The sequence below is a fragment of the Capra hircus genome, chromosome 25 (genome assembly GCF_001704415.2).
Source record: "Capra hircus breed San Clemente chromosome 25, ASM170441v1, whole genome shotgun sequence".
NCBI classification, from domain to species: domain Eukaryota; kingdom Metazoa; phylum Chordata; class Mammalia; order Artiodactyla; family Bovidae; genus Capra; species Capra hircus.
The window spans coordinates 41,359,807-41,637,143 of record NC_030832.1 but is presented as its reverse complement, the minus strand read 5'-3'; the positions used below and the strand labels follow the sequence as shown (position 1 = coordinate 41,637,143).

Genomic DNA, 277,337 nt, shown 5'->3' with positions numbered 1-277,337 from the left:
TCCAGCCCCGCCCCCCGCCCCCCGCCCCCCTGCACGGGCCCACAGGCGCCTCCCAGGCGGATGGGATACAGATGCTCTGTGGGCAGAATGTTACCCCCAGCACAGGCCTTTCCTGGCCAGCTCCACCTGGGCCAGGCGGTGGTCGCTCAGCACCTGCACCCTCGTGATGGCGGCCAGCGGCCTGTGGCGGTGGGCGAACTGCAGGACCTTGTGCTCCTGGGCGTGGACGTGGAAGTGTTCTGCGTCCGAGCTGACCTCCATCTGGGGGGGGGGCAGGCCCGGGGTCCCCTCAGCACACAGGCCTGCCCCCCAGGGATTCATAGCCCCAGCTGGGGGCCCCTTCCCCTCACCTCAGAGCCATGGCTGGCAGCCAGGGGGCGCAGCCCCCAGACCCAGCAGGGAGACTGCTGAACTGGTTCTCCCCTGTAAGCATCTGCAGTGAGCCCCCCACTCAGCCGGAGCCCCAGCAAGGACAGCAGGGGCGGGACAGACCTCCCTGCCCCAACCCACGGGCCTCCCCCTCCTGCCGCGCGGGTCCCCCCACCTCCCAGGGGCTAGCCCCAGCACCTCACCTCAAAGGGCTCCCCGAGCACCAGCGGGAAGACACTGGACGCCTCCTCCTGGCCCCAGCGGCCGCCCTGGAAAGCGTTGGCCACCATGGTGGCGCTGGAGAACCGGGGCTTGATGTGGAAGACGATGTCGCCCGTCTCGGACAGGAAGTTGATCTCAAACCTGGGGGGCACCATGAGGTTGGTGAGGGCGGCTGGGCGGTCACCCCACAGAGGCCAAGGAGGGGACCCAGGGAGGGGAGGGCGTGGTCCCTTACTGGTCCTCTCCAGAGTCAGAGTGTCCCTGCACCAGTAGGCTCCAGCCCGGGGCCAGGCCCCCCGCGTGGAAGGCTTCAAACTGCAGACAAAAGGGGTGGAGAGGCCCTGGGTCCCGGGCCCCCTCTCCTTGGGGTGTCCCCTACCCAGGAGGCCCCACAGCCTGTGGCCCATGCCCAGGCCCCGGCCCCCTGAGCAACGTGCCCACTCGGCCAGGGGGTCTCGGCCTGGGGAGGGAGAGCAAGGCTGGCGGGGCCCCCACCGGGCCCTGTTCCCTCCTCCCCAAATCCAGGTCTCACCCACCTGCAGGGCCATCTCTCCGGCTTCTGTGGGGAGCAGCGCAGCCTGGGGATATAGTGGCTGGGCTGGGCGGGGGCACGGGGCCCCACCCCAGGGATGAGGTCACCGGCCTTCCCTGCCCCCTCAGCCTCTCGCCCTCCCCCGCCAGCAGGTCCTCTAGTCCAGCTCCAGGACAGGGTGGCCCCCTACCCCCCTCCTTTTCCTCGGGGGCCTGCGTGGCTCTCAGGCTTCACTCCACTTCCAAGGACCCCCAGGAAAGCACTTCTCCATTCTTGGAGGCAAGGCGTGGCCCAGGCAGCCCCCCAGTCAGCCTCAGCCTCCAGGGTCTCCGGGACCCAGACTTCCCCCATCTGGTCAAGAGAGGAGGCCTACCCACCCTGACCTGGACTTTGGGGCCGTCTGGCCGCCTGGTAACTCAAGCCCCCCAGTCCAGCCCGGCCTCCCCTGGCTGCCCCGCTCCAGGGGCTCAGCCACCCTGCGGGCGGAGCGGGGATTAGGCTGGCCGCTGCGCTCAGCGAATTCCAGGGCGATGGCGGTGGACGGGGTGGGGGGCCTTTCCCACACCCCCGTGCCCCTCCTGGCCTGCTCCTGAGCCCCCTCAGCTGACCGTGGAGCAGGCCAGGCTGGGGTCCTTGGGGAGCATGTGGGGGAGACAAGCAGAGTCTCCCCAGGCTTTCCGGGTGGCCAAGGGGGCGTCTTGGCTGGACTGTCCAGGGAGCCAAGCCAGAGAGAAGACAGGCTGGACACAGAGCCCCAGGGCTGCTGTGGGGGGTGGGGGCATGCAGTGTGTGGGCAGTGCGTGTGCGGGCAAGTGTGCAGATGTGTGGTGAGTGTGGGACCAGGTGGCTGACGTGCACGCTGGATGTGGGGGTGTGGTGTGCCCACGGGCGTGGGGGTGTGGTGTGTGAGGCTGTGTGTGGCTCCTGGTGCCGCTGCTCGTCCCTGCCCAGCCTCGCAGAGGCCGGGGTTTATCTGGTCCCCGAGGGCCCCAGGGGGGCAGGATTGCCAGCCCCCACCCCGCTCCCTTCCGGTCGTTCTTCCCTCCGCCCCCTGCTGGGTCCTGCCTGGCCTCCCCCTGTGCCTGTCACTTTGATACGGGGCGTGGTGGGTATGTGCCAGCTTCACCCTCCCCTGCAGGCGGGGGGCTGGTCAGGGCCAGCGGGGCCTGCAGGGGGCAGCCCTGGGCAGCGGAGGTGAGGCCACCCACTGTGGCCTCCCGGCTCAGACACGGGCCTGCCCACTCCCACATCCAGGGCCCCACCCAGCTGGGCCATCCTGGGGCCTGCCTCCCCGAGGATCTGAGAGAGGGTGAACCTCCTTCCTGCCGCTGCACCTCCCGGTCCTGCCTCCGGTCCCGCCACGAGGCGGGCGCTCAGGGCCTGGGCTCTGGGGACAGCATGGGCCGGGGTGGGCAGAGCATGCACTCAGGGGTCCTGAGTGGGCTTCCAGCATGCTGGGGGGCCCGGAGCTGGTGGCCTCTGGGCGCAGTCCTCCAAGCTGCACACCGCCGTCTGTGCCCCCCGCCTCTCCGCCAGGCAGGGAGGGTAGCCCGGGGTGGACACTGTGCCCTGGGCTGTTGCCTCCTGGCCTTGAGGTCAGCAGATGGCCTGGCAGCGGGCCCTCGGGACTCACTGGCCTAGAGCCCTGGCTGGGTGAGGAGCCTGAGGACCCCTGATTCAGCAGGCCTGTCCCACTCTGAGCCTCAGCCGCCCCATGTATGGAGGGCTATGCAGCCTGTGCTGCCTGCTGCCCACTGAACCTGGAGTGGGCAGGGTGGAGAGCCTGCTTGTTCACTCCAGCCTGGAGACCTCATAAAGCCCAACTGGGCCCAGGCAGGCTCTGGGCCTCCGCCCACCCCGTGACACCTGTGCCTGGCATGGGCCCACACCTGGCCGGGCCTGTGGTCTCACCCCCGCCCCCTGCTGTGGCTTTGGAACCTCTCCACGTGGGGTGGGAGCCAGGAGCGCCAAGCAGCCAGGGGCCCTGAAGGCCCCTCGGGGCTGGTGCAGCCCTGCAGGCCACCCCAACATCGTGGAGTCCAGCTCGGACCCCAGCTGTCCTCGGGTACCCGAGGCGGGGGCGCCCGGGCCAGGGGCGGTGCCCCCACCTGGAGTCGCTGGCCAGCCAGGGCTGGGTGCCGTGGCCCTGGGGCCCGGGAGCAAATAGACCTGCCCAGCCCAGTGCTGCCAGACGCTGCCCCTCCCCCTCCCGGATGTGCGGTTTTGCCCCAGGCTGTTGGTTTCCAGAACAGGCAGCAGGGTCTCCACCCAGCTCCACGGAGGATATCCCAGACAGCAGCCTGGGCTCAGAGGCCCGTCTCAGCCCTGGGCCCGCCATCGCCAGGTGGCGCCAGGCACGGGCCTGGTGCAGAGGTGCCCAGACGAGAGACCCTGCCCCATGGCACAGCGGCAACCGCCATCTACTTGCAGCCCTGATGGCCCAGCGGGTAAGGAATCTGCCTGCAGAGCAAGAGGCGTAAGAGGTTCAGTCCCCGGGTCTGGAAGATCCCCTGGAGGAGGGAACGGCAGCCCACTCCAGTATTCTTCCCTGGAGAATCCCGTGGACAGAGGAGCCTTGGCAGGCTACAGCCCACAGGGTCACAAACAGTCGGACACGACTGAAGACTAAGCACACACACCTTGGAGCTCAGTCTCTCTACAAGCAGCTCCACTGCCCTGGATAGACGGGCGGGCTCCAGCCATGCCACTGGGGGCAGCTGGAGGCCGGGCTCGGAAGGGAGGCACGAGAGCTATCCAGGGCGCTCCGCTCGTCTTGGCACGATCGCGGTCCCGCCTCAGCCGAGCCCCGCTGTGTGTTCAGTGCTTGTCATGCATTCGTCCCTCGGCCAGGTGGGGTACGTCCCGCATCACAGCCAGACGCCCGCCCGCTCAGTCGCTCAGCAAACGTCAGCTGAACCCTACTCTGTGCTGGGCCCTGAGCCATGGTTCACCAGACAGACAGACAGACAGACAGCCACACAGCCTTTGCCCTCGGGGAACTTCCGGTGTCTGAGGCAGGGGGCAAACACTAAAGGACAGGTCCAGCTTCACATCACTGAATTATGATATGAGCTCTGAAAAATATGGTGAGTGATCAGGGTGTCTCGGGGTAGCCTGGACTGATATGAGTTGGTCTGGGCAGACTTCTCGGAGGAGGTGACATTGGAGCTCAGCTTAGAACAGAAGGCACTCGGGGAAAGGTGTTGCTGGAAAAGGGAACAGTGTGTGCAGAGGCCCTGGGGAGGGAAAGGCCAACATGGGAAGAGCCCGCCCCGCCCCACCTCTGCTGCCTGAGATCCAGCCCTCCCTGGCCTTCCCTGCTAGGCACCACCATCGCCTCCCTCATTTGGGCTGGCATTGTTCCTGGCCAAGCTGCCCACCCAGTGCCAGGCCATTGTCTGTGCCTCCTGCTTTCCGCCCCCGAGTCTCTCATCACCCAGAGAATCAACTCATGTGGGGGCACGTGGCAGGTGAGAAGGTTTTACCCCAGCCAGTGCCAAGCAGGGGCTGCCAGATCTGATGCTGCATCCTCCCTGGCAGGGGCGGGCCGGTGGCCCAAAAGACACTTGGCGCCAGCCTGGCCTCCCTCTTGTGGGGACCCCGCAGGTCTCACCTCTTGGGGCCACCCTCCTGCCCCACCCACACCTCTCACTCCATGCATGCAAACGTGCCAAGTCGCTTCAGTTGTGTCCTACTCTTTGAGACCCCGTGGACTGTAGCGTGCCAGGCTCCTTGTCCATGGGATTCTCCAGGGAAGAATGCCGGAGCGGGCTGCCTTGCCCTCCTCCAGGGGGTCTTCCTGACCCAGCTATTGAGCCCACACCTCCTACGGCTTCTGCACTGCACGCTGATCCTTTTACGGCTGAGCCACCAGGGAAGCCCCACCTTTCCCTCCAGTCCGTCCCTGCAAGCGGAAGCCGGCCCACCTGCCCTTGACCACAGACAGTCCTTGCCCCTCCCTGGGAGTCGGTTCCTCCACCTGAGGTTGCCGAGGGGGACCATGAGCATTGCCTGTGAGCTCAGCTGGGCACGGACGCTAAGCTGGCCTTGATCCAAGGAAGGGACACGGAGGTAGGGCTCTGCATTTGAGCTACGGAGACCCAACGCTGGTGAGGTTAAGGCTGGGGTTTCCCCCCTCCTGTCAGCAAATGGGGGCTCCTGCCCAGACAGGCTTCCGGGAGGGAGTGCAGGCCCACCCCAGTCAGACCTCAGCCCCCAGGAGGGGGCGCCTGGCCCCCATGCAATTTCACCACCTATTTTTAGAGGCAGCAGCCAGGGCTCAGGGAGCCCTCACTGGCCCAGGTTTCTGGGGGAGTTGCTGTTCTCAGTCACAACGCTGCAGAGTGGGGCAGGATTTGGGAGGCAGGACAGCCACCCCAGGCCCAGCTTCCCTCTGTCATTTCCCAGCTCCCACAGCTGCGCTCCTCAGCTGTGTGGGTTACAAGGGCCCCCCTCCTTTGCAGTCCTCCAAGTGAGTTCACGTCTGTTCACAGCCCTGCTAGGCGAGGGCTTCCCTTCCCATTTCACAGATGGAGAGACTGAGGCTGCTGTGGCCTACGTGCATGTGTCCCTGGTGAGGCACACTAGGAACAACTCTGCCCTGTCGAAGGATGTGCTCGGGAGACCCCAAAGCCCTTGGCGGAGCTGCTTTGGGGGCCTGGGGCTGAGGGAGGAGGCTCCCTTGGGCAGGGTGGGACGTGGCTGGGACTCCGGGGCCTCTTGGACCTTGACCAGTACCAGCCAGGAGTTATCCCACGATGGCACCATCTTGCAGGAAGCTCAACCAGCCCAGATGGGCCTGCCAGAAAGGCTGGCTGGCTGTGGCGGCCACTGGCCAGGCACAAAGGCCAAGGTGAGGTTTCTGCAACAGGACAGAGGCTGGGAGCCAGCTGGGCTGGGCAGGGCAGGACAGACCGGCGGACATCTGGCCTGGAGAGGGGACTGTAACGACTCCTCCAGATGGGATCTGGGCTCCGGGAGCCGCCAGGGAAGCAGGCTGCACCAGGTTTATAAACAGACCCAGCAGCAGCCCCGTTTGAAGGCAGAAGAGCTGGGAATCCAATTAGGTGAGGAAGTGGCTTGGGGATCCTAGAGCTGCCTAAGATGGGGCTGGGGGCGCCTCGAGGACCCAGAGTCCCCGCGCCCGGCACCAGGGCAGAGGTGGCGGCAGCTCAAGGGGACGCAGGACACGGGGCGTGTGTTCAAGCCCCCGCTCTCTGGATAGTGACCCTCCATGAGCTGCTCTGTGGCCCGGGGGCCAGGCCCCTCCCGGGTGAGATGAGTCAGGCCCGTGCAACTCACTCCCAAGCACTCACAGAGCGCCCATTGCATGGCATTGAGGAGAGCACGGCAAATGATGGATAGCTCAACACACACCTGGAGCCTTCTGGATAGTGATTTGTGCTAGGAGAAAAGTAAGACAGGACAGTAGCATTAAAAAAAAAAGATGTGCAGTCCAGTTCCGTAGCCTCTGACTGCACTTAGCCTTTGAACACCGGAAATGTGTGAATTCAGATGTGAGTATTAAAAACAACACTGTATTTACAAGACTTAGTGCGGAGAAGTGGTGTAAAATATCTCATTAATGATTTTAGATCGCTATTCCAAATCCTAAAAGATGATGCTGTTAAAGTGTTGCACTCAATATGCCAGCAAATCTGGAAAACTCAGCAGTGGCCACAGAACTGGAAAAGGTCAGTTTTCATTCCAATACCAAAGAATTCTCAAACTACTGCACAATTGCACTCATTTCACATGCTAACCAAGTAATGCTCAAAATTCTCCAAGCCAGGCTTCAACAGTACGTGAATCGTGAACTTCCACATGTTCAAGCTGAATTTAGAAAAGGCAGAGGAACTAGAGATCAAATTGCCAACATCTGTTGGATCATAGAAAAAGCAGGAGAGTTCCAGAAAAACATCTGCTTTATTGACTACGCCAAAGCCTTTGACTGTGGATCACAACAAACTGTGGAAAATTTTTCAAGAGATGGGAATACCAGACCTCCTGACCTGCCTCCTGAGAAATCTGTATGCAGGTCAAGAAGCAACAGTTAGAACTGGACATGGAACAACAGACTGGTTCCAAATAGGAAAAGGAGTACGTCAAGGCTGTGTATTGTCACCCTGCTTATTTAACTTATATGCAGAGTACATCATGAGAAATGCCAGGCTGGATGAAGCACAAGCTGGAATCAAGGTTGCCAGAAGAAATAGCAATAACCTCAGATTTGCAGATGACACACCCTTACGGCAGACATCGAAGAAGAACTAAAGAGCCTCTTGATGGAAGTGAAAAAAGAGAGTGAAAAAGTTGGCTTAGAACTCAACATTCAGAAAACTAAGATCATTGCATCCAGTCCCATCACTTCATGGCAAATAGATGGGGAAACAATGGAAACAGTGTCAGACTTTATTTTGAGGGGTTCCAAGATCACTGCAGATGGTGATTGCAGCCATGAAATTAAAAGACGCTTACTCCTTGGAAGAAAAGTTATGACCAACCTAGATGGCATATTAAAAAGCAGAGACATTACTTTGCCAACAAAGGTCCGTCTAGTCAAGGCTATGGTTTTTCCAGGGGTCATGTATGGATGTGAGAGTTGGACTGTGAAGAAAGCTGAGTGCCGAAGAATTGATGCTTTTGAACTGTGGTGTTGGAGAAGACTCTTGAGAGTCCCTTGGACTGCAAGGAGATCCAGCCAGTCAATCCTAAAGGAAATCAGTCCTAAATATTCATTGGAAGGACTGATGCTGAAGCTGAAGCTCCAGTCCTTTGGCCACCTGATTTGAAGAATTGACTTATTTGAAAAGACCCTGATGCAGGGAAGGATTGAAGGCGGGAGGAGAAGGGGATGACAGAGGATGAGATGGTTGGATGGCATCACTGACTCGATGGACATGAGTTTGAGTAAACCCTGGGAGTTGGTGATGGACAGGGAGGCCTGGCATGCTGCAGTCTGTGGGGTCACAAAGAGTCAGACATGACTGAGTGACTGAACTGAACTGAACAAAATGATACTGTTTTGTATGTATTGGGTTAAATAGGAATGCTTGCCCAATTGTGTCTGACCCTCTGTGACTCCATGGATTGCCATCTGCCAGGCTCCTCTGTCCGTGAGATTCTCCAGGCAAGAATGCTGGAGTGGGTTAGCCATTTCCTCCTCCAGGGGATCCTCCCGACCCAGGAATCGAACACGAGTGTCCTCCGTCTCCTGCACTGCAGATGGATTCTTTACCGATTGAGCCGCTGGGGAGGCCCTGGGTTAGATATAAGACAAAATGAAGATGAATTCTGCCTGAATTTAAAAACCTTTTTTTTTTTAATGTGGTCACTGGAACATTTTAAATTGCCTCTGTGGCTGCATTCTACGTCTATGGATGGCACAGGCTGAGGTGGTAGGGTGGAATTCTTGTTCAGTTGCTCAGCTGTGTGTGACTCTTTGTGACCCCATGGACGCCAGGCTCCCCTGTCCTCCACTGTCTCCTGGAGTTTGCTCAGATTCATGTCCATTGAGTCAGTGATGCTATCTAACCATCTCAACCTCTGCCGCCCCCTTCTCCTTTTGCCTTCCATCTTTCCCAGCATCAGGGTCTTTTCCAATGAGTCGGCTTTTCAGAGGTCAGGGCTGTTTCAGCTGGAGCAGGAAGGGAACTCTCAGGGGAAGTGACTGCTGCCTTGAGACCTCATGCTGAGAAAGGCCCCACTCAGGAGAGGCAGAGAGAATGACCCAGGCAGAGGGAACTGAGATGCAAAGCCCCTGGGCTCAGAGCAGCACGGGGGCTGGCATGACCAGAGCCTGGGAGCACCGGGGGCTGGGGAAAGAGTGGGGCGACATTTAGAGGTGAGCTGAGGGAGCACCAGGCTGAGGTGCACCACGTGAGGAGCCTCCAGCGGCCCCTAAATGCCGGGGACCGAGCTGGTCTGGGGCTGCCCCCTCCCTAGTGCCCTCTCGGGGCAGCTCTGAGCCTGCACAGCCGGGAAGACCCAGCCAGTGCCCCTGCCTGGGACAGCGGAGGTCGGCGTCTCCACAGCACGCTCCCCGCAGCCCTGCCTGGGCCAGACGCCACGTCCTCGACCTGCTCGGGCTGACCCCCGCAAATGTGCTTGCCAAAACTGTTGGGAAAGGCCCAGGGGAGCCGCCAGCTCCCAAAATAACCTTACACCAGTTCCAGGACATCTGTGGGGGGGCGGAGTCCCAGGACCCCAAGTGGTGACATCACAAGCCCAGTGCAGGGTGGGGGCTGGCGGGGAGAGAGAGGGGCTGGCAGGGAAGGTGAGGGCAAGGGAAACCCAGGGGCTGACAGAGACACGCAGAGGGCAGAGGTGGGGGGTGGAGATGGGCATCCTAGACTGGGCAGCCCCGGCCCCTCTAGAGGGCCAGGCCGGATGGGCCTCCGGAGCAGGAGGGGGCTGTGCCCCTGGGCTGAGGTCCGGCTGGGTGGGCAGCTGAATGGGAGGTGGAGTTGGATGGATGGTCAGTGCCGGTGGGTGGGGCGCCCTGTCTGACCTGGTTAGGCCCCCTAGGGCCTCAGAGGTTGTGAAGGACTCATCTCCTGGACGCTCTGTGTTCCCAGGATGGAGACTGAGGCTCAGAGAGGCCGAGTTCCTGCTCTCGGGGGCACAGCAGGTGAGCATACCCTCCCCTTCACGTCCTTCTCACACTTGGTCCCCACGGCCCCTGCTGGCAGGCTTCCCCTGCCCTGGGTCCCCTGGGGCTTGTCCCCTGAGCAGTGTGGCCAGCACTTGTGACCGCAGCCCCAGTAACAACAGGGAAGGGGAGACCCACAGTGGGCTGGCCCCCGTGAGTTGGGGGGAAACGGAGGCAGGGCCTGCTGCCTGGGGAGCCGGGCCCTCCCCACCCCAGGACCCAGCTGGGAACTCTGAGTGGTGGGAACTGTGGGGTGGTTTTTTTTTAATTAAAGGGTCTTTATTGCAAGACCCCTACTGCGGTCCGCACAATCCATCCATCATTCATTCAACAAACAGTTATTAAACGCTCATCGCGTGCAGGGAGCTGGTGACCGCGACAACGAGGTGAACGATGCAAGCAGTGGCCTAAGACCACCTGGCCGCGGTGGGCCCTGTGTGGGCACACGGGGAGGCGGGCACATGGACAGGGCTGGGGTCTGCTCGGTCAGGGTCAGGACCCTGCAGGCTCCGGCGTGTCCCCAGCCCACACATCCAGAGAAGAGTCGAGGCGTTTTCTACTGGAAACCAAAATTGTCCATTAAACGACCACTTCCCCACCCGGAGCAGCGCTCCATCAAAGTACTGCTCGATTTTTGGATGCTCGCTTTTTTTTACAACGTGTTTCTTGACCCCAGCAAGAAGTGAAGAAAGTGAGTGTCCACCAGGTACGCACGGGAGCAGCAGCAGGACGCGGGAGGGGCAGACGCTGAGGCAGGTGCCCAGCTGGCTGGAGGATGTCTGTGCCCCCTGGCCGCAGCGCGTGTTCTGGACGAGGGCCAGGGTGGGCAGGACTCCGGGCGCAGGACAGAGGACAGGAGAGGGCCCCGGGCAGAGGTGGGGACAGGAGCGCGTGGTCAGCAGGCAGCCGGGCAGAGGTTTCCACGGGCGGCCGACTCCCCGGCGGGGGAGTGGGCGGGGCCCTGAGTGGGACTGCAGCTTGGGTGGCAGGAGGCCTGGCGGGCAGAGGGCAGGCAACGCCAGCGGGTGGGGAGGAAGAGGAGCCTTCCCTGCTCACCTCCTTGCACTCCCTTGGCCTCTGCTCGCCCCAGGCCCTCCCTGCCCCGGGACAGAAGAGGGCTGGGGGCCAGCCCGCCAGGACCACCCCGCCCCATCCCCGCTCCTACTGCGGCCCCCACATCCCCAGGCTGGGTCGGGACACGAGATTCTTTCAAAAACATTTCCTTTGCAAAATAATCCTTCGAAATATGTTTTTGGAAACAGGCTCCTGATCAGAACAGGAAGAAGTTAATTACAGTCCCTCCCAAAGGGGCGCGGGGGAGGAAGCCTGGTGGTCAGGAACAGCAGCAAGGGCCCGGACCGCTGCTCTGACGCCACACCCACGCAGCCGGCCCCCTCCCCGCCCCCCGCCCCCTCAGCCCGCAGCCGGGAGATGCAGGCAGCGGGAGGCCCAGGAAGTGGCTGGGGACACAGGTTCAGGGCTGAGCAGGGCGCCCTTCCTCTGCTGCCATGCGGTGCCCGTGTAGGAGCGTGGGTAGGCGTGTGCATATGTGTGTCCACGTGCCTGTCTGTGTGGGTGTGAAGGCGAGCGTCTGGACTCCCTGAGGACCTGGACAGGCCCCACTCTGGGCTGCCCTCTGGGTGTTTCTATGCCGGTCTCAGGAAGGCCTGAGGCTCACCGCCCGGCTCACGCCTTCCTTACAGGTGCGAGGGCTCTGGTTATGTTTAGGGCGTCCAAACCCTGAACCTTGCTTAGGGCCAGCGTCTAACCACCGAGCTCTCAGCGCCGGGGCTGATTTAAGTGTAGGCTCAGCAGTGAGCCTGGGGCCGCCCTTCCACACGCGTGTCCCTCTGCTCATCTGTCCACTCACCCACCCGTCCAGCTCATGTCCTTCAGTCTGCATCAACTTCCTGTTGCTGTCATAATAAATTACCTCAAACGCAGTGGCCTAAAACAACACGAGTTTATTATCTCACAGCCCGTGGGACAGAGATGGGTCTGGCTGGTGAAAATCAAGGTGTGGCCGGGGCTGCATCGCTTCTGGAGGCCCCAGGAGAGGGTCTGTTTTCTGGGCCTTTCCGGTTTCCAGAAGTGCCTGCATCCCTTGGCTGGAGGCCCTGGCCTCCGTCTCCAGAGCTCGCTGTGATACCACTCAGCCTCTGCTTCCACTTCACAGCTGCTCTGACCCCCTTTTCACCTACAAAAGCCTGGTGGTCACACTGGGCCCCCTGGCAAGGTCCACAGAAACCTCTTCGTCCCGGTCTCAAGATTCTTCACTTATTGCATCGTCAAAGACTTTTCGCCGCATAAGGCAGGAAACCCTCGGGTGTCAGGGGGAAGGACACGGACGCCTTTGGGGGTGGTGGGGGCCACCATTCTGCCGCCTAATCCTTCCGTCTGTATGAGCATCTGGTTGTCCATCCACTCACCCTCCTGCTGTCTCTCCATCTCTACGCCATTTATCCGCCCGTCTAGCCAGCCGTCCTTTGATCCCTCTTGCCATCCGCCCCTCTGTCTGTTTTGTCCGCCCCGTCCGTTAATGTGACCGCTCACCCTCCAAGCGTCCCTTCATCAGTCCTAACTCCCATCTTTCCTCTCTGTCCCCTGTCCGTCCACCCACACATCCGTCCACTCACAGGCTCCTCTGTCCATCTTTCTGTCCAGAGGGGGCAGAGTGCCAGGGGAGCAGGGTCAGAGGCTCAGCAAGGGCACAGTGGGGCCGCGGGCAGAGCCCCAGACTCTGCCTGGCTCAGTGTCCTCTCGCTCGGAGCGTCGGTCCTTCCTGGAACCCTCAGTTGTCACCCCACCCCCCAGACGGATGGCTTCCTCTGCCACGCCTACCCGCTCGGGTGGGGGCTCCAGGAAGACAGAGGCCACAGCTGGCCCTCCTGGTCTCTGACCCAGGCCCGAGGAGCTGGTGGGGGTGGGGGGTTGGACCCGTTGTCATGAGCAGGGCGGGCAACCCCCATTCAGGCACAGCCCCAGAGGCCACAGAGGGGCCCCGCTGCCCAGATGGACCAATAGATGCCCGGAGGAGCAGGTCCTCCCCGGCTCCATGTCCCTCCTCTACCCCACCTCAGGAGCTCAGTGCAGGGGCAGCCCTGGGTTCCAGGAGGGGCTGTGGGAAAGGCCCCTCGCAGACCCTTCTCTGGCCTCAGGGTGTCTCACAGGGAAGCGCTGGTCACCCCAGGCTTGGGGAGAGGGCCCTGGACCAGGCCCAGGATGACTTGATGGGGAAAAAATGCCCCCAAGAGGAGAGTCAGGCTCTGACTGCCAAGACACTCCGGCTTATCACAGCCTCATCCCCTTTATCTCCCTGCTGGGACGAAGGAGGGAGGGGCCCTGGGCGCCCTGGCCGCCCGTCCAGGACTCCGGACCAGAGAGGAGGACCCGGCCGACCTCACTCTCCCCTCTGGGTCGCGCTGTCTCTGTGTCTTCATCTCTGACTCTTTCCCAGCCACATCCTTCCTCTGGGGGCCTCTACAGCAGAGCGCCTGCCCTGGAGGCTGGTCGCCGGGGAATCTGCCCTCTTGGCCCTGCCCACCGGGGACCTGGGTCACCTCCCCAGGATGGCCTCTTGGTGGCTGCTAGGAGTGACCTAGAGTGCTGAGCTCCAGGCAGTGACCCTCATGCATGCCCTCCAGGGCCTGCATCCCTGTCTGCCCGCCTGGACGCTGAGGTGTGGCCAGCCTGGGGTCCCGGAACAGGACACTGTGCGGTCAGCGCCTGTGACCCAGCCGGGCCCTGGGTTTGAGGCAGGCAGGCGCTTAAGGCCCTTTGGTAGGAGTGCTGGGTGGGTGAGTGGGTGGAGGGTATGTGGCTGGGTGGGCTTGGACAGACAGCTCATCCCCCAGCCCGGCAAAGGCGGCCATCGTCGCCCAGGGCCCGCCTGCCCCGCCAGCCAGCTCAGTGCCCCGAGCTCCCATGTGACCCCCACGTGACCCCCAGAGGCGCAGGCCTGAGAGGCTGCCGCGGGTTCCTGGCGCGTGCCCTCCGGAGAAGCAGGCAGGAACGGGTGTGCCTGCCTCGTGGGCTTGGGCCCCGGGGGGGGGGCGGCGCAGGAAGGGAGGCGGGCTGTGCCTGCGGGCATCCCGGAGGTCAGCTGGGGGCCAGGGCTGGCCAGAGCTGCTCGCAGCTCCAGACTCCTCGGTCATCCCAGGCTGCCTCCAGCCTCGCCTGGGTCCCTGGTCCTCCCGGCGTCCTCCCCAGACCCCCGACCCCACGTCTGGGACCCATCCTGCTCCAGGGGAACCCTTGCAGCCTGGCAGACACAGTGGGGGAAGCATCCGGGCTGGGGGGGGTATACACATGGAGTCAGGATCTGAACCCCGAACCAGAGCCTCACTCCCATCTGCATGACCCAGGGCTTCAGTGTCCCCGTCCCCGGGCACAGCCACGTCCCCCAGCCCTCCCCACCCACAGACAGGTTTCCCACCCCCCACAGAGCCTTGTGCAGCTCTGGGCCCAGCCAGGAGCCAGGCTGGCACTGAGGGGCCCCCATGGTACAAGACCTGCAGTCCCGTCACTTGTCACCTCCGTCACCAGGGGAAGCACTGTCTCCCAGACCCCACAGCAGGCTCCCCAGGCAGGAGCCCCAGCAAGGCCCGAGAGGCAGCTGTTTAACGAGGGAGGGGCGGACGCGGCTGTCCCGTGTCAGAGGCCAGCATCCGGCCGCCCCCGGGGGTCGGGGGCCCCTCATCCGGCTCCCGAAGCCCCCAGAGCTGCCCCACGCCCTCTCAGCCCCCATGAAGCTAGAGAGCGGGGGAGGGGGGGGGCTTGCCAACAGGGCGGAACTGCACATTTGGGGCAGGGTCCAAGTGGGAGGGGACTGGGATTCAGCAAAGGAGGGAGGCTGGTAGGGGGCAGGAGTTGGCAGCGAGGGTTACAGCCCCCTTCCGTGCCGCCCCCCCCCCGCACCCCCCCCCCCGGTCTCCAGGCTGCTGCTCCTCAGCCCACCCCACACACACCTGTCGCGTGCACACACACCTGCTGCACGCCTCGCGTTGACGGCACTGGAGCTGGGCCGGGGGCGCACCCTGGGGCCCCTCAGCCACCCCTTTTCCCTGAAGCCCTGGCCCGCTCAGCCACCCACAGCCTGCTCTCCCTTCCCCAGGCCAACAGAGGGCCTGCCTGGACCTCAGGCTCCCCATCTGGGCAGCGTGCTGGGCTCCTGAGTCTCCAGGGACAGCCTTGCATCTACAGTCCCATGGCCGCACCCCATTCTCTCTGCGGTGGGGGGTAGGAAGTGGGGGTGTATAGGGCCCTGCAGCAGCCTGCTCTCAGGCCAGGCCTCCTCTCGTCCCCTCAGGCCCTGCCCGGGGTGGGGGCTGCGTCCTGTCCGTCTGCATTGTTCCCAGGCGGCCAGGGCCTGACCACCCCGCCCCCACCGCAGAGGAGGGGAGCCAGGGTGGGGAGGGAGGCCAGACCTGTTAACAAGCTCCTTCCCAGCCCCCACCCGCCTTAACTCCCCAGGCCCTTCCCAGGCGGAAAATTCAATTAGTTTCGAGCAACTGCTCTGCTGAAGAGCCAGAGAAAGGGGCAGGGGAGAAAGGGGATCCGCCTGGCGGCTGGTGTGTGCGCTGGGAGGGGGGCTGAGGGGCAGAGAGCCTGCTCAAGCCCCTGCGTCTCTGCCGCACCCCCGTCTCGAGTGTCTCTACACGGGACTTTGTGTGCCAGTGTGTGCCCCCAGGTCCCCGTGTGCCCACGTCATTCCCTGCACAAGCACAGCCCCCGTCGCCCTCAGCCCCACCGTGTGCGCCCCCCGAGAGTCCACTGCAGGCTCTGGGTTCCCGAGGAAGGAAGCCTGGTGGAGGGGCAGCGCACATGGAGGGTGAGACCCCCTGCGAACGGCCTCCCGCTCAGTGCGCGCTGTGCCCCTCCGTCCAGCTCCGCGCTGGCTTCTCTCCTGTCCTCAAACTGCAGGCTCCTGGCCACAGGGCCTTTGCACACACCGTCCCCCCAGGCCTGGTGAGCCACCCCTGCAAGAAGCTTGTTCCAGTGTGGCTCGGTCCTTTGCCCTCCCATCATCCCTGGGCTTCAGCGAGCAGCCAGAGTCTCCTCCTGCAGGGCGTGTGGAGCAGTCCTGCCTGGATGTCTCTGTCCCAGTGCTCAGTATGGGGCCTGGCACACAGGAGGCGCTCTAGAAATGCTGACTGAGTGAAGTACCAGGCCCACACAGAACCTTAGAAAATGAGTGTCCTGTCTCTGCCTGGAGAACTCCTACACACCCTGCTATGGCCCAGTCTCTAGGACCTCTTCTTCAGGATGTCCACAGGACCAATAATGAGCATTGCATTCAGCCCTCAGCCTGGAGGTCTGCACTTTCCTCTGGCACCCATTATCCCTCCACCACCTCCCTCTGCCCAGCTAGGTATCCCTTCATGGAAGGCCTCTGTGTCACCAGAACGCAGGACAGGGCCGGGTCCACACCTGGCCCACCCCCTCATCCTGGCACCCCCGTCCCCACTGCCCAGCCGGCCTCCTTCCTTCTGCCTCTCTGCTTCTCCCCGCTCAGCTCAAGGGCCTTCCTGAGCCCTGAGTGGGGGGTGGAGAGGTGCCCACCCGAGCCGGGCGTACAGGGGGCGTGCGGGACACAAAGCTGCCAGGGACGCGGGTGACATTGTAGATGGACCCCAGGGCACCGGGGAGGAGGGGCACCCCCCCCAGCACTCCTGAGTGAGGCCCCCCAGACACTGCCAGGGGGTTGGGTGAGGGTCCCGGGGCCTGCTGGGGAAGAAGGAGATTTGGGAAGGCAGCTGTGGGGAGGGGCGAGTGCAGGAATGCGGGCCGGCCCCGCCTCTTCCCGAGGAGGGACAGAGGCAGATGGCAGCTGGGGGCTGAGACCACGGGGGAGGCTGTGATGGGCGACCCCCTCCTCGGGATCTGGGGGGACACAGCCTTCTCAGGTTCCCAGCCCCCCGGCCTTTGCCAGCTGTGTGCAGCTGGGGCCCTGCCCTGAGAAACCCAACACCAGCGGGGGCGGGGGACCGGGGCTGCACAAGGGCTTCCCGGCCCGGGGCCGCGGGCCATTTGTGACGGACTGTGTCTCTCGGCAGGAACACGGGTGCCCTGTTAGCCAAACCCAGGGCCAGGCAGGGCTGAGGCTGGGATCCCTGGGGGGCGTCAAGGCCCTGAGCCTCAGTTTCCCCAAGATCGTACGTCCAGCTCCTTTCTCCGGAGGGAGACACATCACCTCCCTGCAAAGCCAGGGCTCAGCCCACGACCCCCTCCCCACGCCAGGATGAGGGTCTGAGGCTCGGGGACATGTCCAGTGCCCGGCAAGTGGGCTCTGCTTCCGGAGGCCAGTGCAGAGCAGCCTTCTCTTGAGCCCTCAGGCCCCACCACCCCCGGGCGCCCTTGCCCACCACCACCCCACCTTGCCAACAGGGAAACTGAAACTCCACCCGGGAGCCAGCTGCCAGAGCCACCCTGCAGTGACCCCCGTTCTGCCCGGAGGGGAGGGGGCCAGCCGGGTGGGGAGGGGGCCTCCAGATGGCTGTAATCCCACGTCAGCCGGGGCTTAGACACCTGCCCGGTCTCCCCCGCCCCTCGCGGGCCTGCCCAGCATTTCTGCACATCCCCCCTTGCAGGGGCTTTCCCCGCTGGGGGGGGCTGGGGGCTCTATCCCCACCCACACCCCCACCCCCAGATTTCCTCCTTCCCGAGCCAATATCTCAGTGCTGGGAAGGGCTGGGGGCTCTGACAGGTCACCTGAGCGCGCTCGGGGACAGCTCACCTCTGAGCTGGGGGCAGGGTGGGATAGGGGCGGGACCGGGGGTGGGGGTCAGATGGCCCCGGCCCATGCCTGTGTCCACAGCCGTGTCCCGGGTCCCCTCTGGGCCTGAAGTCCAAGACTGAGGGGGCTCAGGCCCACCGTGCCCCACACTGACCCCCAAGCCCCGTGCAGGCTGGCGTCATGGACCACGCGGCCTCCTGCCGCTGCACCGCCCCTGTGGGCCTCCCCCCAGGGCCCACTCTGACCCCCATCACCCAGGGTGCCTGGCCAGGGGACGCGTAGCCCTCCCCAGCCGGGGCGCCCCTGCCAGCACGGTACACGGGCACTCAGCTTCTGGAGGCACGTGGGGCAGGAAGGTGGGACTCAGGCTCGTCTGGCTGGGCACCTGCCCCCCCAACCCCGCCCGCTGAGGGCCCCCTGCTCCCTGGCTGCCTCCTTTCAGGGTCCGGCAGGCCTTTTCAGGGCTGACTGATGGCAGGCCTGCATTTCCATGTCAATGGGCCAGGCCGGGCTGCCTGGTAAGCTGGTTAACAAGCCCCCGGCCCCATGGGGGAGACTGTGGGGGGTGTTAACACAAGCCCCATTCTCTGGGGCTCTCTGGCCTTGCGGTTGCTATGGCGCCCTGCGTGGCCTCTTGGGCCACGGCTAATCCTTTCCCTGGGCCTTTCATCCTGGCCGTCCCACCCCTAGGCTGGTCGCTGGTGACTCGGGGGTGCCCAACAAGGCCGGTTTCTCTGCCGGGGTCAGAGGAGGCCGTAAATCCAGCCTCCTGGCCCCCAGCCCTTTGTCCCTGATTGTCCCTGAGTCCCCAGCCCTCCTCTGGGAACCTCAGCGGCAGGAAGGGCGCCTTGGCCCGGTGGTCAGCTCCTGCCCTGGGAGCGGAGGGTCTCCAGGCCCACTGCGGGCCCTGTCCTCTGCTCGCCGCCCCCTCACCCACGCGCTCACGACTGTTCCTTCTCCTGCATTCCCGCACCGTGGGCCTAGGCTCCCCGCTGCTCCTGGGATGTGCCAGGCCTGCCCCTGCCCTCTGGTTTCTAGCTGCAGGTTTTCTCCCCAGATGTCTGAGATGCACCCCACCGCCCGCACGATCGGAGCCTTCACTCGAATGTCACCGTCCCCGTGAGGCCACAGGCCCTGCCCTCCCAACTCCAGCACCGGTTCTGTCCTTCCTGAAAGCTCATCCCTTCCCACATGCCCTGCAGAGCTCCATGTGGTCCTTCTGCCCAGGATGCCAGACCCATGAGCACAGGGCCCCAGCCCCAGGCGTACGCCTGGCTCCTGGTGGGCGGTGGAGGCACTGTGTGAAGGGATGGGGCGCTCTCACCGAGAGGTGGGTGAAGTCCCAGGTCTGGGCTGCTCTGCCTTCACACCAGAGGTCTTCACTGTCTGGTCCGTCTCCTGGGTGGTCTTTCCACACACTGCTTCCTGCCGCGTCCTGTCCCCAGGGAAAGAATCCTGCAGTCCAGCATCCCCGGGATTCGATTAGCCTGGACGCAGGCCCACGCTTGGCTCCCCACGGCGCCTCTCCTGCCTGGCTTCTGCTCACAAGCCTCCAGCACTGGGGAGCTTGCCACCAGGACGGTGCCGGCAGGAGGACGTGCTTCCAGTTCTGGGTTCGAGCTCAGATGTGAAGGGGGCTCAGCTTGATTGGAACCTTGTCAGGGGCTCCTGTCTTGGGAGCCTCCTGCTGGGGGCCACAGATGAGTGACTGTTGGAAGGATTCAGGCCTGGTAAGTCATGAGCATCCTCCCTTGAAACTGGCCTGTCTCTCCTCACACTTCCGGGCACCTGCTGACGCTCACCCTTAGCCTCCGTTGCTCTCTGAACCTCTCGGGACTCAAGCTAGGCAAGAAGAACAGGACACGGCTCCGTTTCGCAGCTGAGAACACTGAGTCTTGAGTGGAAAGGGCTGGAGCCTCCTGCAGGGAGGCATAGCCTGACTTCCAACCTGGGCCTCTCCCTAGGTGGCAAGGGGGTGACGGCCCAGTCTTCTCACTGAGGGGCCTTGTGAGACAAGACAGCTTTCTGCCCAGTCCTGAGTGAGAAGCATGTTACCGAGGCTTGGACCCTCCGCCCACTCCAGCCACCCCAGGGCTCTCAGCTCCCAGGCGCCACGGGATTGACTAGGAGGCTGGCTACCCAGATAGATTCCTGCTGCCTGGCCTGGCCAGGGGCAGCCACCAAGGAGGCCTGGGACGTGCTAAGGGAGAGGGGACAGGCGTGCAAAGATGTAGGTGAGGTGCCGGCTAGCCAGGCCCCCAGGAAGGCGTCAGCAGCAAGAGAGGCTGAAGCTCAGAGGGGCGGCCGCCAAGGGGTCCAGTGAGGAGGGCCCTGAGCGGCTGCGGGGGCCCGCAGAGCCTCTGGCCCCGGGGTGAGGAGCCCGGCCAGCCTCAGCTTCCTCACCCCACGGGGATGGCAGAGGGGAAACCACACTGTCTCCAAAGGTGGGAGGGAGTGTCAGGGGCCCTGAGAGGAGGAGGGGAGGGGAGGAGGCCTCTCTCTGCCGCGTGTAGGTGGAGCCGAATTCCGGGGCTCCCGGGGGAACCAAGGAAGACCTAGCTTTGCAGCTGCCATCGGCTGAGGCTGCCTCCCACCCCACTTCCTGCTCTCGCTCCTCCCCGAGGCCGTAGGCAGACAGGTTGTGAGGGTCAGCACCTCTTGCTGTGTGGGAGGCATCACTGCGCACCCGGAGAGGACACGAGGCTGAGGCCAGGACCAGGACTGTCCGTAGCACTCCTGGGCGGATGGCGTTCGGCAGGCACTGGGGGGGCTGCCTGTGGGCAGGCTCAGCTGTGGGGGCAAGCGCTAGCCTTGGTGGCCCTCCACCCCCCGCCAAGTCCAGCCCTGGGCGGACGTAGCAGAGCAGCAGCCCTCAGCTGCGGCCACGCTGGACGCCAGTGCTCGAGGGGGGGGGTCACAGGCCCCTCAGGTTGGGGGGCACCCGGATCTGCTGCTGTGTGGGTGCCTGAGGTCTGCAGCGGTGCTGGTCGGCGAGTCTCGGCAGGCCCAGCCACCTGGGAACCCGCCCAGCTTCGTGCCTGCAGGGGCCTGGGGCCCCCACCCCCAACTCGGCTTCTCTCCATCCCCCTAACCCCGGGCCCAGCCCCCCTAGCCCGGACCACCCAGCAGCTCCTTAGCACCAGCCCAAACTGGGGTGCCCTGGATGGGGCGAGCTGCCTTCTAGGCCCCAGTCTCCGCTGCAGCATGCGGATAACAGCACCGCTGAGCAGGGCCCCGAGAAAGCCCAGGGGGCTTTCAGGCTCGGGGGACAGGGTCTCCCCAGAGAAACAGAAAGAGCAGGGGTGGGGGCCCTGGAGTGAGGCCGACTTGGGTTCATGCTCCAGCCCTGTGTTTAAAGACATTCCCTGACCAGGCTTCTCTGGTGGCTCAGGGGTAAAGAATCCGCCTGCCGATGCAAAGAACACGGGTTCCATCCCCGATCCATGAGGACTCCACGAGCCTCGGAGCAACTAAGCCCATGAGCCACAACTACAGAGCCTGCACTCTAGAACCTGGGAGCTGCAGCCTCCGCGCCCTCGGGCCACCAGCCACCAGCCACCAGCCACCGCACCCCCGGGCCACAGCTGCCATGCCCTCGGGCCACAGCCGTGGAGCCCTCGGGCCACAGCCACCACGCCCTCGGGTCGCAGCTACTGAAGCTTGCATGCCCTAGAGCCCGTGCTCAGAGGCGAGAGAAGCCACCACCGAGACGCCCGCACTCCGCAGCAAAGGAGAGCCTCCGCTCGCCTCAAGTGGACAGAGCGCGTGCAGCAACGAAGACCCAGCACAGCCAAAAATAAATACAGTCACCTATAAAGAGGCATTCCCCGGGCACAAACTCTGGCCTGAGCCCAGTGATTCTGCAGCGACCAAGACAAGATCGGGCTCTGAAGCTCGTGCTGCAGCAGGGCGGGCCCGACGATGACCACGGTGACAGGCCAGGGCGTCGCCGCTGCCGTCGCCGCGCAGCAGACCTGCGTGGTCAGCTCACGTGATCCTCACGGCACCCTTTGAAGTAGGTTTCCTAATGGCTCCCATTGCACAGCTGAAGAGACCGAAGCACAGAAAGCTTCTGACTCATCTGAGGTCACCCGGCTAGGGCACGGTCAGCAGAACCAAGATTTCAAGGCGAGAGTGTGGCTCTGAGAGACAGAGAAGCGGGGTGACCATCTGGCCCACCCCTCAGCCTCAGCTTTCCCAACTCCCTGGCTGAAGATGAGGTCTCTCTGGTCAGAACCAGGGCTGGGCTGGACAGTCAGGAGCAGGAAGTGGCAGGTGGGGTGTCCTGGCCACATGCTCGGATGGCCCTCGGGCTGTGGGGCCCCCGCCACACTGAGCCTCCTTTCGGTGCCTATAAAATAAGGTCACAACCATGACCCCTCGCCTCATCCCAAGAAGGACCAGACGGCCGGGGAGTACAGGCCCCTCAACCCGGGAAGCCTTCTAGGCTCCATCTGGCCGTCTGCAGCAGGCAGCCCACCCCACTCGCCTGAGCTGGTGGGCCCCAGATGGGCCCCGTGCCCCCTACCGGGGCAGGCTGGGGCTGCAGAGCCGGCGGCTGGTGAGGACCACACCCTGGGCAGAGGGCCCGGCACAGGGGTCGTGGGAAGGGGCAGAGAGGGAGGTCCCCATGGACACACCTGGACGGCCCAGCCTCCAGAGGGACTTGGAAGATGGCATCAGAGCCGGCCCAGGCCCCTCCCCCGCCGAGGCCAGACGGCCACCCCGCCCGCCTGCCTTCCGCACTGCTGTCCCTGGGGACTGACCCGCCCTCTGGCTCCACAGAGGCGAGGATGAGACGAGACAGAGGAACCGGCCGTGCGAGACACCTGAGCCCGCTGACCAGCCCTCCCAGGGGGCGGCCGCCCGGGGCTGGGAGGCTGAGACATGGCCCGTTCCCACCGGTTGCCCCCAGAGGGCCTGGGAGGAGGTAGGTCAGCAGGTGGTGGGCCAGCTGGTGCCTCGACCCACTTCTGACAAGCAGAGAGACCAGGCCAGGCCCCTCCTGGCCTCAGTTTCTGTATCTGTGGCCGGGGACACCGTCCCTCGCCTCCTAGGTCCCTGGAAGCCACGCAGACGTGTAGGAGCCTCACCCCACGCTACACTCGGGAGGCCGAGCCCGGAGCAGGGCTCACAGAAGACACAGTGGAGCTCCCAGCTCTGTGAGCCGGGGCCGAGGAGGCCACCCTTGGCGTGGGAGCCCTCAGACCCAGCCTCAGTCCCAGCTGCTGAGCTCAGAGCCAAGCGTCCGCTTGTTGTAAAAGGCACCTCGGAGGAGCAACGGGGCCTGTGTCTGGCACCGTGACTACAGGCGGGAGGCGCCTTCTGCCCGTGGGGCAATCGCGGGGGGGAGTCTGGGCCTCACTGGCCCCAGGCCCGGTGGCCACTCGCCCGGCACTCATGCCCAGACCTGAGGCTCATGCCCACAGCCTGCTAGTGGGCGGCCCCTGCAGAGCGCCGGCCGTTGAGGGAGTGTCGGCCCATCGGCACATGCCCTCTGTCCTTACACGGGGCGGGGGCCTGGGGCCCCCAGGACCAGCCAGGGGCACAGGGGCGCAGCTCCTGTCTGTCCACCCATCCCGTCCACGTTCCTGGGGGCAGGCCTGGAGCTGCCCGCTCTCCAAGCCGCCACCCCCGCTCCCATCAGCCGGGCTCCCTGCCCCTCCTGACTCACACATGCCAAGGGTGCCTTCCATGGCCCCCAGGCTGCTGTGATGAAGTGCAGGGGCTCTGGCGGGCAGCGAGGGCAGATGCAGCCTCCCAGACCCTTGGCATTTATGGGTTGAATGGTGTGTGTGTGGGTGTGTGTGTGCCCAGCCATGTCTGACTCTTTGAGACCCCATGGACCAGAGCCTGCCAGGCTCCTCTGTCCATGGGATTCTCCAGGCAAGAATACTGGAGTGAGTTGCCATTTCCTCCTCCAGGGGATCTTTCCCACCCAGGGATGGAGCCCGTGTCTCTTGTGTCTCCTGCACTGTCAGGCAGATGGATTCTCGACGACTGTGCCCCCTGGGAGACCCTGGTTTAATGATGGCCTCCCCAAAAAAGATAGGTCCAATTCTTAACCCCCAGAACTTGTGGAGGGGATCTTATTTACAGAAAGGGTCTTTGCAGACGTAATTGAGTGAAAGGCCTTGGGACGGGGGTCAGCCTGGATTTGCTGTTTTCCAGTTGCTAAGTTGTACCTGACTCTTAGAAGCCCCATGGACTGCAGCAAGCCAGGCTCCTCTGTCCTCTCCTATCTCCCTGAGTCTGCTCACACTCACGTCCATTGAGTCAATAATGCCATCCAACCTTCTCATCCTCTGCCTCCCTCTTCTCCTTTCACCTTCAATCTTCCCCAGCACAGGGTCTTTTCCAGGGAGTCAGGTCATCAGGCGACTAAAGCATTGGAGCCTCAGCTTTGGCATCAGCCCTTCGAATGAAGATTCAGGGTTCGCTTCCTTTAGCATTGACTGGTTTGATCTTGCAGCCCAGGGGACTCTCAAGAGTCTTCTCAGCACCACAGTTCGAAAGTATGCATTCTTCAGCGCTCAGCCTTCTTTATGGCCCAAATTCACATCTGCACGTAACCACTGGAAAAATCGTAGCATTCACTATACAGACCTTTGTCAGCAAAGTGATGTCTCTGCTTTTTAATATGCTGTGTGGGTTTGTCATACCTTTCCTTCAAAGAAGCAAGCCTCTTTTAATTTCATGGCTGCAGCCGCTGTCCACAGTAACTTTGGAGCCCCAAAAGTAAAATCTGTCATTACTTCCAATTTTTTTCCTTCTCTTTGCCATGAAGTGATGGGACTGGATGCCATGATCTTCGTTTTTTGAATGTTGAGTTTCAAGCCAGCTTTTTCATTCTCATCTCACACCCTCATCAAGAGGCTCTTTAGTTCCTCTTCACTTTCTGGCATTAGAGTGATATCATCCGCATATCTGAGATAGCTTATATTTCTCCTGACAATTTTGATTTCAGCTAGTGATTCATCCAGCCCAGTATTTCACCCAGTGTACTCTGTATAGAAGTTAAATAAGCAGGGCAACATTATACAGCCTTGCCATACTCCTTTCCCAATTTGCAGCCAGTCAGTTGTTCCATGTTGGCTTCTAACTGTTGCTTCCTGACCTGCATACAGGTTTCTCAGGAGACAGGTCAGGTAGTCTGGTATTCCCACCTCTTGAAGAATTTTCCACAGTATGTTGCAATCCACGCAGTCAAAAGTTTTAGCATAATCAATGAAGCAGAAGTAGATATTTTTCTGTAACTCCCTTGCTTTCTCTATGACCCAAAGAATGTTGGCAATTTGGTCTCTGGTTCCTCTGCCTCTTCGAAACCCAGCGCGCGCACCTGCAGGTTCTCAGTGCACGTGCTGCGGAAGCCTAGCTGCAAGGATTCTGAGCATCACCTTGCCAGCGTGGGCAATGAGCCCGGATTTGGTGGATCCGAAGTCCGGTGAGAAGTGCCATGCAAAGAGGGACAGAGAGCACGGAGACACGGAGGGGAGACGCGACGCCGGAGGCGGAGGTTGGAGCGATGCGCCCACACGCCCCGGAACGCCGAGGGCCACGGGCATTCCCTGGCAGCTGGGCGAGAGGCCTGGGAGAAGACGCCCCTCTGAGCCTCCAGAGGAAACCGACCACCCCTGCCCACAACTTGATGTCAGACTCCTGGCCCCCAGACTGGAAGACAATAAACACCTGTTGCTTTAAGCCAAGTTCACGGTCACTGCTTACAGCAGCCTGGGGACACTAATATAGGAGCAAGGGGGGGTGGTTTGAAAAGGCTGGTCTCCCAGAAGCTGGGAGGGCAGGGGGTGAGGGACAAGGGCCTGGAGGGTTGCTTGGGCAAGCCCCTGCCCCACACCTTCCCTGCACACGAGGGGCTGCTCACTGGCCCCTGCTCCCCAACGGGGGTTTTCAGCCGTTGGTTCAGATGCTCTGTAGAATGACCTGGGGTCAGCCGTCGATGCCACAGTCATAAGCGTCCCGAGCTGGGAGAGCCCAGCTGCATCCTTCCAGAGCTGGCTGTGGGTCCTTAAGCAAGTCCTGCCCACCTCAGGGTCTCCAGCCACTTCTTAGGGCAGTGAGAACTTGGGGAGCATGTCTGCTGGGGTCCCCAGGCAGCGGTTCAGGCGGGAGGTGCTGGGGGACGTTGAGAGGGCCTGGCACCACCAGCTGGCCCTGAGGTGCTGCACTCGGGCCCACAGGCAGAGGCGGGACGCTCCTGCTCGACTCACCCTGCCCTTGGGGCCAGCCCAGGGACAGCAGTGGTCGGGGAGGCTCCTGGAGAAGGAAGAGGCAGAGGGTTCGCATGAACTCTGGGGGAAGCTGACTCAGCCTCCGGGAGCCCCACTTCTCCCGGCAGCGCCTTCCTGATAGGGCCAACCTTCCGTCCAAAGTCTCTGCCACCGGCCGGACAGGAAGCACGTGGCGCAGGCCTCATCCCACCCCGGGCCCTGCTGGCTCGCTGGCCTGGCCCCAGCCTCCCACCTTGGCCTGGCCACCTCTCTGGGGAGCAAGGTTGAGGCCGGCCCGCCCCACCCCTGCTTCCCGAGTCTGCAGCTGCGCCAGGGGAGGGGGTGGGTGAGTGGGGGAAGGAGGTGGCTCAAGCTGCAGGGGCCGGCCCTGGGTGTGTGTACACGTGGACACACGTGTCCTCTGAGCTCGGCCACACGCCGGCTGGCTGGCACGTGCAGAGCGGGAGCCACCGTGGCCCCTCCGCCCAGCCAGGGCACACAGGCTCCCCTGCACGTGTGTGAAGGCAGGCACACCTCTGCACACATGCACAGACACACGCGTGTGCTCAGAGGAGGTGAGCTGGGCTCTGTCTGCCAAACTGCACACAGCCCTGAGAGTCAGGGCCCGAGGACCCTGCTGGGGAAGGGCGACGGGGACGTGGCTGGCGGCGTTCGGGCAGCTGAGGCATCTCACTCACCCCCACAACAGCTGCCTGTCCCTGGATGAGACATGAGTCTTCAGGCCCCGTGGTTGGTACCTGAAGCCCTCGGCCTGTGGCACCCTGCTCCCTCCTCGCCTCCAGCGGGGACTGACCTGTGACCAGTCAGCCCGGGACGCGCCCTGCAGCGGGCAGGGGCCCGGGGGAGGACTTTGGGTTAGCAGAGGCTGCAGAAAGCCTCGGGAGGGCTGGGAGGGGCCACCGTACCCCTGGGGGCGGGTCGCGCACTGACCAAGGACAAGCGACTGAGATCCCACCATCACGCTCTGCGCACCACGCTCGCTGCAAAGGAGCACCCTTTCCCCAGCATGGCCTGGGGCAGCCGGCGAGACACCTGGCAGGGTTCTCAGGACCCAGTGTGTACACGGCTCACCCACGGGGTGAGCTTTCCTGAGACCTCACGTCGACACAGGGCTGCGTGTGCTTGCGGACGTGTGCCAGCCTGTGCCCCATCCCTGGTGGATGCCCTGTCAGCCCCAGGCCAGGTTCCCACGGGCTGGGAGGCGCATCCCTGTCTGGCTGGGATGCTGCGGTTCCCACGCTGTCACAATGGCCACACAGCCGGGCGGCCCCCCGGGGACGGAACCTAATCTCAGGCTATTGAAGACGGCAAAGCCGTGGGCCGTCTGCCCAGCAGACGGCCCCATCCTGGACAGCTGATCCACCACCGCCCTCGCCTCAAAGGGGGACACTGTCCTCCTGGGGTCCCGCGCCCCGCCAGGTTGCTGGGATAGAGTGACAGCAGCGGCAAGCAGGGGCGGGATAGGGGGGTGCACACCCCCTCCCCCAGGCACAAGCAGCCCCTGAAGCTGCTCCTGGCCTGGAGAAGACCTGCCCCAGGTGAGGGGGCTGGCCTCAGAGCACCATGAGTGGAGGCCAGCCTTCAAGTCTGGAGGATCGCTCGCTGAGAAGGGAGAGACCACCTGCCTGGACCCCTACACTGGGTTGAGGACAGACAGTCCCCAAGGCTGGGGACCCTCCTTCCCCCCACCTAGAGGGGTGCCCCTAGGCCATGGACGGGGTGGGGTGGGGAGCCTGGGTATAGGCTCAGGCAGAGGCACCGGCCGGGTGGGCAGGAGGATCGTCTGGCTGAACTCGGCCGTGCAGGGAGCAGGCGGCGGATGCGGGGGTTGGGGGAGTGGCGGGGAAGCCAGCCCCCCAAGAGGGTGGTGAGGCGGGAGCCAAGGAAGGTGCTGCACCGGGCGCCACTTGCAGGATCAGGGCCCTCCAAGACCACGCGGCCGGCGCCTCACTCTGCTGCAGCTCCTGGCAGGGACTCACGCATCTTGGGCTTGGAACCGGCCTGGAACTGTGCCCACTCCCACCACAGGCGGCCAGAGAAACTGCAGCCAGAGAGGTGCCGGAGCACCTCAGCGTGGTCCTGGGCTTCAGCCCTGTGCCCCGAACCTGGGTCCCGTCGAGTCGGGGCCCTGCGAGGAGCCGGGGGCCCCAGGCCGCAGGGCTGACATCGCTGTCAAGGGAAGTGACCCTCCAGAATGATCCCAGAGCCGGCCCGTGGGCGCCCAGCGGGCTTGCCCCTTCCCAGCTTCCTCTGGCTGCAGGGAGGTTTCTGAGTCAGCTGTGCTTGCTTGGCCAATGTTCTCGGTCACTGCAGCCTTCCTCCCCAGGCGCCCCAGGGAGGGGCCATCAGACAGAAGGTCACCCTGGGCCCTGCAGGGGCCCTGAAGCCCTGCTCATCAGACAGTAGTGGTGGACGGCACCGCACCCAAGTGTGTTCTGGAACCGGGCTGAGGGGCACTGGGACAGACCCCCTCCACCACCACTGTGTGACACAGGTCAGCTCACTTCCCTCTCTGAGCCTCAGCTTCCTCATTTGCAAAATGAGACTGGAGACACGCCCTACTAAGCCTGTGAGCCTGCAGCCACTCTGTCCCCCGCTTTCCTGCGCACCCTCCCACCCCGCCGGCTCCAATCCTCCCGGCAGTTGGCAGAGTGGACTGAGGGGCCCTTGGTTCAAGGCCTGGTAGGCATCAGGTGGTGCAGCGTAAGGGCTGGTGGGGGTGGTGGGCGCCCTTGCATTTGAGGGCAGGGTATGTGAGCAGCCCACGGGGGCAGGACCGGGGCCCCAGGAGCTTAACCTGGCAGGCACATCGGCAGTTCCGTCTGCTGCTTCTGTCAATACGAGCCTTCCTGTTTTGGAGATTAAACCTTGGCTGAGCAAACAGCTTGCAAGGAGGCCCCTCCCTGCCACCTCCCTACTCTGGCCTGTCCTGAGGCTGGAATCACCTGGAGGCAGGGGGGTGGGTGCAGGGTAGCAGGCCGGGAGGGAGCCCCTGACCCCTAGCCAAGCCCCCACACCACACCCCAGCCCCTGCCCCAGCCCCCACTGACCCCCGCTGCGGCCTCCAGCGGAAGTCCCCTGTGTAATCCTTCCGCCTTCCCCGGCGCCCTGCCTGCAGCATCCTCTGCCCTCAGGTGACCTCCTGCAGGAAACGGGGAGCAAGCCACTGCTGGAGGCGCCGCTCGCTGCCAGGCACACGCCCACCTGCTGCGGAGCCCAGGCCTGGCCGGAGGGCCAGCCTTGGGGGCCCCAGGAGCCCCGAGCCTGGAGACAGACCTGTCAGCTCACTGGCGATTCCCCTCAGCCTCCTGGCGTTGTGGGTGGGGAGTTTTCTGTTGTCTGGGGCTCGTCTCGTAAGCAGCAGGGCACTGGGCAGTGTCCCCGGCTTCCACCGACCAGACCCACCTGTGCTGCCAGACGCCGGAGGCGTGACAACCAGGAGCGCCTGCAGGGGGCTGCGATGGCCCTTGGTCACGGACTGCGGTGGGAGGAGGCCCTGCAGGCAGTGTGCAGACAACGGAGCCGGGGCTGCAGAGGGCAGGCGGAGACCAGAGGCCTAGGCCTCCCTCTGACGCTGGCCTGGCTCAGGCTCTGTCCCATCCCCCCACCCCCTCCCACCAGGGTCCACCCACCTCCAAGCAACATGGCCCTGTCCTCTTCTGAAAACCCTCTGCAGCCACCAAGGAAAGGAGAAGGGCGCACGGGGCCCAGGTGGCCCCCGTGCCTTCCCAGCTTCCTCCTCCGGCCACAAGGACACGAGGCCTGAGGAATGGACGGACAAGCGGGGGGGCACAGCCTTGCCTCCTGTGTCTTGGCTGAACCGCGGTTGCTTCTGCTCCTTTGGCAAAGCCACTCAGGACCACGTCCTCCTTGCTCACAAACCCTGTGGCACCCCAGGGCCGCCCGGCCTGGACCTGAGGCTCCGGCTCACCGCTGCAAGCCTGTCTTCCACCGCTCCTCTCCCCACGCCCCACCTAGCTGCACACTCTCTCCGTCTCCCCAGGCGGCCCCCTCCCTGCTCCCTTCCCACTCGCCTCCGCCTGCCCAGACGTCATCTGCAGAGTGGTGTGTGTGTGCCCGGTGGCTCAGTCATGTCCAGCTCCCTGTGACCCCATGGACTGTAGCCCGCCAGGCTCCTCTGTCCATGGGATTCTCCAGGCAAGAGTACTGGAGTGGGCAGCTGTTTCCTTCTCCAGGGGCTCCTCCCGACCCAGGGATCGAACCTGCACCTCTTATGTCCCCTGCATAGTAGGCAGGTGCTTTACCCCGAGCGCCACCTGGGAAACTTCGCGTGGTGACGGCCACTGTCTTCTACTGGAAGCCTCCTCTGAGGCCTCCTACCCCAGCCCAGGCACAAGGTGGATTCTCCCTTGCCCAGGCCCCTGGCACCCTTGGACCTGACAGACCTTCTAGCCCCTACCACCCTCCGTCTGTCTGGGGAACACCTGGATGCCGGCAGACTCCTCCCTGTGAGACTGTGAGCTCCCCGGGCCCAGGGGCGGGGTCTGGGTCACCTCCTCCCTGCCCTGGAACCAGAGATCTGAACGGAGCAAGGACCCGGGGGTGTCGCTGGTGGTGAGTGGACAGCCGGCCGGCCAGACGGACAGGTGGACAGATGGGTCCCATGGTGGCGGCTCATCCCCCTCATGGTGTGGCCGCCCACTCCTGGGCACGGAACCGCTCCTCTTCCAGGCAGCCCAGAATGTCGAAGGATGCCACCTTCCCCCTGCCCCCGTCCCAACTCCAGAGAGCGGGATGGAAGATAACACCCTCTGGTTATGGAGGAGGGGCCTGAGGTCAGGGAGACAAGACAAGCTCAGGACCACACAGGGCAGGAAGCAGCTTCGCTTGGAGCCAAGACAGACCCCAGCTACCTCCATGCGGCCCCCGCCCCTGCTCCCCCGTCCTGGGGTCTGGTCCTACCGCATAGCACAGGGTCAGGACTGGGGCAGGGGATCGTGCCTGGAGCCCGGCAGGCAGCAGCACACCCACAGCCCACCCCTGCCCAGCACAAGCCAGCCATTCTTGGCAAGACAAAGGCCGGCCGGGGCAGAGCGGCTCTGGTGTCTCCCTGGTGGGTGTCTGGCCCCTGCAGGACGTCAGCAGTGGGGACTGGCAGTGGGGCTCGGCCACCACCGGGGGCTGCAAATCAGATTAGCCCCGGCCAGCCCCAGCGCGGCCGTCAGGAAGAAGCGCAGCTGCAGGCTCTGGGCCTGCTGCCCTCATCACGGGCACGCACCCTGCTCCCAAGCGTGGGACGGCCCGAGCTCCCTGTGGGGGTGAGGACAGCCCTTTCCCCTCCCTGGACCCTGTGTCCCACCTGTAAGACCAACGTTCTGAGTGGGACCTTCCAGGCCTCCCCTGGGCAGCTCCCTGGGGAGTGCAGGGCAGCCGCACAGCCCGGGGCCATCGCGGGCGCCCACCTGCCCGGAGGCCCCGCCCCAGGGCCGGCCCAGTGCCCAGTGCGCAGCCCTGCCCGACCTCCTTACCCTGAGAGCCGCGTCCTCCTGAGTGGGGGGCGGGCACGGGAGCAAGGCGGGCTCTCCTTCCTCTGGACGTCTCTGTGTCCACATGTGTCCATCCGTTTGTCTGTCCATCTGTCCATCTGTCCATCCATTCTCCTTGGGGCCTTGTTCAGCCAAGCTGCTCTGACCACGCCAGGCCCCAGGGTTCAAGTCGAGGAGCCAGGCGGCCGGCATGCCCTGGCACCTTACACCTCACCAGCCCAGGGTTGGCAGGAGGGGTGGGGGGAGCGGGGGAGGGCGGGCACCAGCTACCTTCCCGACGCAGGCTCGAGCAAAACCCTGAGGCCCACAGAGAGAAGGGAATGAGACCGCACAGCAAGGGGCTGAGGGTGAGGGGTCCCCGCGGGCAGGGCCGGGCTAGGGGCTCGTCTGCGTCTGCTCTCCTCACCGGAGTGGGAAGCAGCTGTCGGCTGCGCCCCCGCCCTCCTGCCATCACGGACTCTGTCCAGAAGCTTCAGGGTGGGGGCCTCCTGGGGCCACCGTGACCACAGCACTCGCCGCTCTCAGGAAGCCCGCAGGCACCCTGGCTCCTGGGTGCCCACGCTGCCGCTCCGCAAGGGGCACGCGAGCCCCCGAGAGCACGGCGGTGGTCAGCACCTCCCTCCCTCCGTGCTGGCCTTGGGACGCCGAGCAGGACTGCCACGGACGGCTTCCTCCCAGTTAATGGCTCACCCATTATGTCTCTGGGATCTTCCCAGGAAAGAGCCCCTCAGGGAGGCCAGCCCAAGGCTCCGGGGCCCATGGGGAAGGGGCTTCTAGAGCCCTCTGGGACTGACTCCTTTTGCAGGGGGCCCCAGACTGAGCCCCGGCCGGGAAAGGGGGCCTGAGCTTGGATGGGTAGACAGCACGTCCTCCGAGCCTGATGGGGAGGCAGAGTAAGACTGCTCATGCGGGTCCCCTGTCCTCGGCCACCTCTCCACCCAGCCTCACGGACAGGGTCGAGCCATCAGGCCTCCCAGCTGCCCGGGAGCCCCGCGCTGGCTGGAGCAGGGGTCAGCCATGCAGGAGGCACCAGGCCCAGGTCCCTGGGCGAGAGGGCCAGGCCGCCGGCGTTCTGACCCATTGCCCATCTGCCATCCTCGTGTTGTGGGTGGGCAAACTGAGGCTCTGGAGGAATGTCCCAGGTCCAAGGTCAAAAAGCTGAGAAATGGCCCCTCTAGGGTTGGAAAGTGGTCAGTCTGGCTCCAGAAGCCCCTGGCCCCAGGGCTGGATCCACATGCCTGAGCCTGGGGAAGGTCTTGGGACAGCCGTTTCCCCTTCCCCTTCCCATGGGCCCTAAGGCACCCAAGGGCTCCTGGCAAGCAGGTCAGCCCTCCCCAACCCCCTCCCTGGCTCCCCATTTCCTGTCCTGGGCCCAGCACCTCCTCCTATCCGCCCCCCCCACACCCCCTCAGAGCTGTTTGGCCCAATGGGTCCCTGGAGGGAGCCTTTGGGTCTAGGTTGAGGGCAGGGAAGGGGAGAGCCGCTGGCTGGAGCCAGCCTGGGGAAGGGGGCAGGGGCGGCTAGGGCGGCCACCCCCTCCAGTTTTCAGACCTCAAGGAGTCACCACGAAATTCCATTCTCCTGACAGCAAAGAGATTGAATCACTCTTGCCAAAGCCCATGGCCCCCACAAGAATGCTGCAGAGCTTTGTCCTGCTGTTCCCAGACAGGCAGTCACACCCAGGTCCCCCCACTCTCACCAAGCCGGGCTGCAGAGAGGCGCGGAAAAGCCCCTGCTGACCTCTACACCACGGCCCTGCTAGGCTGGCCACTGTCCCCCTGTCCAGTTGCTCCTCCTCCTGGCTCCCCGACCACGATGCAGCAGGGCTTCTTGAGCCTCCACTTGCTTTCTGTACAATGGGCACATCACTCCTGCTGCCTGGTGGGCCAAAACCACAGCAGCCAGGACTACGGCGCGTGAGGCCGGGAGCCCGGGTGGGAGAAAGCAGAGACACTCCGGGTGCAGAGCAAGGGGTCCCACCCCTGAGGCGGGGCCACGGAGGAGCTGGCTCACAGGACCTCGTCAGGGTCAGGGGGGAGTATGGGTGGCATGGCTGTCCCTCCCCCCCTTGCAGAACCCTCAGCACCTAGTGGTACCACTTAATATGGATGCCGATGAAGGACCCCAAGGGCCCCGCACAGCTCATGCAGAGACTTCGGGGCTTGACGGTTTGGGGGTGTTAGAGGACTGTGAGGCATTGCAGGCAGAGGCACGAAATGGACCTGGGAGCTAGTTGGGAGGGAGGTGGACACTGGGCCGGGACTTGAACTGAAAAGAGGCCACGCGTGCTAAGTCGCTTCGGCTGTGTCCCGACTCTTTGTGACCCTATGGACCGCAGCCTGCCAGGCTCCTCTGTCCATGGGATTTCCCGGGAAAGAATGCTGGAGCGGGTGGTCATTTCCTCCTCCAGGGGATCTTCCCGACCCTGGGATCGCGCCTGCAGCTCTTACGTCTCCTGAATTGGCAGGTGATTCTTTACCACGAGCGCCACCTAGGAAGCCCCCAGAGGCCATGTGGAACCATCAACGGTTTGGACCTGCGTGCAGGATTCAGAGTGGAGAATCAAAAGCACCAGGAAGACTGGCAGGAAGACTGGCACGGAGGCGGCTCAGGAAGTCCAGGGCAGAGAGAGGCCGTGAGGGACGCTCCCTCTCAAGCTAGCCCAGACCTGGGAGAGCAGTGGTGGTGGGGCGAGGGAAAGCGGGCACAGAGACCCTTCAGGCAGGACTGCAGCTGTGCTGGGTCTCCGCTGACCCCTGCCCACTCCCACTTCTGCAGCGAGGAAAGGCTCCCAGGCTGACTCCCGTTGTAGGTGGGGAGGAGTTTATGACAGGAGGTGACTCCATGGGAGTCTTGTCACTTGGGCACAGCCAGCACCATCTGCTCAGGCATCTGCCTGCCTGAGGTGGCGCCTGCTAATTACCTTGGGGGTGGATACAGGAAGAGACCTGGGAACTCCAATCCCCCACCGCACCCCATCACAGAGGGGCAGGGGATAGGGCCCCAGGGCCCTAAGAACAAATGGGCCAGGTGAGAATCACGGATCGGAGCCAGACATCTACACAGTAAATCTTTTTTTTCCAGCTGCACTGGGTCTTAGTTGCAGCAAGTGAGATCTAGTTCCCTGACCAGGGAGGGAACCTGTGGCCCTCTGCACTGGGCGCTAGGTGTCCTAGCCACTGGACCACCAGGGAATTCCCTACAGGATACATCTTTATAGGGCACTTACTGTGTTCCAGGCCCTCATCTCTGCAGTTGACATTCAGGGAGAGGGAGAGGGACCACGAAGAGTGCCTTGGAGCAGACGTAAACGTTGAGAAGAAAATGGGCCAGTGGGCAGAGCCAGCGCTAAGACGGGGACCAGTGTAGCCTAGGCGCTCCCCTAGGGCCTCCTTAGGAGGGGATGAGAGAGACTGGGGAGGGAGGGAGAGGAGACGCAGCCAAGCGGAGAGCCGCCCCTGGCCGCGCTTCCGGAAGATGCTATGGGCTGGGGGCTCAGACTCTGATTTCGCCACGGGGAGCCCTTGGCCACTTCCTCGCCCCTCACCCTCAACGCGGGCTGCCAGCGCGCATTCCTGCCGCCCCTGCTCGTGCGGTGGCCCGGCCCGGCCCGTGGGAAGGGCCGGGGGTGGGGGCCCGCCGTGTGCCGGGGAGGCGGGGCGGGGGCACAGCTGGGCCACCCGTATGTGGCCCGAGCGCAGAGGGACCAAATGGGACAGAAGGCGGCCTTTCGTCCCGCGCAGGGAGGGGCGGCCTCGGCCTCGGATTTCGGGGCACCCACCCTCTCCCCCGCCTCGACGCTGGGCCGAGAGGAGGGAATTCGCTCGGGTCTAGGGATGGAATCTGGTAAGTGTTTTCCCGTTGGAACCTCGTGTCCCTACCTGTGGCTCAGCTGGCTAAGCCCTTCCTCGGTTTTATTATTAAGGGCTGCTTTGGACGGAGCGCTGAGGTCCACCAATCCTTTGACCCAGCCTGCGCCAGCCCTAGCGAAGCCGGCTCGGGGAGGGGAAGTGCCCAGCGGGGAAGGACCGACGTTCCCCGCGGGACGACTGAGCCCAGAGTGCCTGTCCCGGAATCGCTGTCAGAGCGCTGAGGGCGCGCCCCTCCGCAGGCCAGACTTGGAGCTCCGGCCCCGCGCTGGCTGGCCTGGGTTTTTCCCCTTCAGGGCCACCCGGGCGGGGCGGGACGGGGCGGGGCGGGCCCAAGTCCCAGCGCCCCCCGGCTGCCCGCGGGGGGCGATCCGGGAGGGACGGGGCGGGGCCTGCACGTGCGGACCGGGGGCGGGCGCGCGGGGAACCGGCTCCTCGGTTCCCAGACCCCCGCCGCGGCCCCACGTGGGCGCTGCCGGGCGTCGGGGGCAGTGCGGGGAGGCCCCGCCCCCTGGGCCCGGGAGCCAATGAGCTTGCGCCGAAGGCGGGGCATCGCGCGAGGCCTCGCCCTAGGGGCGGAGCCAGGCCGGGGCGGTTTAAGAGCTCGGGCCGCGGGCGGGGCGCCGCTGGACGTGCGGCGGGACCCCGGAGCCTCGGCGCGGCTGAGAGGGGCCGGGCGCTCCGCGCTGCCGCCACCCCACCATGCTCAAGCGCTGCGGCCGCCGCCTGCTGCTGGCGCTGGCGGGCGCGCTGCTTGCCTGCCTGCTGGTGCTCACGGCCGACCCGCCGCCGCCCCCGGTGCCCGCTGAACGCGGTCGGCGCGCGCTGCGCAGCCTGGCGGGCCCCTCGGGGGCGGCCACGGCGCCTGGACTGGAGGCGGCGGCGGCGGTGGCGCCCGGGGCGCCCGTCCGCGAGGTGCACAGTCTGTCCGAGTACTTCAGCCTGCTCACCCGCTCTCGCAGAGACGCGGGCCCACCGCCCGGGGGCGCCTCCCGCCCCGCTGACGGCCGTACGCGGCCCCCGGCCGAGCCGCTGGCCCCACGCGACGTCTTCATCGCGGTGAAGACCACCAAAAAGTTTCATCGCGCGCGTCTCGACTTGCTTCTGGAGACGTGGATCTCGCGCCACGAGGAGATGGTGAGCCCCGTCAGGCTGGGCAAGTGGGCAGGGGAGGAGGTGCCCTCTTGTCCAGCTGGTGGCAGCATCCAGTGGGCGCCAGGCTGCCTGTCTGTACCGCCGCCGGGAATATCGGGCGTAGCGATGCCGGTTCATCCCCTTCCAGCCCAGTTTGCCTGATGTGGAAGCACAGGGTGGGGACTCATTCCCCAAACACCACCGGTCAGTGGCCTGCAGTGAACCTTCACCAGCCAGGTGTTGGCTCCTGGTGATGCTTCTTGCCCTCAAACACTGGAACTCAGCAGCTAGGAATTATTGTCCCCAAGCCTTCCCAAGGCAGATTCAGCGTGGGGCGTCCTCCGTGGCCTCATACCCTTCCCCGGGAGGAAGACTCTTTCCTGAGAAGTGGAGTGAAGGGTTAGGACCCCTGGGCACAGGGCCAGACCTGTCCCTCATCCCAGCCTTTGCAATGGGCCGGGGGACAAGTCGCTGTTGAAGCTGGGAGTGGGCGTTGGTGGGGGCCCTGGGGGGGTCCATCTCCGAAGAAGAACGAGAGCGCACGCGCTGGGTTTCAGGGTGTATTCTGGGGCCCTCTCTCCACAGTGCAGAAGTCTCTGGAGCCTGGAAACTAGTGCTTAGCACATCCCAGTTGAGCACTGACTTCCTCCACACACATAATAAAGACACACCCCACTTTGAAAAATCTCCCTCCAGGCTGCAGCTGGATGGCTGGGTTGGGGCGAGATGGGGGCAGAGTGTGAGTGCTGCTGGGGAGGGGGTGGGGGAATTCCCTGAACTGGGAGATACAAGGGACTGCCTGGGTATTTGGGATGAGGGTGAAGGACGCTTGACGGGTCTAGGGGCTCAGAGAAGACCCCAGCTCTCTTCCTCCCTGTTGAAACCCTCGAGGCCTGGGGGCCTTCTGGCCTGGCTGAGCCCTGTTTTGGGGCAGGGCCCTGACGAGGTCACGATGAGGGTCAGGGGAGCAGGGTCCTCCTGGTCCCAGCGTGGGGAGGGGGCCCTGGGAGCCCACGGCAGCCTCCTGGGAACACGGCGTCCCTTTCCCAGGGGCTCAGCAGGCCGGCAGGAGGGGGCGGCGGGGGCTGCGGGTTTTGTTTGGCTGCTGGGCCGTTAGGATTCCCAGCGCCGGGCGGCTCTCACGCCGGCCGCTCGGGCAAGGTAACAAAGCCCCTTTCTCCAGTGGAGAAAGGCGTCCGGCCTCTTGTGTGCGGCTATGTGCTCCATGGGAACCGCCGCCGGCGCGCTGGCCACTCAGGTTGCCTGGTGATGACGGCCTGCGGGCCCCCCTCCCCAAGTGACAGCACTTGCGGGGCGCTGTCCCCGAGCCAGGCACCACCCCCAGGACTCTGCCTGCCTGCTCTGTGGCCGCTGGCAGTGCTCAGGCCCCTCTGGGCTGCCACCAGCTCTGAGCACCTCTCCTCTCAGACTCTGAGGACTTCCTCCCGCAAAGGGGATATGGTCAGGGGGTCTCGGGGAGCAGTCCCGGCCGAGCTAGGTGACCCTGGGCATGACCAAGGGCCTCTCTGGTCCTCAGTCTGCTCATCTCTGGAATAAGGAAAGCGCTGGCCTCTGGTCGAGGGTTGTGAAAGTGGACGGCCAAAACCTGGAGAGGCAGGGAGAAGCCGCCTTCCCCACCGAAGGTTCCCTCAGGCTCCCCTCTGGCTAGCTGAGCACACCCGGGAGGAGCTGAATCTGGCTCCCAGCAGTCAGGGCGTGTGTCCCGCCTAGCAAGAGCCCCTCTCATGGTGTCCTAGGGGTGAGGGGTCCTTGAAACTGTTTCAACGGAGAGACCTCGGCTCCCAACCCTGTGCAGGGTGGTTCAGACCCGGTTTGATGGGGGAGACTCCAGGAAGTCAGGGCTGCAGTGGGGGAAACCCAAAGAGGCTGTGTGAGCCGAAAGGGGGGCATCTGACCTGGGTTGGGGAGGGAGGGACTTCCTGGAGGAGGTGCCATTTGAGCTAGACGGAGAGTAGGAAATGGCCTGAAAGGGCAGCTGGGCACCTTGAACACAACCTGAGGGGCGTGCAAGAGACTTCCAGCCATTGGAGCAGCTCGGGCGGGGGTGGTCAGCAGCGGCCACGTTACGACGGCACTGGAGGTCCAGGGTGAGGGGCTGGGTCCTTGGCCCGCACTTTGCTCCCCTGTCCCTCCCAGGAGTGGCCTAGGCTGCGCGGCTGCCACCGCAGCGGCCACAATTGTCGGGGGGAGAGCTTGGCATCCTGTGTTTCTTTGAATCGCAGCTCCAGGAACAATGCCGCTTCCTGTGGGTGTCCCTCCGCCCGCCCTCCGCCCGCCCTGCCGCCCCGCCCGCCCCGCCCGCCCTCCGCCCGCCCTGCCGCCCCGCCGCCCCGCCCGCCCTCCGCCAGCCCTGCCGCCCCGCCCGCCCTCCGCCAGCCCTGCCGCCCCGCCCGCCCTCCGCCAGCCCTGCCGCCCCGCCCGCCCTCCGCCCGCCCTCCGCCCACCCTCCGCCAGCCCTGCCGCCCCGCCGCCTGGCTCTTCCTCCCCCATCCCTGCCGTCGTCAGGGAAGTGGGGAGGGGTCTGTGGGGCACGGCTGGTGGGGACCAGCACCACCTTTGTCCCGGGGCTCCCCGTTTCCCCACCTGTACACTCGGGGAGGGATGGTGCCCTCCTCCCTGGGCCGTGAGGGAGCTGGAAGAAGAGAAGGAGCCGGGCGCTCTGCTTTGGGCGCGTGAGCTCTGGTTACGCCCATTACACAGAGGGCGGAAACTGAGGCTCGGAGCCACGGGTGAGGCCCATCCCCTCCGCTCCTGACTGCTCTGATGTGGCGAGACTGGAGGCCAGGCACCCTCACACCCCCACAGCCCCACGCCTCCAAGCGCTCCTCTCTGAACAAAGGTGACTTTAATCTCCGTAGCCTTGGGCTGGGTTTTTAGGGCATCACCAAAGCGCGGGAGAACAGGCCTCGCTTGATCTCATTAAGAAAGCATTTTCCTTTTAATCCAGTGGCGGCAACGGCGCGTCTGCACGGGCGGCCTTGGCCTCCCACGGCATTCCTGGGCCGAGATGCCGGCGAGCAGGCAGGGGGCGGGATGCGAGTCCGTGCGTGCGGGGCCCTGGGGTGTCTGCTTGGGAGGAGGGGTGCGTGTCTGCAGCGGGCAGGAGGGGCCCACCCTACCCCCCTCCCCCAGTCCTTTCTAGGCCCACCCAGCTGGCGGCCTCACCTGAGCCTGTGGCCCGGGTTCAGGCTCAGGCTGGACCCGGAGCCTGGGCTACTAAGAGAGGGTGGGCACCCCAGGTGGGACCCCCAGCCCCCGAGTACACATCGCATCAGGCCTGCACACTCTGGCCCCTCCCTTGTGCTCATTTGTACCCAGGATGAAACCAGGGCCTGGTGGCCACGGAGGTGGAGGGGCTGTCTCCTGCTGCCTGGGCTCACAGCACCCTCCGCCAGGCTGGGCTCTGCACTCGGCACGCCTGGGTGCGCTGGGCGGCACGCGCTGGGCGGGCGGCAGAGGAAGGAACATTCCTCCCCGTGTGCCGACGGGCCCAGGCGGGCGCCGGCAGCGCCTGGCCCCTCCCCGTCGGGCCCCCCCTTCTTCCGTAGAGTGATCCTGGCAGGGGTGGAGGAGCCAGGTTGGCATAGCCAGAGCTTCGACGCGGCCTCGGGCAAGGCCCATCTGTGAGCCGAAGCCATGGCCGGAGGTGCTGGGCCGCGTGGGCGCAGGGAGCGCTGATCCCTGTGCGGGGCCCATGCGGTTTCCCGGCCCAGCCCCGCAGACTTGTCAGTGTCTCCAGAGAACCCTGGAGGCTGCTTTGGCTCAGGGAAGGCGACTGGCTTGGCGGGCTGACCACACGGCCAGCGGTGCGAAGGGCCCTGTCCTGAGGGCCCAGCCTGGGGGACCGCGGGGCTGTGGCCACACCCCTGCCCGCCGGACCTTGTGCCCAGCCCGGCCCAGTTAACCAGGCCAGCTGTATGGTAATGGGCCGTGTGGCCACTCCCGCTTAACGCGGCCGAGTTCCCCTCGCAGCGCGGCCCTGGACAAAGCTGGCGGACAATGCCTGGTGACTCACCCTCCCTGCGGGCCCTTTGTCCGCCAGCGCCTGGCAGCCGCCCAGCAGAGGCCTTTGTCCCCGACTGATTGAGATTTGGCTTCCCGAAGCCGACCTCCTCCGCCTGTGCCCTGCCCCTCCCGCAGGCCAGGCACTGTGTCAATAAGGGTGTGTGCCCGCCAGGTGTGCAGGGCGGGCCGCGAGCGGTTACCTGGCGGGTGGGCGGGGCACCGCACCTGGCTCGTGCCGGCAGCCGCCTCCGGTGACCTTGGGCGCAGCTGTCGCGGTGGTCGGGGGTGGGGTGGGGGTCCTTCCCGAGCCACCCCCACCCCCCGTCCCCTTGCTCTCACGGCAGGCTCTGGAGCCCCGCTCTGCACGGGGGGAGATGCAGGCCTTGCTCTCACGGCAGGCTCCGGAGCCCCGCTCTGCACGGGGGGAGATGCAGGCCTTGCTCTCATGGCAGGCTCCGGAGCCCCGCTCTGCACGGGGGGAGATGCAGGCTCAAAGATGCAGCGTGGGCACGAGGGGCCCCAGCCCTGGGCCCTGCGGTGGCCGGGGGCCCCCGAGCTGCCCGTTCAAGGCCGCGTTTCTCCCTGCAGACGTTCATTTTCACGGATGGGGAGGACGAGGCGCTGGCCACGCGCACGGGTGAGCCCTGGACGTGGGAAGGCGAGGGGGTTTCCTGCCTGGAGGAAACTGTGCCCTTGGGAGAGGTTGCCGGCCGAGGACCTGGGAGGGCAGTTTACTCAACGGGTTTGCTTAGCGCCCCGCCCCACCACTCACCCACCCCCCCAATTCTCATGCAAATGAGGCCCTTTCAGCTCCTGGGCCCTTTGAGCTGATGTGGCGGCAACAGGTGGCTGGTGCTGGGAAAAAGCCGCCTGAATGGGCAGGGGCGGGGCGGGGCGGGGCGCCCAACGAGGTGGTGCTGGGGGGTGGGGTCTGCAGGCCGGTGTCCGGCTCGGGGGAGGGCTTGAGTGGGGTGGCTGAGCAGGCACTGCTTGGACCCAGGGCGCCCCGGGACAGACTACCACCCCCCACACCCCTTCCCGCTCTGCTTGCCCCGGGCCTGCTGTGTGACCCCAGGTCAGGCTGCCCTCTCTGACCGGCCTTGGACCCACTCACAGCCCCTCCCCTTGTCCGCAGGCCATGTGGTCAACACGAACTGCTCGGCCGCCCACAGCCGCCAGGCGCTGTCCTGCAAGATGGCCGTGGAGTATGACCGCTTCATCGAGTCAGGGAGGAAGTGAGTGCCGGCCTCTGGCGGGGCCCCGGGAGCGTGCCCTGGTGGGGCTCTGGCCCTGGCGGGGCTCTGGCCCTGGCGGTCCTACCCGCGTGATGCCCCCCTGACGGCCCTGCCCCCGCCAGGTGGTTCTGCCACGTGGATGACGATAACTACGTGAACGTGCGTGCCCTGCTGAGGCTGCTGGGCAGTTACCCGCACACGCAGGACATCTACCTGGGCAAGCCCAGCCTGGACAGGCCCATCCAGGCCACAGAGCGGGTCAGCGAAAACACAGTGGTGAGTGCCCCCCCCCCACGCCAGCCTGTACCGCCGCACGGGGAGGGGGCTGGGGTGCCCGGCAGCTTGGCTCTGGGAGTCTCACCACAGCCCTCCGTGCCCGCAGCGTCCTGTTCACTTCTGGTTCGCCACCGGTGGGGCTGGCTTCTGCATCAGCCGAGGGCTGGCCCTGAAGATGAGCCCCTGGGCCAGGTGAGTGCCCTGGGGCTCAGGTGAGGCTGCCTCTGATCTCCCAGGGTCCCCCCATGGCCGGCCTGGCACGGCTCGTCTTCCCAGCCCCAGTGTCCCCAAACCTCACGTCCACCGGCAGGGTGAGTCGTCCCCACCTCCGCCTGCCAGCCATCAGGGGGGTGAGGACCCCTTCCTGCATCTGGTAACCCCCCACTCCACACACACACGGAGTCCTCAGGCTTGTATGGAGGAGGGGGCTTTCCCGGAGGAAAGGGAGGCTGGGAGCCGCCTGTGTGGGAGCCCCGTCAGGGATGCCCGCCGGGCGCGTCCACCTCCTGCTTGAGCCCGGCCGGCCGAGTGGCACACTGCCCCCTCGGCTCACTGCGACCCTCGGCCCTTCCCTCCCGCAGCGGAGGCCACTTCATGAGCACGGCCGAGCGGATCCGGCTGCCTGACGACTGCACCATCGGCTACATCGTGGAGGCGCTGCTGGGCGTGCCCCTGGTGCGCTGTGGGCTCTTCCACTCCCACCTGGAGAATCTGCAGCAAGTGCCTGCCTCCGAGCTCCACGAGCAGGTGCGCGCGCAAGGGCCGCGGGGCTCCCCGAGCAGGTGCGCGCGCAAGGGCCACGGGGCTCCATGAGCAGGTTCGCGCGCCAGGGCCGCGGGGCTCCACGAGCAGGTGTGCGGCAGGTGCGCGCGCCAGGGCCGCACGCCGGAGGAGAGCGTCCGGGAGAGCAGGGAAGGGGCAGACAGGAGGGAGGGAGGAAGTGGGGAGGGGGCCGCAGAGGGGCCACGGCTTTGAATAGGTCACCAGAGGCCCGGCTGTGAGTTGCCACCCAGGCACACAGATCTGCCCAGCAGCACTCCTGTGGTTCGTCCATCTTGCCTCTTGTCTTCAGCGGGACACCTACTCTGAGCCTTTCGGGTCTTCCCTGTACCCGTAAACATTCCTCGCCGTGGCTGGCGAGGCCGCCGTCCCAGCTAAAGCCCCCTTAGGCTTTTCTCCTGGGGGTGCAGCGTGGACCTGGCTTCTCAGCCCCGAGGTGGGCAGAAGGCCAGGCTGTCCCTTCGTGCAGAGTCGCACCCATGCCCGCCTTGGGCAGAGCCAGGGTAGGCTGGCCTTGGCACCACGGCCCCCCCAGGATCACCCTTTCCGTCTCCCTGCAGGTGACCCTGAGCTACGGCATGTTTGAAAACAAGCGGAACGCCGTCCACATTAAGGGGCCCTTCTCGGTGGAGGCTGACCCGTCGAGGTGAGGAAAGGGAGGACTAGAGGGGGTGGGCTCACTGAGGTCCCTTAGGGTCTGCTGCAGCTCAACGGCCCCCAGGAGTCTGCTCGGGTGGAGGCGGGCCCCCAGCCCGCACGGACAAGCGCCCACTCTGTCCCCACAGGTTCCGCTCCGTCCACTGCCATCTGTACCCGGACACACCCTGGTGCCCCCGCACTGCCATCTTCTAGTGGCCGTGGCTGAAACCCCGTCCCCGGGCGCCCCTGGTATCCAAAGGGCCCGAGGACCTCTGTCGTGCCGCCCCGGTCTGGGCCTTCGAGGCCACCCCGGGGCTGCGCCTGTGTGTGTGCAGCGTATCCATCCCTGTAGCAGACTGCTGGGCAGCTCTGCTCTGCCAAGGGGCAGGCAAAGTCCCGCCTGTCTGTCTGTCTGTCCGTGTTCCGCCCCGGAAGGATTTGTGTGGGAGGTCACTCTGAGGACAGTTCTGTTACCCTTTCGGGGTCTCTGGGCAGCGTGGGGCCCAGGGGCTGCTCTGCAGGGACGTGTGGGCACCGCTCCGTCCTGCTGAGCACAGGCCCGTCGCTGTGGGCACCTGCCCCCCCGGGACTCTGGCTCCCCGCTCAGAGCCCCCAGGACAGCTCCCTGTGTTCTGCGCGAGGAAGCTGGGTTTGGGGGAGTGCCCCTCGCCCCCTCGCGCTGAGCTCCGGCCTGGGTACGACGGCTCCGAGTGACAGCAGCCCCAGCGACCTTGCCGCCGGGTAAAGCGTCCCGGGCAGGGGTCTCCCCTGCTCTCTCAGCCAGCTTCCCTTTGTGACGGGGAGCCAGCTGAGCTTTAAACTCCTCTCCAAAGTAGAGAGAAAGTCGCCCATAGTGGGTGTGTCTGTAAATACTGTGACAGTGTTTTTTACTGTGACTGTTTTGTTGAAAGAGGGTGGGTAAAAAGTAGGGTGTTTTTGTCTGTGTTTTCAGGGGCTTGGGGAAGGTGTTATCTTTTCTGTGGATCAGAAAAAGCAGAAGCCAAACTTGGGATAATCTCTGTTGTTAAAGCTGATGGAAATGTCTAACACTCTGTATTTATGTGTCATGGTGTCTGGCCTCTCCCTGCCCGCCTCCTTCACAGAGCCTGTCTCCCAGCCCAGCTCAGCGCACCTGGCCAGTGAGGTGCGCTCTGCTTTCTGTTTTTCTTTCTGCAAGACATAGCTAGGAAAGTGAACGATAAGGGAAAAGTTCTCAGGGAATTGAGGTGTGTTGCTATGGTGACGTCCTTTGCTGTGAATAAAGATGCTCTTTGGGGCAACCTGGGGGTCCTGGTCTTGGCTGGACGTTGCGCCCAAGATGCAGGTTCATGGAAGCTGGTGCTGGGGGCTCATTGGCGCTCAAGTGGGGAAGGTATGAGAGATCCCCCCAAGCCAACTATCGAAGCATGGGAACTTGGGCTCAGAATAGCAACTTGCACGTTCCTGAGAAGTCCAGGAACTTGAGTGGCCAGCCCAGGGCACCCTCAGGTGTAGGGGGAGATCTCATGTGATCAGACACGCTGCTCTCAGACTCCGCAGCCCTGGGCTGTGCAGACCCGGGCCCGGGCCAGCTGCCATGGAGTCCAGTCCTCCCTTGAGAGCGACAGGCGCTTGCTGTGGTTTGGCCTGGGACCGCCTTACCCAGCTTCGTCCCTGTCACAAACCATCCAGGCCACCTTCTTGCCCCCATTGTGCAGATGGGAAGACTGAGGCTCAGAGCAGGTGACATCCAAGGCCAGGCAGCTGGGCTGGTGGAGAAGAGCTCCAGGTCCAAGGTCGGGCTGGCCTGGATCCTGGCCTCACCCCCTCGGCCCGCCCATCCCTGCTGTGGCGATGTTTTCTACCAAAGGCAGATCCTCAGGCCCTTCCTCAAATCAGCCTATGTAATGTGGGGTGGGGAGGGCCTGCTCTGGCCTCTGGGGGAGTCCCCTCCCCTGACCCTCCCCGGGGCCCAGGGCCCGGGGCCCTCACTTCCTCTTCCTCAAATAGCCCAGACAGGCTGCTCCAGGCCTGACCACAGCCCCCAACCCCCAGCTGCTCCCCCACCCCCAGCCCTGCCCCGCGGGCCCTCGCTGGGATCTGGGGCCCCCACCGCCGCCTCTGCTCCCTGCTGCCTGCCGTGCACCCTGTCAGCTCATCAGAAACCAGGCTGAGGGTGGAAGAGCGACTCTCCTCCCACCCCTGATGTGGAGGCAGAAGCTCCCCCAACCCGGCACACGCCTCTGCTCAGCACCCCCACCGGGCTGGGGAGGGCACCGCTTCTGCATGCCCTGCCGGTGCCCACTCTGGCCCAGGGAGCAGCCGGCTGGCGCCTGACCCCACCTGGGCCTTCCGCAGCCCTGAGTCAGCGTGCGGTTGGCCCAGCAGCCGCCCTGGGGGTGCGGCAGGGACAGCGCAGGAAGAGACAGCCCCTCGCCGCCACACGGCCTGACCCTGTCTGGGGGACGCCCCCAGAGCCCGCTGTGCCAGGCTGGGCGGGGGTGGGGCAGTCACAGCGGAACTTGCTGCTGTGGGCAGAGGCTGCGGGTCTCCTTCCGGCCAGCGTGAGTCAGAGGAGCCTCTGCCCGGAGCGGAACCGTGGCCCGGCGCCCCGGCCCTGGCGGGTGGCATCGCCTCCCCACAGAGTGGTGGGGCCCTGGGGCCCAGGGGTGGGCATCAAGGATCACAGCTGGTCCGGGCTGTCCCGGCGGCAGAGCAGGGAGCCCAGGGTGGGGGTGGGGGGAGCCTCCACCTCCATGAGGGAAATGGGGGTCAGTGTGAGGCAGCTGAGTGCCTGGCCTCCAGGTGGGGTCGCGGAGGGGCATACCTGGAGCACCCCGGCCCATTCCTCCTCAACACGAAGCTGGGCTCCATCCTCAGAAGGGGAAGCGGTCCAGGAGGCCTTACAGGAACGGGCATCCGCCGCCTGGGGGTGCAGGAGGCGGCCCTCCCCCAGTGAGTCACAGAGTAGAGAGGTGCCCGCCCTCCTCCTGCGGGCACGACAGGGGGCACCACGCCCCACCCCTGGTGGCATCGGTGCGCCTCCCCGCGCACTGGGCTGAGGGATGGTTGGAGAGGGTCCTGGCAAGCTGAAGGGGCTCCGTGTCCCCCAGCCTGGCCCTCCTAAACGGCGGGTCACTGTGGGCTTTCAGAAACGAAAAGCACAGCCCCGGGGGCCGCTGGGCGCCCCAACCCCGCCCTGCCTCTGGCTCCCCAGCTGCCCACACGCAGAGGCTGAGCCACATCTTGGAGGGGCTGAGACGGGTGCCAGGGTGCCAGGGCGGGGCCCTGCTCTGTTCCGTTGAAACGAGCTCCTTCCGCTGGGCGATCACGGTTAGCTGCCCTGAAGAGGCCCAGCTGGGCTGGAGCAGGAAGGCTCTGCCGAGGGCAGTGTTAGAGGAAGATGCTCCAGGCCTCGACACAGCCTGGACAAGGGGCAGAGGTGGGGCTCGTGAGGATGTCTGGAGACAGGGTGGTCTCCACCGCCCTCGTCCACCTGGCGCACGGCTGCCCATGAGTCTCCATCCACGCTTCTGGAGGCCAGACCCTGCTGCAGCTTCAGCCAGCCCTGCCCTCTCTGGGCCTGGGGTCCCGGCGGGGACCAGAGCCGACCCCGTGTTTTCTGTCAGACCAAAGTCCAGTCCTGGCACCGCCCCAGCCCTGACCCCACCAAATGCTCCTGAAGGTGACCTCTGCCCCAAGTCCAGCCCGAGGCTGGACGCACAGAAGGCACGTGGTCCATCATCACTAGGAGGGGACCAAGGGGCCCGGAGGGCTTCTCATCTTGGCCCCTGGCGGTTGCCCAGATCATGTCGCCATGCTGAGTTTGGGGGCTCAGAGCTGTGGCTGCTTCTCCCGCCACACGCCCCTACTCCCCCTGCCCGGGCAGTGGGCAGCCCCTTGCATAACCCGCTGCGGTCCTTCGGCGCCCCCTGCTGGCCAGAGTTGGTGGTTTCTCTCCCAACCCGAATCCACCTTCCCCAGGACCCTCTTTTGGGGCTCCAAAATCACTGCAGATGGTGACTGCAGCCATGAAATTATAAGACGCTTGCTCCTTGGAAGAAAAGCCATGACCAACCTAGACGGCATATTAAAAATCAGAGACATCACTTTACTAATAAAAGTCTGTCTAGTCAAAGCTATGGTTTTTCCAGTAGTCATGTATGGATGTGAGAGTTGGCTATAAAGAAAACTGAGCGGAGACAACCTGACATTTTTGAACTGTGTGTGGTATGGGAGAAGACTCTTGAGAGTCCCTTGGACTGCAAGGAGATCCAATCAGCCCATCCTAAAGGAAATCAGTTCTGAATATTCATTGGAAGGACTGATGCTGAAGCTGAAACTCCAATACTTTGGCCACCTGGTGCGAAAAACTGACTCATTGGAAAACACCCTGATGCTGGGAAAGATTGAAGGCAGGAGGAGAAGGGGACGACAGAGGATGAGATGGTTGGATGGCATCACCGACTCAATGGACATGAGTTTGAGCAAGCTCCGGGAGTTGGTGAAGGACAGGGAGGCCTGGCGTGCTGCTGTCCATGGGGTCGCAAAGAGTCGGGCATGACTGAGAGACTGAACTGAACGGAACCTGATCGAGAGGTGCAGCCTGAGTGGGAGGGAAGACCATCTCTGCATCCCCTTGTGTGCTCTTAAAAGTTCACATCATGAATCTTTGGTTATTATCAGTATTTGGTATATTACCAGTATTTGGAATCTACTAGTTATCACCAGTATTTGCTTTCTGAAGTACATGTGCTGTCAAGAGGCAAGCTGGAGCCTTCTGCTGCAGGCCACCCACGCCACTGCCCTGCCCCCTGGCTCTGGTGCGTGGCTGGTTGCCGCATCTCCTTATGACCCATCCTGGTGGAATCCCCAGATCCTTGCCAAGTGACCCCTCACTTCCTTTTTGAATGTGGTGGTCACAGCTGAGCCCCAGTCACTGGGAACTTGGTGGGAATGCAGATTCCCCGGGCGGGCTCCTCCAACAGTCTGTCCCGCCCTTGTCCTTCATCCTCCGAGTACTCGGCGCCCCCTGCTGGACATCTGCTGTCCTCACACCTCACTCCTGACGATGCTCTTGTAGCCACTAGCCCATGCCCCTGCTCCAAACAGGGTCACAGCCTCTGCTGCCCCCTCCCCGATGTGGGTATCCACAGACCCCCTCATCCTGGGGCGATCTGGACTCCTGTTTCATGGCCACACTCTCCCGCACTGCTCCTGGGGACTTGGTGTCAGTGACCCTTCCCGTATCCTTGGCATCTCCTCCCCCAGCGACCAGCAGGCAGCCACACCCCCACCCCGTCTTGGCTGCCACTCCACCCAGACCTTACCTACCCCGTGGCCGCAGCATCCTACGTTGCCTCCGCCTGTTGTCTGTCCAGCTCCCATTGCCTGACCCCAGGGGACCCCGGATTCCTCACCCCTGGAGGGTTTGTCTTCTCCTGGCTGAAATCTCCAGGTTCAGCCACGCCCTTGAAGTCACCTTCACCTCCCTTGGCCTCTCTTGCTTCCACATCTTCTCTTGGCCACATCTGCAGCCTCTGCCCTGTTGCATCCGCCTGCTGCCCGCTCACTACCCACACCTGGGTATCTGGAGGGGCTGCCTTCCAGCCTGGTGAGTCTCACCTGAGTTCCAGACCCAGTGCCTCAGGGGCCTTTGGGAGGCTCGCTGCCCCTCACACCGCACTCCCACTTCCTCTCCAGCCTCCTCTACCTCTTAAGACTTTCTGCACCCCAGCCCGAAGCCACCCATATGCTCTTGGCCCCGCAGGAGGGACCACACTCCCATCTGCAGCCAAGCCCTCACTGGGACCGAGGTCCCAGCCCCTCTTGGTAACTCAGGAACATCACTCCTCCAAAGAACTTTTTCCTTTTCCCAGGTGCAGCCATCTCCTCTGCCTACGAGACCATCACCATCATAGCATTTCCCCATCTTCAAACACGCACGCATGTGCACACACACACACACACACACACACACACACTTCTCTGGGCCATGCCCCCTCTAGCTATAGCAGGATTTTTCTGCCTTGCAGCTAAACTCAAGAGGAGAATCAATTCCTGTTGTCCCCACGTGGCACTGCAGAAGCACAGAGCCTCAGATGTGTCCCCTCACCTTTAAGAGCTTATGTAACCTGGGCCTCTTTCCCCAGGAATCAGGCAAATCGGAAACCACTGGACTGGGCTGCTGATGTGTGCTGGAGACAGAGGCTCCGCCCAGTGGCCCTGCCAGTCCAGGCACCCACGGGGGTGAGAGCCAGAACCTGGGTGTCTTCCATGGAGCCTCGGGGCTCCCTTTGCCCACCGGTGCACCCGGCATGGGAGACAAGACTCTCTCCTGGGCAAATGTGCCTCCCCCAATTCCACAGGCCCTGAGGGTCTTCCTGTGAGGTGGGGGTGTGTCTTGCCACCCTGGGTCATGTGCCCTTGGACAGCACCGCACCTTCCCCGGCCAGCTTCGCAGATGAGAACAAGAATGATCCTTCCTACCTCGGAGGGCGGGGGTTGGGTCCCTGCTCAGGCCACTGATAAAGACTCTGGGGAGGCGCCTCAGGAACCAGAACCCCGCCTCGGGTTACACCAGGGGACTCAGGAGATGCTCCTTGGGGCACACCATTTGGCCTCTGCCCTCCTCCAACCCTGCCCAGAGCCAGCTCTGTCACCTCTCCTGGTGACCAGAGACGGGGGCCCTCCGCACAGCAATCCTAGTCTCCTCAAGTCCTCTCCAGCGCAAGATGTACAAATAGGTCTTTCATCTAGAAACCACCGCTCCCTGCGCCAGCAGCTCCGCCCACCCGCCCCGCCCCGCCCCGCCCCGCCCGCCGCCCCACAGGCCCTCCTCCCAAGGGGCCCCGCCCCATCAGACCCTTCCCCCCGCCCACCAGACACGCCTCTCCGCGCGGCCCCGCCCGCCAACACCGGCTCCACCCTTCTCACGAGGCCCCGCCCACCAGGCTCCACCCTGTCCGGCCCTCCTCACCGCCCGCCAGGCACGCCTCTCCGCGCGGCCCCGCCCGCCAGGGTCCCCCGGGCCCTAGCGGCTCCCGCACGTGGCCACCCGGCCCACAGACCTGGGAAGGCCTGTTTTTTAAAATTGTTTATTTTAAAACATGAAACCCAAGCTGAATAGAAACCACAGAAATTACATTGACGAGAGTTTTAGTATTTGCCAAGAAAAATAAAACCCCCAGCGAAATAAAAATCAAATCCCAAACCCAGTTTTACAAAAGAAAAAAAAGCTAAAAAAAAAAAAAAAACACCCACACACACACCCAGAAACACAGCGACATCACATACAGCCATGGCCCTATGTAAGTTTGGAGAATGCCAAGCGGTCCAGGCCTCGATCCCCGCTCAGGATGCTAAATCAATCTTGGGTGGTGGGGGCGGGGACCTTGGAGGGGGAGTCTTTAACAAAATAACTTGGAGAGATATATGTAACAAATATAACGTGGTGTGGCACACAACCATTATGGTTAAAAAAAAAAAATCCCGCACAAGAGGCCCCAGTCCCTGCTCGTCTTTGGGACCACCACCCACGCACCCGCACCCCGCTGGGCAGGGGTCCTGGGACGGGGAGGGATTGGCGCTTGGAGTGGGATTGCATAGTGAGATGGGGTGGACGTGGAGGGGACATCCGATCAGGCCAGGGGACCTCGGGACTGGGAACGTGCGCCTGCCCGCGGAGCCCCACCAGGGAGGGACCGGCCTGGAAGCCCTTCTACCCGCGGAGCCCTCGCCTTCTCATCCACGCGGTCGGGGACCACCGCCCGAGAAGCTGCAGGGCCTGCGGCCGGGCGAGGACCGCAGGTGCGGGATGTGGAGGCCCTGGGCCTGGACTGGTTAGAAGGGCCTGAAAACAGAGCAGGAGGAAAACCAAGGGCGGGAGGGCCCCCACCCGCTCAGGACCGAGGCTTGGTCTTGCTGCCCTTTCGACGTCCGCGTCTTCCTTTCTGCACCCTCGGTGACTGGGAGGAGCTGGGCGGGGACTGGCGGACAGGCACGCCCGCCCCCGGCCCTCAAGCGTCTACATTCACATTTCGGCGGCCTCGCGGCCTTTGTGCTTCTGAGCCGAGGCCCGGGGCAGCACAGCTGGCGCTCTCTCGGGCTGAGGCAGAGGCAGGGAGGCTCCGCCTGGGCAGGGGCGCCCAGAGGAAACCCGGGCAGTTGGGCTGTGCCTCTGGCCTGTGGGGGGCCCAGGACAGGGCACTGGGAGGCCCTCAGTGAGGTCTGGCCATACGCCAGGGCTCAGATGCGCGGCTGGGGGCCCGCAGGCACACCTGGGGCACCTCTGTTTGCCCACTCACAAACCCCCTCTCCCGGGCAGCCTCTGCCCTGTGGTCAGAGGGCCAGGGGCCACAGGCCACTGTGGTCTAGCTCTGGGCCCACCCATCCTTTTGGTCCCAGACACCAGCACACTGAAGAGATCCTGGAGGAAGCGGAGGCAGCTTCTCTGTGGGCCACCTTGGGGAAGGGGCGCTGCCCTGATGCTCCAGGAGGAGCCCCCTACAACGTCTGTAAACTGCCCGGCCTCATGGGCCCTGGCCTGTGCCCCCAGAGGGGCGGCCCCGTGGCTCTCTGCTGCCTCTGGGGGGACACAGGCCAGAGCCGCACCTGGCCTCTCGGTGGCCAGCTGCCTGGGCCGGGCAGGCATCTCCCCACCTTGACTTGGGGACGGCCCCGCCCTCTGCGGCAGGAAAGCACAGCAAACACTGTACACGAAGCCAAAAGCACCTTAGGGAAGCCTTGTTCCCGCTTCACAGGTAGGAGACGGAGGCCACAGGGGCCTCAGTTCTCCAGCCGAAGGGACATTCATTCCTGAGGACACGGTCCCCTGGGGGCAACACCTGCCCAGGGAGGGGTCTCCAGGCCCTCGGGCTGCCTCTTGGTCTTGACCCCCCCCCCAGCAGTGCCCCGAGAAGAAATGTCTTCTCCACCCCAAAACCCAGCCAGCTCTCTGGGACTTCATCTCCGGCCTGGACGTGGCCTCACGGTTGTGGACCGTGGGGTGCCCAGGGCGATCTCTCTCTCGGAGGCTGGAGTGAGGTTAGTGGTTAGTCCAAAGAGGGTCAGCGGGGGCCAAGGGCACCGTCTCAGCCGGCTCGGGTGCAGCTCCCAGGCTGGCCTGTCCTGGATGCAAAGGGAACCGGAAAGGGGGTGCCAGCCGGCCTGCAGCCCGCCCGCCCTAGAGATGACAGGTGTGGTTAGTGCAAAGAGCGAACCGGGTGGAGCCGCCGAGTCTCCGGGGGTGGGCGGGGGGGGGGGTTGGCACCAGGAGGGCGGCCAGTACTGGATGAGCAGCCTGGGCCCGGCAGGCACCTGTCTCCTGCCACCATGGACGGCCGGATGCCACAGATGGGGGCTGCTGCGGGGAGAGAAGCAGAGAAGGGGGGACCCCCCAGGAGGCTTCTGGCAACTGAGGCGGAGGAGCCTGGGGTGGGGGCGAGAGAAGAAAGGACGACAGATGCTGCAGGTGTGCGAGGGCGCCGCGGGGGTCTCTGCACGCAGGAGACAAGCAGGCGGGCACAAGCGCCATCGCTCGAGACGCCCGGCACCGAGGGGGCACCGAGGGGGGCACCGTGCCCAGCAGCCTGTGGAAGGAGAGGGGGCAGACGCAGCCCAGCTGTGGGGAGGGGGGGCGTCAGCACATCTGGCCCCAGCGGGGCAGAGGCATGTGGGGGCTGGGGGGCTCGGGCAGCGTGAGCAGCACCCCAGGGGTCCAGGCTTGTGACCGAGGAGAGGGTGTTGGCCCAGAGCCCCTGCGTTGCCCCGGGAGGCAGGCCAGGTGTCTGTCTCCGCACCCCTGCAGGAAGGGAGGGCAGGGCCAAGTGGCCGCAGAGGCACCCACGACAGGCCCGGCGTACGTGGGGAGGGTCCGGCAGGTGGCCACGGGTGCAAGCAGGGAGGCTGGCACGGGAAGGAGTGGGGCGATTGGCACGTGGGGCGGGTGGCGGCCGGGCGTCTAGTGCCCGCTGCTGCTGGACTCAGGGCGAGGCTGGCTCGTGGCGAGGTACTTGGCTCTCATGCTGGAAGTGTACTGGAGGGAGAGAAGGGGAGGCCGCTGGTCAGCGGGCGCTGGGTGCGGCTGGGCAGGGCCTTGTGGGCTGGGCCGGCCAGCTGGCAAAGAAGCAGAGCAGACAGCCCCAGGGGACGCGGCTCTGGGGAGCCCGCTGGTCCAGGCACGGCAGGCATCTGGAGCCCTGTTCCCCAGGCCCAGGAGGAGGACCAGCCCTTCTCCCAGCGAGGGGAGCCCATCAGCCCCTGACCTCCATCTCAGGCATGGAGCCAGAGCGCGGAGGTGCCCCCTGCATCCTGCACGCCCAGGACCTGAAGGCCCCACAGCACAGCTGGGCGGCTGGGAGGACTGTGTCAGCAAAGGCAGGGCCAGGCTGTGTCCAAGGGAGGGTGGGATAGTCCCCAAGGACCCAGACTGCCAAGGTCAGTGTCGCAGCAATGAGGCGGCCCCGCAGCCGCTCTGCCCTGGCCCCCAGGGAAGGACCCGGAAAGCCACAAAGGCCCCCTGGGGCCCAGGTGACACTGCCACCCGCTCAGGTGGGAACCAGGCTGTGGGCCCCTGGCGGGTCACAGGCACGGACAGAGGCCGCTGGGGGCGGGGACAGCCCGCCCGTCTCGGCCACTCTGGTCCAGCCCGAAGTGCGAAGGGCTCGCTCGCTACACACTCGTGTATGAATACATGTGGAAGAGATGTGTGCTCAGGGCAGGTGATGCGCAAAGGGCCACACGCCCATCGCAGGGACAAAAGCCAGGGTGTGTGCCGAGGCCGCCAGCAGGAGGGAGCCGGCCCCGCGGCCATGCACCCTGGATGCCCACTGCGCGGGCGTCAGGACGGACCCTGCCCCGTGGGCCCGGGGAGCCCTCCCACACGGAGGCGAGCTGGAGGAGGGAGGGGCAGCAGGCACTGGGGGCCATGTCGTCATTCCAGGGACAGGCAGCGTGGGTCGGGGGGCGGCTCAGAGCGTGGGAGGAACCGTGGTGGGCGCCAGCGCTGGGCGAGGGTGGCTGCAGCCGTCGGCACGCACGCTTCTGCACAGGCGCAGTGACCCCTCGAGGGCCGGGTCTGCTGCCCCGCGTGGGGCTCCAGCGCTCGGCCTCCCAAGCCCAGGCACCCAGCGCCGGCGAGCACATGCTCCCGGTCCCAGGGAGATGGTCTCCTCCCCATGGGGGATGGGATGGGCGGCGGCCACCTGCAGCCGGACCAGATGTGAAGAGGAGCTCTGTGGGGGGCTCGCTGCCTCTGGAGTGAGGGTGACGGCCCAGGGCCAGGGTCCCTGAGGCCCACGCACCTGCGCTGGCCCTGCGCTGGCCCTGGGGCCTGCCGGAGCAGGTGGCAGTGAGCAGTGGGCACGAGGTGCAGAGGTGTGGGTGAGCAGACAGCACGGGGCGGGGGGCCCAGCTGGGTCAGTACCTGTCACTCTGAGGACACGGCCACCACAGCCTTCAGGCACTGTTCAGGGGCTTAAACTGCCAGCCCGTGTGGCCGCCAGAGTCCAGGGCGGCCAGATAGCGCTAGGAGGGTGCGGGGCGGGAGGAGTGCAGGAAAGAGAGAGAGAGAGGGCAGCCTCAACGCCAGGCGAGGACCGGCCCGAGTCGGGCGGCGGGTTTAGCCTAGAGCGCCGCTGGGGGATCCGCCGGGAGCACACGCAGCCTGGGGCCAGGGCGGGCCCGAGGTCAGCGCTGTGCCGCGGGGCCCAGCGGGACCGCTGCATCGGCGGGCGTGTGTGTCTGAAGCCAGATGGCCCTTAGCTTCTCCGGCCTGCTCCTGGAGGCCCGCCACCTCCAGGAAGCCCTGCAGGACCCGTGGCCTCTGTAAGCTGCTTTCTTTGGCACCAAACCATCCTATCCCCCTTTTCATGTCTCATTCCCAAGACCAGAAGTGAAGCTAGAAGAGCCCAAGGCCAGGCCCATCTGGAAGAGCCTGGGGGAGACCTGGGTCGAGTTCAGGAAGCTGAGGGAGAAGCTGCAGGGCTCAGGTGGGTGGAGGTGCCCCGGCCTCCTGGAAGAGCTCGCGCGCACAGGCCAGTGGCCCGCCCGAGGGCCCCGGCTGGGCCTCCCCCTGCAGCCCCGCACCGAAGGCTCAGGGCAGCCTGTGGGGCCTGTGCCGCCCGGGAAGCCACCGTGGGCACGAAGCGGCGGGGTGGAGCCCCCACCCTGGCCTCAGACCCCCCGCTCCAGCCTCTGCCCCGAAACTTACTGAAGGCGGCGGGGACTCGCGCCCAATGAGAGGGGTGTTCTCACAGCGAGGGTTCTGGAAATTGGCATTCTGGCTCCTGAGGTGAGAGGAGAGGGCCCTGGGTCAGTGGGCCCACCTGGGAACCAGGCAGACCCCATCCCACAGACAGCCCGCTAGTGAGTACCTGGGGTCTCAGGAGCCCAGCAGAGAGGGGCTGCGAGCAGGCCCATGGCTAACGCTGCCGCCCCAGCCCACCACGTGGCCAGGCCTGGGGCCTTGGCCACAGGATCCCATGTGCTGACCAGACTCTCCGTCTGACAGTGGTCCCCTGTGGCCTCCACCCAGGGGTGTGGCAGCAGCAAGCACTCAGAGCCTGGGAGCTGCCCCGCGTGCAGGGCCCCCTCCACCCCCGCTCCGCGCCTCGCTCAGGCACCCCAGGGCAGTGGCTGCACCCCGAGCAGCCTACCCAGCGCCCGGCGCCCCGCGCGTGCCCAACTCACATGTACTCAGTGACTGGGGCGTTGCTGACGGTGTGGGCCGCGGCTGGAATGCTGGCCTCGCTGCCGTAGCTGCTGCCACAGCTGTACAGACTGGGCATGTGCACACGGTAGAGGCTGTCGTGCGCCTGCCGAGGCCCCGGGGCGGCCTCCTCCTCCCCGTCCTCGTCGGGGCCTCTGCAGGAGGGACGCCGGCGCGGGGTCAGGCCTGATGCTGGCACGGGGCCGCAGGCCAGAGGCCAGCTCTGGGGCAGACATGCCTGCTTGCAGTCCTGGGTCCGCAGGGCTGTGGTAAGGCTCCCGGGGACACAGGGACGCTGCCTGCGGGCAGCCCCAGCCTGCAGGACAGGGCTCAGGCGGGGACCCCGCCCCTGCTGGCTGCTCGCTTGCCCGTCTCCCAGGCTGGGGGCCCCTCTAGGCCAGTCGTGAAGCAGGAGCGCCCACCTCAGACCCACCGGCCTCGTGGTGGCTGCAGAGCCCCGGGAGCTCCAAGGGGTGGGGGCTACACCGCGCGGGCCCCCAGGCGGGCCCCAGGACCCCTCACCTCTTTTGCTGCCAGGTGTGCGGGACGCTGCAGACGATGGAGCTGAACATGAGGGCCGTGACGAAGGAGAAGAGGGCCAGGTAGATGAGGCCCTCGACGCCGTCGTAGCAGAAGCCCGTGAGGGCCTGCACGTAGTCCTGGGGCCGGGCATGGAAGAGAGCGCGGGAGACACACAGGGTGAGATGGAGCGCGCGGGCCTGAACCATGCCAGACCCAAGGCAGTAGAGGCCCCGTGACCCGCCCCGCCCCCGCTGCCCCCCTCCCGCCCCTCCCCCAGCCGCTCTCCCTCCTCCCGTAGTTGCTCCCCTCCTCCCCCAGCTGCTCCCCTCCTCCACTGTCTGCTACCCCTCCTCCCCTAGCTGCTCCCCTCCTTCCCTAGCTGCTCCCCCTCCTCCCCCAGCTGCTCCTCCTCCTCCCACCCCTCCCAAGCCACTCCCCCTCCTCCCCACCCTTCCCCTAGCTGCTCCCCTCCTCCCCTAGCTGCTCTCCTCCTCCTGCCCCCCTCCTCCCCAGCTGCTTCCCCTCCTCCCCACCCCTCCCCCAGCTGCTCCCCTCCTCCCCCAGCTGCCCCCTCCTCCTTCCCCTTCCCAAGCCACTCCCCAGCTGCTCCCCCTCCTCCCGCCCCTCCCCCAACAGCTCCTCCTCCTCCCCAGCCACTCCCCTCCTCCTGCCTTTCCCCCAGCCACTCCCCCTCCCCCCACCCTTCCCCTAGCTGCTCCCCTCCTCGTGCCCCCCCACACGGGCCCAACAACGGCTCCGGGAGGCTCTCACCAGGTGCAGGCTGCGGCAGTCCACCAGGGCAGTGAGGTGCTGCAGGTTCACCTCCGTGCCGTTCAGCACCTCCTGGACACGGAGCAGGGGGTCCTGGGGGGTGGGCACCATGCGAGGTCAGCACAGTGCTCGGGAAAGGGTGGCAAGCCCGGCAAGGCCTCCCTCCACCCTCACCTGCCAGCAGGAACCCCTCCTTGACTGCCCCCCCAGTCTTGGCACAGGCCCTGAGGACCCTGGGCTTTGAGCAAAGGTGATCCCCAAATCTGTGCCCTGACCTTGGGGGGCGGCTGAAGGTGTGAGGACAGCGGGGCGCATGGGGCCACACTGCCGCCGCAGGCCTGCACTGTAACGGGAGCAAACACGTGTGCAGCTCCCGACACGGCCCTTGCAACTGTTTCAAGGGAGATTTTCACAGTATCTTAAAGGACAAAACGTTATCCAGAAGACTCTGAGCAGCGTGACCCTGGCGCTATAGTGTGTGTGTGTGAGCGTCACTAACCCTACCCAAGTCCTTGGGGGCATGAAGGCAAGGATGGAAGGAGGGGAGGGCCAGACCCCCCGCAGAGTCCCCCAGGAAGCAGCCTGAGCAGCGGCTGCACCCGCCTCCCTCTCAAGGTGACGAGGGAGCTCGTGGGCTCCACAGCTGGCCCCCAGCCCCTCACCTTGGTGGCAGGGTACTCCCACGAGACAGTCTTCAGGAGCTCAGCCACCACATCCTGCGTCTCCACCAGCGCCTTGTGGCTGCCTGACAGCTTCTGCTCCACAGAGAGGCTGCTGAGTCCCGCGCGGGTGGGGCGGCCCCTCTCCCTCCCCGAGGGCCCCAACCCCCCACGGGGCGGGCTGGCTCCAGTGCCAGCAGCTCCCGCCAGCCCCAGGGCTGTCCAGCCCGTGGGGCCCCGAGCTCCTGGGGTGGGACGGCTGTGCCCAGCAGGCTGCTCTGTGCGACACCTTTTCTTGGCCCCCAGGATGAGCACACAGAGGCAAAACAGACCATGGAAAATACAGCATCTTTAAAGCAGATACGCAGTCTGGAGGACCCAGAGGGCCGTGCAGGGACGTGGGGTGATGGGCAGTGGGCCATGTGGTTTCCCTTCAAATTCCACATCGGCCCAGACAGTTACTCCACACAGTGGACACAGGATCCCTCTGCCATGGGACACCCCCGGGCTCCTGCTTTGTCAGGGAGGCATCCGGGTCTGTTGTAAAGGGCAGCCCAGGAGATGCCAGGTGCCCAGGGACTTGGGGGCATTGAGCAGGCCACCCTGAAAGGCTTGTGCTGAGGGCACCAGGGTGGGGACCCCAGGGGCCTGACGAGGTGGGGGGGCCTCGCAGTCAGCGGGCATCTGGGGGTGGGGGGCAGGGCTTAACTCTCACCTGCTGGAAGGGGTTGGCGGCGTGAGGTGAGCAGGCCAGGTAGTACTCCAGGATGTCTGCGGAGAGAGGTGCAGCTCAGTGACCCCGGCTGTCCGCATGCGCCGTGCCACACATCTGTGTGTATGCTGAATATACGTGTGCTTGCTTGTATGTATCTTTACATGCACGCGTGTGTCTGCACACGCATGCCTGCGGGTGCACATCTGAGTAGAGGTGTACCTACACTCAGATGCTTGTGTCTGTACACACGGATGTCTACATGTGCACGACTGTATACGTGTACTGCAGGTACTTGTGCACGTGTCTGTGTCTGCGTGTAAGCGTGCAGGTGTGAGGGGGAAGTGGTCTCCAGGGATCCTGGGGCCAGGGCCCAAACCCTTCTGCCCTGAGCCGTATTCCTGCAACGGGCACAGTTCTCTTGGAGGGCTGCCTCATCCGTCCCGTCCTGGTGAGCAGCAGACAGGTCACGGTGGGAGGTGGGGGGCACGGAGTCAGAGGCCAGCTGGGCAGAACAGTTCTTAGGCCAGAATGTCGCCCCAAAGTGGGTGCAGGTGGCCTGCCTGCTCGTCCCCATTAAAATAGGCATCCATTGTGTCCAACACTCAAAGATGGGGGTTCACGCACAATTCTGATTTTGCAAACCTAGGGGTGCCGAGCCCAGCCAGAGCTGAAGGAGAAAATCTGTACCCCAACTTCCTAACCCTGGCACTGCCCCGCCCTGTGCCCTCTAGCCCGTTTGGAGGGCTTTCTGGGGTCTAGCGCAGGGTGGGGGCTGGGAGCAAGGCCTAGCAGAGCCCAGGGCAGCCTCTTTACAGCGCATCTGTACTCGGCACTGAGGTCTGGGCTCCTACGGAGCTTATGTTGGAAAACAGAATAAAGCGCCCACTTGGCGTGAGGCACCTGTCCAGGGAGCCAGCACGCGGCCTAACCAGATGGCCTGTGGCTCACGGACAGGAGCGGGCACTCGCGAGCGGCTGGGACTCGACCACAGACTCACCCCCACTCAGCACAGAGTGCTCCTCCACCATCCGGGTCACGTAGGTGTCGGGGTCCACGCAGAAGTCACTGGAGCCCTGGGGTGGGGGCAGGCAAGGAGGATGGGCTACCAAGCGGGGGCCCCGAGCCCTCAGTTCTCAGGGGTGGAGCCTGGCCCCCCAGCATCTGTGTATGGCTCAGGAAGGTGGTGTGGCTCTCTGGGGCCGGGGGTGGGGACTGAGTCGCTGTGTGCGTGTGACAGGTCCCCCGCCTCTCAGGTCCTCGGTGTCCCGCGGAGGAGGGCAGGGAGGTGAATGTGGCATCCCCACCCCGTCCCTATGCCCCACCAGCAGACGGGCACCCCCGGCCCTCCGTCACCTACCACAGACACGGCCAGTTCCAGGCCCAGGGCGCCCCAGCTGATGATCAGGGCCAGCACCCCCAGCAGGCAGACCCTTGGGGCAGAGAGAGTCAGTTGGCACTCTCCAGGCTGGGGTGAGGGCTGCGCCCCACGCCAGGCTGGACCCGAAGATGGGGGAGGGCGGGTCAGGGGTGACTCGGGAGATGGGTGCTGCAGGTGCCTCAGCCCTCCCCCACCCCAAGGGCCCTCAGACTCACCCTACCAGGATCCCCTTGGAGCTGCGGATGAGGCCGACCAGCACCAGGAGGCAGATGGCCACGTCGAGCAGCAGCAGGCCCAGGTAGCCCAGCCACCTGCAGGGACACGGCACGCCTGGGCTGGGCACAGCGCCAGTCCCAGGGTAGGAGCAGGGGGTGCTGGGCAGAGCTGGGCAAACAGCCCGGGGCCCAGAGGAGCGTCCACAGGCATTCTGGGTACAGAGATTGGCCTCTGACCTTTAACAGACGTCCCCATGGGGGACTCCTGCCGGTGACCACCAGTGACCCCAGCCCCTCCCCCAACAAGACCTCAGGCACTGGGAGCTGGAAGCGGACTGACCCAGAGAGAGGCGCGGGCGCCAGCGGGGGCAGGCAGGAGAGGGGGCCACACCTGTACCAGTCGTAGAGGTCCACCTGCTCGGCCAGCGCCTCCAGCGACACGGCTGGGTTCCTCCAGAAAGGGATGGCCGCCGTGTAGCCCAACAGTGTCTGCAGCAGGCCCTGGAGCCGCTGGACCGCCCGCAGGGGCTCCGGCCTCGCGGCCAGCTGCCGCTCCAGGCTCTGCAGGCTGGGCTCCGCCGTGCGGTTCAGGGCGGCTGCCGTGTCCCACACCTGCTCCAGGTTGGAGGAGGCAATGAGCCAGGGCACAGACGGCGCCCGCACACGCCCACGTCTCACTCTCACACACATGCACACACACGGGTGTAGGAGCAGGAAGAGACCCCCCCCCCCATCCATGCAGCCACTCACGCGGTCCTGGACCCCTGCCACAGTACGGTTGGCGTGGCGGAGAGAGTAGGTGGCCCGATGGATGCCGTCACTGGTCTCCCCATTGCCATAGAACCCCACGGCGATACCGGCGCTGGGACAGGACAGGGCCGCGTGAGGTCGCAGGCCTGGAGGCCCCCCCACGGGACTCAGCCTGCCCGGCCCCTCCCAGCCTGGCCCCGCCCACTCCCCGCCCCGCCCAGTCAGACCACGCCCCGGGCCCCGCCCCGCCCCGCCCCGCGCGCTCACCTGCAGACCAGCGTGGCGATGATGACGCACCAGGCGGTGCAGCAGCAGTCCGCGTCCAGGCGCTCCTCGCTCTTGCGCCGCCGGCAGCACAGCCAGAAGGAGTAGAAGAGCAGGAAGAGGAGGTCCAGGGCGAGGCAGGCCAGCGCGGCGGCCCCCAGCAGCAGCAGCGCCTGAGGGCGGCGGGGAAGCAGTGCTGGAGCAGCGGGTCCCAGGCTGACTCTGCACCCAACCCCAGGAGCGGCCAATCCCACCGGTGCCCCCGGCCCAGGGGCCACGGGTCCCCAGCACCTGAGTGACGTGCCTGTGCACACCCAGACCTGGGACCCCAGACCCAACGTCTTCGTTCCTAGACATCTGGGCACTGTCCAAGCCCCACCTGCAGGGGCCAGGTGGGCAAGACCATGGGATCACCTCTCCTAACCCCTCCCAGGCCTTCTCTGGACACCCCTTGGCCGCCCTTGCTGCAGAGACAACCAGCCCTCAGGGGGACCTGGAAACACCTTCCTCACATCTTAACTCTCAGCGGTGTGGCCGTAAGCCTGGGCAGCCATTGTGGGGTGGAATGCCCCAGGCCTACCCACCCCTGCAAGGCCCCCTTGGGACCAGAAGCTCAGCCAGAGGCCCTGGGACTGCTGGATCACAGCCCTGGCACCCAGCGACTGTCTCCTGGGAGACGGTTGCCAGGCAGCAGATGGAGGATGGCACTCCCTACCCTCCCAGGAGCCAGCTGGCCCCAAAGGCCTCCTGCCCGGCCCAGCACCCCGGCTGACCCTCACACCCCAGGGCAGGGCTCTCCCCTGCACCCCCGGCCGTAGTCCCTGGGGGCTGCTGTGCTGTTTGGGGGCCTCTGTCCTCCCTAAGAAGTACAGGATGGGCAGCTTCTTGGGAGAGGCCAGGGCATCAGTGAGGCTGCAGCGTGGGTGGGCCTGACAGGACCTGACCACCCTGCTCACGGGGTGGGCGGTGCAGGGAGCAGCCCGTGTGCTGGCTCCAGAGGGGCTGTCACTCATCACGGTCCCAGGGGCTCACGTTAGAGGGACTTTGAGGCCAGGCGGGCAGGGGTGTTCAAGGTCACATGGGGACACCAGCCAGGCCACAGCAGGGAGCCTCTGGTGGCCATCAAGGGCCTGCCAGAGAGACAGGTGCCAATCACGGGGGTGAGTGCTCATCTTAAGGTGCCTAGCATCAGCTGCAACCCGCACCCCGCCCAACGCTGCCCACAGCAAACAAAAGGGTGCTTGGAAAAGCAGTTTCGTGGGAGGGCTCTGCCCGCGCACGCACAAGCTGGGCACCAGGCACAGGGGCCACGGATCCTGCAGGCCCCTTCCTCACGGGTCAGAGGGGTCACTGCCCCCACACTGCCTGCAGGCTCCTCCCCTAAGCCCTCAACCAGAACCCACTGGCAGTGAGCTCCCAACCCCACGCCCTGCCTGCCCCCACTCCCGGGATTCTGCAGGCCCCGATGTTCAGCCCTGCGTTGGCAGCAGCCACCACCCCCTCCTCCCCCAGCAGGAGGCTACCCTCTGGTCCCCAGCAGTCCCCTGGCCAGCTTTCCGCTCCACCGACCTCCCAGCCCCTCCTCTCCTGCCTGACCCCACCATCACCCCCAATAAGCGCACCTACACACGTCCTCTGGAGGAAATCCTTCCGGGGGTGAGGAAGCCAGGGATCAGGGGTGCAGGGCAAGGGGCGCCCAAGCTGGGGCCCTGAGACCACCCAGCCTGGCAGTGAGCGAGGCCCGGGCCTACAGGCTCGTCAGGACTCATCAAGGCCTTGACCACAGCTCAGACGGAGCCAGGGCCACCCGCTCCCGTCCGCCCTGGGATAAGCGTGACTGGCCACGCAAGACCTCGGCACCTGGGGTGAGGCTGGGGCGGGGCTAGGGTTGGGGGGGGGCCCACTCCTGTGGGAAACGTGGTAGGTGCCAGGGCCTAGCGGGCCCCCAGCAGACACAGCCCCTGTCTGGAGGAAGCAGGTGCTGAGGCCTGCAGGGCGTGAGCCAGGGGCTGTGGAAACCCCAGGAAGCAGGCCCAGCAGGAGCAGGAGTGCAGGTCTAGGTGGGCGCAGCCCAGTCCAGCAGGTCAGGGAAGTGCGCTCCGGGCAGAGGCCGCCGCAGCTGACCGCCCAGAGGGCACCATGCCAGGCTTGGCGCTCGGCAGGCGCTCTGGGATCTCCTGTGCCTTTGATTTTTTTTGGTTACTGGTTTTCTTTCTTTCCTTTTTTGATTTTCCTTTTTAAACCACGAACCGTACTACCTTTATAATTACAACACAAACCCAGAAACGTGTTAGTAGCTCTTTTCAGCCAGGCGTGGGAGGCGCCTGGCCCGCACCCAGCTCCGCCGCGTGAGCCCCAGAGCGCCTCCCTCCTGCAGGCCCGCTTACCCCTCCTGGGGACCGAGGTGCCCGCGCCCTCCCTGGCCGCCACGTGACCACGGGAGGGGGGCGGTGTGCGGCAGAGCTGCAGTGCCCCAGAGCAGAGGCTGAGGGGAGGGACGCCCTGGGTGTCGGCACCAGGGGGCCGAGGACTGCCTGCTGCTGGACGGGGTGGAGGGCTCCTGCCCAGCCCAGCGGGCGGGCAAGCTGGAGGGGCCCCGAGTGTTGGGGTCAAATGCTGCTCTGCCTGGTGCCAGGAGCTGACCTAGTCAATGCCCATGCCTCAGTTTCCCCGTGAGTAAAACAGAGGCAGGGCTGCACCGAGGAGGGCGTGAGCTCACAGGTGTAAAGGCTGAGAGCAGCGCCTCCATCGGGGAGCCCCCCAGGGTGCCACGCCCATGCCAACTCCGCCCAGGGGGCCGGGTCCCCGCTGCCAGAGAGGAGTCCAGGCCACTCATGGACAAGGTGAGTGCGTGCCTCCTCATGCCTACACACGCACGTTTACGCCCGTACATGGCCACACAGGTGCACACGCTCCCTCATGCCGACACACGCACACTCACCCAGGCGCATGCATGTGAAGGCGGCGTCCTGAGCCCCAGCAGTGGCGGGCGCAGCAGCCCACGCTGGAAGCTCTGTGAGCGTGGATGGGCCCGGACACCTATCACAGACAGGCACAGTCCTGCCATGGGCCCCGCAAGCCACAGCCCTGGGGGAGCAGCCGCTTCCCGCCCCCACCAGCCCCACCTCACAGGGCGGAGCCCACCTCCAGCGCCTGGAAGGCTCGGTCTGGGACGTGAGGGTGAGCGCGTGTCCTGGGGCTCAGAGAGGGACACCTGGGGAGGAGGGTGACTTCCAGAGACTTTCCTGGGGACAGCAGAGACCCCAGGGGCCACAGTCTCCCCCTTAGCCCAACACAAGGAAGCCGACCCCTGCCCTCCTATCCGTCTGCCCAGCTCCAGAAGGCCCTTCCTGGGTGAGGGCGCTCTGCCACTTCTGCGCTGGGCCTGTCTGCCCACAGCTCCCTGCCCCCCCATGGGTGCTGGAAAAGCCTCGCTAAGCTCATCAACCTGGCTGGGCTGTTGCCCCCTCGGGGCCTGAGGCCTGGCCTACAGTGAACACTTAGAAACATGAGGCCCCTGCCCCCCACCTCAAGTTTGGACAGGACAGTTTCCCCTTGGATGCGGCTCGCCTTAAACCATGACCCTCCCCGCCCCGGGCTGCTGGTGGGCCCCCCGCACGGCCCCAGGAGGTAGGCTGCAGGGGCCGAGGTCAGGACAGCCCCCCTCAGTCCCCACAAGGAGGTGATGGCATCCTCCAGTTGACACGGGGTGGGGCTGGCCCTCAGGGCTCAGGGTCCCAGCCCCCTGGCGCAAACAAGCCAAGCCCACGTGAGTGCGAGGGCCAGGGCAAGGCGGGGGCGCTTGGCCCCGGGCAGCAGCCTCCCCCGGCCCAGGGACCCGACTTGCCCTCTGCCCTCGTCCTGAGGCCGGATTCCCAGATAGCAGCCTTCCACTGGACTCCCGCGGGTGCCCCTCCCCTCCAAACCGCTCGGGGTCCCTGCTGAATGGGAAATGCCTGGTCAGCATTTGGGCTCTGACCAAATGGAATTTTCCGTCTGCGATGGAAGTGACGTCAGCACACGGCCAGGCACTGCGGCTCCTGTCCTGACCGCGGGCCACAGGGCTGGCGTCAGCGCCTGGGGCGTCGCAGGCTGGCTGCGAGGCCTCGCCTGGACACACGTGCACCCACCCCTCCAGGCCCTGAAGCTGCCGTTTCTCAACCCTGGACCACCTGGCCCCTCCCAAGGCCCTGCAGCCCCTGCCATGGGGCGTGTCCACCAAGGAGGCCCAGGCCAGGCCCTGTGCCCACACGTTCCGCAGGCTGGGGGCCCCCAAGCCCCCACCCGCTCTGGAGACGCTCAACGAATCGGCCCTTGGGGTCTGAACTCACTCCACCCAGGGCGGGCCCAGGCCCGTGTCTGAGGCCTATTGGGCGGACCAATGAAGCCTCCTCCCCCAACAAGTCCTCCCAGGCAGCAAGGGGAGCAGGGCCAGGGGCCCCGGGGAGCGGTGGGCTCCGTGTGCAGGTGGGTGGTCCCAGCAGGGTGCAGGGAGCCCCAGCTCAGCCTCAGGCCGGCTGGCTGCAAGCGGGGGACCCCAGCCAGGCCTCTGAGGGGAGGGCCACGCTGTACCACCAGATGTCAGTAACAGAAGCCCCCGGCATGGTGCTCAGCTCCACTGCAGATGGGAGAGCACGAGGCTGCGAGCCTGTCCCGGCCACCACCCGCTGCTGGCCTGCTCCTTTGGCACAGCCTGGGCACAGGCGGCCAGCCTCTGCAACTCTCAGCGCCAGCCCAGCTGCACTGAGGTGCCCCAGGCCAGCAGGCTGGGAGGGCCAGCGTGCGACCCTGGGGCAGCCCTTCCGTGTGCCGCCACACAAGGCGGGTCCAGCTGGGCGTCCTGGCAGCACGTGGCCTGGAGGCCTGCGAGGGGGCGTGCCCCACGTGGTGAGCTTGGCGGAACCGTGGACAAACTGCCTGCGAAACACCCGGTCCTCCCACCACACAGCCGCTGTGCCACCCGGCAGCTGACCCTGAGGGCTGGCCGGCCTGCTCAGCCCCTCTGCAGCCCGCCATGGCTGGGAGACCCTCCCAGGCACGGCAAGGGAGAGTTGCGGCCAGCAGTCCAGGGGAGACTGGGCAGGCTCTAGAGGTCCTCCAGGTCACCGGGCTAGTGGGCGGGGCAGGGGGTATGACTGCAGCCTGAGGCCTCACCGCTGCTGGGTCAGGGGCTCTCCCAGGGCGAGTCCCCGAGAAGGCCACAGCCAACCGGCCTGCCTCCTGCCGCATGAACCCTGCCCCACCTCATGCCAACACTCTCTGGAAGGCAACCAGGCAACCTTGCCTGGTAATGGGCAAGGCTCCCAAGAGGCGGTGAGTCCAAATTCCACACTGCGAGCTCACGGGTCCATGCGCTGGCCACACCTGCCTCCCTGGGGCAGGGAGGCCGGACTCAGCACACACGGGGCCCTCGGCCCAGAGCCGGCCCCCAGACACTAGCACACAGTATCCACACTCAGCACCGGGCCTGGCCCTGGGCACTGGGGGCGTGGGACCCCCAGACACAGCTTCTGCTGGGCTGGGCAGGCGTCTGCCTGGACCCCCGCGGTGCAGGAAGGGCAGAGGCTGTGGGAGCCAGACAGAGCAGGGGAGGGGCACAGAGGCTTCAGGGGGTGTCCCCTCAGCCGCCATCGTGGGGGCGGCGGGTGCCAGCAGGGCACACTGAGGCATGAGCACTCCTAGGGAGGGACAGTGAGTGAGGGCTGACCAAGGTCCAAGCTGCAAACCTGTATCCAGGAGGCCCCTGGCAACTGGGACCAGGTGGGGGGTCAGGCTGAGCCCGATCCCTGACAGCGGAGCGAGGGCTCTGCAGGACGAGCGGGGCATGCGGGTGGAGTGGGGGACCACGGGCCTCTCCAGCACCTCCAGGGTTGTCCTCCCCGGCCCCGGGGCTGCCAAAGGCCCTTCTCCAGAGGAAGAGGCCAGGCAGGGGCGTCCAGGAGGCCGGCCGGACCCCACACCCGGGCGCCATCTGGGAACCCATCCAAGTCCTGGCTAGAGCCCTGGCCTGGGGAGGAAGGAGGGGGTCTCCCGCTGGGAAGGCCGCATGCCACCTGGCACTGCCCGCTCCCCCAGGGTCTGGGCCTGAGCGCCCTGGCAGCCCAGCTGTATCCATGGCCTTGTGGGTCCCCAGACCACCCGGGGAAGAGGTGGCCCATCCTCCAGGCCAGGGACCCGGGGCCAGTAGGACCCCCAGGGCCCCCCGCACTGACATAACGGAGGCAGGGCCAGAGCCAGCCCAGGCCTCCTGGGGAAAGTTCTGGAAAAGGGCCCCCTCACCTCCCGGGCCGGGCTGGGTGGGAGCTGAGCTGCCTGTGCGGCAACCCCACCCCCAGCACGCTCGCTGAGGCTCCCACACGCTGGCCAGAAATTAAAAACAGATTTTCCACCAGACCAGGCTTGGGTTTCACAAATTCCAGGATGGTGAGCTCGTGGCCGTGCCGGGAGCGCGGGAGGGGCCCAGCTTTCAGCCTGAGCCCCGAGACCTGGTCTGAGGTCCAGGCTGCCAGCGGCACCTCCCCCCGCGCCCGGTTACCGGCAGAAGGAGGTCTGGCTTGGGCTGAAGCTGCGGAAAGACGCCCAGCCCAGGACCCCGCCTGCGCCCCCCAGGCCTGGGGCCACGTGCAGGGAGGCCAAGGCCCCGCCCTCGCCCCGCCCGCTCGCGGAGGAGACACCGAAGAACCTGGCGGCGCTGCTGCCCTGGGGCCTTGGAGCCGTGAGCCCGTCTATTTTGGTCCGGGTGCCCTAACGCATCTCCCAGCGTGACACCCAGAGACTCCGCGCTCTGCGCCAGCCAGCCTGCGGGCGCCGGCCTCAGACACGGCCAGGAGCTGCCGGGCAGGCGGACGGCCCTGCCAGGGAGACGCGGCCCTGGGCGCCCCGCCCCACCCCGGCCCGTCAGCCCCCAGGGGCGCCCGCGGTGGTCAGGACCCAGGTCAGGGCCAGCGCAGCCAGAGCAGGGGAGCCTGAGGGTGGCCCCGCGGCTGGCACTCAGAGGCAGACAGAAGGGGTCACGTGGGCTTTGGGCAGCCTGGCCTTGCCCCGCGCCCTCAGCAGACAGGGGACATGCCTAGCCACGAGGGGGCCTGCGGACAAAACCAAGCACCGTGAGGCATCTGCCCTCCGGAGCCCACCGGCCCCAGCAAGGGGACCCGGGAAGGGCTGGGGCACATGGGCGGGCATGCACAGCCCAGGCCTCGAGTGGGGGGGTGCGACGGGGCCAGGGGAGGGGGGTCACGAGGGCCCCACCCAGCCCATCCGCTCCCCCAGGCCTGGCCCGGGGGTCACTCCACCCTCCCCTTGCCCTGTTCCCTGAGGGCACACCTCACCCCGGGCGCTTGCCCGGCTCTGGGCAAGGACTAGAGTGGCCTCATGGGCAGCTGGCACCAGACACAGGCCTGGTCCTGCCTCGGACTCTGGGCTGGAGGCCGGGGGGCCCGCTGCAGCCTTCGCAGCTGTGTCCACAGCACAAGGGACAACCACTGCCTTGGCAGAGGTCCACTGTGCCTGGGCCCTCGGGAGTCCTGCTGGGCAGGCCGCAGACGCAGTTCTGGGGGGTGTTTGCCGTCCTCATCTGCAGCAGGGACCCCGGGGCAGGCCAGGGCCATCGGTTCAGGGGTGTCCTCCAGCAGTGAGGGGCTCTCCACGCTGGGCACCAGTGCCTGGGGTGCGTCATCCAAGCCTCGCCGCGCTGGGCAGGAGTCCTACTGTGTGTCTGTCCTCACCCCCCAGCACCTGGGGAAGCCCCCGAGGGCCATGGGTGCGTCCCCGCGCAGCACAGGGCTGGGGCGGGCTCCCCGCAAACCCGGGAGACGGCATGGGCGCAGCTGGGCTCTCCCAGGGTCCTGCTGTTCCCACCCCTGCCCTCAGTCATGTGCCCCCAATTCCTCGGGGGCCACACGGGGTGCTTTCCACATCTGTCACCCAGACCCTGGGCTGCAGATTCGGTTCCTCTTCCCCAGCCATGGGCTCAGCAGAGCTCCTGTGGCCTGTGGGGGTCTGGTCCCATCCGCCCCTGAGTCCTCCTGAACTGGCATCAGTGGAGGGACCCAGGGAGCCGCCCGACCAGCCTCAGACCCACACACGGGGCTGTGTCCACAGGCAGGGGGGACTGCAGGGCTGGAGTGCTGGGCTGGAGCCGGAGGCTGCCTGTGGTTCCCTGCTTCTGATGCCGGCTGGCCAGCGGCCTCAGTTTCGCTTCAGCAGGGGGAATGGGGTCCACCCCCAGGGAGGCTGTGCGGCTTCCCAGAAACATGCTTACGACAGACAGCCTGAGCCTCTCAGAGCCACAGACACCTGGCCAGAGCCTGACCCAGTGCCCCCGGTCAGAGCCAAGACGGCTGCCCGCCCGCCCTCCCTCCACGTCCCTGATGCCGAGCAGCACAGTGCTGGGGACAGAACCAGGAGCCCCGAAAGGCCCCAAGATGGGGCCCAGCGGTGCAGACCCTAACCCTGACCCACACAACACCAGGCCCCTCAGCAGGCGCAGATCTGGGCAGAGGCAGCCGCCCTCCCAGCACCGTGACCCTGGCCAAGAGGCACCCAGCCAGAGTCGGTTTCACCCAGCAGGGCTTTCTCGGCTCCCCCACAATGCATGGGCCCTGCACGCCCAAAGCCCAGCACACAGACGCTGTCCACACAGGGGGCACTCAGCTTCCACACCGCCCCTTGGCGCTGTTCCTTTGGGGGTGTTTCTGGCACTTGCAGCCTCAGAATCCTGACCTGAGAGGTGCGTGGCATGCTGGGCAAGCTAAGAACCCAGGACCAAGGATGTGGTCCCCAGGCTCGATGTTTAAAAGCAGGTGACGACTTCTAGTCTTAGGCGGCACCCTCCCCGGGTTTACGGCAGGGACAGACTCCAGCTGCAGGGACTTCTTCCCTGTCTCCACACACTTTCCTAGTCTCCAAATATTCCACGAAGGTGTCTCGCTTTCCTACACTAGAAGAAAGGCGAGAGACGCATAACCAAAGCAAATCCCCTTCTGAGCGTGGGGACGACGCAGAGGGCCAGTGCAACTGCGGGCACACGCAGACCCGCCTGAGTCAGGAACGAGGCCAAGGGGCTGCGGTCTGCGAGAGGAGATCACCAGCCCCAGTGCGGCCCCCAAGTGGCCCTCAGGCTGGGCTCACCGTCCCACCACCACCCCGGGCACAGAGAACTCCCAGCTCAGGGGCAGCACCTTCAGACCGGTGGGACTCCCTTGTTCTGGGCTGAGGCCCAGGCTTCTCTCTGCTTCGGGGCCTTTGCATGTGCCTAGGACACTCCTCCCCAAGGTCTCAGCCACCTCAGGCTTATCTTCAGGGTCTCAATAGGAACATCCAGGCACTCAGGGCTTTAATAGGTAAACGGGCCCCACACACCAGGCTGCCCTGGTAGGTGAGCTGGTGTGCCCACTGCATACTACACTCCAGGTGAGTCCTCACCCTCTGGGCATTCCAGGAGAGGGAGCGCCTCCTACAGGAAGCCTTCCCTGACTGCCGGGCTTCTGCGGGCCTAGCCCACCTGATAAGAGCGCCACCACACCAGGCTGCACGGTTCTCCAGCTCACAGGTTCGAGCCTCTCCTGAACTAGCAGAGGCAGTGAGCAAGAATGAGAGGGACAGAGGGCAGAGAGTGGGTTTGAACTCTACCTCAGGACACAGCGGGTATGGGAGGCTTGGGAGGGAGGGGTTGGGAAGGGCTGGTAGGAGTTAAGGGGGCAGTTCCCCCCAAGTGGAACCCAGAAAGAAAGAAAGAAGAAAGTGAAGTCACTCAGTTGTGTCCGACTCTGCAACCCCATGGACTGTAGCCTACCAGGCTCCTCCATCCATGGGATTCTCTAGGCAAGAGTACTGGAGTGGGTTGCCATTTCCTTCTCCAGGGGATCTTCCCAACCCAGAGACTGAACAGGTCTCCTGGATTGTAGGCAGACGCTTTACCGTCTGAGCCACCAAGGGGAGCCCAGAGAAGTGGTTAAACCCATCCAACTGTGTCCACCTTCACACAGGTGGGAAGCTACAGAGCTGGGGCCCAGGCCTGGCGCCCTCAGCCAGGCACCCCCACTCTAGTCTGCAGAGAAGGCAGGCTCTGAGATCACCACCCCCGCCCCCGCCTACAGCCCTGGCCTTCACTGTGGACTCCAGCTTGGCCTCAGGCCACTCCAGGTCACAGGCTGTGCAACTCCCAGGAGGCTTCCTCCCTCCTCAGGGTGGAGTCCTTCCCCTGCACCCCACCACCAGCTGCCCCGGGGTTTGGGGAGTCCTGGCACCCTGGCAATAGCCCAGCCCCCAGGGAGTCAGACCAGCAGCCAGGCAGGCAGGGGGTGTGGGGTGGAGCAGCACAGAGCAGACCCCGGAGTCCCTTCCGCCCACTCCCAGCGCCTGCCAGCCCACCTGTCCCAACAGTCCCCAGAGAACCCACCCTCCTGCAGTCTGTCCCCTCGGCAAACATCATGAGCCCCCGAGAGGCAGATGGACGGGCCAGGGAGTCCCTCCTCTCTGGGATGGAGGCCTTGGGAACACGGGAGCCCAAGACCCTCAGTCCCCAAAGTAACTGCAAGATTTTAGGGTGCAAAATCCAATCCATGGTGTTACAGAGGGTCCAAGCCCCCAGCACAGGGCCAGTCGGGGCTCTGAGAGCGCCCATAACAGCTCTCATCAGCTTTTCATCCCTCAGTCACATCCACTGCAGGGCCAGCCGTGGGGGACTCAGGAAGCCCTCGCCCCACAAGGCTGATTCTGGCTCCCCGAGGGGCAGGAACAAGAGGCCCGAGGAAGGATTCTGGTCTACCACCCACTCACCACTCACAAGCTGACTCATCAGAAAAGACCCTGATGCTGGGAAAGGCTGAGGGCAGGGGGAGAAGGGGGCGACAGAGGACGAGATAGTTGGATGGCATCACTGACTCACTGGACGTGAGTGTGAGCAAACTCCAGGAGATGGGGAAGGACGGGGAAGCCTGGCGTGCTGCAGTCCATGGGGTCACAAAGAGTCAGACACGACTGAGCAACTGGACAACAACCTGCTCACTGTGTGATTCCGGGCCAATCTCCTCTTTAAGCCTCAGTTTGTTAATCCTCACAGTGGAACAGTTATGCTCACCTTCCAGGCTTGTATGAGAAAAGGTCAGTGATAGCCCAGTGAGCACCCCCACACAGGGTTTGGCCCCTGGGGTTTCCAGCGGATTTCACCGGGCTCCGAGCAGTGGACGGCTGGCAGAGGAAACAGCAGAGCACAAAAGCTGGTCTCCCCAGGCCACGCCACCCCCTGCTCCTGCCTCAGGCCCCACCTTCCCCTGGATGGCCTCAGCAGCAGAGGCCCCTTCTCTGCACAGCGAGAAGAGGACGCCAGGCCCCTGCAGCCCAGGTGGGCACCAGGCACAGATGGGCCCCCAGGCTGAGTGGGGCGCCCCAAGTCAGGAGGATGAGGGGTTCCCCGTCCACCAGTGGGACGAGGGCAGCTGTCTCCACACAGCTAGGGGTGCTCCACCAGGGGAGGCCGGGGAGGCCCCAGGCGGTGGCCCTCGCCAGACCATCACCCACCTGCCCAGGAGGGAAGCTCCATGGGTGGCACAGCTGGCACAGAGCGGGAGTGTGGGGCCCTCACATCCCTCCCAACCCTGCAAAGGAGGCGCCCCCGCCCGGATCTCAGGATGGCATGGGAGGGCAGGGGCAGGCCGCACGCCCAGGCCCAGCTCACTCCACAGCCCCGAGCCGGCGGTGGAGGTGGCGGGGGATGGAGACAGGCTGGTTTCCACACCGTGAATTATTCAGTGGTTAATTCTGCTCCTCGCAGAGGAGGCGGGAGAGAGAGTGAGTCAGAGCCCTCCCACAGCGGGGCAGGAACAGCGCTCTCTGAGGAGGCCGGGGCCCCAGCCCTGATCCTCTCAGGGGCAAAGGGCCCTGCAGGAGGTCAGGCTCAGTGGGGGTCGGGGGGGGCCCGGCCACCAAGTGGACGCCTCCACTGGCCAGAGGCATTGGCCTCTCGCTCACTTCCCATTGCAGGTCCAGGCAACTCAGGGGGCACTCCCAGGAGGGACGGCGGCCAGGTCAGCCAGGGTTGGCAGCATGTACAGGCGGCAGCCCACGGGCCAGCGGGAAAGCTGTGTGGGTCACAGACACCCCAGGCGCCCCTGGAGCTTCAGGACTGGCAAACGGCCGAGAACTTCCTAAAGGAAGGTACGCTGTCCTGCTCGGCGGCAGCAGAACCTTGGGGACAGGTGCGGCAGTCACTCCAGGGGAAGCTCCGGGGGTGCGCAGGAGTGGCGTCACCCCCACCCTGGTTAGCTCCCCCGGGCTGGCCTTCTACAACATGGGCGTCCAGTTTTGTAAGAATCCTGCTGCCTTGGACATGCCTAGGCCAATCCCTCGCCCCCTTTCTAATCTGCTTAGAAACAGATGAGCAGGGCTGGGGAGCCAAGCACCAGGTAAGCGCTGCGTGTGGGGCGGCAGGCCTCCTGCAGAGCTGGGGTGCTTCTGGTTCTCCTCCTCAGGGCAAGGGAGGCTGTGAGGACAGAGCTGGAGGCCCGGGCTGTCTTATGAGCAAAGCTGCTCCCCCCGCCCCGCCCCCCCGCCACTCACCCTAGGGCTCTGCATTCATCACCAAAGAGGAACTCAGACATGCTCTGGGCGACCAGGCACCCAGTCACTGGGCCTGTGGAATCCGGATCCCCAGGCAGGAAGGAAGTGTCCACAGCCTGGTGCCCTGGCCCGCACTCAATGGCAGTGGCATAGTGGTGGGGGTGGCAGTGGGGCTTGGCACGACCCCAGACCTAGGGCTCCACTGGTAGAGCCTGGTTCCTCAGGGAGAGGGCTGAAAAGCGTCTGTGCCCACCCCCACCCCACAAGGTCTGCCCAGACTCAGCCCCTTTCCAGCCTCCCAGATTGAGGCCCATCTTTTGTCCCTGTGGCCAGGCCTCCCCCCATCCCTCCCTCAGGGCTACAGGCAGTCGGATCTCCGGGAAGGCACTCTGTGTACATTCCATAGCTTGGTCCAGGCAGGGGGTCGTTACCAGCCAGGGAGGGCTGGCATCCACACAGACCACTCACCCACCGAAATCTTGGCAGTGAGTGGCCTTTGCCGGCTGGGGCTGAGGGGGCCAGACTCCCCTCCCGGCTGCACCACTGCTCTCGGGCATGGACGTGGCTTCAGAGCCCTGGGTCCTCTGGGCCGGGGGCTCTGCGGGCAACACCCACCAACAGCCCCTGCTCAGGGGCCTGGGCACACACTGACAGCAGGCAGAGGGGTCTCCAAGGAGGGGAGGGAGTCAGCTCCTCCTACCCCAGCAAGGAGGGAGGGTCTTAGCGACTCCAAATGAGAAGGCTAGAATCGGCAGGAGGGCTGTGGACCCTCCATGTGGGCTGGTGGGTGGTCCCCTTAGATTCTCCAGCAGGGGAACCCCGTGACCAGGAGGAGACTCTCTAGAACAGGGTGCTGTGCCCCACAAGGAGGTGTGGGCCATAATCCTAGATGCAGGGTCGGGGGGAGCCTTTAGACCCTAAAGGAGGTGGGGACCATGACCCTCGAGGGGGAAGGGGGCCCAGGGTCCGCGGAGGAGGAAGGAGCCGTGACCGCGGGTAGGTGACAGGAAGCCTTTAGACCTTGCAGAAGGCGAGGGCCGTGACCCTGGGAAGGGGGATCGTGACCCGCGGGGAGGGGGGCCGGGACCCTCGGAATTGAGGGGCCGTGACCCGGGACCGGACCCCGCGACCCAGGGAGCCCGCGTCACCTGCTGGTAGTCGGTGTCCTCGGGCCGGAACTGGCTGCTGGTGGCCTCCCAGTGCAGGTCAAAGTGGGGCAGCCGGTGCAGGAGGCTCACCCACCAGGGCGCCGCGTAGCTGACCCCGGCCATGGCGGGCCGGCCGCGGGGGCGCGCGGCCGTCGCGGGGCTTCCTGGCTGGCCTGGGGAACGGCGATCAGGGGCCCGCCGACCCCGGCCTGGCCGCCCGCATCGCCCGCGCGCTCCTGGGCCCGGCCCGGCCCGGCTCGGCCCGGCTCGGCCCGGCTCGGCTGCGCTCGGCTCCGCTCGGCCGCCCGCGCCCGCCGCCTCTTTGTTCGCCGCCGCGGCCGCCGCCGCCGCCGCCTCCGCGCGCCCCCGCCCACCGCCCGCCCGGGCCCGCCCCCGCACCGCCATTGGCCCGTCGCCCGCCGGCCACGCCTCCCGCTAGCCCCGCTGCGCGCCCCGCCCCCGGGCTGCCATTGGCCGTTTGGGCGAGGCCCCGCCCACTCAGTGCTCCCTCCCCACCCGCCGCGGGGCCCCGGACAGGGAAGGCGGGCAGGACAAGCAATCCGGCCCGCGGTCCCTCCGTCTGTCGCACGTGGAGCGGCACCTCGCCCTGGCGCGCGCCCGTTGGTGGGACCAGTGCGCGTTCATACGCCGGCTGCGACGCCGGGCAGGGGGCCCAGGGGCCTGTCTGCGTGGTTTGGTGACCTGCAGCCGTGTGATCTTGGACAAGTCGCTTAACCTCTTTGTCCAACAGTGTCTGTAAATAGGGAATCCGATAACTGTAGAAGGCTCAGAGCATCAGAATGTGATCCAGTCAGAGTAAGTGGCCGCGTGAGGTGAGCGGGTAAATTCAGTCCCTACTGGGCCTGCCTTTGGGGACAGTTGGGGCTTTTGTCAAGACCTAGAAGAAAGACGGCACCCTATCCTGGTATCCTTGAGCCTGGATATTCAGGCAGCTGCCAGGGAGGGCTGAGCATGGACTTTGAAGCCACACACACGGCCACACTTCCCAGAGGACGCCGTCATGCCTGTTACTGAGACAGGGACCTCCTAACAGACAGGGGGGCTGGAAGCCACAGTCCCAGGCCCTGCACACCCCTCTCTGTGTACCCCGGGGGCAACAGGTCCTTCCTCTTGGCTCTGGCTTGTCACCACCTTGGGGCACCACTTCTGGACCTGCTGCGTTCTGAGAAACAGGTTTCCACACCCGGGACTCTGCTATCTGCCATGCTTGGGCTCAGCCGACTCTGCAGCTGGGCTGGGTTGTTGCAGGCAAAGACAGTTCTGGGCGGTGGCTTCCCAAGGGGCCTGTCTGTCTGCTCACCTGACCGCCCTGACTTGCCCACTTTCCTGTGATAAGTCTGGGGAGCCCCTGTGGGCCTCCCGCAATGGTATGGCTTGACCTCGCCCGGGTAATTCACGGACGCCACCCAATTGGGGAATAACAGCTGGTCAGAAAGAAGGTCACATTCTCCATCCTTAAAGGGTCTGATTCTAGTTCCTGTTATTAGCAGCTAGTCACATGGTCACAGAACCCTGACGCCACTGTGATTCCCAAGCCCCCAGACCAACCTAGCAGGCCTACCAGGGTCCCCATGTGAAGGCATGGGTCCCTGAGTTCCTTTCTTTTTAAAAATATATATTTATTTGGTTGCACCAGGTTTTAGTTGCATGCGTGGGATCTAGTTCTCTGACCATGAGTGGAACCCAGGCCCCTTCATTGGGAGCATGGAGTCTTAGCCACTGGACCACGAGGAAGTACCCCGTCACACACACACTGAGGTTCTTTTCTGCCTTCTAAGAAACATCACAAAATTATGCATTTTTCTCTGGTAGTGTCAGAAAACCAGACCCAAACATTGTATAAATGATAACTTGGGTGTGTGGGATTGAATTCTGTCCCCACAAAAGATACCTCTAAGTCCCAACTCTTGGTGTCTGTGACTGCGATCTTAGCTGGAAGTGGGGTCATAGCAGGTGTGGTCGAGGTAAGATGAAGCTGGATGAGATTATGGAGGGCCCTCCTCCAGTGACAGTGTCCTTATTAGAGGGAAACTGAACGCACTTCAGAGACACAGAAATGTGGAGAGAGCACCATGTGAAGATGGAGGCAGAGACGGGGTGATGTGTTCACAAGCCAAGGGACCCCAAGGACTGCTGGTGCCACCGGAAGCTGGGAGAGAGGGTGGGGCAGATCGCTCTCACAGCCTCAGAAGGAACCAAGCCTTCAGTGTCACAAAGAACGGTGACACTGTGAGCTCAGACTTCAGCCTCCAGAACTGAGAGACAAGACCTTTCTGTGGATTAAGCTGCCCGGCGTGTGGTCCCGTTACAGCAGCCACAGCAAACGCATACACCAGGCACTCCAGGTCTCTGGTTGCACAGAATGGCAGAGGGGCTTGTCAGTGATTAACACTGGCAATGGACTTGGTGCATGAACCCTTTCCCCAAGGGGATCCATGGAGGAGGAGTGAGGAAGGAGGTCCAGGGTAGAGAGGAGGTGGGGCCCACAATACGCAGTTCTGGGAAAGCGCTGCCAAGGCCTCTCCTAGTAGAGGGTGAACCTGGGGCTCAGGTTCAGACCTCCTCACAACAGGAGGCCCAATGTTGCCGAGAAAGTCCCCGTGGAGCTGAACCTGTGCTTTCCTGGGGGCTAAGCAGGCTCCAGGGGCTCTGGGGTCTGGTGCTTGCAGCTATTAGATCCCAGCATCTTTACTCCCATCCTTGATCTGCAAAACAGGCACCCAGCAGGGCGAGGGCTAGAGAATGCCAGGGGGCAGGGGGAGGCCACAGGGGAGACTCCCCACCCTCCCTTTGCCTGGTGCTCACTGGCTGGAGCTGCTGTGGTTTTTCTGCCTGTCCTGGGACCCCTGCAACTGGAGACTGAGTTTAACCCCACTCTACAGATGGGGCAACTGAGACCCTGGCCCCACTGTTGCTCGGGAAAGAGTACAAGAATCACCACCCAGTCAAGGAACCAGGGTTCAGCCTCATGCTGTCGGCCACAGACTAGATGACCTGAAATAGGGCTCCAGTGGCCTGAGAAGTCAGAGAGGACCTGGTGTGCAGTGCTGGCCGCTGACCAGGGCACCAAGGGACACGCCTTCAGTGACCTTGCAGTGTGACTCAGGAGGAGGGAGCTGATGGGGAAACCACTGGTCTTTCCCTGGCTATGGAAGCAGTCCAGGCTGCAATAAGGAGCCACGGCCTCCAAGCCACTCCACCATGGGGACCCGGAGCTGGGGAGCCCGGGAGAACTCAGCAGGGCCAGGCCTGCTCCAGCAGGAAGGACCAGCTGAGCCACGCTGAGCGCCTGCACCCACGACCTCCTCTGGCCCCCAGCCAGGTTCTCACATCACGGAGCGGGTGGTGAGGGGGTTTTCAAGGCTCAGAAATGAAGACACTTGCCCCGAGTGGACACATTCAAGTGGCAGACAGATGGGCCTCAGTTTCCTTTATTTGAAATAAGACTAAAAGTAGTCCTGCTTCCTGGGGAGGCCAGCCGTCCAGGCTGCGCGCCCAGCTCCCCGGAGGCTCCATCTTCGGATGCTGTTCTGTTCATGCTCTCAGTCAGGTCTTCTCGGCTCCAAAGTCCAAGTCGTCTCCTTTCTTTTCTTTTAAAATTAACTACCTCCTATTCTAAGTCACAGGTCCTCTGAAAGTGAAAGCCACTCAGTCTGAATACTGGAGTGGATAGCTCTTCCCTTCTCCAGTGGATCTTCCGGATCCAGGGTCTCCTGCGTTGCAGGCAGATTCTTCACCAACTGAGCTACTAGGGAAGCCCTGAGGTCCTCTGAGCCCCAGCCTTTTCATGGCTAAAGTGGGTAGAGAGTCCTGCTTAGCTCACAGCAACGTGAGGCACATATGAAGTGTTGACGTGACACCGCAGCCCAGCCCTACTCGCCACAGCTGAAAGACGAGAGCAACCCAGATGCCGGCAGCTGGTGAAGGGATCAGCAGAAAGCACCGCCACGGGGTGGAATGTGACTCACCAGAGGCAGGCTCGAAGCTCTGGTAGCTGGTACCACATTGCAAACAGCATGGTCAGTGAGAGAAGCCAGACCAAAACTTGGGAATCCTGGAGCTGCAGGATTCCACTCAATCGAGAGATCCAGGATAGGCAGGTCATAGAGACGGGAGGAGGAGGAGCTGTTGCCCGGGGCTAGGGGGGAAGGACTGGGGAAGGCCAGGGGTTTCTTTTCGGGGTGACAGAAAGTTTTGGAAATACATAGTGATGGTTGCATAACATGGCACAAACTCAGTGATACTGAATTGACACTAAAATATGGTTGAAATGGCTCTGTGTACTCTGCCACAGCACAGACGGTTACATGAGAAGGGGCCTCACTCAGTGGCCCCTGACCACGTCTCTCCTTTCCTCGGCGCCCCCCCTCCCCTCCCCTCCCCTCCCCTCCCCCCTCCCCCTCCCTCCCTCCCCTCCCCCTCCCTGGGAAGTAGAGCTTGTGAGGGAAGCCGGTGGGGAGAAAGTCTGCAGAGAGCACCCTGAGGGCTGAGCTGCTCGGAAGGAGCATCTGGAGCTGAGGAGGAGGCCATCCCGGCCAGAAGCTCCCCAGGGTCTGTATCCCAGGCCAGGAAGGTGGCAGGGTTGAGGCTCTTGAACCGTTTGTCCCAAGACCTGGAGGCGCCGGGAGAAAGGCCAGGCAGGGGCTGGGTCCCCAGACGCCGGGGCGGAAGCCAGAACAATGGAATCCCCTGCGTTTGGAGCCCGTCCAGCACAGTTCATATTTTCCATGAGAGCAGGCGGGGAGAGGAGAGAGTGCGAGGCCGGGTTTCCCCAGCCCCCGCCCGGACACTCGGCCAGCCCAGCGCCTGGTCCCCGCAGTCCGCTGGCCACAGCAGAGCCGCAGGAGTGCTGCTGTCAAGCTGGCCGTGGCGGAGGTGCCCTGTGGCTCTGGAGGCTGGGAAGGATGCCACGGAGCCAGCCCGCCAGCCAGGCCCAGCCAGAGCGACAGGTGCACACCTCAGATTTGCCCAGCACCCCCAGCCGGCCGCCTTGCTTATCCAGAGGGCCTCTGGGAGCCAGGAAATCAGCAGGGGTGGCCTCAGAGGGGCCAGGGATGCTTTGCAAGGCCTGGCACGGCCCCACCACGGTCTCTTGCTCAGCGCCTGTTTGCTCTCACTTCACACACAGTACTCACAAGGCTGGTCTCTGCGGCCCAAGCCCAAGGCAGACCGAAGCCGCGTCTGGCGGGGAGGTAGCCCCGGAGCGACATGAAGAGACTGGCGCTGGGTGAAAAGGACGTGCAGAGGCCCCTCCCCAGGGTGGGCCTATCATCCCCACCCTCCCGCCCCGCAGAGTCACGGGTCTGGGCTCGTTCCAGGCTCTGCCCACCCACTCCAAGGCCTTGGGGAAGCCCTGTCGCCTTCAGGGGCTCAGAGCTCAGCAAGCCCAGCTTCCCCTTCTTGCCACTGCGAGGCTCAGGCTCCAAGCCACAACCTTGACCCAGGAAGAATGCAGGAGCTGTGTTCAGGAGGCCTCCTTACTTGAAGGAGAGGCTGACTGTGCGCACGCACACGCATTTGTACAAACACCTTCAGAGTCTCACTGAATCCTTGCAGGAAGCAGATGGCCACCCTCTCTGTTTAAAGAGAGGGAAATAGAGACGTGCAGAGACAAGATGGAACCCTCCGTCCTTTCTTATTTCTGGCTTAATTCTCTCCAGTGCAACCCACTGAGAGATGTATCTCTAAAAGGCAGAGGTACTGGTTACCTTAGGGGGGCTTCCCAGGTGGCTCAGTGGTAAAGCATCTGCCTGCCAATGCAAGAGAGGTGGGTTCGATCCCTGGGTCGGGAAGCTCCCCTGGAGGAGGAAATGGCAGCCCACTCCAGTACTCTTGCCTGGAGAATCCCGTGGACAGAGGAGCCTGGCGGGCTACAGCCCACGGGGTCGCCGAGTCGGACACGCCTGAGCAGCTGAGCACGCACACACGTGGGTCACCTGCTGCTCAGACAGCCAGCCCTGCAGCTTGGGCCCGGCTGGGAGGCTGTGTCCCCCAGCGCCCCAGGTGCTCCTGGGCTGCGTGCTCAGCCGGCCTCCCTCCGGCGGGAGGTGGTGCTGACTCAGCGGTTCCCGCGGCTCCGGCTGGCGACCTCGGGCACCCTCACCTGGAGTCTCGGAGGCCAGAGGGTGCAAGCCAGAGGCCCGAGGCCTGGTCTGCTTGTGTCCGCCTTCATGATGCTCCGTTGCCCAAAGACAGTCCCAGTGCCGAGGGGCGGGCAGGACAGGACGATCAGGACAGATCGGGGTGTGGGTGCAGGGCCACAGATAGGACGGTCTGGATTCGGTGGACTTTCCAAAATGGGGAAGGACTTCGCCAAGTCCCGCTGCTCAGCGGGATGGTCCTCGGTCAGCTGGTATGTTCCTCTCCCCGCTGGGGGCCTCAGGGAGTAGCTGGGAGAGGGGGATCTGGAGGCTGAGGTGCACGAGGGCTGCTCCTGGCAGCCTCCCACACTTCCCTCCCTCTCCAGGAGCAGGGGGGCTCTCTGCCACCCCTCCCCCACCTCATGGGCTGGGATCCAACGGGGAAACGGACTGAGTCTGCCTCACGAGGCTCTGGACTTTGAAAGTAGCCCAGCAGGGCGGGCGGGCAGAACCAGAGTTCACCGCCGCCACCCCAGGCCCCCACCCCTGCCTGGGGCTGTGGGCGGGCTGACCGCACTTCCCCGTCCGAACCGCCAGCTGCTCCCAGCCTGGTGACACTCTCCCCTCTCCAAGAGCAGAGACCCTACCCCCGCCCGCCCGCCCGGCAGCTCTCCAAGCCTCGGAGGCTGCAGAAGGCTGTCGCTCTCCGGGGGTCCCAGGGGCCTGCTGGAAGGGGCTATTCAGAGCTTGGCCCCTCCCCTCCCTGTAACCTGGGTCCCCCCCCACACGCCTCCAGGGACCAACTCAAGTCACTGGTGGAGGGAGGGCTGCCCCACGGCTGGGAGGTCTCTGCCTTGCCTGGTAGACGGAGGCCACTGGCTTCCATGTGGCGCGGGGCGGGGGGGGGGACCTGGGTCCCCAGATTCAAAGCTGGGCTGGACAGAGCTTTTTCCCACACACATGGGGAGGCCTGTTTCTCTGCCAGGGTGGGGCCTGGGGACTCACGGTGAGCCAGTCTCCTCCCACGTCCCCAGGACGAGTGCCTCTCCTGGGGAGCCCTGGAGGCCGCCCGCTCCCCAGGGACATGTAACTCCAGCCTGGGCTCACGGGAGGAGGGCCCCCCACCTTTCCAGCTACCAAGAGCTCGGACAGGAGGGGCGCTCATCAATGTGCCGGGAGCGTCCCCCACTGCCGGGTCCCTGCAGAGGGTGGGGCCGTGCCTGTCTCTCGTGGGCCCTCCCTGGCTCCTGGAGCCTCAGAACCAAAGTCACCCACACCTGCCCCTCCTGCCCCGCCTGCCCCATCCCTCCTGGAGGGCCTGGTGGGCGGCATCAGGCAAGGAGCAAGGCCACAGCTTCCACGATGATGCCCTATCACAGGATAGCCACACACAGTGGGATGGCGATGTGTCTGGGATAGGTGCTCCATGCGTGTGTCCAGAATCGACACCATCACGGCCTCAGAGAGCAACCCTGGCTGGCACAGGCCCGTGCAGGCCAGGCTGACGGCCACCCAGACACAGCGACTCCAGCAGCGCCTGTGCCCCGACCTCTGGGGCGGCTGGTGAAGTTTTCCTGACTCAATGAGGACCAGCACCGGGACACCCAGGGCGCCGGGCATGCCACGTGGAGCGGCCGGAGGACACGTCCTTGCCAGTCGGGGCCTGACAAAACGCGGTCCACTGGAGCAGGGAATGGCAAAGCACTCTGGTATTCTTGCCTTGAGAACCCCAGGAGAACCCCTTCTTACGGATGGGGCAGCTGGGCCCCGCTAGGTCACTGGGCAGGATGGCCAGGACCCTCGGCTGGGGGCCTTCTGCCTGTGGGCTCAGCGGCCTCTTCCTCCCCAGACACCCCAGCTGGTTCTGCAGCATGGGCGGGGGACGGGCAGAGCCGGGGGTCCCAGCAGGCCGGCCGCCTGCTGCCCAGGGCCTCCCCCTGCCCTCTGGGCTCACTCCGCTCGCAGACGCCCCCACCCTCCTGCTCCCCAAGGGCCCCATCCGAGGCCGCCCCCTGTCCCGGGGCCCGGGGGTGCCCTGAGCACTCTCCTCCCTGCGGGAGCAGCCGAGGGGGCAGCTTCGCTGGGCGCGGTGGCCACGGCTGGGGGCGGGCAGCATCCACAGGTTCCTCACCAGCCCTCGGGGCCATCGTGTCCCCTCCCAGCAGCCAGCCTTCCTTCCACCTCCTGAAATGCAAAGCCAGCCCCGTTGTTCTTCTGCCAACAGCCCTTCCCCGTTCCCACGGCTCCCAGCTCCCAGGGAGAAGGCTGAGCAAGTGTGCCAGCCGCCCCCCTCCACCCCGCCACCTCGGCCTCTGCGTGGCCCCTGCTGCTCCGGCTGCCCCCTGCCAGTTCTGTCTCCGGGGTGGGGGGTGGGCGCGGGCTGATTGTTCCCTCAGCAGGAAGACACCCTCCCCACCTGCTCGGCCTCAGCCCCTGGCTTCCTCTTCCGGGTGTGTGCTGCGTGTTGGGGGAGGCGCAGCATGCTACTGACCCCCTGGCCACTGCCCCTTGCACGCTGCGCCCCCAGCTCTCTGCTGCCAGGGCCCCCGCCGCCTGCTGAGTAGTGCACAGCCAGAGTCCTGCCGACCTGGAACCTGGCACCTGGGCAGGTGGGCACTGGGCGGGGAAGGGGGGTATCCCAACCCCCCGGAGCTCAGCCTAGGTGAGAGGCAGACTCGCCTGCAGATGAAATCCACCTTGATGCCGAGCACAAAGCACCTTCCTCCCCCAGCGCCCGGCTCGCCGCAGACGTGCAGGAAATCTTAACTCACGGGAATGAACTCGTTTTGTGAGAGCACAAAGGAGGGAGGGGCTGATCCCTGAGAGCTTCTCAGCAGTGCGGGCTGGCTTGGTGGAGAGGACATTCCTGGCTGGGAAACAGCCCATGTGAGGGGCCAGCTGGAGGCGGGGATGGGCCTCATGTTTCTGGAAAGGGCGGGGAGTGGTGGGCTGAGCTGGGGCGTGGAGGGGATCCGGGGCGCCACGTGGAACATGCAACTTGAGTCTGTTGAGGTGGGGGAGAAGGCGTGTGTTTACACTGGGTTTTATACCGAGGACCACAGAGGCAGTGTGGGGAGGAGGGCCAAAGGGCCTGGTGCTGGAGGAACAGGGAGGGGAGGGCTGGCCACCCCACTGCGTCCGGCCTTCTCTTCCTCCTCAGTAACACTCTCGCTTGTGTTCAGTGTATTGGCACCTAGAACCAAGGACAGTATTTCCAGGCTCCCTTGTAGCTGGATGTGCAGCTGTTCTGGCCAACAGGATGTAAGTGGAGGTGTGCTCAAGCGAGAGGATATCCCCTTTTACCTTCCTGCTGGCTGAAACGTATCTGTTGTGGCTGGAGCTCAAGCAGCCACTGTGCGCCGTGAAGCTTTGAATTCAGAAGGGGGAGGCAACATAAGAGAAGTGGAATCATACAGTATTTGTCCTTTTCTGTCCGGCTTATTCCGCTGAGCATCGTGTCCTTCAGGTCCATCCAATATTGTACCAAGTATCAGGATTTCTTTCCTTTTTAAAAAAATCCTTATTTAGGGACTTGCCTGGTGGTCCAGCGGCTGAGACTGCGCTCTCAGTGCAGGGAGCCCAGGCTTGATCCCTGGACAGGGAAGTAGATCCCGCTTGCTACAATTAAGAGTTTTCATGCCTCAACTAAAGATCCCATGTGCCAAAAGTAAGACACGGTGCAGTCAAATAAACAAATGCTGAGAAAATAAAAATATCTCTTTATTGGAGAAAGGTTTATTGCAAGCCCACGCTGGCAGACAAGGTAGCTCATTCTCTGGGAAGCCTCCAGCTCCTCAGAGGATTTTGGCAAAGGATTTTTACTTTATTTTTCCCCCAAACTTTAAACTTTTTGATTTGGGGTATAACCGATTTATATTTATTTATTTATTTGGCTGTGCTGGGTCTTCATTTCGGCCTGTGACCCCTTAGTTGAGGCACGTGGGATCTAGTTCCCTGACAGGGATCGAACCTGGGCCCCCAGCATTGGGAGCGTGGAGTCTTAGCCGCTGGACCACCAGGGAAGGACCTTCCTTCATTTTAAAGGCGGAAACATATTCCACTGAATGGATGAACCCTGTTAAGGTTGTTCACTCATCGACAGACCTGGCTTGCTTCCACCTTTGGGCTTTTGTGAATAATGTTGTAAACACGGGTGTGCAAGTATCTGTTTGAGTCCATGCTGTCAACTCTTTGGGGTGTAGGTGGAGAAGTGGGACTGCTGGGCCGCATGGTGAGTCTAGAGAATTCCCCCGTGAGAACCCGCCCGCCAGTGCAGGAGACAGGAATCAGGTTCTGTCCCTGGGCCGGGAAGATCCCCTGGAGGAGGGCATGGCAGCCCACTCCAGTATTCCTGCCCGGAGAATCCCATGGACAGAGGAGCCTGGCGGGCTACAGTCTGTGGGGTCGCAAAGGGTCAGACACAACTGAGAAACTAACTTTTAGCTTTATGGTGAGTCTATGGACTTTGGGTGAATTTAACTCAGATGACCATTACAGCTACTACTGCGGGCAGGAATCCCTCAGAAGAAATGGAGTAGCCATCATGGTCAACAAAAGAGTCCAAAATGCAGTACTTGGATGCAATCTCAAAAACAACAAAATGATCTCTGTTCGTCTCCAAGGCAAACCAATCAATATCACAGTAATCCAAGTCTATGCCCTGACCAGTAATGCTGAAGAAGCTGAAGTTGAATGGTTTTATGAAGACCTACAAGATCTTTTAGAGCTAACACCCAAAAAAGATGTCCTTTTCATTATAGGGGAATGGAATGCAAAAGTAGGAAGTCAAGAAACACCTGGAGTAACAGGCAAATTGGGCCTTGGAATGTGGAATGAAGCAGGGCAAAGACTAATAGAGTTTTGCCAAGAAAATGCACTGGTCATAGCAAACACCCTCTTCCAACAACACAAGAGAAGACTCTACACATGGACATCACCAGATGGTCAACACCGAAATCAGATTGATTATATTCTCAGCAGCCAAAGATGGAGAAGCTCTATAAGTCAACAAAAACAAGACCAGGAGCTGACTGTGGCTCAGATCATGAACTCCTTATTACCAAATTCAGACTTAAATTGAAGAAAGTAGGGAAAACCGCTAGACCATTCAGGTATGACCTCAATCAAATCCCTTATGATTATACAGTGGAAGTGAGAAATAGATTTAAGGGCCTAGGTCTGATAGATAGAGTGCCTGATGAAATATGGACGGAGGTTTGTGACATTGTACAGGAGACAGGGATCAAGAACATCCCCATGGAAAAGAAATGCAAAAAAGCAAAATGGCTGTCTGAGGAAGCCATACTAATAGCTGTGAAAAGAAGAGAGGCAAAAAGCAAAGGAGGTAAGGAAAGATATAAGCATCTGAATGCAGAGTTCCAAAGAATAGCAAGAAGAGATAAGAAAGCCTTCTTCAGCGACCAATGCAAAGAAATAGAGGAAAAGAACAGAATGGGAAAGACTAGAGATCTCTTCAAGAAAATCAGAGATATCAAGGGCACATTTCATGCAAAAATGGGCTCGATAAAGGACAGAAATGGTCTGGACCTAACAGAAGCAGAAGATATTAAGAAGAGGTAGCAAGAATACACGGAAGAACTGTACAAAAAAGATCTTCACGACCCAGATAATCATGATGATGTGATCACTAATCTAGAGCCAGACATCTTGGAAAGTGAAGTCAAGTGGGCCTTAGAAAGCATCACTACAAACAAAGCTAGTGGAGGTGATGGAATTCCAGTTGAGCTGTTTCAAATCCTGAAAGATGATGCTGTGAAAGTGCTGCACTCAATATGCCAGCAAGTTTGGAAAACTCAGCAGTGGCCACAGGACTGGAAAAGGTCAGTTTTCATTCCAATCCCAAAGAAAGGCAATGCCAAAGAATGCTCAAACTACTGCACAATTGCACTCATCTCACACGCTAGTAAAGTAATGCTCAAAATTCTCCAAGCCAGACTTCAGCAATACGTGAACCGTGGACTCCCTGATGTTCAAGCTGGTTTTAGAAAAGGCAGAGGAACCAGAGATCAAATTGCCAACATCCACTGGATCATGGAAAAAGCAAGAGAGTTCCAGAAAAACATCTATTTCTGCTTTATTGACTATGCCAAAGCCTTTGACTGTGTGGATCACAATAAACTGTGGAAAATTCTTCAACAGATGGGAATACCAGACCACCTGACCTGCCTCTTGAGAAACCTATATGCAGGCCAGGAAGCAACAGTTAGAACTGGACATGGAACAACAGACTGGTTCCAAATAGGAAAAGGAGTACGTCAAGGCTGTCTATTGTCACCCTACTTATTTAACTTATATGCAGAGGACATCATGAGAAACACTGGACTGGAAGAAACACAAGCTGGAATCAAGATTGCCGGGAGAAATATCAATCACCTCAGATATGCAGATGACACCATCCTTATGGCAGAAAGTGAAGAAGAACTAAAGAGCCTCTTGATGAAAGTGAAAGAGGAGAGTGAAAAAGTTGGCCTAAAGCTCAACTTTCAGAAAACGAAGATCATGGCATCTGGTCCCATCACTTCATGGGAAATAGATGGGGAAACAGTGGAAACAGTGTCAGACTTTATTTTCAGGGGCTCCAAAATCACTGTAGATGGTGACTGCAGCCATGAAATTAAAAGACGCTTACTCCTTGGAAGAAAAGTTAAGACCAACCTAGATAGCATATTCAAAAGCAGAGATGTTACTTTGCCGACTAAGGTCCGTCTAGTCAAGGCTATGGTTTTTCCTGTGGTCATGTATGGATGTGAGAGTTGGACTCTGAAGAAGGCTGAGCGCCGAAGAATTGATGCTTTTGAACTGTGGTGTTGGAGAAGACTCTTGAGAGTCCCTTGGACTGCAAGGAGATCCAACCAGTCCATTCTGAAGGAGATCAACCCTGGGATTTCTTTGGAAGGAATGATGCTAAAGCTGAAGCTCCAGTACTTTGGCCACCTCATGCGAAGGGTTGACTCATTGGAAAAGACTCTGATGCTGGGAGGGATTGGGGGCAGGAGGAGAAGGGGACGACCCAGGATGAGATGGCTGGATGGCATCATGGACTCGATGGACGTGAGTCTGAGTGAACTCCGGGAGATGGTGATGGACAGGGAGGCCCGCGATTCATGGGGTCGCAAAGAGTCAGACACGACTGAGCGACTGAACTGAACTGATGGACCTTCCCTGTGAAGAATCCGCCTGCCAATGCAGGAAACTCAGCCAGTGCAGGGGCGATCCCTGGGTCAGGTAGATCCCCTGGAGGAGGGTGTGGCAGCCCACTCCAGTATCCCTGCCTCGAGAATCCCATGGACAGAGGAGCCTGGCGGGCTACAGTCCCTGGGGTCGCAAAGACTCGGACACGACTGAAGCCACTGAGCGTGCAGGCATGGAGGCTGTATTCGATTTTTCGAGGAATCACCTTACGACTGTCCTCAATGGTTGCTGTCATATACTCTCACCGTCGGGGCACAGGATTCCCATCTCCCCATCTCCTCACCAACACCTGTGAGTTTTATTTTTGATTTGATAGTAGCCACGCTAATGGGTGTGAGGCCTGTCAGTGTCCTTTTGGAGAAGACGTCCAGACGTCTGAAGAGAGACGCTAAGGAGGCGGCTGGAAAGCGAGGCGTGGGTGAGGAAGGCTCGGCCGAGGGAGACACCTGTGGCCGTCCGCGTGGAAGGAATGACCGAGGCTGGGGTGGCGTCACCCTGCGTTCACGAAACCAAAGTTTGTGTTGTTTTATATGATTTCAAATATGTGTTGCCAGATTAACGAATCAGGGGCAGGCTGGCTTTTTCCAGTGTAATTCACCTCCATAGAAAGTATCCCAACTTTCGGGTTGTTTTTTTTGTGGGCGCCTCAGGAGAAATGGCGGTGCTTCACACGTATGGCTCCCAGAGGCTTCGGTTTAGTGTGTGTGTTCACACTGCCTGTGTGGTTGCGGTGGTGTGTGGGGGCACGGCATCGTCAGGAGCTGGGCGCTGCCCTGGCGTCCGAGGGGCCCCTGGGGGCTCCCCGGGCTGCACAGCAGGTGCTGGGGCCTCAGAGGAGCTGCCGCTGGGGTCTGGCGACTGCGGAGGGTGGGGAGGCTGGGGGACGCGGCGGGGACGCCTGGTTCTGGCGCCAAGAACCGAGCAGCTGTGATTCCCTGAGGTGGGGCCGCTGGCGGGGGGCAGGTTAGGGGCAAAGGTAAGTCAGCGCTGGGCTAAGCCAAGCTTGAGGCTCTGGAGAAGCCTGTGTGCAATCATGCACGTCCACACCGAGGGTCCTGGGTGTTGGGGTCAGAGTCCCGGGGACATCCATGTCTGACCGACAAGTGGAGGAAGGGTTGGTAGAGGCCAGGGTGCCTGGGGAGGGGCCCCTGGGTCCCCAGCTGCAGAGAGAGGGGCCATCCCCATGCTGGGCAGCGGACGACAGCGGACGAGGCTGCTGTGAGCAGGGACAGCAGCCTCCTGCCGTTTCCAGGCGCTGCGCCCACGGCCCCCCTATCCCCAGGCTGCCAGCTCTCACCCCTGCAAGCCCAGCTGGAAGGGAGGGGCCGGGAGGCGGCCTGCGTGGCAGCCTGGCACACGCTGGCCCCGCTGCTTTGAATCCGGGCTGTTCTGGGCTTCATTAACGAATAGCTCAGGGGCACCCTGTTTCCCTATTCAGACAGGACATGGCACCATGGAAACGTCCCCCAGGGCCCCAGGCAGGACCGTCTAATGGGGCTCCAGGCAGGATGGGCGGCACTGGCCAGAGGCCACGAGCTGGTGACCGAGCAGAGAACAAGGGCCCGTTCCTCACCCCAGTGTTCACATTCTGGACCCAACGGCAGCTGAAGGGAACCAGGGCTTTGTGTTCCAGCATTTCCTCTCTCTGTTCGGAGGAACCTCGTATTTAAAATCATCCTGGCAGGGCCGGCAGGTCACAGTCAGCCCACAGCCTCTAGCGAGGCTCAGGTGCTCCTTGGCAGACCAGGCTGGGACCACCTTGAAAGGGAAGAGCTGGCAGGCGTCAGGAGAGGGTCCTGTGTGTGTGTGCACACGTGCGTGTCCACGGGTTCACGCCCGCGTGCCACCTTTCTTCCTACTGGGGGGGTGCATACTCCATTCTCCTCCCACCAGCTCCCCTCGAGGCTGCCTCTCTGCTGCTGGACCCTAGCCTCACACAAGAGTGGGTGCAGCAGGCTCGTGGCCGGGCTGAGGTCTGGCGAGCCCTGCTCTCCTCTGCTGAAGCCTCCTGAGGCCCAGCCCGCTCCTCTGACGGCACCAAGTCTCCCAAATGAACCGCTTGCCCACAGGGCACAGGGCGACTGGCTTGGGCTGGCGCTGGAGCCAAGCAGCCAGCCCTGGAAGGGCTTCAGACAAGTTCAAGGGCCCGGCCAGCCCCCGCGAGCAAGCCGAGACACACAGGTGCGCGTCGTGCTGTGATTTCCCCACAAAATGTTGGAAACCAGTTATTTTTCTAGAAGTCAACTTTTTGAGGGGTCCTTGGCATCTGTGTGATTCCTAAGTTATTCCTCCTCTGCTCCTAAAACAAAAATTAAATAGACTGAGGGGGAGAAAACCCCCTCATTTTCACGTTGTCATGCTCATGCCCTCGCTCACGAACGAGGACGAGAAATCTGAGGACGGGTGCCCAAGAGAAGGGCCTGCACGGCAGGAAACTGACTGCGGGGCCCCCAGCCCCAAGCCTGCACTGTGCCCAGAAGCCCAGGAGCCTCGGCGACTGCACCCCCGAGGGTCGTGCATGAAAAGCCACAGGTCTGCGGGGCAGTCCAGACAGAGACCCGCCAAGCAGCGTTTATTTACAAAAGCAGAGGGAAACCCGATCCCTTCCAAAGGCCTCACGGATAAGTAAGGTCGGGAAACTCCCACACGCGGCCGTCATCAGGGACAAGAGAGGCACCCCTCCCATGGAGGCTGCCTGCTGGCGTCTCCCTGCGACTCCCTGACGAGTGAGACCTCTGGCCCTGAAGGAGGCTTGCCTGGCTCTATTAGCTGCTGACAGACCCCAGGGAGCTCGGGGAGGCCCACCCCCGCTCCCCGAGTCCTGGGGCAGCAGCCAGCCGACCCAGGTGGGTGTGTACGCCCACCCTCCAGTCCTCAGAACTTCTGAGAGCGAACACTGTTTCCCAAACCACAGCAGGGATTGAACTGGCTTAGGTGGGTTCTCGCGCAATTTAAATATTCAGACCTTGAGGTGAATGTGGCTTTCCCAGAGGGTATTTACTTCTCAAGAATGAAGCGGAGCTCTGCAGCGCTGGCCCTGGTCCGCCTGGCTGACGGCGGTCCCTTTCCCAATGCACTTGGTCTTTCTGCTGGGGGTCTGCAGCACTCTGGTCTGTCTGCGGGTCGCCCTGGTGGGGCAGCGCCAGGCAGGGGGGCAGCGCCAGGTAGGCGGGCACCACAGGAGGCGGCCCTCTAGCCCAGGCCCTGCTCCCGTGCTGCTCTCCTCAGGCCCTAGAACCCCAGCCCGAGCCCCGGGCCCTGCAAGCCCGCCGGGCGCCTGGCATTCCCCAGGGGACGGAGCCGTGCAGTGTCAGAGGGTCACAGCCTGTGGTCAGCCATTTACTGAGGTGGCTACTTTTCCTACATCAACGTTGCTGGACTCAAGGAGCACAGGCAGACAGATCTACGTTTGTAGATCTGTAAACGTAGGGGCATTTTCTCGGAAAACTCAGGTTCGGGGGCTGACTTCGCCCAGCTCTGCTGATGGCTAGCCCACTGCACACGGCCTGGTCTCCAGGCCCTGGCGGGGGGTCGGGGGGGGGCAGTGTCCTGAAGGTGGTCTCTCTGCTGCAGGGCCCAGAGCCTTGGGCTCCTGAGAGTAAGGATTGAAGCTGAAACGCCCGGTTTTGAGTGGGCACTGGGGAGCAGGACCCCTGGAAACGTGCAGGCCCACAGGCACTGCCCCCACCACCTCTGGGTGCCTCCGACGGGCCTCAGCTGAGCTGGCACCCAGAGGACGAGCAGATACAGTGGATGAAACCGGGCAGAGGTCAGCCGGAACCCAGCCGCGTGAGCCATCAGTCCAGTGAGAGAAACAGACGGAAACAGCGGATTTGGCAGCTCCAGGCCAAATAAAGAAAAAAATAACTCAAGCCTGGTCCCCAGCTGGCATTTTTTCAAGCTACTGTATGAATAGCACCTAAGTGGTAAAGGGGGCCGGGGGTCCCCTGAGTGACTTGGGGTGGAAGGGGCTGGGTTGGGAGGTTGCCCCGCACATGAGCCAGAACCACACAGAGTTCCTTGGGCCACACACCTCGTCAGTGCTGGAGCCAGAAGCTTCTGACCACTGTGAGGAGGGCCCAGGAGATTCCTGAGAGGAGGACACAGCTGAGCTGGAGCCCCTGAGGTTCAACACCAGGAGCTGTTGGTCGGGGCGCTGGGGGCCAGGCTGGGGGTTGGCGGGGACAAGACCCCCAGGGCGTGGGCAGGCCCCTGGGCTCAGCTGAGAGCCGGCTTTTTGCTGTCAGCCCTCCCTGAGCTGCGCGGCCCGCCCCGGGAGAGGTGGCGTGGACGTGCGGGGATGGCTGGGCAACAGCCCTGTGTGGGGGGCCCGGATGCCTCAGGCTCTCCCCGTCAGCCAGGGCTGATCTCCCAGACAGGAAGCAGACCCGAGCTCCTGAAAGGCCCTTAGGTCCGCTCCCGGCCCAGGCTGTGGCCCCTCGGAGCCGGGGTCTGCATGCGGTGGGGGTGCGGGGCGGTCCCATGGAGTCTGCAGCATCTGCCGCCGCGAGTGGGAACAGTAGCCCCCCCGCGCCAGCCATGTGCTGCAGAAGCGGCCTCGACGCTGCTTCTGTGACTGTAATCTGGACTTTTTTTAAGGCTTAATACACCCAGTGACCAATCTACCCCCCAACCCCTGACTGGGGTCAGTGCCCCAAGGGGCAAGGTGGCAGAAGAAAGGCCTGTGTGTGGGGGGTGGCGAGGCACACGAGCCGTCTGGGGGCCCTGACGTTGCCGGCGTCTCCAGAACTGTGTTCTGTCTCAGGAATGGAGAGACTTCCCCGACCAGAGGCCTGTCTCCCGCTCCCTTGCTCCTCCAAAGGCACAGCAGGCGCGTCCAGCGTGACTGGCTGGTAAAGCCGTCCGGAGGGTGGCGGAGTGCCGTCGCTGGTGCCGTCTGGGTCTCGGCCACAGGGGCCGGAAGGGGCCATGCGGACCGTCTCTGTGGGCTCCCCACAGCCCTCCAGTCCGGGTGGGCTCTGAAGACCATCACGGGAGGGGCAGCCAGGGGTCGGAACGGAGTGACCCCTTCCCAAAGGTAAAGGAAAGGCCTTGGATTCCTTCAACAAACAAGCAAAGGGGCAAACAGAGAGAAGAGGCAGGGGAGGCCGAGGTGTCCAGCAGGCAGCGTTCTTTTCCTAACAGGATACATTACTCTCCAATCTCAGTGCCTGTCCTCTGAGCCTAGGGTCCCTGACAGGCGTCACGGCGTGCAGGCAAGCCTGGGGCCTAGGGCGGGGAGGTGCTCTTTCTCGTGGGCAGAGACGGCGCTAGGATGATCTCGTCGGAGTCGTCGGAGTTGATGTCCTCCGCGGGTGTGGGCACCGTGGGCTGCAGCCCCAAGTTGCGGGACTCCGCTGAAACAGAGACGAGGGGGGTCACGGCCACGCTCGGGGCCCGCGGGCAGATGACTGGCCCGTTCCCGGCTGCACAGCCCTGCCTCCATGCTCAGCACCAGCAGGTTGCCAAGGCACCTGCGAAAGGGAGGGGACCTGGGGCTGTGGCGGGAATTCTCCGCGAGTCGCCCTGCTGGCACAGTCCTGGGGTCTGGCGGCCGGTGGCCCCAGCGTCCGCGGGAGGACACGTGCCCCGAGGCAGAGGGGGCGGGACTGGACGGGAGACCTGGGGACCACTGTGACCGTCCACTCCTTTTCCCACACACGTCTACGCTCTCCATCCCCCAGCTGAGGCGAGGCTGGGGCGCCGCCTGTGGGCCGCCCTGCAGACTGCCTCCAGCCTCCGTGGCCCCTGGACAGGGAGCGAGGGAGGGCCGGGCGCCTTGCTCTCACTGCTCCGCAGAGTGGAATGAAAGAGGCGCCACCTCCGATCTGAGATAAAAGACGGGAGGAAATTACGACCCAGCCGCTCCGCACATGCTGTGACTGGGCCAGCTTTTTCTCTGTAACTTCCAAGAAAATGATTAAAGTAGAAGCTTCTGAAATTAAAAACATCAGTTTTTGAGGTAATCTTCAATTATTTTCCGTTACAAATATTCTCACAATCAGATCAGAGGACTCAGTGTCCAGTTTTCACGGAGACTGCTCCCTCGTGTGAACAGGAGGCCTGACAGAGACCTCCGAAGGCGCCCTCCAGGCAGGAGGGAGCGGCCGCTTCAAAATGACACACGTTTCACGAGAGGAGGAAACAGCGGCACGAACAGACGCTTCAGCCCCAATGCAAGACTCTAAAGGCCATGCAGCGTGGGGTCTGCTGATATCAGAGTGAAAGCGGTTTTTGTAGAAAATGTGCCGGCATTGGGAGCTTGCTGAGTGGAGGTCTGTGAGGGAACGTCCAAGTTGGCAGTGTGCCGGCTCGGACAGAGCCAGGGGGTGACTGAGCTGGACAGAGGGCGGTTTCAAACGTGGGGGCTCCCAGGTCAGTGAGGACGGCTTTCTTATCTCTCCTTGCTCTCCTTTGGAACTCTGCCTTCAAACGCGTATATCATTCCTTTTCTCCTTTACTTGTAGCTTCTGTTCTTTTCTCAGCTATTTGTAAGGCCTCCTCAGACAACCATTTTGCCTTTTTGCATTTCTTTTTCACAGGGATGGTCTTGATCACTGCCTCCTGAACAATGTCACGAACTTCGAACCTCTGTCCATAGTTCTTCAGGCACTCTGTCTATCAGATCTAGTCCCTTGAATCTATTTGTCACTTAGGGATTTGATTTAGGTCATACCCGAATGGTCTAGTGGTTTTCCCTACTTTCTTAAATTTAAGTCTGAATTTGGTAATAAGGAGTTCATGATCTGAGTCACAGTCAGCTCCTGGTCTTGTTTTTGCTGACTGTATAGAGCTTCTCCATCTTTGGCTGCAAAGAATATAATCACTCTGATTTTGGTGTTGACCATCTGGTGATGTCCATGTGTAGAGTCTTCTCTTGTGTTGTTGGAAGAGGGTGTTTGCTACGACCAGTACATTTTCTTGGCAAAACTCTATTAGTCTTTGCCCTGCTTCATTCTGTACTCCAAGGCCAAATTTGCCTGTTACTCCAGGTGTTTCTTGACTTCCTACTTTTGCATTCCAGTCCCCTGTAATGAAAAGGACATCTTTTCTGGGTGTTAGCTCTAGAAGGCTGTAGATTCTCCAAGCCAGGCTTCCACAGTACGTGAAAGGTGAACTTCCAGATGTTCAAGCTGGATTTAGAAAAGGCAGAGGAACCAGAGATCAAATTTCCAACATCCACTGGATCATCAAAAAAGCAAGAGAGTTCCAGGAAACATCTACTTCTGCTTCATTGACTACACCAAAGCCTTTGACTATGTGGATCACAACAAACTGTGGAAAATTCTTCAAGAGATGGGAATACCAGACCACCTGACCTGCCTCCTGAGGAATCTGTATGCAGGTCAAGAAGCAACAGTTAGAACTAGACGTGGAACACCAGACTGGTTCTAAATCGGGAAAGGAGTGGGTCAAGGCTGTATTGTCACCCTGCTTATTTAACTTCTATGCAGAGTACATCATGCAAAATGCCGGGCTGGATGAAGCACAAGCTGGAATCAAGGTTGCCAAGAGAAATATCAATCACCTCAGATATGCAGATGACACCACCCTTATGGCAGAAAGTGAAGAAGAACTAAAGAGCCTCTTGAGGAAAGTGAAAGAGGAGAGTGAAAAAGTTGGCTTAAAGCTCAACATTTGATCATGGCACCTGGTCTCATCACTTCATGGGAAATAGATGGGGAAACAGTGGAAACAGTGAGAGACTTAATTGTTTTGGGCTCCAAAATCACTGCATATGGTGACTGCAGCCATGAAATTAAAAGATGCTTCCTCCTTGGAAGAAAAGTTATGACCAACCTAGACAGCACATTAAAAAGCAGAGACATTACTTGGCCAACAAAGGTCCATCTAGTCAAAGCTATGGTTTTTCCAGTAGTCATGTATGGATGTGAGAGTTGGACCATAAAGAAAGCTGAGCGCAGAAGAAATGATGCTTTTGAGCAGTGGTGTTGGAGAAGAGTCTTGAGAGTCCCTTGGACTGCAAGGAGATCCAACCAGCCCATTCTGAAGGAGATCAGTCCTGGGTGTTCACTGGAAGGAATGATGCTGAAGCTGAAACTCCAATCCTTTGGCCACCTGATTCGAAGAACTTACTCACTGGAAAAGACCCTGATGCTGGGAAAGATTGAGGGCCCGAGGAGGAGAGGACAGAGGATGAGTTGGTTGGATGGCATCACCAACTTGATGGACATGAGTTTGAGTAAACTCCGGAGTTGGTGATAGACAGCGAGGCCTAGTGTGCTGCAGTCCATGGGGTCGCAAAGAGTTGGACACGACTGAGCGACTGAACTGAACTGAACTGAACTGACTTCCAGGTCAGATGAGCCTGGAAGGGCAGGGGACGCGGCCACGGGGTCCCGCACTCACCGGAGCAGGGTGGCGGCCTCGGCGCTGCGTCCTCTGGAGCTGGCCCCTTGGCGGTCTCCCCGCTGCCCCCCTCGCTGTGTCCGGGCCCTGCAACAGCACGCAGACCGAGGTCTCATCTGCACAGACTCGTGGTCACACCACGTCTTCCCGCCCGTCTTGGTCAGAAACGCTGCTCCTTCTGTAGGTTTTCCTTGACGGGAAGCGCCCTCCCCTTCCCGCAACCCCCCTTCCCCGACCCCATCTTCGCGACCTCAGGGCTCGGCCCTGAAAGGCCATCTCGGGAGGTTCCCGCCTGCAGGCCTTGCTCCTGAGCCAGGCTGAGGACCGTGCTTTGGGTCCAGTGACCGCTCTGACCCCGAACACCGCCTCTGCCCATCTCTGGCCTCACGGCCCAAGCAAGTACAGATGGAGCCTTCCCAGTTAGAGGAGGGAGGGCTTGGAGGACAGTCGGAATCAGCTTTCGGGCCAAAGGCGACGGGCAAGTGGTCTCGCCCCACGCTCTGTCTCACACAGGACGCCCGGCCTCGAGCGGACGCAGGCCTCTCCTGGGGCGGCCGCCCCGCCACGCCAGGGGTTTCTGCACTGACGGCTGGCAGGTCTTAAGAAGGCAGAAAAGGAAATACAGTTTTGCTTAAAAGCAACAAACAGGGAAAACGCTGGCCCAAAGGAGGGAAACCACCTCACTCTGGTTAGAGCTGAGAATAAAAATCAAAGCCACAGGGCTCGGACTGCGCAGTCGGTGGTCACCGACCCTGGACCTGGCTCCGGGCCCAGCCCCTTGACTGGCGACGACACAGCCCGGCTCCCAGGAGGCTAGCAGCCCTTTCGGCATCCACCTCAGAAGGCCAGCCACCCTTGTGTGAAACCAAACAAGATGCACTTACCGGGAGCGGCCGCAGGGCGGGGTGGAGAGGAGGGGGCCCTGGGGGGCAGCCAGGCCGGCCTGTCGGGAACCGCGGCAGTGCTGGCTCCGGGACCGGGGGCACTGGGGAGAGAGACACCTGCCAGCTCAGACCTCACGCAGGCCAGCCCCAGGCCGGCAGCTGGACCTCATGCAGGCCAGCCCCAGGCCGGCATCTGGGGCCCCAGAGCCATGGCCAACACAGCCAGCTGGCACCCGACGGGCCCAGGTCCTGAGATGTGGGCTGTGGGGAGCCTCAGACGTGGCCCCCCACCTCCCGGCCTGGGCCCTGACCCGAGCTCAGCCCCTGGCCCGCAGTCAACGCCACTCGGCCGAGTCGACGGCTGTGGGGCTCTGAGCCCTTGCAGAGGCGGGTCCAGTGGGAAGGGAGCCGTGGACAAGAGCAAGAGTGGATGAGGGGAGCTCTGACGATGCCCACGTCTTCCTGAACATGGCTCAGGCCACTCTCTCCTCCAGGAAGGAACAGGGTCTCAGGACAGGCCGCAGCCAGTCTGCAAACCGGTGGCTCCCAGAGCCTCACAGAATCTAACGCTTCCAGTGGGAGGAAACGGTTCCAGGAAGGCCTCCTCTGAGGATGGGAGCCTGGGGCCCCCAGCAGTGAGAGGCGGGTGTAGCACACTCTGGTCCCTCACCCTATGCCTCCCTGGATGGCAGCCTGCCCCCTCCACCCCCAGTGGTGTCTGGGTACAGGGGCCTGCAGGTGGACCGACCTGTGCCTGGCCCGTGCCAGGTGGGCCCGGAAGGCAGACTGGATGATGGTGACAGCCTCCTCTTGCCACGGGTCTCCCTCGGCCTGGGCAGCGGGGCTCGGGGTGTGGGGCTCGGGTGAGTCCTGGGGCGCAGGGACGGGGGGGGAAAACCGTCTGAGAGCCCTGACCCTTCCCGCTTGGTGAGGGCCGCCTCCCTCGACCCTCAGCGCAATCTGATTCAGGTGGCTCCCCTCGTTACTTAGGTTAATTCTTAAGACTCTAGAGATCCTCAGAATTCATGTCTTGTGGTTCACAGGGTGGGGGTGCTCCTATCCCACGTTAGGCCTGTCTTGACGCTGCAGTGGAGACGGTACTCCACGTCCCGGCGCCTCCACGCCACTCAGCCCGAGCTCAGCCCTGCCAGGTGCCCAGGGCCGGGGGCCGGGGGGCAGGGGCCAGGGGCACACCCAGGGCCGGGGGACACCTGCACTTGCCCTGGTTTGTTTTTTGTGGACCAATTTTAAAGTCTTTATTGAATTCCTTACAATATTGCTTCTGTTTTCCGTGTTTTGGCCACAAGGCATGGGGGATCTCAGCACCCTGACCAGGGACTAAATCTGCACCCGCGGCTTTGGAAGGTGGTGTCTTCACCACAGGACCGCCAGGGAGGTCCCAGCGCTTGGTGGATGGAGCGTGAGAAGAGATGGGGAGAGAGAGAGAGGACTTGGGTCCGAGTGAAGACCCGATGTACCTGGGTGGGAGGGCTCGGCACCCTGGGGCGTCCCAAGACACACGCTGCGCTGGACAGCAGCCTCGCCCGAGCTAGATGCCCCCGGAAAGCTGCCTGCAGCACGGCAGCCGCCTGGCAAGAGAGACAGACAGAGGTCAGCTTCCCTGGAGGACGGGAGGCTCCCGCAGGAGGGGTCCTGACAGCAGAGAAGACGCCCCGCTTCCTCCTGCCCTCGAGGCTCCTGCTCCTCACTCGCCCGGGACCTCTCCCACCCAGAAACACGCCCGGCCTCCACGGAGAACCAGCCCGGATGCCGGACCCCACGGGAAAGCAAATCCTGGAACACAAATGGATCGGCGGCTAAAGGCAAATGTGACTCCGTTGCCCAGTTAGGCTTGCACGCCCAGGCAGTGACCCCATTTCCCATACTTTATTCTCTGCGCATCTTCACGGTCAAGCCAGGTCGGGCGCGGCCTCACACTGTCGCAAAGGAGTTACTTATACTCTAACCTTGCTCTTGAGCGCTTTTCTCTAGAAACATGCGTGGATGCTTTGTAAGCTCTGGGATCAATGGGCCGGGTTTCAGGAGTGGCGCTGTCATTTTGAGGATCCTGCTTCTAGCCCCAGTCAGCAACAGCAGAGCCCAAGGACGGGCCTGCAGCTAGGGAGAGCAGCAGCCGCAGTGCCCGCGTCCCAGGCACACCCTGGCTCTCCCCTTCTCGGCGGGCTCCGCTCATGACAACTCTGCCTGGTTGCCCTTCCTCTCCTCCCGGTCTAGCGAGGCCTCTCCTCCTCAAGGCTCCCTGCAGGGATGCCCCGGCCGGGCAGGCAGAAGCAGTGGCCCCTCAGCGCCGGGGGTGCGCCCTGAACCCACCTTCCAGCCTGGACTGGCCTGCCTTATGGTCCGTGTTCCGAGGGCCCTCAGCTTGCGGACGCAGAACTGAGGTCCGCACGAGTGTGCTGAGAGAATGCTGTGAGTGAGATGGAGTGTGAACTCATCCATGCACCTACTGGATGCTAAGAGCACTCAGGTGTCTCATCTCGGTGTTGGGGTCAGCCTGATTTCATGAAGACAGGGACCCCCTCCCCCACAGGCAGTGGAACCAAAGTAAAAACATGTGTTTTGGAAATTGGTGAAATAAAACTTGCTTACTTCATCCAGAAGAGCCCTTTCTTTCTGAAATAGAGAGAAAGGTGATGAGTCAACACGAGGGTGAGTTATTTTGCAGTGCGGTTTCTGTTTCTTGACCCCACCCTCCCCCTACCCATACCACGGTGCCGGCCTCCCTGACCCGCCGGGAGCAGCAGGTGGAGTGGAGGGAGCCGGACACGCCTGCAGCAGGGAGGGAGAAGTGGGCGGCCATGGTCAGGACGGCAAATCACTGCAGAAAACGCAGCCTGGTGGGGGCGTCTGCAGTGAAGTGACTCACGGGGACCCGCTATGACGGGGCTGTCTGAGGCTCCAGACGACGGAGCCCCCCAGCTACAGCCGTCCGAGCACAGGGTGCCCTCTGTGGAGGACACGCTCACCCTAATTCTAACCCGTGCAGGCTCTGGGTCCCTGGCTCCCGAGCCTGAACAGCCATCAGAATCGCGGGGGCAAGTGCCTCAGGTTTGGCCACAGTCCTGCGGTTTGCAGCATGTCCTTATTCAGAGAAGATACCCACAGAGGCCTCGTAACATCTAAAACTTATTTGCAAACGATTCTTAAAAAAAAAAACCAGCATGTGTGGAAAATAATCATGACTAAATGTTAATTCTTGTTGAACTGAGGTGGTAGGCAAGAATCAGCACATCACTGCACTGACTTCTTTCAACTTGCTGTCTTTTACACTTCCTTCATAACAGTTGGGAAGAGATTACAATAACGAACCTCCACTGGCCACTTTCTAGAGCTAGGATTTTACAGTGTTCAGGTAAGCAGAGAACTCTGGCTTTGCTTGTCCGGCGGGGGGAATGAGGGCCGAGCTGTGTTTCATAAACCGGAGGACTCCCGTAGGGCCCTCCACCATCAGAGACCCCATGCCCTCTCCGTGGGCCACGCGGAGGCCGAGGAGGAGTGCCCCCAGGGCTCGGGTTCGCAGTCCTCGCTGTCCCGGCTCACGGACACCAGCGCGGGCCCACTGGCCTGGCCCGCCTGCCCTCCCCCCTCAGCAGCCTCTCCCTGCCCCTAACAAAACGCAGTCCCGGGAGCCCCGGGGAAGGGCAGGAACACGCTTGTGGGAGAGGATGTGCCCGGAGCCAGCATCCCCGGAATCCGGGGACCCGAGGGGGACCCGAGCCGCCACTGTGTGAGCCCACGGGGGGGGGGTGACAGCGCCTCTAGACCTGCCACTGGGCCCCCCAGCCCCCACGTGCCTGCAGGCACGCCTCCCTCCCACCCCTCCACGCCTCTACCCTGCCTCCCGGCAGCGGGTGGAGCAGGGGCCACGGGGCGCTCACCTGGCGCTGGTACCCTTTCCACCTGCGCTGCAGGACCCTGGCGGCCTCGTCTCTCCTCCCCTCTAAGCAGGTGGAGGGGGGCCGGGAGGAGCCCCCCTGGCTCCAGTCTGGCGCAGTGTCCGGCTGGGAGGGGCTGGCGGTGGGGCTGGGAGGCTGGCTGGGTTCTTCATGGGTCTGCAGGAAATTCAAGGCGAGAAGGATGAGCTCTGGGGGCTCGGGGTGTAGGGGGCAGAGAAGATGGCCTTCAGGCAGGTGGTGGCAGGATATGAGAGCACCGGAGACGCTTATCAGATCAGACTCTCTAATTTAGAGGAGGATACTGTCCACACTGCTCAGAGGTCCACGAGTGTACAAGGTGAAAGCCGGCTCCCGTGAGCCCTGACACTGGTGGGAACGCTCTCCCGTGAGGACGGGAGGCGGCAGGCCCCGTGGTGCCACCCAGGTGACCGTAACGCCCTGTCTGGGCTCAGCGCATCTGGGCATCCGCGCGCGAGACATCTGCCTCTTGGGGGTCCTTTCACGGTCTTCCTTCCAGGGCAGTACCCGATTACGTAGGTGGGACTTTTGAGATAAAAGGCAAGAGATCCCTATCTTGGTTTTTAAGGTGGAAAGAATCAAGAATTGCTTTCACGACAATAAAAATCGCACTTATTTCTACTATTTTAGGGTCCACATTGTTATCTGCAGGGAAACTTCTCCGTAAACAGAAAAACATTAGGACTTTCTCACGGGAAGACTGTAGGCTCTGTGCAGACACGTGCTTCTCGGTGGAGAAGTCCGTGGGGAGAGCCGATACACCAAGTGGTATGATGAACTGACCATCAGTTAGTCCAGAAGCCCAGGACTCAATGCGCACCATTCGCAGAAACCAACAGTGTTGATGGAGCTGGACTCTCACCGTGGGCTTCCGGAGAAACCGCGGGTGTGGGGACAAGTGGGGACACGGCGCGTCAGCTCAGGGTTCCCCCGCCTCCTGGCCCTGGCGGGGGAAAACAGACAGCCCTACCTCGGGAGCCGCCGCAGCGGGCTCATCTTCCTCTTCCCTCTTCCTTCCTTCCAGTTCCCGAAACTTCCTGGTCAGCTCCTGAATCTCCTCTCTAAGGTGAGAAGGGGGAGGATACCTCACCTGCCATGCCGCTGCGTCAGTGTCTGCATGTGACAGCGGGGGGCTGCCCACCGAGCCACGGGGGCGCCCGGCCACCACCCGACGGCCCGGGGGACCCCACGGCTGCTCACGGGAGGAACTGAGGTGACCGACGACTAGGTAATAAACAGCGGGGGCGGAAGGAGATACAACCCACGTCCTGGCCACGGATCTCAAAGGTAAAGTAAAAACTGTTCTCCACCACACACCCGCCCACTCTGATTTACTTTAATTCTAGGCTTCCGACAAAGTCTAGTCACGTTTATTCTGAAAATAATATTTTTTTGTTCCTTTCAGTAATCTGCATCTTACTAATTATTCTGAGTACCAAATATTTCTGCTTGGATTTCTAATCTACTTTTGGGGCCTTTGTTATTGAGATAAATTCACAGAACCCCAAACCCACTTTTTAAAGTATGCAGTTATGTGGTTTTTCAGTCACAATGTTGTGCAAACATCATCACTGCCTAATTCCAGGGCGTTTCCGTCCCCCTAGAAAGGAGCCCTTTAACCTGACAGTCACTCCCTGCCCCCACCCCCAGCAACCACCATCCGCTGTCTTCTCGAGGAATCTGCCTGCTCCGGGTATTTCCGAATCAGACCGTCTAAGAGCGCCTCCGCCTGCCTCTTTCTCGGGCATCACGTTTCTGAGGCTGGCCCATGTGCAGCAAGGCTCGGGCCTCACTCCTCTCTAAGGACGTACTTCAGTTTTTTCAATCTGATGGACGTTTGCCTTGTTTCTACGTTTTGTCTCCTGGGTCTTATCCCGACCAGGGTGTGGAATCCGGGCGTGTTCTGAGGCTGCCCAGGAAGATGTGCTGGAGGAGGGGGGCCGTGATGCCTAAGAGCCAACGCCGGCCTGACCATGAGGGGCCTCTCCCGGAGGCAGCAGCAAAGCCATGAAAGGAGAGCAGCCGCGTGATCAGGCTGGAGCTTTCCGAGAGCCGCTCTGGGCCCAGGGCGGGGGTGGGCCTCGGGGGCAGGCAGGGAGGCGGGGACAGCCTGGCACCGCGCGGCTCCCTGATCCTCGCCTGCTCACCTCAACACCTTCTCTCTCTCTCTTCTCTCCCTCTCCGCCTCCTTCACGTTTTCCAGCTCCTTCTCCAGCTCAGCCTTCGTCTGCAGCAGCTGCTTCACCTCCAAACTGAACGAGGAATCAGAGACATTTCAGCGTCGCTGAAACGGAGGCTCACAGTGATGGGGTCATCGGAGCAGGGGGAGCTCTCAGAAAAACCCGCGGGTCCGGCCTCCTCACTTCTGCACAGACGAGGATGCAGACAGGCCCTTCTGGGTGATGCTGGGAGCCCGGGGCCGCCTCCGTCCGCTCAGCTGTTTACTGAGCACCCGCCTGTGCCAGCAGCGGTCGGGAGCAGGGCGGCCGGACGTGGCGCAGGCCCTGCTTTCGCGGGTGTCACCGACTCGGGGACAGGCATTAGCCAGTGGTCACACTGTTTGGTGATCGACCTGCACTGAGATAGAGCTCCTGGGACTGGCAGTGGGGGTGCAGCCTGAGCCGGGGACAGGGGGTCCCCCCGGCATTTCCCCCCAAGCTCTCCCGTGCCCCACAGGTGACACGTTGCCAAGAATGTGGCTTTAAAATGTCCCACTGCTCACTGAGGCGGCGACCTCACATGAATGAGATACACTTGTGGGTCACATCGATAGGGCTCAGGGAGTAGAGACTGCTATCGTGCCATGGGACGGCTTAGGAGATCCCAGAGATGCTCGTCACTGTGCCAAAGAAAGTGAACGCGAAAGGCGCTCAGGCGTGTCGGACTCTCTGTGACCCCGTGGACGATAAGGTCCACAGGATTCTCCAGGCCAGAGTACTGGAGTGGGTAGCTGTTCCCTTCTCCAGGGGATCTTCCCAACCCAGGGATCGAACCCAGATCTCCCGCATTGGAGGCAGATTCTTTACCAGCTGAGCCACAAGCAAAATGACTCCTAATGTTTATAAACCTAGAGCCTGGAGGCACTGCTGACTTCCACTGGAAGTGAAATGAGTTGCCTTCTGCTGTGAACCCAAGACCTAAACATGCACGTGAATCGGGGAGGGGGCTCAGCAGACAAAGCCGGGTTCAGCAGCCGTGGGCAGGGCCTGGGAGGGCGGGGCCCGAGCGGCTCCACCTCTAGGCGGCCCTGTGAGACGCTGAGGCTGCTGGCTCCCAGGCCACGCTCTGAGCAGCAAGGCCTGAGAAACAGCATCTGCGAACTGCACCTGGAGAAGCCACAGGTGAGCAGGTGACAGGCGTCTTCCGCGGGCGACAGAGCCAGGCGCGAGAGAGCAGAGAGGACACGAGCCAGACCAGAGGCTCTGCCGTCCACACGCTCACGGTCGCCCTGACGACTCCGCGCTCTTCAGCACCAGCGTATTTTCTGATGCACAGATTAGGCGTCATGAGCAGAGCACGGGATCTTTAAACCCCTGTGTGTGAGCTCTAACGGAGGGCCGACATTTTACACAGACCAGCGAAAGTGAGTCCCTCTCTAAGAAAGAATTCGGAAAGCCCTCTGGAATTTCGTGTAGGACTCCCATGGCACTCCCCACGCATCTGACAACGAAATAGGCCAGTGAGGGCCACCTCGCATCACCGAAGCTGCCCTCGCCTCACGGGTACACCGCCAGCAGGTTAATAACCACGTACAGAGGCCTGTATGACGGCCGCCGTGCGCTGCGCCTCCCCAGACCCACAGGCAGCTGCGCCGCAGCGACGGCACGCGTCAGCCCCCCGCCCGGCGCGGGACCCCCGCCGGCGCGGGCCACCTACTCTCTCTCCTGCAGCTGGGCGTGCAGGGCGCTGCGCTGGCCCTTCAGGCTCCTCACCGCTCCGCGCAGACGCTCGCTCTCTTGCAGGTGCGACGTGGGGCTGGGCGCCGAGGGCGTCGGGGAGGCCGGCCTTGCTGCCTCTGAAGCCTGGGGCTTGGGGCTTTCCATCGAACTGAGTTTCTGGAGGCGACACAGGCATCTGTTAGACATTATTTCTGATTTTACTTTCCTAGAAAAGTGACAACGGCCAGAGGGAACCTCCTCCCAGCGAGGGGGTTGGGAAAAGCTCTGCGCGTGACCCGAGAAGGCTGGGACGCTGCCTGGGGAGAGGGCAGCTCTGCAGAGTCCTGGGGGCGACGGCAGGGGCGGCCCCCCCACCCCGTCACTCTCCTGCTCCGGGGCGGGGAGTCCCAGCCGGCTAGGGGCGGGGAGACCCAGCTGGCTCGGGGCGGGCCCTGCGGCAGCTGGAGAAGGTGAGCCCAGCCTGCCCCTCCCTGGGCTCGCCGGCCCGCTGTCCCCGGGATGTCTGCAATGTTCTGTCCCAGGCTGTCGCCTGGCACTGACGGACCCGCTCTGCGCCTGAAGGTTCCGAGCACCTTCTCCCACCGATGTCAGCATCTCCCCAGGTGGACAAACTCTGCCCACTGGCTCCTGGACTGCCTTCAGGCGCCTTGCGTTCCTGACGGGCTTCGTTCTTAAATTACCCACAGTTTACAGAAACTTTCTGTCTTCTGCCTTTGTAAACAGGTTCGATTTTTATTTTTAATGTTCCTCTCTAGGTTGACTCTGCTCCAACAACTGACGGCTCTAACTCGGCGTTTTACCAGTACTGGGACAGTGTAGACACGTCTGACCAACCTCAACAGAATTAGACTGGTTACACTCACAAATTCACACGGGGAACATGAGGATTTGTTAACGTCCTGGTTGGTAAAGTGCGGATGCGCAATTTTCTGTGAACTCAGATGCTACACAAGCGGTGAGAAAACCCGCCTGGGAAGTGACTGGCAGGAAAGAGCCCCCGTGTGCACGTCAGGCTGGCTCTCTGAAAGGCTCGGGGTCCTACGCTTCCCCGACGGTTATACTGTACAGTTGGAAGTGCTGTGGCGTGCTGTGTGGCCATGCCTTGCCGTCTCTGACACGGGGACAGGCTTGACACGGCCAGGCGTCCTGTCCAGACCCTAAGAGTCTCCTCTGCCCAGCTCGCCCCGGGCGTAGCTGTCCCCGGGCAGCTGTCCCCCATAATGGGGCCCCCATTATGTCCCGGGAGCGAGGCTCCTTCTCGCATAGGCAGGGCCGGGCAGGGAAGGGCTCATAGAGGCCCACCACTCACCTTTTCCAGCTCTGCGATCCGCCGAACCAGCCGGGGCTTGCTCCAGTCCGCGTAGCCTGCCGGGACAACGGGCTTTGAAGGACACACCTCCACAGCTGTCAGACGGGCCCCTTCGCCCGGGACCTCCTGTCTGGGGCACGGCCAGACGGCTCCCCTCCAGGGGCGGCCCCCAGTCCAGGACCCTGTGGTGCCCACGCGGCTCCGCGGTGACCACTGCTCCCTTCAGCTCCTCTGTGCGGCCTCTCCTGATTGCCGCCCCTGCCGGGACGGCCCTGCTCTGGCTCACCAGCGAGCCCCGCGGCAGGTCCCAAGCCCACCCCAGCCCTCGTCCTCCCGGACCCAGCAGTACTCCTCCAGCGCCCCCTTCACCCGGCTCTGCGGGTGCTCGGTGCCCACTACCCGCCCAGAGGCTCCGTGGCCACCCCCTGCCCCTGCTCACGGGCTGGGCATCTGTCCCCTGACCTGGTAACTCCCAGGTTCAAGTCTCCCTCCGGGGCCCTGCCCTAACTCACCCCTGTGCTTGACCCCCGCTGGGCCCTCGAACACAGCTGCAGCCTCCCCCTGTGGCCCCCTCTGTCCTGCTCAGACCAAGGCTATGACCCTGACCCCCCTCTGCCCGCACCGGCTGCAGCCAGGCCAGGGCTCACGTGCACGAGGAACGTGGCCGCCTTCCGCCACCGCAGGGCCCCAGGTCAGGCCACCAGCAGCCCCAGAGGACCCTAAGGGGTGCTGTCCTCGCAGAGTACCCTTTCCTGCCTCCACGCAGCAAAGCAGCAGGGGTCCTCTCTCCTCCACACAAACCCGCTGCCCTCTAAGTGGCCTTCAAGGCCCCATCCGCCGCCGGCCCCCGCTTCCAGGGACTGGGCTCGCTGGCTGCCTCACACTGCCAGGCCCACTCGGGGCTCTGTGCCCGCTGCCCAGAGTGCCCCTCCTGTCCATGGGCACGGCTGCCCCCCATCTGCCCCTTCCCCAGTGCTATTCCCACAGGCCAGCCTCCCCTCACACCGCACGTGCCCCCATGGCTCTGCCCAGGGCCCAGGACTGTGCTCGGCCCACGGCAGGCTGGTGACTCGGGGCAGCCTCCCCCTCCTGCACAGCCTTCCACGGCTCTACCCGGGGTCCAGGACGGTGCTCGGCCCACGGCAGGCTGGGTGGACTCTGGCCGGGGTCCAGGCCTCCCCCTGCCCCTGCACAGCCCCTCCCACGGCTCTGCCCGGCGTCCAGGACTGTGCTCGGCCCACGGCAGGCTGTGACTCTGGGGGCAGCCTCCCCCGCCCTGCACAGGCCCCCACAGCTCTGCCCGGGGCCCAGGACTGTGCTCGGCCCACGGCAGGCTGTGACTCTGGGGGCAGCCTCCCCCGCCCTGCACAGGCCCCCACAGCTCTGCCCAGGGCCCAGGACCGCGCTCGGTCCACGGCAGGCTGGTGGCGCGGGGCAGCGCTGCCCAGCGGGGTGGCCGTGGGAAGACGGGCCCCCTCCCATGTCCCCCCCCCCGGGGGCCCGGGCAGGTACCCTTGATCTTGGAGGCGGTGGGGGAGTTGCTGAGCATGCGGTCCAGATCCTCCTTCAGGCTCTGGTTCTCCTCCGTGAGCTCCTGGACGCTCCGGGACAAGCTCAGCAGGGCACTGCTCATCTTCTTCTGCCTTTTAAGGCCGAGTTTCTTCTCCACTGGAGGCCTAGGAGCAACAAGACCCAGCGGGTAAGGTTCAGGTCCTGAGCCGGCCTCACACACACCCCGAGTGAGGGGCAGGCACACGGCGGCCTGGGCGCTCAGGGCGGCCTGAGCATGAAGGTGTGTGGTTCACGGGGAAGGCCGACTACGAACCCAGACCAGCGGACTGGCACCCGGACAGAGGCCCTCTCCTTTCACGGGCATGCCTGTCTAACACGGGACCGCGTCCAGTCGCCAGCGACAGACGGAGCATCAGGCCCAGAAGAGCTGCGGAGGGTCCTGGCCCTCCTGCTCCGTCAGTCCTGTCCTCGGACGGCTGCTCTGATCTCGCCGCCTCCTCCGCAGAGTCTGAAGTACAGTCGGCGCCGGCTGGTCACAGACTCCTCGTTTGCCAAGTCGTCTGCTTGCTAAATCGTCTCTGTGAGCCCCGGGCCGACGCCTGCGGTGCCTCATGGGGCCCCCGTGGCCACCCAGGGCGGAGGGGAGGAGGCTCTGAGTCTCGGGGAGCCCGCTCCCGGCGGCGGGATAGGCGCTGCCCGCCTCTGCTCTCATATCCGCTCTCAGCAGGGTGGACCACGAGGCCTCTCCCGTTTCTGGGCTGACTTCACTTTCCCTGGCCCCCACAGCGGAGTCCGTCATCTTGAGGAGCTGAGACGCGGCTCCGGGGAACCATGTGGGTTGGGGCTTTGCTCAGGCTTGAGCCAAGGCGCGGCGAGTCGAGGGCTCAGGGCTTGTGAGCTAACAGTGGGCACGAGGTGAGGCGCCTTTAGACAGCAACCCGGGGAAGCGGGCTGTGCACTGGCCGGGTGATGGGAAAGCTGGCCAGAGGGTGCTGGGGTGGAGCCCCTGCTTCCCCGGGGGTAGCGGGCCATCACTTGCCAGTTCACACCCGAGAGCACATTACGGAGCACAATGCCGCCCACCACGGGCGTTGACTGCAAGTCCTCTGGCCCCCTCTCCCGCCCCCACTTTAAGCTGCTGCTGCTGCTGCTGCTGCTGCTGAGTCGCTTCAGTCGTGCCCGACTCTGTGCGAACCCATAGACCGCAGCCCGCCAGGCTCCCGTCCCTGGGATTTCCCAGGCAAGAGCACTGGAGTGGGCCGCCATTTCCTACTCTAATGCGTGAAAGTGAAGTCGCTCAGTCGTGTCTGACTCGAGACCCCATGGACTGCAGCCCACCAGGCTCCTCTGTCCATGAGATTCTCCAGGCAAGAACACTGGAGTGGCAAGGGACCCCTCCTTCCCTGACCTGCTGAGAGCCTGACGTCATCTGGGGACGGGACAGGGGAAGATGTACGTGGTGAGGAAACGGCCCATCTCTCCCAGTAAAGGTACTTGGCAAGACGAACATGTACTCGGCCCTAAATGTCTTCCTAAAAGGAAGATCTGCTTTGAGAAAGTGTTTCTGCTTCTAAGCTGGAAGCTGCGAGGCAGGACCACCAGTGGAAGCTGCCAGGGGTCAGAGATGGCAGCGGGGAGGGGGCATCGCGACGCCCCGGGAAGGGGCACGAGAGCTCGAAGCTCGAGCGGCAGCTAGAAGCCCCAGACCCAGGGTGGGGTCCACGCTCCATGGAAGGAGCGCCCCACTCTGCCAGCCGCTGAGCATGCAGACAGCACGCAGAGCAGGGCTCCCAGACAGACAGACAGAGGGTCGTACCGCCGTCCTGTCGTCTCGGAGCTTGCGAGGAGACCGTGGAGACGGTGAATCTGCAAACACAAAGTTAAAACATGGTTAGCACAAAACGAGCGCCAAGGAAACTGTCCTCTGAGAAAGTGAGTCTCCGTGTCGGCCCGGCGACAGGAAGTTAGCACTAAGTTGCTGATTTGTGTTCCGGTCAAGATGAACTAGAAGGGGAGGGTCCCACACTGCAGCCAGGCCACCACCCAGCTCGGCGACTGGCCGTGCCCCCCAACCCCAAGTCCGCCGCCTGCCCCGGGTGGGGCACACGCACCTCCTCGTAGCACGTCTCCATGGCGACCCGCATCTCCTCCAGGTTCGTGGTCTTCACATCAGTCTGCAGCTTGCTAAGAACCCAAGGTCCGAGTCAACGGGGCAGTGCCGGACGAGTGAAAGGCAAAGCCACTCAGTTGAGTCCGACTCTGCGACCCCATGGACTATACAGTCCACGGAATTCTCCAGGCCGGAATACTGGAGTGGGCCTTTCCCTTCTCCAGGGGATCTTCCCAACCCAGGTCTCCCGCCTTGTAGACAGACTCTTTACCAGCTGAGCCACTAGGGAAGCCCAAGAATTCTGGAGTGGGTAGCCGGTCCCTTCTCCAGTGGATCTTCCTGACCCAGGCATCGAACCGGGGTCTCCTGCACTGCAGGCGGATTCTTTATCAACTAAGCTTCCAGGGAAGCCTGTGGGGCCTCCAGCTGGTGGGTGGCTTGCACAAAACCCACCAGAGAATTCTCACACCTACAGGGCCCTTCCCGGTTGGACCAGCCACCCTCCAGCGTGAGGTAAAAGGCCTCCTTCCGGGGGATATCGTTTGCTAATAAGACGGTGTCTTTAAAAACTTGAGTAATTGTGAAGAAAGACCTCAGGGTTAGAAAGGACAAGTCGTCTTTGGGGAAGGTGGGGGGATGATTATTTTTTAAAGGAAAGAGAACCATTTTTTTTTTCTCCTTGTACTGTCCATATAATTCAGAGAAAAGGCTCTGCAGAGAAATGAAGGTAAAGTTACTAATACAGTTTAGGATTCTGAAACAGCAGAAATCAGCAAATAATAAGGTCTTTTTAAGGCTGGTAATTCTGGCAAGAAACAAAGAAAGACTGGATCTATTGTATAAAGAGGATACATAGGGCATCAGAAAGTGAAAACTCAGATTTCCTTAAATAAACTAGAACACACCAGGAAAGGCTCCCCTCTGGGATGAAAGAGCAGGAAAGAAATCTGTAGCTGCTCTAAAAACAGCACAGGACCGTGCGGAATGGTGAGAGGCAGCCTGGGGAGGTGTCCAGGCAGCAAGAGCCTGGGTCTAGTCCAAGAAGTCAACCCTGGAGACGAGACGTGATCACAGGAGGTCAGGAGAGAAGGCGCTTCTTCCAAGAAGCGGGAGCGAGGAGAGAGAGGGGAGGAGAGCACTGCTCCTCGGTGCTGTCTGGAGGAGGCCACTGCTCAAGCCTCGGTGGCAAGCGAGGCCAGGACGTGGGCGGGGAGGGGTGGGGCGGCGGGCGCGGACGCGGGGCTGGGGGCGGGACGGGTGCGTGCGCCCAGCTGGCCCCGTGCAGGGCCCCCCGGCCCCCCGGCCCCGCACCTGATGGCACTGTCCTTCTCCTTGCACTGCTGCTCCAGCCTGAGGACCCTCTGCTTCAGCCCGCTGATCACCTGCCGGGGGACCACGCCCGTCAAGCTGACCGGGGACCACCCCCAGCCTCCACGGCCAGGGCCACCTGCGTCGCACGGAGACGCAGCTGGCCCTGTGCCCGGCCTGGGGCGGGGTCCGCTACCCACTCCCTGGGATGTCCCCCCCATTCGATCGCCGGCGTCTCTTCTAGACTTGGAGCAGGGGGCGGGGGGGGGGGCGGGAACAGGGTGCTCCCCCTCCTCAAAGGGCGCCAGCCCCACCCCACGCAGTCCACAGCCACCCTCGGGACGAGGGATGGGACACGCACCGCCTCAGTCACCAGGCACGGACGCCCCAAGCCCAGCAGCCCAGGGCAGCCCCATCCCTAGCACGCTCCCCCGGGCGGCTGGACTGGGGTCCTGGGGAGGCCCCTCTGCCTCAGAGCTTCCTGCTCTCTGCTCACGCAGCGCTTTGGGAGATGACACCCTGCATTCCCGACAGGACTTCCCTTGTCTTTTTAAATAGTCAAACACTTTTCAACTGGATTTTAAGGTGATTTTTAGTTATACTAGCAACACCTGGGCACACTTACCCTTTGCGCTTACCCCTGTCAACTAACTGTCGTTACCAGCATAGCATGTACTCACTCTCCAGACCTCATCACGCACATGCGCGCGTGCGCACGCCTACTGCAGCCGCGGCGTTCCGCTGCTCACACAGACGGTAACCCCACGCACACCGCCTGCACCTTGCTCTCACTTCACAAACCGCCGTGGAGCCCTAACTCGTCGCTCCTACAGACCCGCGTCATTCCTCCAGGGCAGGAGCGTGCAGTGTAGCTGCCTGTTCTGCTGCCGATGGACACAGAGTTCGTAACCCACTACTGCTCTCACAGAAACCCCAGCCAGTCCTCCCTGTGCACATGGGCAGGTGTTTCTGGAAGGCACGTGATTCAAGCAGAAATGTTCAGTCACAGCCACTTTGAAGGGTGATCTGGCAAAGGGCAGCAGGGCGAAACTGGCACATACCTATGACCTAGAATTTCTACTTTTAATCAACTTTAATGAAAGAAAGAAAGAAAGAAAGAAGAAAACCCCAGAATTACCCAGCGGTCCAGTGGTTAGGACTCTGTGCTTCCACTGTGGGGAACATAGGTTCCATCCCTGGTCAGGGAACTAACATCTCACAGCCTCAAGATGCCGTAAAAAAAAAAAAAAATTCTGAGGATCAGAACAGCGGTATGCTAATCTGAATGGCTCCTCCTCAGTCTCCCCTCCCAGACTGGGCAGCTAGAAATATCCTTGTGCAAACAGCCTTTCGTGCTGGATTTTTTTTTCTCAAGACACAATCCTAAAGAGAGCATCATCAGGACTCTCCTGGCGGTCCAGCGGCTAACACTCTGCTCCCAACGCAGGGGGCACGGGTTGGAGCCCTGGTCGGGGAACTAAGATCCCACATGCTGCCTGGTGCAGCCAAAAGATAAAAAAAAACAACAAAAAAACCCCACAAACCAGCACCACAGGACAAGCGGTGAGCCAAGGGGCAGGAATGGTGGCTCGCGCGGCCACAACGCCCTGGCCTGCAGAGCCGACGGCCACTCACCGTGAACCCGATCTGGGACACATCTCTTAACCTGCGTTTCCTGATTTTAAACATGGGGACTGAAATTCCGACTGCAAAACGGTCACCGAGATTCTGTACCCGTGAAAACCGCATGGAGTTTGCTGAGCCGCTGTCAGGCAACATGGGGTTTTCTCGAGCCTGTGCGCGGTTCCTCTGAGCTGTCCCAGGCAGAGCCGGGCGCACGCGGCTTCCCTTCTTTATACACGGGTGCAGACTCTTCGCATCCCCTGGATAAGCTGTTTTGCTGACCAGTCACCTCCCCCCGCTCTTTAGACGGATCCATTTTCAATCGCAGTCGTGTGGGTTTTCACTACAAATTTTATGTTATCAAACCCATTTATCGCGTCATTAACATGACTTTGTGTCAAGAGTCTCAGAAGTGAATCGCATCTCAGATATTTCTGAAACGTCCTTCCTTGGCTCAGGTGACGTTTACTGACTCACTTTTCTCCGACTGCGGCAGCCTGTTCCCACAGTGTTAACAGCGCAGCTGCTCCATTTTCCACAATTCTGTTCAACGTGTTATGTGTTGTTATATGACGCACAAGAAGGGTCTGCGTGTCCTTAAGGCCCTGACCCTACTCCCGCTTTGGTTCCTTCTTGAATCAGCAGCGTGTGTTGGGCCCGACGTGTCCTCTGAGGCGTGGCGGGGGCAAGTCCCCGCCGTGACTGCCTTCTCCTGCGTCTTTGCGCCCTTGCGCTCAGCCTGCTCAGCCCGCCTCCTGCTCCCTCTAAGGCCCCCGCGGTGTAAGCCCCACCGCTCCCTGGAGGAGGGTTTCAGGAAGGCCTTCCGCCCGCCTGCTCCTCCTCTGCTCTGAGTGCTTCAGAGAGAAGGCCTGCCTCTAAAGGCCGTTTTGGAGGTAAGATTTCAGCGGACAGATTAGCTGTGCTGCTGGGGATTATACTCACCCAGCCAGTATCAGGCCTTTTCTCTGCCAGAGTCCGAACAAAATCTGGGCCCTGTTGTAAGCAGATTGAGAGATGAAGACAAGGTGCGCTGGGCCTCCCCGGCCGGGGGAACGCCTGCGTCCGGCACCGCGTCCCGGCCCCGCACTTACTCGGGACGCGTCCAGAAGCTGCTCTATCTGCCGGTCCTTTCTGCTGTTTTCCTCTTCAAGGCGCCGAAGCTTCGTTCTCATCAGGTCCACATCACTCTTTTGCACGTTTAGTGACTGAAGGAAAGAAGGACCACACACACACACACACACACACACACACACACACACACACCCACCATGCACACACACATCCGGGTGAAACACGGAGATGGAGAGGAGCATTAAAGCTCCTGGTTCCTGAGCAGGGCTCTGCGTGCATGGACGGTGAGGCAGGTCTGGACGCTACCATGGCGGCTGGGGCTGGGGGGCAGACACCCCGTTAGGTGCAGGGCAACGCAGGCAACCAGGAACCCTGCCCCCTAAAATGCCAACAGCGCCCCCGCCACAGACGAGCGCTGCTACACAAATGGCACGGCCAGCGGCAGTCCTGGGGGCACTGTGGGAGTGTTCTTCACGCCACAAACTGTCACAGGCTGACGTCTACTCAAGACTCATGCTCAACTAAGGCTCAGCTGGTCAGAGCGCCGGTTCCCACACGTTTATCTGTGGGTGAATCTCCCACCCATCTGCGGTGAATTTAGAAGGAAGACTGTCAATTTTTCATAAAACTAAGTTTATTCACTGTTTACAACTATCCTGTATTTTGAAATGATGTCCTTCCTATTACTCCAGACATGTGTGGTCCTTTGAGGAAACGCTCACGGGAGGGGACTTCTAACAGCCTCACTTGAGTAAACTTTCTCCTGGTCCGTGGAACCCCATGGCTGGGAAAGTGTCAGGTTAAGTCACATGTGAGCCTCATCCAGAAATGCCCATGGGGTCAGCCAGCACTGGAGCTGACCAGCTTCCAGCACAGCCTGCACCCGAGTCAGCCAGCCGTCTTGGAGACGTCCTGTCAAGGGACTCGCAGTACTCAGCAGAGAGTCTGAGCATCAGAACAGACCCAGCCCAGCCACCGGAGAGACAGTTGGGCGTCCACCCACTGCGGGCCGCCGGCAAAGCTGGCCAGTGGCTGCAGCCGGTGGGAAAGAGACCTGGCCCTCAGGGCCCGTTTTGTGAACTAATCAGTTAACGCCCATTCACTGGGAAAGACGAGAAATCCAATAACGGGAATTCTGCTTCCAGGAATACCTGCCCTGCTCAGCACAGCTAAGAACCCTGCGCTAAAGCCCTCTTGTGGATTACTGCGTTGAACCCTCACAAAACCCCATGAAGCTGCACTTACGCCCCTCCCCATTTTCAACAGCAAACTGAGATGTCACTTGCCAGAGAAAAACCACCCTGTGCCCCTGCCCTCCGGGGCAGCAGAGTGCTGAAGATAAACCCTCCCCTTGGAAGGGAAGAGGAGGCCTGCGTACTTGGAATAAGGCAGTGATCCCACCCAGAGACCTGCTTCTGGCCCCGAGAAGGCTCCCCCCCGAGTGTCGCGACCACGAGGACGCAGGGCTCTCAGTCGCCTCCCGGGTGAGGACTCTGCAGCTCCCACAGCGGGGCTGTCGTGTACAGGGACCCTCGCCCAAGGTGGCTTCCAGGCTCTCGAGTGCTCTGGGCATGCCGGCCGCCAGCACCCTGCTTGACCTCGTGCCAGGTGGGTCCCGGCTCTATTGGCGGGGGTGGGGGGGGGCGGCAGACTGTGAACAGACCCACATCATGGACGGGAAAGGCCCCCGAGTCTCCAGGCGGCACCACGAGCTATGCGGTGCACAGAGCCAGGCGTGGCGTAGGGGGGACCAGGTGGGGACGAGGGGTACACTGCTCATCTCGGGGCGGCTTGCGCTCTGGGGAGCGGCAGCGTGGGTTATGCAAACGGAGCCATGGTCCTGGGAGGCAGACGACCTTGAACAGCCTGGGTCTGCTAGTGGTAACCCCTGGACAGACTATAAAGCTCTCTGAGCCTCAAGGCCGTCACCTCTCATGGGCGTGTAGAGACAGAGCCAGTGAGAGCTTTGAAGCGCCATGAGAACAACGTGGACGGGAAGTTGCCGGTCACAGCGACAGCCCAGAAAGGCTCATCCTAATGCCAGGGCTTGGGCGCAAAGGGACGGGAAATAACCTCGTCCCCCCAGGGAGACCCAGAGCTCGCTGGCTGACCGCTGTCCAGGTCCCCTTGCCGCTGGCGGGTGGCCCTCTGGGAGCCAGCATCTCCCAGCTGCTCAGGCGCCCGGCCAGGGCTTAAACTCGGTGTCACTCCGCAACCCCTGCTCTTCCCACGGGACATACCCCGGCACAGGTGCCGCCCTCCCATCCGCGTTCCAGAGGGCCCTCCCCGCGTTAACAGCCGCAGAAGATGGGCGGGAACCCTACCTTCTTCAGCTCAATGATCTCGTCATACATGTCCTCCTTCTCTCTATAGACGGGGTTCCCCGGAACGTAACCTGCAGGGAGACACACAGCCCTCTGAAAAGAAGGGACACTGGACTATACCTTAGGGACACCTGGAGGTTAACACAATTATCTTTTAAAAAAAAAGCAAAAACAGTAAAAAAGAGCAAATATGGTTCAATATTTCTAACCTGATCATGGTCTTTCCCCAGAAGTAGGAAAACCCAAACAGGTATTGATTTGGGAAGAAGCAGCGAAAGCAAACTAAGGCATGTGAACACAGGGCTTGACTACACTCAGAGGATGAAGGAGGGCTGCTGCTGCCCAGCCGCTAAGTCGCGCCCAACTCTTTTGCGATCCCAAGGACGGTAGCCCGCCAGGATCTCCAGGGGGTTCTCCAGGTAAAAATGCTGGAGTGGGTAGTCACTCCCTTCTCCAAGGGATCTTCCTGATTGAACCTGGGTCTCCCGCAGTGACAGGCAGATTCTCTGAGCCACCAGGGATCCCATGTACCCATCTACAAAAGGGTTAGGGGAGGGAGTCGAAAAGAAAAGCCACGCCTTCAGACTTGAGGCAGCAGACAGACAGTCAGAAACAGACGCAGTGACATCATCGCGCACATGCCAGCACCCGGCCCTGCGCCCAAGGTCGGCACAGTGCCCTGGGCACTCTGCTTCAGCGCGGTCCCTAACGGGGACGGGACTCTAAAACACGTGAGGCTGAAACAGCAACGCCGGCCAGCAGAGCCGCAAGGGGACCAGCCCGGGCGCCGGGACAAGGCTTCTCGGGGCTTCCCACAGGGCCGACGGAAAGGCAGTGGATGCTGGGGAGGAGGCGCGTGGACTCAGGCCGGACAGGAAGACAGGAGCACGACACCAACCGGCCCTGCTTTGTGAGATTTGGGCTATTATCCTTGCCATCTGGAGAAGGCAATGGCACCCCACACCAGTACTCTTGCCTGGAAAATCCCATGGATGGAGTAGCCTGGTAGGCTGCTGTCTATGCGGTTGCACAGAGTCGGACACGACTGAAGCGACTTAGCGGCAGCAGCATTATCCTTGCAGCTTTCACTTCTAAGAGCGTTTATATAACCCGTTTCCTGTGACTCCGGGAGGCAGGCACCACTGAAGCCAGGGATGACGTCTCCCTCCACAGCAGGAAAGCCACCCTCCAGGAGGCAGCAGGGACCTTCAGGGTCACCGTCCTCAGGACGCTCGGCGGCCGCCTACGGGGGGCCCGCCCCTCACTCCGCAGAGCACCCCCGGCCCCCACGCCCGGGCTCGCGGCTGTGTCACCGCGGCGAGCTCACCGTGGCTGGCAGAACGCCTGAGGTTTGACCTCTTCATTCTCAAGGCTTCGGTCACAAAGTCGGGGGCGCTGCTGGGGGGGTGGGTCCAGGCACACTCCAAGGTGAGGTCTGAAGTCTGGGCTGGGGTCAGACTGCCTGGTTTGAATGTGCACGGTTTTAACGCGATAGGCACGAGCAGACACGATGGATGGCGCTGCCTCTAGTAACTGGGCTCGGGGGGTTGAAGGAAGCTCACGGGATGTGTGAGCAACGTTCAGCCACCCGCCCCAAGATCAGCAAAGCCCTCCCTGGGGTGCCTGCCCACTTCCAGGCTGTGCATGCTCCCAGCACATTCCCTTCCAAGCTGCCGGCGTGACCTTGACCGGCTTACACGACTCCCAAAGCCGTTGGGAGGAGGGTCTGTGACCCACCACTGCCAGCCCCGCTCAGACAGGCCGAGACCCGCAGAGCAGATGTCAGAGGTCGCACACACTCGGAGTAAACACTTCAAGGAGCCACATCTTTGACAAGGTCAGAAACGGAGCCATTCAGACAAGGCATATTCAAAGCTCTGTGTTGTCAGCACCTGGGACCAGGCGCTGCTCGTGAGCAGGACGGGTCTATTTCTTTTTCTTTTTTTAAGGAGGGGTCTATTTCCGAGGTGTGACCGCGTACCTTGCTTGGAGCTTCCCAGACACAGCTTTTGGGGCGTCAAGGACATCCGGCCCCCGAGAGGCATGCTCACTGCGGTCCTCAGAGATCTCCAGGAGGCCACCTTCCTCGGTTTAGAGTGATAAGGTGACTCTAGAAAGACAACACACGGGTTTAGCGGTGCAGAACACTGTGGCCCCCACAACATCTGTGCTTCAGAAAGACAAAGATGGTAGATACAGCGAGACACTCACAGCAGCCCCAGATGAGCACATTCCGGCAAAAAAAAACCACACGGCTATGTTTATATACTCACATTTGCTTTTTAAATTTTATTGTAAAGAAGTAACTGGAATTGATTTTAAAATATGAACCTAAAGTTGTACCAATATTGCAGTATTTAATTTCCCATTTTTCCCCCCTAGGGCATTTTTTTATTTTTTCACCAAAACAAAGGAAGGATTTTAAAATTATATTTTAATCCAGAATTTTGCTTCTTCACGTAAAATACAGAGATTGTGCAAATTTATGCAAAACCAAGTTGCTCATAAAACATGCTTATATTTCTTAAATACCAAAGCAATTTATACCTGTAGAAGGTCCTGAGATTCTAAATCTAATGTATTCAGTTTTTTAAATTTCTAAGATTTTTCCACGGCTTATGGAATTTACGGAAAATTCCCCTTTATCATTTAGGATGTGGGAGTAAAGACACATTGGGCCCTGAGGCGTTTCCACTCACCCAGGACCACTGTGGTCACTCCCAGGGTATTTGGAAGGTCTTCCAAACTTTAAACATGCATTTAAGTGCGTATTTATGAAGGTAAAAAAAACCCACAAACGACATTTCCCTCCTTAATGCACAGGGTTCATCAATAAATAGTGAGAATTCCACAAGTACGCCCACGGATAAAGTTGTGAAGAAGCAGCTGGTGGTTCCTGCTGCTGGCTGACGCCGCAGGAACAGTGAACGCGGAGGGGCCGGAAGCCTCGCCGCCTCAGAGCACAGCGAGGCCCGGAAACCTCAGCACACGGGGACCACAAACCCCGTAGACCTGGAGCGGGCAGTCGTTGTTCAGTCGCTAAGTCGCGTCCGACTCTTTGAGACCCCATGGACGTAGCCCGCCAGGCTTCCCTGTCTTCCACTCTCTCCTGGCGTTTGCTCAAATTCATGTCCACTGAGTCAGTGATGCCATCTAACCATGTCATCTTCCGCCACCCCCTTCTCCTCCTGCCCTCAACCTTTCCCAGCATCTGGTCTTTGCCCATGAGTTGGCTCTTTGTATCAGATGGCCAGTACTGGGCAGTAGAGACACATTTATGAAATGAACGGGACAGCCTGGATTCCTGCTGTCGTGGCTTGGAAACCAGACAGGCGTACAACTATTAAGGGAACGTTAGGAGTTAGAACTGGACATGGACCAGCAGACTGGTTCCAAACGGGAAAAGGAGTACGTCCAGGCTGCACATTGTCACCCTGCTTATTTAACTTAAATGAACCGAACTGAGTCCATCATGAGAAACGCTGGGCTGGAGGAAGCACAAACTGGAATCAGGATTGCCGGGAGAAATATCAATAACCGCAGACCTTCTTTAGGCATTGCTAATTAACCATGCTGTGTTCGTTTCTGCTGCACAGCAAAATGAATCGGCTGTACTAGTGCTGAGTCACTCGGTCGTGTCCGACTCTCTGCGACCCCGGTGACTGCAGCCCGCCAGGCTCCTCTGTCCTTGGGATTCTCCAGGCAAGAACACTGGAGTGGGTTTCCACGCTCTCCTCCAGGGGCTCTTCCCCACCCAGGAGTAGAATCCGCCATCTCTTATGTGTCCTGCGTTGGCAGGCGGGTTCTTCACCACTAGCGCCGCCTGGGAAGCCCATGTGTCTGTATAGCCCCTCTCTTTTGGATTTCCTTCCCAAACAGGTCACCACAGAGCGCTGGGTGGAGTTCCCTGTGCTGCGTGGTCGGGCCTCTCCAGCCACCTGCTCCACGCACAGCAGCGTGTATGTCAGCCCACCCCCGATTCACCCCACCCCCCAGCCCTCCTTGGTTACGGAAACCAAGGCTTGTTCTCTGCGTCTGTGCCTCTGTTTCTGCTCTGCAGTCAGGTTCGCTAGCTGGTGCCTTTCTAATGCTGAAATTTATTTCTACTACAAAACACGCTCTCTTCTTTGCAGGAGTTTATCTTCCTGCGTATGCTCTTCTTGCGCTCATTTGTACTCTCTGACTGTGTCACACGCGTAAGGCAGTAGGTCTGACGGTGAGTATATAATAAAGTCAGGCAAAGCCACAGGCTTTTCGGCAGCAAAAGAAAGCTGACCTAGGATGTGATTGGTCACAAAGACCTTGGGAAGCATAAAATTCAGTATACCACCCAGATGAACTCTTTGTGTCTCAAGAACAAATCCTGTGTTTCCCTCACTCCAGCAGCTCGGAACGAGATCACAAGAGACCATTGCTGTGCCCTGGGGCTGGGGGCTCAGCGGTGCAGGGAGGGCTCAGGACCTCTGCCCCACGGGGCCTCCGCCCACAGGCACGCCTGCGGAGGGCAAAGACTCGGGAGTGAGCCCCAGCATGAGACAGAGCCGAGGGGCAGAAGGGCGTGCATCAGTGAGTCTGCAAAGAAGACAGACGCAGCTGAGTCTCCTCCCAGGACACCCGGGAAGGAGGCCTTCTGAGAGCCCCTTCCGAGGCAAGCTGGTCATACTTACTCAGGGATGTGGGTGGAGGTTTGTGGAAACTTTTCTTTTTTGCTTTCTGAAAGAAAGAAGAGATGATTGAGCCTTCTCAGGCAGCTGGAATGGCCCCAACCAAGCAGCATAGGAGTGCTCAGGATGGGGGAGGCGGGTGGGCGGTGGTTTAAGCGGCCGACACCAAGAGATCAAGCAGAGTCAGAGCGGAGGGCAGGGAGGCGCAGAGGCGCCCCCGACACGGGAGTGGGCAGCCCGGGGGAGGCGCCCCCGACACAGCGTGTGGCCAGCAGGCCCCAGAGATGGAGGTGGGGGGATGCCCACAGGTGAGATGTGAGATGGGGGCGTGGGGCAGCGCTGGCCCGGCTGGAGGACACCCCCGACAGCCTGGGCCACACGCGGAGCTGGGCACCACCCAGGCCTCACCCACTGCTTCACTCCAAACAGGAAATCTCGCTCAGAACACTGAGATCCCGGGAGACTGGTTCGGATCCCTGGATCCCTCTTCCTCCGGGGAGCATCTCGGCCGTGTCCTGAGTGTTGAGGAGGAAACTCTCTGTGGAGGCCCTGCTCCTCAGACCTCGGACTGGACCGGGGTGCTCCCCCTGGAGTCCTCAGAGCTGCGGGAGGTGGGAGCGCCCTGGGCCCTTTCTCACACCTCCAACACCCTGCTCTGCTCTCTCCCCTCCACGCAGGGCTTGGGAGCTGGGGCAGGGGTGGGGGCGTGCAGGCCAAAACCAGACCGCAGGCTAGGAGCTTGTCATCAGCCTCAAACGCACTCTGCTCACAACTGACTTCTGTAGAAGTCTTAAAGCTATCGTCTCAGTGGTTCAGATCCAGCCGAGGGCGTCTGGAATCTGTGATCTGGCCCTGAACGCAGCGCCTGCGGGGAGACCCGCGGGAGTCAGCGGGTAAACAGAGCGCCAGCCCCCCAGCTGCACTCACCGTGTCAGAGTCAGAGTCAAAGGTGGCCGCAGACAGACTGCCATCCCCCTGGAGGAAGAGACGCAAAGTGAAACCGTCGGCACCGCTCGGCCCACGGCCGCACTCACAAGGTGGAAACCCCTGGGCCGAGCTGCGGGGGAGAGCCCCGCGTCCAGCAGGAGGGGACAGATCACTCGGAGTGGGTGGCGGCCGGTTCGGTCCACTGCATCCAAAGGGACGGTGGGGACACGAAGCCAAACTCTGCTGGCGGGGTGGCTCCAGGCCTGTCAGTCCAGCAACAGCATCTCCACAGAATCGACAGACAGTTCTTTTTTTTAAATTGAAGTACAGTTGCTTTAAAAGATCCTTTTCCATTATAGGTTATTGCAGGACACTGAATGGAGATCCCCGCACTATACGGGAAACCTCCGTTTCTTTCTCTGTCTCATAGACAGTAGTGTCTGTTAATCTCACGCTCCCAGGTTATCCCGCCCCCAGTGAATGGTTCTTGATAAAAGCATTCGTCTTTGCATCAGAGCACAAGGAACCTACGACTGCCCCCTGGTGAGAGTGATCGGCGCATCACCAGCGCAGGCGCTGTCTTCGTGTACAGAGGCTCCTGCCTCTGGCTCCAGCGATCAGACCTGGCGCACGGAGCACAACAAAATCGGTACTATCCCCAGGGCTAGCACGTCCCGGAGCAAAGGGAACTTGCCCAGTGGATGATGTGTCTGTGTTAACGCACTTAGGCTTCCATCCTAAAACGGGGGAAAGCAGAACAATTTTTCAATCCTTTCCCCACTATCATCGTTCAGTCTCTCAGCTGTGCCCGACTCCTTGCGACCCCAAGGACTGCAGCCGCCAGGCTCCCCTGTCCACGAGATTCTCCAGGCAAGGATACTAGAGTGGGACCCCAAGGACTGCAGCCGCCAGGCTCCCCTGTCCACAGGATTCTCCAGGCAAGGATGCTGGAGTGGGACCCCAAGGACTGCAGCAGCCAGGCTCCCCTGTCCACGAGATTCTCCAGGCAAGGATGCTGGAGTGGGACCCCAAGGACTGCAGCCGCCAGGCTCCCCGTCCACGAGATTCTCCAGGCAAGGATGCTGGAGTGGGACCCCAAGGACTGCAGCCGCCAGGCTCCCCGTCCACGAGATTCTCCAGGCAAGGATGCTGGAGTGGGACCCCAAGGACTGTAGCCGCCAGGCTCCCCTGTCCATGGGATTCTCCAGGCAAGGATGCTGGAGTGGGACCCCAAGGACTGTAGCCGCCAGGCTCCCCTGTCCACGGGATTCTCCAGGCAAGGATGCTCGAGTGGGACCCCAAGGACTGTCGCAGCCTGTCCATGGATTCTCCAGGCAAGGATGCTGGAGTGGGACCCAAGGACTGCAGCCCAGGCTCCCCGTCCACGGGATTCTCCAGGCAAGGATGCTGGAGTGGGACCCCAAGGACTGCAGCCGCCAGGCTCCCCGTCCACGGGATTCTCCAGGCAAGGATGCTGGAGTGGGACCCCAAGGACTGCAGCCGCCAGGCTCCCCGTCCACGGGATTCTCCAGGCAAGGATGCTGGAGTGGGACCCCAAGGACTGCAGCAGCCAGGCTCCCCGTCCACGGGATTCTCCAGGCAAGGATGCTGGAGTGGGACCCCAAGGACTGCAGCCGCCAGGCTCCCCGTCCACGGGATTCTCCAGGCAAGGATGCTGGAGTGGGACCCCAAGGACTGCAGCCAGCCAGGCTCCCCGTCCACGGATTCTCCAGGCAAGGATGCTGGAGTGGGACCCCAAGGACTGCAGCAGCCAGGCTCCCCGTCCACGGGATTCTCCAGGCAAGGATGCTGGAGTGGGCTGCCATTTCCTTCTCCGGGGGAGCTTCCCGACCCCGGGATCGAACCCAGGTCTGCTGCACTGGCAGGAGGATTCTGAGGCGCGAGCGGCAAATGACAGGCATACTGCGGAACACAGGGGACTCTACTCGGGGCTCCGTGGTGACCTAGATGGGAAGGAACTCCAAAGAAGAGGGGACGCGTGAACAGGTGTGGCCGATTCACTTCACTGCACAGAAGAAAGTAACACAACGAGGTACGGGAACCATACTCCAATACAAAATTTTTTTAAGTAGTAAATGACAGTTACAGAGTAAAGTCTTCATTTAACAAATTGCACAAGAATGATGTGGAAAACTCAGGCAGGGGGATCAGGGCAGCAGGTGGAGGCTGTCTCAGCCCCAGCGTCACAGCACTGGCCCGCCAGCCACCAAGGGAGCTGTCGACAGTCCCACAGGAAAGTGGCAACACTTTCTCATGTGAGCACTCGTCACAGCTCTTTGTTCTGAATAAAACCCTGATGACTTTTCAAGGACCTGAAATTTCAACAAGGGAAGGAGATGGCCCGCGTGGTGAACAACACCAGGTGGGCTCACCCCCGCCATCGCATCCCCCGTCAGCTCCCCGAGTCTGTCCCTCCTCGTTCTGCCGAAGGACCTAGACAGCGCAATACTCTCAGCACCTGGGCTCACCGAGCAGCCCAAGACCCACCCCTCCAGCAGAGGCCACGCACAGTATCGGAAAGCAAAAGAGCGCGCTGGCGGTCGAGGGCAATGTACTCTTCCTCGGCAAGCAGGACCGGAGCCTGCGCGGATTCCTACAGGAGACCGCATGCAAACTGCACGCGAGGGACCCTGCGGGGCGGTGGCTGGCGGGCAGTGCGCTGGGGGGTCCCAAAAGGCCTGGGGCAGCAACGTGGCCTCGCGTCAGCTGTGCGAGGCTGGTCGCGCCACGGACCCCTCCGCATCTCAGCTTCCTCAGTGACAAGGAGGACACGTTCTCCCGTTGGGATTTTAAAGCATTAAATCTACATTAACTAAGACACTGGGGGAAGAGACATAGTGTCCAGAATGAGATGCTGGAACATACAGGGTTTTGATTCCCAGTGAATGGAGGGGAGGCAGGGATGCCTTCACAGAGGGGGCATCTCCCAGGACGGTGGGGTGAGGAGCCTGGAAGGCCCGCTCCTCAACCAACAACCATCTAACAGAAGAACCCACAAAGCAATCAATCTTCATCAATTAGTGAAGATAATCAATGAATCTTTCATTCCAGAAAATCTACTAAGTCAGGGAAGCGCCTCCAGAGTCAGGGGCCCCTCGGCTCCCCAAGGACTGAAGTGACCCCAGAGTGCGGTCCTGCAGGCAGGCGGGTGCAGTGGAGACCCCAGGGCTGGGTGCTTAGGGTGTGAGCTCCTCCCCAGACACTGCAGGCCAAGAGCCCCTGTGTCTGTGGGGCGGGGGCTCCGTGCAGGGAGGGGCTCGTCCAGAAGGAGCGCTGCTCGGGGGAGACGCCGCTGCCCTGCCGTGCCGGGGCCCAGGGGCCCTTCTCCAGAAGAGGCAGGACGGCAGCTGTGCCCAGAGGACTGATGGCACAGTGCCACCCCGGCCCCCAGCTCGGGTCACGGCTCAGAAAGCTCACTGCAGAGCAGCCGCTAGTCGAAGAGCCCAGAAGCGCCCTTCTGGGGCGGCAGTCAGGCCTGAGGGTCAGGGAGGCTGGGGGCAAGGGCCGCAGTGCAGCCTTGGGGCAGACGTGGAAACCGCCCCGCCCGGCACCCAGGCCAACCAGAGGGTGTGAGCCCCAGTGGTAACCGAACCCTGGCGGAACGGGGGACCTCCCTGGCCCGAGAGCAGATCCCAGGAAGCCAGGCTTAAAAACCGCTGACGGGGACTCCCCTGGCGGTCCAGGGCTGAAGACGGCGCGCTTCCACTGCAAGGGCACGGGTCCGACCCCTGGTCTGGGAGCTAAGATCCCGTGCGCTGTGTGCCCGAAGCACGGCCAATGAAGTAAAAAAGGAACACGAAGGCAGATACCCAGGAGGGCTGGGGGACCACGGCACGTCCGAGGCTGCCCTCAGGAGAGACGGAGGGGGAGAGCCACGCACGGGTTCCTGGCTGTGTGTGGGCAAAGCTGTAAAGCCCTGAACGGCAACAGCCGCCTGCACACACGCACAAACACACACGCAGGGGCACACGCATGCAAGGAGTAACAGCAGAAATCTGGCCCAGCGGGTGAGACAACCTCTGACCAACACGTGGCCTCTGCTGCCCTAAGGGTAACCCCACGGTAGCTGGGCTAAAGGATTTCAAAAGAAAGAAAAAAGTCTGAGCAGGGAAACCGGCTGCACAGAGCGTGCACGACCACTTCAGAGTCAGATGAGCCAAGTCCCTCCCCAAACCAACCGGGGGGGGGGCGGCGTGGGAGAAGCTGTCATGTATTATCTAAATGTTGGGGGGGCGAGCTGCAGTAATATATTAACTAAATGTCGAGTTTTCAACAAAAAATCTAAGAGATAACAGAGGGCAGGAAAAGTACAACTGAGGCACAGGGGGGAGCAGGCGACAAGCAGCTGTGTGAAGGGCCCGCTGCAGGCTCGGCGTGCGCAGGCTTCAGGGCAGCCGCCTCTGTAAGCTCAGAGGAGGGCTGTGGTGGGGCTGGGGAGGACGGTGAGGCGGGACAGCCCAGTGGATGTGAGCAAGAGGTCCGGCGGCGGGGCAGGGCTGGGGGGCGCAGGTGACGGAGAACCTCAGGAGCACAGACGCTCTACAGATGCTCTCACCTTGTTCTGGAACCTGGAAGCCCTTCACCAGGGACCCCAGCACCGTGCGTACCCCGTGAAGTGCACGAGCAAGCCCGGAAGCAGCTCTGCCCCCAGTGCCTGCCTTCGAGAGGGTCTCGTCTGGTTGAGAACAGATGTCAGCTCAGCAGGGGAACCGCCAGTCAGCCTGGGCCAACGGCTGCCAGCCTCCTAGCAGAGCGCTGGCGCTGGTCCTTCCCTCGGGACTGCGCCCCTGGGGACCAAGACAGGCGGGCACCGGGTGGTCTCAGAGCCAGCGCGCGTCAGGGGCTTGACAAACGCTTCTGTGCGTAAGAACCTTAAGAGCAGCGTGGTTACCAATAGCATAAGGTGAAGACAATGGAGGAAAAGCAAGGAAGTGTTACTCAGTCATGTCTGACTCTCTGCGACCCGCCAGGCTCCTCTGTCCAGGAGAGTCTCCAGGAAAGAAACCTGGAGTGGGTTGCTATTCCCTTCTCCTGGGGATCTTCCCAACCCAGGGATGGAACCCAGGTCTCCTGTATTGTAGGCAGATTTTTTACTGTCTGAGTCAACAGGGAAGTCCAAAAGGAAGGAAGTGGTGAGTTAAAATAGGAGTATCCTATTAGGTTAGAACTTCTTGATGAAAATGAAAGAGGACAGTTGAAAAAGTTGGCTTAAAACTCAACATTCAGAAAACTAAGATCATGGCATCTGGTCCCATCAATTCATGGGAAATAGATGGGGAAACAATGGAAACAGTGTCAGACTTTATTTTGGGGGACTCCAAAATCACTGCAGATGGTGACTGCAGCCATGAAATTAAAAGACGCTTGCTCTTTGGAAGAAAAGTTATGACCAACCCAGACAGCATATTAAAAAGCAGAGACATTACTTTGCCGACAAAGGTCCGTCTACTCAAAGCTATGGTTTTTCCAGGAGTCATGTATGGATGTGAGAGTTGGACTGTGAAGAAGGCTGACTGCCAAAGAATTGACACTTTTGAACTGTGGTGTTGGAGACTCTTGAGAGTCCCTTGGCCTGCAAGGAGATCCAACCAGTCCATCCTAAAGGAAATCAGTCCTAAATATTCACTGGAAGGACTGATGCTAAAGCTGAAACCACAATCCTTTGGCCACCTGATTCGAAGAGCTGACTCACTGGAAAAGACCCTGATGCTAGGAAAGACTGAAGGCGGGAGGAGAAGGGGACGACGGAGGAGTTGGTTGGATGGCATCACCGACTCCATGGAAAAGAGTTTGAGTAAGCTCTGGGAGTTGGTGATGGACAGGGGGGCCTGGCATGCTGCACTCCATGGGGTCGCAAAGAGTCGGATTGAGCAACTGAACTGAACTGATTAGGTTAGAGGTTTTATTTTTTTATTAAAAAATATTATCTTTCCATTTTTGCATGAATAACACTTGTGAAGATGTTTATACATATATTTATTTATTTTGGCTGTGCTGCAGGGCACGTGGGACCTTAGTTTCCTGACCAGGGATCAAACCTGTGTCCCCTGCAGTGGAAGCTCAAGGGTCCTAATCACTGGACCACAGGGGAATTCCCAAGTTAGAGTTTTTATTTTTTCATTTTTTTAATTAAAAAAATATATTTCTTTCTTTCTTTGGCTGTGTGGGGTCTTAGCTGCAGCACACAGGATGTCTGATCTTCCTTGGGGCCTGCGGAATCTTTTTAGTGGCGATACGTGGGATCTTTAGTTGTGGCACGTGAACTCAGTCCTGGCACTTGGAATCTAGTTCCCTGACCGGGGATCGAACCCAGACCTTCTGGGAGTGAACAGCCTGGGCCATTGGACCCACCATGGAAGTCCCCCAAATTAAGAGTAAGAAAGTTTTTAAGTGAAGTATAGTTGATTTACTATATTATATTAGCCTCAGGTGTACAGTAGAGTGATTTAGTTGTATTACATACATGCTTTTTTCAGATTCATTTCCATCATTGGTTATAAGATACTGAGCGTAGCCTGTGCTATACAATCAGTCCTTGCTGTTTAGAATTCAGCTTTTTGAGATTCCATATTAAGTGAGATCATACAGCATTTGTCTTTATCTGTTTGATGTATTTCTCTTTCTCTTTTAAATTGAAGTATAGTTGATTAACAATGTAGCATTAGTTTTACGTGTACAACAAAGTGATTTAGTTATACATGTACAAACTTAGTTTTTAAAACATGTTTTTGAAAACGTAGATATGGGAAGATGCTAACAGTAAATTAAACAGCAAGAATTACAAACCAATATAAATAGGAACCCAAGTTTTAAAAGGCCATATGGGAAGAAAAAATGTGTTGGAAAAAAATCAGAAAGAAATATACCAAACATTAACTGTGGTTTTCTGTAGGCAGTCAGATTATGGGTAATTGACTTTCTTTTCTGGGCATGAATAACCTTTACAGGCACAGGATGAGGAGCTACTTGTAAAGGTGAAGGAGCAGTAACTGAGGCCCGAGCAGGCGGCAGGCCTTCCTGGTGAGGCAGGACTCGGTGCCCTGGGGAACAAGTGGCAGGAGCCCTGGGCCCCCACTTGGGGAGAGCGCCCAGCAGCCCTGCCGGGTTCTGCCATCCGCTCCCTGTGAAGGAAGCAACCCGTGAGTCAAGCTCCAAAGCCTCTGGAGCCCTCCAAAGCCTTCCCACTGTGGCAGGAGTGAATTCAGACCCGGACCACTGCCTGCAAGGCCCTCCGTGGTCAGGTCCACGGCTCCCTTCCATCCACACAGGTCGCCCAGTGAGATCCCAGCAAGCTCTCTTTCGCACCCTGGAACCCTGCACTTTCCCACCTCAGGACCTTCGCACCTGCTGGCCCCGGTGTCTCAGATCTTCACCCCGCTGCTCCTGGCACCCAATCTAACGCAGCCCACCACCCCGCCTCCCTTACGTGGGCTGTTTTATTTTCTGCAGGGCATTTTCTGACTTGATGGACACGATCCGTTTGGGTTTTTTTTGCCGTGTTTCCCCTCACCTCCATCCCGAGTCCCATCACCTCGCCACCGGAATGCCGCTTATTCGCCCGCAGTGGCATCTACAGCTGATGCCTGACGCCCCAGAAACACTGGGTGAAGGAAGAGTTGAGAACACGCTCGCTCTGACCCGGGGGAGCCCCCCTGGGCGTGCGGCCCCTCCTCCGGAAAACCTGCCCTATTCGGCGCCTGGGGCCCCTCCCTCACACCCGGCACGGCTCGGGTCCGTCGCCGCGTCCGAGGCCCCCAGCCCTGGAATCGCCGTGCGGGCGGGCACTTACGCAGTGAGCTCCGTCACCCCGGCGGGCCGCGATCGCAGGCTCCGCTCGGGCGCGGCTTCGCAGGCGCCAAGCGGCGAGGGCGCAGCGTCCGGGAGGGCTTCCTGGAAGCGGCGGCCAGGGCAAGGACGAGTGGGGAACTAGAGGCGGCTGGAGGCTGGGCGAGGGGCGGCGGCCGGAGGTCCGCTCTTATGCGGTAACAATAATGGCTGCGGTCACCGGCGGCCGCCGGCCTGCGCCCCTTCCCTCCGGCCCGCGCCCCGGCGTGGGAGGCATTGAGGGCGCCCCCCGCCCCCGCCCTCCGCGCTCACCGTCTCCGAGGCTGGCTCCGCGGTGCCCAGCGACATGGCGGCGGCGCTGCCCGATCGCCCCGGGGCGCGGCGGGCTCGGCCGTCGGGTTCTGGGGCGCCTCAGGCCACCCGGTTGCCCGCAGCCTCTCCGACGGCCCCAGCGCCCGCCGCGACCCCGCTTCCATGGCAACCGCACTAGCCCGCCGAGCCCCGGATGTGGCGAGCCCGGCCGACTATAGGTGTGCCCGGAGACACCCTCGGGCCGACCGGCTGCGCGCCCAGAGTGTGGGGCGGAGAGCGGGGCGGAGCTGAAACAGCGCTCTAGTTCCCAGAGCTGTCATTAATAAATATTAAGTAGGTTAACGCTGAAAAGGACAGGGAGTCCACAGCCTGCTAGCTCTGAATGCCTGGCATTGAGAAAACCATCTTCCTGATCTCGGATCTTAGGCTCAAGGGTTATGATGTAAAAAAAAAAAAAAAAAAGTCGCTGTCGTGTCTGACTCTTTGTAACCCCGTGGACTGTATAGTCCATGGACTTCTCCAGGCCAGAATAATGGAGTGGATAGCCTTTCCTTTCTCCAGGCGATCTTCCCAACCCAGGGATCAAACCCAGGTCTCTGGCACTGCAGGAGGATTCGTTACCAGCTGAGCCACAGGGGAAGCCCAAGAATACTGGAGTGGGTAGCCTATCCAGTGATGTAGTCAGAGGACCAAAAAAAAAAAAAAGATCTTAGGCCCAAGGGTTATAACGCAGTCACAGGACAAGAAAAAAAAAAAATGAGTTTACACTCGCTGTATTCCGTGTGTATAATGAAGATCTTTGGGCCCGTTGGGCTGCAAGGTTCATTTAAACTATTAGCAAGCATAATCTGCCCTTTCTCTTCCTACAGGCCTCCAAGGGCATTTACTCTGTTCCTCTGCCCTGCTGTATTTTTCCAGCCCCTGACCTTTATTACCTACAAGAACTCCCTTTGTCTAGAATGTAAGCTCTCTGGGGCAGGGCTGTTTCCCTCCCGACTGTACTGCTGTCCCTTGGAACAGTGTCTGGCACACAACAGGTGATTAATCAGTAGATATTTGGTGCCGGGAGAGTGATAGCTTCTCTGTGCTTGTGTCCTCTAATATAAAGGGAAAGAAAGAGCTGCTGTGAAGAGCGCCAAAGAATTGATGCTTTTGAACTGTGGTGTTGGAGAAGACTCTTGAGAATCCCTTGGAGTGCAAGGAGATCCAACCAGTCCATCCTAAAGGAAATCAGTTCTGGGTGTTCACTGGAGGGACTGATACACCTGATGCGAAGAACTGACTCATTGGAAAAGAGCCTGATGCTGGGAAAGATTGAAGGCGGGAGGAGAAGGGGACGACAGAGGAGTTGGTTGGATGGCATCACCGACTCCATGGACATGAGTTTGAGTAAGCTCCGGGAGTTGGTGATGGACAGGGAGGCCTGGAGTGCTGCAGTCCATGGGGTCGCAAAGAGTCGAACACGACTAAGCGACGGAACTGAACTGAACCGAACCGAAAGTGCTTAGAGCAGCTGTGGGTTCCAAAGTGCGCGCTGTGTGACACGGATGGAGTCCGCACACCGGGCAGGTGGTGTAGTAGGACGATGACGCTGGTGGGGCAGGGACAGTAAACGCATTCTGAATCTAGTCAGGATGAGATCCCTCTGTAAGTAGAGGAAAGCGTGCCTGCTGCGCGGCTGGCATCTTGCTTTGCTGGCCAGCTCAGACACGCGGGCCTTTGGTCGGCGAGGCCACGCCCCTTCCGCCGAAAGCCACGCCTTCCAGGCGCAAAGCCTGCTGGGTTCCGGTGCGCACACCTCTGAGCGCCCTGGTCGGGTGACGGGTCCGGGCAACGGGCTTGGCGGCGGGTTGTCCCGCTCCTCCTTAGCCCGTTCCCTGAGCCTGGGCCTTTGGGGCTCTCAGAGTGGCCTCCAGGGGCGTCCTCCCCGTCCTCGCCTCCTCCAGTCCCGGCGGGTCGCGCGGCCCGGGGCGGGGCCTGCGGCGGCTGAGGGAAGCGAATCGGGTGAGGCGCGCACCCGGGGAGGGGTGGCGGTCGCTGTGGAGGGCCCGGCGGGGTCGAGGTTAGGGGCCAGGGCCTCCCGGGCCGTAGAACCGCCTGGGGCCCGCGTGCGCGCCCCTGGACTGGGCCCCAGCACCACCGCAGCCGCCGGCCTGGCGTCCTCCTTGGGGTCCACGGGGAGGGCGCCTTCCTCAAGAACGTAGCCTGGCCAGGGATGGACAGACGGACGTCCCCGCTTGCTCTTGACCCCGGCAGACAGAGTCACTGGCCACCCCATACCCCGGCGAGAGCCCTTCCTGCCCACAGGACCGACGGGCTCCCGGGCCTCTCCCAGGCCAGGCCCGCAGGTGCTCTTGCAGTCCCTGGAGGAACCAACAGTGGGCAGGGCGCCTTCCCCTCCGCACACTGCTGGCTGCAGGGTTTTCACACTGACTCTGGGAGGGACAGACACAGAGACAGACACCTCCCAGCTGGACTGAGACCCTTACAGCTCTGACTGACTAAGCGGATCAGCCTCCTACACGTGGCTGGCCCCAGGGAGGCATGCGCCCCTAGCTCGACAGGCCTGCAGCCTAGATCAGTTTCACGCTCTTTCCTCCCACCAGAATCCAGAGTTGGCTGCCTTTGAGCTCCTGAGGCTGCATGGTTTACCCCAGACTCCCATCTCCACCGCTAGACTCGAGGGCTCCAGTTTGCTCTTGACAACCTCCAATCCTACCCCAGCCGAGGCTTCACCGCAGTCCTGGCAGCTGGGAGTTTCCCTCTGAAGAGTCATCACCTGGCCTGAGGTGAAAGTCCTGGGGCCTGGTGGGGCTGGGGGCTGCCTGTGACTAGGCGGATGGGGTCTGGCCCTGCCTGACATCTCCTCTGCAGGAACCCCAGCCCCATCATGGACCCAGAGTGCGCCCGGCTCCTCCCGGCTCTCTGTGCTGTCCTGGCAGACCCCAGGCAGCCGGTGGCAGATGACACTTGTTTGGAGAAGCTGCTGGACTGGTTTAAGGCAGTCACTGAAGCAGGTAGGGTGAGGGCAGCTGCCGACTCTCCCCGGAGGCCGGAGGGTGCAGGGCTCCCCTGTGCTAGGAAGAGGCCGTCTGTCTGGCGTCGTTCCTCTACATCTTAGAGAGTCCCCCTGGCTTGTCATATTTCCTCACCCACAAATTATGGTTAGTGTGAGGGCATGTAGGCTTTCCTGGTGGCTCAGTAAAGTCACCTGCCAACGCAGGAGACTCGGGTTCAATCCCTGGGTCAGAAAGATCCCCTGGAGAAGGAAATGACAACCCACTCCAGGATTCTTGCCTGGAGAAGCCCATGGACGGAGGAGCCTGGTGGGCTACAGTCCACGGGGTCACAAAGTCAGAAACGACTTAGTGACTAAACAACAACAGGTGTGCGTACTCACACACACATGCACACATGCACGTGCACACACGCACACACGCGTGCACACACGCACACATGTGTGCACACACGCACGTGTGCACACATGCACACACGTGTGCACACATGTACACACGCACACACATGCACACACACGTGCGCGCACGCACACACACTCTTTGAGAGTGTTTTCCATTATAGTTTATTACAGAATGTTGAGTATAATCCCCTGTGCTTTCCAGTAGACCCTTGTTGTTTATTTTAAATGTAGTAGTTTGTATCTGCTAATCTCAAGCTCCTAATTTATCCCCCCACCTTCCCCTTTGGGACCCATAAGTTTGTTTTCTTTGTCTATGAATCTGTTTCTCTTTTTCAGATAAGTTAATTTGCATCATCTTTTAAGATGCCGCATGTAAGCAATATCAGACGATACTTGTCTGACTTTCTTCACTTAGGACAATAGTCTCTAGGTCCATCCACGTGGCTGCCAATGGCCCTGTTTCGCTCCTTATATGACTGAGTCGTGGTCCGCTGTGTGTGTGCAATGGAACCACACCTTCTTCATCCATGCACCTGTTGGTGGATGTTTACGTTGCTTCCATGTCTTGGCTGTTGTGAGCAGCGCTGCTCTGGTGTGTAGACACTTCAGGTGCCGTGTCTGGAGAAGAATGCCTCGTCCCTGTGTGTCTTGCTGTAGTACTCTCCGTTTAAGAGAAAATTACCCACTGGAGAGGCGAAGATTTTCTGCTGCTCTTTTTGTGTCTTTTTTCATAGTCAGCAGGACAGAACGTCTTTTCGGGTCTGCTGGCCGTTTATATTTCCTGTCCAAGTTGTTTGCCTGTTGTCGAGGTGTTGTTGAATTAGAGTAATGAGTCCTTTGAAGCAGTTGTTGCAAATACTTCTCCCGGTTGGACTACTGAGTCTAACAGCCTGAGAGAGGGGGGTCTGGGAGTTGCCAGAAGGACAGTCCCTTTTGGAGGCACGCACGGCGCCCTGGTGACGTGCGTCCCGGCTGGGCCTGTCCCCAGGCTCCAGTCTCCTATTACTGCAGGAACACCCCTGCCTGGTAGAGCTGCTGTTCCATGTGCTGAAACCCCAGGATCTGAGTTCCAGAATCCTGTCCTTCGCACTCCGCCTCGCAGGGATCTTTGCGGCCCAGGAGAACTGCTTCCAGTTCCTCCAGGTGAGCCTGGGCCTCCCACCTGCGTGACCCACCTTCCCCTGCAGGTGCCCAGCAGTGGTGGCTGTCGTGGCCCCCGAGCCTCTGAAACTCGCTTCGCCCCCGTACCTTGATGTGTTCCACAGGGTTTTTATTCCTGGGTATAGTCCTCCTTTGAAAAACTCACCAGGAACGGATTGGGGTGGAGGGTGAACTTTTTGGAATCAGACAGAGCTGGGGTTGGGCCTCTGCCCCTTCGTGGGTGCCCCTCAGTTCAGCAGTGCAAGCTCCTAAGGCCCCGCCCACCCCAGCTAACGGTGGGGCAGACTTTCCAGGGTGTTCCACACTGAAGCCTGTTACAGGAAATGACTTCATGTCTGATCATCCTTCCGTACATACCTCAGCATTTCCAGAATCACGTTCGGGTTATCCTGAGAGCCCGGGCCAGTTCGCAGGTCAGGAGCCATCGCCTCTGTCTCCGGGTGAGGAGACAGCGAAGGCTCAGTAGAGGAACGCCACAGGACCGGCAGGGCTCACAGCGGACCCTGCAAAGTCGGGCTGCTGGCGTGGTCGGTCACACCATCTGCCTCCCTGAAACAGATCCTCAGTCCCGATCACGTGGGTTTTCCCAGCTTCTCTGACTTCTGGGTGCTCCCTGGTTCCTGTCTCTTCTTCTCCATCTCTTTTTCCTTCCTGCAGCCAACCGTGGCTGTGGAGGCTTAGCAGGCCGTGGGCTGCCCTTCTGTCTGGTGGCTGGCCCCTGCATACGGGGACAAGGGACACGGCAGGTTTGGGCCCTGCGTCACAGAGGCAGCTTGCCTTGGGCCCTGGGCCCCTGGCACTGGCTTGGGCTCCTGTTCCCTTTTCGGCTTCCCTTTCACAGAACCCCAGGGCTGCTTGTCAGTGAGATGCTCAGCATGGGCCCCGTCTGGGCAGGGGGCTTGTGGACAGAAGACATGAGGCTGGGGGCTGAGCCTTGGTGCCCTCCCACTGGCTACAGGCTGCCCCCAGGAGGGCTGTAACTTTGGGGGGCCATTTAGATGATGGGTGATCCCACAGAGGGCCTCCCTGTGGGCTGCCACCAGCAGCGGTGCCCCGTAAGGCCATCGTGGGGTCAGACTCATCCTCCAGTGATTGAAAGAGCGTCTTCTCGGCCCAGGGATCCTGCACCCGGAGTCTGAGATGACTAGAGGCACCCTGTCCCTCGAGGGTGGGGCCAGCATTTTATTGTCAAGATAGACAAGGCTCTGAGCAAGTCACGGCCCCGGGGAGGGGCTCTGGGGGAAAGAGGCAGCCCCTGAGTTCCCACTCACTGTACTGGGCCCTGTGGGGAACAGGAACCTCGGGCACATGGCAGGGGTCAGGGCGGTGTGCTGCTGTGCCGCAGGTGGACACCTGTGCGCAGATGGGCACTGAGTGGGGAGTCGGGCACTGCCTGCTGTGGGCGGGGGGCAGCGGGCTCACAGCTGGGTCCGAAGGGCTTGGAGCAGGTGTATGTGCAGGGCAGGCCTGACACACGGGGTGTGCTGGGGAGTCTGGGGTGGGGGCCATCTGGAGGAGGGCACGAACCCCACGTGCCAAGCACAGAGCCCAGGGGGCTGTGGAGACCTGCGGGTGTCTCCGGGCAGAGGGCGTCATGGCCAGAGGGGTCGTTTGGCGTTTTGGCGGTGTTTGCGGTGGGAGGGGCTTCTGGAGCGCACTGTGACAGGGTCGGAGCCTGAGTGTGACACCCAGCCCTTCCCAAGTTCTCTCCCTGGGAGGCCGAGCCGGGTTCACTCGGCTCATTCCTCCTTCACTTCCAGCAGGGGGAGCTGCTGCCCGGGCTCTTCGGGGAGCCGGGCCCCCTCGGGGCAGCAGCCTGGGCGGCCCCCTCCGTGCGCAGCGGCTGGATCCAAGGCCTGCACTCTCTGGCGCAGCACCCCAGTGCCTTGCGCTTCCTTGCCGACTCGGGTGAGTGCCCCGCCCGCCCCGCCCACCCCGCCCGCGTCTCTGCCCTCCCCATCCCTGTGTGAGCTCCTGGGCCGCGCTGGGTTCTTCTGAATGGGAGAGCGGCCGTGGTGTCACAGGGCTGTTGAGAGGAACACTCGGGGTGACCAAGTGTTGGGCCCCCTCTAGGCTGTGCAGTGTGCTCTGGTTTGTAGGTCAGACTCAGCAGCTGGGGTGGCTTTGAGACTGGTTAGAAGGCTCCAAAGTGGCAAGGGTTCTCAAACCCCCAACCCCGTGAACCCCCAGCTGGTTCCAGCCTCCGAGCGGGGAGAGGCTGGGCCTCTCACCCTGCCTCCCCAGCGGGCGGGATTCAGGCTCTGAAGCCCCTGTGTCTCCAGCGTCCCTGCTGCCCCGTGACGCTGTCCCAGCTGAACCCTGTCTCTCCCCCCTCGCCCCGTTGTCCCCCCCCAGGTGCTGTTGACACCATCTTCTCCCTGCAGGGAGATCCCAGCCTGTTTGTGGCCTCCGCCGCTGGGCAGCTCCTGGTGCGTGTCCTGGACTTGGCCCTGCGCGGGCCCGCTGAGGGGCGCGTTTGCCCACAGGCCTGGGACTGGCCGGCCTGTGCCCGGAAGGTCGTGTGTCACCTCGAAGACTGCCTGCGCTCCGAGGCCACCCCGCGGGTCACGCAGGCCCTGCACGTCCTGACCACCACGTTCGGGCACTGCCGTGGCCTCTGGACGCAGGGCCTTTGGGCGCGGCTGAGCCCCCTCGTGGCCCGCCTGCTCGAGAAGGACCCGGTGCCGGCCCCGCACGCGCTTGTGGACCTCCTCCTCGGCGTGGCCCGGTCAGGCCCCCGGGCGCAGCTGCCGGGCGGGGGAGGGGGCGCCGCTCGTTTCCTTCGAGGTCTCAGGGCGGCCGTCACACCCGGGGCCGCGGCTCGTTGGCTCCTCAAGAAGGTTGCCTCGAGTCAGGGGAACCCCTCAGGGGGTCTGAAAGCCTGCACACTGGGAACGACCTCCGGTCTTGGGTCGGGCACGCCCAGCGCCACGGGCACAGCTGCCCATTGGGTGTGGTGTGGGCTGGACGGGGGAGTAACGCTGGCTTCTGGGGCCTCCTCTGCAGCTCTCCTGTGCTGAGCTCTGACCCTGGCCTGTGGGAGACCGCAGCGCAGGCCCTCAGCCGCCTGAGCCCCACGCAGGCAGGGCCTCTGGCCGCGGGGATCCTGAAACTGCAGGACTGGTAAGGGCCAGGGTTCATGTTGTGCAGGGCAGGCAGTGGGGTCAAGGACCTCCCAGGACCCCTGCTCCTGGTGGCATGCCAGTCAGGGGGCCACAGGGTCGCTGTCTCCCGGTGCCCGGCTCTGACCCCTTGCCCCGGCCTTGCTGGGGGTGTTAGAGGGGCAGGCACCCTCACCCTGTCCTGTCTGCAGTCCCCAGGCGCTGAGGATCCAGGCCTTCAGCATCCTCCTCCAGCCCCTGGCCCATGTCCTGGAAGCCACTGCTCAGGCCCCCGGAACGCCACGTAGGCTGTGGGGAAGGGCGGGCGGGTGCAGGGAGGCAGAACCCTGGGGTCCTGAGCACGTCCCTGGGGCCGGGGCAGGCTGGTGGGCATCGCCTCCCCAGCCAAGAGCGAGGCTGGCAGGGCTGTGGGCCGTGGTCTCGGCAGTGACTGGCTCGTGTGCTGCCAGGAGTTCGTGGGGCAGCGTCCCCTCCCCAACCCCGTGGCATCGTCGAGGGGGCCCCAGAATTGCCGACCCTGCAGTCGGTGGTGGCTTCTGGGGCCTTGGCCGCGTGGACTGTTCCTGACCACGTCGGGCGCCTGGGCCTGGCACTCGTCCTCCCAGACTGGCTGTTCTGTGATGGGAAAGCGGGTCTCCTCTGCCACAGCTTGTCTGCTTCAGTTGCATGGCGGTTTGGGGGTTAGACACAGGGAGCCCGCTGTGCCCAGTAGCCCCACGTCAAGGGAGAGAGGGGCCTTCTGACCAGCAGAAGCCAGCCCCTGCACGGGCTGCCGGGAGAGCGGGACGCCACTCGAGAGCCCTGCAGACAGGTTCAGACTATATGTCACCCGGCATGGCCACTGCTCAGAGCCGCCAGCCCCGTCTCTGGTAGGAATCAGTGACCGGCGGCCTCGCAGGAGGGGCCCACTCACCAGGAGCGTGTTCCCCGCCAGGCTTGCTGGAGGGGGCCGCAGGCGACCTGATGGCCGTGGACACGTTCCCACCCTCCAGGTCGGCGTGCGTGGGTCTCCTGTGCAGCGCCCTGGCCCACCTGGAGCTGCTGCAGCCCCTGGTAGGTGTGGCCCGGCCCGCATCTGCCCTGGCAGCGGGACCTGCGGCTGGCACTGACGCTCCCTCCCCGCCCCAGCCCCAGCGCCCCTCGCCCTGGCCCCAGGCGCCCCTGCTTGCCGCTGTGGTGACGATACTGCGATTCTGCAATGGCTCAGCAGCCCCCAGCTCCGAGGCAGGCGGCCGCCTGTGCGCGATGCTGGTGGGCTGTGTCCGCGTCCAGCGAGCTGCCCTGGATTTCCTGGGGGTCCTGTCTCAGGGACTGGGTGAGTGAGAATGTGTTCTCTTGCACAGCTCGGGCATCGCTCAGCGGCATCCCGGGACCGCTGTCCTCTCCTGTCTCCTCCCCGGAGGGGCCGGGATTCAGCTGCCTGAGGGCGTCTGTGCCCCTGTTCTCCATGGGCTGACACCTCTGGGCGCGGGAGGCCCCAGGGTGGCAGGCTGGGCCCTTCACCCATCCACGTCTGTCACAGGCCCCCAGGAGTTGGTGACGCAGGTGTTTGCCATCCTGCTGGAGTACCTCGTGAGCCCCGACTCCAGCCCCACGGTACGGGCAGGGCGGGCGGGGGTGGGCAGGCAGCTGCTTGGGGCTTGGCCGGGCTTGGGGCTGGTGGAGATTGAGGGAGGGGCCTCGGGAAGCAGGGAGAGGGCCCAGTCTTCCCAGGAATTCTCTCTGAGAGACGGAGACTAGAATCGGGTGGCCTAATGCGTGGGACCAAGTTCCCTGAGGTTCCCTGCCAGCCTCCCTGTTCTCACAGCCCCAGAGCTGCTATGCTGTGAGGCGCAGGGTCAGTGGTTCATGCCCTGAGCAGACGGCGGGGTGGGGGGTTAGGTGGCAGGCCTTCAGGAAAAGGCCCTGGTGTTCCCGTCTGACCTGGGAACCAGGGGTCCCGAGGAGAGCCGCCCTCTGCTTCTCTGTCTTGTGTTGATGCCCGTCTGCCTCCTCCAGAGGCTCTAGCCTCACAGAAGCTGGGCCCAGGTCCCCTCTCCCCCAGCACGCCGTCCCTATCGCACAACCCAGGGCCGGGCGGGCGCGGAGGGCACTGGGTGGGGCGGGGGCCAGCTCACCCTGCCGCCCCAGGTTCTGAAGAAGGCCTTCCAGGCCACACTCCGCTGGCTCCTGAGCTCAGCCACACCTCCCGGCTGCTGTGACCTGGAGCCCTACGCCCAGCTGGTCCTCGGAGGTAACCCTCGCCCCCCCGGGGGAGCTGAGGGACGTGCAGGGTGGGGGCGGGGGCCGGGGCACGGCGGGGAGGCCACAGGCGGGGCCGGGGCGGGCCCCCCTGAGCCGTCCCTCCATTCCAGAGCTGCTTGCCGTGCTACAGAAGCGCCTGTGCAGCCCCTGCTGGGAGGTGAGGGACTCGGGCCTCGAGTTCCTGACCCAGATGACCAGACACTGGGGAGGTGAGCACAGGGTTCGGGGGCTGGCCTGGCCTTGGCACCGCCCCCAGGCTGTGGGATCTTGGGCCCTCTTGGCTGCTTTTGGGGGAGTGAGGCGGGGCCGTGGACTCAGCGCTTGGTCACTGCTGCTTGTGGCTGCTTGGACCCGCAGGGCAGGGCAGCTTCAGACAGGCGCTGCTAGGCTCGGAGGTGCCCGAGCTCACCAGGCAGCTCCTGCAAGACCCTGAGAGCTACGTCCGTGCAAGTGCAGTGGCCGCCGTGGGGCAGCTGTCCAGCTGGGGGCTGCTCACCGCCCCCTCCAGCCCTGAGCACCCAGCCGTCCCGCAGGTAGGACACGGTGGGCCCCACGGCCACGCGGCCCACCGCTGGCCAGCCTCCTGATGGCCAGGGTGAAGCGGGTCTGCCACGGGTGTGGGCAGGGCCTGGAGTCTCCCACTCGGCCTCCTACACCCCTGTCACTTGGACGTGGTCACCCCCATTTGACAGATGAGCAGGTGGGGGGCCCAGGGGCCCGTGGCCTGAAGGAGGCAGAGCAGGCCGAGCCCCAGCACTCACGCGGGGTCCCTCGGGGGCCCTCCCTGCTGCCCCTGTGCCTGGCCCCCACCCACCCGCCTCGCACTCTGTCTTCCAGAAGACCCCACTCGAGGAGCTTCTGCTCGTCCTGACCACAGACTCAGAGGGGTTCCCCCGGCGGGCCGTCATGCGGGTCTTCACCGAGTGGCTGCGGGACGGCTACGCAGATGTGGCTGAGGACCCGGAGCAGTCCGTGGCCCCGGTGCTGCGGGCGGCGAGCAGGGACCTGGACTGGGAGGTACGCGTCCAGGGCCTGGAGCTGGCGCTGGTGTTCCTGGAGCAGCTGCTGGGCCCCCGCGGCCCCTCCACGGCGGCCCCGCCCGGCGCACTGACCCAGGCCCTGCAGGCCCTCTGCCGGGTCCAGCTCTTCGAGTTCGCCTTCCGGTCCTTGTTTGACTGTGACCGCCCCGTGGCCCAGAAGTCCTGTGACCTCCTCCTCTTCCTGAAGGCCAAGGCCACTCCCTCCGGCAGCCAGCAGGAGGTGGGGGACGGTCCCAATGTGGCCTCTGTGGAGGCCGCCCTGCGGAGGTGGCAGGCCGGTGAACAGGGTCAGCCCCTGGGGGAGCTGGCGCCCGAGGCTGTCCTGGCTGTGCTGAGGTCCATGGACCTGGAGGCCCTTCGAGACACCCTGGCCGAGAGCAGTGACCACGTGGAGAGGAGCCCCCAGTCCCTCCTGCAGGACATGCTGGCCACCGTGGGCGTCCTGGGAGACAACGAGGCCGACTGCTACTGACCAGCTGAGCAGCGCCTCCCTGGGACCCTGCGGCCCCACAGCCCTCCCTCGGGCCCTGCCCTCCCTGGGACCCTGCTGGGGCCTCCCCGGGACCCTGCTGGGGCCCCACGGCCCTCCCTCGGGCCCTGCCCTCCCCGGGACCCTGCTGGGGCCCCACTGCCTTTCCTCGGGCCCTGCCCTCCCCGGGACCCTGCTGGGGCCCCACGACCCTTCCTCGGGCCCTGCCCTCCCAGGGGTCTGGCCGGGCGCCCAGGGGACCTTCTGGGATCCAGGACCAGGCGAGCCCAGCAAGGTCAAGGAGTCCCATTTTGATGTATTGCTGAAGAAATGGCTCATTTTCTACTCAAAATAAATGTCTTGTGACCATGCCAGTGGGTCGGCGACTCTGAGACGGCCCAGGGGGTAGCCCAGGCCCCGTGGGGCTCAGAGACACAGCTGGGGAGGGCCCTCTGCATGGGGGCCACGTGCTTCCCTGGCCTGGGGTGGGGGTTCCCCTGCTTAGACCCCCACCATGCCCCAGGGACACCCAGGCTCAGCGAGCCAACCGCTCAGGCTGGAGAGTGCGGCTTTGGCCTTGGCCCTGAGGCCAGTGACCCCGGGCCCAATCAGGCCAGACTTTCAGTCTCCGAACCCTCCAACCTTGTAGCAGTTCAGCGCTCACTGGCCAGGCAACGGAGTCACTCATGACATCAGCCGAGTCTAGCTCTGGGCTGGTCCTCGGGACTGGGCAGAAGGTAGTGCAGCCGAGCTTTGCTGCCTCTCGGCCGTGGGGGCCTGGGGGAAATGGGGATTTTACTGTCTGCCTCCTGGAGGTGAGTCTCAGTGTTCAGAAGCACACTGCGCAGTCGAGGAATCTCCAGAGAAACTCAGACGTATTTTTAACTGAATGAAAATGGAATTATAGCTTATCAAAATTCATGGACTGCAGCGAAGCAGTGCTCAGAGGGGTATTTAGAGCACTGAATACATGTATGAGAAAAGAAAGATCTAAGATCAATAAACTACGCTTCTACCTTAGGAAACTAGGGAAAGAACAAACTCAACCCAAGGTAAGGACAGGGAAAGAAAGAATAAAAGAGCAGAAATCAACGAAACAGGAAATTAATAGAGAAAATCATGAAACCAACAACTGGTTCTTAGAAGAAATCAAGAAAGTCAGTAGGCCTCAAGTCAATCTTCCCTGGTAACGAACCCGCCTGCCAGTGCAAGAGATCAGGGTTTGACTGGATCGGGAAGATTCCCTCGTGAAGGAAGTGCAACCCACTCCAGAATCCTTGCCTGGGAAATCCATGGGCTGAGGAGCCTGGCGGGCTGCAGCCTATGGTGTCCCCAAAGAGTGAGACACAACGTAGCGACTAAACAGCGAAGTCCTCTAGGCTAAGAAAGAAGAAAAAAGACAAGTTACTAGTATTGCAAGTAAAGCGTGGGCTTCCCTGGGGGTCCAGTGGTTAAGAATCTGCCTTGCAATGCAAAGGACAAGGGTTCCAATCCCTGGTCATGAAAGATCCCGCATGCCACAGGGCAGCTAAGCCCGTGCACCCAAGCCACAGAGCCTGTGCACCCCAGAGCCCCTGCTCCACAACGAGAGAAGCCCCAGACTGCGACAGGGGACGACCTAGTGGGCAAGGAAGTAGTGGAAACAGTGAGAAACTTCATTCTGGGCTGCAGATGGTGACTGCAGCCATGAAATTAAAAGGCGCTTGCTTCTTGGAAGAAAAGCTATGACCAACCTAGACAGCATATTAAAAAGCAGAGATACCACTTTGCCGACAAAGGTCCATCTAGTTAAAGCTATGGTTTTTCCAGGAGTCATGTATGGATGTGAGAGTTGGACTATAAAGAAAGTGAGCACCAGAGAATTGATGCTTTTGAACTGTAGTATTGAAGAAGACTCTTGAGAGTCCCTTGGACTGCAAGGAGATCCAACCAGTCCATCCTAAAGGAAATCAGTCCTGAATATTCATTGGAAGGACTGATGCTGAAGCTGAAACTCCAATCTTTCAGCCACCTGATGGGAAGAATTGACTCACTGGAAAAGACCCAGATGCTGGGAAAGATTGAAGGCAGGAGGAGAAGGGGACAACAGAGGATGAGGTGGCTGGATGGATCACCGACTCAATGGACATGAGTTTGAGTAAGTTCCGGGAGTTGGTGACGGACAGGGAGGCCAGGCATGCTGCAGTCCACGGGGTCACAAAGAGTCGGACATAACTGAGCAACTGAACTGAACTGAACTGAAGTGTAGTTACCCAGGAAGTAATGTTTGCAAACAGGTGTCCAAGGGGAAGGAAACAGGAAGCTCTGCTCCAGCCAGGCTCTGTGGCCATGCCCACCTGCTCCTACACATCGCAGGGCCTGGGCGGCTCACCCCGCCTCTCTGAAGTGCTGTGGGCTCCCAGGAGGCAGCAGTGGTCCTCTCCACCACCAGGCTCAGGCACAGGGTGGGTCCATGGATAACCCACACGCTCTGGCCTGTACTGATTGCATGAGGCCCTTGGAAGAGGGTGTGTCTCTTAGCTACTGCTGTGTAACAAGCAGTCTCAGGCCAGCGACTTAAAACCACGTTTTCTTGTATCTGAAGGGTCTCAAGGCCAGCCTGGCAGACTGCTGCTCTGGGCTCGCTCTGTGGTGGGTTGGGGGGGGGTGGTAGTCTCAGCTAGGAGGCCGCATGTCCCCTCACCTTGCTGCAGACCGAAGGAGCCCACGGGAGAGCAGGCAGAAGCACGCCATCCTGCGGCTGAGCCCTGGCATGGTGTCACTGTCGCCTTGGGTGGCCAAAGCCAGTTACCGGGCAGGTTCCCTCCTTCACAGGCGTTGCGGCACAGAGGATGGAGGTTCAGGCAGGGGTGCAGAATCAGGGTTGCTTTTGCGTTTGGTCTTCCAGCATGTGGGCGGGCAGGGAGCATGGCTTCCTTGCCCCATGTAAGCAGAGGGTGAGTGGCCAGGCCTCGATGCTCAGGGACCACTGACCTGTGGGATGGGCCTTCAGCCAGATGCTGGGATAACAGTCTAGTGAGCCAGGCCTGTGCCTCAGGTGACTGCAGCCAGCATACAGGGTTTGTTGAATGACTGAGTGACCTTCGCCCTAGAGCATGTAACCCAGAAGTTCCAGAGCCGCCGCCTCAGGTGCCAGCCTCATACAGGCTGGGCCAGGGGTGGCATCTCCACTTTGGGGAGCACCCGCCCTTGCCTGCTGGTGGAGCTGGTGGATGCAGAGACCTCAAGGCTCGTCCCCTCCATGGAGGCCATCTTCCCCGCTCCCAGCCGAGCTGAGATGTGTCGCCATGGAAACTGCTTGGCAAACACGCCGGAGGCAGAGGCGGCAAACAGCAGCTCAGGCGCCTGTTGGAGTGAGGGTGGCGGGGATGGCATGAGCAAGCATGCTCAGCTGTGTGTGTGCCCATGTGTGCACAGCATGAGGGCCCTGCGTGTGGAGGGGCATGTGTGCCGCACGCTGGGAGTGAGTGCGAGCATGCATGTGGGTGCATGTGTGTGCCTGGAGGCCAGCATGTCTGTATGGACGTGCTCGGAGAGCCGTGTGCGGCAGGGACGCGGGGTGTGGACAGGGGTGTGCATGCCGGGCTGTGACACGTGGCCGTGTGCCCACCTGGGCTGAGCGCTCACTATGGGCTGGGCGTTGCACTAGCCGCTCAGGGAACACACAACCCCCAGCGTGCTCTCACGGCCGGAGACAGACACTGACCAGGTAATCGTGTGTCGGTGGTAGTGCATGTCAGGAGGGCGCCTGGGAGGAAGTAGCCGTGGGGCCTGACACCTAAGTGAGGGCTGGGGGTCCTCCCTGCAAGGGGCAGGGGGCGGGCTGCAGGCAGAGGCCCGGAAGTGAGACCAGATGGGAGAGGGGGCCTGGGCGGACGGGGGGGCAGCTAGGAGTGGCGGCCCGGCTCCGTGGCACCCCACCAGGCTGGGGCTCACCCTGACTCGGGAATCCCTGCCGGGGTTGCAGGGGCTGGGTACCTTCTAGGCTGAGGGACCCCAGAGGGAGAAAGAGGATGGTGTCTGGGTCAGACAGAGCCGGCAAGCCTGGGACATGGTGGGCAGGGTGGCCAGGACCCTCACAGCTCGTGGGGAAGGCTGGGCTTCATCCTTAGATTCGGGGAGTCCTTGAAAGGCTCTGTGGCCATGTGGCTTCATCTGGCTCTGGGAGTGTGGTTGGATGGGCCGTGGGAGGCCTGGCCTGGGGCTGGGGGCCGTCGAGGGGTGTCTGGGGGCCGACCAGATGCAGCCTGGCCTCCTCAGGCTGCCTCTGCCTTCACCTGGGACTCTCCCCTCATTGCCTTCCCCAACCACCCCCACCCCTCCTGTGCCTGCCTGGAGAAGCTTCTGGACTGTGGGCTCTAAGTACTCAAACTGGCCACAAAGCTGGGACTCCCTCAGGCAGGGCTCTGTGTGGCCAGGGCCCGGGTCCTCACAGGCCTGGCCGGGGAGCCCATGGCCTCAAGGTCTTCTACTGGACACTGGGCCTCCTGGGTCTCCCTGTGGGGCAGAGGGGCTCAGGTCATCTGTGGGGGTGAGGACACCTCAAATCCCAAGGAGATGGCCTCAGGTGGGGTCCCTGGCCAGATCCCCACACCCTGAGCCCCCTGTGTCCACCAAACACGCGCTGGGCCGCTTGCACTGGGCCAGGGTCTCAGGTCAGAAACCATCAGAGTGAGTGTGGATGGCATTCCTCTCCACCATGCCCAGGTCCCGGCTGCTCCATCAGCCCTTGTGACCACCCAGGTGGGGGCTGGATGGCCTACGTACTACGGTGAGGAGCCGGGTGGGGCGGAGGGGAGGCCACTGTCTGCCTGGAGTCAGCCCTGTTGCCGCTGAGCAGGATGCGGCCTCTGTCCTGGGAACCCCCGCGCCTGCCCTGCCCTGGGCACCTGGGGACAGAGCTGTCGTCGTTGGGGACCCAACGCAGGGGCTGAGCTTCCCCAGAGCCCGCACAGGCGACATTCAGATCCAAGGGGAGCATCGCCCGGTGCCCACAGTCCAGACTGGCCTACGGGGACCATGTCGTCAGGTGGGGGGCCGCCGAGCCCCGCCTCTTCTCTGTTTCTGTGGGATGCCTCTGGGCCCCTGCCCGCAGGGACCACTGTCGGGCAAGGATGGGGGGGTGGGGGGCAAGAGGCCCAGGAGGAGAGGCAGACGCAGACATGGGGCGGGGGTCTGCCCTCTGGAGGCCAAGGATGCCCACGCTCTTCCGCAGCCTCTGCTGAGCCTGTGGGTGCTGAGAAGGGGCCCCTGCTGCCACCAGGGGCGGGGTCACTGGTGTGTGCATATGTCTGGGTGTGTGAGTGTGTGTGTGCATGTGTGTGAGTGTATATACGTGTGTGTATGTGTATGCATTTGTGTATTTGTGAGTGTGTGTATGTGTCTATGCGTGTGTCTGTATATGTGTGAGTGTGTATCTGTATGTGCATATGTGTCTGTGTGCATGTGTGCATGTGTATATGTGTGTAAATGTGTGCGTGTACGTGTGTGTGCATGCGTGTATGTCTCTGTGTGTATATGTCTGTGTATCTGTATGTATGCGTGTGTGTGTGTGTCTGTGTGTATGCACCTGTATGTATAAGTGTGAATGTGTGTGTATTTGTGAGTGTGTATATGTGTCTATGCGTGTATGTGTGTATATGTGTGAGTGTGTATCTGTATGTGCGTGAGTGTATGTGTGTGTGTGCATGTACGTGTGTGTGCATGCGTGTGTATGTATATGTCTGTGTATCTGTATGTATGCATGTGTGTGTATGTGTGTATTTGTATGTGAGTGTGTATATGTCTGTGTGTGTATGTGTGTATGCGTGTGTATATGTCTATGTGTGTATACGTCTATGTGTGTGAGTGTGTATCTGTGTGTGAGTGGATGTGTGTGTGTGTATGTGTATGTGTGTATATGTCTATGTGTGTGAGTATGTATCTAGGTACAAGTGTGAGTGTATGTATGTGAGCGTGTATCTGCATGTATACATGTGTGTATGTGTATGAGTGTGCGTGTGTGTGTGAGTGTGTATGTGTATGAGTGTGTATGTATGGGTCTGTGTGTGTGTGAGTGTGTGTGTGTGAGTATGTGTATGAGTGTGTATGTGTGTGTGTATGGGTCTGTGTGTGTGTGTGAATGTCTGTGTGTGAGTGTGTATGTGTATGTGTATATGTGTGTGTGTGTGTATGGGTCTATGTGTATGTGTGAGTGTGCATCTGGTGTATGTGTTGGGGGTACCTGAGGTGAGCCCACCCTGGCAGCCCAGCTGGTCTGGCTGCTCTCTGAGGGACACAGGATTCCAGACCTGGGCACCCCGAGTGAATGCTGACCTGGAGCTCCGAAGGTGTCCTCGCCAGCAGGGTGCGGGAGCTGGAGGCCCTGCCTGCTCTGCCCGCCGCACCCACAGGACGCCCTTCTTGGCCTGGGCTGCATGTCAGGCCCACTCGTCCTGCCTCTGATGCGGGGGACCTCCGGGTCCCCCAGGCTGCGGGGAGCCCCAGCCAGCACTGCGCTCTGGCGGGAGGTCGCAGGCGTTTGTCTATGCTGTCCCTCTGGCAGGCAGGACCCCACCTCTGCCCAGAGACTCTGCTCAGTTCATCTTGCCCATTGCGCATGGCACGAGCCCCTCAGCCCCTGCGCCCCTGTCTGTGCCCACAGGACGTCCGCCTTCACCCTGGTCTGCTGCCCATGGACAGAAGGGAAGCGCCCAGTCCCCACTCTCCAAAGCACAGCGGGTGTCCAAGCCTCGGCCAGATGGGTGGTGTAAGGAGCCACTGAGTGCCGAGAGCATTCTGGATGTTTTCCTGACCCTATGACAAGCATAGGAAGCGGTTTCTTATTCTCCAGCTCCATTCGTTTCCTACAGCGTGGTGGTAAAGGATCCTCCCGCCAGCGTAAGAGACACGGGTTCCATCCCTGGCTCGGGAAGGTCCCCTGGAGGAGGGAACAGCAACCCACTCCAGTGTTCTTGCCCAGAGAATCCTGTGGACAGAGGAGCCTGGCGAGCTCCCGTCTACGGGGTCGTGGAGTCGGATGTGGCTGACCGCACACGTGCACAGTCCTCTCCTGAGGCTGCTGTAGCAAGTGACCATGAACGGCAGTGTGGGGGCTTCCCTGGGGGTCCCGTGGTTAAAAGTCTGCCTTGCAGTGCAGAGGAAGGGGTTCAATCACTGGTCAGGGAACTAAGGGCCCACGTGTCACGGGGCAGCTAAGCCAGCATGCCACAACTAGAGAGTCCATGCTCCGCAATAAGAGGGCCCACGGGAAGCAGTGAAGACCCAGGGCAGCCAAATGCATGTTTGAAAAATAACAGAAATTAATTTTCTTAAATGGAGTCCAAAGTCAAGGCCTGGGTAGGGCCTCCTTGCAGAGGCCCTGCGTGGGGGTCCTTCCTGGCCCCGCCAGGATCAGGGGCCCCTCAGGTCACGGCCTCAGCCTTCGCCTCTGCCTCTGGGGTCAGTGGTCTTCTTCCCTCCGTGTCTCTCCTCTTGTCTCTGAGGAGGATTCCTGCCACTGGGTTTATTTATTTACTCTCGTATGTTTAAACTTGTGTCTTTTAAAACAACTTTATCAAAGTGTAGTTGATTTATAGTGTTCTAATTTCTGCTGTGCAGGAGAGTGAGTCAGTTTTACATATAAATCCTTTTTCACGTGCTTTCCCATCATGGTTTATCAGAATATTGAACAGAGTTCCCCGGGCTATACAAGAGGACCTTGTCTGCCATCCTGTGTATGACAGTCCGCACCCGCTAAGCCCGAGCTCCCAATCCCTCCCTCCCCGACTCCCACTTGGCACCACAAGTCTAGTCTCTGTGTTTGTGAGCCTGCTTTTGTTTCGTAGATAAGCTCACTTGGGCCGTATCTTAGAGTCCACATATAAGCGGTATCCGCGGTGCCTGCCCTTCTCTTCCTGACTTGCTTCACCTAGTGTGGTCGTCTCTGGTTGCGTCCCTCTTGCTGGAGATGGCGCGGTTCCGCTCTTTCTCACGCCCGAGTGGCGCGCCACTGTGCCCTGGGCCGCATCTCCTGCGTCCACTCCTCTGTCGACGGGCGCTTAGGTTGTCTCCCTGTTTGGTCTGTTGTGAATCTGCGGCTGTGCGCGTAGGGCTGCGTGTATTTTTTTGGATTAGAGTTAGGTCTGGATCTATGTCCAGGAGTGAGACTGATGGATCATACGGCAACTTTTCATTTTTGGGGGGGAAAAAAGTGAAAGTTTTAGCTGCTCAGTCGTGTCCGACTCTTCGAGACCCCATGGACTGCAGCCTACCAGGCTCCTCCGCCCATGGGATTTTCCAGGCAAGAGTACTGGAGTGGGTTGCCATTCGCTTCTCCAGGGGATCTTCTTGACCCAGGGATTGAGCCCTGGTCTCCCACATTGCAGGCAGACGCTTTAACCTCTGAGCCATCTTTAGTTTTTTGAGGAACCTCCGATTTCTGGCAGTTGACAGGGAAAGGTACCATGTGATAAAGCCTCCAGCAGAGCAAACCATGCAGAGCGCATTCCTTAAAAATTCTGTGTAAATGCTGAGGGAAAAATTATCTGAAGCATGTCTAACAGGAAGTCAAGAGAAGTAACCTCTTGATGGTTGGATTATGGAGTCTTTTTTGTTTCTTAAATTGGTTAGAACTTTTCAGATCTTCTACAATGGATGTCTATTGTTATAGGATCGTTTCTTAAGGCTTAAACAAATTCTCCAGCAATGCTGGGGACGACGGTGACACACCCCTCAGCCACGCGTGGGGCATCTCTCCAGAATGAGACCAGGCAGGCGGGGGTGGGCGGGCTGCCGGGAAGGCCTGGGAGCTGGCAGTCCAGAGCCACAGCAATATTTGCCTCAAAGGAAGCCCTTATGGTAGAGGTTTCCAAAGGGATAAAGGGCAGATGGAGGGAGCGTCTCCCCCTTGGGGCCGGGATAATGCCGGCCTTCACATCCAAGCTCCTCCCTGTCCTGGGGGGTCCTCTCCCACCTTGGGGTGGTGGCCCCGGGCAGCTGTGGGGACTGGGCAGGAGGCTGCTGACCAGCCACGATGATCTGGAGACGGGACAGATGGCGGCCCTCACTGAAGGTGCATGTCCTGAGGACCAAGCCCCCCCTTCGGGGGCCCACCCCCGCAGACAGGACCCTTGTGGGGATGGAGACTTTATGGAAGCCGGGCAGGTGGCTCCTCGCCTCCCAAAGTGCAGGGGGAAGCTTCTCCAGGAGGCTTTCCCGGTCACCCAGGTGACCCTGGGGATGACACGGGGTGCCCTGCCTCTCAGCCCCCGGGACACACAGCCCCTGGACCATGTCGGGGGCCCATGGCGTTCACACTGTAGAGGGGCGCCGAACATGGAGCCGGGGCTGCTGGGTGGGTCCCCGCCCCCTGCACCCCCCAGCACTGGGGGCGCTCAGCTCGGCTGCTCTGCCCTCTGGGTGGGCCTGTCACTTCCCCTGCCCTCTCCCGTCTTTGCTTTTTTCTCAGTTTTTCATCTATAAAATGGAGACAAAAAGGACAGTTATCTCACAGACCTGAGATCGTACATTTAAAGCATTTAGTGTATGTATTATGCCTGGCATATATATACTAACAAAGAAATCATTATTACATTTTAATAGGGAGGCCACCAGACAAGGTTCCCAGGGTGGGGAGGGGGGCAGTGATGGCCGGGCTAGGCTGAGTCATTGGTTGGAGCACTGGGGTAACCCTGATGCCAGCGCCTTACCTGGGCAGGTCTGGTTTACCTGTCTCACCGGGGGCCCTACTGGGCGGCTCTGGTTTACCCCTCTCACCTGTGTGGCCCTAAGATCTCAGGCCCCGCCCCTCCTCCGGTGTTTCTGCGAGTGGCGGGGCGTCCCTGGCAGGCTGTATGGGGATCAGCAGAGGTCAGCGCCCGTAAGCCCACGTCTGAGGCCCAGGGGCCCCTGCCAGCACCCTGCCCACTGTGGTCCGCGCGTGATGCCCCAGAGCGGCGGGAGGGGGGCGGCACCCACGGGCGGCCCCTCGGTGCTGACGTCACGAGCCCCCCCCAATTCCGGTGGCCCACGCGCCCTCGGCCGGCCGGCGGCGAGGTCGGGGCGCGGCGGGGAGCCCGAGGACCGAGAAGAGACCGCCGGTGCGGGCGGGAGCGCGCAGCGCCGGGTGCGGCCGCGCAAGCCCCGAGGACGGCCTGGCGGCGGCGGGCGCGCTCCTGCGCGGGGTCCGCGGGGCCCGCGGGAGGTGAGACGCGGACCCGGGCGCCCAGGAGGCTTTGGTGCAGTGCTGCGCTCTGTGCTCCGCGCCCGCCTGGGAACTTTCCGGCCTGGTCCCGGCAGAGCGGAGCCGGTGCAAAGAGGGAGCTCGGAGTACCCCTCCCGGCCCTACGCTCCCCGGGGGAGGGCGACCCGCGGGCTGTCTTCCATCTTGGTGATGGGGGCTCACAGGCTGTGGGAGAGCCCGGGGCCAGGCACGGAAAGAGGGCACTGCCTGGCCGGCCCAGGTGGGCATGGAGTGCCTCCCCTGAGCCTGGGGGTGCGGGGAGGGGCCCCCGACCGGCTCGGTGTTGGTGGGGAGGAGGCTCAGTTGCTGCTCCCAAGGAAAACAGGCAACCCTCCAGCCGGAAAAGCGGGCCATGGGGTTCCGGCGATGCAGAACTGGGAATGCCGCCGGGCGGGGAGGGGGAGGACAGGTCCTGCCCGCCCGTCACAGGGAGGAAGCCGTCCGCCTGGTGGCCGGGTGGACGGGAGGTGGGGGCAGCTGCAGGAAGCAGGGGTCTGCCGCCCAGCCGGGCCCCTGAGGTCAAAGCCCTCGGTGCCCCTCGGAGCAGGCGGGAGCCTCTGAGAAGTGTGAAACCCCAAAGCCTTTACATGGCTCCAGCGCGGGGCTGCTCGGAAGGCAGGTGGTGATGAATAGCTCGCTGCAGCTGCCAGGATGTTTTGCAAAGCGTATTCAGAATAGGAAGAACCAGAGCGTGCTTTCTTGCCTCTGACTCTAAGGCATTGCCTGGTTGAGGGCAGGGGAGTGGGTGCCGGGCGGAAGGCTTTGGGGCAGACCCTCCTCTGGGAGTGGAATCAACACATGTCCTTCCCTGGCCTCTGAACAGGACCGTGGACAGGTGAGGTGGACTTGGGCACCCCAGGGAGAGGGGAGGCTGGCTGAGAAGTGTGGCCACAGTCCCAGTGTTAACAGTGGCAGGACAGAGACATCCCATCTGGTTAAGAGTTAACCAGGTTAACTCTTGATGGTTAAGAGTTCTGGCTCTTTCCTAAGTTTTCTGATTTGAGCATGTTACTTTTTAAAATTAAAGGTCATTGATTTGGGGTTAAAAAAAAGTTCCAGCTCCAGTGTGAAGCATGGCTCTGAAATGGGGCCTAGCCCCAGTTTCCTCATCTGAGACAGGGGCACCATAACAACACCCCCAGCGGCCCCGTGTTGTGCAGCTTGAGTGAGACAGCGCGGGCAGGGCTCAGGCATGTGGCTGGGGTCCCGTGCGACAGTGTATACAGAGGAGAGCCATGGATATCTCAGAGCAGGAAAGACAGCCAGTGTTTCTGGAGGTCTCCCTTCCGGAGCGTTCTCTGTTGCCAAGATTAACGGGGTGCAGGTAGCGGGGAGGGCAGGGAAGTGCCTGCTCTGGTGGCGGCTGCCTCCGTCAGCGCCCTGGGACTGCGTCTCTGCCCGCGCTCAGCTTCTGGCTCTGCACGAGGGGTGGTCTTGTGCAGAGATGACCCGGCAGGACTGAAGAGTCCCACGAGGGTTTCCCTTAGCGACCCAGGAAGGGAATGTGGCCACCCGGGGCTCTTGAGAGGAAATGCTGTCTGGGCAGATGGATGGCCAGACCCCAGAGAGAGTGGGACCCAAGTGAGTGGACAGGATCTCATACACCCTGGGGCGTGACCTGGAGCCTCCTGTCCCCGGGACCCCCCGGCCCGTACTGGTCCGCAACTAAGGGCCCGTTTCTTCCAGGCTCTTCTGTGTGGCTGGCAGGCCAGCAGCTCTGCTCGGGGTGTGTTGTGGGGTGTCTCTGGCTCATGCCAGGCCCAGTTTTCCCGTGTGGATGCTCCAGGCACAGGCGTGCCCCCGTGGTTCTTGTGGGAACTCACAGTGCAATAGTGGGCCTCACAGTATGTTCTAGGGACCCCGCAGGGGACCCTCAGGTCAAAACCGCCTTCACGCCGGCAAGGAAGTGCGTGTCAGGTGTGTGCTGCCGATGGAGGCAGGACACTGTGTTCCTGTATTTGACACGGTTCCTGGTTTTAAGTTCAGACGCAGAAGATGGTTGATGTAGCCGCATAAGCCAACGTTCTCGGGATCCCCCGCAGGGTGTGACGCTGTAGCGGGTTCCTGGGGTGGAAACTCCGCTTGTGTCTTGGGTCGCTGTGGGCCACACGACCTGGCCCTCTCTGCACACCTGGGAGGAGCCTGGGGTTTACAGTGTGGGCCCAAGTCACCCCTAGCCCTTGAACTTTTGGTGAAAAGCAGGCGGTTTCCACTTCCCGAGGCTTTGTGGAGCTCTCTGGCACTGAAGTCCCCGAGTGGGGTCCGTGGGTGGTGGCGGGCAGTGGGTGCCCCAGGAAAGACCCTTCGGGGGAGGAGGTCCTGCCAGGGAGGCCCGGAGTGACGCGGGCAATATTTATTGCTGTTTACTGTCTGCCTTACGTCTCTGTCGGAGTCTGGAGCACCGTGTCTTATTAGCTGTGCTGCCCTGGGTGAGTGGCCTCCCCTCTCTGAGCCTCCGTCCCCTCGCCCATAAGACATGTGACTACTAATAGCTCCGTTTCAGGAAGTGGTGGGTTCAGAGGAGGTGTTGGGTCCAGAAGTGACCTTGGGGTTCGCAGGACGGTGGAGCTGTGAGGAGGGGTGTCCTCTGTTGGGGGCCTCAGTCCCGCTTTCACCTCCGTGGGGAGGCTGAGACGCAGACCCTCCAGGCGTCCGGAAGGTTCCCACAGCCCCACAGGAGGAGTTTATAGTCATTCTCAGTTACAGAAAGTGTAGTTCTGAACGGCCCGTGACACCAGGCAATGGGGTAGCCGGAACGGTCGCCGGTGAAGCCTGCTGCCTGCTGCAGCTTGCTGAGGGGCGGGTACTGGTGAGCAGAGGGCCTGGGAGAGCCCGGGAGCTGTTCGGGGCCTGCGACCTACACCCAGAAGCCAGAGCAGATCGGTGAGGTGCACGTGGTTTCAGATGCTCCGGGCTGGCCCTGGACACGAGCCGGCACCGCCTCCTCTCTGCCTGGTCCAGCCTCGCTCTGGGCAAGGGAGGCCAGTGGAACCAGGCCTGTGTGCTTGCGAGGAAACGAGGCCCAGTGGCTCAGAGGGTCAGGTTCTGGCCAGAGCCCTGCTGGCCTTCAGAGCGCTCCCCGCTCAGGGTTTCCTGAGCACCCCTCTGTGCCTGCGGCCCCGAGTCCCGGACAGCCAGGAGCCCGGAGCCCACTGACCATGCCTAAAGCTTCCTGGAGGGCCATTCTCCACCCCCAGGACACAGGGGAGGAGGGCTTCCTAGAGCCCGGAGCCTCCCATGTGTCTGTGCGTGCACACGCGGGCATGTGCCGCAGGGCCTTTGCACATGCCCCTCCGCTCGGGGCCTCCCCAGGTCGCCCTCTTTCTGGCTCCTGCCTCCACTCTGCTCAGGCCCTGCCTTCTCAGTGACACCCACCCTGGTCACCCTCTTGCAAAGGCGATGGAACCGTGGACAGCTGAGCCCCAGCCCTGGTCAGCCTCTCCTCGCCAGTAGCGTTTATCACCTTCTAACACACCAGACAATCCTTAATTTTTATCTTCTCTCCCTGTCTGCCCTGGATCTCTAGAGTTTAAGCACTCCCCCCTCCCCAGCCAGGGCCCTCTGCTCTGTCCACGGGTGTAGACGGTCAGGTGGAGGGAGGGTGCCACAGGGGCTCCACCCTGGGAGCCCACCTGGCCCCCTCGGAGATGCTGACCACGTCCTCCTGTTCGCACGGTCCGTCCTCACAGGGTCCTCCTCACACGTCCATGCCTGGGAGAACTCCCCACTGTGGCGATGTGGTCCTCAGGCGCCTGGCATTTTTCCCCACAGCCCAGGAGCAGGCTGCCCACCCCATTACAGACCGTCAGTGTCGCCCTGGTGTCTGGCGGCACAGAGCGGGGTCAGGGCAGGGGTCTGGGGAAGGTGGCGCTCTGCAGCTTCGGGTAACGGGAGCCGTGGTCCTTGAAGATGGCTGCGTCCCAGCCTCGTCTCTGATTCTTGTGAGCAGTGTGGCTTTGCTTGCTTGCTTGCCCATGCTGTTACTCAGTGTCCAACTCTTTGCAGCCCGATGGGCTGTAACCCTCCAGGCTCCTCTGTCCAGGGGGTTCTCCAAGCAAGAATCCTGGAGTGGGTTGCCATCTCCTCCTCCACGGGATGTTCCCGACCCAGGTATCTAACCCACGTCTCTTGCTTTGGCAGATGGATTCTTCACCAGGCACCACCTGTGAAGCCCGTGGCTTCGGTTGCTCGTTTTAACCTTATTCTGCCTCAGTTTCACCCTCTTGAAAACGAGGGTAACGGTCCCCACACCCCTGTCTGGAACGGAGTGGGGGATTTAGTGCTCTTGGTGATGGTTTTTATTTGCTGCTGAGTACTTAGAAGCTTGGAAGGTGATGGGGTTGCAAACTGGCGCAACCTTTCTGGAAAACAGCTTGGCGACACAAGCTGAGAGCCCTTAAACGTCCACACACAGCACCTGCCAGGAGCCTCTCCTGAGGAAATGGAAACACACACCCATGCACTAACTGCAGAGTTTTTGGCCAGCCATTGAAATGACATTTTTTAAAAATAGGCTGTTTAAGGGTTTGGGAAAGCACTCATCATACACGAAGTGAAGAGGATGTAAGATTTCACACACAACTGGATGTTACATTTGTAAAGTGTATGTGCAGAGAGAAATACGCGACACTCTCCACGGGCAGGAATCTCAGTAAGCCTTCAGTCCTGGCTCCCTTCCCCTCAGCTAAGCCAGCAAGTAACTCTGAAGAGGATACACCCGTACGTGTGAGTATGTGTGTATATATGCACACATGTGTATAACATCCCTGGAAAAAATCATACGTATATAATTTTCCAGAGGAAGATTTATAAGTTATACATACACCTAGTTTTCCTCTCTATATGAATGCTGCTGCTGCTGCTGCTGCTGCTAAGTCGCTTCAGTCGTGTCCGACTCTGTGCGACCCCATAGACAGCAGCCCACCAGGCTCCTCCATCCCTGTGATTCTCCAGGCAAGAACACTGGAGGGGGTTGCCATTTCCTTCTCAAATGCATGAGAGTGAAAAGTGAAAGTGAATACATGTGTATATATTTATTTGTACATATATGCACCCACACATATGCATATATGAGTGGGTACGTGTGAGTTTCTTCTCTGGATCAACACTTTAAACCGGGGTTAACAAGGTGGGTGGGCTTCCCAGGTGGCTGCGTGATAAAGAACCCAGCTGCCAGTGCAGCAGATGGAGGAGACAACCCCTGGGAGGGGGGGTCCCCTGGAGGAGGAAATGGCAACCCCCTCCAGGACTCTGGCCTGGAGAATCCCACGGACAGAGGAGCCTGGCGGGCTGCAGTCCGTGGGGTCGCACAGAGTGGGACAGGACTGAGCACGCAGGCGTAGTGAAGTGAGCGTGGGCTCCGTTCTTGTTTCTTCCACAGAAGCCAGGCTGTGGCTGTTTCTCCAGCGCGGGCTGGGAGGCCTCGCCACTGTGCTCTGCAGAGAAGGGTTTGCGGGTGTGCCTCGCTGCCTGACTTTCTAAATCAGGACTCTGCCGTTCTGGCCTCGGTCCCGATCTGTTCTCTGCGCGGCTCGCTCCTCCGGCTCGTTCTCTCGGCCGCCTCCCCCTCCATCTCTGTTGGCGAGGCTCCCCACCCGCCCGCTCCACCCCTGCGTCTTTGGGGAGACTCAGTCAAGCGCAGGCAGCTGGGCCCTTCCTGGACACTCTGCAGGGTGTGCAGTGGGAGGGGCCGGTGTTCCGAGCCACAGGAGGGCGCCAGCCCCGCGCCTCTGGTCTGGGGGGAAGCCCTCTCAGTGCAGTGAGTGGTCACCGGCCTCCCTGCCGTCTGTGCCCCCCCACCCCGCCCCTCCAGCCTCCCCAGCGGCTCAGGGCCTCCCCTCTCCCTGCTGGTGGCTCCCCTACTGGCGCGGTGCTGGGGAACTTCCGGGGCTCAGTGGAGCACGTCCCTGTCCCTGCAGGCGCCGACAGGCCAGGAGGCCCAGCGCCACGTGGAGCCAGGCCTCTCAGGTCCTCGACTCCCGGTCTGTGAGCGGGGAGCCCGTGTGGCCGTCACGCTCGGCCCCCAGGAAGGCTGTGGACGAGCCGGTGGCCGGGCCCCGGGCGGTGCATGGGCCGCCCCGGCGAGGCCAGGCCCGTCATGCTGCAGTGCCGGCCGGCCGAGGAGTTCAGCTTCGGGCCCCGGGCCCTGAAGGATGCGCTGCTGTCCACCGACCCTGCCCTGCGGCAGCTCTACACAGCCACCTTTTCCCCGGCCGAGAGGCTCTTCCTGGCTGAGGCCTACAACCCCCAGAGGACACTCTTCGGCACGCTGCTCATCCGCACGGCCTTTGACTGGCTCCTTAGCCGCCCAGAGGCCCCCGAGGACTTCCAGACCTTCCATGCCGCCCTGCCGCCCCGGAAGCAGAGCCTCGCTCGGAAGCACATTTACCTGCAGCCCATAGGTACCTGTGCCTGTGGGTACCTGCAGCCCCTGGGTACCTGCGGCCGCTTTCTCACAGGTCTCCTGGCTCCCACCCTGGGTCGGTGTCCCGGGTGGGGGCTCCAAGGAGGGGCAAGGGGCTGGGCAGGGCTGACGGTGCTGCTCCGCTCCCAGGTCTGAGCGAGGGGCCAGCGGGCAGCGCACTTCTGGACCAGCTGCGGAGCTGCACGGAGGCCTTCTTCCTGGGCCTGCAGGTCAGATGCCTGCCCTCGGTGGCGGCAGCCTCCATCCACTGCTCACGTCGCCTGGGTCAGGACCCTGACAGGCTCCAGCTCCACACCGGTGAGTGCGTGTGGTGTGCGCACAGGTCAGGTCCCCACCGCTGGGCTTGTTCTGCCGTCTTCTAGTGGTGGAGGGGAGAGGTTGGGGGGGCGGGGGTCGCTGCAGGGCGTCCAGGGTGAGTGCCTCCCCAAGGGGGCGTGCTCCTTTCTGTGTTTGGGCTGTAGCTTCAGCTCCTTCCTGGGCATAGCCTTCCCCCGCCCCCCGAGGGTCTGAGTGGGGCCTGCGGAGCCCTGACTAGCCCTGGCCCAGCCCCTCCCTGCCCTGCACGACATCATTATGCCTGCGGCTGCTTCTGCCCCACTCAGGGGGAACCCAGCATCTGCCCACCCGCCCCAGGGGCCTTGGAGATCCCAGTGCTGAGATGCAGGGGGTCCAGAAGTCCGCCCTCTGCTTGGTGAATAGACCGCCCCCAGTCCCACACTGCACTGCAGGGGGAAGGAAGGGGACCCAAGAAGGCTCGGGGCAGGTGGGGCGCAGAGCTCGTGAGGGGCTGAGCTCCTGTGGTCAGAGTCCATGGTTTCGCGGCTGCGTTCATTTCCTGGGGACGCGGTGAGGAAGCACAGCATCGGGGGGCTTAGAACAGCAGCGCCTCATCGTCTCATGGCCTGGAGGCCAGAACCCTGGCCCGGTCAGCAGGTCTGTCAGCAGGTCACGGCCTGTGTGACTGTCTATCCTCGTCTAATAAGGACCCTGGGCAAACTGCATCAGACCTACCCGGCTGACTTCTTCTTAACTTGATCATGTCTGCAAACCCAGGGCCCAGATAAGGTCACGTTTCAGGTACCGGGCTTCCGCATCATGTTCTGGCGGTCACAGCTCAACCTCTAACAGGCATCACCGTCAGCACCACCCCAAGACCTGACACCCCTCGGTCTCTCCTCCAAGGCCTCGGCCACTTGCCTCAGGTCACACCTGGACCTGGGCTGTCCGGACGGTGGCCACCGGCCACGCATGGCTGCTGAGCACACACGCACACCCGCGTTGACGATTCAGCATGAAAAACGACGTAAACAATCTAACATTTCAGTATTTGATATATTAAATTTTTTGATAGGTTAGGGTAAAATGCATTAGTATCTGATATATTAAATTTTTTGATACGTTAGGGTAAAATGCATTAGTATCTGATATATTAAATTTTTTGATAGGTTAGGGTAAAATGCATTAGTATCTGATATATTAAATTTTTTGATAGGTTAGGGTAAAATGCATTAGTATCTGATATATTAAATTTTTTGATAGGTTAAAATGCATATGCTGAAATCCATTTGATCTTTTATTTTTTTAAAGATTTATTTTCGTTTTTTTTGGCATCCCTGGGTCTTCACTGCCATGTGCAGGCTTTCTCTAGTCCCGCTGAGTGGGGGCTACTCTCTGTGCGGAGGACGGGCTCTGGGCCTGTGGGCTTCGTATTTGCAGCATGTGGGCCCGGTAGTTGGGGCACACAGGCTTCGTTGTGCTGAAGCCTGCTGGACCTTGCTGGATGAGGGATCGAACTGGTGTCCCTTGTATTGCAAGGTAGATTCTTAACCACTGGACAACCAGGGAAGCCCTGATCAACTTTAAAATTAGTAAAACCTAAGTCTTAGCTACACTGTGTTTCTATGGACAGCGCCGGGCTAGGCCTCGTCAGTACCGACATTGGGATCGTCTCTGTAGCTGGGGCTTCAAGCAGCTCCCTCGCAACGACTCCCCCAGGGTTTCCCGCTCCATGTGCCCTGTTGCCTGGCTAACGGGTCCCAGGTTGTCAGGCCCAGCCCACAGCTCCATGCCCACTCTGGCCGTCGAGATCTGCCTCCCGCCTGTGTGGTCCCCTCGTAACGAGGGACTGTGAGCCCAGGACCCTCACGTCTCTGCCTTCCTCTTATTTCTGACCTTGCTTTTCCAGCGGAGGAAATGCAGGCAGAGGGGAACTTCCACACCCCCTCACACGGCTGCTCACCTGCGGCCCCGAGCCCCTGTCCACGGGTGGACGCCCAGCTCCACATCACGGCCCTGCCTGAGCCCTCCGCCCCCTCCCAGACAGGAGCTGCTGCTACTTCTTGACACACCGCTGCCCCCCTTTTATAGCCACACCTCTTGGAAAGGATCTTTCTCTTCCTCTTGCTCCGATCACTCCGAGACCCTCTCCTGGTTGTAGCCTCACAGCTGCTCTGCCCAATGTCTCTGGGCTCCTCCACATCCCCACCAGTCGCCACTCCATCTCCGGTGTCCCATCTGTCTACGCCTGCTATGGGCAGTTACTCAGCAGTAACTCAACACCTTAAATGACATGCATTCTCTTAACAGCCTCGAGGATCAGAGTCTCCCTGAATTAAGATCAAGGTCAGCTTCGTTGCCCTGCAGCCCCTCTAGGTCTCTTTCTGACCTTCCTGCTGCTCCCAGGAGGACCCTGGTGCTTACAGCAGGTCCAGCTGGATAATATAGGATCACCTTCCCTCTGGGAGACCTTTCATTTAATCACATCTGCCAAGTCCCTTCTGCCACGAAAGGACCACGTGCACGGGTCCTGGGGGTGAGGTGACATCTCCAGGGCCGTCTGTCAGCTGCGCAGGGCTACTGCGGCTCTTCCCGTGAAGCACTTTTGGGAACAGAGAGCCTGAGCGCTCACTTGTCCCCGAGGAGGCCGTGCCCCGGCCCCCTTCGCCTTGTGCACCCTGGCTGCTCTGAGCTCTGACCGTTCCTCACGGGATGTCACTGGCATGTCTGACTTTGGGATGAGCTGGTGCCAAGCAGGGGAAGAGGGGAACGGACCAAGGGCGGGGGGTGCCCAGTTGCCGCCTCACTGCGCCCTCTGGCCCTGTCCTCGCAGATGGCATCCTGTCCTTCCTGAAGAGCAGCAAGCCGGGGGACGCTCTGTGTGTGCTGGGCCTCACGCTGTCTGACCTGTACCCCCGCGAGGCCTGGACCTTCACCTTCGGCACATTCCTTCCAGGGCACGGTGAGCCAGCCCCCGGGGCCCCTGCCTCCGCCCTGGGGCTCGGGCACAGGCCTGGAGCTCCCGGGAACGTCGGTCCCTCCCAGAGGAGGGGGAGGTATCTGCCCCAGGCCGCCTTCATGGGGACGCCTGGCAGGGTGGGGCCTTCAGGACCTGTACTCCTTGGGGGGAGCTTTGCCCGTGGGCTCCCTGAGCTGAGACCACGCCTGGCACCCCCGCCTCTCTGCCTTCCCCCAGAAGTGGGTGTCTGCAGCTTTGCCCGGTTCTCGGGGGAGTTCCTGCCGCGGGGGCCCAGCACGCCTGACCTGGTGGAGGTAGAGGCGGCCGCAGGTGGCCCCGAGGCGGCCCTGCAGGATGGAGGCCAGGCCATGTGCTTCAGCACCCTGGGGATGGTCCAGTGCTGCAAGGTGGGTGTGGAGGCCAGGGTGCCAGGTGCCGCTGAGGTGGTGGGAGAGGATGGGGGATAGGAAGGGGGAAGGGCTGGAGGCTCGGGAAGCTCCCAGGAGAGGCTGGGAGGTGGAGTCGGACAGAAGGACGTGCGTGGACAGCCAGTTATGCTGTCCAGTCCCCACAATACGCTAACCACCCGTTACTTTAGGGAGCTTGGACACTAAGGCTCAGAGACGCCAAGTGCTCTCTCCACAGTCACACGGCTCTCAAGAGGCAGGGCTGGGATTTGAGCCCTTGTCTCTTTGATGCCTCTTTGGAGAAGGAAATGGCAACCCACTCCAGTATTCTTGCTTGGAAAATCCCATGGATGGAGGAGCCTGGTAGGCTACAGTCCACAGGGTCGCAAAGAGTCGGACATGACTGAGCGACTTCACTTCACTTCTCTTTGATGTCCAAACCTCCATGCTGCCAGGCCCCCAGCGCTGGCCTTTCTGCCAGCGTGTCCCCCCTCCCCAGGGGTCCCAGGGTTCTGGTGGGCGGCGGGCTCCAGGCTGCAAGGTGGTGGCCCCGTCTCCCTCAGGTCACGTGCCACGAGCTGTGTCACCTTCTGGGCCTGGGGAACTGCCGCTGGCTCCGCTGCCTCATGCAGGGCGCGCTCCGCGTGGACGAGGCCCTGCGCCGGCCCCTGGACCTCTGCCCCATCTGCCTGCGCAAGCTGCAGCACCTGCTGGGCTTCAGGCTGGTGGACAGGTACAAGGTGAGGGGGCGGGGGGGCCGGGGCGGGAACGCGGTGAGGGGCGGGGCCGGGGCGGGAACGCGGTGAGGGGCGGGGCGGGGCGGGAACGCGGTGAGGGGCCGGGGGGCGGGGAACGCCGGTGAATGGGCGGGGCCGGGGCGGGAACGAGGAGAGTGGGCGGGGCCGGGGGCGGGAACGAGGAGAGTGGGCGGGGCCGGGGCGGGAACGAGGTGAGTGGGCAAGGCGCGGTGTGGAAGCCCGCGCTGTCACTCCGGGGACTTTCGGGATCCGGCTGAGTCGTCAGCCGGGCGCCTGGCCGGGTGCTGGTGGCTGTCCCGCGGCAGAGGGGGCTCGGGGGCGCCCGGCTCCTTTGTTTCCCAGCAACCCTAATTAGAGCCGGTCTCTACCGGGCACTGACCGCGTGCTAGCCCTGTCCTAGCGCGGCTGTCTGCGGGCGCCGCCGGCCTCACCGGCCTCACCGAGGGGCCGCGCAGCATCCCTTTCTCCCTGCTTGGGCGGAGACCGAAGCGGAGGAAGCCAGAGCGGCCGTGGAGGAGCGGGCAGCGAGTAACCCCGCCCACCCGGGCAGGGGCCGGGCCGGCGGGCGGTGCTGCCCTCTGCCGCCCGCGCGCGGAGCCGCGGGGAGGGGGGCCCGAAAGGGCCCAGGGAGCCAGGGTCGTCTGCCCCAGTGCAGACGCGGGTCACAGGCAGGTGGTGATTCCTTTTCTTTTTCTCTTCTTTTATTGGAAGTATAGTTTATTTACAATGTTAACTTCTGAGTCACAGAGTGATTCAGTTATATACATATGTACACTTTTTCTATTCTTTTCCTATGATGCTTTATCCCAAGACACTAAGTTCCTTGTGCTATACAGCAAGACCTTGCTTATCCATCCTATATATAATTGCATCTGCTAATCCCAAACTCCCATTCATTCCCTCCCCCACGCTTCACCCCTTGGCAGTGGAAAATCTTCTCTGTGAGTCCGTTTCATAGATAGGCTCATTAGTGCCGTATTTTAGAGTCCACATACAAGTGATATCATATGGTATCTGTCCTTTCTCTTTCTGACTGACTTCACTTAGTATGATAATCCAATTGCATCCGTGTTGCTACAGATGGCATTCTTTTTTAATGGCTGAGTAATAGTCCATTGTATATATCTGAAACATCCTTATCCATTCATTGTGAAAACCATGAATAATACGTCAGGCTTGCAGAGCTCCTGCAAGTTTGCTGTCTTTAGAGGTTCGAGTCTGACGTCTGCCCAGGGTCACGGGCATGGTGGGGTCTCCTCGAGTGGGTGGCTGGGTCTCCTGGCGGCTCCCTGGCGAGGGACGTGGCAGGTCAGGCCAGCTCAGCCTATGTCTCTTCCTCGTAGAGACTCTACGCCTGGACACAAGCGGCAGCGGGGACGCAGCCAGGCCCGGCGGTGGTGGGGGAACCGTCCGTGTCGGAGGACACCCTGCCCTGCAGCGCAGACTCGGGGCTGTGTTGTGAGAGCGACTCGGAGCCAGGCAGCAGCCTGTCGGAGCCCCTGTCCCCCGACGCCTGGAGCCAAGCCTTCCCAGCGGGCCTTGAGCCGGATCCCGAGGACGGGCTGGGCTCCCTTGCAGCCTCGGAGGGTCCGGGGGAGGCCCTGATAGAGCACGGGCGCTGGCTGGCCGCCTGCATCCAGGCCCTGGAGAGGGATGTGAGTGAGGGGGAGCTGGAGCAGGTGGACGGCGCCGTGGACGCGCTGGCCCCCTGGGACCTGTTCACAGGGCGGCTCCCGCCCCCCCGGCAGGACCTGCCCTGTGGCCGTGACGGCGCGGGGCTGCGCAGGGTCCTGGGGGACACGTTCTCCTCCCTCCGGAGGAGGCTGAGCGCTCGCAGGCCATCCAGGGCCGAGTCACCCCCCCGGCGCCGGAAGGCAGAGGACGACTAGCGTGGCCAGTGTGACTCGTCCAGCGCCTGCCTGTCCCCAGACACCGGCTGCCTGGCCTCCGGGGTGCCACAGGCCCAGTAGGGGCAGGAGGGACGGTGTCTTGGGAAGCAGAGGGTGACGCAGCTGCACCCCCAGTCCCGAACATGGCCTTGAGACGTGGCTGGCGGGGAGGGCATCCCAGGCGCCCGGAAGGCCATCCTCGGGCCCACCCGACGCTGGTGGCGGGGTAGGTGCCCGCTTCTCCTGCAGCCTGGGGTCTCCGCTACTGCAAACTCAGCTTCCAGAGCCTGCACGCGGGGTCTCCACTCAGAGGGGAAGTCATGGCGGTTGCATTTCTCTCTACACTGATCGCCCCCTCCACCCCCCGCCACGTGCCCATAGAAAGGGTCCTCTGCTGCGGTCTAACCACATCCTGACCCTTGGGACTTGCCGCAGGCGTCTCCCTGAAGCTCGGGGTGGTCACCGCCTCTACGGGACCCTGTGCCCACAGACCTGCCGTTTCCTCTGCCGACTCTTGGGTGGGGGAGGTGCCAGGTGCGGTGGGATGGTGCGGCAGGACGGTGCGGCCCCGCTGGGACCTACCAAGGTGAGAGCTGACTGCAGCTCCGTGCTCAGCTGGACAGCCTGGACCCCACATCCACGAGGGCAGGGGGTTAGGGTTTTGTTCAGAACATCCGTGTCTGTTTTTTGGTCTAGTTCTGCCAGTTGCTGAGAGAACAAGCGATTTAGATGTTAAAACACCCACCGCCCCAGTAGAGGCATCTGTCTGCCTTTAATTATGTCAGATTTTGCTCCCGGTTCTCCGAGGCTCCTTCTGTGCACACACATCTGATGTGTTTTTGTGACAGACTGACCCTGTTTTCCTTCTCACCCGCCCTGGGCTGTGGCTCGCGAGTCCTGCGGGGATGCTTCTGGTCCCAACAGCAGGGCTCCCATAGTGTGATGGATAGGGGGGAGGGTTGGGGGCCCGGGAGGCCGGAGCAGCTATCTTCTCGTCTGGGGAGACAAGAACGGGGCAGCTCCTACATTTTGCACAGAGCTTAGTCTGGGGAGGCCTTCTAAGAACAACGGTACAAAGTACACAGAATCAGGAGGGTGGTCGCACAAGCGCTGAGGCCCGAAGCCTCTTTGAAACCTGACCAGGCAAGTCCCAGACCAGGGAGACGTAACAGGGGTGAGACCACCCTGGAAACAGAGCAGCAACGCCGCAGCTCTTCAGAACTCCATTCCGTTTTGCACGAGGACCTGGAGGTACCTGGTGGGGAGACAGGATGAGCCGGGCTCGCAGGAAGTGTGCTGGGGCGGACCCCGCAGAGAGCACAGCACAAGAACAGGAGGAGGCCCGGGTATCTCTGAGCAGACCCGGGGGCGTAAAGCCCCGACAGCTATCCACTCAGGAGGGTCGGTGTGGGCAGGGAGCTGGGAAGGTGTGCCCTGGTCCTGGGCTGGAGAGTCTGGCTTGTGGGACGGCCCAGTTGGGGAGGGGTGGTGGCGGGGGGAGCTGTCTCCTGGCTGCTGAGGGCCAGGGCTGGGGTCCCTGTAGCCTGGGGGGCAAAGGCGGGACTTCCTGGAGTCCCGTGGGAGAGGTGTGGCCTCTCAGGACAGCCGGTTCCAGTAGGGCTCACGCCTCTTCACTGGGGAGTGGTGAGGTTCTGGAGGAGCATGGGCGGTGGGAAAGCACTTGTGGAATCCTGTCCCTGTGAGCACACACTGCCCGGATTGGCCATCACACTGCCACGCAATCCCACCTGCTTTCCTTCTGCAGGGGATTAACGACTGGAGAGACTTCTCTGGTCTCCAGTGGTTAAGAATCCGCCTTGCGATGGGATGTCTTCCCTGGTGGCTCAGATGGTAAAGCGTCTGCCTACAATGAGGGAGACCTGGGTTCAATCCCTGGGTCGGGAAGATCCCCTGGAGAAGGAAATGGCAACCCACTCCAGCATGCTTGCCTGGAGAATCCCAGGGATGGAGGAGCCTAGTAGGCTACAGTCCATGGGGTCGCAAAGAGTCGGAAATGACTGAGCTACTTCCCACTTTCACTGTTTGCAGTGCAGGGGACGCAGGTTCGATCCCTGGTCGGGGAACTAAGGTCCCACCTGCCACAGGGCAACTAAGCTCGAGTGCTGTAGAGCCCATAACCCACAACTGGAGTCTGAGTGTTGTGATGAAAACTCCTCCACGATGCAACAAAGGTGCAGTGTGCTGCAGCAAAGTCCCGACGGAGCCACACAGACACACACAGACACACACACACAGACACACACACACACAGACACACACGCACACACACAGACACACAACACAGCACACACACACAGACACACACACAGACACACACACACAGACACACACAGACACACACAGACACACACACACAGACACACAGACACACACAACACAGACAACACAAGACACACACACAGACACACCACACAGACACACACAGACACACACACACAGACACACAGACACACACACAGACACACACACAGGCACACACACACAGACACACACAGACACACACACACAGACACAGGCACACACACAGACACCACAAACACACACAGACACACACACAGACACAGAGCACACAGACACACACACACAGGACACACACACACAGACACACACACACAGACACACAGACCACACACAGACACACACACAGACAGCACACAGACACACAAACACACAGACACAAACACAGACACACAGACACACACACACAGGCACACAGACACACACAGACACACACACAGCACACAGACACACAGGCACACAGACACACACACACAGACACACACACACCACAGACCACACACCACACCAGCACACACACACAGACACACACACAGACACAGCACACACAGACACACACACAGACACACACAGACACACACAGACACACACACAGACAGCACACAGACACCACAGACACAACAGACACACACACAGACACACACACAGACAGCACACACAGACCACACACCAGACACACCACAGACACAGCACACAGACACACAGACACAGCACACAGACACACACACACACACACACACAGACACACACACAGACAAACACACACACAGACACAAGACACACAGACAGCACACAGACACACAGACACACACACACAACACACACACAGACACACAGACAACACAAGACACAACACACAGACACAGACACACAGACACAACACAGCACACACACAGACACAACACACACAGACACAGACACACAGCACACACACAGGACACACACACACACAGACACAGCACAGACACACACAACAGACACACACACAGACACACACACACAGACACACAGACACACACACAGACACACACACACAGACACACACAGACACACACACAGAACAGACACACAGCACACAGACACACACACAGACACACAGCACACAGACACACACACAGGCACCACACAGACACACACACACAGACACAGCACACGCACACACACAGACACACAGCACACAACAACACACAGACACACACACAGACACAAACAGACACAGACACACACACAGACACACACACAAGACACAGACACAAACACACAGACACACACACAGACACAAGCACACAGACACACAGACACACACAGGACACACACACAGACACACACACAGACACAACACAACACAGACACACACAGACACACACACACAGACACAGACACACACACACACAGACACACAGGCACACAGACACACAGGCACACACACAGACACACACACACAGACACACACACACAGACACAGGCACACACACAGACACACACACAGACACAGACACACAGACACGCACACAGACGCACACAGACACACGCACACACAGACACACGCACACACACACAAACAAGGACTGGAGAGACGGAAGAACACATGCGGGTAACAGAGAAGAGCCTGGCTCAGACTGGGGCCGGGGGCTCGGGGGGGTCAGTACCAAGTTCTCAGCACTGTCTACCTGCACCCGTGGCCTCTGGCTCCCAGCCATGCTGCGTGCCCCCAGAAAAGCATCCTGAAACGGGGACGGACAAGCCATTTCCTCCTCGGCCTGCACCAGCTGCAGACTATACTTTGAAGATAGCTGCTGGGAGGGACGTTTTGAAAATAAAAAACTTCTAGGAGCAGAGATTACAGCTTCCTCCCCCTGCTCCAGTATCAGCCCAGGTCCTGTCCTGCGGGGAGTGGGGAGCAGCTGGGGACGGCTCCCAGGGAGTGACTTTGGCGGGGGAGGGGTGTAACCAGCCCCATCTCTTGAATCAGAGTCTCGGATCACCAAGTCCAGGCTCGAGACACCGGACGGCTGGGCACCTTAATGGGCTGAGTTGAAACAGCTGCAGATAATGGTTTCCGAGAAACGAGGGCCCTGGCTTTTATTTCTGCTGATGCATGAAGTCAGTGTCATCTCCTTATCTGTCAAAGGCCCTGTGAGTCAGAGGAGAGGGTCTGAGCTTTCCCACGGACCCTCTCCGAGCCCACCTCTCTCTCACGGGCCTGGCTGGAGGGGCTCGATGGAGCTGAAGATACACTGGGGTCGTGACGTTATGTGCGTGTCACCGCTCCTGTGGGACACGGGGCTGGGATGTCCACACTTGCCTTCAGAGCGCAGGCACCCCGTGCTAGTGGAGGGGGACGAGAGGCGGCGTCCCGTCTAGGGGTGGCTGGCCCCTCGTCCTTTTGGAAGCTCGGGCTCGTCGTCAGGCGAGGGACCTGATGAGAGTCGTCCTGACCTCCCTCCTCCCCCATCCACGAGCCCCTCCTCGCCCCCGCGTTTCCAGAGCATGTTAATACCGTCCTGCGGAACGTCTGATTCAGACCTTTCTGGGAGGGAGGCAATCTCCGAAAGGGCTTAAGAAAATAAACACACAATAGCTTAGCCAGCAGCTAATATTAAAGCAAAGACTCCAAATTTAGATCCCACCAAGTTCAAAGGAGCGGCTGTAGCATTCCAGGGGTGTGCATACACACACACACACACACACACACACACTACTGGCGGGGCCACAAGGAGCTGATCTCTGACACACAGACACAGACACATACACCACAAGCGAGGCCACAAGGAGCTGCTCTGTGGACCTGCTGGGCAGGGCCGGGCAGACCCCCGTCCCTTTGGGGAAAGACAGGCAGCCTGTCCCTGCAGATAGCCCTCTTTGAGCTGGCCCTTGTGGGCACCAGGGGAGTCCTTCGTCCCTGTGAAGCAGATACTCTGATCGCATCTGAAGGTTTAGGGAGCGGAGAGGTGTGTGTGGTCACTGCCTGAGGCCTCAAAGCTGGGGCTGAAATCCTGACCAGGTCCGATCTGACCTGATCCTCCGTGTTCCGGGGCATTCTCAGGAGAGTCTGTGCAGGGGCGCTGTACCCGGACTCCTACCCACGCAGTGGCAGCCCTCGCCCTGCCGCCCGGGGTTCTAAGAAGACCGGGAGGCTGTCCGACAGCCACAGCCCTTTGGGGCGGGGAGTGGCCTGGGTGGGTGGCCGGCTCTCTTGGGTGAAGATGCCAACTTAAACAAAGCCCAGAGTCCCGGGGCCTCGCTGACTTGTTTGTACAGAGCGGGCGAGGCCCTGCAGGAGTATTTTTACCCTGGTGAAGGCCGGGAGGACCGGGGCTCCTCCTGGCAGCTCCTGATCTGAGCTGGAGCCCATGCCCCAGGGGGTGGACTGAGGCCTCGTCTGGCCGCCGTGGCCAGGGTGCAGAGGGCAGCAGGCACCGGGGACCCCTGCCCGCTCCCAGGGTCTCCAGCGAGGCCAGCCCCGTCCTGACGGCTGTGGGGTGACTGCACAGAGGACCCCGGGAACCCCAGGAAACAGTGAGTTGAGGGCCCCAGAGCAATAGGCTGTGAACACACGTGCTGCTGTGAGGAGGAGCCCCGGGGGGGAGCTCCCCCAGAACCTTGCCTTCTCCAGCACCTTCGTCGTCGGGGAGAACCCAGAATAACCAGATTTATTTTTGAACTCAGCTTCTTGGGTCAAGAGGCAAACGAAAACAAGCTTATGTCGGGGGTTTATTTTAAAAAGCAATTTCCAAGAAGTGTCCAGGGGCCATGGCGTATTCGGTCCAGGCCCCCCACCTCAGTGACGACCCAGGGCGACCGAGGACACGCTGGGCAAAGAGGCCAGGGGACGCAGCAGCACCCCCACCCTGGGCCACCGGAGAGGACCCTCAGGACCGGGCCCCCTTGCACGGCCTCCTGGACGACCCCAGCTCACAACAGATTGGCCAGAAACGAAGCCGGCTCCACGTGAGGCCTCTGCAGATGCCACGAGCCCGCACCTCCATCAAGGCTCTCTGGGTGCCCGGCCTGGGACGCCCAGGGCTGCCTGCCCCGCACAGCTGCCCGCCCCGCCCCCACCCCGCCCCGCCCCCACCCCCTCCCAGCCCCTCCCCCGCCCCTCCCCGCCCCCCTCCACCCCGCCCCGCACAGCTGCCCGCCCCGCCCCGCCCCGCACAGCTTGCGGCCCAGCACAGCTGGGAGGCCCCTCAGGCCCCGTGGCTTCCCCAGGGGCCCGGGATAGTCCAGAGACACGGTGCTGTTCTTTGTGGCTCTCTGCAGTCACCATGGGGACATGTGAGGGCCTCTCACTGGCCTGTGGTCCGTGGGGAACCAGTCAGGCCCGCACTCACCCGCAGCGTGGACGGGGCAGGGGCCTGCCGGGAGGCCCCCAGGGCGGCCGGAGCCCCATCTCTTTCCCTCCTGCAGCCTTTGAGCCACAAAAGGTTTCTTTACCCTGTGTCTCCCAACACCTGCCCACAGGAAGAATGGATTTCAAATGGGGGGCACGGACTGTCTACGCTGGATGGCCTTTCATCTCGAGCCGCACAGCTGAAGCCAGGGGTGGGGGGCGGGCAGGGAGCGCGGGGGCCGTGTCTGCCCCTGTCCTCCTGTCCGCCTCGGCGGTCAGCGGGGCTGCGGGTTCCCCTGGGGCAGGTCTGCTGCTATGACAGCCCTCCTGCCCTTGTGGTTAAAGGGGTGACGGAGCTGGTGGCAAAGGGGTTCCTTGAAGGCGAGGGGGAGCCCCACGGGGCTGCGGGTGCGGGAAGGAGCTCCTCCGAGGTTAGCACTCGAGACACAGGCAGGAAGCAGGGAGGCGCGTCCACCTGGGCCAGCAGCAACCCCGGCAGGGAGGGCCCCCGCCAGCCAGAAAAGGTACCGATCCATCGTCCTTCCCTGCCCCGTGGGAAGGACCAAGGACGTTCCCTTGAACATCCGTTTGGGGAGAGTCCCCTTCAGTGGACGGCGGGGACAGTACATCCCTGTGAGCTTCAGCCACACAACTCGATCGGCCCTGTCCTTACATATGGAAGTAGAGGCCAAGTGGAAACAGAGCTACACGGAGGCATCTGCACTGGGGCATCTGCACTGGGGCTTCCCGTGTGGCTCAGCGGGTAAAGAGCCTGTCTACAATGCAGGAGACCTGGGTTCCATCCTTGGGTTGGGAAGATCCCCTGGAGAAGGGAATGGCTACCCGCTCCAGTGTTCTGGCCTGGAGAATCCCATGGACTCTACAGAGATTGGGACACGACTGAGCCACTCTCACTTTTTTTCAGGCATCTCCACACGGGGATTACAGACGGCTTTGAAGTGCAGAGTAAGCTCTGTGTCATTCCTGTTTTAAATGCTTACACATCACATTTTCGTTCTCCAAATTAACACTATACAATCTGAATCTCCGGGGGCGGGGGGGGGGGTGGTGGTGGATGCAATTCCAGAAGTCTAACTGAAAAGCATCTGTCACTTGAGTGTGATGAGTTCCTTCCCACTGGGAATGATGCTCAGTGCCCATGGGGATCTACTTGTGGGGTTGCCAGTGCTTTCTAGAAACGGGACATCCGCCTCTCCTCGGAAGGGCTTCCTCTCGGAGACCTGGACGGTCGTTGATGGGAACAGACCGTAAGAGTCTTTATTTATTTACCCACGACTCGTCCACCCAACACACATCCGCTAGATACCTCCTGTTCTGTCCCTCTGCCCAAAGTTAAAAGAAACCTTATCCCCGACCTGGGTCACCTCACAGATGCTTGTTCCCCGTGTCCATGCTTCCCAGGATCAAGCTTCATGCTTCTGATGTGATATAATGAAAGGTGCTTTTTTTTTTTTTTTTTGCGGGGGGTCATTATTTCTGTTTGTACTAACATCACCTAGATGTTCTCTCTGCCGTGACTGTAGTTCCGACACGGCTGCGTCCACACTGCACGGTGTGTGGGTCCCCGCCTGGGACGGGCATCGAGTCGGTGGAGGGCACACTGGGGATGGGCAGAGCCTGAGGCCCAGACCCCGCACCTCTCCCGCCTGGTACCCTGCACACGGTGCCCACCGGGGCCCCCGCTGAGCCGGAGCAGGGCTGCTCCCAGGAGGCCTGCAGGCGACTCTGTACTCGGGGACCAAGGACCCGGGGCCTCGCTAACCACGGCAGAGACTCGACACACCAGAAGGTCGTTTAAGGCGAATTTTAATTGTTTTATAAAAGTCATATATACAAAACACGTTCAACTAACCACCGTGGCTGTACAGTACACTTTTTACACTGGTCACGCGTCTCTCAAGCTGGGACACAGGTTGAGCACAGAGGCCTGTTCCACCGCTGGTGCTGGGGGTGAAGGCGGGGGTGGCGTGAGCTGCAGCGACAGCCCGGGGAGTTTCCTTTCTGAGTGTAAAGACCCTGGATGAGCTCGGGGCTCCGTCCCCAGGGAACACCAAGCTGGGCGCTGTCCTGGCCCAGGCCCCTGTGGGGTCCACCACGGAGGCTGAGCCGAGGGCGGGGCGGGGGCAGGCGCGCAACAGGAACTCCCTGGCTGCTCTCCTGTCAACAGAGACCACCACACCGGCCCGTTTTCAGCTGGTTCGAATGGACCGAAAGAAAAGAAAGACATTTGGAATGTTTTGTGATTTGCGTTAACAGGTTGAAAGGTAATGCTGTAAGATTTCAGAGGTGACAGACTCAACAGAGATCTATTTCAAATTTCTCAATACCAAGGCCGGCTGAAGAGTCTGACAGTTGAGGAGATGGGGAGCGTGGCCCGGTGTCACAGCCTGCCCGCACACCCTCTCCCCCGGCTTCCAGACCCTCCACAGGCTCCAGCTACCTGCTGCAGCTAACCTGGAAAAGGCACCCAGGCTCCGCAGGTGGCTGGGGCGGGCGGGGAAGCTGTGGAGGATGGGCTTGGTCAGCCTGGCTGTCGGGTCAAGCCTGTGATCTGAATTCTCTCCACCTGGGTGACAGCCCTCTGCCTACTGCGGGTGCCAACCTCTTCCAGGGCATCTTGACAGCCGGTGGTGGGAGAACTCCTGGATCACCCCAAGGCTGCAGGAGGCTCCCCCCGGGGCCAGGCCCCGCATGGAGGGGGTGGGGCCCCCCGGCCAGAGGGTTCACCTGCGTGGTTCACCCCTGAAGCCACCTCAAAGCGCTCAGGCTGCCGTGGGTCCCCACTGGCCTGTCCCTCGCCTGTCACCAATCAGGGCTGAGGCTGCACACCACGGAATGGGCACCGCGCTCCCAGTCTCTGCCTGAGCAGAGGGATTCTGGAACCAGCTGGAGGGATGAGCCGCTGAACGGGCCCCAGGGGCACCAGGGCAGGGAGGCGAGGGCCTGTTTACCCCCACCCAGCGTCGCGCTCTCAGCTGCCCCAACGTGGACTCCTGTCGGCTCCCGGGGGCATACGCAGCCCACAGCCCCGTGGTCCTGAAGGTCGCCTCCCAGACTTGAAGAGCTGGGCCGTGCTCACTGCAGGGATCAGCTTTTGAAAGCACAAGAGAAAGGGCATCCACTGCTGATTAAAAGGCGCCTGAGTGACAAGCCTGGAACCGATGGACAGACCGGGTCGATGGGGACCTCGCGCGGCTCAGCCCAGCCGCTTGCTGCCGGCCCAGAAGCCCGGAAGCTGCCCCAGCGTTTCACTCGGGTTTGTGTTACCCTCCCCAGCCCCCCACACAAGAAAACCCCCACCTTCCTAACCAGTTCAGAAGTGGGGACCCCAGTTCCCAGTGGAGCCAGGCGTGTGCTTCTGTGAGGCGAGCCATGAGCCGTGTTCACGGTCCCACAACTTTGGGTCCCTGTAGGAAGAGCCCCACACCCCAGTCAGCTGGGGAGGGCCCTGCCGCCCTGCGGGGGCTGTTCCAAGGCAGGAATCTTGTGGTCAGAGTCACCCCACTTCCCGCCCCTGCTACACTCAGGCACGGATTCCTCGGAGGGGCCCTCCTGTCGGGACACCCGAGGACTCCTGGCTTCTGGTGACACGTGCTGCTCCTGCTGTCTCTCGAAGCAGGTTTGCACCAGGGAGACACCAGCACAGCGGGGACACCTGGGCCACGTGGAGCCTCAGCAAGCACCCAGCCCCCGGCAGGCCCGGCACCAACCTCGCAGCAGGCCCTGTCTTTTCCTTCACACGGAGCTCCCCGAGCTTCCAGGTGTCACTCAAGAGCGAGACTGCGGGGCACACCTGACGGACCTTAGGGAGAAGCTGGCGCCAAAGAGATGGGGTGAGCTGTCCGAGGCCAGCGGGAAGCCCGCCCCTGCCTCCCTGAACCACACGGAACGCCCGCGGCGCCCTCCTCCCGAGGCGGCCTGATGGGCAGTGAGGCAGGGACTCGGGCCACGGCCTTGGGCCTGGGGGGGCCTCCACGGCTCTGCTCCATGGCTCGCGACCCCAGGTGCAGAGAAACCACCCAGGAATCCCGGAATGTGGACCCAGGGTGCCCTGTGGTCCAACCTCTACACAAGGAAACCGGAACCCAAAAAGCCAGGCCCCCAGGCACGTGGGTGAGGAACACACGCTTCTCTGCAGGGGCAGGCAGCATCTCTGCTCTGCTCTGGGGCGGGCAGCGTCTCTGCTCTGCTCTGCCCTGGGGTGGGCAGGGGGCTGCCTTGCCTACCTCGGGCCGCTGAGGCCCCGCACACGGATGTACACAGCGCCTTGCCAGGCGACGGCCGTGGACACTGTGCACGTTGCTTTGGAAAAGAATCGGGTGCCACGAGCTCCGGTGACTGGGAGCCGCTCTTGCCCTGCGGCGCTGGGTTCCCGTTTTCTGGGCACGCTGGCCCGCCTCCCCTGGGCTCCCCCGCCTCCCGTCTCTGGACACGCCCACGTCTGTCCCAGGTCTCCCCCAGCAGGTGGGCTCAGGGCCTCCCTCTCGCACATGCGTGTCTGTGCTCCTGCCGCCCCTCCCGGTCCTGAAGCCGTGCTCCAGAGGTGTCCACACAGAACCGTGTTGGTGGCAGCTCTCCTGGTCGCCTTGTGTCCCAAGTGTGGAAAGAAGAGCTGTGATCGACAAGTGACAACCTTCACGGACCATCAGGGCTTGAGTTCTCCAAGGGCTCTGAACTTGGGGACTGAAAAGTTGCATGTTGGCTTTGAATGCTGAGTGATATTTTTCATTAAGAAAAACTAAGGATTTATTTTAATAAATATCCAGAGATCGAAGGCGGTCAGATCGTCAAGCCAGCCCCTCCTGCTGAGGCAGAGACGCCGCGCACGGAGCGCAAGCCGAGAGCAACTCGCTCTGACGACTCTTGCCCCGACGCTGCCTTTGCTCAGGGCGTCGAGGCAGCGAGTGTCTGTTCCCAGGATGCCTGAGTTAGTCGGTCAGAACTAAGGATCTTGTTTCAAGATGATTTCCTGATCTTAAGAGTTGAAATAACCTGACTCATTTTTATCAAAGAAGTAAAAAAAATTACAAGAATAAGGAGTCTAGAGATCTCTATAAATTACAAAGCTATAATGCAATATCTCTGAGACAATTTCTCTACAAACTGAAGTTAAAAAAACATAGTAAAAAAATGCACGTGTCCTTAGGTGTGAACAGTGTGACTACGAGGAGGAGGAGGAAGTCTTAGTTCGAGGAAGTTTATTGTTACATTTTTGCAATGATAGATGAGGCAGACCATCTCCTGCTCCAACATCTCAATATAAAAGACAGCAAATCGCGGGTAACGGTGAGATTAAAACAATACAAAGGCCTAAGGCTGGGAGAGAAGTGACTATAACTATGTGTGGAAAGGCTGCGGATGGTTTCAGTGGTGCCTGCGGAGCCGTCCCTGTTTCTGATGAGCACAGATCCCGGAACGGAGGGCTGAGTGCTCTCACGCCCGCTCAGCTCAGCACGAGGACAGCTCCTGGCCGAAGGGAAGGAAGTGGGTCAGGTCTGGGCCAGGCCGTGCCCTGCCTCCCAGGATACATCAGCACAGTCACGGCCACTCAATGTGAGCTCGCTCCCGGGTCTGAGGGTGAGCCGGCAGCCACGACTCACCGTCTGAAGGACAAACCGCGCTCTCTGACCAGGTGGGCGCCAACTCGCCAGCAAGCCGTTCACAAGCTGGCCACACCCACCTCGGGGCCGCCGCCTCTGCCAGCTCGAGGGGTGGTTTCCAGGTTGGCAGAAGAGGATCTGCACACACATGTGCGATGGGAACCTGTGGGCGAGGGGCGCTTGAGCCCCGAGGACGGTGGGGTCTCAGGATGCCCGGACACAGTCTATCCAGAGGGTTCTTTCTCCTTTAAACCTGGTCACTGGCCCTGATCCCGGGCACGTCCTTTCGGTTTACAAAGAGCCACAGGAAGCAGTACAAAAACAGCAACTTTTCTCCAGCCAAAAAGAGCCCAAACCCCGGCAAACATGGACAGGAAATCTTGAGGGCCCAGAGAGAAACAGGATTTCACGCGGTCTCCTCATTAAATGCTGGATAACAAGGATGACTCAGAAGCACGTCTGCCCCTCCCTTTCCTCCTGGGCGAGCATCTGCCATGAGCTGGATCAGTTTATCTGCTGGTGAAGGGGAGCAGGACCCCCGCTGGGACGCAGGCCGGGAGCAGCGCGGCCCTCAGCCACAGGCACAGGCTGGGCCGCTGGTGGAGGAAGCCTTTTCCTTGTTTAAATGCTGGACAAGGCCTCAGCACACCGGACACTGTTGAGCAGAGTCATATGTGGCGGGGACTGGTTTGGGATGCAATGTATTTTTAAACACAGTGAGAGACACCTGGGCAGGGCAGCCAGACACGTTCCCCGAGGGTCAGGCTCACGGCACACGGCGCCACTTCAGCCTCCGCAGCGGCCCCCAGAGGCGGCCGCCGCCAACAGTGCTTCCGATGAGTGTGTGGGTGTTAGTGGAAGCGAGGGACGGTGATGAGAACCTGCCGTCTAGGGAGGCAGTGGAGCCTGGGGTGTTAAGGGAGGCGCTGCGGGCCCCGCCGCCAGCTCTCAGGGGGCCCCGAGAGGAGGGGGCACGCGGCTTCCCCCAGAGACGGCGGGCTCCCCGAGCCGACCACATGTGTGAGACGACTGGGAGATGGAGGGCAGTCCGCAAGGCCAGCTGGTGTGAGGGCTCCGTGGAGGGGCAGGGGTGGGCACAGGGCAAGCAGGCACCACCCCCCACCCCGGGCAAAGAGGAGGGGGGATTCAAGGCAGCGCCCGGCCCACACCTCCCCTGCGGGCCGTGGCTGATAGGACAGGCGGGAGGAAGGCACAGGTGTGGGGGCGTTAAGGCAAGTCCCCTGCGGGCTCTCACTCCCCACCTCTAACCTAACGGCCGGGGCTGGGGCCTCTCGGAAAATTGGCACCAGAGACTGAAAAGGCAACTCGCCCCCTCAGGGAGGTGGTGGTGGGCCCCCCGGAGCTCAGCCCGCACTTCCCCTCCTCCAAACCCCTAGGACCCCGCCAGGCAATGCCCCACCAAGCACTCACTAGTTGGAGAGAAGAGACGCCAGTGTTTGCGTCTCGGTCACTAAAACAGAGCGTGCGTGCAGACACGCAGTCCCCGATTAAACTGTGTCAGAAAAGGAGCGGCTTCTGTAAGAAGAGAAGGCTGTGGTTCAGGCGTCACACGGCAACATCACAGTGACCGCTGGACTTTCAGTAGTTTCACGAGTCCCCAGGGTTCAGTAGCTGCGTCCATGCGCCCCCTCCTGCGGGCGAGCGTGGGCCTTGCACCCCGAGCCCGGTGTCCAGGGCTCGGGGTCGGGACCTCGCGCAGGCGGGCAGGCCCGGCCCGCGGCCGGCGGGGCGAGGGCGGGCCGGCGGGGCCAGGGCGGGCCGTCACTGCAGCATGATGTCCTTCAGGTTCTCCTGCAGGATGGTGTCCTTCACGGCGTGGAACACGAAGCGGATGTTCTCGGTGTCGATGGCGGTAGTGAAGTGGTGGAACAGGGGCTTGCTGCGGTTCCGCCTCTTCCGGTCGAAACACTGGACCAGGAAGCGTTGCACGTCCTCCAGCCTGTGCGGGTCGCCCCGGAAGTCCGGGAAGTGCTTCTTGATGCTGACCGTCTTCACCTTCTCCACCAGCAGGTCCGTCTTGTTGAGGAACAGGATGATGGAGACGTTGAAGAAGAGCTTGTTGTTGACAATGGTCTCGAAGATGTTCATGGACTCCACCAGGCGGTTGGTGCGCCTGTCCTCCATGAGCACCTGGTCATACTCGCTGGACGAGACCATGAACAGGATGGACGTGATCCCGTCGAAGCACTGGAACCACTTCTGGCGCTGGGACCGCTGGCCGCCCACGTCCACCATCTTGAAGGGGATCTTCTTGATGACAAAGTCGTGTTCCACAATGCCCTTGGTGGCCTTCCTTGCCAGCAGGATGTCCTGCTTGCTCGGGAAGTAGTTCTGTGAAAGCAGGTAAGGAGGCGGTGGGGAGGAGGGCGTGAGAGGATAGGGACGAACAGATGCGGCGGGGGGAAGCTACAGGGACTTCTGCGAGAAGCTGAACCAGATACCAGACGCGACTTTCATGTACAGGAATATAAATTCACCATGAAACAGAGAGTGAAGGAACTAGGTGGCTCGCTTCAGAATGAAGGAGGGGCTCACCAGCCTTAGGAAGGACGAGCAGGACCCTCAGGCCAGGCCCAGCCTGGGGCCTCGTCTCCTCTCCTCTCCATGGGAACCGCCCCCCACTCTCCCCCTGCATCTTGGCTGCCTTTCTATTTCTCTAACTTCCAGGGCACATGTGTTCCAAACCCTGACTTTGAACTGACTTAGCTTAGGTTTTGCAATGCTGCTTAAATTTAGCCTGCAATATATTTAGTATGTTATTCTTGGAGAAATCTTTAAAGTCTTCAGCAGCACACAGCAACTGTGGTCACTTGAAGCCCTTTGATCCTGCCCTGTTACAATCCTCCAGTGACTCCTGCTAACCAGCTCTCTGGTAGCACCTTTGCCAGAAACCCCAGCAGGGAGGAAGCCTCTCGGCCCAACGACCCATCCACGAGGTGAACGGGGGAGAGGGGAACGTCTCCAACAGCGCTGGAGATGGTAGAAGACCCGCAGGGAAGATGCTCCAACCACCCCAACAGACAGACTGAAAGAACAAACAGACGGAAGGAGAAAGCTCTGGGCTGAATGAAGGCCAAGTGCCGTGGACTGACTTTGCGGGGTGGACTCGAGACTGCTGAAGGACAGCGGCACCCGCGAGAGAACCTTAGTGGGACGACAGGGAAGGTCTTGAAACCGACTGGACACTGGCTGATGTTAAGGGATGAGTGTGGCAATGGTGCTGGTCTTTGGACATGAGGCAAGGCTTGGGAGGGCAGCGGGGGTCCCTGCCCCGGGGGCTGCTCTGGGCCGCATGCACGTGTCACAGGCTCTGGGCGTGGGGGGCCTCACTCACCAGCTGGCCAATCCGGTCCAAGTTATCCAGGAAGTACTTCACCGATTCACCCTGTCGTGGAGGAAAGAAAAGTCAAGACTCAGTCTGGACTGAGGACCCTGAGGTGGTAAACGGGAGAACTCAACCGGGTGGCGTGAGGGCTGTCCTGCCTGCATGTGAACAGGAAGGCCACGTGAAAAGGCTAACAGGGGGTGTGTGTTTTTCAAAATAAAAGAAAAAGCTTTTAAAAAATGCAGTTTCTCTAGCTCTGATGCCCAAGTTCAAATTCAGACTGTGTTTTTCAAAGCAACGGCGGGAATGCGGACTCTTTGACCAGGTGGGTCCCTGCCTTTGCAGCCGGGGAGCCGGCCGTGAGACGTGGCTCCTGCGGGCGGCTTCGCTCCCGGCAGGGCCGGCCGGTGTGCTCCAGGCTCATCTGCTGTTTGAGAAGCAGCACACGACAGAACAAGCTCCAGCTTCTGGAAACAAGCTGAGGCTCTGTCACGACGCCACACTAGCATGACCTGACTCACCGTGCAGGACCAGGAGACTCTGGTCTGGATTTCCGTGAACGGATGGTCAGTCTTTCTCCAGCCCCTGGACGTTCTCTGGACTGCATGTCGACACAAACTGACTGATCGCTAGCTAGAAGTGACCGTTCGAATCGGTCACTGTCCTGTTCTCAGAGGAGTGAGTCAGCTGACACCGCGGCTCTCATGGAGCGAAAGGAAGGTCTAGAGGATCTTCAGTGTCGGTTAAACGAAGCAGAGGAAGTGGTGAGTAAATGGGCAAAAACTCCCCTTAAAAAGTGGGACGTTGACTCTTAATTACACCCCGTGTGCCCATCGGACTCCACTTCCTGCAGGATTCACGCTGAGCCCCACGGTGCAGACAGGGCCCAGCGACGATGGCGGCGGGGGGGGGGGGGGGTTGCCCTCCTGGGGAAGCCACGCCAGCCGCACACTCACACACACGTGCACAGCAGGGGACGTCCTGGACTCGGAAGCAGGAAGCTCATCGGAAAGGTTCCGGACGAGAGCGTGGGCTCGTATGACGTCATGCGGAAGCCCCGGGGCCCTCCCCGCCACGGGTCTCCGACGTGAAAGGAAGGAGCGGGGGTGGCTTCCTCTAGTGAAGAACCCACCTCTGGTTTCGAGGAGGCCCGTGGCCGCCGCGGAGGAGAGCACGTGTTTAAGGGACGGACGCTCCTCCCGGGACAGCACAGACCGGGGATCGAGGCACGCTCCGCCCCTGGCATCACAGCTGCCGGGGCACAGGCGGGCTCTGCCCGGGAGCCAGGGTGGGCACCCATGCACCAGCCCCGCCCCGCCTCCCCCCGCACGCGGCTCCTCCTCGAGGCGCAGGCCCAGCAGCCGGCATCCCTTCTGCCAAGAGAGCTCCTGCTCCGTCTGCACTTCCCGCCTGCTCCCGCGCCGACAGGAAACAGCCCGGGGAGCGAGAGCGGCCGGCCAGCGCACCTGGTCCAGGGCTCCTTCCTCCCCGAAACCCCCGTCTCTCTCCTCCCGCCACTCCTCACTCGGGGCCTTCGGGGCGCGACGAGAGCTCCCCGACCTGACCCGCATCCATCCGGGAGGCAGGCGGGGCGGCTCGTGGTGCAGCCGCTCCTGCCCGAGTCAGGCCGGGGTGGCGGTGTCTCGGCCTGCCTGGCCACGAAGCGTCCTGGCAACAGGGATGCCCCGGGGACGCTGTGATGTGGGTGCAAGGGCGGAACCCCAACACAGGGGTGCGATGTGGAAACACCCCGCGCTCATGAGTAAGCATGTACTAAGGAAGGAAGGGAATCACTGCCCTAGTCTGCCTTTGAACATTTCCAGCTACTGAGCTTGAAATCAGGGTTATCTCAGCGGACGTTCCGACACAACGAGCGCTAATATAAAAGGACCTTCATGGCTTCCTTCTCCACCAGGATGGTCGGCTCGATCGTCTTGGCAGCTTGTCTCACTGCCTCAAAGGGGGGGCCTGTTCACACCTGTGGTATCTTTATTACCGCAGCCAGAATGGCCTAGGATGAGCACCTTTATGGGAACACGGTGTCACGTGAGGCAGGAAGACGTCACGTGAGGCGGGAAGACGCCAGGTCTCTGGATGGCTACTGGAGCGATGTGAGCTAACCAAAAGGACTACATGAAAACGGGCTCTTCACAACCCCTCTGTCTGCCGTGATCTGACCCAGTCTCCCACGCTTGGCTGAATTCTGGTCTCTCCCGTCAGTATCACGGGAGGTGTGTGCATGGAAGAGGGCCCGCTGGGGTCAAGACCCGCTGGCAGAGGCTGTGCAGGGCACAGGGCGAGGCTGGGCGGGGTGGGTTAGGCGGGGCACAAGCGTGAAGGCGGAGGCGGTGGGAAGCAAGGCCACCAGTGGTTACCAAGGAAACAGCCTCTAACGTCCACTTTGGGCCAGGCGGCTCTCAGTTCCCAGTCCTCTGTCCACACACAAGTCTTTCCTATGTTCCTGTACTCAGCAGAATTAATTCTTAAATTCTTAACACAGGGCTTGTCTATGGTGAGTGAGAGGACTCGGAAGTCTAGCTCATTCATTTAGACACAGATTGGAAAGACAAAATTTTAAAACAGCTGAATATTAAAAACAACCCCATGTGACCGCAGCCTGCCAGGCTCCCCTGTCCATGGGACTCTCCAGGCCAGAATACTGGGTGGGTGGCCATGCCCTCCCCCAGGGGATCTTCCCAACCCAGGGATGGAACCTGCGTCTCTTATGCCTCCTGCATTGGCAGGCAGGCTCTCTACCACTGACCACCTGGGAACGACCCATAAAAACAACTGTTCTTGAGGTCAGATTTTCATTCCTGTTACTTAACAGACACTCAGTTTAAGACTTAACTTCCGTTTAATGGAACAAGGCTGGCCTATTGCCTTTCTACATTTTGGGGAGTTCACATCAGGATCATAGCCTCTGCAACGCAGCAGCAGAACCCAAATCCAAAGTCTCACTGGGGCCACGAGACACGCGCGTGAAGACGATGCAAGAAGCGTAGGAAGAGCACCCAGACGCCCGTCACCTGCCTGCTGTCAGCCTGCTAAGCGCTTTGCTCTCTTCCTTCCAGTTCAGGGCTGAACCTTGAACAATGTGGGTTTGAACAGCACAGGTCCACCGACACGCACTTTAAAACACACACACACACACACACCACACACCACACCCCCCCCCCCCCCCCCCCCCCCCCCCACACACACCACCACACACACCACCCCCCCCACACCACCACCCACCCCCCCACCACACCACACCACACCACTGCATGCTCCAAGGTCGGTCGACTGTAAAGTTATGCTTGGATCTTTGACTGTGTGGAGTCAGCGCCCCAACCCGCAAGCTGTTCAAGGGTTAACTGCGTTATCAGTTCAGTCGCTCAGTCGTGTCCGACTCTTTGCGACCCCATGAATTGCAGCACGCCAGGCCTCCCTGTCCATCACCAACTCCCGGAGTTCACTCAAACTCATGTCCATCAAGTCGGTGATGCCGTCCAGCCATCTCATCCTCTGTCGTCCCCTTCTCCTCCTGCCCCCAATCCCCCCCACCATCAGGGTCTTTTCCAATGAGTCAACTCTTCGCATGAGGTGGCCAGAGTACTGGAGTTTCAGCTTCAACATCACTCCTTCAAATGAACACCCAGGGCTAATCTCCTTTAGGATGGACTGGTTGGATCTCCTTGCAGTCCAAGGGACTCTCAAGAGTCTTCTCCAACACCACAGTTCAAAAGCATCAATTCTTCAGCGCTCAGCTTTCTTCACAGTCCAACTCTCACATCCATACATGACCACTGGAAAAACCATAGCCTTGACTAGACGGATCTTTGTTGGCCAAGTAATATCTCTGCTTTTCAATATACTATCTAGGTTGGTCATAACTTTTCTTCCAAGGAGTAAGCGTCTTTTAATTTCATGGCTGCAATCACCACCTGCAGTGATTTTGGAGCCCCCCAAAATAAAGTCTGACACTGTTTCCACTGTTTCTCCATCTATTTCCCATATACTTCTTTTTAAAAACCACTTGAGAGGAAGTTGTCCATTTACCCCTGAAAGCTTCAGCGGACACGCCCCAGACTCCAGGATACCTGCGTCCATGCCCACAGCAACCCTGGGAGAGGTGATGTGAGCGTGGTGGGGCAGCATGGCTTCCTCCAGCACCGGCTTCAGCCTGGAATCGAGGGCAGCATGTAGCTGTCTGCTCTCTCCCACCTCCTTTAATTTGAAACTCTGATCTTTCTGAAGAACGCAGCGACCCCCCCCCCGAGGTGGCAGCTTTTGTGACGTCTCCAATCTTTACCAGAATGGGTTTCCAATCAGTGCAGCAGCCACTGGTCTGCGATGGACCTTCTCTACTGTAAACGAGAGCCCTCCCCTCTCCCCTGTTTACCTGTTACCCACATGGACTCACAGATGCTCATATTTCTCAAGGTTTGCAATCTGCAAAGTCATAGGACTGTTTGAATTTGCAGATCACAGAACTGCATACAGAATCCTCAAGAATCTATAATAAAAGCTAACAATTGAGTCAAGAAGTGAGTTCAGAAAATTCATAAGATACAAGGTCAATATACAAAACCAAGTGTATTTTATATGTGAGCCTTAAATAAGTGGAATTTAAAATTTGAAAGAAATTTCATTTGGCACTAACATAAAACACTCAGGGAAAATTTTCCGTGCTGTTTTGCAGGGTATGTTTTGTATTTTGAAATAACCACAGGTGCACAGAAAGTTGCAAAGAGGGCAGACAGCCTAGTGCCCGCGTCATCTCATTTCCCAACGGCTCCAGCTTATGTGATTACAATGCAGCAGTCAGGGCACCGACGCTCTGTGCACATCTGTGGATGCTTGCGATGCCCCAGCCACCTCGCCCTGCTCCCACAATCCACACAGAGATCTGATCCGTCAACACAGAGGTGACCCTCCCTGCCTCTGCCAGCCCTCGTCTCTGGCAGACACTCGTGTGAGCTCATCTCCACAGTTCACAGTCACTGGCTTGTTCTCTGTATAGTTTTGCCTTTTCTAGAATGTACTTTAAGTGGAATCAGGCAGCAAATAACCTCTTGAAAATTTTTTCTTTTTTTTTAAACTCGGCAAAACGCCTGGAGATCCAACCAGCTGCTGTGTATATCGAGTCTGTCTCGTTACTCCTGAGCAGTGACGTCTGGTACGGATGAGCCATGGCTTATTTACACTCACTGATCTGGAGACATTTCGGTGGTTTCCACAGTTTAGGAATTACAAATGAAGATGCTATGGACATTCACGCGCAGATGTGTGGACACAGTTCTCATCTCTCTGGGATGAATGCCCAGGATCGGGATCTCTGGGTTTTATGGTAAGTGTATGTTCAGTAAGTATAGTTTTGTCTTTTTTAAAGAAACTCTCAAACGCTTTCCTAGCATGGCTGTGTTGATGTACATTCCCTCCAGTGATGTGCAGGCATCTGGCTTCTCCACGCCCTCGCCAGCCTTCGGTATAGACGCTAGTGTTCCTCTTCTAAGAACTACTTAAGTTTTCGTCACTAGCTTGCACGTCCCTTGCTCTGCTGTGACCCCGTGGGTCTCTTCTGTGCTTGTCTGCCATCTGTGTCCCCTTAGGTGAAATCTCTTTGTATCTTTTGTCCATTTCCTACTTGGACTGTTTTGTTACTATTAATTGTAAGCGTTCCTTAGACACTCCAGATACAAGCCCTGTGTTAGAAATGTGGTTGGTGAGGACCTTCTCTCATCTGTAGCTTGTCTTTCCATCCTCGTAAGAGGGCCTTTTGCAGAGCAAAAGTTTTGGATTTTGATAAAACCAAAGTTGACTGTGGTGTCACATCTATGAATGCTTCAACCAACAGGATCTGTCTAAGGGGACACACAGATGGCAGGCAAACACGCGAAGAGACAGTCTGCATTCGGCCACTCAGCCGGGGCAGCACGCGGCCATGCTGTGAGAGGAGGGCTCTGCGGAGGGGAGCTGAGGGCAGTCCTGGGAGCCGGGCGCGGTCTCTGGCCACCAACAACTAGCAAGAAAAAGATCAGTCCAGCGGCTGTGAGGAGACGCATCCTGCCAGAGACGGGGGTGGGGGTGGGGGTGGGGGTGGGAGATGGCAGTGGCACCCACTCCAGTCCTCTCGCCTGGAAAATCCCCTGGACGGAGGAGCCTGGTGGGCCGCAGTCCATGGGGTCGCACAGAGTCGGACACGACTGAGTGACTTCACTTTCACTTTTCACTTTCGTGCATTGGAGAAGGAAATGGCAACCCACTCCAGTCCTCTCACCTGGAAAATCCCAGGCACGGAGGAGCCTGGTGGGCCGCAGTCCATGGGGTCGCACAGAGTCGGACACGACTGAGTGACTTCACTTTTCACGCACTGGAGAAGGACATGGCAACCCCCTCCAGTGTTCCTGCCTGGAGAATCTCAGGGACCGGGGAGCCCGGTGGGCTGCCGTCTATGGGGTCGCACAGAGTCGGACACGACTGAAGCGACTTAGCAGCAGCAGCAGCAGCAGAGATGGGCGAGCTGGGAACAGCTGAGGAGCTCAGAGGAGGCTGCGGCCCCACCGACTCCTGAGTTCAGCCTGGTAAGACCTAAGCAGAGGCCCTGAGTGCCCCAGGCAGTGCTCCGGGGCCCCGTGTGCTCCAGGCGGCGGGAGTCCTGAGGCACACGCGTGAGACCGTGTGTCGGTGCTCTCGTCTGAAGCTTCTGCAGTGTAGCCACTCGTTACCCACCAGGTAAACCATTAATAATTCATTTCTTCAGGCAAAGCCCCGTGGGCCGTCAGAGGGAAGGCCACGTCCCCAGGGGGCCTGCTTGCGTTAGCAGGCACTGAATGCCTGCTGGTGAGTGATGGCATGCATTGTTTCAAAGCTGAAACTTAACGTGAGCTTGAACATTATTTCCTTTAAAAACTCAGTGTGTTCCTGACCTCTGTCTACTATCGAGGGCCTAAAGAAAAGCCAGCTCCTCCCTCCCCAGCCATCAGGATGGCGCTAAGAAACGCCTCCTCCTCCTCCTCCTCCTCCTCGCAATGGGGCGGCCGCATCAACATAAAATAGAAGCATTAAAAAGCCTAATAAACGTCTGAGAAATCTCTTGCTTAGGCGTTAGTCCTTAGCTAACTCAAAACAAATGGGATGAGTCAGAATCTGGTTTCTTCAGGCTTTTTATGGAAAGTTCTGTATTTTCACTAACTTATTCAAATAACCCAAAGGAAAAAAGCCTCCAAAACACAATAGCTCCCAAACCACCAATATTTACCATATTAGAAATTAAACCTGAGAGAACTTAAAATACAAAGACATACGAGCATCCACCCAGTGAGACGCCCTGACTACAACGCCAAGGTGTCACCCAGCCTCTGGAGAGCCCTGCCCCACACCCTGGAAGAAGCGGGTGACTCGGTATCACCATGAAGGTGGTTTTGACCCTGTGGAGGAGCCCTTGGAAGGACCCCCGGCCCACACTGAAAGCCACTGCCCTAGAAAGCTCTGGCGCGGTGTATCAGCCACGATGCTCCAACGCTGGAGACGCCCCCAGGTTGCACACGCAAACTGCAGCTTCGAGTAAGACAGAGAACCCCGGAAGAATCGGCAGGAAGGGACCACCACCATGGGCCTCAACACGATGAGTCTCCAAACAAAACGGGGGTGAGGAGACAAGTCACCGTGAGAGGTGTATACTGCTCATATGAAGTTTCAAAATAGGCGTCCCTCGACTCCGCACAACAGTCACAGCAGCAGAAACACGTGGCTGGGAAACAAGCACGGGGGACGGGGCCCCGGTGCTTCCTGAGAGGCGGTCTCTCTTCCTCCCTATCGTCCGTGTTTTGCCTCGAGAACCCTAGCGAGCTGACTCAGACGGCAGTAAATGATGAATTATTCAGGATTTCCTAGTAAGAGATGTCACTTTTACCCCAAGTCATCCAGGTTCACCTGAGTCGTGCTGCCTTTTCTGAAGCCCACGTGTCTTACTCCCTGAACGCTAGGCGAGCCTGGTGTGCTGCAGTCCACGGGGTTGCAAAGAGTTGGACACGACTGAGCAACTGGACTGAACTGAAACGTCCTAGTCAAGTCCAGCTCCTCTGGCACACAGTGGGACTCAGAGTGCTTATCAGCACTGTTCACTGACCAAAGTAATCAATCCTATCGGTCTTTCCCAGACACGAGGGGAAGCACAAGAGCTTCTCCACCCAGACGTCCACACTGGTTTTCCTTACTTCTCTACTCCAGAGACGCCCCTCTGCCATGATGGCAGGTGGGTGACCGCGCTCACAGACGCCACGTGAGAGCCTGGGAGAGGCCGCCCCAGCACACACGTCCCACGCGTCCCCTGGAATCACCGTTCAAAGCCTGACACTGTCCCTTTAAGTCTTCCCAACCCCCTCCTCCAAATCCATCTCCACTTCCTTCTACAGGCAGCTAATCCAGGGAGCCAAGTTTAGCTAATCTTTCCTCCAGGGACAGCGCTCCTCTTTGCAGGAGGGGCTGCCCTGGCAGCGCAGCACTAGCTTCAGGGAGAATCAGAGGAGGAAGCGGGGCTGGGAGGGAGTCAGAGGCGAGCGGGGCTGAGACCCTGGTAGAAGCGGGGCTGGGAGGGAGAATCAGAGGCCAGCGGCTCTGAGACCCTGGGAGGAAGCGGGGCTGGGAGGGAGGGGGCGTCTTCTGGCCAAACTGCCCCTCCCTCCGGCTCGTCTTACCCAGTCCATGGTCTCAGCAGGGTCAGACCGCACAGTCCTCACGGTCCACGTCTTGTCTCGGGATAGCTTGTCAGTTTCGACTCAAAGCTATAAAATTCAGATGCAGTCACAGTGGGGCACAAACCTCACGAGACCCAGCTGGTTTTCCCCGTCACCTGGATATCGACCGTGGGAATCCTTTCCGAGCTCTGCTCACGAGTTCACATGAAGTTCAGGCCCCGGCTCTGCACCGGGAGTGGTCCCCTGGCTGAGCCCAGCCCCCCGCCCCCCAAGTGCTGCAGAACGGCTGGGCTGGTGACAGGTGAGACGACACAGGAGCAAAGGAGAGAACCCGGGAGCTTTTCTTTCTACCTGATGGTGTTCAGGCTGCAGAGAAAGAGGAGGCTTAAAGGGCTGCGTGCCCCCCTCAGCTAAGGGAAGGGACCATGTGACTCCCCAGAATCATCTAACTCCTAAGGACGGACGATCCTCACTTTACAGCGCGCGTACTTCCGGAACAAGCCTGTCGATCCTAAACCCAAATCAAATTTCACTGGATTTACAATCTGGATACTATTGGTTCTTCTTTCCTGTTTACATGAACTTGCTTAAAAGAAAAAGTATCGTGGATAGTTGCCAAAATGGACTTCTGGAAAACCACCACCAGCACGGTTGTGGTACAAGTGTGAGCAGGCGGCAGCAGCAGGACGTGCATGCTTCCTGGGGTGGGGGGTGCCGACCAGCTCTGCAGGTGCTCAGTGGTGTCCGGGCGACCGCTTAAAATTCAGCTCCAACTCAGTCCACCTCGTCCCATCTGTCAGCTGACAAAATGCCAGTGTGAGAGGCCGTCCACCTGCCCAGCAGCGTAGCCACCCCTGGAGCCCGCGTCACTGACCGCCTCACCCTCCTGCTGGAGCCCGCGTCACTGACCGCCTCACCCTCCTGCGAAGTGCGGGGCCAGCCCTCACCCCACAGCTCCTGGCCCCACCCCGGCCCCACACGACAGAGGAAAAGCAGCGGAGAAGCCCATAAGATCGAGACATGCCAAAAAACTGATTCGGGCACCACAGAGCTATGGTCTGCACAGAGCTTCCATTCCTAGGAGGAGACCCAGGGCCCGCGCGGTGCTGGCTAACACAGCTCACGGGTGTCGGGGGTATCAGCCGTCGCAGATGGGCAGGTGGCTGGATCCGCACAGACCGCTCACCCAGCTGGGCCTCGAGGCCAGTAAACAGGCCCTCGAGCCTGTGCATATCCGAGCCTATTATCTGATGCAAAAGGGTAGGATTTTTCCCATTCTCCAGGTGAAGAAACCAAAGATCACTTGCTCGAGGTCAAAGCAGCCACTCATCCCCCAGGCCAGGCTCCGCCTCCTGCACTCATCCCCCAGGCCAGGCTCCGCCTCCTATACTCATCCCCCAGGCCAGGCTCCGCCTCCTGTAGGAGGCTGTGCAGTAACTAACCAGCCTGAGGGGCTGAGCTCAAGTGCACTTCCCATAAATCAAGTTAACACGGGAGTGGGAATCCCACTCCCAACTCGAAGGCTGAGGAGCCGGCGGCAGGACAGAGGGGACGACATCGTGTGGACGCCCTTGGCCCCCGCGCCGGGGTCAGGGCGCCTGCAGCTGGACGCTCGCATCCTCCCCCTCCTCGGCAGAACAAAAGGGGAAGAGAAAGGCTCAAAGCAGCCTTGTGTCTGCCAAAGCCTGACTCACCCACGGGCTCGCCGCTTGGCGCTGGGAAGCAGGAAAAGGCAAGCTCTGCACAGGGAGCCGGGGCTGCGGCTGGCGGGGAGGCCAGAGGCGGGGAGCCCCGGGTGCTCCTGGGCCGCCCAGCTCCCCACAAGCAGCCATTGTGCCACGTTGGTGGCTGGCAGGTCTGGCCCCGGGACCCTGACTCCACAGGTCGTCTGGACTGGAGTTCCTGGGGGCCGCCTCTCTGCCCTCAGCCAAGCCTCTAGCTTTCTGCTGAGCAGAAGCGAGCAGCATCTCGGGAGACACGCCCGTATCTGAGCACTCGGGGCAGCACCAGTGCCCAAGGAGGCTCTCAGGAGAAACGCAGGCCCGCGGCACAAGACGGGAGCCGCGGGGGGTTTGCACCGGACGGCTGGATGGCGGCGGGCCGGCCAGTGTGCGCTCAGCACCGACGCTTGTGTGCTTCATCTGGCAGAGAACGCGTGGAGCCCAGCACAGGGGGCCCACAGAGGGCTTCTTCCTTGGGCCATGCCGACTGTCTGAGCAAACGCCTGGTCTGGAATAGCTTCTCCACAGCCCCTCGACCGCGGAGCGGGGTGATGCTCTGCAGACCTTTGCCGACTTTCTCTTCAACCCTACGTGGACCCATGCCCTAAAGCTAGCTGAAGACAACAGAGAACTCCTCCCAGACCCCTGGAGACAGCTGCCACAAAAATGTGCATCTCCCAGGGAGCAGTGTCGTAAAGGAGATTCTGGAAGCGGGCGCTGACTGCTGCTTATGATGTATTTATTACCGGGTCACGCCGTGGTACTGCAAAATTCAGCACCTTCACTAACTACTCTTAACCTAAAAAACCAAAAAAACAAACTGCATCGGTAAACCTCTGACGTTAAAAAGGCTACCTACAAAACAAATCAGGCTGAATCAATGATCTTGTTTATTCAGGTTCTGGTGAATGATTCAAAGGAGACGATGATTCAGGACCAGATCAGCCTGTCAAAACCACCTGTGACGGTGACGTGCAGTTCAAGACAGAGGACGAGTCTTAAGACATTCCTCTGTGAAACAGATGGACGGGGCGCTTTGGAGACCCACCCTCGGTCAGCGCCTGACAGCGGTCAGTTGTCGGTTGCTTCCTGGTCAGCTCCCTGCCTCTTTCCCTTGCGGTGGAACCTGGGATGTGAAGCAGTCATCCAGTTGGCTCTCTTCCCTCAAGAACCGGAGCTGGCCAGAGAGGACTTCAACCCAGGGCCCCTTGTGAGCCAAGTGCCACGTCCCAGAGGGCGCTGCCGTGGGGCAGCCATGAAGGTGTGGAAACCCCAGTCCCGGCAGCTCTCGGGGTTCCTCCTTAGAACAACATCGGGGATTTGCTCAGGAGCAGAGCCAAACGAAACGTAAGCTACCCGCAGCCTGGGCAGCGGGGACCTCCTGGACAAAGGGGACATTTGAAAGGTGTCAATAAATTGCTTCTCAAAACAACATGTTTTCCAGCGTCTCAAACGGGGAATTTTGCTTGATATTTCCGGAAAAAAAAAAAAAATTAAGCTCAGTAAATAAGAGGGTGAATTGTAGGTTATTTGAAAATCTTGCTTCTTGGAACCTGGGGAAGACACAACATTTTATCACGCTCGGCACTAAGGGTGAGCAGACCCAGTGCCTTTTTAAGAGGCGATATTTATCGAGAAGCTGAAGGGGAGACCTGCGCGGCGCGCCCGCACCCCGGGGACTGTATTTATCGAGAAGCCAAAGGAGAAGCCTGCCTGCACGGCGGGGACTAAGGAGTTCAGCCTCAGCGGGGCCACAGCAAGCAGCAATGAGAGCAAGGGGGACGTTTCCCACACGGGGTCACCACCGCTGCTCGGGGTTTACCTGGACAGAGACTCGCTCTATCCTTCCACCAGAGGAATCATCAAACTCACCATCATTAAGAGGTCCTCCTATCGTCTCACGCAATGTTGGGTAAGAAGGAAAGACAGGGAAGAGAAATGAAATATCACTTACTGTGAAAATCGCCCCAAGAGAGCCAAATTTCCTCCCTCTTGTAAGTACCACTGGGATATTTATATTTCCTTCAAGACTTCAAACCAGGGGACCCAGGTTTGATCCCTGGGTAGAGAAGGTGCCCCTGGAGAAGGGCATGGGAACTCACTCCAGTATTGCTGCCTGGAGAAACCCCATGGACAGAGGAGCCCGGCGGGCCACAGTCCAAGGGGTCGCAAAGAGTCGGGCACGCCTGAGTGACGAGCATAAGGACGTTCACAGGAGCATTATCCTCAGAGCTGAAGAGAGGAGACGACTCAAATGCCCACCACACAGCTGGCGGGCAGATCAAGGAAACGCCTACCCGCACACCGGAACGCTACTCGGTGACGACAACCGCCGAGCCACTGACTCGCGCGCACTGTGGAGGAATTCTCCTGCTTTTTCTCAGCCTATCTTCTGCATCGGGGCCCCCATCTACAACCGCCCCCGCGCCCAGCACAGGCTGAAGCAGAGCTCCGGCCACTCCGCGTTCTTGCCGATTCTTGGAACTGTCAAATGTCTCAGTTTCCAAAATCTGGTGAGCTCATAACGTCATTTCCTCTTCTCAGAAATGCCTTTTCAAGCTGTGGGCCCATTTTTCTATTGAATTGCCTGTTTCTTACAGGCATGTAGAGGTTCTCTAAGTATTCTGGACATGATTTTTTTTCCCTGCAGGTTGGAGGTGGTGAAGATGTTCTCTGGATGAACAGAGCTCTCCCCTTGATGGCAGTCAAAGTCCTGATCCTTTCCTCTGTCACTGTTAATGACTTCAGGTCTTCCCCACCCCAAGGTCGTGAAGATTTTTCTATGTTCCCTCCTAAAAGCCTGGAGAAAGAAATGGCAACCCACTCCAGTCTTCTTGCCTGGAGAATCCCATGGAGGAGTCTGGTAGGCTACAGTCCATGGGGTTGCAGAGAGTCAGACAGGACTGAGCAACATCACTTTCACTTTCTTACCTCCTGAAAGAGACACAGTGTTGCTTTTCCCTTGCAGGTCTCTAATCCAGTTAGCTGGGTGTACACAAGGCCCACCTGCATTATTTTCTGTGTAGTTCCACCAATTTACTGATCTTATTGGATTTGACAATTCAATGGAAAAATGGGCCCAAGGTTTGAAAGGGCCTTTCTGAGAAGAGGAAATGGTATTAGAGGCTCACCAGATTTCAGAAACTGAGGCATTTGACAGTTGCAAGAATTCACAGTATCTTATTCTGTACCAGTACCTCCACTGTAGTGGTTATTAAATTGTTTTAAAAAATAAAGCTTAGTATCTGTTTTGTTAGTGAAAGTCAAAGGATTAGTTGCTTAGTCGTGCCCGACTCTTTGCGACCTCATGGACTGTAGCCCGCCAGGCTCCTCTGTTCATGGAATTCTCCAGGCAAGAATACTGGAGTGGGTTGCCATTCCCTTCTTCAGGGGAATATTTCTGATCCAGGGATCAAATCTAGGTCTCCCACACTGCAGGTGGATTCTTCACCATCTGAGCCCCCAGGGAAGCCCGTATTATTAGAGAAGGGGTTAACAGACTTCTTCTGTAAAGATCCAGGGGATAAATGTTTTAGGTTATAGGGACTTCATATAGTCATCTTTAGCACATATTCTCCTTTAAATGCAAAAATAAACCCCACAAACAAAATTTAAACTAGGGGTTCAAATTAAAAGAAGACAAAAGAAAGCTAGCCTGCAGGCAGTAGCTTGCTGATCTCCAGGAAGACCAACTCCCTCCCATTTTACTCTTCTTCCAAAACTGTTTGACATCATCCATCCTCAGGAGAATGCAAGCAAAACCACAGTGAGGAAAACGCAGCAAGGCTGGGGACTCTTGCTTCCGGTTTCAAAACTCGATGCAAAGCTACAGCAATCAAAACAGTGTGTTACTGGCGTAAGGACAGATACACAGGCCAACAGAACAGAACCGAGAAACCAGAAATGAACCCAGACACGCATGACCAACTGACGTTCGTCAAGGGTGCCAAGGCCACTCGGTGGGGAAAGAACAGATGTTCAGAAACCAGGGCTGGAGCGAGGCGTGTCCACGTGCAGCGGGAGGCTGGCCTTGCGCCTCACTCCACAGGCAGACACTCGCCCGGAATGCAGCGTCCCCGCAGCGTGTCCAGCAGCCTAAACACAGGAAGCAGACACGGGGGCAAACCCTCCGGATCTTGGATTTGGCAGCGAGTTCTTGGACTTGATGCCAAAAATATGACCAAAAAAAGGAAAAACCAGACAGGTTAGTCTCCGTTCTTTCTCAGGTTTCCAACCCTCCATCTGGGATCCCTTTCCTCTTGCTTGTTCAGTTCAGTTGCTCAGTCGTGTCTGACTCTTTGTGACCCCATGGACTGCGGCACACCAAGCTTCCCTGTCCATCACCAACTCCCGGAGCTTGTGCAAACTCATGTCCGTTGCTTTGGTGATGCCATCCAAGCATCTCATCCTCTGTCGTCCCCTTCTCCTCCCGCCTTCAATCTTTCCCAGCATCAGGGTCTTTTCCAATGTGTCAGTTCTTCGCATCAGGTGGCCAAAGCACCAGAGTTTCAGCTTTAGCATCAGTCCTTCCAGTGAATATTTAGGACTGATTTCCTTTAGGATGGACTGGTTTGATCTCCGTGCATCCAAGGGACTCTCAAGAGTCTTCTCCAACACCACAGTTCTTGCTTGTAGTCTTTACAATTCCTTTAGGGTGGATTTGCTGATGACAAACTTCATCTGAAAGTGTCCCTGTCCCATCCTCAATTTTACAGAATTCTGGCTTAGGAGTTGTGTTTTCTCATAGGCACCACCTCAGAGCATCATTTACTATTTCTGGCTTCTGCTGTAACTTTGAGGATGAAAGCTGTCAAAATGTCACTCGTTGAAAGCTCATCTCTACTTTTTCTATAGTTACTTTTAAGATTTTTCTGCCTTTGGTTTTCTGCAGTTCTGTTATGATTTATCTCCTTATGGGCTTTACTATTAATCTTGCTTGGGATTCACTGGAATTCTTGACCTTTTGATCTGAGGCACTTTGTCAGCCGTAACCTGTTCCAATGCCGTCTCTGCCCCAGTCCTCTTTCTGTACGTCCTGCTTAAATGGACATTGGACCTTCTCACTCCATCCTCCGTACCTCTCAACCTCTTTCGTATTTTCCCTGTTCTTGCCTCTCTCTTCTACATTCTGATCTGTTTCTAGGCCCAAGAAGCAAACGGAAATCCTCTCTGGAAAAGATCCTCTAACCCTAAACTTTCTTCCAATATTTCTTCTACACTATTAATACTCTTTTAAGGGGTACAAACTACCAAGTTTTTATTTTTGGTTTTTGTATTTTTCAATTCTACAAGTTCTAGTTTGCTCTTTTAAAATAGGTTATAACACTTTTCCGGAGAAGGCAATGGCACCCCACTCCAGTACTCTTGCCTGGAAAATCCCATGGATGGAGGAGCCTGGTGGGCTGCAGTCCATGGGGTTGCCAAGAGTTGGACACGACTGAGCGACTTCACTTTCACTTTTATGCATTGGAGAAAGAAATGGCAACCCCCTCCAGTGTCCTTGCCTGGAGAATCCCAGGGATGGGGGAGCCTGGTGGGCTGCCGTCTATGGGGTCACACAGAGTCGGACACGACTGAAGCGACTTAGCAGCAGCAGGAGCAGCCCACTTTTTAGTAAGTTTCCAGTTTTTCCTGGAAATATTTTATTTCTTTATGCACATATCAGGTTATATATGTAGAAAGAGTAGTTCTTTATACACATACTTTATACACAGAACTTGACGGGGGTGTGAAGGACAGCTGGGTTACAATCTGTGCGTGCTGAGCTTGAGGCCTGAAGCTGGTGGGCCTGCTCTGCTGTCTGTCCTCTCTTCTGGTTCCAGGAATTGCGGGCTGTTGGCTGTTCCGTGATGCCTGCTGTCCTTAAAAACGTCATTTGTGGGGAATCTACAAGGCTTAGGATTAGGCCGTCTTTCCCAGAGAGAGTTTCCACTTGCTCCTTGGGCTCACGACCTGTCTGGAGGCCCTTTAACCTGAATTCAGAGCACTGGGGTTCTGGGTGAATCAGGGGTCGCTTCGCCTCTTTCCTGCTCTGGCTTGGCAGCCAAGCCCAGCTCTCTTCTCTACCCTTCCTTTTCTGGGCTTACCCTGGCCTCACCCTCTGAGGTCCCGGCTTATGGCAGAAGTGTCTCCTATAGATTCCTCAGCTTTGGCAATCTTACGTTTCTCCCTCGTGGTGAGACCTTGAGAAGTCTGCAGAACGTCACCGCTTGGGCTTGCTGTTTAGATCACTAGCTCTCTCAGGGAGAAACCACTGCTCGGGGCGGCTTATCTCTCAAGGTTCAACTGTCTTAGGGTCTGGCCTGGTCATTCTTCACGGTCTTGTCAGCGCTTATATGCTTTCATAAAGTTATTTTTAACATTTTATCTAGGATTTTAAATTATTTTCAGCAGAATTCTCTAGATAACTAGTCCACTGTAATTAGAAGCCGGAAATCTTGCAATTACTGCTTTAGGATGGACTCCTTGGGAGCTGAGCCACTGCCGGAGGATTCAGCACTTTACGTTCCAACACACAAGTAGCTGGATCACTTTATGCTCCTGTCCCGTGTTTGTGAGCAACAGGACCTATTTCCTGAGACCCCAGTCAACCCAGGACATTATCAATCACCGCCCCTCGTTACTGCTTCTATGTGCGTTTCCGTGGTTAGGACAAGGCTGGTAATGCTGTCTTCCTTTGCTCGGTCCCCTGTCAACATACGAGAGCTTGCTCACACAGGCTGAAGCTGTCTGACGCACTTGGCATATGAGAACACCTTTGTTTTATGTTGAGGGTTGTTTTTCTTCTAATTTGTCATTTGCCTTTTGCCTTACTTTATGCTGACTTTTCCCATACGAAAGTTGAAAATGTTTACTTAGTCGAAACCATTATTCTTTTCCTCTGGGGTTTCTGGCCTTGGTATCATGCAACATCTTGCATTTTAACGTCTACTGTGGATCGCATTTCCATCCTGGGCTGTCCCTGGCTCACAGACCCGCCAGAAATAAGGCTTGCAGCAACATTTTCCACAAAGACCTATATTAAAATAGGTTTTCTGAGGTCTGTAAGTATATAATACTCATTGTGATGAATGAGACGGAGGGGAAAGGCCAGCATCATAGGCAGGAACACGAAGTTTCTCACCAGCACGAGATCCAAGAATAGCAGATACCCCGCTTACCGCTTCTGTGCCCTCAGGCCTGAGCCACCCCAGAGGGAAAAGAAGAGTGCCACCCTCCGTGGAGCTGGGACCAGGACCCGAACACACCGCCGATGCGTCCTAACCTCAGCTGGGCCATTCAGCAGCTTCAGGCAAATCTCTTCAACCCCCAGGCCTCGAACTGTCGCAATGTCTAGCAGGGTTTGGTGACAGGATCTCTCAAGTCCCTCTGACTCTAATAGTAGGTTTAGGAAGGCTGAGAGTTCCCCATATGGATCATACTGGCAAAGTTTATTTAGTTTGAAAGGTGGGAAAACACACACAAGTGAAAGTGAAAGTCGCTCAGTCGTGTCCACCTCTTTGCGACCTCATGGACCACGGGAGTCCACGGGATTCTCCAGCCAGAATACTGGAGCGGGCAGCCTATTCCTTCTCCGGTGGATCTTTCTGACCAGAAATCAAACCAGGGACTCCTGCATGGCAGAAGGATTCTTTAACAACTGAGCTGTCAGAGGAGACACACAGACACACACAGACACACACACACACTCACAGACAGACACACACACACACAGACACACACACACAGTATCAAACCAAAACTAAGGCAGTAATCTCTGATGAGTCCACTTTCTCGAGAGGCTATTCACTAACTTCTGACATTTCTGACAGTGTGAGAGAAAAGATGATGCATCGAAGCATTTCTTCATGTCTATGCATACATGCGTGTGCTGAGTCACTTCAGTCATGCCCAACTCTGTGCGACCCTGCGGACTGCAGCCCACCAGGCTCCTCTGTCCATGGGATTCTCCAGGCAAGAACACTGGAGTGGGCTGCCATGCCCTCCTCTAGGGGACCTTCCCGACCCAGGGATCGAACCTGGATCTCTTATGTCTCCTGCACTAGCAGGCAGGTTCTACCACCCGTGCTGCCTGGAAAGCCCGTATATCTAAGTACAATTAGATTGAAAAGCTATGGCACCTCCACACCATGGAATGTGACTCAGAAATGAAAAGATGTCGACTGACCCAGAGCAACCTGGGTGTGTCTCCGCAGCATTAGGATGAGTGAGGAGCGCCAGCCTCGAAAGGTCACAGTCTGTGCCACTCCATCTGCACGATGCTCCCCAGATAATAACCGTTTAGGGACTGAGAGCAAACAGCTGGCTGCCAGGGAGGAGGGACGGTGGGGAAGGAAGGTGACTCTGGGGGCAGCAGGAAGCTCCTCTCCGTGGAGACGCGTCTCGATCGCGGTGGTGGTTATGCCAGCCCTTTGTGTGGCAGAGCGTGACAAGGCCACACACACTCGCTGTACAGGCGCCAGACTGCAGTCACGGGAGATGTGACCGGACCGCTGGGGAAGCCTGGGTGAAGGGTGGGGGCCTGTGTGCACTGGCTTCGTCACGGCCTGTGGATCTGTAATCACTTTAAAAAAAACAGTGTTAGAAAAACATGAGCGTCTAGTGGGAGACTGGCACAAACCACGAGGAGCCCGCGTCCAACGGGAAAGCAGCTGTGAAGGGCGGGCAGCGACTCGCCAGCGAACAGACACATGCGGCTAACACGCACGTGGCCTCCCTGGGGCTCAGACGACAGAGTCCGCCTGCAGCGCAGGAGACCTGGGCTGGACCCCTGGGTGGGGAAGGTCCCCTGGAGAAGGGAATGGCAGCCCACTCCAGCATGCGTGCCTGGGAAATCCCATGGATGGAGAAGCCTGGCGGGCTACAGTCCACAGGGTCGCGACCAAGTTGGACACGACTGAGTGAGTGAGCACATGAAAAGAACTAGCAATCATGGGAATTCTCGCTTATTAGGCTGGTCAGAATTGAAGAATAAACATGCGCACGCGGGCGTGGAAGAACACCCTCTCACAGCGTGCGGAAGGCGCAGCTGGCCCGACGTGAAACCACCAGTGAGACCCTAACCAACCAGCAGCCAGAGCCTGAGAACTCAGCCTGTCCTCCCCCGGCCCCCCACCGCCCGGCACAGGACGGGGCGGACCCACCCGGGGAGGGCGCGGGGACCCCGAGCTGCCGTAACTCTGCCCTGCTCAGCTCCATCAGGCCTGGCATTCCTCAAGGTAAGGCCCGAGGAGGTGAAGGGGAACTGGTCTTCGCAGAAAGACTGGGTCACTCGGTCCGACACCTGTGTCCTGGCAGAGGGCTCGGGCCTGGAGAAGGCGTCTGACATGTCCTGACAAGTGGGGCGGCACATGCTCTGTGCTTGGAGGGCCGGTCCAGACCCGCAGAGCAGCCTGGGAGCCGCTCACAGCGAGAGACGCGCTCTCCACCGGAGTGCTGAACGCGAAAGAGAAATTGCAGCACCAGGCTTGTGAGGCTCCCCGTCGACCGCCAGGCCTGAGGTGCAGGGGACCCTGGTAGGCCGGGTGGACAGTGAGGTGCAGGGGACCCTGGTAGGCCGGGTGGACAGTGAGGTGCAGGGGACCCTGGTAAGCCGGGTGGACAGTGAGGTGCAGGGGACCCTGGTAGGCCGGGTGGACAGTGAGACTAGGCGACCTGCATGCTCCTCTCCAGGTCTGAGGCCCTCAGGCCCGACACCACTCGTCACCCCCCACGCCCATCACCGGGATTGCGCAAAAGCCTCTGTCGGGCCTCCCTGTCTATCATCCACACAGCTGCCACAGGGACCCGGCTAAAATGGGATCAAGCCGTCCCACTCCTCTGCCCCAAGTCCTTCCAGCGGCCCCTCGCAAGGCCTCCATGAGCCCCGCTGCTCTGCAGACCCGCCCCCACCCCATCTGTGCACCCTGGGACACACGTCGGCTCCCACCCCCGGGCCTTTGCACTTGCTCCTCTTCCGGCTGGAACACTCCCCTCACCCCAGACCCTGCTTTCCCGTCTCCTTCAGAGGGTGCTCGCATGCCCCTTGGGGCGCTCCATCAGCTTGGACCAGAAGCCGAAGCACAGAGGCTTAGACAACACGGCTGTGGGCCCCTGGCCACGCAGTGTATGCTGCGTCCTCTTGTGGGTCGTGCTGACCGTCCAGGTTCTCGACGCTGACGGCTTGTGTGGACTGCCTGGTCATTCAGAGGGCCAGTCTCAGACCTTGTTCCCATGGCGACATTCAACCAGGATGAGCAGGACTTGCAGCCTGGCTGCAGCCACGCTCAGCTCGGCCAGCACGACAGACGGGAAAACGAAAGGTGGGGAGGACAGAGAGCCCCAATGGAAACGCCCCGTGATCCCTGACCCCTGCTTCTCCCATGAGGCGCCTCCACATTCCCCACCCAGTTCCCCCCTTTATGCTCGTGCGTGCGAGCACACACACGCACACTCGCCTGTTGCTGGCGTGTTCACTGTCTGTCTCCCCTCGTCAGAAAGTCAGCTCCGCGCGGTCTGATCTTCCTGTTTGTTCGGGGCGCTTTCGCAGGGCTTGCGAGTCCCTGGCATGAGGTGCTGCCCCACAAAACCGTGCGGAACGGATGAATTCCATGAAACGAACAGATGCACAAGACTGGAGGCACAGTCGCGAGGTGCGGCCCACGCGTAACACCGTGAGGACAGCACCCCCAACTTGGCCTTCCCGGGGTCCACACTAGCGCCAGCCCCCTGCCGCCAGCGTCCCAGAGGCAGAAGGTCCCCAGGGGCTCCGCCAGCTGAGAACCATGCTCGGCCGCCTCCCCAAGGGGTGGCCTCTGAGAGGAGCGGGATGGGCCTGCAAGTCTCCGAGGGAGAGGGTGGGCTCCCCTCCCACCTCCTCCCGCTCCTGCCTGGCGGCCACGTCTGAGGACAGGAGCCACGCGGCAGGACAGGGCAAGGGTCTGGACAGACACCGCCCTGCCAGCCCTTCCTTCAGGTGACAGACATAGGGTGTGTCCCTGCTGCTCTGGCTTCCGGGGACAGTATGGACGCCCAGGAGTCTTCAGCCTGCCACAAACACTAGGGGCCTACCACCGTTCCAAAGTGGGAAAGATTCTCTGAAACATTCCGGACGGTACCATGGGCAACTCCAGGGAAAAGGCACGGCCCCCCACGGCACTTTCTGGGGGTTCTCTTGTCTTCCTTTGATTTAAACCTTCGACTACAGCATTAAAAAAAAAAATCAAGTGGGTAGGGTATCTGGACAGCGGAGAAAAGAGGAAGCGGCAAAGGTGGGCCCGGGGGACAGCTGAATCTGGCAGAGAGACCCCTGGACTCCACCCCTTCAGAGGAGCCCGGAAACAGCCCTGAGCGGCCTGCGGGCATTGCTTGCCATTCAAACAAGCAGTGACTTCAGGACTTCTTTCTTTTCTGTTTTTATTGAATTGATCACAACATTCTTCTGTTCTCCGTTTTGTTTTCTTGGCCCAGGGCATGTGGGATCTCCCCTCCCAGACCAGGATCAAACCCGTACCACCCTGCCCCCCACTGGAAGGCCAAGTCTATCCCCTGGACCTCCAGTTCCCAGGACTCATCCCCAATCGACCAGCAGCCATGACACTGTTCCTCCAGTGGCTGAAAGTGACCGCCGGACCCCGAGAGTGGATTTCTCTCCTAGAAGGACAAGGAGCTGGGGCAGAAAACGCCCCAAATTGCCCGTTCACCATACGTCACTTTGTTTCATGTGGCCTCAAAGTTACAGAAAGTTATCACGGCTACAAATCAAATCACCTCATCTTCCATTTACTCTCATCCTCTAGTGCCTCAAAAGCCTGCTTCCTAAGAAAGCTCAGGGAAACAATTCTGAAACCCAGTTAAAATCACACCAGCAAAAGTATAGTGAGTGTGGCCCTTTCACAGCGTCGTCTTCCAGGATTTCAAACAGCTCAGCTGGGATTCCAGCACCTCCACCAGCTTTGTTCATAGTGATGCTTCCGAAGGCCCACTTGACTTCAGACTCCAGGATGTCTGGCTCTAGGTGAGTGACCACACCAGCATGGTTATCTGGGTCACTAAGATCTTTTTTGTACAGTTCTTCTGTGTATTCTTGCCACCTCTTCTTAATATCTTCTGCTTCTGTTAGGTCCATACCATTTCTGTCCTCCACTGTGCCCATCTTTGCACGAAATGCTCCCTTGATCTCTCTGATTTTCTTGAAGAGATCTGTAGTCTTTCCCATTCTATTGCTTTCCTCTATTTATTTGCACTCATCACTGAGGAAGGTTTTCTTATCTCCTCCTGTTATTCTTGGGAACTCTGCATTCAAGGGGTGTGTTTCCTTCTCTCCTCTGCCTTTACACTCTCTTCTTTTCTCAGCTATTTGTCAGGCCTCCTCACAAAGACAACCATTTACCTTTCTGTACTTCTTTTTCTTGAGGATGATCTTGAGCCCTGCCTCCTGTACAATGTCATGAACCTCCATCCATAGTTCTTCAGGCACTCTATCAGACTTAATCTCTTGAATTTATTTGCCACTTCCACCGTATAATCGTAAAAGATTTGAGTGAGGTCATACCTGAATGGTCTAGTGCTTTTCCCTACTTTCTTCAGTTTAAGTCTGAAGTTGGCAATAACGAGTTCACAATCTGAGCCACAGTCAGCTCCCGGTCTTATTTTTGCTGACTGTATACAGCTTCTCCATCTTTGACTGCAAAGAATATAATCAATCTGATTTCGGTATTGACCATCTGGTGATGTCCATGCGTAGAGTAGTGATCCTCTGGATCAAAGAAAAAGCAAGAGAGTTACAGAAAAGCATCTACTTATGCTTCATTGACTACACCAAAGCCTTTGACTGTGTGGATCACAACAAACTGTAGAAAATTCTTAAGGAGATGGGAATACCAGACGCAGAACAAGACACAGAACTGCTTCTGTATGCAAGTCAAGAAGCAACAGTTAGAACCAGACATGGAACAACAGACTGGTTCCAAATAGGGAGAGGAGTCCATCAAGGCTGTATATTGTTACTCTGCTTATTTAGCCTATATGCAGAGTACATCATGCAAAATGCTAGGCTGGATGAAGCACAAGCTAGAATCAAGATTGCTGGGAAAAATATCAACCTCAGATATGCAGATGACACCACTCTTATGGCAAAAAGCAAAGAGGAACTGAGGAGCCTCTTGATGAAAGTGAAAGAAGAGAGTGAAAAAGCTGGCTTAAAACTCAACATTCAGCAAACTAAGATCATGGCATCTGGTCCCATCACTTCATGGGAAATAGATGGGGAAACAACGGAAACAGTGTCAGACTTTATTTTTCTGGGCTCCAAAATCACTGCAGATGGTGACTGCAGCCATGAAATTAAAAGACACTTGGATCCTTGGAAGAAAAGCTACGACCAACCTAGAGAGCATATTAAAAAGCAGAGACGTTACTTTGCCAACAAAGGTCCATCTAGTCAAAGCTATGGTTTTCCCATTAGTCATGTATGGATGTGAAGGTTGGAGCATAAAGAAAGCTGAGTGCCGAAGAATTGCTGCCTTTGAGCTGCGGTGTTGGAGAAGACTCTTGGGAGTCCCTTGGACTGCAAGGAGATCCAACCAGTCCATCCTAAAGGACATCAGTCCTGAATATTCATTGGAAAGACTGATGCTGAAGCCGAAACTCCAATACTTGGGCCACCTGATGCGAAGAACCGACTCATTGGAAAAGACCCTGATGCTGGGAAAGATTGAAGGCGGGAGGAGAAGGGGACGACAGGATGAGATGGTTGGATGGCATCACCGCCTCGACGGACCTGAGTTTGAGCGAGCTCCGGGAGCTGGTAATGGACAGGGAGGCCTGGCGAGGTGCAGTCCACGGGGTCGGAGAGAGTCGGGCACGACTGAGCACTGACCTGAGCAAAAGCACAGGCAACTGTCCAAGTAACAGCAGCCTGCGGGGTCAAGGCCTCCTGCAAGGGACTGGTTTGTTTTTTCTTTTCCGAAAAAGATATGACTGCTACACAGCACACGCTGATGTCTGTTTCAGGAATGCAAAGGAGAATTCTGGGCACTACTTTATCCCAGAACCTCACTGAAGAAGCGTTCCAAGCCTGAGAACTTCAAATTGTGTTTCTCTGGCCCTTATGGAGTATATGCATCGGGTGAGGGGTGGGTGAGGACCACGGGGACCCTGTGGGCGGATGCGGTGACCCCGGGGTAACTGAAGCCCAGATGTCACAAAGCCTGGGCAGACCACACGTGGACTTTGTGTCAGGAGTGAGATGGGCGATCCGACTCTGCTTATGCTCAGCATGCCACTCTCTCAGCCACAGAGTAAGTCTCCTCTTAGAACCTCATACCCGCCCGCTTCTAAGGCAGCGCACACCTCTACTCTGCTCTCAGCCCCAGAGTGAGCCTTTTCTAGCAATCCAGCACTCTCTGATGACGTTACAAAGACTCAATTTTTCTAAACATGACAGAAAAGAAAAAATAGTCTCTGTAATTAGCAGAATCGCTTGACTTTCAGAAGTCAAGAAACAGACTTCCCTCCTCTGAACTGAATCTCCAGTTCCATCCTCCAGAGCCGAAGAGATGAAGACATTTTCAAGGAAGTACCATGCCCTGCCACTGTGAAACAGGAACTGGGAGGAGGAAAAAAATGACTCAGAACGCATCAACTCTGTTCTTTTGTATTTTTTAAACATCCAAGAGTGTGAAGCAAAAAGCATCAGAGAGAAGGGCCCATGGTCTCCATGTGTGCTGGACCCCAAACATCGGAACAAGTAAGCGTCAGGGTCAGTCGGTCAAGCGGATTTCAGTGAGGACTCCGGCAGAGGCACCAAAGTGCCCCGCAGCCGCCCAGTCTGCTAAGAACAGGTGCACCGAGCCCATCGGAACGGCAAGTCGCCAAACGCAGCTCAAGGGCTATGATCTTGGGAGTCCCGCTTGCCGCCCCTGTCGCACAGGGGAGCGCGAGGGCTGGACGCTCATCAGGCCTCGGGCGCCCCACGGGGTATCTCCCTGCACGGCATCCCCGGCTCCGGGAGGAGGTGGGCACTGCTGCAGCCTTGTGCCGGGGAAGCCAGGCCAGAACTGACCCAGCACCGAGGAGGGGGCAGAGCCGAGAAGCAGTGCCAGCCACACACAGAGCTCCCACTCATCCTCCACCCCCCAAACTTTGTCCTGAGCAGACCAAGTTCCTTTACCGGGTACAGCAGCCGGAGGAGGGACCTGCACAAGGAGCCTGCCGAGCGGGGCGGCGCCTCTCTGGCCCCCTCCGCCCACCCGCGCAGGCCACACTCTTGCAGAGACACCCCCCTCCACGCCTAACAGGGCCCAGTTCATCCCCACCTCATCCTGAGACAGTCTGCCCCCAAACATCTCCCTGCCCCCTCCTGTCAGGTGGAATCGCTTACCTTCTCCCTTTATGCGTAGCTGGATACTCCTCAATCACACTTCTCAGCATATTCTATGGCGCTTATTTGCTTGGATATCTGTCTTACCAGCTTTGGGAGGAAGCCAAACTTGACCTCAGCAGAGTGCCTGGCTCACAGGCAAGGCTCAGTGAAAGAGCACCCACCGCAGTGCCCAGCGAGGAGGACGCGCAAGGGTCTGACAAGCCGCCCCAGCACACGCACACCCCAGGTACAGCACTTGCTAAACACGGCTGGCAGCGCTCAGCTCTGCAGTGTACGTTTCCTTCTGGGGTCAGCTCTCAACTGACAACGGCAATTTCCATTCAGGCTCTGAAGAGACCACTCTTTCCCAGACCATTTCAGTTTGTGGGTTTATGTGGTGGGAGAAGCCTCGGGGCTTGCCAGGGGGCACAGTGGTCAAGAACCAACGTGCCGATGCAGGAGGTGCAAGAGACGCAGGCTCGACCTCTGGGTCGGGAAGACCCCCTGGAGAAGGAGGCGGCCACTCTCTCCAGTCCTCTTGCCTGGAGAAGCCCATGGACAGAGGAGCCTGGCCTGGCGGGCGTCAGCCCACGGGCTGCAGAGAGCTGGACACGCCTCGGCACCCACGCATGGTGGGGGGACCTAAACCCCAACTTCACACGTGAGAGTCTGTGTGTTCTCCAGCTGTAGCCATGCCTGACAGTCACGCCCTTTAGAAAATTAACAATTCTTTTCTGCAGTGACTATATCTCCTAGCTCATTTGACTGTTTCACTTTAATCTTTAAACTTGAGAATGAATGTGAAAATCAAAGTTCTAAAAATGTCATCCCTCAGATCCACTGATGGATATTAAAATCTGTGGGTGAAAGCTTGAAGGGAAACAGGATGTCTGCAGAGTCGCAAAGCCCCCCCCCCCCAATATTTATTCATAACAGAGGACAGCAGTGACCTCACAGTGGAGACGTGTGGCAAACAGCACGTTAAGCGAGTAACCCAGGCCCCTGCCACCAGGAAGCAGACGCACCGCGAGCTCACACCTCAGAGAGGACGCTCAGGGGACGCAGCGTCACTTAGTTGTTTTCTTGCTCATCCTAGTGATGAGAAAGCACCAGACAGACCCAAAGACGGACGCTCTGCAAAGTGACCGAGCAGGGCTCCTTCCAGGTGTCCAGGTCATGAAGACCCAGGAGAGACCGAGGGGCTGTCCCTGATGGAGACCCAGGAGACGCCAGGGCCAAGTGCAGGGTGGGCTCCTGAGCCTGACCCTGGCTCGTGAGGAGGACATTCGAGGAAAAGCAGCTGAATCTGAATGAGGTCTCCAGTTTAATTCAGAGCAGTGTGCCACTATCAATCTTCTGGCTGTGCCGAGACGACTGGGTAAGACGAGAGGGTGGGGGGATCAGATGAAAAGTACGCGGAAGCTGAACTGAAAGGAACAGCTCAAATACAGGAGGCTAGTGCACAGAACCCGCTAGTAAGAGTCAGCAAGAGACATAAACAGGCGTTTCCCAGAAGAGGAAACACGCAGCCAGTAATTCAGGGAGATCTCAGTCAAGCCCTAGGGAGGCGAGGGGGATACAGTGTGTCCCAGCTCCCTCGGCTACGACGGGGTTCTCGAGCACCTCTGGAGTCGGACGGCACCTACGGGAGCGCCACGGGGGCTTCTGCTGCTGACACAGGCGCAGCTGCTGCAGCTGCTCCGGAAGACGACTGGATACATTCTGTCTGTCTGCAGGCACAGAGGCCCTACAACCGGCCAGTTCCCCTCCGCGGTGTATGTCCTGGAGACCCCTGGACATGGGTACCTGGGGACGCACGGGAGAGGTCGAGGGGCACTCGTTTCTAACAGCAAAACACGGAAAACGACCCCAAAGTACACCCCTGAGAGAACAGGCACGTCCACTACACCCACACGGCGGAAGAGCAGACGGCCGCGGGCGAGCGAGACCCACAGCCACGCGCGCCGCCTAAAGACACGTCACAGCATGGCAGGGCCAGCAAGCTCCGTCTAGCAAGAAGCCGCTCGTGTGGAGTGCGCAAACAGGGAAGACGCAAGGCTCTGCTTTTACAAGATGACTGCCTATCACGGCAACACCACAGCGACAGGCAAAGGACTGGTGCTGTGAAACTCGGGGTCCCGGTTCTCAGGGGGCAGAGGGGTGTGGAGGGCAGTGAGCCTTTTGGGCAACCCAGAGAGGGGGCATCCACAGCAGCCGGGCGCGTGCATTCCAGTTACAGGAGAGGCCTCAGACCCATCTCTGCAGACAGTCAGCGCTGAAGGGCACTTAGGAGAAAGAGGGAGTGCAGGCAGGCTAAACACCCCAGACTTCCTGTTACAGACTCATAGCCTAGATGAAGCTAAGTAACGAGGATGACTAGGCTTTCTGAAACTTTCCGGCTGTAAAATGAAAGGGAAGAACCTAGGGGAACAGCTCGGAAGAGCTCATGTGTGCTTCCCAGGGACAGATCTGAGGCCATTCGTGGTCTGCTGGGCAGGACTCATGCGTCACAGCTGGGACATTCTCCTAAGGATGCGTTGATTTCCTACGAAGAACGATACTTAGAAAGTTTGAGCTCCTTGAGTTACGCCAACACTTAGTATTTTAAGAATCCTTCATACTCCTTGAATGCAAACATTTATCTAGCCTGAATGAATTAATATCATTCCTTCTCAAACCATTTACATGGCTTAGTCAGCATTGGGTATTTCTGATCTTCAATATCAGGATTTAGAGCAATTTACAGTTCGCCTGTGCTTTCAGAGTTTGTAAAGGGGAATCCCATGAGGTCTAAGCCTGTGGTGTCCAGACAAGGGCTCACTCACCAGCTGGAACTCGCTCCTGCGGCTGAACGCCTCCCTGATGCCGGAGTCCCCCCAGAGCGCGCTCAGGGCGGGCACGTACAGCTGGAAGGTGGCGGGGTCCACGGGCAGCCCTGCCTTGTTCTCGAAAGCCATGAGGAACATCCCGTGCTTCTCATTTTCAGAGTACTGCCAGGGGATGCCGAGCTTGTCTCGTGCATCGACCAGAACCCTCGAGCCCTGGGAAAGAACAGAAAGACGACGTTCAGAATACTGCCAGGGGATGCCGAGCTTGTCTCGTGGATCGACCGGAACCCCTGAGCACTGGGAAAGAACAGAAAGAAGACGTTCAGAATACTGCCAGGGGATGCCGAGCTTGTCTCGTGGATCGACCGGAACCCCTGAACACTGGGAAAGAACAGAAAGAAGACAGAGGGTTTCACGGTGCTGCGAAGGCTGAGTCGCAGTGGAGAAAGCGGCGTGAGCATGGACGGTCGTAGAAGCAGGAGGCTCAGGAGCTGCCAAGCCGGCAGCCAGCGTCTGTCTCTGGGTTCGCTCTGTCCCGGCACGAGCGCTGTGCTCCCGGGGACGTGACTGTCAAGGCGGAGGCTCGCACAGACCACATCGCAGGTCTGCCCTGTGCCGTCCCTCGTTTGAAAAGGTCCCGAGAGGGAGACGACAGGTCGGGGAAGAAGTGGCCACACACATGCCTAGCGCCGTGTGGAAACAGAGCGCGAGCCGCGGCGCTGGCAGGGCCTGTGCTTGAGGACAACTCCAGCTGCAGCCCCGCTGCCCTGTCGCCGCGGAGGAGCACACGCACAGGCCGTCAGCACCGGGGGACTGAATGGGGAGCGGGCGGGAGCGGGTCACGTCCCAGGCGTGCCTGGGAGGGTGGGGAACCGGTCTCACTGTCGTGCTGATTCCCTCCCGGTTAGAAATACAGCCGGGATTTCCCGCCTTTTCCTCACCTCACTGCAGAAGCGGCCTGAACTAAAACAGGATGAGGGCAGGTGGCCAAACTGCGGAAATGCTGCTGCGGGGACAACGCCTCCCTGGGCAGGAAGCAGGCCTGGTCCATCACCCTTGACTCCGTGCTCGAGCATGATCAGCGCGGTGTCTACAGAAGCTTCTGGGCTCTGCTGGGGGAACTGCTGAATGCTCCCTGCGCACCAGCACTGGGTGAGCCCCACCCCGCCATCTGGAAAGGGCTTGGCTGGCTCAGAGCCGTCTGGGGGACCCAGGACACAGAGAGCAGTCCCCTGTCCCCCAGCACAGAGGACATCAGGATATCACTGCCCAGCTGGCACTTACTTTTCTGAGAAAAAGAAGAGCTTTATTGGAGCACAGGTCACATAACATACAATCCCCCATTGACTGTGTAGAGCTCAGTGGCTTTCAGTTGGCAGTTATTCTAGAAACCTGGGGCAAACCAGATCTCTGCTGGAGCATCTGCTGAAAGGTAACCAAAGGCGAGGTGAAAGGCGAAGGGGACCGGTGACCCAGAGTGCAGCTGTGGCCTCCCCTCCAGACCCAGTGCCCAGCACTGCCGGATCAGAAGTGCCCCTGTGAGCGCCTGCCCCAGGGTCCATGCCCAGTCCCTCTGACCCACAAACGCGTTTAATGCTTACTGGGGGCAGAGCACTGAGATATACACTGCGGGAAAACAGAAGGCTGACGAAGCAGTGACTGGGCTCCCGAAACTCAGAACCTGGCCCGGGAGACACAGACATGGATTTAAACGATGAACACCCATCAACAAGAAACATAGGGCTTCTCTGGTGGTTCAGACGGTAAAGAACCTGCCTGCAATGCAGGAGACCTGGGGTTGATCCCTGGGTTGGGAAGATCCCCTGAAGAAGGGAATGGCAATCCACTCCCGTATTATTTCCTGGAGAATGCCATGGACAGAGGGACCTGGCGGGCTATAGTCCGTGGAGTTGCAAAGAGGTGGGCATGACTGAGCAATTACCGGTAATAAAAACGCAGAAAACCACAAAGAGAGAATTCTTTAACTTGATAAGCGACACTGACGAAAACCTCTGCAGCGAATAGCAAAGATCCACGGTGGAAGACAGAGCGCTTCGGGTGAGAACGGGAGTGCGACCAGAACTCCCCTTTCACCACTGCTATTCGACACGGTTCCACGGCAAGGGGGGGAAGGAAATATAAGGTACGTGGACTGGAGAGGAAAAAATAAAACTGAGCCTGTCTGCAGATGAAACGATGGTCTGTGTACAAAATCCCAAGGAATCGATCACAGAAAACCTCCTAGAATCCAAGTGAATTCAGCAAGGTTGCTGGGTACAAAAACTGACAGAAGCAAAATGTCTTTCTATACACTAGAAAGTTACACGTGGAAATGGAAATGTAACATTGTAAACTCTTTAGACGTGCCACGTGGTGTGCAGGACCTCAGTTCCGTGACCAGGGGCCAAGCCTGCTCCCCCTGAGGTGGAAGCGTGGCGTCTTAGCCCCTGGACTGTCAGAGAAGCCCCAGAGGTGGACATTCAAAGTGCAGTACTGTTAACAATCACAAGCCCCAGAATGAGACGCTCAGGTTCAAGTCTGACAGAGCGTGCACAGGACTTGCGCGCTGCAAGCCGTGAAATGTGGACGAAAGAAACCAAAGACCCGACGGAAGGTGGGGCAGCCCATGCTCGTGGATCGGAAGCGTCGACGTGATGACGGCACGCCCTCTAAACTGACACATACAGGCTGACCAGTTTCTATAAAATCCCAGCAAGAGCTTTCATGGATGTGGACAGAACTCTTACAAGATTCATATAATCTAAGGCACTAGACTAAAACAATCCTGAAACAGGAAAATTAAGTGGGAGGAATCTGATTTCCAGACATGTTATTACACAGCTACCACCAGCAGGACTGTGTGGTATCGGTGATGGACTAGGCACAGAGGTCAATGGGACGTAACAGAAACTCAGACACAGGTACTATGGTCAGCTGCTTTTTTTTTTTTTAGATCCAAAAGCAATTACGTAGAGGAAAAGCCTTTTTAATAAATGATATTGAAGCAATTGGACATCCATAGGCAAAGAAAAAACAAAATCAAAACAAAACCTTGATCTAAACCCCACACCTTATACAGAACTGACTCAAAACATAAAGCTACAGCATAGTAGAAAATCTTCAGAGTCCACAACTTGGCAAACAGTCCTTAGACATGACACAAAATGCGTGGTTCATAAAGGAAAAATGGCTTCCCTGGTGGCTCAGAGGAAGAATCCGCCTGCAGCGCTGGAGACCTTGGTGTGACCCCTGGGCTGGGAAGGTCCCCTGGAGGAGGGCACTCAGCCCACTCCGTATGCTGCCTGGAGAATGAACCCCCACGGCCAGAGCCTGGCGGGCTGCAGTCCGCGGGGATGCAGACTCGGACGTGACTGACCGACTAACACACGCGGCATACACCGATACGCTGGCTTTCATGAAAGTCAAAGCTTTTGCTCCTCAGAAGACTTTAAGGGAATAAAAAGACAGGCTTCGGACTGGTAGGAGATACTCGCCAACCACGTGTCTGACAAACGACTCATACGTAGAATATACGAAGAATGCTCAAAAGCCAACAATTTAGAGAAGCAAAACAATCCAAAAGACATGGAGCGCTGTTCCACCAGCAGGCACGCAGACAGCCAGTAAGCAGAAGACAAGATGTCCAAGCTCACTGGCCACCAGGGAGAAGCAGACCCGAGCTCTGATGAGAAGACGTCACGACACGTACGAAAACAGCCCAAACCGAAAAATCAGCGCCAGCGCCGAACGGCGGTGAGGAGGCAGAGACACGCCAGCTCTAACACACCGCTGTGGGGATGCAGAACGCGACAGCCACTCCAGAACAGTTTTCCAGTTTCTTAAAAAAAAAAGAAAAGAAAGAAAAATTGAGCCTACACTTAGCATACAATGCGGCATGCCGTACAATGTCACTCCTGGACGTTTATTCCAGAGAAATGAAAACTTACGTCCCCACAAAACCCTGTGCAGCGACGTTCACAGCAGCCACAAACTGGCAACAACCTAGGTGCTAGGTGTGGCGGTGCTTTAATAAGCCAAGCGTTCAGCCGCGGCACCTCGTACCACGGACTTAAGGATGAGAAGAACGGGCCACTGATGTGTGCAACTTAGATGGATCTCAAAAAAGCATACTATGGGATTCCGTTCATACAGTGTTCTTGCAATGATAAAATCATAGGGATGGAAAGCACAGGAGCGGCTCCTGGGGGCGGGGACGGGCAGAGGCCTGCGGCTGTGGCTGCGCAGCTGGAGGGAGCTCCCTGTGGTTTGGGGCAGGTCTGTGTCCTGAGGACACAGGCGATACGTGTCAGAGTCTCACACACACTGGACCAGCCTCAGTCTCCCGGGTTTGATGCTGCACTACAGTTAAACAAAATGCAACCACTGGGGGAAACTTGGAGATACCGCTCTGTGCCGTCTTTGCAATTTCCTGCAAATATGTATTTCAAAATAAAAAGTAAAGAAAAAAAAAAGTTAACTAGCAATTAAAGATATATGTTCCAATTACACGGTGTAGGAAGGGAAGGTTACTAGAGGCCAAAAGAAGAGAGACTGGTAGGAAGAGCTGAGGCTGGAAAACACTAACCTGAGCGGAGCTTCTGAAGCCCCGGTTCATTTCAACAAGTGCCCACAGCTCATCAGAGCCCACTCATCCGGAGGGCGGGGAACAGGATTCAGACCAGGCCCCCGCTGGCCTTCCTCCCTGCCTCCCCCGTCCCTGCACTCTCTGAGACATCACCCCAAACTCCCCACTGCTTGCAGAGACACAGACGCTTCAGCAAGCACCTGAGCAGGGAGCAGGGATTTCACTGGTGAGATTCCAGGCAAAGGGTCAGGCTCCTCGGGGCAAGTCAGAGAAAGCCTCCCCCAGGCCGGCAAGAGGCTGGGTCAGGACCCCAGCCCCCACATGCCCCGAGCCAGGCAGCCAGGCTGCCCACCACCCTCGATGGCCCTGCCCACACGACTCCCATGCGGCACACGCACTCTGACCACCAGGTGTCTGCTCGGGGCTCCGACTCCCCGAGGAGCACGGCCCACTCACGGGTTCAACTGAGCTCCCTCGGGAGCTGATGTCGGAGGCGAAGGCAGGGAACCAGATAGGCCTGAGGCCTGAGTGCTCGTTTACCAAGACTGCTTTCAACGCTGCGCAGACCAGGCCTGCCCTAATTATTGGGGTGAACATAGGTTTGGCTTTAAAACCCCGGTGTATCCAAAAGCAGCCTGTGTTCCCAGTGCATGCTGCCACCCAGGCAAGCTGGAACTGGTCCAGATTAGCTTCACCCAAACTTGAAGAAAAGGCCCCTTATTCCTGTTTTTAGAAATCCAGGGAAATTGGCAGAACTGCCGACAGACTTAGAACGCTACCAGCAGTGTAGCCACTTTCTGGGTCTCGTTCACGTCATCTGGAGGGAAAGACAGCAGGCGGGAAAACAAAACGACAGCTTTCTTTTGCCCTGATTGTGAGTTATTCCAGTCAAAGACCACTCGCTACCAACTGTTCTGAAGCTGCAAAACCAAGCTCCAGGGAAGTTTTCTACTGTGGGACATCTGCTGAAAATCTGAGTCCAGTTTTCCTTCATTTTTAGCAAGAGCTTAGGGCCTTTCGAAATGTTATATACACTCTATTTTGCAGAAATGATAATTATATATATATGTATCTCTCTGTCATGACACAGAGTTGCTAAGTCTTAAAAGATACTAATACAGCAGGCATAGCTGAATGATAAAATATCTTGCCCTAACCTTCTCCAGTAAAAGGCCAGTTTCCTAAAACACAAAGGCTAGGACAATTCTAAACCCTATGTACACTCACAAGCAGAAAACAAGGCAGAGGACAATTTGCTTGAGTCTCATTAGCGGCTGCTTAAGAAGTTCTTCTTTCAGTAACAGTGTTAACTGAAGTATTGATTTGTCCAATAACCATGCATTTCATTCACTCACCCAAATATAAACAGGTAAAGTCCTAAGCAGACTGATGACTTCACCTCAACACTATATGACACTTTAAACTGTTCGAAGAACACATTTTTAAAACAACTTATAAATCCAGCAGTTTCAGCTTCTAGTCAAAGAACAGCTCCCCTGTCTGCTGGAGATGTAGATTTGGGGTTGGGGGGGGTGGGGTTCGGTTTTACTGGAAGAAGACCAAAAATCGCAAATCCTGTTATCTTGTTTCAAAATAGATTTTGTTAGTTTAGCCCCTAATCAAACCAAATCTTTTCAGATTAGTCATTCCTTACTAGAATCTTCCCACAATAAATACTAAGGCTCAGAAAGATGTAAAACGCTAGCAGATCAAGCGAGCTTTCTCCACGGAATCGAGCTACATGAAGAGAATGGCAAGGTTTTGCATGCTCGCCCATAGAAAGCCGTGTGAGCACTTGCAAAGCTCTGTTTCTGTGTTGCTGTTGTTTTTTTAAACCCACTGGGCAGAGTTGTTTGCCTTTGGCCAGCATCCAAATAAAAGAAACGCTGCCAGCAATGTAAACAGGATGCATTTCTTTAAGTTAATGAGCCCAGCAAGCAGAGGCAGATGGCTCCTCTTAGCCTTCTCTGAGGCTGGAGTGGAGGCTACCTTCTAATTTAGAGGTCGGAGAAGAAGCGAGGCGGGGAGGGGTGTGCAGGAAGCGGCCCATCAGAGCGCCGTCAGCCCCAGACACAGAGCTGGCAGGCCTCCGGGGCCAGGCCCCGTCCCCACCACGCCCGTCCTCCCATGAGCTCTGGGAACGAACCTCTCTCTGCCCTCATGGCATAGCCCGTCCCTCGCCATGCTCCTACTTCAGGAGGGCTGCCTGGCAGAGGGCTGTGCCAAGGAACAGGGACAGGCCAGAAGGGCACTCCGCATGGCGCCTGCTCCGAGCTCGCAGCACCGTCACAGAAGCCGGCCAGAGCAGGCTGAAGATCACCACCACCATCAGGGAAGGGGGAGAAGGGCCGCGGGACAGTGGGAAGCGTCACATCAGTGAGGGGAGCAGGTTAAGCCAGACTGCGGTGAGCTAAGACTTCTGGAATTTACTCTGGGAGACACTGGGAGCAAGCAAGGCTCTGGGAAGGAGTGGGACAAGGGCAGGGCTCCGCCTCCAGACTCCAGAGATGCGAAGGATAAGTGCAGGTGGGAAGGGCGGTCAGGAGGGGCGGCCAGGCTCTCCCGTGCGGAGATGACACACAGCAAGATGAGTTCCAAAGGCAGAGAGCATGGGACGGCTTAGGAAGGGGTACGGTTTGGACAAGTTTATGACAAATTAAATTTAACAGGGCAATGGGATATCCAAGGCCAAGTTTTCAGAAAATAGACGAATTATAAGGAAAACTCCAGGTGTAAGAAGTAGAAGTAAATTAGCAAAATAAAAGTAGAAGTAAATTAGCACCATCAGCTTTTTTTTTTCTTGGCTGCCTAGGAAAGGCTGGTTTCCCTATAAGTTAAAAAGAAAAAGAAAAAGAAAGGAATTCCACAGCAGTGCAGAATTCCTCGGATCTTCTAAACTGGAACGTGAAAAGCCATGCTAAATTTCAGACCTCAGGACGTAAGGGGTTGTGAAATCGACTCCTGGAGCCACACGCCGACCACCGGCCACTGTGTGCCATCCACTCGTCCAGACGTGTGAGCCAGAAGCTACTCGACTAAACGTCTCACTAAATGTTACAAAGACAAACAGAGGTGTGCGGCGGGGTGCGGCGAGGAGTGAAGCCTTCTTGCTGAGGGCAGAAAATATTAAATAAACTTAAGACTAAAAAAATACTAAATGTCATTCCAAGAGGAAAAAGGCCTGTAATCACTACAAACAGGTAACACGGCTTAATATGCTATGTTCAGGGTTATCTAGAGTCAAGCTCCGTGGATGGAATGATTTAGTGAGAAGTTTTAAAATAAAACTATAGCGGTAAATACCTGAATAAACTGTAAACAGGAAGGGTAAATGCGTCATAGAATCCCCATTTCAGTTAAGACAGATATGCGTATATACGGAGACACACCCATGGGTGTGCGTGCGTGTGAGCTCATTTCATCTTCGTGAGGTGTGGAGGATTGTGCCCACTTTACAGATGAGAGAACGGAAGCTCGACCACCCAGCCGTCGAGGGTGACTCTGGGACTCTGAAGCGTGTTTTTCCACCTCCATTCTCTTCCTCTACGGGTGTGTCTGGGGAGATAAGGGCGCAAAGAGGCACGAGGGAGAAGCTGTCTCTGCCTGCTGCCCGTTTTCACGCAGCTGACAGCAGGCGCCGAGGCCAGAATCATCTGAATTGACCTTCCATGACCCAGCATTTCTGGTGCTCTCCAGAATTTTTTTTTTTTTTTAAAGCCACAATTCAGCTGGAAGCATGGGATATACTACATGCCTGGCTAAATTAGAGGACACCGAGCAAGTTCAGATTGTCCTTTAATCTCTAAACAGTGGAAGCCTCACACACCGTCCTGGCAGCACAGTCGCGGGATAGCCTGTGGCCGCCCTGCCTGACGCAGGCGCCCCCAGCCACCCGTGGCCGCTGAGCAGAGGGCCATGGCCAGTCTGAACTGAGGTGTGTTAGTTCAGAGACTGGGCTTCAGAGACTCACTACAAAAGACACATGTATTTTGTCTTTTAATACTGATCACAGGTTGACATTATACAGCTGGAAGTCACGAACCTCCTGAGATTATAACATCCTGGACGGTTCCAGCCCTGAAAGTGTTACTGTGAAGCCGCTTTCGCGTGTCCTCTCCTTTCCTTACTGTGGCTGATCTGGAGAGCACGGTGGCATGCGTCACAGTTCTGTGGGACAGCGCTGCTTGTGTGCGCACGCTAGAATTACACTGCTTCACACCGTGTACTCCCGTTCACGCATCTCCTTCCCACTCATACAGACGCGGACAGGACACGCCTCCGACGGGTGCAGAGGCCACACGCAGAGGCACAGGTCAGCAGCAGCCTTGGCAGGACGCGGGCTCTGCCACCTCGGTGCCTGTGAAAAGTGGCTTCAGTTCCTCAAGACACCGGCCTGCCCCCGGAGCCCGAGCCTCCCCTGCAGGCTGGCACCCGCCCGAGTAGGCCCACATTTGCAAGGGGTCCAGAGGGGGTGCGCTGGACAGCACTGGAACTCCGGTCGCTGGCCTCTACTGGGAGGAGCAAACACCACCCGCCCCGCTGTCAGCAGGTGCCCTGGTGCCGCCTTCAAAACAGGCCCACACCCCCACCGCTTCCTGCCACCCCCTCGGCGATGGCTTTGGTCCAGCTGCCAGCATCTCTCACCTGGATCACGGCAAACCTTCCGATTGGCCCTCACGTCTACACGTGTCCCCATCAGTCTCTTCTCAAAATGAGGTCACGGTGCCCTCTGCCCAACCCCACGGGGCCCTTTCTTATTACAGGAAAAGCCCAGAAGGCCCGACCCCTCTTCCTCCTGCTCCACGCCATGGCCTGAGCACCTCTGGGACGCCCGAGACCCTCCTGCCCCAGACATGCACAGGGCCCGCTCCTGTCTCCTCCGAGCCTCTACTCAGGTGTCAGCTCAGCGAGGCCGTCCCCGGCCGCCTTAACCACCGCCTGAGGCCACCTGGCACCTGCCCTTCCCACCCTCCCCTGCTCTTTCTCGAGCATTTACTGCTGCCCAGCGAATGGGCCCGACAGTCACTCACCCGTCTCGGTTGCCCCGTTTCTCCCCCACTGGAACGAGCAGCCCCTGAGGACAGGCTCCTCTGTCTGGTTTGCTCAGCCCAAACCCCCAGGGCTGCACACAGATCTACGGCTGTCGACAGGATGAGCTCAGCGGTCTCGGGTTCCTCGGCTGCTAAGCCAGGATGAACAACCCTTCCTACTTCTCACGCTGCAGCAAGGAGTACCTGAGGCAATAGATACCGGATGCCAACAATCGGATTCGCCTTGTGCCAAAACTGGTCTACAGAAAGCTGCAACCTGAACGCCACTAGTCATTCCAAGTCCCTTCTCACGGGAAATCTCACACGTGAGGAACCATTATTGAGGCTAATGAATTAATAGCCACAACCTGAACGTCAATAGTCATTCCAAGTCCTTTCTCACTGGAAATCTCACACGTGAGCAATCAACATTGAGGTTAATAAATTAATATCGTCCCATTCTTTATTTGAAAGCAATTTAGTTACAAAATGCGTCAGGAAAGTTCCTTTTAAAACTATCCATTTTAGTACGTCAAAGATAAAAAGAAAAGCCTGTTTAGAGGAAAAGTTCAACCAAAGCAACAGCCTAAGTGACTGTAACAAGTCAATGGAATCTGCAGAGTGGCAGTTTAAATAGAAGCATACAGTTCACCCGTGTGAAGTGTGAAAGGCGCTTCTCTTAAAAGCGCACGGGCGCCGTTATGATAACGCAAAAGCAAGTCTTTAAAAGCTCACTGGATGCAGAGCAGCCTCCAGCACGAGGCCAGCTCCCTCAGCAGGCACGACAGTGTCCCGTCCTTGCAGGGAGACGTTCTAGCCTCAGAAAGGGATCAACCCCAGAAGCGGAGGGGTCCCTCGTGAAATCTGGAGCTCACAATTTCAGGGTTTGCCGCGAAGGTCAAACGGTAGAAGTAACAATAGTAACCACGTCACCTCCTCTAGGAGGAACCTGGCTCAGGGTCCCATGGAGAACAAGAAGAATCTGCGTCTGACACGACAGACCCCAGCGATCGCTAGAGATAGTAAGGAAGAGAACGAGACCGGGGCAGCGGCCCTGGAGGCTGTCACACACAGGGACGGGGCGGCAGCTCAGCCCGTCAGCAGCAGGTGCGGAACTGGAACAGGGGCTTCTCGTGCAGGCGAGCGAGGGCTCCCCCTCCCCAGCCACGGGAGGTTAGACTGGAGGAGCGCACAGCCCGAGGCCCCGGGCTGGGCGGTACCGACAGACCCTGAAAGGGAGGCCCAGCTCCCGCCGGCGCTGCGTCCCATGCCCCAGCCGCACGGTGCTGGGCCTGGGCGCAGAGGTGAGTCACACACCCTTCAGGGACACAGCCTGGGCCCCACTCAGCACTCAAGGGCAGCTTCACAAGCTCAGACTTTACAGACGGCTGTGGAGAGTGACTGTTACCAAACTTCTGTTTACTCCACAGACGTCTTAAGACGCTGCGTGAGGTGAGACCTCCAGCTACGATGCCCTGCCCGCACGCCACAGGCTCTGAAGAGGCAAAGGAGACTGTAAGCTGAGACCTCACTGCTTTCGACGGGCTCCCAAGGGGCCACACCTGACTCGACTCTGTTCCGCCAGCCCTCGCCGAGGGCTGCAGCGCCGGCTTCCAACCCTGCTCAACAAAGCACACACACAAGACAGGTGCTCCGTCACGTGGGCCCTGCTGATGGTTCAAGGGCAGTCCCGCAGGCCACACCCGGCACCAGGGCCCACGTCCTGAAACGCGCCTTCCATGCAGAACCAGGGGACATCGCACTTTGCTTCCACATTGAGAAGCAAAGGACGTTTAACCCCTAGAGCACCGGCTATTCAGGGTGGGACGGAACCTCCCGGAAGTTCTGCCAGCAACGTGACACCCCCACATCGTGAGGAAACAACACGGCTCCTGAGCGCCCGGGAGGACCAGCGCTCTGGAGTGTTCTTTGCCAGGAACCTGCAAGCAGAGCCAATAATCCCTCTGTTACTAATTCTGGGAAAAAACTGTTCTCAGTTTTCAAGGAAGAACACTTCCTTAAGGACCCACATCTGCTTTTCCTCAGAATTATGATAAATCATTCAGACGGTGTTTTTCTTAGCTTACTTTCTTTTTTGTGTAAAGCTGCTTAGATACTACAAGAGAGTCTTCAGACCTTGGTAACTGGCTAAGACGAGGGAACGTCACACCCCCAATCAGTCACTCCCAGTGTCGACGACCTCCACTGAAGTCACACGAATGTACAGCCATTTATCAGGAGCGTCAAGCTCCATCCTGATTATGTGGGGGGAGTATAGAAAAAGGCAAACGCCCACAAAACCTCTCCTCGTGACTAATGGTCAGGTTGGCAAATGAAGTAGTCACGCAACATTTTTAGGTGGGTTTAAGGATAAATAACACGCATAAAAATCAGAAGAACTCAGTACCCTTACAGTATAACTGTGACGGCCAATAAACCCACGAAAAGATGCTCAACGTTGCTCGTCACAATCAAGACTACAGTGAGGTGTGACGTCACACCAACCAGAACAGCCGTCATCGAAGAACAGGAGAGATTCCCCTGGCGGTCCAGTGGTTAAGAACCTGCCTGGCAATGCAGGTTCCATCCCTGGTGGGGCCTAAGGTCCCTCCCACACGCCTCGGAGCAGCACAGCCCGAGTGCCGCCGGCTGAGACCATCCCTGTGACTGGACAGTCCCTGCACCACGAGGGAAGGGCCCACGTGAGGCCACGGCCATCCCTCCTGCCACAACTCTGACCCAGAGCAGCCAAATAAATAAAGATTATAAAAAACTACCAACAGTAAATGCTGGATGAGGTGTGCAGAAAAGGGACTCCTCCAGCACTGTTGGTAGGGATGCGAGCTTGGTACTGCCACTGTGGAGAACAGTCTGGGGACTCCTTAACAAACTTGGGATAAACCTGTCGCATGACCCAGCAGTCCTGTTACCGGGCGCATAGGCAAGAACACCACAATCCAGACAGACAGACGCCCGCCAGCAGTCACCGCAGCACCACTCACAGCAGCTAGGACACGGAAGCAACCTAGATGTCCACCGCCAGACGAACGGTAAAGAAGGCGTGGAACGTATATACAGCGGGACAGTGCTCAGCCATAAGAGGAACACCTCTGAGTCGGCTGTCATGAGGTGGATGAACCTAGAGCCCGTTATACAGAGTGAAATAAGTCAGAAAGAGAAAGATAAACACTGTATATTAGCGCATCTATACGGAATCTAGAGAAACAGGACCGATGAACCTATTTACAGTGAAGAAATGCAGGGGAAGGGGACGGGGTGGGGGGAGGGGGCCACTGAGAGCCGCGGTGACATCTGTGCCCCAGTGTCGGTAAAACGGCTAGCTGGCGGGGAGCTGCTGGAAAACCCAGGGAGCGATGACCGGGCGGGGCGGGGCGGAGGCGCGAGCGGGAGGAGACACACACACAGTCGTGACCCATTCACGCTGGTAGACGTGGAGACCGACGCAGCTCTGTAAAATGATGATACGCCAATTAAAAACCCCAAACAACAAAAAATGTGTAACTGCTTCGGCCCAAGCAAGAAGAGGGCACAGCTCTAAGAAGAAACGAGGTTTTAAAACTACCAAGATTTATCAGCTTTGGTGAAAGAGAACGCCCTTGGGCAACAGGATGATGCTTTATATCGCAGAGGAGACTGCTGCCCCGGTCAGCGAAGCATGCTGACGGTCACAGGCACCAAGGAGCCCCCGGTTGGGTGCACGTGGCGCACATGGGTCACAGGACCAACGGCCTGCTGCGCCTGGAGAGACCCCGGCTGGATGCAGACCGCGGAGGCAGAGGTGGGCGGAGCCTGGCGGGCGGGGCGGAGCCTGGCGGGCGGGGCGGAGCCTGGCGGGCGGGGCGGAGCCTGGCGGGCGGGGCGGAGCCTGGCGGGCGGGGCGGAGCCTGGCGGGCGGGGCGGAGCCTGGCGGGCGGGGCGGAGCCTGGCGGGCGGGGCGGAGCCTGGCGGGCGGGGCGGAGCCTGGCGGGCGGGGCGGCGCAGAGCTGGACACCCAGGGGAGTCGCGGGTCCGGGGGCGAGGCCCCGGCTGCCCCTGCCCGTCCGCGGGCCTGAGTGAGGCACCAGCACCCAGGCTGGCGGCGAGCCTGCGCTCGGAACGGACGGACCGGCAGCTCCCCTCTGCTGCACCGAGCGTGAGCCAGTGCTCGGCTTCAGGAGCTCCGCGTTCCTGCGTTCAAGACAATCCGCGGAGCAGAAGAAAGACCCCTCGCGACTGTATGCAGGTTCACAGGTAAGAAGCTTCAGAAGTTACACCCTGAAGCTCCCAGGGGACTTCTGCAAACAGAAAGTCTTGAATACTCAAGGGTCTCCTTCCCAGTGAGGCCTCCCTCGACCACCCTGCTGGGAAGCACGGCCCCCGCCGCAAAACTCAGCTCCTCTTCCGGCCGCTTTCGCGTCCCGGACTTCAGGGTCGGAGCTGGAGCAAGCTCAGGGGGCTGCGCTGGGCACCCCGAAGACAGGGTGTCCTTGTGACGAACAGCCTTCCAGCCCCACGTGATCGTCAGGCTGTGTGACACAACTTTCAGGAGGAAACCCCAACTCACCCTTCCCGTGTCCCCGAGGGGGCTCACCCACACCTCAGGTGGCCCCGGGAGCCAGAGAACAGCCTGTGATACCGTGACTTTTAACTTCTGGAGCCGAACAGACAGTGAACACCCTGCCCTCCGCCACGAGACCATTTCTACCTTGCAGCAGGCCCGTCAGCCCATTCCGTTCATCCCAAGACACCGGGTGCCCACACCGTGGGGGTGACCGAGGACAGGGCAGAGATGGGATGGCTGGGCCCCTGCCCGCGTGAAGCTTCCTGTGAGCTGAGGACTATCCTAAAATGCTTCCCACAGAAAGAGAAGTGGAAAAGCCCTGCACTCTGGCTCTAAGGGAAAGAAATACCCCGTGGAGAGAAGGGGAAAGAGGCTGTGTCAGCAGGGTTGACAGGGAAGGCTGCTGAGGAGCCACGTACGCTGACTTGACCATAGGGATGGGCCGGCCACGCTAAGTGGCAGGGTGAGTGTTCCGAGTGGACAGGACTCGAGGGCCCTGAGCGTCGCAGTTTTAAGAAACTCGACATCAGAGGGACGTGGAGTGTGGTGAGTGAGGGCCAGGGTGAGGCCGAGGGCATCAGGTCAGTTGTGAGTGCGGCAGGGAGGCTTCATGGGAGTCACCTGGGTTTCCTCCTTGACTGCAGTTTGATTATAAAATGTAGTTCAGAAGCAGGAGAAATTTAACGACAGAGTGTCATTTTTTATCAAACAATCTTCGAAAATCTGCCGGGGTCAACTCAGAAATGGCCCATCTGGGGCGGTGGCTTTCTGGGTGGTTAGTTCACCCATGCTTAAAGGTGAGGCTCTTCCATAGCTGGTCAAGAAGCAAACAGCCCGGGGTACTCTGCTAACACGCGCCTCATCACACAGTGGAGAGCAGACAGACTTCAGAAAACTGTTCCCATCTGCCGGCAAACTGGGTGCTCCTCGTCCACCTTCATCCGAGGTCCCCCGGGTCCCCCACATTCTTGTGAGATGCACTCTGGAGGGCAGCCTGCATGTCACAGGACCAAGGAGTGAGGTCACAGTTCCTCCCTCGTCTGACGGCCACTGGGGGAGGCACCGCTGCCTGGCCTGAGTGCAGAACCCTGGCCTGGGAGCACAACTATGCAGACATCCGGCCTGTGTGTCCATGGGGGGGGCGTGGGGGCAGGTCAGCACATTAAGGCCTGCAGGCCAGACCCGCCCCGTCTCCTGATTGCGTGTGGCTTGTAAGCTAAGTGTGGCTCTCAGAGACGAGTATGTGCATTTGACTCAATGGTGAGAACACACCTCTATTAAGTGAAATGTTATCCCCCACAAAGGAATCCCATTCTTTTGAACAGTCACCTGTATTGTAGAAATTTTACTCAACTGTCACCGTTCTAGTATTGTGAAATTACCAACGGAACTGATTGGTGGACGTCGGTTCTCTTGCTGCGCGGGTACCTACACGGTGTCCCTGGCTGTGACCCCGGGGCTCCAGTCTCTGGGCGACTCCTCCGGCTTTGGTGGCCCCCTCCAGGGCCCTGCGTCTGGCACTGAGAACCGAGCGGGGATCAGAGTCCTGGCTCCCACATCGCTGCTTCTTGGGCTGGGCTGCTGTCCATTACCCGGAGTCCACGCATGTCCTGATGCCCAGGCTGATCGCACCCCTGCACTCAGGGCCTCCGGAGAGGAGCCTGACGGGGCACCTCTGAAGGCCCTGCTGCCGGCCTGAGCGGGGAGGGGTGCCTGGGTGCGCCGTCTCGGCACACCAGCCCAGGGCACAGTTCTCGCCGCGTGACCCTCGTGTTGCCCACGTCTTCCACCTTCTGCATGGTGGTGCTCTGACACCTCGGGAGCTGTGCTGATCCTGGAGAGACCGCCCCTCCTGGGCGAACCCAGCACCTGGAACCAGCTCCCCCTCCGCTCCTGCCCTCCAGGCGGCAGGAGCCCTCCGGTCTGGACTGGTCCCGAACAAGATGGCCCACAGCAGGCGCCCAGCACACGCTCTGGCCCAGGCTGCTGCCCTGCCTTGCCCCCTCCTTCCTGCAGCACCCCAGAGAGGCTCCACCAGGCTTCTGTTCTCTCTCCCTCCGGACGGACCTCGGTACTCCCCAGACCCCAGGCAGAGCCTCCTGCTCCTGGGGGTCTGTCAGGACAGACGTCCTCCTTCACAGCTATCATTCCCATGTGGGAGCCTCCAGATTCCTGATTAAAGCAAACCCTGGGCGTGTGCCTCTGCTCCCATCTGCAGCACGCACTCAGTGGGTCCCACTAACCCGTCCACTTGGACACACACACGGCGATCTGTCATTATCTGGAGTAAGGACCACAGTTTCCCGGCTCAGTAAGACTTCCCATGAGAAGCAATGCTGGACACATTTGAGAAGCAACGCTCCAGTAACGCTGGGATAAACGATATCCAGAAGGGAAGCATATGAGTGACCCAGCAAGTCCACACCCAAGCACACACTCCGGCTGCTGGGCACTGCACGCACGGACCAGACAGGCACTGCCAGTCGCACCCTGGTGAGGGCTACACACCAGGGTAATGGCTGCAAGGGCTGCAGTGAACCAGCTGGATACGCAGGCGCCAACGCGCACAGACGGCAAAAACACACTGCTGAGCAAGCCAGTGTCTTAAACGATACACCTAAAGATGGCACCGTTTAAATAAGCTCTTTAAAAAACACATGAGCTCTATACACTCATTATGGATATAAACACGGGTAGTAAAACTATAAAACCACAGATTAAACACATATGAAATTCACGACAGCGGTGCCTCCGGGGAGAAAGGCAGAAACAGCAGTTGAAATAAAAACGGGGCGAGTGTGAACTGAACCCTCACATGTTGGGCACAAACCTGGTGGGCACCAAGCTTCCAGGCCTCAGGACCCCTATGAGCTGGCACAACCACCCCCCCCTTCACAGAGCTGAGAGCCGACATCCACCTTGCCAAACAGCCGACAGAACGTGCTGGGTGCCCGCGGTCCTCCCAGGGACCACCTGCCCCACTCTAGCCCACCCCAGCGCCCCCGCCCCAACCGTGTCCCAACTCAGCGCCAGAGCGTCCTCCTAAAGCCTTGATGCAGGTGCTCTTGCTTCTCACGGCACACCTTCAGCACAGCGGACAGGACCCTGTGCGGTCTCCCCCTACCCGCCACCCCGCCCACGCTGACCCCGGGCACACCCCACCTCGGGGGCCCCCCAGTCCTGGTTCCCTCTGCCCAGAGCGCTCGCTCCCCGGATGGTGGGTGGGCAGCGCGCTTCCTCTGAGGGTCTCTGCCAGCTGCTTCATGTCCAGGCCTGCTCCCACGCTTAGCTGTGATCTCCTGGTGTGGGGGGCCACCACAGCCTCTTCCTTACAACTTTATAAAGAGGAGTCATAGGCACGTTTTAATCCACAAAGACAAAACCCCATGGGGCCCATTCGCATTCTACAAAAACATCATGTAAGTGAAAGATGCTGATCGGCTTTCTGAGTAACAGACTGTTTATGGTGGGCTTGAGAATTTTGTGAAGATTCTTAGATTACGGAAATTCTGCAAGGACAGGCTGAAAAATAAAATGACTGATCACTCCGACTGTGTTTCAGAGAAGATACTCCCTTTGACAGTGGGAAACCCGCTGCTTCCGGGGAGGGGTGTGTGTGTGTGTAGGTGTGTGTGTGTATCCGTCCGGGGAGGGCTGTGTGTGTGTCCATCCAGGGAGGGGTGTGTGTGTGTAGGTGTGTGTAGGTGTGTGTGTGTAGGTGTGTGTGTGGTGTGTGTGTAGGTGTCTGGTGTGTGTGTAGGTGTGTGTGTGTAGGTGTGTGGTGTGTGTATAGGGGTGTGTGTGTGTAGGTGTGTGTGTGGTGTGTGTGTGTAGGTGTGTGTAGGTGTGTGTGTGTTTGTGTGGTGTGTGTGTAGGGGTGTGTGTGGTGTGTAGGTGTGTGTGCAAGTAGGTATGTGTGTGTGTCGGGAGGGGTGTGTGTATGTGTGTGTGCCGCCTCCAGGCAAGACAATCGTGTGAGTGTGTGTTTCCGTCCAGGGAGAGGGGTGTGTGTGTGTGTGTGTGGTGTGTGTGTAGGTGTGTGTGTGTGGTGTGTGTGTAGGTGTGTGTGTGGTGTGTGTGTAGGGGTGTGTGTGTGTGGTGTGTGTGTAGGTGTGTGTGTGTGGTATGTGTATAGGGGTGTGTGTGTGTGTGGTGTGTGTAGGGGTGTGTGTGTGTGTGGTGTGTGTAGGTGTGTGCGTGTCGGGAGGGGTGTGTGTATGTGTGTGTGCCGCCTCCAGGCAGGACAATCATGTGACTGTGTGTGTCTGTTTCTGTCCCGGGAGAGGTGTGTGTGTGTGTGTGTGTGTGTCTCCATCCAAGGAGAGGTGTGTGTGTGCGCCGTCTCCAGGCAGGACAATCGTAAGTGTGTGTGTTTCCGTCCGGGGAGAGGCGTGTGTGTGTGTGTGTCCAAGCAGGACAATCACGTGAATGTGTGTGTATGTGTCGTCTCCAGATGTGTGTGTGTGTGTGTGTGTGTGTGTGTGCGCGCGCGTGCGCGCGCGCCTCCAGGCAGGACGATCACAGGAATGAACCAACCAACCAACCGGCTCAGAGCTGTAAACAGGCCAGTGTGAGAAAATGGGTGTCAGGACCCCGCTGAGCGCAGGGAGAAGTTGAGGGTGGGTGTCTCAGTGCAGAGAAGAATGTCTGGAGACCTGCTGCCCTTGGAACTCCCAGTTACATGAATGACTCCACACAAGGGAACAGTGGGCAACTCCTGACGCGCTCACTTCACCCTGAGCCCCGCCCCCTGCGCTCCCGGGGATAAAGGCAAGAGCTCCAGTTACTCCACTTCCTGAGCCCTCTGCTCCACCTCGGCCCCAGGTAGCCTGTCTGTCTTCCCCTGGCAAGCCTCCTGGCCCTCGGATGGTTGCCAGGAAACACAGGGTTAGCTTAGCTTCCTGCTCGGAGAACCCTGACCTTCCTGTTCTTAGAACATGAAAACCCTTTTGTTTTACAAGATCATCAAAATTAATGTTTCGTTTCCAAGCTTTTAGACGTTTTTCCTGTTAAAGTGCCTACTCACACATCCAACAAATATCTGAAAGCCTACTATTCGCTGGCGCTACGCCAGGCCTGAGAGACAAGCACACGAGCGCCTGGGTCCCTGCACGCCTGTCCAGGTGCACCCACCAGAACCTTGTGCAAATAAAACACACACAGGCAGATTCACACTGGCACCCAGATTTCCCAGCTTAGTTTAGGAAGATTAGCACGCGTTTACTCAGCTCTCCTTTCTCTGTTCTGAGGACGCTGCACTTAAATGACACATTCTTAAGTTACTTCTCCTTCGACATGCTCTCCTTTGTGGGCTTGTCTCCCTTCCCAGATTCCACCGGGGCAACATTCTCAGAGTTCAGGCAATCCACCTGCCCAACCAGCATCTGCAGAGTGTCTAGGAACCAAGAGTGTAATTCTGAGTCACGGGGCCTGGAGTCCCTCTAGGAACGCATCTCAGGAAGCCCCTTTCTTGGGCCCTAGAGAAGATCAGAGATGGAGTTGTGCCAAGGAGCGGAACAAAACTAACGTTCTCAACCCTGCTAACCTCCAAGGTGGTCTGCTAAAGATATTCCTGAAGGCACAGACCTAAACGATGCTACAGGAATTTATCATCAGGCTCCTAGTGTCCATTTCCTGACCTCGTAGTTACCTGAATTTAATGCAGTTTAAGAGATCAGAAACAACACGTCTTTTAGGAACACTGCCGTTACAAATCATTGCTATGCTGCTGCTGCTGCTGCTGCTGCTGAGTCTCGTCAGTTGTGTCCGACTCTGTGTGACCCCACAGATGGCAGCCCACCAGGTTCCTCTGTCCCTGGGATTCTCCAGGCAAGAATACTGGAGTGGGCTGCCATTTCCTTCTCCAATTCTAACTAATTCTAATGGACCACTCACACATACTTCTAACAACAACAACTCGGGTCGGAGGCACCCACAGCAGGCTTTGTTGGAGGGGCGTCTCCCAAACCTCCTGGTGCACACAGCCCAGAGGCAGCCCCACACGTGGATGGGTCCTCCCCTCCCCCAACCACATACAACACACAATCAACCCCAAGGGACTGGCCTTCCTACAGCTCTGCAGAGACAAGAGGGAGCTGTTTGCGCACAAGGCCACTTATCTAACTGAAATACTGGCAGCAGTAAGGCCAAAAGCAAGTTCTCTGATTGCAGCTTCTACAAGCTCAAACTGGGAACTTTCTGATGGTCCAAGAGGGACTGCATCTGGGAAGGGGACAGAAGACAGAACCCGAAAGACAGACGTTCCCGGCCTTCCAGTCACGCTAATGATACGTCTCTGCAGACTCAGCGCAGGGAAACTGTGTCGGAGGAGGCCCAGTCACTGCTCGAAAAAATCAGAACAACTTACTCAGTAAGAGTCCGGAAGCACCTGCTACAAGACGGAGCAGAGCGAAAACCAGAATGAACGCTGGGCTTCAAAGGGTCTTGCGTTCTCATTGACTGGACATACAATTATCTAAAAAGACACACTGAAGAGGCATTTCGTGGACGTAGTAAAGTACAAACTGTATATTATTAACTATAAAATGCAGTGCAAATGAATGACCTTGATGGAATAAAGGTCACGCAGTAAAACTACACAGAGAAACAGGGGAAGGCTTTGCTTCATACAGAAGCCGTGTGCGTGCTCACCTGAGCGGGAGAACTAGAAACACGCCTTTGATTAGAGATAAGTGCTTTTTACATTTCGGTGAAAATCACTGCCATGCCCCTGACCCCATTTATTTTTTTATACTCAAAGTTTGGATGTAAAACCAAAATCAAACTCACTTCTTTTTCAATTAAACACAGGACAACCATGTTTCCAGATCTCAGAAATATTATTTTCAACATGAGTACCCTCGGAGCCTTTCCAGACCCGGACACCCTGGTCTCCCTCCAGCGGGTGCACCAGTAACCCCAAGTGTCCAGGTAGGCGGGGTCACTGCAGCCCCAGGTGGAGCTGGAGTCCCAGCTTCTAACCTCCTGCAGAGCCCTGGTTCCCGGCAGCCCTCCCAGGGAAGTGCTGGCCCGAGCGGCCCCCTCCTCCACTCAGGTACCACCTGACAGCCAGGTGTACCCTCCCTCCCCTCTGCCCCTTTTCCTTCCCACCGGCAATGCACACCCTCTGATGTTTTGGAGAAGCCACCCCACCTGTCTTTCCCACAGAAGGCCAGCTCTGGCAGGACAGGGCTTTGCTGCGCATTGCTGAGGCTCTCTGAGCAGCTGCATGCAGGAGGGTGGGCTCCAGGACCTCGGCTGATCCTGGCTGTGAGCTGCCCACCACCGCTGCCACTCACCTGAAGGCTGTCGGGGTGCTGGCAACACCACGAACCACACCGTGACACCTGCCCTCACGATTCAGAGCCTGACCTATGCCTGATCAGAAATGCAGAATCCCAGGCCCCCTCTGGCCTACCGAGCTGGCATCTGCATCCCACGGCTGCCAGGCGCTCCGGCACACAGGGGGTCTGGACCCGAAGGCTGCAGCCAGCGAGCCCAGCACACGCCCAGGAGGTTCCCCTCACCTCGGGGCACCGGAGCTGTGCCTGCCCCTGCAGGGGCCACGGGCTCTCACGACCACCTTCAGTCATTGGACAGCCCTCAGCAGAGAGAGCACGCCCGTCCACGCCCTAAGTCACCCTGTTCCCGAAAGAAAACATATGTAGGCGCCCCCCGCGTCAGGGGTGTGGCGAGGGCGAGCGTCGGGAGCACAAACGGCCTCGTCTCAGGCCCTCCCCACTCGGGGCCAGCAGAGGCCAGGGCACCAAACCTGCCCGGTCAGGGCGGGGCGAGGAGGGGGCCAGAGGGTGAGGCGAGGAGGGGAGAGGGAGGAGGGGGCCAGGGGGGCGGGGCGAGGAGGGGGCCGGGGCGGGGGAGGGGGCCGGGGCGGGGCGAGGAGGGGCCGGGGGCGGGGGGGGGGGGGGGGGGCGAGGAGGGGGCCGAGGAGGGGCGGGGGGGCGAGGAGGGGGCCGGGGGCGGGGCAAGGAGGCGCCAGAGGGCAGGGTGAGGGGGCCGGGGCAGGGCAAGGAGGGGCCTCCCGTGGGCGCTGGCCCGAGCTGGCCTGGCGGTATTGAGATGCGCGAGGTAAGGTACCCCTCTCAGCAGCAGCGGGAGGTCTCTGGGCCAGCACACAGCCATGGTGGTTACTCCTGGCTTGGAAATCATTTGATCCGGAGGGGAGATTAAGGAAAGCTGGATGATAAAAAACATTTTATGGAAAACCAGCTGAGAAACCTTCAGCTGGAGCCACGTGTAGGACACAGGGGAGGAAACGTGACAGGCGGATAAACCCGCACAGGAGCTGCTGACGACAGCCGAGAGGAACCGACTTCTGAGGTGCCGCCATTCCAATTTCACACTCCCAACGTGCTCTGGAAAACGCTTTAAAAATCACTGGGTATTTCCAATTCTCTGACATCTGTGTGGCAAAAACGGTCATTAGCCCTCATCAGTTCAGTTCAGTCGCTCAGTCATGTCCGACTCTTTGCGACCCCATGAATCGCAGCACGCCAGGCCTCCCTGTCCATCACCAATTCCCGGAGTTCACTCAGACTCGCGTCCATCGAGTCGGTGATGCTATCCAGCCATCTCATCCTCTGTCGTCCCCTTCTCCTCCTGCCCACCAATCCCTCCCAGCATCAGTCTTTTCCAATGAGTCAACTCTTCACATGAGGTGGCCAAAGTACTGGAGTTTCAGCTTTAGCATCAGTCCTTCCAAAGAACACCCAGGGCTGATCTCCTTCAGAATGGACTGGTTGGATCTCCTTGCAGTCCAAGGGACTCTCAAGAGTCTTCTCCAACACCACAGTTCAGAAGCATCAATTCTTCAGCACTCAGCTTTCTTCACAGTCCAACTCTCATATCCATACATGACTCCTGGAAAGAACATAGCCTTGACTAGACGGACCTTTGTTGGCAAAGTAATGTCTCTGCTTTTGAATATGCTATCTAGGTTGGTCATAACTTTCCTTCCAAGGAGTAAGCGTCTTTTAATTTCATGGCTGCAGTCACCATCTGCAGTGATTCTGGAGCCGCCCCCAAAAATATAAGTCTGACACTGTTTCCACTGTTAGCCCTCATAGGATCACTATAAAAACTAAGATGAATCCTCACATAGGTTTGATTATAAACAGGAAGAAGTGAAAGTCAAGAAATCAAAAGAAAGAGCTTCACCAAACACGGAACAATAGCAACTAATAAACACATGCAAAGATCTTCAGGCCATCAGGACTGGCACATTAGAACCAGGGTGGCCAAGAAAGAAGCAAAAAGGCAACCACAGGAGTCGGTGCGGGTGCAGGGAAGCGGGAACCCTCGGGCTGCTGGTGGGAACACAGTGCTTCTCATGATAACTATCCCAAACAATGCATTTTCTCAGAATTGTATTACTTATCATCACACATTTACTCATCACACAAACCTCAGCATGGCTCTGTCAAGTTCCAAGAAAAATAAACAGGGATTTGACTGGTTGTGTTCAATTCCTAAATTGGCATTTTTACAACAGCAACAATTCCTATCCACACCCCCCACCCCTCAAAAGAAGCAACTCTTCCAGGATCTCTACGTTCTTCAGCAACGGTTTAGGACTTTCTCCATACGGACTGCACATGAGCATGTCTTGCTTATTCCTAGGTATGCCATCCTTTGCGCTGGGTTAGGAATGGGGTATTTTTCTATTACAGGAAAGCACACACGTGCACACACAGTTCACCCACGGACATTTACTTTGTGTCCAGCCACTCCGGTAACTGGTTTTAATTCAGCAAGTTTCTGGATGATCTTTTGGATCTACTATTTATAATGCCAATTTTATCCCTTCCTTTCCAGTAGATACACCTAATTTCTTTTGCCTTTTAACTGACTAGAATCTCCAGAACATCGCTGTTATTAGATTAGTTGCTGGCAGTCTCGGCTCAATCCGGTCTGAAATTAGAACGTCTCTTCGCAGAGGATAACTTTTCCTCAGCCACCGAGACAACTTCAGGCACTCCAACCACGAGGTATTCGTCTTGTTATCTGTAACAGTGCACTAAATGGTGTCCCCTTCATGTCATTTATATACTCAGGTGACAGGGTCAATGTCAAAGCCATTTGGGGGAAAAAAGGGGACATTCAAGGAAACGGCTGCCTGAGTAGTAACTGTGAAAACAACACAAAAGGAAATAACTTAGCTATATTTATTATATCACTAGCTTTCAACACTGGACGAAGTTGTTTTAGAAGGTTCAAGATTTCATTCTTCAAAGACATGGTACGTGCATACAGCGGAATATTCCTCAGCCACGAGAAAGAATGGCGTGCCGTTTACAGGTACAGAGACGGACCTAGAGACTATCGCACCAAGGGAAGTCAGGCAGAAGAAGACAACCTTAATACCTATCATATCCCTTATACGTGGGATGTAAAATACGACACAAATTAACTTATCTGTGGAACAGACAGACTCACAGAAACAGAGAACAGACACGCAGTTGCCACGGTGGGGGTGGGAGGCTGGGACGAGCAGACACAAACTATTATAGGCAGGATGGATAGCACCAAGGTTCTGCTGTGCAGCAGGGAACACCATTCAGTATCCAGTGATAAACCATAATGGAAACGCATAGGAAAAGGAATCCACACACACACACACACACACACACACACACACACACACACACACACGGAATCAATCTGCTGAGCACCAGAAATGAACACACTGTAAAGCAACTCTATATGTCAATAAAACAAAGATCTGTCTTTTAATCTCCTTCAAAAACGCTTACATTTACAACATTCTCCTTATTTCCAATACTTTATTTTTAGAAATGTTATTATTTTAAAATTTGTGAAAGACTGCTCCTGCTGCTGCTGCTAAGTCACTTCAGTCGTGTCCGACTCTGTGCGACCCCACAGACGGCAGCCCACCAGGCTCCCCCGTCCCTGGGATTCTCCAGGCAAGAACACTGGAGTGGGTTGCCATTTCCAGCTCCAATGCATGAAAGTGAAAAGTGAAAGTGAAGTCGCTCAGTCGTGTCTGACTCTTAGCGACCCCATGAACTGAAGCCTACCAGGCTCCTCCATCCATGGGATTCCCCAGACACAAGTGCTGGAGTGGGGTGCCACTGCCTTCTCTGTGTGAAAGACTAGGAAAGGGCGATTTACTGTCAGAAGAGCTTTAATTTGTACTAGATAAAAGAGCGCTCAGGCAACCTGGTGGCTCTTTTCCTAAATTTACCAAGAATTAGGAAACAAGTTCCCACTTAAAATGCTACAGATGCTGTGGTCTCCTCAGCAAATATTTACACATTCTGAAAATATTTAAGATTACAAAAATTCTAAAGCAAGATTCAAACCACAAATTAAGTTAAAAAAAAAAAAACAACCAAAAACACATCTACAATTCAAAATGAAAACGTCCTGGTAATTGCAGAAGAGTATATAAGGAGGCATTAAACCATCACTCCCGGACTGTTAGATCATATCCCTAAGGACTCATGAAATGGCTATTACCAAGGCGGCCTCTAAAATAACATTTACTGTAGAAAGTATACATATTTTTAAAGTTCGTGTTTCATAGAAATAAACACTTATTTTGTCATGCTTCTGATGCATTTTTAAGGTGGGTGTATTTTAAGGTACTGTTTGACGGTGCGAGAGCGTGAGCGAGTCTGCGTCCCTCCGAGCTCTGCACCACGACCCACGCGGTCGGGCTCTCCTGTACGAGTCGCCGCTCTGCTGGCCAAGTTCCCATGTCTGCTGTGGACGTTGCCGCACAGGAACACCGGGAACGCCACCACCCCGTGAGCAATACTCCCATCTCGTGAGAGTGTGAGCCTAAGCACCCCGCCCTGGTCCCCGGCCCCGCACACGGGCAGGCAGAGGCGCCGTCATGGAGGTGGACCGCCTGTTTTCTCAGCAGCAGGAGCCCCCGCCCTGCCCTTCTCGTTACTGTAAAGCTGCCACAGGTAACTCGCCAGATGATTACGTGAAAGGGGGTGTGAAAACTGTGACCCACCCTCCCAGGAAGCAGTCACTATGGTTACACGTGGCGAGGAGGAGCCCCAGAATCTTCTCTTTTTGTTCCTGGCTGCAGTGTTTCTGAAATGTTGGGGAGGGGGCATATACGTAATACCTGCCATTTTTGTTAGTCAAAAAGGGACAAATATCAGAACTTCACACAACTCAGCCTACACGTGGAATAGTGTTCTTTTTCCTTCCTTGATGACTGCTGCTGAACGTTTTTTATACTCACATGTAAGGTCATCTTTAAAACACATACACAGCTATCTTTACGTGTATACAGCTATCCCACAAGGGGACGGGAGAAGGTCCTCTGACCCTGCTCTAACGTACTTACCCAGATGGATCTTTTAAAAACGTAGATCGAGGCAATCCTCTGCTGGAAGCCCTTCAATCCTGCCTCCCGCTGCCACCGGAATCACCTGAGACTGGAAGGCCCCCTCCCACCCTTCTCCCCCGGGATGTGCCCTCTCATCCGTTCAGGCTTCTGGAAGCTCTCACCTGCAGGCTACGGGTCGCCCCCCTAGGACCCGACAGGGGCCGAGGGCAGCTCTCCCCACTGGGGTAAGGACTCCTCACCGCATCAGCGCCTGCTGACTCAGTAACCTCACTCAAGGAAGGTGCATTAATCCCTGCAGGAGGGGGGTCTGTACTCTGTGCTGCTCCATAGACCATGGTGTCAAGGGGGTCCCAGGGGGTCCGTCTCCTAAACGTCTGAGCCACCAAAGCATCTTCTGGGAGGCGAGTTCCCCGATGTGAGGTGTGGGAGGTTAGAAGCGCAGCTTCCCCTCGTTCTGTCAAACCCTAACCCTCACATAAACCAGGCCGCCCAGCGAGCCTCTACCAGAAAGCAGCAAGTGATGGCGTCCCTCTGGCACGGTGGCATCCCTTCCTAAAATGATGGCCACTCTGCTATTTCCTCTCGGCAGAAAAAGACCCGAATGGACACACTGACAAGGGAGGGCCAGCCCAGTGGGTGACCCCAGACAAGCGCACACTCAGTGAGCCTGTCTCTCTTCCGCTCCCAAGTCTAGAATCAGCGTGGAGATCAAAACAGGAGTCAGATAGCTGGGTGGAGATCAAAAACACCGGCTCTGTTACTAATAAAAGCCAGATGGGAGAGTCTGGCTTGCGATTTGCAGCCAAGTAGGTTCTGCTCCCTGGCACAGCTGGACAAACACAGGCGGGGCCACGCCCGCAGCCCAGGGCCCGGCCCGCCGGGGGCAGCAGGCTCGAGCCCAGCGTCCTCTCCTCCTTGGGGGATGACGAGAGGAGCAAGAAGGGGACGACTCCAACAGGAAAATGAAAGTCCCTCCCATCAGAGAAGCCCAGTGAGGCTACTGAGGGCTCGGTGAGGTCACAGCAATAGCGCCGCAAACACAGGACAGAAGCTCCCGAAACGGAGAAGCCTGCGGCGGAGCCGGCAGCCGGCACACAAGCGCACGCTCGGGATTTGTCGACGTGGCTGCCCTAGACGACCGCGTTTAATGAGACGTCAGCCTTAGCTAGGACGCCCCGGGAGCGCCGGCGTGTTTGTTTAAAAACACAACCCCACCACTTTATAGCTGCATCAGATATGTACTGACAGGGAGCTGGACGGCCAGCCTGCCACCGCGCTGTTCTCATCGGCTCACCTCGGGAGTCTCCCCAGCCCCCCACCCCGGCTTCCACGTCACTGCACACTTCTAACACAGCTTTCAAACTCCATCGGTCTGGTCGCGTCATCAGACTCCTGGGGAAAACAATTCCTTTCCCCAGCTGAAAACTAGGGAACTTCATTTCCTTGAAGAAAAAACAACAGCAACACATTAAGTGGCCACAAAAAGTATAAACAGTTCCAGGGTCATCGCGTGGGTGCCAACAACCGTAGATGGAGAACTGACTGTCAGTGGAAAACAGATTAAAAATCCTCTAATCGGCATTATAAAAATTCCCAAAACGAAGCCCTGAAGCAGCTGTCCCGTCACCTGTAATGGAAGCCAGCGGTCAGGTGAGGCTTTAAATGATCACTCTGTTTTCTTTCTTGCTAAATGTCAAGTCTTTTGCTTGTAAAACTGTACAGAGATGCACAAAAATTTACCTTGGAAATGGATGCAATCTGATCAGAGGCGTGCATGGGTGGCCGGGGCGGGGCAGGGGCTCGCTACAGCATCTCTGGGGTCTAAGTCACCCGAGTGGCGTCAGGATGCTTCCCACCACACCGGTGCAGACAAATCTCATCACACGACCTGTGGCTGGTCCTGGTGGCCTCCTCTACCCGGGCTGGGGCTCCGGGTCCTTCCGCTGACTTGAGTAGTGATGTCCCCTCTCCTGCCCTGCCCTCCCCTGGGCTTCCCATCTCCCCAGATGCCAACCGAGTAGAGAAACACCGGGAACGGAGGACTTGCCGTCAGGCGTGCGGCACAAAGGGTTCGGCCTGGAGTGACGGGTGCAGGCTTCCAGTGGCCCACACCTCTAACCTCACCTTCCCGGACACAGCAGGCACCTCCACTAACAGCCTCAGATAGCACTTGAGGGTTCGGCGGAATCCACGCCACGCACGATCACCACGACACTCCGGTAATGACAATATTAGCACAAATTCTCGCGCCTGTATGTTCCCGTGGCTTACAGCTTCTGCTCAGGGTTACCCAGTCGTTTGACCACCTCCGGCCTGGTGCGCTGACTACTCATCGAGGCCAGCCTTCACTGCTGAGTCTAACGGGGCCATGTGACAAAGCTGGGGCAGTGGCCAGCGGCTCTCAGACTGGACAGTGAAGCAGATGCCTAGGTGTGGAGAGAGGGGCTGTCTGCTTGGCCTGAACTTCCCGAACAAAGTGGGGCCAGGGTCATCTCCCTGCCCTTGGCGCCCGGCCTGAACTTCCCGAACAAAGCGGGGCCGGGGTCATCTCCCTGCCCTTGGCGCCCGGGACAGGGCAGGGCTGCTCCCCTGCTGCCTGCTGTCCACCTGCGAACACTCTCAGGACGGACAACTGTTCCTTTACGGCCCTCTGATGCCGCACCTCCAAAGCACGCGTTCCAACGATTCCGTTCACCACGCCAACACAGAAGCAACGGCTTCTGTACCTGATACGTGAAGGCAGCATGCAAACTGTCTTCCATTCCATAAACCAAAGTAGCTGGACCTTCCCTAACATGTGTCCCCACGTGAGACAAATATCCTGCTGCACAAAAGACAGACTCGAAAGACGAACCTGCCGCACGCCAGCGACTGTTCTCCGTGTCCTGCTCCTCTAAGAGGGCAACGCGCTCAAACCAGGCGGCTCTTTGTCCAGCGCTCTGCGGTCGCCGTTCCGTCACCCAGTCGCGTCCGATTCTTTGCAACCCCACGCAGTCGCGGCACGCCAGGCTTCCCTGTCCTTCACTCTCTCCAGGAGTTTGCTCAGATTCACGTCCATTGGGTCGGTAACGCCATGCATCTCATCCTCTGCGTCCCCCTTCTCCAGCACACTTGGCAAGATGTGAAGAGGACTAGGCTGCTTTTGTTTAACTGCAAACTATAGTAGTTACAACATGAACCAAACCAGCCTGTCTCTAAGGGACGGCACTGCCCTTCAGGGAACGGGAGTGAAGCATCACGTCCATCATACAACATTAGCTTCTTTGAAGATCACCCTATAATTAGATCTCCAGGTAAGGCTTCAGTTTAGATCTTCAGTTCCATCTAAAACAGATAAGACCCATGTCCCCATTCTCAACCACAACAACAAAAAACCATGGCGAGCTGCCATGGACGCGGTCTGGCACGAGCACGGCTGTCTCCCGAACCACACGGGTCCGGCGGCTGAAGCCCAGACACTGCGTCCTGCAAACAGGCGGGGAAAAGCCACTGTCCGTGTGCCCTGGAGCCTCCGACAACGGCCAGAGGCGGCGTCTCTTTAACCAATGGAGAATGATGTTGCTGTTTTTGTTTGTTTGACATTGCTGAAGGACAAACCACATGTGCCCACATGCAAAAGTAGACTTCCTTATTTAAGTGCAACCTGCCAACAAAGCAATAAATCCAGACTGTTCCTCTAGACCCCAGAAGCACATCTGGGTTCCTGCTCTCACGCAGACCCACTGCAGCGTCAAGCCCGACTGGTGCTTCTGAAGCCGAGAGGAGAGACTGCAGGCCCGGAGTTTCGAAGAGCTTAAAAACCCAGGACAGCAGGGGAGGCTTCTTCAAAGCCCCATCGGCCCCGACAGAAAGGCAACAGCACAGTGAGCCTCTAATGATGAAAATAAGGGATTCACAAAACGCAACGCAGGCTCGGCATCCATTCCTCAACAGAAGTCCTCAAACTGGAGACCTCAGAGCATACCTCGACCCACAACTGGGACCTACTATGTCCAGGGGGCTCCTTGAAGCTGTATGCACACAAAGGAACTCCCTAGCAAGGAGGGTTAGCGTTCAGCTATCGCGTGACCAGAGGTCTCTAGCGGGCTGGCATCGTGACCAGTCCTTGGCACTAGATGGTTCTGTCTCGCTGCCACACTCGTGCTTTAACAGCTCGGCCTACCAGAACCCCGTCTTAACCGACAGACCCACGGAGCGCACGCGGACAGTCTCAGCGGTGAGCTCTCCACCCGCTGGGATCCTGTGGGGCCCTTAGGGGCCAGCTCACATCACGCCCCCGTGGCGGCTTTCCCGACACCTCAGCTGGAGCTCACCTGCCCTGGTCACTGCGGGGCTGCCTCCCACGAGTCCCTCACACACGCCAGTCACGAGAGCACCGTCTGCCCAGCTCTCGAGAGGGCCCGCACCGAGCTCGTCACTAAACATTCCCTTCCTATCAGCACGGAGCACAAACCCTCAGGTATACAGCCCAAACCCCTGGCTGAACTGAAGTCTTCTGTATCAGTGCCAACAAAAGGCCACAGGTTCTAATAATCCCATTCTTCAGAACGTTTTAAAACTATCAATATGTAAATTTACAAGGAAGGTCCACCTTTAAGGAAGGTCCACCTTCTCGCAGTTAAATGATATACCCATGAGATTCTGGGTACGATTCCCAATCCACGGAACAAAGGACCTTCCCGCAGCTAACACACTGTATTCACCTCTAACTGGACGGGAAATCTGGCAATCAAAAATGGCTCCTGACGTCACAGGTTCGGGGGTGGGAAGCACGGTGAGATAGAGCCACGCTGGTCTGGGGCGTCCACACATTCACTGAGGCGCATGTCAGCACCAGAGCTGTGCCTGCGCAGGTTCTGGAACACTAATTACGCGAACGTTTAGGACAGCCCACTCAGGAAGTGACAGGTGAGCATCTTAAAGATTATAAAAATAACAAGATGAGGAAGTCTTACGTGCAGTATTTACAGAAGTCAAAGCAACTAGTAGGTTCAAATCATCCACAGCCCCATAGCATGGGGACAGGGGTCAGATTCAGGCACAGCTGTGATCGCCAAGGAAGAGCCCGAACCCAGCACGGAAAGACCAGGAGGAGGCGGACTCCAGCTCGGCCGAGACACAGGAGCTCTGCTCCCCTCGGGCCCTCTCTGCTACACGCAGAAAACGCTCTAGACACGACCCAGGAAAGGGGGTGGGAAGGAGGAGGCAGGCTGTCTGGGGCCCCAGACTTGAGGAGGGATGTGGCAGGGAGCCCCCACGTGTCCCAACGGTCCCCGCCCACCCAGGACAGGGAGCTGTAGGCGCCCCCAAGCCGGAAAAGCCAAGAGGCAGGCAGTGTCCCCAGAGCTGGAAAAGCCAAGAGGCAGCCAGTGTCCCCAGCCAAAGGGCCAGGAAGAGGGTGGCCTCACAGCAGAAGACACCCACTCGACGCCAGGCAGAAACTAACAGAAAAACGGCATACATCCTCCTCGGGGGTTTCAGCGGGGATGAGAGGAAAGCGACCTTTCACATCCCCCTCCAGTCCCTGGGAACCAGGCGAACATTCCAGGCAGCCACCAGGAAGAGCTGCTGGTGGGACCAAGGGGGGATCTCACCCCCAGGCCCTGCTGAGAAATCCAGGAGGTGCTCCGACCCCGGCCCGCGCAGGGCAGTGCTGGCGGGGAGCTAAGCTTCCACCCCAACCAGGCTCCGTAGGGAGCTGGGCCAATGGCCATTACTGACTCCCACTTCCCTGGTGTCAGCCAGGTCTAGGGAGAGCTGAGGTCAGGACCCCACTCCACAAGGCAGAAGGGCCTCAGGGACCTGGTCGTCAGGAAGGAAGGCAAACACCTATTCCCAGAGTCCCAGGGGGAAAGGAAAAAACAGCAAGACTGCACAAGTATTTGAAGAAATGATGATGAAAAACAACCCAATTTTGGCAAAAGACATAAATATACAGATTCAAGCAGCTGGAGTGCCAGTCGCTCGGCTGCGTCCAGCTCTTCACCGTCCCGTGGGCTGTAGCCCACCAGCCTCCCGTGTGCACGGGATTCTCCAGGCAAGAATACTGGAGCGGGTTGCCACTTCCTTCCTCAGAGGGTCTTCCCAGACCAGGGATCAACCCCGGGTCTCCTGCACTGCAGGCAGATTCTTTACCCACTGAGCCAGCAGGGAAGCCCCCAGAAGCTGAGCATAGCCTAAATACAATAAGCTGAAAGAAACCTACATCCAGACAAACCATAGTGAAACTTCTGGAAAGCAGAGACAAAGGGAAAATCTTAAAATCGTCTGGAGAGTCATGAGGCGTGTACTGACGGGAAGAGTAACCCGAAAGGCTTGACTTCTCGTCTGAAACCATGGAAGCCGGAAGAATGTGGCACATTTTTCAAGTACTAAGAGAAAATAAGTGTCAGCTGTGAATCCAGTTGCTAGCAAAGACGTTCTTCAAGGTTAAAGGTGAAATAAAGACATTCGTGGACAAAGAAAACCGAAGAGACTTTGTTGCAGGCAAATCCATGCTCACAGAATGGCTACAGGAAACTTCTCCAGACAGAAAGGAGAGGGAACAGAAGAAGGCTTAGGAGACGTCAGCAAGGGAAGAACACAGAGCAGGCAAGAACAGGTGCGAATATAACAGCCTCTGCTTCTCGCGAGTTTCTTAAACCACACTGATGACCGAAGTGAAACCATCTGATGAGGTGCCCAAAGTACAAGAATCACTTAAGAACACTGATATCCTACAAGTGGGAGGGCAGAGGGATCTAAACAGGAATGAAGTTCCCACACTTCACTTACAGCTGTGGAACAGTGTCCAGTAGATTCGGGTAAGCTACACAGCCTACTGTAAGCTTGCAGCAGCCACCTAGAGAGTGACGCCACCACAGAACCGACACACTCCAAAATCAATCAAGACGGAAACCTAAAACGTATGCAAATAACTCACAGGAAGGCAAGAAAGAGCAGGAACAAAGCCCAGAATATACAAGGGTAGGGGCTCCCCTGGTAGCTCAGCTGGTAAAGAATCCGCCTGCAATGCGGAAGGCCCTGGTTCAATTCCTGGGTCAGGAAGATCCGCTGGAGAAGGGACAGGCTCCCCACTCCAGGATTCTTGGGCTTCCCTTGTGGCTCAGCTGGTAAAGAATCCACCTGCGATGCGGGAGACCTGGGGTAGATCCCTGGGTTGGGAAGATCCCCTGGAGAAGGGAAAGGCTACCCACTCCAGTATTCTGGCCTGGAGAACCCCATGGACAGGGGAGCCTGGCGGGCTGCAGTCCACAGGGCCACAAAGAGTCAGTCGTGTTCAAGCAACACAAGCCAAAGGATGGCAAACACACACCAGGAAAGAGAGCGGCCCTGTGAGAAGAGCTGCTGCAGCAGACTGCGGAGCGGAGACCGAACGGGGCCCTTACACAAGGAGACCGGCCCATCAGGAGGACACAGCCACCCTGAGCGTCTGCGCGCCACACAACACACTCGCAGAACACGGGACGCAGGGACCAGCAGAACTGAGAGGGAAACGACAGTGACAGCCGGCGACTCCAACACCTCACTCTCAGCAAGGACAGAGCTACTAAAAAGCAACGCCAGCAACCACACAGCGCTCAACACCGCCTTCAGCCGACTGAGCAGTCAGCACACGCAGAAAGCCCCAAGCTCACCCTGCTCTCCCAGGCACCCGCGGGTCACTCACCGACACACGCCCGAAGCGCGCACCCCGAGACAGCCCATGTTCTGGGTCACAGAACAAACCCCAGCAAATTCACAGGGGCTGAAACCATCCACGGTACATCCTCTGACCGTCATGGAGTCACAGAAATCAAGGACAGAAAGCTGACGGGAAAATCTCCAAACTCTTGGAAACTGCAACGCACTTCTAAACAACCTGTGGGCCAAAGAAGCGATCTCAAAAAGAGCAAAAATACACGCGGAACTGGATACAAACTAAAAAACCACATACCAGACCACGTGGACACAGCTAACGCAGTGCTGAGGGAGACAGGCACAGCGCTGAAAACGTTCATGTTAGCAGAGAGAAGCAGTCTCAAATAAATCTCTACTTCTAGAAAATTTTTAAAAAGAGCAAAATAAAATCAAAGGAAGTAGAAAAAAAATACTAAAAAGCAGAAATAAATGAAGTTGGAAACAGAAGAAAAATCAATGACAAAAAGCTGGTTCTTTGGGGGGAAAACGAATTGGTAAAGTGACAAGCCTCTAGAAAGGGGACTGACAGGACAGAGAGAAGGCAAATCGCCAGGACCAGGAAGGAGCCGGAAGCCTCCCCTCACCTCTCTCCAAGTCCTAGCCACTGCAGTACAGCAAGAAAGAGAAAGAAAGGCATACCTGTAGGGAGAGGAGAAATAAGCACCCCTATCTGCAGATAACTGCAGTTCAGTGCAGTCGCTCAGTCGTGTCCGACTCTTTGCGACCCCATGAATCGCAGCACGCCAGGCCTCCCTGTCCATCACCAACTCCCGGAGTTCACTCAGACTCGTGTCCATCGAGCAGTGATGCCATTCAGCCATCTCATCCTCTGTCGTCCCCTTCTCCTCCTGCCCCCAATCCCTCCCAGCATCAGAGTCTTTTCCAATGAGTCAACTCTTCGCATCAGATGGCCAAAGTACTGGAGCTTCAGCTTTAGCATCATTCCTTCCAAAGAAATCCCAGGGTTGATCTTCAGAATGGACAGGTTGGATCTCCTTGCAATCCAAGGGACTCACAAGAGTCTTCTCCAACACCACAGTTCAAAAGCATCAATTCTTCAGCGCTCAGCCTTCTTCACAGTCCAACTCTCACATCCATACAGGACCACAGGAAAAACCATAGCCTTGACTAGACCGACCTTTGTTGGCAAAGTAATGTCTGCTTTTGAATATGCTATCTAGGTTGGTCATAACTTTTCTTCCAAGGAGTAAGCGTCTTTTAATTTCATGGCTGCAATCACCATCTGCAGAGATTTTGGAGCCCCCCCAAAATAAAGTCTGACACTGTTTCCACTGTTTCCCCATCTATTTCCCATGAACTGATGGGACCTGATGCCATGATCTTCGTTTTCTGAATGCCAAGCTTTAAGCCAACCTTTTCACTCTCCTCTTTCACTTTCATCAAGAGGCTTTTTAGTTCCTCTTCACTTTCTGCCATAAGGGTGGTGTCATCTGCACATCTGAGGTTATTGATATTTCTCCTGGCAATCTTGATTCCAGCTTGTGCTTCTTCCAGCCCAACGTTTCTCTACATGGAAAATCCCAAATAATCTATAGAAAAGCTCTTAGAACCACCAAGTGTATTTAGCAACGTCACGGGACACAATTGAGACACAGAATCAGCCCTACTCTCTATACTGACAATGAGCATGCGGAAACTGGAAACACAAGCACAGTGTCACAGCCGCTCTAAAGAAAATGAAACACTTGAGCATAAAGGTAACAAAATGTGTTCAGGACATGTTTGTCGATAAGTGCAAAACACTGATGAAAAAAACCAAAGACAACCTAAATAAATGAGGACAGAACATGTTCATTAACTGGAAAACTCAATATAGGAGACATGTCAATTCTCCCCGGACTGACACATGGTTTAATGCAAATGCGATCAAAATAACAGCAAGGTTTTGTTGTTGTTGTTTTTAACAGACATAGGAAAGCTTACTCTAAAATTATAGGAAAGGCACAGATCCTAGAATAGCTCAAACCATCTTGAAAAAAATGAGGTGGGAGAAATCGCTTTGATATTATGTCTTCTATATAGCTACTGCCATCAGCATGCAATGACCCTGGGAGAAGAGGCGCCACACAGATCACTGAACAGAATGGAAAACCCAGAAACAGACCCACACAAAATGCCCACTTGACTGTTCACAGGGGAGCAAGAGCAACTCAGTGGAGGAGGGACAGACAGTCTTTTCAACAGACAATCCCAGAACAACTGGACAGCCACAGAGAAAAGAACAGAGAGTCAAAAAACCTCAATCTCAACCTCAACCTTGTACAAAAATTAGCTCAAAATGGGTCAGGGACTTCAAAGTAAAACGTATAACTACAAAATTAAGATAAAAAAAAGGAGAAAATCTTTGGGACCTAGGGTTATTAGGCAAAGAATTCTTAGACGACACCAAAAGCATGATCCATAAACAGGAAAAATTGATAAGCTGGGCCTCATCAAAATTAAAAGCTTTTACTCTGTGAAAAGTGAAAGTGTTAGTCAGTCAGTCATGTCTGACTTTTTGGAGACCCCATGGACTGTAGCCCACCAGGCTCCTCCTCCGTCCATGGAACTCTCCAGACAAGACTACTGGAGTGGGTTGCCATTTCCTCCTCCAGGGGATCTTCCCAACCCAGCGACTGAACCCATGTCTCTTGCACTGCAGACACTCTTTACTGACGGAGCCACCAGGGGATCCCGTTTACTCTGCGAAAGACTTTGTCAAAAAGGATGAGAAGACAAGCTACGGACTGGGAGAAACTTTTCACAAACCACATAGTTCACAAAGGAGTAGCATCCAGAATACATAAAGAACTCTCACAACTCAACCATAAAGAAACAAGGAACCTGATGACAAAACGGAGGCTCAGCAGTAAAGAATCTGCCTACCAACGCAAGAAATGCAGGTTCGATCGCCGGGTTGGAAAGACCCCTGGAGGAGGAAATGGCAACCCATTTCAGGATTCCTGCCTGGGAAATCCCATGGACAGAGGAACCTGGCAGGCTACAGTCCATCTGGTCACCAAAGAGCTGGACACAACTGAGCGACTAGACGATGAGAAGCATGAAGAGACCTTTCACCAGAGAGAGTATACAGCGGCCAAATGAGCACGGGAAAGACGCTCAACTTCGCTAGGCGCCAGGGAAATGCAAATCAGAGCGGCAGTGATCCAGTGCTTCCACACCTATCACAAGGAGTAACAGCCCATCACAAGGCTGAAACAAGGAGTAACACCACCACCAGATGCTGGCAAGGACGCAGGAAAGCCGGATCACTGTCTCACCCGCTGCTGGTGGGGAAGAAAACAATCCCGCCACTCCAGAAACAGCTTGGTGGCTTCTTATAAAACGAAACCCGCAGCTACCACACAGCTGAGCACCTGCACTCTCGGGCATTCGTCCGGGATGCACGAAGATTCACGCTTACAAACACATGTGCACGACGTTCACAGCAGATTCACTCATGACAGGCAGAAACTGGAAGCAGCCCAGACGCCCTCCAAGGGCAGACGGTCAAACGGTGAACGGGGGCGAACCCTCCCCGTGAGTGCACGCGCGCTCCGTCGTGTCTGACCCCGTGGACTGTAGCCCGCCAGGCCCCTCTGCCCGTGGGATTTCCCAGGCCAGAGTACTGGAGAGGGTGGCCATTTCCTTCTCCAGGGGATCTTTCTGACCCAGGGATCGAACCAGGATCTCCTCTGTCTCCTGCGCTGGCAGGCGGGTTCTTTACTCACAGCAATCAAAAGGCAGGGACTATAAATTGTGGACACACACCAACTCTAGGGAATTATGCTGAGTGATAAAAGACAATTCCGAAAGGTCACATCTTGCAAGATTCCATCTATATCATATTCTTGAAATCATGAAATCACAGAATTGGAGAAAAGATCAGTTGCTGCCAGGACAGGGAGAGGGCGAAGGGTGGCAGTGACTAGAAAAGACGACGGGAGGACGGCTCACTGTGACGGGGGCGCGGCATCTTCACTTTCTCAACACCGGCTTCTTGGCTGTGCTATTATTGTGCTGGTTCTACAAAACCTCACCATGTGGGGGAGCTGGTTAAAGGGTATGCAGGAGCTATTATGACAGGATGCTGCAATTATCTCAGTATTAAAAGTTTAATTTTAAAAAGACAGGGTTCAGTTCCCAGCTCCGCCACCTGTTAACGAGGTACCTAACTTCATGTAGACTTCAATCTGTTTTCAATTTCCCCACTGGCTAAATGGACAATGCCATTTGAAGCATTATGAAAATTAAAAGCCATATATGAAAAGGCCCAGCACATAGCTAGTGCTTTAAAAATAGCCTGTTAACATGAACTCTATTTGTAGACACAAATATTATTCTGAAGAGTTATGATTCAAATATCTGCTACTAGAGCCTCTACAAAGCAATTTATTTAAAAAGTACCTTCACAAAGTGATCTGTCCAAATAAAAATGGGACGGGGGGTAGTGGTAATTACTGGTTTTAGAGTGAAAGATGAATTGCTAACTACTTACTGAAATGGTCAAAACAGATGAAGTGAGTTTAATATGGAACTACAATTAGAAAAGGAAAAAAAAAACTGACAAGGAAAACAGGATACTGCTTAACAAATTTTATTTCTTGTTGATAGGGAAGTTTGTAAAAGTTAGTGTTTATATGTAGTGGGTAAAGCTAAAACTGAGTTTTCTAAAAGAGTCTTAATACACTCATTTAGATTTTAAGATTCTATGTTTCTAAGCAGTTTCTCTGCGAGTCGAGAGAAACCGGGAGTCGATCAGCCAAATCTCATAACCGACTTGGTTCAGAGGTCCGAAAAGCCACAGAAGTAAAATCGAGCTCTGTGACAAAGAAAATCGAGCGCACTTTACCCCAGAAGATGAGGAGAATTTTAAACACAGTTAATCCCCTGAATCATACTGGGCACCTAGCCTTTAAAGTTTATGAAGTATTGGGCCAGAGCTCTGACTCACAGAGAGGCTTTTGAAAGAGGTGAAAAGGAGAGGCATGTTTTATCATTCAAATGACTCTCTTCCCGGCAGGACCCTAAAAGAGCTATTTCTATCCACAAGAGACGTTTCACTAACAAATCCATCACGTGGGAACACTGGTGCGAGACCACTCATGCGGGCCTGGAGGCGGGGAGCCCCAGGTTCCAGGGCTCGGCTTGGAGCCACTCGTCCTCAAGGCCCGGAGCGTCCTCGTGGGTGAAGGGAAAGATGTGTACCAATGGGTTTCCACAGTTCTCTGCTAAATTTAGAGCCCGGCGTCTCCAGGGAGGATTCTGGGACAAGCCTCCTCTACCTCTGTTTTGAGACAACTTTCCTCATACCTGCGATTTGGTTTTCCCAAAATGGGCCGGGGAGCGGGTAGGTGAAGGGGCAAACAGAGGGAGAGTAAGACCCTATGAGGGGGAAAAAAAAAAGGAAATGACCTTAGTCTAGGCACAGGGGAGACTATTTTCCCCTTGTCATCAGTTTTCTCCAGAATTCCTCCGGGGCCCTTCTGCACAAACTCACGCAGAGCACAAAACAGGAGGGGAACCGTGGTCAACTGTACGCTCCCCCCTCCGCCTCCAAACAGAGAGCAAACCACAGAAAGGAAGCAACGGAAGGGAGCACCTGGAGAAGAAACAGCGCCGGAGAGGCATCTTAATAACTGTAAGGCAAGATCTAACTTACATCCTCAACAAACACAGCAGTTCTGTGGCAATGTAGGCTGTCTGCACACAGGCTGGATATTTGACCATATTAAGGAGTTTTTACTTTTTAGTTTGATAGAACACCATTTAAAAAAAAAAGAGCAAACACAACCACCGGATGCTTGTCTTGGAGCTCTGTCAACAAACCTTTTCTAATGAATCTATACAATGTCTGGGATTTGCTTGAAACTCGCCGGGGTGGGGGGAACAGGGAGGGGTACAGGTCGATGGCGCCGGCTCCATAGACACTGCTCAGGTTCTGAGGAGGGGCCCGGGGACCCACTGTTCCTGCTATTTTTCTCTACGCTGTACACGTTGGAAATTTTCCTAGTAAACAGTCTAAAAGGAGAGACTTGCGGCCGGTTTCCTGCCCCGTCTACAGCGCTCTTCTGAACTGAACTGGGAAGGCGGGGCAAGGATGGCACCCCGAGCCCAGGAAAGGCCCTCCCGCTTCTGAAGCCCTCGGCCCTCCGACGCCCCACGAGGAGTCGGCTTCCCCCTTCCAAGAGCCCCCGAACCCCCCACCCCAGGAGAGCAGAGGCGAAGGCCCGCGGCCGTCGGGGAGACGCGGCGCGCACCCCCGGCCGGCGCCCCAGGAGCGGCCCGGGGTCCCCGCCGGGGCGCCGAGGCCCGGGGAACGCGCCGGCGCGCACCTGGGCGCAGGTGTGCGGGCGGGGAGCGCGCACCTTGAGGATGTTGTCGAAGATGGTGTCGCGGAACTCGAGCAGCGCCTTCTGGTCGAACTCGCGGCCGTGGATGATGCGCATCTGCTTGAGGAAGGTGGACTTGCCGCTCTCGCCCGCGCCCAGCAGCAGGATCTTGACGAGGCGCCGCACGGCGCGCCGCTCGCGGGCCAGCCCCGCGTCGATGTCCCGGCTGCGCCGCCGCGCCTCGCGCTCCGCGTCGCGGGCCCCGCCGCCGCCCGCCCTGCGCTCGCGGGCCCCGCCGGCCTCGGCCGGCAGCAGGCAGCGGCTGAGGGTCCGCACCACGCCGGACATGGCCGCTCAGGCCATGGACCCCGCGGCGGGCGAGGCGGCAGCCGGCCGCTCCCTCAGGCCGCGTCCGCCGCCGCCGCCGCCCCGAGGCCCGCTCTCGCCCGCCGCTCGGCCCGGCGCGGGGGCGGGACGACGCGGCCCGAGGCCCGGGGATTGGGCTGGCTGCCGTCCGTCCGGACGGGCGCGCCTTCCGATTGGGCCGCGGCGCTCCGAGAGGCGGGCATCTCCCCGGCCCTGGGGGCGGGGCCGGCGCCCAAAGAGGCGGGACCTTTGGGGTGGGGGCGCTTCTCATTGGGCTCCCGGGACCGAGGTTCTTTCTTTCAGAATGAAAGGGAGGCGGGGTCGTCTGGGGGGCGGAGCGGCGGACCACCATGGCCAATTAGAACTGCTCTGGGGCCACGTCAATCACGAAGAACGGGCTTAGGATTGGCGATATCGCGAAACAGGGCGGGACCAGAAGTGCCAGGTGTACAGAGGGAGTGTGTCTTGGGTTCCCAGACTGGGTCAACCTGTGAGACCCACACGCTCGCGAAGCGGACTCGGCGTTGCATGAACGCTGGGGAATGTAGATAAGAGGTCCAGCTGCTCGTCTTAGGTTTAGAGAGAAAGCTGTTCTTTTCAGAAACACTAGGTGGGGGATGGGTCAAACTTTGCAAACAGATGGCATCTTTTAAAGAGTGTCGTGGGCCTCGGGGCGGCTTTTTAGCTGATCATCAAAATCACCAGGAACCCCCCCCCCCCCACCCAAAAAAAAAAGCCATGTAACACAGTGATGGGGTCTGGAATTGCTGGGTCTGAGATGGAATCTCCTGTCGACCCAAAAGGTTACATAACCTTTTAGGCAGCTTACCCCCCTCCTCCCTCCATTTTTAGCTTTAATTTCTTCCTCTATAAAATAGGGTCCTTAAATAGCAACTATCTCGGGTGATTGTGAAGATGTAAGCTGAGAACTTGAACTTGTAAAGCACAGCACCGTGCCTGGACCCAAGCAAGTTCTTGCTAAGTGTTAGCTGATCTTATTACTAATTCTTACCTGTTCCAGCGCTATTGTGAGTCAAACCTCCAGGAAGGAGCTCAGGTATCTCTTGATCTCCAGGTGATTGGAGCCATGATCTGTTAAAAGATAAACGAAGGCATATTTAAAAAAAAAAAAATTGAGAGGATTTGAGCAAAAGTCGATTCTAATAACCCAGTGGGGAGCACTCTGCAGAAGGGAGCCAGGGGAAACATAGAAAGTGGGAAGCAAAGAAATTGTTTGGTTGGCTACAGCTTAAAGTCTAGTTAGCTGTTCGTGATTGGTTGTCATTGGCTTATGTTACCCAGTTGGGGTGGACTTCCCAGGTGGCGCTAGTATTAAAGAACCTGCCCTCCAATGCAGGAGACATAAGAGACTGTTGGTTGGATCCCTGGGTTGGGCAGATCCCCTGGAGAAGAAAATGGCAACCCACTCCAGTATTCTCACCTGAAGAATCCCATGGACAGAGGAACCTGGCAGGCTATGGTCCATAGGGTCCCAAAGAGTCAAACACACCTGAAGCAACTTAGCACCTCAGTTGGGGATTTGACGAGATGAGATGGTGAGATAGCATCACCAAGTCAATGGACACGAATCTTACAAAACTCTGGGAGACAGTGAAGGATAGGTGAGCCTGGGGTGCTGCAGTCCATGGAGTCGCAAAGAATTGGACATGAATTAGCAACTGAACAATGACAGCCACAATAAGAGAATATTAAAAATGTTCGGGTAGGTGTGAAAAAGAACCAAACAAAACATCTAAAAATAAAGAAATATAATGACTTAAATAGGTATTTAATAGATATGTTGCAGATTAAGAAACAGATGAAGAGAATAAACTGGAATATAGATCTGAAAAAATTACCTTAAATCCAACGTAGACAAAGACACACAGTATAAGAGAGAAACAGGAAAGGCAGAGGAACAATATCGAACATGCACCTGCTAGAGTCCGGGAAGGGGATAGAGAGAGTGAGGCAGAGGCAATATTTAAAGTGATAATGGCTGAGAATTTTAAGTTGACACGTGCCATGAAATGCTTAACTTGATAAGAAGAAATCCAGACCAAGATACACTACCATGAATTCAGTTCAAGGACATCAGAGACAAAGAGAAGATCTTGAAGGCTTCCAGAGAGAAAGTTATAATAGCTACTTAAAAAAATTTTTTTTTGGACTGCACCACGTGACTTGCAGGATCTTAGTTCCCGGACTAAGGATTGAACCTGGGCCCTCAGCAATGAAAGTGCAGAGTCCCAGCCACTGGACTGCCAGGGAATTCCCAGTAGCTACTATTTATACGCTAGCTACCCAAGCCCAGGCACTGTTCTAAGCATTTTGTGTGCACTATCTCTCGGAATCTTCGAAGAAGCAACAGAAATGAAGAGCGGACGCCTCAGGACCAAAGTGCAAGTCCCATGGGAAATAATACCTTAAAAACATCGAGGGAAAAAATAACCACTAACCTAGAATTGCAAAGCCAGTAAAAATACCTTTTGAGAAAGTGGAGACAATAAGGGCATTTCAAACAAATAAAAATAGAAGATTATTTTATACTACAAATGTATGCTATGGGCTGAATTGTATCTCCTCCCTGAAATACACATGTTGAGGTTCTGACCCCCAGGACCTCAGACGCTGGCTGTACCTGGAGATGGGGCCTTAAAGAGTGATTAAGTTCCAATGAGGTCCTTAGGGTGGGCCTTGATCCAAGGTGGCTGAGGTCGTTACAAGACGAGGAAATTTACAGAAGCATGACACAGGAAGCAGATGACCATTCACAAGCCAGGGAGACAGGCCGCAGAAGAAACCAGCTCTGCCAACCCCTTGATTTCAGACTTCTGGCCGCCAGAATTTTGAGAAAACTCATTTCTGTTGTCAAGCCCCCTTGTCTGTGGCACTTTATTATGGCAGCCCTGGTGATCTGATGTCCTTCAGGAAGAAGCAAAAACAACCCCCAAAGGAAGGACCATGATGAAAAGAAACGGTGGGGTTTCCCAGGCGGCTCAGTCACAAGGAATCCACCTGCCAGGGGATGCAGGAGGCGCGGGTTCGATTCCTAGTCCAGGAGGACCCTACACACCTCAGGGCAGCTAAGCCCGTATGAGACAGTTACTGAGCCTGCGCTAGAGCCCGGGAGCCCCAGCTACCGAAGCCCGAGCACCCTCGGGCCAGAGCTCCCCAGCAAGAGAAGCCTGCAGTGAGAGGCCCACGCACTGCAGCCAGAGAGTGGCCCCTGCTCGTCACAAGAAAGACTCAGCACAGCCCCAAGAAACGCACATATAAATAAAAGTTATTTTAAAGAAATGCATAGCCTCAAATATATAAGGGAAGAAATTCACCAAATCTCAAGGAGAAACTGAGGAATCCACCGTGATTGCTCAGATTCAGGTGTGGGTTAAATAGGCCTCCTCTCAGCCGCCGCCCCTGAGCTTGGACGTGGGGTAGCACGCCCCCTCGGCCGTGCTCTGAGCATCGTTGCCGCCAAAGAAAGGCAACGCCAAAGAATGCTCAAACTACCGCACAATTGCACTCGTCTCACACGCTAGTAAAGTCATGCTCAAAATTCTCCAAGCCAGGCTTCAGCAATACGTGAACCGTGAACTTCCAGATGTTCAAGCTGGTTTTAGAAAAGGCAGAGGAACCAGAGATCAAATTGCCAATGTCCACTGGATCATGGAAAAAGCAAGAGAGTTCCAGAAAAACATCTATTTCTGCTTTATTGACTATGCCAAAGCCTTTGACTGTGTGGATCACAATAAGCTGTGGAAAATTCTGAAAGAGATGGGAATACCAGACCACCTGACCTACCTCTTGAGAAACTTAACTGTTACTTCAGGTCAGGAAGCAACAGTTAGAACTGGACATGGAACAACAGACTGGTTCCAAAGAGGAAAAGGAGTACGTCAAGGCTTTATATTGTCACCCTGCTTATTTAACTTATATGCAGAGTACATCGTGAGAAACGCTGGGCTGGAAGAAGCACAAGCTGGAATCAAGATTGCCGGGAGAAATATCAATAACCTCAGATATGCAGATGACACCACCCTTATGGCAGAAAGTGAAGAGAAGCTAAAAAGCCTCTTGATGAAAGTGAAAGAGGAGAGTGAAAAAGTTGGCTTCAAGCTCAACATTCAGAAAACGAAGATCATGGCATCAGGTCCCATCACTTCATGGGAAATAGATGGGGAAACAGTGGAAACAGTGTCAGACTTTATTTTGGGGGGCTCTAAAATCACTGCAGACGCTGACTGCAGCCATGAAATTAAAAGACGCTTACTCCTTGGAAGGAAAGTTATGACCAACCTAGATAGCATATTCAAAAGCAGAGACATTACTTTGCCAACAAAGGTCCATCTAGTCAAGGCTATGGTTTTTCCAGTGGTCATGTATGGATGTGAGAGTTGGACTGTGAAGAAAGCTGAGCGCTGAAGAATTGATGCTTTTGAACTGTGGTGTTGGAGAAGACTCTTGAGAGTCCCTTGGATTGCAAGGAGATCCAACCAGTCCATTCTGAAGGAGATCAGCCCTGGGTGTTCTTTGGAAGGAATGATGCTAAAGCTGAAACTCCAATATTTTGGCCGCCTCATGCGAAGAGTTGACTCATTGTAAAAGACTCTGATGCTGGGAGGGATTGGGAGCAGGAGGAGAAGGGGATGACAGAGGATGAGATGGCTGGATGGCATCACCGACTCGATGGAAGTGAGTCTGAGTGAACTCTGGGAATTGGTGATGGACAGGGAGGCCTGGCGTGCTGCAATTCATGGGGTCGCAAAGAGTCGGACACGACTGAGCGACTGAACTAAACAGGCCTCTTTTAGTAATTAGTGGTTGATGCAGTTGAAGAATACAGTTGTGGTAATCTGTGGTATTGTGTTTGTGTGTGTGTGTGTGTGTGTGTTAGTCGCTCAGTCGTATCCCGCTCTTTGTGACCCATGGACTAGCTTCCCAGGCTCCTCTGTCCATGGGATTCTCTAGGCAAGAATACTAGAGTGGGTCGCCATTCCTTTCTCCAGGGGATCTTCCCCACCCAGGGATCAGATTCGCGTTCCCTGCATTGTAGGCAGGCCCTTTGCTGTCTGAGCCTCCAGGGGAGCCTGGTCTGCCGCATTAGTAGCCCCTGAACGAACTACTTCTCTTGGTTCTTCTTCTGCTTGAATCTCGTTTGGCAGAGGTGATATTCCGCCAGTTCCAGGTTTAAGTTTCAAGAAAGCCTCCTGCTTTGTGCTTCTGGAGTCCTGGGCTGCCACTTTAGAAGCCCACCTGCTTTTCCGGTGGCTGCAGAGCCCACTGAAAAAGATAAAGGCCATGCGACTTGGAAAGAGCCCCTGCCCCCCCAGCTGAGCCAAACCCTCAGTAGCATGCGGCTGAACCCAGCCACTGGAAGGACAAGGAGGACTGCCCGGCTGAGACCCACCCAGACTGCAGAATCACAACCAAATAAAATGCGTTAATCCTCTAAGTTGTGAAGTGGCTTGTTATACTCATTAGATCACTGAAGCAACAAGGAACAAGTCTGACCTAAAAAAATTATATGTACACATATCCACATATGGGCTTCCTTGCGGTGAAGACCCACTTGCCAATGCAGGATACATAAGAGAAGTAGGTTCAATCCCCGGGAGAGAAGATCCCCTGGAAGAGGGCAAGGCAACCCACTCCAGTGTTCTTGCCTGGAAAATCCTATGGACAGAGAAACCTGGCAGGCTGCAGTCCATGAGGTCGCACAGTCGGACACGACTGAAGTGACTTAGCATGCATGCATGTCTATATCCATGCTGCTGCTGCTAAGTCACTTCAGTCGTGTCCGACTCTGTGCGACCCCATAGACGGCAGCCCACCAGGCTCCCCCGTCCCTGGGATTCCCCAGGCAAGAACACTGGCGTGGGTTGCCATTTCCTTCTCCAATGCATGAAAGTGAAAAGTGAAAGTGAAGTCACTCAGTTGTGCCCGACTCCTAGCGACCCCATGGACTGCAGCCCACCAGGCTCCTCTGTCCATGGGATTTGCCAGGCAAGAGTACTGGAGTGGGTTGCCATTGCCTTCTTTGATCTATATCTATAGATCTATATATGTCATCTACCAATAATTAGAGACTATTGTGCTCAAATTCAAGAAACATTTTCACAAACGGATCACATAGTATGCCACAAAATAAGTTTCAGCATGTTTTAAAGGCTTGGTGTCACATAGACTATGTGCTCTGATGATAGTGCAGTGAAGTTTGGTATCACTAACATAAATACATCCTCTGAAAACTCCAGACTTACGGGCAGGGACCTTCCAAATAAACTCAGCCCAGCGTGTTCAATGTGTTTGCTACTGCATCACAGTAAGAAAGATTCTGGGGTTGCTTGTTACTGCCTCAGGGACCCCCCGAAGGTGCTGTGGGGAGCGGCGGGCAGGGGGCCCCTGGGGCGTGAGGGGTGGGTTCATTCACCGGCTGTGACCTTGGAGGGCGGAGCCGACTCCGGAGGGCGGCCCAGTGTGCAGGGTCCAGTGCAACAGGACAATGCGGGGCCCTTGTTTGCAAAGGCCTCAGAGTCTCCGGAAGGGGACAGCCGAGGTTCAAACCAAGCACTTCCGTGCAGGGGCTCGGGGCGGGGGTTGGGGGGTGAGGGAGGCGTCCACGGCCAAGAGCTTCAGGGGATGCCCAGGCCGGGGTGGGGGCGGGGCGGGGGCGGGGGCGGGGGCGGGGCGGGGCGTGAGCCGGCCTCCGCTGAGACAGGTCGGGCACCAGCTTGCTCCGAGCCCTTCGGGAAGGCACAGGAAATGGTTCCGTCTTTCCCGCTGTGATTCACCCTGTCCAGCCCACTCTTTCCAGCCTCTCTTCCTGTCCATTCCTAGGGCAGACTCCGTCATTCCCCGGTACTTCTGAGCAATGGAAAGGCCCGTTTGGTTGAATCCAGAACGTCAGCCTCAAATCCAGTCGCACACTCATCCTGACCATGCAAAGCAGCCAGGCCTTGCCTTGTGCTTGTGGTGGGGGGGGCTTCTCCTCCTCCCTCTCTGTGGACCAAGGAGGGGGTGGGGTGGAGGGGTGGGGGAGTGGTGGAGGAGTGGAGGGATGGGGGTGGGGGGGTAGGGGGGTGGAGGGAGGGGCCAGATGGAGGGGTGGGGAGCAGGACAGCATTTTGGCCACCTCTTCAGCCCTGAGAAGACTTCTCACCCCCTTTGCTGCTGCTGCTTGGGGGTATCTGCCTCCAGCCTGGAGGTCCAGGCCACAACTAGAGGGTAACAGGTAAAGGCCCCCCTCCAACATAAGATTCAGAGTCTCACAGGGAAGCCAGACAATAAACAGAGGCTTGTCTGGCCTCGGGACGCAATGCCAGTATCAATACCAATACCAACTGCAACAGCAAGATCGATACCCACTGCAGCTTACATGGTTTTTGGGTGTTGAGCACTTTACTGACATGAAAGAATTAAACATTTGCGTCCAGGAGATGCGTGCTACTACAAGCCCCGTTTTTCACGGGTGAGGAAACTGAGGGTAGGAAAGTTGCTCAAGGAGGCAGAGTCAGGAAGCGGCAGTCGGGGTCGGACACGAGGCCTCACAAGCTCCAGGTCCAGTGCTCACGCACACCCGACGCGCTTTCCTTCTGGAAGAGTCCATACAAGGTGCATGAGTAACATGGGGAGGGGCAAGGGGGCCGATTCTGCCCGTGGAGTATCCGGGTAGGCTTCATGGAAGTGGTGACGCTTGAGTTTGGCTGTAAAGGGTCCCTGGGATTTGTCAGGGGGGTGAGGTGGGAAAGACACTGCAGCTGAGGGAACAGCATGTGAAAAGCCCTGCCTTTATGCTTCTCTACCTCCCCCAAGGTGGTGTGAGCTCCATGAAGCCAGGCACACCTCTACCCCAAATGCCCTCCATGGAGAGGACACTGAATATGGGTTTGGGGGGGTGGTGGATGAATGCCACCTGAGTGGGAGCTGTACCTTGCTGCCTCTGTGCGAAGTCCTCAGGCAGGTGCTCAGGGGTGGTCTCACCGTGGCCCATAGAGGATAGAGTCCGGGCTGCGGGGTTGGTCCCTGGTACCCCGGAGAACATGACTTGCAGTTCCCACTTGTAACCACCAGGTGTCGCTCACACCACACCAGGAACCCCAGCGCGGGGCTCCAGAACTGCAGCCGCAGAGGGCGGAGGCAATGTCATCGGTGAGCCGGAGACACGGGATCTCCAGGCGACCATTCGTGCTCATTAGCGCCCGGAGTCCCTCCTGCAGGACCAGACAGCTGTGCCCAGCTTCGAGGGCTGGGCTGAGAGGCCTCCTCCTCTAGCCTGGGGCAGCTGTAGGTGAGGAAGCAGGATGGCCTTGGGGAGTGGGTGCTGGAGCCAGACCTGGGAGGTCTGTGGCCGTCACTTCCAGACACCCAGCAGCCCTGCCACTGCCCACTGCCCCTGCCCACAGCCTTGGCCTTGGCCGTTCAGGGAAGGCTGCTTGTGCAAGGGCTCTCATCAGCTGCCCAATGCCCCCGACCTGGGCTGCCCTCCCTGGACCCTCAGCTGGGCCTGAGAAGTGGTATCAGCCTTCCTGCACACCTCTGAGGCAGCTGGCCCTGTTCCCATTGTGAGGGCTTACTTAGCCCGGGGTTCTAAGCCCCAGGGGTCCAGCCACTCCTGCCTTCAGCCACATGGCTGAGATCTGGAAGCTTCCTGGCCTTGTGGGGAGGAAGTGGTCACGTGGGCAGCGGGCATGCATTTCCTACTGCTCAGCCTCAGGTGAGGAAAAGCAGGCCTGTGTGTTTCTGTAACTCAGCCCCATGGCCACGGAGCCATTATTCTCACTGCCAGCAGATAACGTCACCTTGGCCAGTTCCAGGTAAACACGGTCATTTGAACTCATACAGTTTGGGGGTGTCCCTTTGCCCTTCCTTCACCTGAAGTGGCAGCTACATTCTTGGGGTTTGTGGGGACTTGCAGGCTTCCCTGGTGGCTCAGTGGCCAGTGCAGGAGACGGGGGTTGGTCCCTGTGTCAGGAAGATGCCCTGGAGAAGGAAAGGCAGCCCACTCCAGGATTCTTGCCTGGGAAATCCCATGGACAGAGGAGCTTGTGGGCTGCAGTCCGCGGGGTCGCGAAGAGTCAGACAGGGCTTAGTGATCAAACAGCAACAGCGGGGCCTTACCGCACTGGGGGGGCAGCTGGCGCACGTTGCCCCACGCCCGCTCCGGTGCCCCTGCAGGGAACTGTGTCACTCCTGATCCGTCTGCTCTCGGTGCCCGGCCCGGAGGTGCCCGTCCTCTGGGGGGAGTGTTTCCTTCGCGCCGGTCGGCTCGCGGCATGGTCTAACCTCTGCCCTGCTGCCAGCTTCCTCCCTGTCGGCACCGTGAGCCTCCACATACCCGCTCCCTGGGTTCCATCTCTCCTCAGGTGTCCAGTCTCTCGGGGCTTCTCGTGCCCTTATTGCCCAAGGAGGGTGGGCTGCAGGACCCCTCTCAGAGCCCTGGGCACATCCTCCGCTGGGCCTTTCCTCATCCCCTGCAGAAGGAGCTCCGTCTCATTTGGGAGCGGGGAGAATCAGGGTGTTCTCAGGATCTGATTTTCTTCCCACATCTTTCTAGAACCACATTTTTAAAAAATGGTCAAGATTTTGCATTCTCTGCCTTGAGGGGACAGCTGCCTGCCCAACAGGGCGGGTCCGAAGGAGGTGTGTGTACATGTGTGTGTACGTGTGTGTATATGCGCACCGCAGGTGTTGATGCTCCCAGTCTTTCCACCCGGCCCGCCTGAATGGCTCTGTTCCACGTGACTGGGCGTGGCCTCCTTCCTGACCTCTGGACGCCCGGGCTGGGGCAGGTGTGTGCCAGGCCGTGAGCACACGCTGTCAGCACTCTGGGCTTCTGCTCCGGCTCCTCGAGCAGATCTGACCTTAGACCCAGAGTACCCTAGCGTGAACCGCGTGCGTGTGTGCCGTTGCTTCAGTCGTGTCTGACTCTGCATCTCCATGTGCTGCGGCCTGCCAGGCTCCTCTGTCCATGGGATTCTCCAGGCAAGAATACTGAGGTAGGTTGCCATGCCCTCCTCCAGGGGATCTTCCTGACCCAGGGATTGAACCTGGGTCTCCCACGTTGTGGGCAGATTCTTTACCGTCTGAGCCACCAGGGAAGCCTGTGAACCACGTAGCTAACCCAAAACTGTCTCCTTGCCTCATTAAAACACAGGGGGAAGGAATTTTAAAAATGCATTTCTTTTAACCCAATAGGTGCAAAATATCATCATTTCAACATGGAATCCGTCGAAAGCCATGGGTGACATAGCTTAAGTTCTTCCTGTGAAGTCTCTGAAATATGGCGTGTGCTTTTCAATTGCAGCACATCTCAGCCTGAACATTACCCTTTAACCAGCAATATCTGACTTGTGTTTAGACTTCACAAAACAGTTTGAAAAGTAGGTTCGCATGCAAAAGTTGACTAAACACACTTAAGAGGTGCCCAGTAATTGAATCCTGTATCAGTGTTGAAATTAAAATGGAATGAAATAAAGAGCATGGTTCTTCTGCCTCACGTGCCACAGGCCGCATGCTCACTGGCCGCCTGGGGCCGGCGACTGCCGCCCTGGACAGAGTGGGCCTGCCGTGGCCTCTCCTCCCGGCACTTTCGTTTCTTTTTCTTCTTAAACTGGACTCATTGGCGCCTCTCAGATGCCCAAGATTCCGCCCTACTGACTCTTCCAGTTTCCCCAGACCTGGCCTCAGTGCTCTGACCACACCACTGAGTGGTCGCCAGTGCAGATTTGTTTTAAAATAAATGACCGTGACTTTGAGGTACCCAGAGACAAACCCTTGGGTCCTGGGCCTTCGTCTGAAAATGTTGCTCAGTCACTAAGTTGTGTCTGACTCTTTGCGACCCCGTGGATTGCAGCATGCCAGGCTTCCCTGTCCTTCACCATCTCTCGGAGTTTGCCCAAACTCATGTCCATTGAGTCGGTGATGCCATCCAACCATCTCATCCTCTGTCACCCTCTTCTTTTGCCCTCACTCTTTCCCAGCATCAGGGTCTTTTCCAGTGAGTCAGCTCTTTGCATCAGTTGGCCAAAGTATTGGAGCTTCAGCTTTAGCATCAGTCCTTCCAATGAGTATTCAGGATTGATCTCCTTTAGGATTGACTGGTTTGATCTTTTTGCAGTCCAGTGGACTCTCAGGAGTCTTCTCTAGCACCACAGTTCAAAAGCATCAATTTTTTGGCATTCAGCCTTCTTTATGGTCCAACTCTCACATCCATACATGACTACTAGAAAAACCATCCTCTGGAAACGAGGTTGCAGCCAAACATTTAACTGACAAAGAACTTGTATCCAGAATATACAAAAAGCTCTCAACACTCATGAACAAGAAAACAAACAACCTCATAAAAAGTGGGCCGAAGATTTGAACAGACACTTTCCTAAAAATGACACTTGGAAGTCATGTCAGGACATGAAAAGGCATTCATCGTTATTAGTGAAAGGCAGATGCAGATGCCAGGAGAGACATACCTGTTAGGATGGTAACTGCGAAACAGCGTGAATGCTGCCAGGAGGCAGAGCTACGGGGCTCCCCTACTGCTGGCAGGGGTGCATGGCAGCACAGCTGCTGATGAAGTCTAAGAGCCTTCTCTTCCAGGTGGGGTCTGGAGAGCATCCGGGCAGGAACGGGGGATAGCATTGGAGTCCTACGCTACTCAAAACGCCATCTGTGGGGTAACAGGACCAGCATCACCTGGGCACTTAGGAGAAATGTATAATCTTGGGTCCCATGGTGGAATCAGAATCCTGGAGACAGAGTCCCGGGATCGACATTGTCGGGCTTTCCTGGTGATTCTTACGCCCAGTCAAGTCCGAGAAACATCCCTGACCCAGGGCGTCTGCATCTCACAGGTGTGGGGACTCATGACCACAGGCTTGGTCTGGGTTCACCTTCTGGAGGGTGGCTGAGTGGCACCAGAAAGCATATCAGGCCTTTGGGCTGTGGACAGTGTAGTCCAACGCCTCTAGGGAGAAACGATTTGTCTGGGGGACCCAACTTACAACTTGTCAAAAACCACCTGGGTGGTTGTCATCACGAAATAGAGCTCAGAGGCTCATTCTTCCAGAAAAGAAACCCATCCATCCGTTTGCAGTCAGGCGAGGGTGTTCAGGCAGCACCAGATGCTTCTCTGGGTGCTATGGTAACAGCACGCGTTGGTCAAGACCGTCCTGCCCCGCGTACAATTTCTGAAACAAGCTGAACACTTGCTGCGAAAGTTACTGGCCCTCCCGGGCTTGTCCCCACTCTCCTGGAAACGTACCCTGCCATCCCCCCTCTTCTGTCCGTCAGGATCCTATTTACCCTTTCATACCCAGCCCAAATGTCCCCTTCTTCCCACTTGAGCCAATGACCGTGTCTTTCCATGGCTTGCCCTTCTCTGTGTGCCCCGGTTTCTCTCTTGTAAAGATGCCGCTCATGGGATTGGATGAGCCTGTGAATGTGTCTTTACGTGGTGGTGTCCTCTCTGTGTGCCCCGTTTCCCTCCTATGAAGATGCTGGTCATTGGATTCAAGCCCTCCCTATGCCCAAGTGACCTCATCTTAACTAATTACCATCTGCAAACACCTCATTTCCAAATAAGGTCACAAGCATAGGCTCCAAATATTAGGATGTCAGCCTATCTTTTGGGGGGACACGATTCAACTCACAGCCGAGCGGCTCACAGCTGTGGGCTCTGGGGGTTCAGTCATGTTGGTGGACCTTCATGAGCCCTTTGGAACATTCCTCGGAATTGTACCCCCACCCCCCTCCCGCCCAGCAGAGCTAGCTTGGACCAGTCTCTGAGACTCAGTGGGTGTCTCTTCTCAACGTTGCACTCACCAGCAGCATGGTGCAAGCTTGGCCAAGCTTGGAGAGGAGTATTGACCTTACGGAAATTGGGGAACCTTTCAAATCAGGATTCTTATTTTTTTCCCTTCTCTTCCCAACTCACCACACTGCTCACGCTGCTCCTTGTTTGAGGGTCCAAGCCACCTCTGGCCTCTGGCCAGCCCTGGAGTTGGGCGGCTGGTGCTCCCAGGCAGAGGGCTCCGGAAGGTATGTGCCTTCTGGTGATCTGGGCATGGCTGTGGGGGCCAGACTGGGGAGAACACCTGGCTTCCCAGGGGATTAGCCACCAGGGCCTCCCCACGGGCGCGAGGACCCAGCTGTTGCTTTCAGAGTCCTGCTGACAGGTGTGCCGAAGGGCAGAGAGTGCTATTAGAAAAGAGAGACTGTGATTTACACCAGCGGCGGCCTGGGACGGCCGGGCTTGTGGACAGTGGGAAGGTGGAAGCGAGCTGGCAGGATGCTAACGGGATGAGGGATCTGCATTTCATGGAGACGGTGTGTCGGAGTCCGCGCTGGCTGAGATTAAATGACCCGTCCCCTGCACACAGAAAGGCTGGAATAAATCAGGCTTTCCTGCAAGCGGGGTGCAGGGAGTTAATTAGGAATGAGAAAAATACATTTCAACTCACAAAGAAGCCCTGTGAGCAAGCGAGGAGCATTCCGAACCTCTACTGGGGGTTTCACTCTCAGGGAGAGGATGAGGTTCGCCCCTCCTTCTGAAGGACACATAGGACCCCGGAGATGTCAGAGAGGAGAGCGGGGTGGAGGGAGCTGGTGTGGGCAGGAGACCCCTGCTGTGTCCAGCCTGAAGTGATGGTGGCCTGGACTCAGGCGGGTGAAGGCCACGATGGACAGAGAGGGACGGTGCGTGGCACCCCCATCACAAGACCCTTCTCAGAGCACTCCTGCCCCGAGACACTGATGACTGGGCCTCTGCCCAGGCTGGCATGGACTCGCCCTGGCATGACCTTCCACCTGCTTGGTTCTGCTTCTCTTCTGAGCCCTGAGTCCCCAGAGGCAGGAATCCTGTCTGGAAATTGTGGCGCTCAGGGATGCACAAGAGGCTTTTGTTAAATACAGGTTCTCCAAACAGAAAAACGGGAAATGGGAAAGGAACCACCTGCTATGGACCCCCAAAGTGGGGCCTGCAATGCTCTGAGAACTCCCTGATGTGGTGGGAGCCATCAGCCCACTTTTCAGAGGCTGTAGGCGGAAGCGGAGGCCTGGCGGGGCAGCCGGAGCGGAAATGGTGACGAAGGGCTCCCAGCATCTCTGAAAGAGGTTGGGAGATGCTCCCTCAGGGCCGCACTTGCCTCCTCCCTGCATGGGGCTTCCACCTCTGGACGATCCCCACGTCCCCCTGAGACTCTGCAGTCCCCGAATTGGTGTCCCCTCCCCTCACGAAGCCAGCCGGGGTGGTCAGAGGACAGGGAAGCCGGCTGGGCGCTCCAGTCCTTGTGGGAGGTGCCCAGCGGTTCCAGTGGGGTGTTGTGGGGGCGTGAATTGCTGAGCCCTCCTCCTGTGGATCCGCATGACCACCTGAGGCCCAGATGGGGGTGTGCAAACTTCCAGATGCAGCCAGACGCTCTGTGGGCAAGAATGTGGATCTTGAGGAAAGCTTTATGGTGTGTACCTTTCAGAAGTGTTACGTGCTCACGGCGGCACTCAGATTTGTGCCTGGCAGGAGGTGAGCCCCGCCCTGCTCCCTCTGACCCTAGACCCGGAGGTGAGCCCTGCTGACGAGCGGCATCCCCAGCCCTGGTTGTGCTGTGTGCACGCAAGCCTGCACACGTGGACGTCTGCGTGCTTTGCCCACGCATCACACACAGCATCTTCCACGTGACACTTCATCTTGGCCACCTGTGCACCTCGGACACACAGGACTGCCTTGCTCACTTTACGAGCCTGGCGTTCCGTGGGTTCTCTTAGCGCTCTGTGGCCTGCTGAATTCTTCTTTTGAGGGGCATTTACGAGCAAGGCTGCAGTGGGCACCCATGGACACTGCACTGCGGTGGGTGTTTCGGTGGCTGAGGAACGAGGCCCAGATCTCCTGGGCAGGTGACTTAACTCTGTGCCTCGGTTTGCTGATCTGACAAATGGGATTCCCCGCTCTCCTTCACAGGATGCCACGGGTGAGTGTTCAGCAGCTGTTTGCTCCCGCGTGGGTTGGGCTCTCTGATTTCAGGTCTCTACCTGGGCGTGGGTGGCTCGGACCTGGGCCCAGCATCCGGGCCGCCCCCAGCTCTGGGCCGGCCGGAGAACAGTGCCCAGTGCTGGGGGCGCAGCAGGCCGCTCCCTGGCTGTCAGCGCGTGAGGATTAGATGCAGAACGATGCAGTCCCCGGTCAAACCTGCAGCTGTAACTCAGGCCCAGACGCTGCCAGCGCCATAAATTTGGGCAAAAAGTGCAGCTCTAGCAGTTTGCGAACAAGAGCGGGGGAGGCCGGGTGAATTACGGCCGCCGAGGAAGCGAGGCCCCCTGCCCGGCATTGTTAGCCGGAGCCAGGGATTGATTACTCACTGGCTTAATGAAATTGAATTTTAATTTATATCCCAGCCCTCAGTGGGGGTGGGGGGACATGCCTGGCCGAAGTGGGCTCAGCCCCAGAGTCGGGGGGCTCCTTTACAAGGGGTGGTGTGCTGCAGCCAAATCCTCCAGGAGGGGATGATGGGCATCTATGGTGGCATCTGACCTGCCACCTGGGGCGCTTTGGAAAGTTGTGGGACCTCCCTGAGCTTCCTCCCATCTGGGCATACCTGCCCGGCTCAGGTGCCCACCTCCAGCAAGCTCAGTGATGGAGGGTCCTTTCCTGCCCTTCGTGGGTGCTGGAAGCCGCATGAGGTGCTCAGACCAGGTGGGGATGAGATTTGGGGGGAGAGGAGAGTTCAAGATTCAGGGAGCTCCTTAGGGGTTTCCAACTCACCTGTCCCACATGTCCAAGGATGACGCTTTTCAACTGCTGCTGCTGGTTGCCACGTTGACGAAGTATTTCGGAAGGCCTGCCGAGTGTGGGGCGCCCGCCCCGTGGACACCTGAGTTCTGAGGGTGTTGGCCTCTTTGTGGGGTGCACAGGTCACAGGCGTGCAGTGAGGCTGGCCTGCCTGCACACCCCGTCCTGGGTCATCACGGCCTGTTGAGCGCCGGCCGGCCGCCAGCCCCCGTCCTCAGCCTGAAGCGATGAGAACTCCTTCCCCCCCAGGGGCCTCGGGGGCTCCACAGGTCGTGTTCCTAAGTGTCTGGCTCACCGTGGAGGCCGCCTCCTCACGGAGACTCCCTAGACGCTGCTCAGGTCTCACTGGGGTGGGGGGCTGGGGCCGGAGGGTGAGTGACCCCAGCACCCACCCCTGTGGCTGAGATGATAAGAGGGTCTTTTTTGGACCCAGTGAGAAGCAGGGCTTCACACAGCAGTGAGGGCCCATGGGCATCCTGGGAGCAGGGCTTATCCCCGCCTGGGGCGGGGTCCTTGAGAGCACATAGCAAGGGAGCAGGAGGGTTGGCACCAGCCCGGGCCACCTGGGCATGGACTGAGTGTGGCGTCCTCAGGCCTGTGGACCCCATGGAATGGAGGGGAGGGAAAAAGGTGGGTGGTTCCTGAGTCATCAGGCAGAAAGGAGGCTGAGTGTCCGCCACCCCTTTCTCTTCCAGAGGTCAACTTCCATCCTCACAGCTTTTGGTGCCTGGACGTTTCCTTCAGAGACAGGAAAAGATGCCCATCCTCTGGGTGACCCCGGCCAGGGTGGCCAGGTAAGTGGATACAGGAATGCCAGCCCCACGTGGACTGGCGGGGGGCAAAGGGTCTTGATCAGCAGAGACACACCATGCTCACCCCAGCTGCATCTTTCTTTCTTTAAAAAAAAGTTATTTATTTATTTACTTATTTGGTTGCATCAGCTCTCAGTCGCTGCATGTGGGATCTTCCTTTCGTTTTGTGAGATCTTTCGCTGGGCTCCAGAGCATGTAGGCTCAGGAGTGCTGTGCAGGCTTACTTGCCCCAAGGCATGTGGGATCTTAGTTCTCCCACCAGGGATCAAACCTGTGTCCCCTGCATTCCAAGGCAGATTCTTAACCGCTGGACCACCAAGGAAGTCCTTGCATCTTTCTTTAAATCATCCTTTTTTTTCCCAATATACACAAATTGATGAGAAAAGGAAGTCTTGCATTGTCCTGACTTACGGGAAGCCAGCACTGTTTGCTCAAATAGACAATAACACGAAAATAAGTGTCTCCAACACATCTTGGTGTATTATCATGTAGCTCACATATATAATGTATGCATAAGTGTATATAGATGCTATTTCTATATGCCACATATATGATGTTATAGTATATTTTGTATTATTTTTAAAAAGCCCCATACCTCTCAGATCACATATGTTGCGTGTTGAAAACACCCCATTGTCTGAGTGGGTGGCTGAGTTTTCAGGCGAGGGTCCGGTCATTGTGTGTGTTGCTAAAACATTCACAGCTGGAGAGCAAGCAAAGCCATTCACGAGGATTTGCCAACCACGCTGGCTCTGCCGGGGCTGGGGAGGAGAGCCCGGCCTGGGTTAGGGCTGGCCAGTGGGGAGGTGTCGGCTGTAAGGGGTGGGGATGGTGTTGGCTGGGCATTGAGTGAGACCCCGGCCCTGGGCTGAGGGCTTCATCCATCCCTCAGCAGCTCTTGGAGGGGTTTTAATACCCCACTTCACTGTACTGTCTTCTCGCGAAGAATTCCAGCATACAGGCCACTGGGAGATGCCACATGAGCCGTGTGCCCATGAGCCGGGTACCCTGCCCAGCTCCGTGGAGGTCTCCGTTTCCTGCTCAGGTCCTTCCCTGGGGTCTTATGAAAGAGATGGACCTTGATGGGTGTGGCCCCCCAGCCCCGTGATCCCTGCCCTAATCCTTTCCCGTCCCCCTCCCAAGAAAGAGCCACGTTCCCCATTGACCGTTTACCTCTCTGTTGCACAAATGTACGATGTTACTGTGTATGTTGGTGACCATGTATGAGACATGCGGTGTGTTTCACACAGATCCGTACCCAGGGCATGGCTGGGAACATGGAGACAGCTCTCAAGCCACACACACACACAACCACACACACACAACCACACACACACAACCACACCCACACCACACCCACACAGCCACACACACACACAGCCACACACACACCACACCACCACACCACAGACCGACACCACACACCACACACCACCACACCACCACACACACACCACACCACACCACACAGCCACACACACACACACAGCCACACACACACCACACCACCACACCCACAGACAACGACACACACACACCATGCACACACCACACACAACCACACACACACAACCACACCCACACCACACCACACAGCCACACACACACAGCCACACACACACAACAACATCCAAACCACACCCAGACCACACCCACACAGCTATACACACACAACCACATACACAGCCACACATGCACACAACCACATAAACCACACACATACCACACAATCACACACACCACACAGACAACCACACACATACAACCATATAGACACACTTGCACACACATTCTCACCACTAGAGGGTGCTAGAAATCTTCCCAGCCTAGAAACTCATTTGCTGAAACTGATGAATGTACGCGTGTGTGCACGCACACTCACACACACACACACATGCACACAGTCAAAAAAAAAAGGATAGAGAGAAAAAGAAAAGAAAACGTCTGGAAAAATATAGCCGTTGATGGTAATTCCAGCCGACGATGGCTGTGCATCCTGAGGCTGATAACAGTGAAGTGTGAACGAGGGCTGGGCCAGATGAGCAGACACGGCCGAAGCTTTCCTCCCAGGCCAGTGGCTTCCCTGGGGGCTCAGCAGTAAAGAATCCGCCTGCCACCCCAGGAGACGCAAGAGGTGCGGGTTCAATCCTTGGGTCGGGAAGATCCCTTGGAGAAAGAAGTACAACCCACTCCAGTATTCTTGCCTGGGAATCCCGTGGACACAGGAGCCTGACGGGCTACACTCCACGGGGTCGCGAAAGAATCGGACACGACTGAGCGACTAAAGAACAACCACCCAGGTCAGTAGACCGCACTGAGATGTCTCCTGACGTGCACACTGGCTTCCTCGGCCCCTGCTCCGGGCTTGGGGCATCTGGGCACCTCCTTCCCACACCCTCCTCAGTTCTCTCTGCACCACTAAGAGCTGTGTGTGGGTGGGCATCGGAAATCGCCTTTCAGACGGCAATACCCCCGGGTTGAGCTGGCCACCCCGCTTCCCGCTCACGACCTGGAAGTGGTTCCTGCAGGTGTGGCCGCGTGGGACTCCCCTGTCCGGGTGAGGTGGGCCCGCCCCTGCCCCTCGCCCGCCCTCGCCCCAGCCCCTCGCCCGCCCTCGCCCTCGCTCCGGGAGAACCAGGGGCAGCTCGAGCTGCTCTTACTCACCGTGCTGGCGGCCTGTCTTCCCCACCCCCTCCTCTGGAGCTTGGGGCCACCGGGACGTCTGGGGAGTTGTTTGCTTTAAGCATCAGGGTCTCAGGGCCGGGGGTGGTGGGGGGGAGGTGCACTTCCTTGGGGTGAGTTCTGGGCCCAGCTTCCCTGGCTCAGGCTCTGTCGAAAGGTCTGCCTTCCTTCCTGCTTTGGGGCCCAGCTTTGCCCAAGGTCAGACACACCCTCAAGGTCAGACGCAGCCTCAGGGCCATCGTAAGGAGGCTGCGGGGCCTCCGCTGCGAGTCTGGCCTACCCCCGCCGGGGCTCGGGGCACAGGGCCCTGCTCTGTCCTCAGCCCCTCACAGCACACCAGGCCTGTCTCTCTCTCCTGCACCCTGGGGGCAGGGCTGGCTCCCTGGTCCCTCTCGCCAGCACTTGCAGCATGATCCAGGTCTGGGGACAGAAGGATGACAGAGACCCAGGAAAGGGTCCCGGGGTGTGGAGAGCGTCCGAGCCCCCCGCCGCCCCGACTGCAGACCCAGCAGGGAGGTAGCCGGAGTCCAGGTGGCGGTAGGCGTGAGGCCTGGGGGCCTGCGCCGCCACGGACGAAAGTGCCGCCCCCACCTGGACAGAGGCTGACATCTCCGGGGACGCAGTCAGCCTTTCCGAACACTGAGCGCCGACTGCGTGCCCCACGTGTGACCAGGTGACCGAGAAAGCATCCTGGCTCTGCTGGAGTTTACATCCTGGGTCTGTTTCTTGTGGCTTCTGTAACAAGTGACTTTCAGCCACATGACTGAAAGCAACAGAAACGTCCTCTCTCCTGGTTCTGGAGATCAGAGGTCCGCAATCAAGGTGGCCGCAGGGCTGGTCTCCCTCCAGGGCTCCGGGAGAGGGTCCTTCCCGCCTCTCCCGGCTCTGGTGGCCCCTGGGTTTTCCTTGGCTTGTGGCCACATCACCCCATCCTCTACCCCTGTCCTCACAGGGCCATGCTCTTTCTGAGTTTCTGTATCCAACTCTCCTCCTTGCTTCTCCTTTGAGGACTCCAGTCACTGGATTAGAGACACCCTTGGTCCACTATGACCTCATCGAGTCTTTGTTGTGTTCAGAGAAGTTCTTTGACATATAAAATTTATAAACATCAAAGTTGTGCCGCTTGGTGTTTTGACGTATGCATTCATAGTGAGAAGATTGCCACCATCAAGCTAACTAACCCATCCCCTCGCGTGGTTGCCAGTGTGTGCGTGTGTGTGTGAGCGAAAGTGAAAGTGGCTCAGTCGTGTCTGACTCTTTGCAGCCACATGGGCTATACAGTCCATGGAATTCTCCAGGCCAGCATACTGGAGGGAGTAGCTTTTCTCTTCTCCAGGGGATCCTCCCAACCCAGGGATCGAACCCAGGTCTACCGTGTTGCAGGCAGATTCTTTACCAGCTGAGCCACCAGGGAAGCCCAAGAATACTGGAGTGGGTAGCCTATCCCTTCCCCAGTGGATCTTCCCGACCCAGGAATCGAACCCGGGTCTCCTGCGTTGCAGGTGGATTCTTTACCAACTGAGCTCTCAGGGAAGCCCGTGTGTGGTGAGAAGTCTTTTGGTTTTAAAGGCTTTTGTGATGGGGACCATTTTTACAGTCTGCACTGAATTTGTTACAGTTATTGCTTCTGTTTGATGCTTAGGCGACCCCAACGAGGGGTCGATGGGATCTGCACCTCCTGTGCTGGAAGCGTGGCGTTCTAACCGCCGGAGCACGAGGAAGCCCCGGAGCTCTTTATTTCAGGCGCATCCTCGCAGCAAGCTCGCGCGTATGATGCGGTGCTGCTGCCCGGCCTCACTGCGGTTTCGGTTCCCAGAACTCCTGCGCCTCGCATACCTGGAGCCTTGTAGCGCATCTTCACCGGATCACGTCTGCAGGGCCCATGTTTCCAATCAGGTCGCCTGCGTGTGCATGGGGGTCGGGTCTTCATTGTTTCTGGGCGGGACGAGGAGGGTTAGAGAGGGCTGAGCGGACCTGCCCCCAGCAGAGGAACAGTAGCCCTGCAGCCCTCAGATGGGAAGAGTTTGGAGGAGGTGCCCCCGAGGGGCATGTCCGGCCTGGCTGGACGTGGAGAGCGGGCGGGAGAAGGTTCCGGAAGGGGCCAGACGGCGCCGGCTGCTAAGCCAGGGTCGGTCATTCTCATCTACCCCCTGCGCCTCCCAGTGGAAGGGTCTGCAGCAGGGGAGTGAGGTGACCCAGTCGTGTTCCGGGAAGACCCCCCTGCGCCGGGGTTTCTGCCCTTGGGTCCGTGCACAGCATCTGGGGGGCGGGTGGGGCCTGTGAGTTTTGACTGGAAAAATTACATCTTCATGTTCCTGAACCCTGGACTGAAAGTGAGTCTCTCCTTCCGCTGTGAATGGACATGGCGGCCTCAGGGCTGGGGCACAGCCTCTGGGACTTGCTGATGGACAGAAGCCCAGCGTCCCCGTGTCCCCTGTGGCTGTCACAGGAGACTTGAGATCCCCTGTGCTCATCCCGACTCTGGGATAATGACAGTGGTCACCCCATCGCTGGGTCTTCTCGTTGAATATTGTTATTTAACACCTTCGCAGCAAAGCACATGAGTTACCAGATTATGGGTTTGCTCTTTAAATATTTTGATAATTGTATTTCAACAAAGACAGCTTCCTTTGCAAGCCTATGAGTTTTATTTTATGCATCTAAAAATGTTATTTTGATGTTGGAGAGGGTGTGGAGAAAAGGGAGCGCTCCTACACTGTTGGCGGCAGTGTGAGCTGCTGAAGCTACTATGGAAAACAGTATTGGGGCTCCTTGAAAACTAAAAACAGAGTTACCATGTGACCCAGCCAGCTTACTCCTGGGCGTATATCCAGACAAAACTATAATTCAAAAATATTCGTGCAGTCCTATGTTCACAGAAGCACTGTTCACGATAGCCAAGACGTGGGAACAACCCGAATGCCCGTCGACAGAGGAATGGATAAGAGGATGTGATGCACATACCACGGAATACTAGCCAGCCGTAAAGAAGGACGAAACACCGCCGCTTGCAGCAACATGATAGTCTGACCTGCAGATCAGCACACGAAGGGAAGCAGGTCAGGCAAAGACAAATATCATGGCATCGTGTATGTGTAGGATCTGGAAGACAATATAACGGAATTATTCACAAAACAGACACAGACTCACAGATGTAGAAAATAAACTTATGGTTATCAAGGATGAAAGGAGGAGAACAAATTAGGAGTTTAACAGATGCTGCTACGTATAAACAGAGAAACAATAAGCATTTGCTGTATATTCAGTATCTCACACTAACATATCTGAGACAGTCATGAAAGGTAGGAAGCACATCATAAACGTATCTTAAAACATATCATTGGAGAAGGCAGTGGCAACGCACTGCAGGATTCTTGCCTGGAGAATCCCATGGACAGAGGAGCCTGGCGGGCTACGGTCCACGGGGTCCCAAGAGTTGGACACGACTGAGCGACTAAACCGCCGAAACATATCATAAAAGGTACGGAACATAGAAAGATCTGGGATGTCGCGGAGTCGCTTGGCTGCACACATGAGGCTGACACAGTGTGGTAAGTCAACCGCTTCAACGTGGACGCCGATGCTCTGAGGACGAGCCTCTGGGTTTCCGGGCATCCAGTGGGTTCGTGGCACAAACACAGATGAGTCGCTGCGGGTTGGGTTGACCAGCCTGGGACAATCCGATCGATGGGGCTGGCCCTGGGCTGGGCTGGAGAGAGACCGAGGACTGGAAGTTACGAAGCGGGGCTGAAGCTTAGGCTTCCGGCTTGAGTGACTGGTGGGGGGTGATGGCATGTATGGAGAGGGGAAAGGGAAGAGGATCTGGGGGGAAATGGCACGTTTTTGGTTTGAGTATCTAATGTGGGCAAATCCCACTGGAGGAGCCAAGGGGCCCCGGTCTCACTAGACCTGCGATTAACAACAGCTAGGCTGGGGTCGCCAGTCCGGCGGGGCCCCTGTGCGCGCTCACTGGGGCCTCACGGTGACCCCGTGAGCTTGCCACCCAGGCTTTATAGCTTCATTTCACAGACGACCTTTCCCAGGGAGGTGGGTTACAGAAAGGCATCTTTTTAAAAAATGATTTTGCTCGTTTCTTGTTGACTTTTGGCTGTTCGGGGTCCTCGTTGCTGGCTGGCCTTCTCTCTAGTTGCTGGTTGAGGGGAGGCTTCTCTTCCTGTGGAGCACCGGCTCCGACTGCAGGCTTCAGGGGCTGCTCTAGAGCAGGCTCGGGGTTGTGGTGCACACAGCTTAGCCGCTCCGGGGCATGGGGGATCTCCCCGGACCAGGGACCGAACCTGTGTCTCCTGCGTAGGCAGGTGCAGTCTCATCCACCCTACCCCCAGGAAGCCCCAGAAGGTTATCTTAGCACTCAGGTGTCCCCATGGCGCCCCTGGGAGGCTGCCTGTCCAGCCCACAAGTGCACAAGGACCCCTTCCTGTGCGGCCCACCCGAGCACACCTGCCCCTGAGATGCCCGGTGTCCGCCCGGCGCTGGACCTTGGCCGGGGGCACCAAGGGGAGGAGCGGCTCTCGTTCTGGAGGAGCTGACGGCCTTCCGGCCTCCGGCTCTGTATCTCCGCCCGTCTCTCTCTCTGCTTCCCACCTCCCCCCGTCGGCCCCCACCCTCACCCCACCCCCACTCCGAGGCACACACGGTTTCGCAGCCTCACACCTACACTCACGTCCAGAGGCACAAAGGCTGGGGGAGACACGCCGCATCGGTCAAAACAAGATCAGAACCGAGCACAACATGTGAGAGGAAAGAAAGAAATTCCTGTATTACAGATTCATTTCCAGTCACCCCAACCAGCTCGGAAACTTTCAATACAATTTTTAGCCAAGCACCTGGGGTTTCGCGGCAGCCTGGGCTGAGAGCGGGTGTGAGCCCTCAGCCCCCTCACTTGCCAGCGGCTAATTTTAGAATCCAAACAAACCAGAAAGCCCAAACCCTCCTCTCCTCTTTCTCCTGCCTGCCCCCCGCTCACCCCCTTCCTGGGCAGCAGCTGCGCAGTGGTTCCCCCTATGCCTGAGAGACCCAGACTTCCTGCCCGCACAGCAGGCAAGCCAGGACCGGGGAAGGCAAGGCCAGGAGCGCCCCTGGGCGCTCCTGGGGGCGGGGGGCTTTGTTGGCACCAGGGCCAGTGCAGGGGGTGAGAGGCATGGGGTCAGCATGGGTGGGTGACCGGTGAGGGGACAGGACGGATGGAGGTAAACCCACCTGCATCTTGGCGACCCCGGTAACCTGTGCAGGGGGTAGGGGAGCCCTTTCCCTCTTCGGTGCTCCCCCATGATCACTCAAGTCTCCCTGACTTTTTCTGACCTTGACCCCGCCCCTAAATTGGAGCCTGATGTCAGCTCCTGGTGAGTCCACAGCTGGAAGCACCCCCCCGCCCCCCCACCCCCTGCAGCTGAGACTGGCGTCCTGAGGTTTCCCTTTCAAGTCTCAGCTCCGCCCCTTCCCGAGTTGGGGGGATGGCGGCAAGGCCCTTCCCAGCCTCAGGTTCCCCATCTGTTAAACGGGGTGATATTTCCTGTGGGCACAGATGGGTGCCAGGTTTGGAAATGACATAGGGGACGGTGCCCAGTACACAGTAGGCGTGCTGGTCCGCGAGAGGCACTCACTGGCTAGTTTGGAGGGTCTTTTTTTAAGATTGGAGGTCTAGGGTCCCCCAAAGCGGCTATCCCCACGAGGCTCGGAGGTGGGCGCGAGCAGATAACTAAAGGGAGCTGATGGCGAACCGATGTGAGCGCAGGCAGGCTGGCCGGCATGGCTGCGGCTTCCCAGCCCTGGCGTTGCCACTTCATCCATCAACAGAGCTCTGCTAACAAGAGGCCGGGGAGCTGCTGGGCTGGCCAACCACACCCCCACCCCAGCCTGCGGGGGTGGGACTTGGCCCTTTAGGAGAAGCCCACTGGGGGGCCCAGCTCCCCAGAGACCCCCATGAGCCTCGAGAGCAAAAGTGACCTCTGCCTTCAGTTTACATTAAAAGAAAAAGATGCATAAAAATTCAACAACACGATTGGATCCAGAGAGGTCAGCCGTGCGCCGAGGGAGGGCCACGGAGGGGATCAGCCGTGAGCCGCTTCCTGTCGCCTCTGAGCTGCGTCTGTGAGCTGCCCACGTGGTAAATGATCTCTGATGTCTTTCTTGGATTTTTGTTTTCTCCTCCAAAGCCTAAGGCCATGAGGAAAGCTGGAATTACAGAGTGGAGATGGTCTTTGAGGGACCCCCACTTATGACCCCTTCTCTCCAAATGGCAAGTCCCCCAACCCCGGCCTGCCAGTACCCATGCTGGTCAAAGCAGGGGCAGATGCCTGACTCAGGCTGGTCCAGACTCTGCAGGAACTTGGGAGTCACTCCGGTTGAATGATCAGAGGATCTGTCAAGACAGAGCTTGCTTCCTAAGTGGAACCAAGCAATTGGGGCTGAGTTCCGGCGGCCGCTCAGCTGGGTTGTGTGTTTCCCAGGTTGCCATGGTCCCCACCTGTTGCCTTGCTCTGGCCCACATCACTCTTGTACATCGTTGCTTGCGTGCGTGCCAAGTCACTTCAGTCGTGCCCGACTCTTTGTGACCCCATGGACTGTAGCCCACCAGGCTCCTCTGTCCATGGGATTCTCCGGGCCAGGATACTGGAGGGGGTTTGCCATTTTCCTTCTCCAGGGGATCTTCCTGACCCAGGGGTTGAACCCAGCTCTCCTACATTGCAGCAGATTCCTTACTGCTAGCACCACCTGAGAAACCCATCACATCCTTGCTGGACCCTGGAAAACTCTGATGGAATGCAGAGAATTGCTTTCTCGGGTGTCCAGTCCCGGCAGGCAGCCAGCACCTGGGCGGTGGAGGCAGGAGTGAACGGGACGTGCGTGCTCCCTTCCCTTGAGCAGCTCACGGTCGAGAGGTCAAGACAGACGACAGAGTCATTCCAAAGGCGGGACGAAGAGGCTGACGGGGTGTGGAAGGGAGGTGCCTCTCCCCCAGGTGGTTCGGTGACACCTGATGGATGAGTGGGAGCTGGTCAGGCAGAGGGCAAGGAAGTGCTTCAGAGAAGAGGAACGGTGTGTGAGGCCCCAGCATCCAGAGGAAACGCCTGAGGGCTGACGGGGCTCGGCGGGGTACGTGCTGCGTCGTCCCAGGAGAGACGAGGTCCACCTGGACAGGGTGGTGGCCGTGGGACATGGGAGAGGCCACCAGATTTGGCAGAGAGTAGAGAGTTTAATCAACAAGATGAAGTGGCTGAGAGCGTGGTGATGTGTGTGTGAGACAGAATGGGAGCCAGGTGTCTGGCTGAGTGACCGAGTCAGGCGGAGGGTGGGGTGAAGGGGTGGATTCAGTTTGGGGCCTGTGCGGACGACTGTCTTGAGAGGATGGGGCGGGGTCAGTGCGTGTCTCTCGGAGGTGGACCTGGGTCCCAGCGCCAAAGGCCGCCCCTGAGCCCCTGGGAGCGGTCACAGCTCACCAAGCACGCGCGCCCTTCTGCAGGCAAGAGCAGCGCCAGACGTCAGGGTGTCAGGACTGCGGAGTGTGGCCCCAGCCTGAGGGTGGTGTTGAGAGGGTCCCCCAGATGCCAGCGGCCCCTGCGGGTCGGGGGGCTGGAGTGGAGGGGGTCTGGGAGCAGAGAGCAGGGCTGTCAGCAGCGGAAGCCCCCCTCGGTGAGGCCAGTGTGGCCCCGGGGGAGGGAAGCCGCCCCTGCAAACCCCTCTCTGGGGAGCATGTCTTGCGGGGACTCTGGGTAGCGGGGTGCACAGCTGTTCCTGGGGTCGTCGATGCGGGCAGCCGAGGAAATGACAGGTCCAGACAGGGACACTAGACAGCTGTGAGTGTCCCCAGACACATGCTCCAGTAAAAAGGGGGAAAAAAAAAAGCGAGCAGAGAACAGTGTGAATAATGTGTTCTGGGTCGTGCAACAGAGCCGGGCTGGGAACAGGTCCTGCCTGTCTGCGCGTGAGGACCGGGGAGGCTCAGACCCAAGAAAGGCGGTTTCCTGTGTGTAGGGGGTGAGGGCCGGCAGAGCTGAGAATTTTACAGGATGGCCTCTTACAGCGTACGGCTTCTGACCTCTGAATGCATTATTAAAAACAGGTACAAAAATTCCAGACTAGGAATGAGGATGAACTGCACATCTTTCTCGAAGCCTCTCCCTTCTGAGGCTCCCGGTCCCTTCCAGGTGACGGTCCCCGAGACCCACGGCCGCTTTGGGCTGGCTGGGAGGTGTTCTGCACTTGCGGCCTCCATGGAGCTGCTCACGGCCCCTTGAGGATGATGGGGTTTTTCCTGGGCTCTCTCTCCCCAGGAACACACAGCCTGGTGACTCCAGAAGGCTTG

The 277,337-nt window shown here is 59.1% G+C and overlaps 7 protein-coding genes and 1 long non-coding RNA gene across 21 annotated transcripts in view; 3 read left to right on the top strand and 5 right to left on the bottom strand.

The window, feature by feature from the left end:
• The window catches only part of GRIFIN (galectin-related inter-fiber protein), a 1,538-nt gene extending 399 nt beyond the window's left edge, over positions 1–1,139 (bottom strand). Inside the window, exons 1-4 of the mRNA XM_018040010.1 lie at positions 1,128–1,139; positions 827–966; positions 573–732; positions 95–261 (exon numbers count right to left, since the gene is read on the bottom strand). Coding sequence (XP_017895499.1) covers positions 95–261; positions 573–732; positions 827–966; positions 1,128–1,139 — 479 coding nt within the window. The remainder of the gene's footprint in view (positions 1–94; positions 262–572; positions 733–826; positions 967–1,127) is intronic.
• Positions 35,763–44,503, top strand: LFNG (LFNG O-fucosylpeptide 3-beta-N-acetylglucosaminyltransferase). The gene is made up of 8 exons (XM_018040946.1): positions 35,763–36,270; positions 40,882–40,930; positions 41,429–41,528; positions 41,651–41,804; positions 41,911–41,996; positions 42,386–42,551; positions 43,145–43,230; positions 43,370–44,503. Exons 1-8 carry the CDS (start codon positions 35,836–35,838, stop codon positions 43,434–43,436), a joined length of 1,143 nt encoding a protein of 380 aa, XP_017896435.1. The 5' UTR covers positions 35,763–35,835; the 3' UTR covers positions 43,437–44,503.
• Positions 50,286–75,132, bottom strand: TTYH3 (tweety family member 3). Of its 2 annotated transcripts, XM_018040725.1 has the most exons (15): positions 74,892–75,132; positions 61,189–61,358; positions 60,922–61,033; positions 60,563–60,783; positions 60,172–60,267; positions 59,936–60,008; positions 59,576–59,651; positions 58,579–58,634; positions 57,867–57,959; positions 57,205–57,297; positions 56,434–56,570; positions 55,893–56,066; positions 55,414–55,489; positions 54,628–54,728; positions 53,157–53,238 (listed from the first exon to the last, which is right to left on the bottom strand). In XM_018040725.1, the coding sequence occupies exons 1-14, from the start codon at positions 75,012–75,014 to the stop codon at positions 54,660–54,662; spliced, it is 1,569 nt and encodes a 522-aa protein (XP_017896214.1). In that variant the 5' UTR covers positions 75,015–75,132; the 3' UTR covers positions 53,157–53,238; positions 54,628–54,659. The 2 variants fall into 2 exon arrangements, with proteins under 2 accessions (XP_017896213.1, XP_017896214.1); XM_018040724.1 differs by lacking the exon at positions 54,628–54,728 and having other exon boundaries at positions 50,286–53,238; positions 74,892–75,131.
• LOC102190928 lies at positions 78,311–79,290 on the bottom strand. Its single transcript, XR_311101.2, has 2 exons — positions 78,881–79,290; positions 78,311–78,703 (listed from the first exon to the last, which is right to left on the bottom strand). It is a non-coding gene; the product is annotated as an uncharacterized LOC102190928 (long non-coding RNA).
• On the bottom strand, positions 90,740–130,496 carry IQCE (IQ motif containing E). 8 transcript variants are annotated; one of them, XM_018040507.1, is made up of 24 exons: positions 130,259–130,496; positions 129,951–130,135; positions 122,141–122,188; positions 121,217–121,262; positions 118,531–118,659; positions 117,877–118,011; positions 116,550–116,620; positions 114,246–114,359; positions 114,097–114,147; positions 111,535–111,605; positions 110,225–110,297; positions 109,930–109,979; positions 108,114–108,277; positions 106,602–106,657; positions 105,270–105,448; positions 103,541–103,645; positions 102,364–102,454; positions 101,358–101,531; positions 100,069–100,092; positions 98,937–99,047; positions 98,207–98,328; positions 97,459–97,559; positions 96,575–96,661; positions 90,740–93,561 (listed from the first exon to the last, which is right to left on the bottom strand). In XM_018040507.1, the coding sequence occupies exons 5-24, from the start codon at positions 118,592–118,594 to the stop codon at positions 93,434–93,436; spliced, it is 1,971 nt and encodes a 656-aa protein (XP_017895996.1). In that variant the 5' UTR covers positions 118,595–118,659; positions 121,217–121,262; positions 122,141–122,188; positions 129,951–130,135; positions 130,259–130,496; the 3' UTR covers positions 90,740–93,433. The 8 variants fall into 8 exon arrangements, with proteins under 8 accessions (XP_017895996.1, XP_017895989.1, XP_017895990.1 ...); XM_018040500.1 differs by lacking the exon at positions 129,951–130,135 and having other exon boundaries at positions 130,259–130,410; XM_018040501.1 differs by lacking the exon at positions 129,951–130,135 and having other exon boundaries at positions 117,877–117,996; positions 130,259–130,410.
• Positions 132,042–142,083, top strand: BRAT1 (BRCA1 associated ATM activator 1). Of its 3 annotated transcripts, none has more exons than XM_018040498.1 (15): positions 132,042–132,262; positions 132,865–133,047; positions 133,133–133,275; positions 134,665–134,819; positions 136,598–136,745; positions 137,193–137,565; positions 137,844–137,960; positions 138,151–138,242; positions 138,894–139,012; positions 139,088–139,274; positions 139,482–139,555; positions 140,090–140,192; positions 140,314–140,412; positions 140,561–140,736; positions 141,044–142,083. In XM_018040498.1, exons 3-15 carry the CDS (start codon positions 133,149–133,151, stop codon positions 141,713–141,715), a joined length of 2,442 nt encoding a protein of 813 aa, XP_017895987.1. In that variant the 5' UTR covers positions 132,042–132,262; positions 132,865–133,047; positions 133,133–133,148; the 3' UTR covers positions 141,716–142,083. The 3 variants fall into 3 exon arrangements, with proteins under 3 accessions (XP_017895987.1, XP_017895986.1, XP_017895988.1); XM_018040497.1 differs by having other exon boundaries at positions 141,041–142,083; XM_018040499.1 differs by lacking the exons at positions 132,042–132,262; positions 132,865–133,047; positions 133,133–133,275 and having other exon boundaries at positions 133,988–136,745; positions 137,222–137,565; positions 141,041–142,083.
• Positions 157,860–166,141, top strand: AMZ1 (archaelysin family metallopeptidase 1). 2 transcript variants are annotated; one of them, XM_018041078.1, is made up of 6 exons: positions 157,860–158,335; positions 158,488–158,655; positions 161,468–161,596; positions 161,831–162,000; positions 162,564–162,740; positions 164,102–166,141. In XM_018041078.1, the coding sequence occupies exons 1-6, from the start codon at positions 158,002–158,004 to the stop codon at positions 164,645–164,647; spliced, it is 1,524 nt and encodes a 507-aa protein (XP_017896567.1). In that variant the 5' UTR covers positions 157,860–158,001; the 3' UTR covers positions 164,648–166,141. The 2 variants fall into 2 exon arrangements, with proteins under 2 accessions (XP_017896567.1, XP_017896568.1); XM_018041079.1 differs by lacking the exon at positions 161,831–162,000 and having other exon boundaries at positions 164,102–164,300.
• On the bottom strand, positions 176,375–249,760 carry GNA12 (G protein subunit alpha 12). 3 transcript variants are annotated; one of them, XM_018040570.1, is made up of 4 exons: positions 249,380–249,760; positions 208,840–209,055; positions 180,276–180,326; positions 176,375–179,272 (listed from the first exon to the last, which is right to left on the bottom strand). In XM_018040570.1, the coding sequence occupies exons 1-4, from the start codon at positions 249,722–249,724 to the stop codon at positions 178,703–178,705; spliced, it is 1,182 nt and encodes a 393-aa protein (XP_017896059.1). In that variant the 5' UTR covers positions 249,725–249,760; the 3' UTR covers positions 176,375–178,702. The 3 variants fall into 3 exon arrangements, with proteins under 3 accessions (XP_017896059.1, XP_017896060.1, XP_017896061.1); XM_018040571.1 differs by having other exon boundaries at positions 249,413–249,753; XM_018040572.1 differs by lacking the exon at positions 208,840–209,055 and having other exon boundaries at positions 249,413–249,758.

Coding starts and splice junctions, on each gene's coding strand:
- AMZ1 (XM_018041078.1), top strand. CDS start 158,002: ATGGGCCGCCCCGGCGAGGCCAGGCCCGTCATGCTGCAGTGCCGGCCG. Junction 158,336..158,487: donor CATTTACCTGCAGCCCATAG/GTACCTGTGCCT, acceptor CTCCGCTCCCAG/GTCTGAGCGAGGGGCCAGCG. Junction 158,656..161,467: donor CAGGCTCCAGCTCCACACCG/GTGAGTGCGTGT, acceptor CTGTCCTCGCAG/ATGGCATCCTGTCCTTCCTG.
- TTYH3 (XM_018040724.1), bottom strand. CDS start 75,014: ATGGCCGGGGTCAGCTACGCGGCGCCCTGGTGGGTGAGCCTCCTGCAC. Junction 57,298..57,866: donor GGGAGTACCCTGCCACCAAG/GTGAGGGGCTGG, acceptor CCCACCCCCCAG/GACCCCCTGCTCCGTGTCCA. Junction 56,067..56,433: donor CACACCTGGCAGCAAAAGAG/GTGAGGGGTCCT, acceptor TCCCTCCTGCAG/AGGCCCCGACGAGGACGGGG.
- LFNG (XM_018040946.1), top strand. CDS start 35,836: ATGCTCAAGCGCTGCGGCCGCCGCCTGCTGCTGGCGCTGGCGGGCGCG. Junction 36,271..40,881: donor TCTCGCGCCACGAGGAGATG/GTGAGCCCCGTC, acceptor TTCTCCCTGCAG/ACGTTCATTTTCACGGATGG. Junction 41,805..41,910: donor GGGTCAGCGAAAACACAGTG/GTGAGTGCCCCC, acceptor CCGTGCCCGCAG/CGTCCTGTTCACTTCTGGTT.
- BRAT1 (XM_018040497.1), top strand. CDS start 133,149: ATGGACCCAGAGTGCGCCCGGCTCCTCCCGGCTCTCTGTGCTGTCCTG. Junction 139,013..139,087: donor TGGAGCTGCTGCAGCCCCTG/GTAGGTGTGGCC, acceptor TCCCCGCCCCAG/CCCCAGCGCCCCTCGCCCTG. Junction 139,275..139,481: donor GGTCCTGTCTCAGGGACTGG/GTGAGTGAGAAT, acceptor CGTCTGTCACAG/GCCCCCAGGAGTTGGTGACG.
- IQCE (XM_018040500.1), bottom strand. CDS start 130,294: ATGTCGCTGGGCACCGCGGAGCCAGCCTCGGAGACG. Junction 114,148..114,245: donor AGCTTCTGGACGCGTCCCGA/GTAAGTGCGGGG, acceptor TGCTTACAACAG/GGCCCAGATTTTGTTCGGAC. Junction 100,093..101,357: donor GGAAAGGGTACCAGCGCCAG/GTGAGCGCCCCG, acceptor TCTCTATTTCAG/AAAGAAAGGGCTCTTCTGGA.
- GNA12 (XM_018040570.1), bottom strand. CDS start 249,724: ATGTCCGGCGTGGTGCGGACCCTCAGCCGCTGCCTGCTGCCGGCCGAG. Junction 209,056..249,379: donor GCCCGCACACCTGCGCCCAG/GTGCGCGCCGGC, acceptor GTTCTTTCCCAG/GGCTCGAGGGTTCTGGTCGA. Junction 179,273..180,275: donor TGGACCGGATTGGCCAGCTG/GTGAGTGAGGCC, acceptor CTGCTTTCACAG/AACTACTTCCCGAGCAAGCA.